The 253,730-nt window shown below is 43.4% G+C and overlaps 1 protein-coding gene across 1 annotated transcript; it reads left to right on the top strand.

Moving 5' to 3' along the window:
* Nucleotides 1-52,199: 52,199 nt before the first annotated feature.
* Nucleotides 52,200-176,037, top strand: LOC141105615 (C-type lectin domain family 2 member D2-like). The gene is made up of 6 exons (XM_073595567.1): nucleotides 52,200-52,694; nucleotides 90,775-90,885; nucleotides 120,086-120,208; nucleotides 148,826-148,989; nucleotides 174,644-174,750; nucleotides 175,429-176,037. Exons 1-6 carry the CDS (start codon nucleotides 52,670-52,672, stop codon nucleotides 175,622-175,624), a joined length of 726 nt encoding a protein of 241 aa, XP_073451668.1. The 5' UTR covers nucleotides 52,200-52,669; the 3' UTR covers nucleotides 175,625-176,037.
* The last annotated feature ends 77,693 nt before the right edge of the window (nucleotides 176,038-253,730 follow it).

The following is a 253,730-nucleotide window of genomic DNA, read 5'->3' as shown; positions in this document are numbered from 1 at the left end:
ATTTTTCACTCAAAATTGTGTATACATATCAATTGACAGTAGTGGCTAAATATGTTTGGCACCTGCTTGAAATAATTAGGGTGTCTGATTAGACTCTTTTATTAAAGAGATGTATTCACATTGAATTTGCTATTCATGAGAAGCAAACTGTGTGTCATTGATGAACCCCAAAAAATATACTCAAACTATTGTCCTTTTTTTATACACAGGATGAGTCCATCCAGGAGGAATGTGGGGAAAGTGGCAGGCAGGAGGAGACCGGGCCCATGGACAGCCTGGAGGAGGCCGGATTCACCATCATCCTGGAGGAGGCTGGGCCCAGTGTCAGGCAGGAGGTGGCTGCTCCCAGTGAGGTGGCTGCTCCCAGTGAGGTGGCTGCTCCCAGTGAGGTGGCTGGGCCAAGTGAGGTGGCTGGGCCCAGTAGGAGCCTGACCGAATCCCAAGTGCCTCCCCTCCACCTTCCCAAAAAAAGGGCCAGGAAGGGGATGGTCACACAGGACGCATCCCTGCGCCTCATGCAAGAGGCCACCCGTTTTTTAAGGAGCCCCCCCGAAGCGGAAGAATCCTATGGCTGCTACTTAGCCAGCAGGCTTCTTCAGATGGATTGGGAGCAGCGCCTCATTTGTGAGCGCCTATTTGGGGAAACAATCCATAAGGGGCTGCAGGGCACGCTAACACAAAACACCCAACTACATGAGGCAGCCCCCCCTCCTCCTCCTCCTCCTCCTCCTCCTGCCACAACTGAAACACCAGAGCCACAGCCTCAAAAGAAGGCTACAGGGAAGGCTGCAGGGCAGCGTGGAGGAAAGGCTGCAGGGAAGAGAAGAAAGTGATGACCTGGGTTCAGTCTGGTCTGACAGAAGACGCAGGCTGTTGTAGGACCACAGTCTGGGGACATCTATATCATCTGCTGGTGCTGTTGATCTCTGGGATTCTTGGACCAGATTGTGCTCCCTCTTATATGGACTCCGCAAGATCCCAATTTTCTTGTACACCGACTTTTTCCAGCGTTGACTTCCTCTTTATTTTATTTTGACCATGAATAAATGGATCTTTTTTGAGTTTAGCAAAAGACTTTATGTGTTTTCTTTTAAATCATTGATTTTACACACAATGTTAAATTAACAAGGGACAACAATCTCATTGAGTTTGGAAAAAACACACCAAAAATACATTACTAATGTTAATAATGTTCAAGTGGTAAGTCTTGAAAATAAAAAAATTTACATAACCAAAAACGGTGCTTTGGGTTAACTTTATCTAAAAACTAAAAAATAATCACTATAAAAAAAAAATAGAATAATGGGTTCTTTGTGGTAACTTTACAAACCTAAAAAAAAAAAAAAAAAGGGGAAAAAGTATTATTAGTATGGAAACATTGTTTTTAAAATGCATACTATATCATTCATGAGATCAAAGAGAAAAAGAATCCAGAAATCAGTTTGGGAGAACTCTGATTATGAACAGCAAAACACCTTCGTTCTTTAGAGCATTCGTAAAGAAGAAATAAAATGCGCTGCATTCAACGATCACAGATTTTGCAGCGTGATGAATGTGCTACCTACAATACGAACACTAGTTTTACTAGACCGAGTGCTTCCGTTTAGTTTTTGCTTATGAGCATCCGTCGTTTTTTTGTCCGTCGGACTAGCATACAGACGAGCGGACTTCGGGGTCCGTCGTAGTTACGACGTAAAGATTTGATGCATGTTTCAAATCTAAAGTCCGTCGGATTTGAGGCTAAAAAAGTACGTTGAAAGTCCGGAGAAGCCCACACACGATCGGATTACCAGCCAGCTTTAGTCCGTCAGCGTCCGTTGGACTTTTGTAGACGAAAAGTCCGACCGTGTGTACGCGGCATTACTCTACAGTTAGTTTTGTTTCTTCATTAGCTCATCTCCTGCAGGCAAAGTTTCGAGTATTGTCTCCTCTACAGTGTTCATTTTACATTGAAACAGAATACTCCAAGACATTTATATCACTTAAAGAGGAGGTCCAGCCTGGGGGAAAAAATTAAAAGTCAGCAGCTACAAATACTGCAGCTGCTGACTTCTACTATATGGACACTTACCTGTCCAGGAAGCCTGCAATGTCGGCACCCCAGCCAAACTTCAGATTGACTGTCGGGTGCTGCCGCCGCCATCTCCACTAAAGGAAACTGGCCGTGAAGCCTTTCGGCTTCATGGCCGGTTCCCTACTGTGCATTCGCAAAGAGCGGTGTGCTTTCTGATTGGCGCAGCGGAGGAAGAAGGAGAGGGGCTGAACTGTACTAACATTCTTCCACAGTGAACCTCAACCCCCCTGGCGGTATTCCCGAGTATGGCTCTGGGTGGATTTTTCATACCAAACGCGGTAACCCCCCGAGCCAGACTCGGGATCGCATCGCAGGATCCAGGAAGAGCTTTCTTACCTTGTCCCCTGGATCCTGCGATGTCTCCTCGCTGTGATCGGCGAGCCGCCCTGTCTCGCTCGATTCACAGTGCCGAGCTCCGTTCCCTGCAAGCGTTGCGACGCACGGGGATGGAGTTCGGCGGCAAATTCAAAAAGTGAAACACACAGTACAGATACAGTATACTGTAATCTTACAGATTACAGTACTGTATCAAATAATGACACATCCCCTTTGTCCCTAGTGGTCTGTCCAGTGCCCTGCATGCAGTTTTATATATATAAAAACTGTTCTTTCTGCCTGGAAACTGGAGATTGTCCATAGCAACCAAAACTGTCTCTTTACAACAAAAGTGCTTTTAGACCAGCTAGAAAACAGCGATAATAAATTAGAATCACTTGCAGAATTGAGCGATAGTGATTTGTGGGGAGATCCGTCATCAAACACTAAAAGTAACGAAAGCGACAATTCTGCAACTGAGAACATTTCAGTGTTTTTGATTTGATTACATTATTGAATAATTTTTATTATTATTATATTATTATTTGTTATAATTATTTATAGTTATTTATTATATTATAATTTTTTATTTCGTTTTTCAAACTTTATCATACTCGGGATGTCTACTAGACTCTTGTTTGGACAGATTTAAGTGAACTATTCCTAAGAATTACAGGCCTACAATATAAAACGCCAAATTTCTGTGCAAAATAATTGTACCGCTTTCAGCACCTAAAATCTGAAATAATCATACTGCCAGGGAGGTTAAATAGTGTGCAGCCCATCAACCATTCTGTAACATTAAAATAAGAAAAAAAAAACCCGCGCTGTAGAGCCAAAAGAATTGCAAGACTGTAGCTGCACCAGAAAAACACCAATATCTGTGTAAAAAACGCCAATATATAAAAAAAGTGCGCTTACAATCAGAAGTTTAAATGTTATTTGAAATGAATATAAATGAATACTTAATAAAATAAATTAAATATCCTGAGATGAATACACTCAAATATGCAGAAATAGAGAAACCAATAATTAAATCATAAATACATCTAGTACTCCATAAGTGATCAAATAGGTGAAACAACAAAAAACAAAAATAATCGGAAGTGAAACCATATTATATTTGTGAGTGAAGTCCGTTTTCATAAAGGACCATGATCTCCATTCCCAGTGGATGCCTGTTAAGGGGAAACATGTCGGGTGGAGCATGAGCATGTGACATCACCACGCTGAACAGCTGACTGTTAGACACTGCGGCTGGTTCAAACCTGCTTTTCTTACCTGCTTGAATTTATGGACTATGTATGATTTGTTTTTTTAAATAAATACCTTTGCTGGAACATACTGCACCATGAAGCCCTCTTGTATTCCTCCTTACATGAGAATACCCAGATCCTGGCTTTTATGAGAGTGTCCCAGGGAGTGAAGTTTTGTCCTTGCTGATTCCTGGATAAACAGGTGGATTCCTCTCTGCTTTCAATCACGGAGCTGCTGAAAAGACAACTGACTTATTGTCTGAATCACCAGATGCAAACAGAAGAAAGAAAGCCTAAAAAGGAAGCTAATACAGTCATCACATCTAAGAATTGTGGGTGTCCCCCCCTTCAGGCAGACGATTTGGACTACGCCAGTTTGGAAACGCTCGACTCATCAGCTGTGTTGGACGCCATCACCTCGCTGTCCCCGCAGAGGGCTATATCTGCACGTGTACAAGACCTCGCCAACAGGGAGGTCCACCACTTCGGGTAAGGGTCCACCTTTAATGTCCTTCGGATTCACTGCTTTTTAGAGACACATTTCCACATCCTCTTTTTCTTCCTCCACCTATATGTGTTGCGGTTTGATGAACTGCGGATCTGTACTCCTACTTTCATGGACCTGATACACTTTCATGGAACTTTTTTTCTTTATGGAAACGGACTTCACTCACAAATATAATATGGTTTCACTTCTGATTATTTTTGTTTTTTGTTGTTTCACCTATTTGATCACTTATGGAGTACTAGATGTATTTATGATTTAATTATTGCTTTCTCTATTTCTGCATATTTGAGTGTATTTATCTCAGGATATTTAATTTAATTTTATTAAGTATTCATTTGTATTCATTTCAAATAACATTTGACATTCTGTAACATTGGAAGAGGTAATGGACTCTCTGTGTTCAGCTGGAGAAGCCTTGTAAACCATGGCCTTCTCGGCCAGAAGGGGATCACTGCTGCCGCAGTGAATGTTGACCATTTGAGCCTGAGCAGGAACCTCGCTATCAGAGGTGTTGGAGGGAAGATGTAACCCAGCCAGAAGTTCCAAGGGTCTTGTAGACAATCTATCCCTTCTGCCGACGGGTAGTGGTCCCCTGAGAGATGTCGCTGGCATTTCACGTTCACTGGAGTTGCTGCTAGATCTATGTCCGGAATACCCCAGGTCTGAGTTATGAGGGAGAAGGCCTGACCACTCATTGTTGGATATAAAGTTTCTGCTTAGGTCGTCGGCTAGTTGATTCTGGGCTCCTGGAACATACACTGCCTTCAGGTTTGATTGTGCCCATTCGAGAATGGGACAAACTTCTTCCATCAGTGAACAACTTCTGGTTCCCCCTTGCCTGTTGATATAGGCTACTGCCACTTTGTTGTCCATGCGTAGTAACATCCCCTTGCCTCTCAACAAGCTCATCATGATCTTAGCTGAATGCTAAGAGGGCTTGAAAAGCGACTCTAATTTCTAGTATATTTGAGACGATATCCCGAGTTTGGAATGGCCAGAGACCCTGAACTGCCTGGTACTGGAAGTGGGCTCCCCATCCCTCCATGCTGGCATCTGATGTGACCATTTCTGTTAGAGGGGGGACTATGTAAAAAAAAAAAACGCTGCTCCCAGGTGATGTATACTGACCATAAGCTTCAAAGCATGCTGCTACCGTGGGTGCACGCCCTGCCACTGCAAGCAGACTACTGATGAGTAAAATTAGATGAATGGCAGCACTCCCATACGATGCAAAAAAGACTTTATTGTATCAAAAACATGTAAAAAAAATTACACGAGCAGGGGAACAAAGGCATGCTTTGTCAATACCATATGGAGATGCGAGTGTTATCTCAATATACAGTATCTCACAAAAGTGAGTACACCCCTCACATTTTTGTAAATATTTTTCTTCTATCTTTTCATGTGACAACACTGAAGAAATGACACTTTGTTACAATGTAAAGTAGTGAGTGTACAGCTTGTATAACAGTGTAAATTTGCTGTACCCTCAAAATAACTCAACACACAGCCATTATTGTCTAAACCACTGGTAACAAAAGTGAGTACACCCCTAAGTTAAAATTTCCAAATTGGGCCCAAAGTGTCAATATTTTGAGTGACCACCATTATTTTCCAGCACTGCCTTAGCCCTCTTGGGCATGGAGTTCACCAGAGCTTCATAGGTTGCCACTGGAGTCCTCTTCCACTCCTCCATGACGACATCACGGAGCTGGTGGATGTTAGAGACCTTGCGCTCCTCCACCTTCCATTTGAGGATACCCCACAACTGCTCAATAGGGTTTAGGTCTGGAGACAGGCTTGGCCAGTCCATCACCTTTACCCTCAGCTTCTTTAGCAAGGCAGTGGTCATCTTGGAGGTGTGTTTGGGGTCATTATTATGTTGGAATACTGCCCTGCGGCCCAGTCTCTGAAGGGAGGGGATCATGCTCTGCTTCAGTATATCACAGTTAGGGATGAGCTTCGAGTTCGAGTCGAACCCATGTTCGACTTGAACATCGAATGTTCGACCGTTCGTCGATTTTCGAACGTTATGGGCCATTGGCGCGTCACGGCCCATAATTCACTGCGGCATCGCAGTGCATTGCTGGCTGATGATTGGCCAAGCATGCACTATGACCCGCATGCTTGGCCAATCACAGCTCCGTCTGTACAGAGAGCCATAATTGACCAAAGCCAGGGTGGCTTTGGCCAATTATGGCTCAGGGGGTTTAGTACACACCCCACACTATATAAGGCCGCCTGCGTGGCAGTCTTGTGTAGTGTGTTGCGGTGGAGAGATAGACAGGGAGACTGTGTCATTTGACTTAAGTTAGAGTAGGCAGGCGAGTCAGTTAGCTGCACTTACAGTGTATTGTATAGATATATATATATATGCATCCTAGATGTTGTATATATATATATATATATATATATATATATATATATATATACACACTGTGTTCAGTTTAGCTAGATCCGTTCCTGTTATTCTCTTCCTACTGACAGGCAGACAGGTGTTTTTACAGTGTTTACAGCTACCAGAAGAAAATTGCTGGTGTTCTTCTGATCCTATTAGTCCTATTAGCTACAGTTAGTGTACTGTGTCCTCTGCACAGTGTGCACCTAAAGCTACCTGAAGAAAATTGGTGGTGTTCTTCTGATCCTATTAGTACCGCAGGCAGCTGCAGTATTTACAGTTAGTGTAGTGAGTCCTCTGCACAGTGTGCACCTAAAGCTACCTGAAGAAAATTGGTGGTGTTCTTCTGATCCTATTAGTACCGCAGGCAGCTGCAGTATTTACAGTTAGTGTAGTGCGTCCTCTACACAGTGTGCACCTAAAGCTACCTGAAGAAAATTGGTGATGTTCTTCTGATCCTATTAGTACCACAGGCAGCTGCAGTATTTACAGTTAGTGTACTGCGTCCTCTGCACAGTGTGCACCTAAAGCTACCTGAAGACAATTGCTGTTGTTCTGATCCTATTAATACCACTGGCAGGCAGCTGCAGTATTTACAGTTAGTGTACTGTGTCCTCTGCACAGTGTGCGCCCTAAAGCTACCTGAAGAAAATTGGTGGTGTTCTTCTGATCCTTTTAGTACCACAGGCAGGCAGCTGCAGTATTTACAGTTAGTGTACTGTGTCCTCTTCACAGTGTGCACCTAAAGCTACCCTGAAGATAATTGCTGTTGTTCTAATCCTATTAATACCACAGGCAGGCAGCTGCAGCATTTACAGTTAGTGTACTGTGCCCTCTGCACAGTGTGCACCTAAAGCTACCTGAAGAAAATTGGTGGTGTTCTTCTGATCCTATTAGTACCACAGGCAAGCAGCTGCAGTATTTACAGTTAGTGGACTGCGTCCTCTGCACAGTGTGCACCTAAAGCTACCTGAAGGCAATTGCTGTTGTTCTGATCCTATTAATACCACAGGCAGGCAGCTACAGTATTTACAGTTAGTGTACTGTGTCCTTTGCACAGTGTGCACCTAAAGCTACCTGAAGAAAATTGGTAGTGTTCTTCTGATCCTATTAGTACCACAGGCAGGCAGCTACAGTATTCACAGTTAGTGTACTGTGTCCTCTGCACAGTGTGCACCTAAAGCTACCTGAAGAGAATTGGTGGTGTTCTTCTGATCCTATTAGTACCACAGGCAGGCAGCTGCAGTATTTACAGTTAATGTACTGCGTCCTCTGCACAGTGTGCACCTAAAGCTACCTGAAGACAATTGCTGTTGTTCTGATCCTATTAATACCACAGGCAGACAGCTACAGTCTTTACAGTTAGTGTATTCCTCTGCACAGTGTGCACCTAAAGCTACCTGAAGAAAATTGGTGGTGTTCTTCTGATCCTATTAGTACCACAGGCAGGCAGCTGCAGTATTTACAGTTAGTGTAGTGAGTCCTCTGCACAGTGTGCACCTAAAGCTACCTGAAGAAAATTGGTGGTGTTCTTCTGATCCTATTAGTACCGCAGGCAGCTGCAGTATTTACAGTTAGTGTAGTGCGTCCTCTACACAGTGTGCACCTAAAGCTACCTGAAGAAAATTGGTGATGTTCTTCTGATCCTATTAGTACCACAGGCAGCTGCAGTATTTACAGTTAGTGTACTGCGTCCTCTGCACAGTGTGCACCTAAAGCTACCTGAAGACAATTGCTGTTGTTCTGATCCTATTAATACCACTGGCAGGCAGCTGCAGTATTTACAGTTAGTGTACTGTGTCCTCTGCACAGTGTGCGCCCTAAAGCTACCTGAAGAAAATTGGTGGTGTTCTTCTGATCCTTTTAGTACCACAGGCAGGCAGCTGCAGTATTTACAGTTAGTGTACTGTGTCCTCTTCACAGTGTGCACCTAAAGCTACCCTGAAGATAATTGCTGTTGTTCTAATCCTATTAATACCACAGGCAGGCAGCTACAGTATTTACAGTTAGTGTACTGTGTCCTCTGCACAGTGTGCACCTAAAGCTACCTGAAGAAAATTGGTGGTGTTCTTCTGATCCTATTAGTACCACAGGCAGGCAGCTACAGTATTCACAGTTAGTGCACTGTGTCCTCTGCACAGTGTGCACCTAAAGCTACCTGAAGAGAATTGGTGGTGTTCTTCTGATCCTATTAGTACCACAGGCAGGCAGCTGCAGTATTTACAGTTAATGTACTGCGTCCTCTGCACAGTGTGCACCTAAAGCTACCTGAAGACAATTGCTGTTGTTCTGATCCTATTAATACCACAGGCAGACAGCTACAGTCTTTACAGTTAGTGTACTCCTCTGCACAGTGTGCACCTAAAGCTACCTGAAGAAAATTGGTGGTGTTCTTCTGATCCTTTTAGTACCACAGGCAGGCAGCTGCAGTATTTAAAGTTAGTGTACTGCGTCCAAGAAAATTGGTGGTGTTCTTCTGATCCTATTAGTACCACAGGCAGGCGGCTGCAGTATTTACAGTTAGTGTACTGTGTCCTCTGCACAGTGTGCACCTAAAGCTACCTGAAGACAATTGCTGTTGTTCTGATCCTTTTAATACCACAGGCAGGCAGCTGCAGTATTTACAGTTAGTGTACTGTGTCCTCTGCACAGTGTGCACCTAAAGCTAACTGAAGAAAATTGCTGTTGTTCTGATCCTATTAATATCACAGGCAGGCAGCTGCAGTATTTAAAATTAGTGTACTGTGTCCTCTGCACAGTGTGCACCTAAAGCTACCTGAAGAAATTTGGTGGTGTTCTTCTGATCCTATTAGTACCACAGGCAGGCAGCTGCAGTATTTACAGTTAGTGTACTGTGTCCTCTGCACAGTGTGCACCTAAAGCTACCTGAAGACAATTGCTGGTGTTATCATACTAATAATACTACAGGCAGGCAGTTGATTCTGCTAGCTGCAGTATCAGTATATATATATATACATCCCAGCTTTGTGCAGCTACATCTCACTGCAGGCCATTAGTATGTCTGGAAGGCCAACAAGGAGAGGCAGACAGTCACAAGCCAATAAAAGAGGGCAAGCAGGCTCTGTGTCTAGAGGCAACAGTGATGGTCGTGGAGATGGTGCATCCTCATCAGCATGTGGCCGAGGGACACGCTTGTCCTTTTTTTCGGCAGCTGGCCGTGTTGAGCCACGACATGCGGAAGACTTGGTAGAGTGGATGACAAAGCCATCCTCATCCTCCTCATCCTCGCTCACCCAGGCTCAGGGTACTTTGTCTGGCAAAGCAGCTGCCAACGCGGCCTCTTCCCTTGGCTCAATGGCATCAGTCACTCCTTCCCTAGCCCCACCATGTCCTCCTGAGGAGTCCCCCGAACTGTTTGACCACAGTGTTGGGTACATGCTCCAGGAGGATGCCTAGTGTTTTGAAGGCTCCGATGATGGCACCCAGCTAGAGGAAGGCAGTAACATGAGCCCAGAGAGAGGGGGTGCCCAAGAAGGACAGCAATCTGGCAGTCATGTTCCCCCAGCTGCAGCATACTGCCAGCTTTGCTTTAGTGATGAGGAGGCAGGGGATGATGAGGTCACTGACTCCACGTGGGTGCCTGATAGGAAGAGGAGGAGGCACATCTCCAACGAGGCAGGATGCCCTCCAGGGGCCAGCTTAAGGACAACACAGCGACTTCATTACACCGCAGAGCTTGCATGTGCAGGGCACTGCTGTCTCTGCGCGTTATTCCAAAAGTTCTTTGGTGCGGGCCTTTTTTGAGACGAGTGCATCAGATCCCACCGCTGCTATTTGCAACATATGTCTCAAGCGTATCTCGCATGGCCTAAACATCACCTGCTTGGGCACCACATGCTTGACCAGACATATGTCAACCTGCCATGCAGTTTGTTGGCAAGCGTATCTAAAAGACCCACACCAAAGAACAAAGCGGACCTCTCCTTGCTCCTCATCAGCTGGGATCTCCAACCCCACTATACCTTCAGTCCTCTCTGAAACCTGCACTGAGAGGAATGAAGGTGTAGAATTAGGTGCGTCGCAGCCAAGTACTTGCGGGCAATCTGCTATCGGTACACCAATGTCAGATTGTACCAGGCAAATTTCCCTGCCCCAGCTGCTGCACTGCCGAAAGAAGTTCGCTCCCAGCCATCCACATGTCCAGCGGTTGAATGCTAGCTTGCCTAAATTGCTAGCACTTCAACTGCTGCCTTTTCAGTTGGTAGACTCTGCCCCCTTCCGTGAGCTTGTGGAATGTGCAGTTCCTTGGTGGCAGGTTCCCAAACGCCACTTTTTCTCACAGAAGGCAATTCCAGCTCTCTACCGGCATGTGGAAAGCAATGTCTTGGCCTCGCTGGACAGGGCGGTCAGCGGTAAGGTGCATATTACCGCCGACTCATGGTCCAGCAGGCATGGACAGGGATGTTACCTATCTTTCACCGCGCACTGGGTGACTCTTCTGGCAGCTGGAAAGGATGCAGGACAGGGTGCAGTAGTGTTGGAGGTTGTTCCGCCACCACGCCTCCAAAATTCTACTAGTGGTGATTCTGCCACACCTCTCTCCTCCACCCCTCCTCTTCTTCTTCCTCCATGGCCTCTTCCTGTGCTGATTTGTCCTCGGAACCAGCGGTGTTCCGTCGGAGTTCAAGGGGCTACGCAAGCACGCAGGCAAAAAGATGCCATGCGGTGCTTGAGCTGGTGTGCTTGGGGGACAGAGCCACACTGGGGCAGAGATTCTGTCAGCTCCAAAGGGGCAGGTTTAGAGGTGGTTGACGCCATGCCAGCTTAAGCCAGTTATGGTGGTTTGCAACAATGGCACCAACCTGCTCTCCGCCCTCCGACAGGGACAACTGACCCATGTGCCCTGTTTGGCTCACGTTCTTAACTTGGTGGTGCAGCGGTTCTTAGACAGGTACCTGAGCTTACAGGATGTCCTGATGCAGGCCAGGAAAGTCTGTGTGCATTTCCGCAGGTCATATAATGCCAGTGCTCGGCTGGCTGACCTCCAAAAGGAATTTAACCTGCCCAAGAACTGCCTAATCTGTGACATGCCCACCAGGTGGAACTCAATGTTGGCCATGCTGCAGCGGCTGCACACGCAGTAGAGGGCCATCAATGAGTACCTATGTGACTATGGCACCAGGACAGGGGCTTGGTTTTTTGCCCCACAACAGTGGGCTATGATCAGGGATGCATGAACTGTCCTGTCACCATTTGAGGAGGCCACGAGGATGGTGAGCAGTGACAGTGCATGCATCAGTGACACTGTCCCTCTTGTCCACCTGTTGGAGCACATGCTGTGTGGAATAATTGACAGGGCACTTGAGGCAGAACAGAGGGATGAAGAGGAGGACTTCCTTACCTCTCAATAATAAGGCACCAGAGGGGTAGCTAGAGCACAAAGTACTTGCAAGGCCCAAGGACAGATGGAGCACCCTTCCAATTTTCCAAGCAATACTCTCCAGTGATAACAGACCGATCTATGGAAGACAGCTCCCACCAGTCAGCTTCTTCCAAGCACCCGGGTCTCAGCCTTCCTCCGTCAGGTTTCCCTCCTGAGGCCTCCTTACTGAAGCCTGTGCCCAATCGCTCAGTTCTCAGTGCTCACTAGAGCAGAGAGCTGGTGACTGCCCCTCTTTCCTGGCCGAGACTTTGCTTTTACTGGGGCGGACCTTTGCACAAAGCAAGGTCCATAAAGACAAACTTACTCATCCATGTCTTTATGGACCTTGCTTTGTGCACTGGTGGGCAGTCATGTTGGAACAGGAAGGGGCCATCCCCAAACTGTTCCCACAAAGTGGGGGTGAAGGAACTTGACTGACCTGCACAGAGTCCTGACCTCAACCTGATAGAACACCTTCGGGAGGAATTAGAGGTGAGACTGCGAGCCAGGCCTTCTTGTCCAACATCAGTGCCTGACCTCACAAATGCGCTTTCTGAAAGAATGGTCAAACATTTCATTAGACACACTCCTAAACCTTGTGGACAACCTTCCCAGAATAGTTGAAGCTGTTATAGCTGCAAAAGGTGGGCCAACTCAATATTGAATCCTACGGACTAAGACTGGGATGCCATTAAAGGAGAAGTCCAGCCTGAGCTTGTTTTGCTGGTCTTCTCCTATGGGTCACAGAAGTGCAATTTGTTTTGCACTCCTGTGACCCATTTTCAGCAGAGAGCGGTCTGCAGTCCGCTCTCTGCTTACGTCACAGGAATCAGTCCAGGCACCGCGTCATCACTACAATAAAGTCTGGATCCGCCAGGTGCCTGGACTGATGGCTGTCTCAGCCTCTCAGTGAGCCGATAAGAGCCTGATATGGCTGCTCCCTGCCCCTCTATAGCTCAGTGCTCTAGTGAGTGTTAGAATATCAGAATTTATGAATGGATTGGGTCTCTGAGAATAATGGACTTGGATACATTTATATAATTTATTTATCTTCTATGTATAGAAAAAGTGAAGTTGTATATATAGACTTATATATTAATGTAAGTATACATTTTGTTTGAAGTTTCGTAAGCTATCCTATGGAGAGCTGACATATGGTAGTAATTAGTCTCACCCCCCCCCCCCCCCCTTACAAATGGAGGAGATAAGTTTACATCTTTTTTCAAAGACACAAAGTTTCAGTATGTTAGCTAAGAATATAAGTTATTTCTTTATATTACAACATTTCTTGATCAGGATTGTTTTTAAGAACATTGCGTTTAAACAAATATGCTTACTGATTTATAGTATTTGATTTAGATGTTAAAAAGAAACTTATATTGTATATGTTTAAATTTACACTTACACATAGCAGTTTTGCTCAGCATCCTGTGTTAGATTGAGTGACCCCCCACCTTTTTAAAAAGATGGGAGGGAAAACTGCTCATTGAAAGCCCACGTTCTCTGTGGAACTATAAGACAAAAATGAATCTTTAAGCCAGTCTTTATGGGAAAAGGTGGGGGCCTATTTTAGGAGTAGGAAGTTAGTAAAAAGTACAGACAGGCTGTTGCTGGAAGGCAGACATTCACTCCAGCAGACACGGAGACATTGAAGGAGGCTGACAAACCTTCTCACACACACACAGATACATTTACACAATATTCATTTTAATAATAATCTATTTTAATATTCAACATTTTGACATTGTTTTTGTAATATTTTGCTATTTTATTATTAAATCAATTTTTGAGTTTTTGAACGAGAACTGAATGGATTTTCTTGGAACTTTCCTCATCAATATGAATTATTGATATTATCATTATTATTACAGTAATAACTCGATTATTACATTGGCGAGCCTTTGCCACTTTAATTTTGTCCGAATATCAAACTTTTTAAAATTATTTCTCCTTCCGCTTGCCGAGAGGGAATACTAGCACAAACATTGACTATTCAGTCAAGCTTCATAAGAAATCGAAAAAGCTAATTTTTGGCATCATTGAATTGAACTTGTTTTTGACACAATGATATCAGTAGTTCCAGAAAGTAATGTTGTTTGTACAAAAGGAAAATAAAGGACAATAATTTATGTACTAATTGTCTAATTTTGACTGAACGAATAGATGATTTGCAAAGTGCAATTCAAATAAAAGATAAAAGATATTCAGTTGTTTGAGTTACAGAATAATGTAAAGTTTAAAACAGAGACAAGCAAGAGTAATGCAGACTCTATGCAGAAGTCTTTTGTATCAGATAAGCGGTCTATAGGAAAATATGACCAGGACCATTAGGGTTGTTTGTTTAAACCAAAATTAATGAAAAAAGATGCAGTTAGCACAAGTCTAGATAGACAAAAGGAAAATGGCGATCAGAGAGTTGCCACGTGTATGGCCACACCCAGAGATGGTGAGATACACATCACAGGCGGAACTAAAGTTTCAGAGCAAACAGGAAATGTTACTTGCTTACATAGTAAAAAATGTATTCATGTACAGAAAGAATGTTTAAAATATAAAGTAGATTCACAAAGAAAAACTTTGGAAGTAGAACATACAGCAATGAGCTTCTTCTCCAAACAATAGGTTGATTGATTTGCTTTATGCCTCAGAAGTCAAACAGATTAGTACACTGACTGTTAATGACAGTTCAATCAATATGAAAAACAATACTGACAATGAGAGGGATGGATTACTTCCATCACCATCAGGATTTAGGAAAAAAGTGTCTGAGTCCTCTCCAACATTAAATTATGTTGCTCCAATTGTATTAGATGAAAGTGGAAGGCCATGGTTACATGGTTTATTAAATGGTAAGAATACTAAATGGTTAATAGATTTAGGGGCTGAACTCAGTTTAACTAAACACAAATTACCTGTGAATATTGATTCTCCAAAATGTAATTTAATTGGTTTCAGTGGAAAAGAAAATACAGTTGCAACTAAAGTTTCTGATGTGACTTTTGAAATTCCAGGACTTTTGAAAACGAATATAGAAATCTGGTGTTGCCAAAATACAGAGAATATTTTAGGCATGGATGTGATTAGTAAATTAGATTGGATTATTGATTTAAGTAATTCTACTATATGGAAATATTTATCTAGGCCCAAATCTATGTTAATAGATTCTTCAATGTACAGTAATGTTGAAAGTATTTGTACAGCAGTCAATGACATGTCTTCAGATTATAATTGGCCACATACAGGAACCAATCTGGTATTGGAACAATCGGTTAGAACACACAAAAGTCTTTGGAGTCAGACCAAAATTGATACAGGTTTGTTTAAAGATATTGAAATAGAAATTGAGGGAAGAGATCCTAAACCCCAAATTTGAAATAAGTTGCCACAGGAATCAATAAGTCCAGTTTCTGACATTGTACAATCATTTTTACAACAAGGAATAATAACGAAGGCACAATCAGTGGTAAATAATTGTATTTGGCCTATCAAGAATGCTGATGATTCGTATTCTTTATCAGTTGATTTAAGATCACTGAATAAATGCCTTACAAATAACAAACCTATTGTTCCTAATTTAAATCTAATGTCACACATGGATGCCAAGGTCAAAGTATTTTCAGTACTGGAAATCGCCAATAGTCATTTTTCAGTACCATTAACGAAAAGCTGTCATTATAAACTTGCCTTCAGCTTTAATAAAGAAACTTATGCATTCACTAGAATAATTCCAGGACTGGAAATTAGTGACGGTTTAGTGCACGAGTACTTGGAGAAAGTTTTACCAAAATTTTCTAGACCAAAATGTATTTTACAGCATGTGGACACACTTTTGCTGTCTACACAAAATACAGCGGAACATGTCACTCTGTTGACTGAGTTATTTACTCTGTTACAAACAGCAGGGCTGAAATTTAACACAGAGTCATTACAGTTAATGAAAGATAAAGTTAAATTTCTTCATATGCAAATTAGTCATGGACAGAGACAGTTATCACAGGATAAAGTTGGAAACATTTCTGCTATTCCAATTCCAACATCTTACAAGGCATTATATCAATTTTTGAGTGAAGTAAATTGTTGCAAAGATTTTTTACAGGAATATGATGATAAAGTTAAACCATTATTTGATTTCTTGAAACAAAAAAAAAGTTGTGTTTGATCAATGGGGTCAAACCCAGACAGATGCCTTTGAAATGTTGAAAAGGGAGTTACAGAAAGCTCCTTCATTGAATACAATTGAAATTGGAATACCAACGCCTGTTTTATTGTCTACTGATGTATCTGAGAATTCCATCTCAGTGATTATATCTCAGGTAAAAGATGGTGAACCCGAAACAATAGGTTTTTTTCTCCAGAGGTTTAACAAATATGGAAAAGACTTTTGACACAAATATGAAGCAATTGTTAAATGTTTCTTTTGCAGTCAAAGTAACAGAAAAGATTGTGAGATTTAGTAGGATCATATTACAGACACCTTATCTGTCATTAAAAATTATTTTAACGAAAATTAATTCAGGAGAATTATATGACATATATTGCCCATTTTTTTAAAACTTTACAATTTAAACCTATACAGCTACATTTGGTAACAGAACATTCTCAGTTAAATGTATTCAGAAAGCCTGTAAATTGTATTTTTAGAACAAGTGCTCAGAGACGCTTTGAGCCAGTATTTGTTAATGCTATTAAGAATTGTTTAACAGGTCTTCATATGTGTTACCCAAAGAATGGTTATGTTATCCAGCAAAAATTCGACAGAAAATGTTGAATTGAAAAATGCTAGAAGTACAAGACAGCACACATTACTCCGAAATCTTAACCACTTCAGCCCCGGAAGGATTTACCCCCTTCCTGACCAGAGTACTTTTTACAATTTGGCACTGCGTCGCTTTAACTGCTAATTGCGCGGTCATGCAATGCTGTACCCAAACAAAATTTGCGTCCTTTTCTTCCCACAAATAGAGCTTTCTTTTGATGGTATTTGATCACCTCTGCGGTTTTTATTTTTTGCGCTATAAACGGAAAAAGACCAAAAATTTAGAAAAAAAATGATATTTTCTACTTTTTGTTATAAAAAAAAATCCAATAAACTCAATTTTAGTCATACATTTAGGCCAAAATGTATTCGGCCACATGTCTTTGGTAAAAAAAATGTAAATAAGCGTATATTTATTGGTTTGCGCAAAAGTTATAGCGTCTACAAACAAGGGTACATTTTCTGGAATTTACACAGCTTTTAGTTTATGACTGCCTATGTCATTTCTTGAGGTGCTAAAATGGCAGGGCAGTACAAAACCCCCCTCAAATGACCCCATTTTGGAAAGTAGACACCCCAAGGAAATTGCTGAGAGGCATGTTGAGCCCATTGAATATTATTTTTTTTTTGTCCCAAGTGATTGAATAATGACAAAAAAAGTTGTCACTAAATTATATATTGCTCACACAGGCCATGGGCATATGTGGAATTGCACCCCAAAATACATTTAGATACTTCTCCTGAGTATGGGGATACCACATGTGTGGGACTTTTTGGGAGCCTAGCCGCGTACGGGGCCCCGAAAACCAATCACCGCCTTCAGGATTTCTAAGGGCATAATTTTTTGATTTCACTCCTCACTGCCTATCACAGTTTCGGAGGCCATGGAATGCCCAGATGGCACAACCCCCCCCCCAAATGATCCCATTTTGGAAAGTAGACACCCCAAGCTATTTGCTGAGAGGCATGGTGAGTATTTTGCAGCTCTCATTTGTTTTTGAAAATAAAGAAAGACAAGAATTTTTTTTTTTTTTTTTCAATTTTCAAAACTTTGTGACAAAAAGTGAGGTCTGCAAAATACTCACTATACCGCTCAGCAAATAGCTTGGGGTGTCTACTTTCCAAAATGGGGTAATTTGGGGGGGGGGGGTTGAACTGTCCTGGCATTTTATGCACAATATTTAGAAGCTTATGTCACACATCACCCAGTCTTCTAACCACTTGAAGCCCTTTCTGACACTATTTGTTTACATGAAAAAATATTTTTTTTTTTGCAAGAAAATTACTTTGAACCCCCAAATATTATATATTTTTTAAAGCAAAGGCCCTACAGATTAAAATGGTGGGTGTTTCATTTTTTTTTCACACAGTATTTGCGCAGCGATTTTTTCAAACGCATTTTTGGGGGAAAAAAACACACTTTTTTAATTTTAATGCACTAAAACACACTATATTGCCCAAATTTTTGATGAAATAAAAAAGATGATCTTAGGCCGAGTACATGGATACCAAACATGACATGCTTTAAAATTGCGCACAAACGTGCAGTGGCGATAAACTACATACATTTTTAAAAGCCTTTAAAAGCCTTTACAGGTTACCACTTTAGATTTACAGAGGAGGTCTACTGCTAAAATTACTGCCCTCAATCTGACGTTCGCGGTGATACCTCACATGCATGGTGCAATTGCTTTTTACATTTGACGCCAGACCAACGCTTGCGTTTGCTTTTGCGTGAGAGCAGGGGGGGACAGGGGTGCTTTTTTTTTTTTTTTTTTTCTTTATTATTATTATTATTATTAAAATAATTATTATTTATTTTCGTTATTATTACAGTACTAACTTGAATTATTACATTCTTTGAGATGTGCTAGTTAAAATTTCTTGGTTACTGTCACTGTTGCGTCCACGTTCTCTTGTTCCCATACAACCGCATCCACCACCTCATTGTGGAAGGAAATGGTAGATTGTGCCCTAACTTTCTCCTGCAGAGCCATCTGATTGGTCCCTCAGTATGTGGTCTGAATTAGTGATGTTAGCACAACTGCATATATACCTTTTTTCTATGCGCCACCACGTAGTGAGTAAGCCTCTCATCCAGAATGACAGCGTCTGTAGAGAGGCAAAGAATTCGGCCTGCCCGTTTTGTGCCCAATCAGGAGGAATGTTCAGAAGAGGTGCACCTGTGTGCCCCTGTATTAACCATACCTCCCAACCTTTTGAGATGAGAATGAGAGACGTCTATTAGCAAAATCATGTTGGTGCAGGACACACCCCCTACCCTGCCCCCTTAAAGGATATTTATACAAAAAAAAGATTAGTTAAACTCACAAGTGCTTTTTTTTTTTTTTTTTTTTTTTTTTTTTGCCACCTCAGTGATTATAGTTGGAGACCTGATCCACTTAGTCAGTGTCATCTGTGTCTCTCCTTTTTTTCACATCATTTGTAGCTTACTAATCACGTGTGTATGTCTTATATTCAATTCAGCAAAAACAAAAGGAAGAGAATCCCCAACCCCTCCCCTCCCTCCCACATCACCCCTCTCCCCCCCCCCACCACCCCGCCTCCCCCCCCCCCCCCCCCCCGCACCTCTTGTGTACATTAGATGTTATCTCTATTTTTAATCAATTCTTGACCTCAAGCCTTCAGTAATACTCCATGATTTTTTAAACTCCTTCCAGTTTTGCCAGTTGTTCCTCCCTTCTGCTGATTCCACTTCTCTTACAGGTCCTCCTTCCTCCATGTACCGAATCCCTTCTACTACATCGACCCACTCCCATATTGATGGGCCCTCTAACTTCTTCCAGTTCTTTGCAATAACCTTTTTCGCCGCATTCAACAGGTGTGGTACTAGGGTGTTTTTATAGATTTTTACCTCCCCATTTATCCCGTGATGTAACACTATCCAGGGGTCTAGTTTGACCTCGATCTTAGTTATCTGCTTGATATATCCCAAAATTTTTAGCCAGTACCGTTTAATTACGGGGCAAACCCACCAGATGTGAGCCATATTTCCTACACCTTTACATCCCCTCCAACACTCCGCAGTTTTATCTTTTTGATATTTACTTGCCCTTTCCGGGGTAATGTACCAGCCTGTTAGAATTTTGTAATTCATTTCGGCAACACTAATATCAGTTGACGAGCTGTGGGTGAGCTCCAGAGTTTTCTTTAATCTATTACTATCTAACTGTACTCCTAGTTCATTTTCCCATTTAATAATAAATGGTGGTTTCTCCCTGCTGCTCTTTGCCAACCCCAGTTTATAGAGTTTTGATATTATACCTTTAGTATTATTTGATGTACATATCTTTTCCAAGTCTGATAGCTCCTCTCCTGATCTTATTGGATGTGGTAGGCGGCTGATAAAATGGCTTAACTGCAGGTATCTCCAGCGATCTAATACCCAAATATCTGTTTTGTGCTTTAATTCCTGGAACGTGACTATCTTCCCCTTTTTAATAATATCTCTCAACTGTAGTGTACCCTTTTTTATCCAACTCCCCCCAATGTCCTTTTTACCAGGTGCAAAATAATCATTCTCTGAAAGTGAAATTAACGGAGAATTATACGTGTTATTTACTTGTTTATAAACTATATCCCAAACTCTAAAAACCACCTTTGTCAGTGGATGTGTATTTACATCTAATACCCTATAATGTGGAGGGTTCCAAATCAAATGTCCTAAGTGCGCCTTACTCAAACTATTCTCAATATTTACCCATCTTTTCTGTGTGTTTTCTCTAAACCACTCTATCGCTCTTGTGACCAGTATTGCCCTATAGTAACCCTGAATATCAGGAATCGCCAAGCCCCCTTTTCTTTTTTCCTGTTTTAAGATATCAAAAGATACTCTAGCCCTTCTATTTTTCCAAACAGCTCTCATAATGATAGATTTCAATTTTTTAAAATAGTACTGAGGGATATTCAGTGGAAGCATCTGTAGTTTATAGGTGATCTTAGGTAGTAAAATCATTTTTATGGCGTTAATACGTCTAATCCATGAAAGTGGTTTAGTTGTAATCCTTTTACTCTCAGATCTTATTTCATCCAGAAGTGGGATAAAATTTACTTTATAGATCTTTCCTAATGAATTGGCCAATTTTATGCCCAAGTAATTTATTTCTTTTTTCCATATAAATTTAAATTCCTTTTTCAACATTTTTTCCTCCCTCTTTCCCAAGTTGATATTCAGGATTTCCGATTTTGCCAAGTTGATTTTAAAGTTTGATACTTCACCATATTGCCTCATAACTTCGAGGAAATTAGGCATCGAAATTCTGGGGTTGGTCATGAACAGCAGAACATCGTCGGCAAAGGCCGCGATCTTGTGCTCCTCATCCCCAACCCCTATACCCCAAATGTCCGGATCCGCCCTAATCGTCGACAACAGTGGCTCCAAGGAGAGAATGAAAAGCAGGGGGGACAAAGGGCACCCCTGCCTCGTTCCATTTTCCATTTCGAAAGCCTCTGTAAGGGAGCCGTTAATTTTTATCGAAGCAGTAGGGTGTTTGTACAGAGCACGTATCCTATTCATCATTTTTGGACCTATACCCATTGATTCCAGTGTTTGGAACATGAACCCCCAGTCTACTCTATCAAACGCTTTCTCCGCGTCTATAGATAAGAGTAGACCTGGGGGTCCCCTGTCCTTGATATGCTGCAGCAAGAGGAGTGCCCTTACGCCGTTGTCTCGTCCTTCTCTTTTTGGAATGAAACCCACTTGGTCCGGGTGTACCAGACCATTGAGGCTCTCTTTTAGTCGATTAGCTAAAACTCTGGCATATAGTTTAACATCGGTGTTGATCAACGATATTGGCCTATACCCAGAGCATAGCGTCGGGTTTTTCCCCTCTTTTGGGATAACCGTGATCTCTGCTCTAAGAGCTTCTCTACTCAAGTCATAGTCTCTACCCAACCCGTTCAAGTACTCACATAGTCTGGGAGTCAATATTTCTTTAAATTTAGTATAATACCTACAGGTAAATCCGTCGGGCCCCGGGCTTTTACCTGAAGCTGATTCTGACAAGGCTCTATCAATTTCTTCTATCGTTATGGGGTTTTCTAGGGTTTCTCTGTCTATCTCATTGATCTTCGGGAGGTTGGCTTTATTCAAAAATTCTACTGTTTTCCTATCCTTTGCACCTCTTGGCCTTGTATTTTTGGCTACTGAGTATAACTTACTGTAATATTCCTTAAAGGATTCCCCTATCTCTTTTGTTGTATGGAGCATTTCTCCTTTACTATTTTGGATTTTATCAATATAATTTCTAGTTTTTTTCTTTCTTACTATTTTGGCTAGCTGTCTACTGCTCTTATTCCGACTCTGGTAATTTTCTTTCGCCACCTTATAGAATGCTTTTTTTATTTCTAAATCTGTATGCTCCTTTAGCTCTTCCCTTTTTTTAACCAATTTTTGATAGACCTTCTTTCCTTGGCCCTGGCCCCCCTTATGTTCTTGCTCCAGATCATATATTTCTTCTGTTAGTTTTTTAGTTTTTTCCCTTATTTCCCTTTTCCTCCTTGCCCCTAACTTCATTATTACTCCTCTTATGTAGGCCTTATGGGCCTCCCACAAAGATGATCCTGAGATCCCTACTGTATCATTCGTTGCAAAATATTGTTTTAGTTCCTGTTCTATTTTCTCCACATTAGATACTTCTTGTAAAAGATCTTCATCTAGTCTCCAAGTTATTGGGGTTCTCTGATTTCTCGGTATCGACAATCTCATGCTAACTGGGGCGTGGTCTGATAAGGTAATAACTTCTATCTTAGCCTCCCGGACTCTTTCCAACAATGAGTGTTCCGTCAATATATAATCTATCCTAGAGTACGTCCCGTGCGCAGAGGAATAGAACGAAAAATCCCTCTTATTTGGGTTCATAATCCTCCATACATCCACCATTTGACACGAATGCAACTTCTGTTTTAGTTTCTTCAACTTCCCGTTCATTATCCCCTGCGCACGAGACGAACTATCCACTCCTGGAACCATACAGACATTGAAGTCACCCATCATAATCAGGTTTCCTTCTTTAAATTCTATTAGTTTCTCTAATATTGTAGCTAGGAAACCACTCGGCTCTTTGTTTGGGGCGTAAATGTTTGCAAGTGTAACCTTCCATCCCTCCAAGGAGCCTCTCAGGAACATATATCTTCCTCCCTGGTCTATTAACCTCTCTTCCACCCTAAAATTTATCCCTTTTGCTATCCCTATTGCTACTCCTCTCGCTCTTGATGTTGTTGAGTCTCCATAAAACCAAGTTGGATACATATTAGACTTTATCTTAATCTTTGAGTAATATGTTAAGTGGGTTTCTTGAAGGAACACAACCTCAGCCCCATATCTCTCTAATTCCCTCAAGATCTTATATCTCTTAGTGGGCTCGTTAAGACCCTTTACATTATAAGTCATAAACTTCAATTTTCCCATCTCCTCACCTTTTTTTTTTTTATTTTTTCCCTTTGATTTGGTTGGATTCGTATTACTGAGCTATTTTGATTTCTATCTTTATTATCTTGTTTCTTTTCTCCTTCCCTCTTACTTCCTTGTACACCGGGTTCCCCTTTCCCCTCCCTTCTCCCTAGCCCTCCCTCCCTACCCTTCAGCCACCCCCTGGCTCCCCATTCGCCCAGCGCCATGGATACCATGGAACCTAACGAATCACTTATTTGAGGTGGGAGCCCGAGTTGTGCCCTTTACCCCCCCCTGCCTGGTGTTGTAAAGCAGAGAGGGGCAATCCGGATACACACAGAACCACTCCTCCTCCCTCCCGCCGCCCTTCCACTCCACTAATCTAATTTAACCCCCAAACCCGTCCACCCCACCCCCACCCCCCCCCCCCCACATACAGCCGATCACCCCTCTACCCAGCCCGGCAACTCCGGTACTTCCATATCAAGCCTATCGCAAAAGTCCCTTAAATCCTCTGGGAACCTCAATCTTGCCGATCTTCCATTTCTAAAGCCTCTCAGACATGCCGGGAAACCCCAGCTATACTTAATATTTAGTTCTCTCATCTGTTCTAATAAGGGCTTCAACAGCCTTCTCCTAGCGAGGGTTTCGGGGGCAAGGTCCGCATAAATTTGGAACTCTGACCCTTCAAATTTTTCCGGGGGTTTGCCTCTCATTTTGGATAAGATTCAAGCTTTGTCCTCATAAAACCTAAAACGAATTATAATATCTCTCGGCCTCTGGTGGTCTGAGTTGAGTAATTTTCCAACTCGGTGTGTCCTTTCTACTTTTGGGAATTCCTTATCCTCCTCTCCAACCAGAGGCCCCAGTATTTGGGGAATCATCCTTCTCAGATCTTCTCCTTTGTTTTCTGGGATATTACGCAGTCTTATATTTTGTCTCCTATCACGGTTTTCCTGATCTTCGATCTTATATAAAATTATCTTCTGGTTTTGTCCAGAGATTTTAATTTGTTCTTTGAGGATCATTATCTCCTTTTCCAATTCCTCCGTTCTTTTTTCCGTTGTTTCTACCCTCTCCAATAAGTTTCCCAGGTCTGCTCTCACCAGACCTATTTCAACTTTTATTGAAAGCTCTAGGTTTTTAAGCATGTCTCTCATTTCCTCCTTTGAAAGCATTGGAGCGCTTGTACTTCTCCCTTCTATCCGGTTTATATCTCCTTCACTTTCAACACTTTCCGCTATTGAGTTTTCTTTTGATTGAATCGTTTTATCCCCCTTTTTGTCTGGAGTTCCCCCTCTTCTTCCTTGGACTCCCTGCTCCCCTCCTTTTGGACTCCCGCCTTGGGACATAAACTGTTTTATTGAGCTACCAGCTGTCCTATCCCTCGGCGTTTTAGGTGCCCCTCCTTTTTTTGTTGTCGTTTTATTCATTCCTCCTTTCTTCCTCTGACCCCCTATTGATTTCCCCCGGATTTTCTGAACTTCTTCCCCCCTCTTATAGGAATGGATCCTTCAGGGGTCTCGGCCCTGGGGGTTATTTCCTGAGTCCTACCCCAGATAGTACCCCACCTTTATACTATTAAAATATTCCGTCCGTGGGAAGGGGGGGTAAAACACCTCCCAGAAATGACCCAGGCCCTCTCAGGACCGGTGTCTCAGAGGTGCATCCCTCTTGTCAGTCCCAGTCTGAAATTTCCACCTAAGGACCCCTTTTTTGTTTTTTTTTTTTTTTTTTTTTTTTTTTTTTCACAGGTTTGAGACAAGTTTCATTGCTACGTCGGGGGAAGGTACCATCCCAAAACCGAAACCTCAGTCAGTTTACTTCTGTCCCCGATAAATCCAGCATATGTTGACAGATATTAGTAATGGCATTCGCAATAACACCCAGGCTAAGGGAGTCAATCAGCACACCTGCTCCGGACACATTATTAATCATTAACCACTCAGACTGTTATAGTAGGTAGTAAAGAGAATTTTTCCTATATAATCATGTCTGCAGGCTTCCAATACATCAATAGCTTTAGATTTTATCCTCCTTCAGATATCTTTGTCGTATAACAGATATTATGATAGATCCTGCTTACAATCCCAAAGCTAAGTGAAGTTTCAGATAGGGACAGCAGTTTCAGATACTATCTTTAGTCATTAGCTCAACCACCGTTATATCAAGCTGTTATAGTGAGATGACACTGAGACATAAAAGCTGGTACATATGACAGGTGTTGTATGCAGACATTATGTTCATTATATGCAGAGTTATTTCTACATTACCACCACCGGACTCTGCCGAACTCCAACGGGGTCACAAGTTGCCTGGAAAGTCATGAGGAGTGACCGAGGGGGGGGAAGCCGGAGGGGGGGGAGGAGGGGAGAACGCCGTTGTGTGGAGCGGCGTGTGGAGCGGCGTGTGGAGCCTCCGAGTTGTCGCCCTGTTGGAATCAGGGAGCCTCAGCAGCAGCGCTCGTCGCGGCGAACAAGGATCTTCCTCCCCTCTTTAGCCACGGGCATGTCCTGAGCGGCGGCTGGAAAGACGAGCTCCGGGGATCCTAGGAGAGTCTGCTTCTCCTTCTGACACCCTCACCTCCCTCCCTCCGTGATGCGCGTTACGTCATCACGCCCGCCTGGACAGGGACTGCTCCCACAACAAGTGCTTTTTTACCACTACTATTCCTTTATACTTTCTTTTGAAATTTCCAAATACAGAACTTTAGAAATTAGATAAAAGGTTTAGCACTGGGAAACACTTTCTGAAAGATAAAAAGTGCATTTTATATACAACTGTATAGATCAGACAAAAATGAGGGACAAGAAAGAGGGACAGAAGGACTTTGTTCCAAATCAGAGACAGTTCCTCAAAATCAGGGACAGTTGGGAGCTATGGTATTAACCCCAACACTGGAAGGTTACAGTGGCGAGCGTGGGGGTAGGAAAGACAAAATGTTCTCTTAAACCAAAAAGAATCAGCAGAAGGGACACATCATAATAAATGTAAGTTATGTCCCCTGTGCTTTATGTTTGCAATTAAGGCTAAACTTAGGCTTTAAAGCTTAAAAGAGAAAAGTAATGCAGCCTCCACATCTAAGGATTGATAAGCTGTAAAATACAAAAGAAAAAAATTCTTCTTGGCTTTGGATACCTTTTACAGGGTCTTTGGTGTTTTTTCAGTGTGCAATCAACTTTAAAATGTTCCTGAGGGTTACAGAAGCTCTAGTCAACAAATTTTTACTCTTGAAGCCACCCTTCATTAGTATCATTATTTTTTTTTTTACAGAAAGAAAAAAGTATAAAAAAAATAAAAAAGATCAAATAAAATTTTTTAGCAGCAAAACACAAATAATCAAACACACAAAAAAACACTAAAATTAAATAAACAATTCTACCCTAACTACATACTCATTCTCTAAATAAAGGAAAAAAAATAGATTTTTTTTTTTCATTTCATGCTAATTTTCCAGCTCAGAAAAGGAAGTTGAGAGTTTATGGCTCGGAAAAATACTTTCACCCAGGTTTCACCCATTTTAGCAAAATTCAATGTATGCGTCTTGGATGAAAGCTTCTTTGTTTCCCTTTGCTGTGTGTGAATTTTCAGTTTTGTTTCACCTGCCTCTGCCCTACAGGCGGAATTCATGATATTTAATCTCATTTCCTCTGTATGGCATTTGTTCAAATACTTCAATGCGAAAATACTCAGCACAAGATGGGGATCGGAGAACAGTAACAGAAGCCTAACAACACAGACGTAGACAGTAAGAGGCTTCTTTTTCCTCACACTCAGACCAGTAGTAGTTACAGCTCCTCTAATGCCCCGTACACACGGTCGGATTTTCCAACGGAAAATGTGTGATAGGACCTTGTTGTCGGAAATTCCGACCGTGTGTAGGGTCCATCACACATTTTGCATCGGATTTTCCGACACACAAAGTTTGAGAGCAGGATATAACATTTTCCGACAACAAAATCCGTTGTCGGAAATTCAGATTGTGTGTACACAAATCAGACGGACAAAGTGCTACGCATGCTCAGAATAAATAAGGAGATGAAAGCTATTGGCCATTGCCCCGTTTATAGTCCCGACGTACGTGTTTTACGTCACCGCGTTCAGAATGATCGGATTTTCCGACAACTTTGTGTGACCGTGTGTATGCAAGACAAGTTTGAGCCAACATCCGTCGGAAAAAAACCTAGGATTTTGTTGTCGGAATGTCCGAACAAAGTCCGATGATGTGTACGGGGCATAAGACACATCCTGTCGGGAACGGTGTCATCTCCAGTTTCTCCTGCTGGTGGCACTATTACATTCAGCACCAAAAGGGTGTAATTCCAGTGGCCACCAGCGGGTGTCTCCCTGTCTGGACTTCAGACTTGCCATCAGCACACATGTCATGGGTCTGCTGGACTATATAAACCCGCCCTGAATTAAGCCTCAGTGCTTCAGAATTCCTCTGCTAAGCCCTTGTCCCTGGCAGTACCTGCTCTTGTTCCAGCCTGTTCCTGTTTGTTCCTGAACCCCGTTTGTGTATCCTGTCCTTGAGCCCTGTTTCCTGTTCCCTGCTCCTTGGTCTGCTTCATTATTCCTGGTTTCTGTTCCCTTGTCGCCTTGGCCCATGCCTTATTTTTTATTTCATGTTTGTTTCCTTGCTCGTGTATTATATTAGTTAGATAGATAGTTAGGTGGGTTTGGGGGTTTGCTGTGTTTTCACCATTTACTTGTTTTTTGCTTGCTGTCTTGATTTCATGTGTGTCTTTATCATTAACAATAAAGATACCTTTTTTATTCACTTACTCGTTTGTCCCTGATTCCTTGGTGCAGCTCAGTGATCTGATCACCTGCATTGGATGTTGTGTATAACATCCCCTGACACATCACCATTACACAGCACCAAGCTGAAGCTGTTTCTACTGAAATATATGGCCACATGCACACAGTGGATGGTATATACTAAAACGTGAGAGTGCAAAATCTGGTTCAGCTCAGCATAGAAACCAATCAGCATTGAGGTTTTATTGCCAAAGCTTAAGTGAACAAGATGAAACTGGAAACTGATTGGCTACAATGCACAGCTGCACCAGATTCTGAGAGCGCCAGTTTTAGTGAGTCTCCCCCTATAGTCTCTATGGCACCTTTTATCCTACAGGTGTTTAGCAGCAGAAAAAAAACATGTTATAAATCCATTTATGTGTGTTCACAGGTCTGGTGTTAATGCATTCTATTAACCAGAATGTTAACTTATTCTGGTCATTGGAATATATTAATATGCAAAAGCACCTAACGTTATAGCTCATGTATGCCCGTTTTGGCGATCTTGAGCTTTTTTTAAGCTCCTCTCCTAAAGGCAACATCGGTGGGGTTTTTTTCTGACTCTAAACTCCTGTAAATGCCTATGTATGCATGGACACTTAGGGGAGTTTATAGGCAGAAAAAAAGTTAAAAACCCTGTAAATCAGGCATTTTTGACATACAGTGTGCATGAACCCAAATGAATCAAAAAAATTACATATGGACGAGTGCTGAAAACCGTATTGGATTATTAGTGCTGTTTTATTTATTTTTTTATTTAGTGTTCTTTGTATTCAGTTGTTTTTTATTTTATTTTTGCTTGAATGTTATTTGTGTTCTGTTGCTACCATTTTATTAAAAAAAAAAAAAATACTTTTCAAAGTTACAATGAGCTATGCATAGTCATTTTTTTTTGTCAATGTGTACATTTTTAGTTTAGTAGTCACAGTAGACAGTGAGGGTGATTTATTAAAACTGAAGAGTGCAACATCTGGTGCAGCTGTGCATAGTAACCAATCAGCTTCTAACTTCAGCTTAAAGTGGTTGTAAAGGCTCAATTTTTTTTTACCTTTGTGCATTCTATGCAATACCTTCTGAGTGCAGCAGCCCCCTCAGCCTTCCCCTTAAAATTGACCTGAGCCCCATCTCGATCCAGCAATGTGCACGGGAGACATGGCTCTCCTGGGTCTCTCCCTCCTCATTGGCTGGGAAAGCAGCAGTGGGTAGCCATTGGCTCCCTCTACTGTCAATAGATCCTGCTGCTGTATCTGAGTCAATGAGGAGCCAGAGAGCCGAGACAGTCTTGGCTCTTGTGTAGATCACTGGGCACTGATGGGCACTGATAGGTGGCACTGAGAGGTGGCATTAATAGGCGGCACTGATAGGCAGCACTGATGGGCATTGAGATGCGGCACTGATGGGCATTGATAGGCACTGGTAGGCAGCACGCATAGGTGACACTGATAGGCAGCACTGGTGGGCACTAGTAGGACTGTTCTGATATGTCAGCATGAGGAAAAGAATGTTGGTAACCGGCTTATGTTTACATTGTGATCAGCTGTCATTGGACACAGCTGATCATGTGGTAAAGGGCTGCTGTGATTGTCACTTTATTCCAATCTGTGATCAGCTGTGTCCTAAGGGAGCATCGATCACAGAGCACCATAGGGGGCGTGCAATCACGGTAGGACGTCCGTGGACACGCTTCCAGGAATGGGGGCAGGGACTGGTTAAAGAGCAGAGCTGGAAGGAAGGGGAGGAGCCATTGCTCTGACTCATCTGTTGTGTGTGTAAATGTCAGCATTAGCTATTGGGCTCTGTAAATGATAGGCTTTTTCAGCAAATCTGAAAAGGTTAGCCAGGAAAACATGTAGAAAGGAACTAGGAGCTCCAACTCCTAGTTTGAAATAATACTAAATTCTTATACAGTATTTCATATCCATACGGTATTTAGTTATGGCCTTTAAATAAAAAAAAGGGGGAAACTATAGGAAACGGCTACACTTCCTTTTTAATTATATTGAATTTGGCTATTATCTGCCTCTTTTTCAACACATTCCAATACAGTTAAAGCAGAACTATATGCACTTCTGTTTCAGTGATGTGACATTTGTAATTTTCCTTGCTGGTGCCGACATCTTCCATTGACTTCTTCCAGGTTTGAGACTTTTGAACATCTTTGATTGGCAGGTCTAGGATGATGTTACTCCTGCACATGCATGCACGTGTTCATTCATCCTTGCACCTTGCTAGACAGCAAGCAGGAAAGTAATAAGCTTTTCTTGCTGAAGAGACATATTGGGGTTGATATACTAATGGCAAATAGACTGTGCACTTTGCAAGTGCAGTTGCTATAGAGCTTAGTAAATGAGGTGAAGCTTCACTTTGCTAAGAATTCCCAATCACATGCAAGGAAATAATAAAAATAGCATTTTTGCTTGCACATGATTGGGTGATGGAAGTTGGTAGAGCTTACTAAGCTCTGAAGCAACTGCACTTCCAAACGTTACAGTATATTTGCGTAAATCAACCCCATTTGGTCTCTGGTTGCAGTTAAAAAAACAGCTATTGTGCGACTTTAACCATTTTTAGAACACATTTTGCTGCTCTCAGAGCTGTTTTTGTTCAACAGTTTGAGCAAACAACAGCCCTGTGTAGTATCATCCTAGGGTAGGACCCAAGTTAAATTTAGTTTTAAGGCTCCATGCACACAGGACGCTCAAAAAAGTCATTCTGGACGTCAGATTGCTGGCAGCCCAGCAGGTCAGGATAAGGGGGGGCCCCCACACCTGGACCATACCAGGCCACATGCCGTCAACATGGGGGGTGGGTGCTTTGGGGCAGGGGGGCCCTGGGGCCCCCACCCCAAAGCACCTTTTCCCAATGTTGATGAGGACAGGGGCCTCTTCCCGACAACCCTGGCTTTATCGGAATCTGGAAGCCCCCTTTAAAAAGGGGGCCCCCAAATCTCGGCTCCACACCCTATGTGATTAAGTATGGGGTACATTGTACCCCTACCCATTCACCTAAAAAAAGTGTAAAAAATAAACACACTACACAGGTTTTTAAATTATATTATTAAAGCAGCTCCGGCTCTTCTGGCGACGTGTTCTATCCTCTCCGGTTCTTCTCCCCTCTGCGCTGTCCTCTCTCCGTTATCTTCTGCTCTTTTGCTGGGTCTTCTCCCTTTGTTCTTCTTCCGATGTTGACTCAATGCGATCTCCCGGTTTAATGCTGGGTCCGCCGTATGCAATGACTTATATTGGCATGGGGCGGGGCCACCTGCTGAAATCATCCAGAGGCCCCACCTCCTAATTACGTCACCACCCAGGGCATGATGGGACGATGACGTCATAAGGAGGTGAGAAGAACCGGAGAGGAGAGAACACGTCGCCAGAAGAGGGAGAAGAGCTGGAGCTGCTTTAATAAAATAATTTACAAACCTATGCAGTGTGTTTATTTTTGACACTTTTTTTAGGTGAATAGGTACCCCATACTTATTCACATAGGGTGGGGGCTGGGATTTGGGGGCCCCCTTTTTAAAGGGGGCTCCCAGATTCCGAAAAGCCTCCCGCCCGCAGATCCCGACAACCACCAGCCAGGGTTATCGGGAAGAGGCCCTTGTCCTCCTCAACATGGGGACAAGGTGCTTTGGGGTGGGGGCACTCGCTCGTCCCCCCATCCTGACCTGCCGGGCTGCGTGCTCAGATAAGGGTTTGGTATGTATTTTAGGGGGGACCCCATGCCATTTTTTTGGGTGTGGGGGTTTCCCCTTAAAATCCATACCAGACCGAAGGGTCTGGTATCGTTGAGGGGGGGAACCCTACGCCAATTTTTTTTTTCATTTTGGCGGGGGGGTTCCCCTTCAACATCCTCAGCACACAAGTCGCACCGCAAGTCAGATCATCATGATCTGACTTCTGGTGCAACTTCTATTCAAATCAATGGGCTCCCTTAATTTTGAATAGAGGCAAAGAAACACTGGACGAGGCTTAACTCTCTGTTTACAGCGTTAACCCGCATTTAACAGCTTTTACCAGGATCTGGCGTTTTTTAGGACTGCTCTTGAACGCGATTTTATGGCGTTCAGAAAACAGCCCATAAACTCCACTGCTGATAAAAGTTCAAAAAGGTCCATGTGTGCATGGACACATAGGATAACATAGAGTGGAGTTTATGGGCTGTTAAAAAAAACGCCCAAACTCCAAAAAACGTCCGTTTATGAGCATGGAGCCTTACTCTTTGTTGTGCATGGAGCCTTACTCTTTTTGTAATCAAGGGAGCAGTGCTTGCTTGTTCTGGTCTGTTCAGGGTTTAACAGGCTTGGAGTTTGATTGCTTCCCCCTGCCTCTAGAAAAAGTTTCTGGAGCTTTTGGAAGGAAAATTCAAAAAGTCAGCCTGAATATTTATCATGCTCCAGCCAATCCTTGGAGAGGAGTGTCCATTAGGGGAGCTCTTTCTCTCTCAGGAGAGTTTCAAAACCCGGGGAGCTGCTGCCATAGGGCAGCCCATAGTTTGTGCAGCTGTTCTTGAGTCCTCAGCAATGTGAGGGCTGAGGGCCTGGACGAACCGGAAGGAGAAGGGAGAGGAGCCCCGCACCCCATCCCTGTCTTATTGGCTTGCAGGCATTTATAAGTGAGGTTCGCTGAGGGAGGTTGCACTGCATAGCTCTGAGGAAGAGGGGCCTCTCCCCTCGAAACGCGTTAGAGGATTGCAACGTCTGTGCGTTCCTCCACGACCCCTGGAAGGTTTCGCTCATCCCAAATCGCAGACTGTCCACTGGTGCGATTTTATGTTGTGCCTCCTCCACCAATCGCTTGTGAGTCACTTCTATTACTATTTTTATTTAATAAATGTCTTAAAAGTTAATGCACAAGGCTGGTGCGCCCTTGTCTTCTTTTTGTTTCGGTTTCTACTAGGATCCCCATCCTTGAGGGTAGAAAGGCCTGTGTTTATGTACTATACATGGTGATCCACCTGTGCGCAGGAGTTACTTTTTTCTCTTTTGCTACTGTCCTGGACGAACCTTGTTAGAAGCTGATTGCAAAACCTCACCATAGGGAACATGGTCTGAAGAAGGACTGTCTCACTCACTGGACTGTGTTCGGAGAGAGCTGGAAGGTGGCAGCTGTCCTGGAGCCTTGCGCGTGAAGATCCTGAACTCATCCCTGTGACTGTGCAGTGTTTTGGAGATTACACTGGAAACCAGCAGTTGTGCATTGGTGCAAGGTAACCAGATGCCAAAGAGACTCGTCTCATGGTCCCCAGCTGTGAGGTCCTAGACGTCTCAGAAACCTGCTTCATGGTCCCCAGCTGTGAGGTCCTAGATGTCTCAGAAACCTGCTTCATGGTCCCCAGCTGTGAGGTCCTAGACGTCTCAGAAACCTGCTTCATGGTCCCCAGCTGTGAGGTCCTAGATGTCTCAGAAACCTGCTTCATGGTCCCCAGCTGTGAGGTCCTAGACGTCTCAGAAACCTGCTTCATGGTCCCCAGCTGTGAGGTCCTAGATGTCTCAGAAACCTGCTTCATGGTCCCCAGCTGTGAGGTCTTAGATTGTTTAACAATCACAAATTCTTAAGGAAAATTCTGTCCTCTAATTGCTAAGTACTAATCATTTTAAAGTATCCCATGCCCTAACCCTTCTCCTGTTAAAGTTTCTTCAAGCGGAAGCATTTAGTAAATGCAACTGAGACATTATATAAATTCACTTATGAATCTAGGGGTTGTCCAAAAAAATTCTCTAACGTATGGGACATATGGATAGTTTCACCTGATACTACAGCCTCATGTGACACCAATATTTAAGATGCCTTGGGTCTTTTTCCTCTCTCAATTTATGGAAATAATATGGTACTGTTAGAAGTTTTCTTCTAACAGTACTGCGAGAAGGCCTTCTCGTCCAACATCAGTGCCTGACCTCACAAATGCGCTTCTGGAAGAATGGTCAAACATTCCCATAGACACACTCCTAAACCTTGTGGACGGCCTTCCCAGAAGAGTTGAAGCTGTTATAGCTGCAAAGGGTGGGCCAACCCAATATTGAACCCTACGGACTAAGACTGGGAAGCCATTAAATTTCATGTGTGTGTAAAAGCAGGTGTCCCAATACTTTTGGTAATATTGTGTATGTTTTGTTACCCAACCCTGGGTATGCCCAACAGGCTTTGTTTTGTATTCTATATTTGAATACTTCATAAAAAGAATTTGCATTAAAAAAAGTTTCTTGAAGCAATAAATCTGATAAAGACACCCTAGACTGTGTTATTGGAGACTGTGTAGACTGATGCTAACAGTGGTGTGCAGCCTCTGTACAGTAGTTTTACAGAAGAACCAATAAATACCAGCAGTGTATTAGAAGTGTAGCAGAATATTAGAGTTTGGTAGAACAAGCTTGCCTGTTTGTAATATGAAAGAATGTCTCCTAAAGTGACAGTAGGAGCAGCTAAGAAATTGAAGGGTTGCCTTAAGCCGTCGTACACACGATCGGATTATTGGCCAACAAAACCGAGGAATTTTGTCCGAAGGGCATTGGCCCAAACTTGTCTTGCATACACATGGCATACAATTGTTGGCCTTTGGGCTCCTTCTGCTAATTTCGTGTTATGCCGCGTACACACGGTCGGACTTTCCGGCATACTTGGTCCGGCGGACCAGAGTGTGCCGGACAATCCGCCCGTGTGTAGGCACCGGCGGACTTTTCCGGCGGACTTTTTCCCAAAAGCCCGCCGGACCTAGATTTGAAGAAAGTTCTAAATCTTTCCGCCGGACTCAGTTTCGGGCGGAAAGTCCGCTCGTGTGTGTGCTGGTCCGACGGAAAGCCCGCTCGTGTGTAGGCTGGTCCGACGGACCAGATACAACACGAGGGCAGGGTATTGCATCTCACGCTCGCTGCAATAGGAAAAACACATTTTCCTATTGCGGCGAGCGCGGGGCATACCAGGCCCTTAGGTCTGGTATGGATTATAAAGGGAAGCCCCTACGCCGAAAAAAACGGCGTGGGGTCCCCCCTAAAATCCATACCAGACCCCGATCCGAGCACGCAGCCTGGCCGGTCAGGAAAGGGGGTGGGGACGAGCGAGCGCCCCCCCCCCTCCTGAACCGTACCAGGCCGCATGCCCTCAACATGGGGGTGGGTGCTTTGGGGGAGGGGGGCGCCCTGCGCCCCCCCCCCCAAAGCACCTTGTCCCCATGTTGATGAGGACAAGGGCCTCTTCCCGACAACCCTGGCTGTTGGTTGTCGGGGTCTGCGGGCGGGGGCTTATCGGAATCTGGGAGCCCCCTTTAATAAGGGGGCCCCCAGATCCCGGCCCCCCACCCTATGTAAATGAGTATGGGGTACATGGTACCCCTACCCATTTACCTAGGAAAAAAGTGTAAGTAATAAAACACACTACACAGGTTTTTAAAATATTTTATTAAACAGCTCCGGGGGGGGGATCTTCCTCCGGCTTCGGGGGTCTTCTTCCGGCTTCGGGGGTCCCTCCGCTTCATCTTCTCCCGGCGTCCGGTTGGTTCTTCTCCGCTCTCTTCTCCCGGTGTTCCTGTTCTTCGGCCGGCTCCTCTGCTGTCTTCAATTAGCTCTCTTGCCAGCAGAGGTCCGGACTTCTGGGCTTCTGGGCTTCTTCTCTTCTCTTCTCCAGATGTTGACACGACGCTCTCTCCTGCTGGACTGCTCTCCGAGGGCTGCGTTGTGACTTATATAGGCGGAGACCCCGCCCCCTTTTGATGTCACAGTCCCTGGGCATGCTGGGACTGTGACGTTTTAGGGGGCGTGGTCACTGGGTGATGTTGACCACGCCCCCTAAAACGTCACAGTCCCAGCATGCCCAGGGACTGTGACATCAAAAGGGGGCGGGGTCTCCACCTATATAAGTCACAACGCAGCCCTCGGAGAGCAGTCCAGCAGGAGAGAGCGTCGTGTCAACATCTGGGGAAGAGAAGCCCAGAAGCCCAGAAGCCCAGAAGTCCGGACCTCTGCTGGCAAGAGAGCTAATTGAAGACAGCAGAGGAGCCGGCCGAAGAACAGGAACACCGGGAGAAGAGAGCGGAGAAGAACCAACCGGACGCCGGGAGAAGATGAAGCGGAGGGACCCCCGAAGCCGGAAGAAGACCCCCGAAGCCGGAGGAAGATCCCCCCCCTGGAGCTGTTTAATAAAATATTTTAAAAACCTGTGTAGTGTGTTTTATTACTTACACTTTTTTCCTAGGTAAATGGGTAGGGGTACCATGTACCCCATACTCATTTACATAGGGTGGGGGGCCGGGATCTGGGGGCCCCCTTATTAAAGGGGGCTCCCAGATTCCGATAAGCCCCCGCCCGCAGACCCCGACAACCAACGGCCAGGGTTGTCGGGAAGAGGCCCTTGTCCTCATCAACATGGGGACAAGGTGCTTTGGGGGGGGGGGGCGCAGGGCGCCCCCCTCCCCCAAAGCACCCACCCCCATGTTGAGGGCATGCGGCCTGGTACGGTTCAGGAGGGGGGGGGGCGCTCGCTCGTCCCCACCCCCTTTCCTGACCGGCCAGGCTGCGTGCTCGGATCGGGGTCTGGTATGGATTTTAGGGGGACCCCACGCCGTTTTTTCGGCGTAGCGGGGTTCCCCTTTATAATCCATACCAGACCTAAGGGCCTGGTATGCCCCGCGACGGGGCTAGTAAGGTGTCAATCTCGCCGATAAAAGCGGCAAGATTGACATCCTTTTCTAGTCCCGTCGCACCTGAGTCACGTTCAAAATGAACGGACTTGTCCGTGTGTGGGCAAGTCCGTTCATTCTGAAAGTCCGCCGGAACTCCGGCGAAAGTCCGTCGGAAAGACGGGTGGACTTAGCCCGCCGGAAAGTCCCGGCGTGTGTGGGCAAGTCCGTCCGTTTTAAAGTCCGGCGCACCTGGCGGACAAAGTCCGTCGGAAAGTGTGCCGGACCAAGTAGGATAGAAAGTCCGCTCGTGTGTACGCGGCATTAGAAGAAGTTTGGTGAGTGTTGATTAGCGCTTTTCATTTCACACTTTTCAGTTAGTTTCTGAACGGCTGTTTGTCAACCAGCCATGTTGCTGAATCAGAGGAGATGATGTGTTATTTATTATTGGCCTTGGAGTTGTTGCTTTGACATTACTTTTTTGGTTGAATAATAATGATTTGATTTGGTATATTTTCTATATTTTTGGATGCATAGAATGAACTTTTTGGTTAAGTTCTATTGGCAGATAGCATGTCTAATTTTATTTGTTTTCTTTTTTTAATGCACAATAAAAATAATTGTGTATTGGTTATGTGTTTTACTTCAAATGACAGTTTGGGAGTAGGCAGTTACATTTTAAAAAATACAATGTAAAATTAACAAGGGACACCAACATAGTTGTATCTTTGATCTTAACCACTTCAATACCAGGCACTTAGACATCTTCCTGCCCAGACCAATTTTCAGCTTTCAGTGCTATCGCAGTTTGAATGACAATTCAGTGGTCATGCTACACTGTACCCAAACAAAATTTGTATCATTTTGTTCCTACAAATAGAGCTTTCTTTTGGTGGTATTTCATCACCTCTGCGATTTTTATTTTTTGCTAAACAAATAAAAAAAGACCGAAAATTTTGAAAAAAAATATAAGTTTTGCTTTTGTTTCTGTTAAAAAAATTTGTAAATAAGTTTTCTCTTTCAGTAATGGGCACTGATAAGGCGGCACTGACAGGCACTGATACAGCGGCACCGATGAGGTGGCACCAATGAGCGAGCACTGACGGGCACTGACGATGGGCACTGATATGCGACACTGATGGGCACTGGTAGGCGGCACTGATGGGTGGCACTGATATGCAGCACTGATGGGCATTGATAGGCGGCACTGATGGGCACTCATGGGTGGCACTGGGTGGCACTGGTTGGCACTGATAGGAGACACTGATGGGCACTGATAGGCGGAACTGCTGGGTACTGATATGCAGCACTGATATACGGTACTGATAGGCATCCCTGGTGGCACTGGCAGTGGTAGGCATTGGAGTGGGCACTGATTGGCAGCTTCCTGGGCACAGATTGGCAGCTGCCTGGGCACATATTGGTATTTCCCTGGTGGTCTAGGGGGCATACCTGGTGGTCCAGTGTGGTGGCCATCCTTGTGGTCATGGGCGGCTTCCCTGGTGGTCCTGGATAGGAAGCGAGGGGGGGCACAGACCCCCCCTGTCAGGAGAGCAGCCGATCGGCTCTCCTCTACTTGCGTCTGTCAGACGCGAGTGAGGAAAAGCCGATCACCGGCTCTTCCTATTTACATCGTGATCAGCCGTGATTGGACACGGCTGATCACGTGGTAAAGAGTCTCCGTCAGAGACTCTTTACCTAAATCGGTGTTGCAGGGTGTCAGACTGACAACCCGCAGCAAAAATCGCCGCAATGCGCGTCCCCCGGGGGCGCGCAGCGGCTCGATATCCTCATCACGTCATAAGACATCCGATCAGGAATATCAAACCACTTTTCTGCCGTCGTTTTGTAATAGGGCGGGCGGCAAGTGGTTAAAAACTACGGGATAATGGTGTTGTGGTAATTTGCCCAAATAATAAAAAAAAGCATAATAATATTATTCTTGATATCACTAGAAAAAAAAAGCCTTTGAAAATGTGTTTGCCATAACTCCATCAGCCCAAGACCGACAAACATTATTGTTTGGCCCTCCACGTCCCAAAAAACCTTATATGACTAAGATCATCACTAAATTCTCTACCCATCACCACCAGTTACGCCATATACTATCAAGCCATTGGCAATATTCTGACCGACCACCATACACTCAGAAAATATATCAAACCAACCCCTGATTTGGTCTTTAGAAGGGCCACCTCTCTGAGGGACAGGCTCACTCATAGCCATTACAAAATCCCCACATCTGGCCCAAAAGAACCCAGAGGCACCTTTAAGTGTGGTAACTGTCCACACTGCCCCTGGATCCAAGAGGGACAACAATTTTTACTCCCAAACGGTGAGATGTTCTTTCCAAAACACTCAGCCCATTGCGGTACACGAGGTGTAATTTATCTTATGACCTGCGCCTGCAGCGCTTTCTATGTGGGAAAAACGATCAGGGAGCTGCGGCAGAGACTGGGTGACCATTTATATGCGTCTACCAATGGCAAACTCACTACCGTGGGCCGCCATATAGGCATTCACTATCGCTTTAACCTTGATTATATCAGATATACCGTTTTAGAAGTCGTCCCTGAGGACCCCAGAGGGGGCAACTGGGACCGTCAAATTTTAAAGCGTGAGTCGCTCTGGATTGAGCGACTCAACGCTTTGACTCCACCCGGTATCAATGAGGCACACTCCTATAAGTACTCCCTTGAATGATTTAACAATAGGTCCGCCGGTCTCTGCCTCAGCTCTCTATTTGACAATTGTATCTCACGTTGATGTAATAAAATCTTTTGTATAATATAACATGCCTGTTTTATACCAGATGTACACTATTATATGTTTATATGTCATCCATGTCCCAGCCTCATTTGCATAACCAGACTCCTTTTTATAACTGTCTGCAGGTAGACTCTTCATACATTGTTTTTTGTACATTGTATTTACATGTAATTAAATTGTTGATTTAATTGTAAGCACTCTATAAACTGCATGATCTGCTATTTTTATCATGTATTGTTTCCTTCTATCCCTTTTGCAGATGGCAGATTGGTGCACATCCCTGGTCACAGGTGAAGTTGTTTGCCAGTGTCGGTGATTGTGCATCTCTGTCTTTGATTTACCCTCACTAATATTGTCAAGCAAACTGAATACGTGGTTTTTGCACTCGCCTCCCCCTTCCGAGTGACATGAGGAGTTCATTCTCCCCTGTACGGCGGGCCTGCGATCCTCCGGCAGTGGGCGGGGCCCCAACGGAGCCCTGCTGCTGCTTCTTTAGATTGACGCCTTCGCGTCAACCATTGTGGAGCTGTGCACGTGCTCTGGATATTCTCCAGCGCATGCGCAGTAGTGGAGGATTGGACCCGGAAGAGGCGGCGGCTGATGTCCTCAGCGCCGTTCAATTTCCGGGTTGGGGGCACTTAAGGTTGCAGTCTTGTCTGACTGCTTTGAGAGGCACACACCCAGCACACTACTATCTCGTTTGAAGGCTCGTAAGTAACTGCCACACGTTTCGTCTGGGAGGATACTATGATACCATTATGTACTATCTCCCTTTCTTTTCCATTCTCTCTTGTCCCCCTTTCTTTGTCTCCTTTCTTTCCTTTAACCCTCCCCTGTTTATCTCCCTACTTTTTTGTTTGGAAGCCTCTCTTCCCCTGGATAAAATATGCTCAGCATACTGATACATATTCCATGCTATTTGTCTCTAGAGGTTCTCTGTGGCATACTTGCCCGGCTCCTATGGCCACTGTTCCTTACCATTCACCCTGGGTGTGGATAGCCAGCGAGTCTGCTATAAGTTTTTAACATTACAGCAACGGTGGGTACACATTATTTTTATGTAAAAAAAACACCGTTTTTTCAAGCTTTCTTATTTATCCATACTATTCTGGTCAGGTGGTGGGCTCCCCATTCTTTCCCCCCCCCTTTCCCCCCCCCTTTTCTTTTCCCCCCCCTTCCTTTCCTTTCCCTTCCCCCCCTTCCTTTCCCCTCTCTTTCCTTCCCTTTGCTTTTCTTTTCCACCCCCCCTTCCCCCTTTTTCCTCCCCCCCCTCTTTCCTTTTTTCCCCCCTCCTGTTCCCCCCCCTTTTCTGTTTTTCCCCCCTCGCCCATGTCTCCCGTCCCTCTTCCACTATCTCCCTCCTTTCCTTCCCTTCTCCCCTTGCTCTCCAGGCTCCCTCTCCCTTGTTCCCCTTCCTTTCTCCCCCTTCTCTCCCTTCCCCTGCCCTTGTCCTGTTTTTTCCCCTTTCCCCTCCTCCCTTCCTCTTTCCCTCCTTCTTCCCTCCCCTTTATTTCCTTCCTTTTTCCCTTCCCCATTTTCCCCTTCCCTTCTCCTTTCCCCTTTTCCCTGTCCCTCACCATTTTTTCCTGGCCTGATGCACATGGGTGGTTGCCTTTTTTAAAGAACCCCATCTCTACAACTGCTTATATCTTATTTTTATCATTTTTTTACAATAGCATCACCTTTAAGTGCCCCCCTGGTCCGCCCCCGGGGGAATGCCTCTTTGTGGGCGTCTCACAATGTCGCTCTAGCCCCTTGTGGGCGTAGGTTGGTGAGTGCAATATTAAACAAAGATTACCTTCTCCAATATTAATACTGTATATGTATTTATACACTTGTATGTTTTTTTCATTGTAGATATGTTTTGTAATGTTGATATTGTACTTTTCTCATTCTGTAGAATATGTACTAAGACGCCTCCTGAAGAAGCGGCTTGACCGCAAAACTGTAAAGGTTACGTCTGCAAGTACCATATTATGCGCCTTCATTTTTTTGTGTGGGCACTATCAATACAACCTGTTTGTTAACATTGCTGTAAACAATTATCTTGTGATTGTGTTATTATGTCACGGTCTATATTGTGTCCTCTACTGGACTTTTTAATATCCTATTTTTGAATAAATTTATGATTTTTTATTATACTTCTGTGTATGTTCCCTTGGTACCGCAATAGTCCTAAATAATTTTGAAAGAGGTAGGACCTAATTGGAGAGGCCCTCATTGTTTTCTCTTTCAACCCCACATCGTTCATAACTCCATCAGTATCACCAGCAAAGCAGCTTCCTTATCCACTTCAGCCCCGGAATAATTTACCCCCTTCCTGACCAGAGCACTTTTTGCGATTTGGCACTGCGTCGCTTTAACTGACAATTGCGCAGTTGTGCGACGTTGCACCCAAACAAAATTGACGGCCTTTTTTTTCCCACAAATAGAGCTTTCTTTTGGTGGTATTTGATCACCTCTGTGGTTTTTATTTTTTGCGCTATAAATAAAAATAGAGCGACAATTTTGAAAAAAACGCATTATTTTTTACTTTTTGCTATAATAAATATCCCCCAAAAATATATAAAAATACAATTTGTTTCCTCAGTTTAGGCCGATACGTATTCTTCTACATATTTTTCGTAAAAAAAATCGCAATAAGCGATTATTGATCGGTTTGCGCAAAAGTTATAGCGTTTACAAAATAGGGGATAGTTTTTTGGCATTTTTATTAATATTTTTTTTTTTTTTAATGGCGGCGATCAGCGATTTTTATCGTGACTGCGACATTATGGCAGACACATTGGACATTTTTGACACATTTTTGGGACCATTGTCATTTATACAGCAATCAGTGCTATAAAAATGCATTGATTCCTGTATAAATGACACTGGTAGTGAAGGGTTTAACCACTAGGGGGCGGGGAGGGGTTAAATAAGTACTAGGGAGTGATTTCTAACTGTCAGGGGGATGGGCTGTGAGTGTGACGTCACTGATCTCTGCTCCGATGACAGGGAGCAGAGATTGAGTGACACTGTCACTAGGCAGAACGGGGAGATGCTGTTTACATCAGCATCTCCCCGTTCTTCCTCCCCGTGAGGCGATCGCGGGTATCCCGTTGGCCGCCTGTTAAAGGGCAACGTACAGGTACGTGATTTTGCCTGTACGAGCCCTTCTGCCGCAGTATATGTGCGTGAGGCGGTTGGCAAGCGGTTATTATCCCATTAAAGAAGAAGAGAATTGTGCGCTGCATTTCGAGATTTCATAATTTGCCGCGTCACGAATGTTAATTCTCCATTACGAACGCTAGTTTACAAGACCGACCGCTTCTGGCTCGTCCTTGCTTCCGAGCATGCGTGTTTGTACTTTGGACTTTTGTCCGACGGACTTGTGTACACAAGCTCGGAAAATCCGACAACAGACATTTGTCCGCGGAAAATTTTAAAACCTGAGATCCAACATTTGTACACGGAAAATCCGACAACAATTGTCCGATGGAGCATACACACGGTCGGATTTTCCGCCAACAGCCTGTCATCGAACATTTCCCGTCGGAAAGTCCGATCGTGTGTACGCAGCTTTAGGGTTCTTGTATGAGACAATTTGAAGCACCGATCCAATGGAAATTCTAGAGAAATGCTTAAATAAAGCATTAGAATTTAACTAAACCTATACGATTTTAGTCAACTAAAATATGACTAAAACGAAAAAATTCAGATTAATAAAATACAACCAAAAGAAAATGGCATTTTAGTCAAAAGACTATGACTAAAACTAATTCGTAAAGGGACACAAGGCTAACATAGAGTTTTTTTTACACAGGCTGAAGGCAAAAATGCGAAATGACTGTATAAGCTGCATTTTTTATGCTCAAAAGTCTCTCTTCTGAACGCAACTTTGGTGGGGTTTTTTTTTAATGCCTCTAAACCCCCCTCCCCCCATTCTATGCATTAAGGTAAAAAAAAAAATTCCATTGTCTGTGCCCCCCCAACACTTACCTGACACCACTCTAGATCCAGCATTGTTCCCCTGGTTGCATTTACTGGCTTGGCTGAAAGCAGCTGGATCAAATAGACTGAAGGCAAATAGACTGAAGGCAAATAGACTGAAGGCAAATAGATTGTGCACTTTGCAAAAACTTAGTACATGAGGTAAAGCGTCACTTTGCAAGGAACACCCAATTACATGCAAGGAAAATTTAAAACAAAACAGCATTTTTGTCTGCACATGATTGGATGATAGAAGTCAGTAGAGCTTCCCCTCATTTACTAAGCTCTGGAGCAACTGCACTTCCACAGTCTATTTGCCTTTAGTAAAATGAACCCCGTTAGTTCGCCTCTGCAATAAAAAAAAAACTTCCTGGTTGCAGTTAAAAAAACAAACAGCTATTGAGCGACTTTAACCACAAAGCACAGTAATTTTTAAAACAAATGTTTCTGCTCACAGTGCTGTTTTTGTTCAAGTATTTGAGCAAACAGCCCCATGTAGTACCCTCCTAGGGTAGGATGCTAGGTAAATGTAGTTTGTAGCTGCTTCTGTAATCAAGGGAGCAGTGATTGCTTGTTCTGGTCTGTTCAGGGTTTCAAAGGATGGGAGTTTGATTGCTTCCCCCTGCCTCAGCTTGAATATTTTTCATGCTCCAACCAATCCCTGGAGAGAGGTGTCCAGGAGGGGGCGGGAAAGGTGATAGATAGTCTGAAACACTAAAGAGCTGGGTCTCTCCCAGGAGTGTTCCAGAGCATGAGGAGCTGCTGCTCTTAGGCAACCCATGGACTGTGCAACTGTTTTAGCGGTCTCTGCGGTGTTAGTGCCTGTGGGTCATGGTGATGCAGATGAGCAGGTAAATCCATAGTGAATTTAGGTAATGGGTCATTTATTTGTTTTTATGTATGTGTGTGAGTCTCCTAACAGTCTTGTGGCCTCCTTGATGTAATCACTTTTGTCTTGGAGTACGATGCTGCCACCTTTGTCAGGTGGTTTTATAATATTTTTGTTTGGTTTGAGGGAATTTAGAGCTAGTCTTTCGGGGTGTGTGAGGTTGTGTCTTTTATGGTGGCATTGGTCTTTTTGGCACATCAACAGTGCAGTAGATCTGAGTAGACCATGATCTAGGCATGGTCCTTTGGATTGCGTAGGATAGACGTTGGAGAGGTAAACACCCAAAGACCAATTTTTACGCACCCGTTACTTCTACCCAAAGTCAAAGTGACACCAGAATGTATTAAAAAAAATCTCTAATCTTGTTCCCAGTGCACTACATTGAGGCCTCATCATACACACTGGATCCCCAGCTGTTGCTGAGCAAAATAAAGGCAGCGTGCAGGGAAAATGTAATTTTTTTGGCTTTATAAATGCAATTATTGCTCCAGCAGATTCTAGACATGGTACAGATCTGCCACTTCACAGGTAGACTAAGGGGACCCCCCAGGCACAATATTGGAAGGATTTTTTCATTTTTAGGCTTTCACTTTAAAAATCAAAAAATCACTGCTCATTTAAAAATGACATTTGTCACAAACATTTGTTTTTATTGATACATGTTCCCCAGGGCAGGACCCGGACCCCTATAACCATTGTATGCCCAATTACTTGCATATAAGCCTTCAAGATGGGAACTTTTGTTTTTTGACGTTCGTGTCCCATTGACTTTAATGGGTTTGTTTTTCGGGTCCGAACTTTCGCGGTGTTCGAAAGTTCTGGTGCAAACTAAACAGGGGTCCGTTCGGCCCATCCCTAATTTTTAGCACTGATCTCTGTATTAATGTCACTGGTTCCCAAAAAGTGGCAGTTAGTGTCAGACTACCCGCCGGTGTGAATGGACTGGTGCTTGAAGTGGTGGACAGCCTCTGTACTTTTGTGGAAGAACCAGTTAATAGCACTTGGTAAAACCAGCTTTGATGGTAGTAGAAAAAGCATTTCTTGGAAAGTACCTTTGGCAAAACCTATTTCAGATAAGCAGCCACACAAGGAAGAGCTAAGAAACTGAAGGGGTGCCTTTAGGGTTGTTGTGAGAGACAACTTGAAGCTCTGTGCAATGGCGGACAGCTCCAGCAGGTAAAAACAAATATCTACAAACCTAACCAGGTGGGTCCCCGAAGAACCCACTAATTACACATATAAATATCCAGTATAAAAAGGAAAAAAAAAAGAATCTTTTCTTTTTTGCAGTGAATGAAATTAGGGTTTTCTGCTTCAGCTAAATACGTTCTCCGATGTTTCACACTTTTCCCAACTGGATCCAATCAGAGAAATGGATAAATCTTATATGAAAGCTTTGTGAATTCTGAGTATAAATTATAGAAAGACCTTTTTTCTTTCTTTCTTTTGTTTCACTTACTGCAGTTAATTTTGTTTCTTTATCAGTGTCTTCTCCTACAGTTGGGGTTTCCAGGTATTGCTATTACCTCTGTACAGCATTCCTTTTAATATGAGGTCATATTGTATACTCCGCACAAGATGGAGATCTGAGAACACAAACAGGTCTGACAACAAGGCAGCAGAGGTCTAAAGGTCTAATGATAAATAAACCTTTTAACATGTACAGCAATTATCTAATTTTAAAAAGTCCTCCTTATTAGGAAAGAAAATCATATACAGCATAAATATCCAATACTGCACAGTCCTCCTTGATAGGGAAATGATATGCAAAAAACAGGGTGATAAGTAGACAAGAGTGTCAGGATCTTGAGCTTTTAGTCCATATATAGACTCTCAGACACACCATAGTCCCTTTCAATCTCCTGTGCCCTTGACACCATATGTGACCACCACCGGAAGTAAGAAATGCCTGCTTACCAGATACACTGGACCTTTGAAAAGGCCAGTAGCGCTTGTGGCTGATTACCCTGCCAGGGCCTTTAGATAGTAGTCCAGCCATCGATCCGTGGTCCTGCAGGCGCTCTCTCTCTCTTCTAATGTTTAGGAATGTCCCACTCAGAAGAAATAAAAAGAGCTCCACATCGTATAAATCCAACGTTTTATTGTTTTAAAAAATCATCTCCCATACATAAAGGAACAATAGTAATAGCACCGGCCGGTAAAAAAATGAGCGCCCGCACTTCCGGGACTCGTAAGTCGCGATTACGTCAGCACGTCATCTGCCCTACTAGTTTCACCAGAGACTGACGTCGTCCTGGGGCATGGGCGACGTACTGCGTCATTGCCTTTATACATAAAAACAAACCAAGCCTCGTTCTGATATCTGAGAGCTCAGATGAACATCAAGCCTAGTTTTAACATTGATAGGCTTCATTTAATATCAAGCCTCCGTTTGAGATTAAGCTGGACACCAATAGTATTTCTACAGTCAATTAATTCCCCATCGTTAAAATACAAAAATTAAACATGAAGCAAAAGGTTTCACAGTTACCTTACTAGTAACCATATCGCTGCTAGAGCCAATCGTTAAAAGAAAGAAATTTGTACACCTAAAAACGGAAGTGGGCAGAATGTCCACCAAGGGACACTCTGCTGCTGCCCTCTATATGAATCACTGCATGTTGCACAAAATTGCACATCAGAATCATCGTGAAGAATATAGTGGTAGAAAAAAAATACTGTAATAATAATAATAATAATAATATATGAATATAAAAATTAAATTAAAAAGGAAGAAGAGTAAAGAGAAAGAATATTCACAAATAACTTAGTCCAACTCTAAATTTTAATTCGGTAAAATACCTTTTATTTAAAGTGGGGTAAATAACCTCCTGGGGTTCAGATAGTTCCTCAAAACAAATTCAGTGACAACATATATTACACTTCATCTCCAGATAGTATTAGTCTAAAGGTAACCCCTGATATCTGATGACTATGAGTTATAGTCATGTTGATGTCCCCATGTTGATGGGGACAAGGGCCTCTTCCCGAAAACCCTTGGTTTCGGCGTCTGTGGGCGTGGGGCTTATCGGAATCTGGAAGCCCCCTTTAAGAAGGGGGCCCCCAGATCCAAGCCCACCACCCCATGTGAATGAGTATGGGGGACATCATACCCCTACCCATTCACCAAAAAAAAGGGTCAAAAATAAAAACAGCACACAGGTTTATCAAAAAGTAATTTATTAAAGCAGCTCTAGCGTCTCTTCTTCCGATTTCTTCTCCCTCCGGTGATGTCTTCATCCTCTGGTTCTTGTCCTCTCTCCGCTGTCTTCTTCTGCTGTCTTCTCCCTCTGCAAGGTTGCCTCTCTCCGCTGTCTTCTCTCTCTGTTCTTCCTCCGATGCTCTCTCCCGATGTAATGCTAGGGCCGCCATGTGACTGTCACTTATAAAGCCATGGGGCGGGGCCACCCGGCATTGTCATCTGGTGGCCCCACCCCCTTGTGACGTCACTACCTGGGGCATGATGACGCTATGGCTATATACAGCACACGGTGGCCCTAGCATTACATCGGCAGAGAACACCAGAGGAAGAACAAAGGAGAAGACAGCGGGGAGAGAGTTGACCCAGCGGCAGGAGAAAACAGCGGAGAGAGGCGACCCGGCAGAGGGAGAAGACAGCAAAGAGAGGAGAAGAACCCAGAGGATGAAGACATCGCCGGAGGGAGAAGAAATCGGAAGAAGAGACGCCGGATCTGCTTTAATAAATTACTTTGTGAAAAACCTGTGTACTGTTTTTATTTTTGACACTTTTTTGGTAAATGGATAGGGGTATGATGTACCCCTTACTGATTCACATAGGATGGGGGGCCGGGATCTGGGGGGCCCCTTCTTAAAGGGGCTTCCAGATTCCGATAGGTCCCCCGCCTGCAGACCCAGACAACCAATGGCCAGGGTGGCAGGGAAGAGGCCCTTGTCCCCATCAACATGGGGACAAGGTGCTTTGAGGTGGGGGAGTGCAGGCCCCCCTGCCCCAAAGCACCCACTCCCCCATGTTGAGGATATGTGGCCTGGTATGGAGGGGGGGTGCTCGGTCGTCCCCACCCCCTTTCCTGAAATGCCAGACTGCGTGCTTGGATAAGGGTCTGGTATGGATTTTGGGGGGCACCCTACGCCATTTTTTTGGGGCGAAGGGGTTCCTCTTAACCACTAGACAACCAGCCACCGCAGTTATACTATGGCAGGTTGGCTCATCTGGGCAAATCACCGTAGGTATACGCTGGCCACTTTAGGACCATTAAGGGGTGCGCGTGCGCCCACGGTGTGACAATGGAGCGGATGCTCGTGCTTGGTGGCTGCGATGTTTGCCGTACACCCGCGATCGCTCCTGAGAGACACAGAACGGAGGTCTGTCAGTGTATATATGACAGCTCATCAATCCTTAGATGTGGAGGCTGCATTCCTTTTCTCTTTAACCACTTGCCGCCCGCCATATAGCAAAATGACATCAGCAAAGTGGTTGTGTTATCCTGATTGGACGTCATATGACGTGATCAGGATAATAAGCTGCTGCATGTGATTCAGACAGGAATCGCACCACATTTCTGTTCAAATCACATGCGATTTTTTACAGTGTAATCTGACCCCATTCATTTTGTATGGCTCAAATTGCACCACACCCGCATGGAAAAGGTGCATGCACCCTTTTTTGCCACACTGCAGGGCTCTAATGAGGAAAGTGGCAGGGTCAGGAATCCCTTTAGACGTTTTTTCCCTTTTTGTTGCAGGAGATGAGTGAAATCTGACTTGTATCTTAGTGCAGACTTCTGGAAAAATCAGTAAGCCAATCAGACGAGCAGAAAATGATGTTTCTGGGGGGTGTTCTGTATACCATCTGTGTACAGAACATCTCCAGGTCGTCATATTGCATTTTACAGAAAACTATACCCCTGCAGTATGAAAATGAAAGGTCATTTTTAATAACATTGAATTACAATATGAGTCGCAATTGTATACGCTACGTTGTTTTTTGTTTTTTTGTTTTATTTTTTATTTGCTATTTTTTTTCCCAAGTTGAGTTATCCTTTAACTAAAGGATAAAAAGAGATTCGACTTTTTTCAAGCAAATTTTTACAGCTCTGCAAAGGAAATTGGGAGCTTACGCTTTGGTGAATTACTATACCCAGGTTTCCCCCATTCTCCCAATTGAATTCAATAGGGAGTATTTACTAAAACTGTATGGTGCAAAATCTGGTGCAGCTGTGCATAGAAACCAATCAGCTTCCAGGTTTTATTGCCAAAGCTTTATTACTTGCCACTGAAAGATGGCTACAGCGTGGGCTTAAAGAGGAGCTCCAGTCAAAAAAAAAAAAAATTAAAAGTCAGCAGCTACAAATACTGCAGCTGCTGACTTTTAATTGGACACTTACCTGTCCCTGGGTCCAGCGATGCGGGGGATCAAAGCCCCGCTCATCTCCCCCTCCATTCGGCAGTGCCGGCATTGCAACTGTGGGCGCCAGGCTGTGGCTTCACAGCCTGGCACCCACTGCGCATGCGCGAGCGGCGCCGAGTGTCGTGATTGGCCGCTCAGTCACCTGGGACCTGTAATGGGTCCCAGATGATTGACAGGAGGGAGGGAGCAGAGCTGAGCCCTTCCTGTGCCGAGGGGGAAGTGATGTCACCAGCCCAGGCACTGGAAGAGGCAGACTACGAGGGACCCCCTAGCAACAGGCATTTAGAGGTGAGTAAAAAACAAAAATATATCCAAATTTTTTTTGTATTTTTTTTTAGAATTTTTCATGTAGTTTTTTTTTTTTTTTGGGTGGAACCCCACTTTAAATTGCCGGGAGGGAGTCCATAGACTTTCTCACGCTTCTGTGAGGCTCAGTTGATCATAGATCGGGTAAGGAGCCAATCACAGCAGGTGCTTTACAATGTGATCAGCTGTCAGCGTGAGGGAAAAAAAAGCTGCAGCTTCTGTTAGAGGGATTAGAAAGACAATGATCCCCTTAGCGCCCGCATGTGCTGCTAATCAGTGCCATCTATCGGTACCTATCAGTGCCCACCTGTGCTGCCAATTATAGCTTCATCATCAGTGCCCATCAGTACCCCCTATTAGTGCCACCTCTCTGCGCCGCCTATCAGTGCCCATCAGTGCCACCCATCAGTGCAGCCTCATCAGCACACATAAGTGAAGGAGAAAAATTACCAAAATGTTATAACAAGTATGAAAAATGTTTTGTTTTGTTTTTCTACATTTTCAGTCTTTTTTTGTTTGTTTAGGAAAAAATAAAAAACCCAGAGGTGATTAAATACCACCAAAAAAAAGCTCTATTTTTGTTTAAAAAAATGATGAAAATTTCATTTGGGCACAGTGTTAGGCTTAACCACTTAAAGTGGAGTTCCACCCACTTTTACAACTCTTCAGCTTCCCTCACTAAACTGTGCACTGTAAACGAATTGGATATTTTATAATTTTTTTTCTCAGCACTTACTGTATATCTGCTGTATTCATTTTTCACTTCCTCCTCCCTGGCCGCGGCCCATCGCATCATTTCCTAATTGTAATGCCTTCTGGGAAGGGGCGGCAACTTCCTCTGACACTGCCGTTGCTATGAAAACCTGACCTGAAACCTATTACACTGCTTGTGCTGCACTGAGCATGTGCGAGATCTGCAAGGATGAGATCCAGGAAGAAATACAGTCTGGCTTCAGATGCCCAGACTAAAGATGGCCACGGCCTGCTGTAAGTTTATAAAATAACAAACTACTGCTATAAACTAACAAAACAGACCTTAGTTTACATACTAACTTTACTAGAATACATTAGGCTTGTGTATTATAGGGGTATTTTTATTTAAAAAGTATAATTTCGGCGGGAACGCCACTTCAAGCCCCGGACCATTTTGCTGGCCAAAGACCAGAGCACTTTTTGCGATTCGGCACTGTGTCGCTTTAACTGACAATTGCCTGGTCGTGCAACTAGGCTCCCAAACAGAGTTGACATATTTTTTTTCCCACAAATAGAGCTTTCTTTTGGTGGTATTTGATCACCTCTGCGGTTTTTATTTTTTGCGCTATAAACAAAAAAAAATAGTGACAATTTTGAAAAAAAAGCATTATTTTTTGCTTTTTGCTATAATAAATATCCCCAAAAATATATAAAATAACATTTTTTTCCCTCAGTTTAGGTCGATACGTATTCTTCTACATATTTTTGGTAAAAAAAAAATCACAATAACTTTTATTGATTGGTTTGCGCAAAAGTTATAGCGTCTACATAATAGGGGATAGTTTTATGGCATTTTTATAAATTTTTTTTTTTTTACTAGTAATGGCGGCGATCAGCGATTTTTATCATGACTGCGACATAATGGCGGACACGTCGGACAATTTTGGCGCGATTTTGGGACCATTCACATTTATAAAGCGATCGGTGCGATTAAAATTGCATTGAATACTGTGTAAATGTGACTGGCAGTGAAGGGGTTAACACTAGGTGGCGCTGTAGGGGTTAAGTATTTCCTAGGGATGTGTTCTAACTGTAGGGGGGATGGGCTGTGTGTGACACATCACTGATCATAGCTCCCGATTACAGGGAGCAGAGATCAGTGACACTTGTCACTAGGCAGAACGGGGAGATGCTTGTTTACATTAGCATCTCCCCGTTCTTCCTCTCCGTGAGACGATCGCAGGTATCCCCGTGGACATCGAGTCCGTGACCCGACTCACGGAGCTCCCGGTCGGCGCGCGCACGTTGCCGGCGGCACGCACGTGATGGGACGGCGGCAAATTCAAAGGGACGTACAGGTATGCCCATTTGCCCAGCCATGCCATTCTGCCAATGTACATCGGCGTGCGCCAGTCGGGAACCGGGTAATGTACACGGGACGTTTTTACAACCTCTCCTGAACAATTTAACTTGACAGATAGTAACTCACGTTTAAAACGTCCGTTTTTACTGCGTTTACATGCCACGTTTAGCCGCGTTTGCGTTTAGAAGCGTTTGAAAAAAAAATTATTTTTTTTTATAACATAGGCAAAAATGAAAAACACCTGTAAACGAAACGCGGCTAAAGTTACCGCGTTTAGCCACGTTTAGAAGCGTTTGGCACTTGAAATTCCTCTAAACTCATCTGAAATTCGTCTGAACTCATTTTTTTGCTTTCCAAAAAAAGGCCTCTAAACTCAACTGCCTAAAAACGACATTAAATGAACCTGTGTACAGGTACACATAAGATAACATTGAATGAGTTCAGGGGCAGCTGAACGTCTGTTTACCAGCAGCCGTGTACATGAGGCCTTACATGACTGCGTATTTGTCATTCAAAGTGTGAGACCGCTGAAAGCTGGAAATTGGCCTTGGCAGGAAGGGGGTATCAGTGGCCAGTAGGCAAGTGGTACATTGAACAAGCTGAAGTATACAAAAAAAAAAAAAACATTTTGTTTCCCTTCCCACACCTTGCTTTTTTTGCAGTGTCATTTCCTTCACCTCCTTCTTTTCTTCTGTGGGGCGGAGTTTCCTCTTCTCTGTACAGAGTTTGCACAGTTGTAGTCAGATACTTCGAGGCTACACACCTAGCACAGGATGGAGATCATGGCAGCAGAGGAAGGTAAGTGTCGCTCCTTTTTTGTCCTCAGAGCAGGAACTATCACAGCTCTTCTAAGACACGCTGGGGGGAGATTTACTAAAACTAGATTGTTTAAAATCTGGTGCAGCTCTGCATAGAAACCAATCGGCGCATGGCTTAGTGAGCGGCCGGAATGGAAGCACACTAATGGAGCTCTGTGAATGACACAGCCTAAAACCTGACATCCTGCTTGCTCAGACCTGGAAATGGGCAAACTGCTTCACCAGACCCCACACCCCAAATCCCGTCGTGGACTGGCTTCATCCTGAGCCAGGAGCATCTCCGATCTGCTCAAAGCTCAGCCAGCAGCATGAGGCACGTGGCGGGGCACAAGATGGCGCTGGCCCAGCATGAAGAGGAGGACTTCAGCGAGGACTCCCAGTCTGCTGAAGAGGACACAGGTAGGGGCCAAACACGCTCTAACAAACCCCTCACCTATGCAGACATGTCTGGGTTCGCTGCAGATATCAAATCAACATTACTGATTTGAAATCGAACCTCCTAGTCCTCACTGAAAAGCTGGCGACAGTGGAAGCCACAGGCAGACACAGAGACAGAGCATTACACAGGCTGGAGAAGGTAGCAGATTCTCATGTCTCACACTTCATCGAAATGAACAGACATTTAGAGGATCTAGACAATAGGGGACGCAGAAATAATATAAGTGTAAGGGGGATCCCTGAGACTGTAGAAATCGGCTTTCAGGTTTTATTGTCAACGCTTAATTAAAAAATCGGCGTGCACAGACCTCGGCAGGACCTCCCGCACTTGACTTCCCCCCAGAACTTTGTAGCTCCTCCTGGGAGTCAGAGGGGCTTTTCTTCCTATGCAGGGCTGTTCCCTGAACTGTCCCCTCCAGAGGGCTCCCTTTGCCTCCATTTGTACTCTATATCACACTATAACACTGACGTTTTTTTTCATACTGTTTTACCTTTTGGTAGATGACGGAGGACTTGTTTGTATATTGAATGTGACAAAAGCACCTCATACCGATTGTGGTCTATGTGAACTCTACATTTTATCGTATCTGTTTCAAGCCTTTAAATAAAAAAAAAAAGCTTAATTGAACAAGCTGAAGTTAGAAGCTGATTGGTTACCACCATAAACAACTGCACCAGATTTTGCACTCTCCAGTTTTAGTAGTTCAACCCCAATTCACCTATCTGAAGCTGTTTTTACTGAATTACAGTATATCTCAAATGAAACCAATTACTCTAACATACAGACTGGGACTGCGAGCTTTTAGGCTTCATGTACACATAGCCTATTATGACCAGCGGCCACGGGAAAACGCAAAACGAGGCAAAATCATGCCACGATTTTACTGCAGGCCAGTGGTCAAAAAGTTCCTAACCTGAAAGCAATTCTTCCGCAATCAGGAGAGGGAGGTTGAACCTCCCCTAACTTCAGCAGTTCCTAAAGGATCCTAAAAGCCTACGTGTCCATTGACTTTATAGGTTTTTATGGAGTTTAGGAGCTTTGGCAAAAAAAATGCCAACTCAAGTTTAGGAGCTGCTAATGTACATGAAGCCTTTAAAGGGTTATCTGTGTTCTTTTAAGCCCTGTACACACGATTTCCAATGAGAAATGTTGGATGTCAGGCTGTTGGCGGAAAATCCGACCGTGTGTACGCTCCATCGGGCAATTGTTGTCGGATTTTCCGCCAACAAATGTTGGCTAGCATGTCTTCAAATTTTCTGCCAACAAATGTGTGTTGTCGGATTTTCCGATCGTGTGTACACAAGTCCATCCAAAGCACACACACGCATGCTCGGCAGCAGAAGCGGTCGGTCTTGTAAACTAGCATTCGTAATAGAGAATTAACATTCGTGACGCAGCAAATTATGAAATCTCCAAATGCAGCGCACAATTCTCTTCTTCTTTAATGGGATAATAATGAAGCTGCTTTGCTGGTGATACTGATGGAGTTATTGCAAACTAATTTTTAAAGGCTTTTTTTTTCTGGTGATATCAATAATAATATTATTATGTTTTTATTTGGACAAGTTACCACAACACCATTATCCCGTAGTTTTTAAGATCAAAGATACAACTATGTTGGTGTCCCTTGTCAATTTTACATTGTATTTTTTTTTAAATATAACTGCCGACTCCCAAACTGTCATTTGACGTAAAACACATAGCCAAGTATTATTCTCCACAATTTTTTTATTGTGCATTAAAAAAAAAAATTAGACATGTTATCTGCCAACAGAACTTAACCAAAAAGTGCATTCTATACATCAAAAAATATAGAAAATATAACAAATCGAATCATTATTATTCAACCAAAAAAATAATGTCAAAGCAATAATTCTGAGGCCAATAATAAATAACCCGTTATCTCCTCCGATTCCCCAACATGTCTGGTTGATGAACGGGCGTTCAGAAATGAACTGAAAAGCGCGAAAAGAAAAGCGCGAATCAACACTCACCAAAATTAGCAGAAGGAGCCCAAAGGGTGGCGCTAGAGAGCTGAAAAACCACGTAGTACATCACTACATTTGTAATTGTTGGCCGACATTTGTGTGACCGTGTGTATGCAAGACAAGTTTGGGCCAACGCCCTTCGGACAAAATTCCACGGTTTTGTTGTCAGGAAGTCTGATCGTGTGTACGAGGCATTCGTTTTTTTGGGCATTTTTTGTTTCTTTTTTATTTGTGGGTTTTTCTTTAATTCTCTTTGTATTTGATCATTACTTGTGTTCTGTTGCTATCATTTAATAAAAATAAAAAAAAATGAAGATTTCAGAGTTACAGTAGAGTAAAGGAGTAAAAATAAGTAACATGCAGCATTATATACAAAGCAAGGTACAATGAGATTTGCATAGTCTGTAATATCTTAGTAAATGTGTTACAGTTTACATTGGGATGAATTTACTATAGACATAAAGGGTTGATTTACTAAAGGCAAATAGACTGTGCACTTTGTAAAGTACAGCTGCCCACTGAAAGATCAGGTACTCCATGAGGTAAAGGTTTACTTTGCAAAGACTATCCAATCATGTGCTAGGGAAAAACAAAACAAAAAAAAAACAGCTAAGCTCTGGAGCAACTGCACTCTGCAGAGTGCACAGTCTATTTGTCTTTAGTAAATTCACCCCATAGACAGTACACTTTTCAAGTGCAGTTGCTCCAAAGCTTAGCACGTGAGTGGAAGCTCTGCTGACTTCCATCATCCAATCATGGGCAGCCTTCCCACGTTGGCTATAACCTGAGAACTGAGCAATCACGTGAAACCTGAGCTCCGAGCTGGGGAGAGGGCGGGCTCAGCTGTGCACTGAGAGGTGGAGTCAGCTGTCAATCAGGAAGCTGGGTGGATCCTGACAATATCTTTAGAATCCTTCTAGATCTTGGGAGTGGCTCTGCCACGTCAGCGGCTCTGCCACGTCAGCTAATAGCGAGCTTTAGCCCACTGTCGGATGGTTTTGCATCACAGAAGTGCAAAAGTAAGTGCACTCCTGTGATCCACATAAGAAGTATGATCAAAAAAAAAAGCTTTGGCCATTCTTCTCTTTTAACAAAGGATGCTTCCCAGACCTGCTAACCTTACATTAGGAGCCAACCAGGCCTTGTGGAGAGCCCTTGTGCTGCAGGCAGAGAGTTGGCTCCACACTGAACAGCAAATGTGGTGTCACCCCTCTGGCCGAGGTGTATATATTGAAGTATATGGACAGAATTAATAAAAAAAGAAACATTGTCAGATAATAGCGATCAGGAATAATATATTTCAGTTGTGGATTTATCTGTTTGGCTGGAGATGTGAAAATGTGAAAAACTAAACTAACCAGATAGTGAAATGTATGATAAACCAAAACCAAACAAGTTCCCAGCTCAATTCACCAACCAGTCTGCTACCCAGTGGTGGCCGGTGCTCAAAATTTTTTTCTGGGGGGCACAAAACATTTTTGAAAAAAATCATCAAATCCTGCCACTGTGCCATCAATTGCATTCACTGTGCCTTCAAATGCTGCCACTGTGCCCATCGAATGCAGCCACTGTGCCAAACGCTGCCACTGTGCCATCAAATGCTGCCACTGTGCCCATCAAACGCAGCCACTGTGCCAAATGCTGCCACTGTGCCTTCAAATGCTGCTACTGTGCCCATCGAACACAGCCACTGTGCCATCAAAGGCTGCCAGTGTGCCCATCATATGCTGCCAGGGTGCCCACTAAATGCTACCAGTGTGCCCTTAAATGCCCTAGTGTGACCCCCGCCCGCTCGCGGTCTGCCCGGAACTTACCCTGTCTTGGTGGGGCAGCAGGTGACTGCGACGAGCGGGGTCCTCCATGCGTCTCCTGCCGTCCTCATCTCCCGTCCTCTCCTCCTGATAGGCGTCCAATAGCGGCACCTGTCGTTTCAGCCAATCAGTTGACAGGTAACAGACCCGAGCACCTGATTGGCGGAGAGGCAGTTTAGTGTTAAAAAAAGCTAATATTAATTCGCTTTTCAAACACAGCTGAGTGACCTGTGAGCGTAAAGCATGGCACTCGCAGGTCACCTTTTTTGACGCCTATTAGAGCCTATGGCTCTAATCAGGTGCTTCAAAACACCCCGCCACTGTAATTCAGGTGCCGTGCCATGCAATGCATAAATCTATCTATTGGTGATAGAGGGGTGGCAGGAGAGAGGGGGCGGCGCCCGTGCACCCTTAATGCACAGGCCGCCACTGCTGCTACCAACCGTATTATCCTGTCTAACAGTATGCGTTAAAAACAGGGGTTTAGTCTACACACATTTGCAAATACATGCATAAGCTGGCAGAGCCTCTCCAAGGCATCCCAATATTATCTGCAGTTTTAACTCTTGTAACTTTATACTAATATTACATAGTAGAAGCACATGAATTATAATGGATATGCAGAGAGCAGGTGAGCCAGGAGGAAATACACCCCTCCTTCAAGACACAGGGGTGCACTGGACACCCAGCACAATGGCAGCAAAGGTGTTCATGCGTCCTCTCGCCAATATTACATCCCTGTGTCTTTAACTACTTTAAGACCAGCCGCCGCAGTTCTACTGCGGCGGGTTGGCTCTCCTGGGCAAATCGCTGTCATTGTCCTTTGTCCTCTTTAAGAGCTCTAGCGGGCGTCGCTGGCGGCCGAGATGTCTGCCAGCCACCCGCGATCACTATTGAGAGAGACAGAACGGAGATCTGTGAATGTAAACGGACAGATCTCCATTCTGTCACGGGAGGAGAGACAGATCTGTTGTTCCTAGTGATTAGGAACAGCAATCTCTCTCCTCCTCTGGTCACTACACTCCCCCCCACAGTTAGAAACACCTCCCTAGGGAACATTTAACCTCTTGATCGCCCCCTAGTGTTAACCCCTTCCTTGCCAGGGACATTTATAGAGTAATCAGTGGCTATTTTTAGCTCTGTATAAATGTCAGTGGTCCCAAAAAGTGTCTGATCTGTCTGCCACAGTGTCGCAGTCCCGCAAAAAATCGCTGATCACCGCCATTACTAGTAGAAAAAAAAAAAAATGCCAAGGAAAAGTAAATAAACAGTAAACAAGTAAAGACATGACCTAATCCCAATAATTCCTTTACTGGCTCCATCAGCCACCTACTACCTCAACTTTGTAAGGGATACCCACCAGCTATGACAGGAAAGCATTAAAGCAGAACTAAAGGCTTAATATTTATCTGTTGAATGGTCCAGTACCGGCATCTTCTTCTAAGTGCCGGTCCTCTGGTCTCTTTATTGGCTGGTGGGGGATGATGTCACTTCTGCACATGCGCAGGAGCTAGTCATCCCCGCACTAAGAGACCAGCCCAGTTCTGTAAGCTGAGCTGCACTTGCACAGATCAGTTTACAGTAACAAAGAAGACAGGGAGTATGCAGGTAGGGGCATTTAATGGCAGAAGAGGCGGTGCATGTTTCTTCTCCAATAAAAGCGTGCCTGCTGTTTCTTAAAGTGATATTAAAGGCAGGATTTGTTTTAAAAAGAATAATAAACATGTCTTACTTACCTGCTCTGTGTAATGCTTTTGTACAGAGCACCCTTGATCCTCTTCTTGGGTGCTCCGCCAGCACTCCTGGCTCCATGTCCTAGAGCAGTGCTTGCTTAGGGGGCAGCTGTCAGACTTGCATGCACCTGACTGACAAACCCGATATAGCAGGGAAAGGCCTCCCGTACGTATCTGGTTCCCGGCCCCTGGTAGTGTAAACAGAAGGCACAGGAGCGCAGAGTGGTAAGAGAGCCTGGCGGGTGACTTGCGGAGGTAAAGCCCAGGATCCTGATGCAAATGGTCTGGAAGTCCTTAGAAGGCAGGGGCCTAGGCAGCCAGTGCAGTGCAGGAGCAGAGAGGGCAAGTCCGGTCACAGGCAGAGTTGGCAACAAACGGTCAGCAAGGTACAGAGGAACAGGCAGCCTCAAAGTCCGGGTCACAGGCAGGGTTGGCAACAGGCAGGCAACGTGGTACAAAGGAGCAGGCAGATTCATGGTCAAGGGAAGCTGGGGTCAGGTGCAGGCAGATGACAGAGAGGAGTCCAAAGACAGGCCGGGGTCACAAGGAGATCAGACAAGCAAACAGGAAGCAAACAGGAAGCAAACAGGAAATAGGAACTCGGGAACTGGGAGCTGCAGATCGGACAGCACCGAGCAGAAGGTTCCAGCAAGCTAAATAGGGCGATTGGCGCCAGAGTGCCCAATAGCAGATCCCTTCCGAGACCTTCTCTGACAGTGCCTCCTCCTAAAGGGCAGCCTCCGGAAGCCCATCTGGGCCAGTCTATCAGCGTGGGTACTCCAGAAATCTCTTAAAAGTTCCTTAGTGTGCAGATTGCTTTCTGGTTCCCCGGAATTATCTTCTGGTCCATACCCCCTCCATTTGATCAAGTATTGGACTTGATTGTGTCTCTTCCTGCAGTCCAGGATTGCTTCCACCTCAAATTCTGTCTCCTTGTCCACGATTACAGGTTCAGGTGGGCCGGTATTACGACCCAAAAAGGAATTGGAAATAACGGGTTTCAGCAAGGATACGTGGAAGACTGGGTGAACCTTTAATGTATTGGGTAAGTCCAGCTCATAGGTCACGTCATTAATCTTCCTCTTGATTGGAAAGGGATCCATGAATTTGGGACCCAACTTCTTTGAGGGACAGGTCATCTTTAAGTTAAGGGTAGACAGCCAAACCTGGTTACCAGGCACCAGAATGAGTTCTCCACGCTTCTTCTTATCAAACATTCTTTTATTATATTCTTGGGTTTTAGCCATGGTTTAACGTAGTAGTTATTGTTGGTGAAGAAGAAGTCCATTGTTTCAGAAGCTGCGGGAATAGAGCACTCAGGTAAGGATTCAAGCAGGAATGACGGGTGAAAGCCATAATTGGCGAAGAATGGTGTCTGTTTGATTGCTGAGTGCACAGAGTTGTTATATGCAAACTCAGCAATAGGCAGAAGAGAGTCCCAATCGTCCTGTGAGAAGGTGGAAAAGCATCGGAGGTATTGCTCCAGAGTTTGATTAGTTCTCTCTGTCTGCCCATTTGTCTGGGGATGGTAGGCAGATGAGAACGCCAATTCAATTTCAAGTGAGCCACAGAGAGCCTTCCAGAACCTGGAAGTGAACTGCACACCTCTGTCGGAGACTATACTTGATGGTAGTCCATGTAGTCTCACGATTTCTTTGACGAAAATTTTTGCAGTTTCTACGGCAGAAGGCGTGCCTTTCATGGGTAGAAAATGAGCCATCTTAGACAACCTATCCACAATGACGAAGATGGTGGAAAAACCTTCTGCCAGAGGGAGTTCTACGATAAAGTCCATCGCAATCATCTTCCAGGGTCTTTCTGGGACGGATAAGGGTTTTAGTAGACCCCAGGTCTTTGTCCGACTATTCTTGTTCCGACCACAGGTGGTGCAGGACTCCACATAGCTTTTGCAATCTTTTACCAGTTGAAACCACCAAAATGTACGTTGCACCAGCTCTGTCGTCTTCAGTACGCCAAAATGCCCAGCCAATTTATGGTCAAGGCAGAGTTTCAGTACTGCCACTCTTATGCCCCGTACACACGGTCGGACTTTGTTCGGACATTCCGACAACAAAATCCTAGGATTTTTTCCGACGGATGTTGGCTCAAACATGTTTTGCCTACACACGGTCGCACAAAGTTGTCGGAATTTCCGATCGACAACAACGCGGTGACGTACACCACGTACGACGAGACTAGAAAAGGCCGGTTCAGAACCAAGCGCGGCACCCTTTGGGCTCCTTTTGCTAATCTCGTGTTAGTAAAAGTTTGGTGAGAGACGATTCGCGCTTTTTCAGACTCGTGGCTTTCAGATCATTTTCTGCCGTTCAGTTTGTGCTTGTGGGTTTGTATCTGCTCTTCAGTGCGTGCAGTCAGTTCGTATCGGAGTTTTCTGTGTGATCTTGCCCGCTCGTTGCTGTTTTTCAGGTCGCTCTTCACAGGCCTTGCTGTTCTTCAATGCGTTCTGTTACTTCGTTCTGAGCAGCCGACCGTTTTCTAGCCATGTTTCGTATGCGTACTCCTCGTACAGTTCGTGCTGTGCGGGGGCTTGGTGTTGGGGTCCTGACCTTGACACAAGTCCAGTCCATGAACAGGGTGGGGAGGAGTTCATGGACCAAGAATTGGTTGCTTCAGCGTCACCAGTTCTCTCATATGCCTTTGCTCCGTGAGATCCGTGAGAATAATCCTGATGATTTCAGGAACTTTCTCCGGATGACGGACCCCGTGTTTCACCATTTGTTGGCTTTGCTGACCCCTTATATTAGCAGGCAGGATACTTGCATGAGGCAAGCCATCACTCCGGAGCAGAGGTTGGTCGCTACCTTGCGGTATTTGGCCACAGGGAGAAGTCTGCAGGACCTCAAGTTCTCGACAGGCATCTCCCCCCAGGCTCTTCTTTGTGGACATTTACTGCTTGTGTTTGTTTGAGCTGACCCTGACAGAAATGTGTGGAGTGCAGAAAATGTTGTGATTGTGTAACCTTATACAAAGCACTGTTGGCTGTTATTTACTAAATGCAAAGACACTTTTCACTACAAGTGCACTTGCAACTGCACTGAAACTGCACTTGAAGTGGATTTGCCCTTAGGAAATGACCCCCATTTTCTCATAAAACAACAATTACATCACCCCAAAAGTGTTGTAGCATGAGACAATAATCCACACATTCTTGATTAACAATCTTTTTATTACCTGCACAATCACATGTGCATTTACCAAAGGTTTTTCTGACAAACCAACATGTTTGTTGTATAACAATTTTTGTGGTGTCATTATCCAAAATCAAAATGTGCATTTTATAGAAAACAGGCATGTGTAAAACCCACAAGAAAGACACAAATCTTGATCTTACAAAGTTCACATTTGGTAGAACTGGAAGGCAATATCAGACATGAGTATTTAGGAACTGTGTTTGATATAGCGTTCAGATGGGGGGAAATCACCCCTGGAAAAGCCAAATTTGGAAGATGCACACAAATTTCACAATGTCAACATGTGCTACCTGCCATCAGGGGGGATCAAGGGACGTGTTTTGGGGGAGAAAGCCCTTCCTCACCGCTACTTTATTATTGAGGAAGGGGTTGCACCCCCAAATCGCGTCCATTGATCTCCCGTGATGGCAGATAGCACATGTTGACACATTGTGTGCATCCTCCAAATTTGGCTTTGGGAAAAATCACAAAAACATTTCGCACATTGTAGCAGACAAAAGAAGAAAGTGATTTGGAGGGGTTTTAAACTCACCCCAAAACATCAATGATGCTTTTATATTTTGGAATAACATCATTGATGTTTTGCTTGATGTTTTCCAATTGTAAATTACACCCCATGATCTCCCCGATCAGGATCTGGGCACTTTCGGATGTGAAAGGATCTTCATCCACAACCTCACGATCACCTAAAAAGAGAGGAAACCCAAAATAAATTAGGTTTCAAAAAAATGCCGCAATCCATCTCTTATCTGAGCCTGTGGTTGCAGACACTCACCTGTTGTGGTGACTAGTTCCACCACGTCTTCATCCTCCTGCTCATCTTGTGTTGGGGGTATTTCCCCTTCTTCCAGAGGGGGGGGGGGGCTCTGGTCTCCTCGGATGAGGGGTGTCCTCCGAGTCTTTTCTCCCCTATGTAAAACAAAAATGGTATAATTAGCACACAGATATTTGATGGCAGAACTATAAAGATGAAACATTGCATGGAAGTGGGGTAAAATTGTCTATTTTAGCCGAGTTCCAAGATGTAGCTTTTTTAGTGTCCTTTGTCAAGCTGCAATACTTTACCTGTTTGGTAAAAGCTTCACAGATGTAGCCCCCCCTATAGTATACACTGGGGCACCTGTGTGGCCCCCCTAATAAAAATGGTGTTCTTGTGTCCCACACTAGTGCTCCAGTGTCCAGATGTGAAAACAGCTGCTGAGTGTCCTCTCCTTACACACAATCTAGTTTGCATTTCATTCTAGTAACAAAGCCATCTACCCAACCCAATTCTTTGAAGACAAGTATAGGGCGTCAAAATGGTGGCCAAATGCATATGGCCTAAACAATGGTATTTTATCGTCCGAAATAAAAATGTTTGATCCGAACGAATAATGTGCCCATGAACATGAAAGTTGCCATTTTAAACTGTACAACAGTTCCTAAAAGCACATGGAGCAGCACGAACGTAATAAACATAAAGAATAGGAACACAGCACAACTACTTACTTTTTTGCAGCACTCTCCGGATCTTTCTGTACTGCTCGTGTTCTCGTAATTTCAGGTCCGACCACCGCTTCCTGAGCTGATCTTTCGATCGTCGTACCCCGAATTTCCGGTGCAGACTTCTGACCACTTTCGCCATGATCTTGGCCTTGCGGACATTGGGGTTGGGGTAAGGCCCATACTTTCCATCATAGTCGGCCTTCTTCAGGATGTCCACCATCTCCAACATCTCCCCAAAGGACATATTTGAGTCCTTAAATCTCCTTCTGGATCGGGACGTTTCAGGCTCCAGCCTTTCCTCCTCCTCCTCTTCGTTGCTACAATTAGCACGATCCTGCTGTCTATCCACCATGTGCTCTTCCCCCACTGCGCCGAACGAAAAGGGGCGGGGAATAGACTAGAAAGAACGTCAGGGGCGGGTGGAGTTATACGCATGCGCAGTGTGTATAAATCGTAACGCGCGCGTCTTACGTACGATCTGTGAGCGGAGGAAGGAGCATCGGAGACGCCGATCGTGCTAACGAAGGTAGGATCTAAACTTGGGCCTATACTGCTTCGAAATGGAAGCCTATATTGTAACAAGATAAGGGGAGTTTGGCCTGACATTAGGCTTTGTCTTGTTTTGTGTCTTACAGAGAAAATAGATGGGTTCAACGACCACAATTTCCTGCCCCTGTTCATAGACAAGTACAGGGAGCTGCCCTGTCTGTGGCAAGTGAGACACCCCCACTATAATCACAAAAAGAAGAGGCAGGCAGCGCTGGAGAAACTGCTGGAGTTGGTGAAGCCGGTGGTCCCCACAGCAACCATCCCTTATTTGAAAGCTAAAATTGGTGGCCTGAGGAGCACTTATCTTAGGGAGCGCAAGAAGGTCACAGATTCCCAGAGATCCGGAGCTGCAGCAGATGACGTTTATGTCCCCAGGCTGTGGTACTATGAGAGACTGCGATTTCTGTCAGACCACACTGAAGTCAGGGAATCCCTCTCTACTCTTCCTTCCACGCTTCCTTCCACCCCAGCTGAGGCTTCCGATGTCCAACCTGGGCCTTCCAGCCAGGAAGAAGTGGAGGAGCCCAGCTGGAGTCAGGTATAGCATTCTTCTACAGATTTCTGGTCAATAAATAAATGATGTTTATTAGATGTTATTATTGATCACTAATTGCTGATTAAAAAAAGTGCTTTACATATCAATAGACAGTAGTGGGCACCCAAAATTGGGAAAAGAATGAAAACTGCTGGGCTCAGAAGGATAGTCTGTTATATTTGTTAACATTCAATTTGCAGCAGTCAGGAGGTGAAAATTGTGTGTGATTGATGACTAAAAAACTAAAACTATGTCCCTTTTTCATACACAGGAAGACCTCAGCCAGGAGGAGGCTGTGAAATGTGGCAGTCAGGAGGAGGCGGGGATTAGTGTCAGCCAGGAGGAGGCGGGGATTAGTGTCAGCCAGGAGGAGGCGGGGCTAAGTGGCAGCCAAGAGAAGCCTGGGACAAGTCGCAGCCTGACTGAGTCTCAGGTTCCTCCCCTCCGCCTGCCATATAAATGAGCCAGGAAGGCCACTCTGAGTCCCGTGCAGGATTCAGCGTACAGGCTGATCCAGGAGGCTTCGGCGTCCCTCAGAGCCTTCCCCAGTCCTGAAGAGGCCTTTGCCTGCATGGCTGCCACAAAATTGCAGGGCATGCAGGAGGGTCAACGCAAGATCTCTGAGGACCTGATTTATAAAGTCCTTCGTAAGGGGGAGAGTGGGGAACTAACACACAAGACGGATGTCATTGAGAGGGACGATCCTCCTCCTCCTCCTGCTGCCACAACTCCACCACCACAGCCAAAGGCTGTAAGGAAGCGTGGAAGGAAGACCAAAGAGTGATTGCCCTGGGTTCAGTCTGGTCTGACAGAAGATGCAGTCTCTCGTATGACCACAGCCTGGGGACACAGATGTCATCTGCTGCTTTCCGGATCTCTGGGACTTCTGGACCAGACTGCCCTCCCTTATGATATGGACTCCTCAGGCCACCAATTTTGCTTTTAAATAATTGATGGCTGCCCTGGGGGTCCAAGGCTTTGCCCACTTCTGCAGTTTCTCCAGCGTTGCCTCCCTCTTTGTTTAGTTGTGACCCCTTAATAAATTTTTTGGGTAAATTCTACTCTCCTGTGTGTGTTTTCATCCAAAAAGGACAGTTTGTTGGTGACGATTCAGGTACATTTCTAAAGTACAATTTAAAATAACAAGGGACAACAACACCAAACAATCTCCTACAGATTAAATAGAACAACATATTAGTGGTGTTGTGGGAACTTGTCACCAAAAACACACAAACATTTTCGGGAATACAAATCAAAATCACCAAAAAAAAAAAAAAGAGAAACACAAAAAAAGAATCTACATTAAAGTCCAAAAAAAATAAAAAATTTTGTTGTCAGATGTGAGAAATCAAAATATATTGAGGGAATCCCGATAAATAGTAACGTAAGAAGTTTGTGAGAAGTGTGTGTGAATATGAGCAGCAAAACTACTTAATTCTTGTCACATTATAAAGAAGAAGAGAGTGCGCTGTATTAAACCATTTTGAACATTGCAGCGTGACGAAAGTGCTGTATCCATTCCGAACGCTAAGTTTACCAGAACGAGCTGTCCCGTTTCGGAATTTCTTCTGAGCATGCGTGGCACTTTGTGCGTCGGAACAGGCCACACACGGTCGGAATTGACGCGATCGGATTTTGTTGTCGGAAAATTTTATCTCCTGCTGTCCAACTTTGTGTGTCGGAAAATCCGATGGAAAATGTCCGATGGCGCCCACACACGGTCGGAATTTCCGACAACACGCTCCGATCGGACATTGTCCTTCGTAAAATCCGACCGTGTGTACGGGGCAATAGACTCTCTGGGACCATGATCTTGTCTTTGTTCCGGAACAAACCATTTTGCAAACTTATGTCGACTCCCGTAGGTGGGGACAGATTCCTGGAGGCTTGTTTAATTTGGGATATGATATCCCCCTGTAGCAGCAGGAAGGATGGTGTCTGAAGGTAAAGGTTCCTCGGAATCCTGGAACATGCGAGACAATGCGTCCGATTTAATAGTCTTGGAACCAGGCAGCTGCAGATCGGACAGCACCGAGCAGAAGGTTCCAGCAAGCTAAATAGGGCGATTGGCACCAGAGTGCCCAATAGCAGATCCCTTTCGAGACCTTCTCTGACAGCAGCTAAACTGCTTGCTCAGGGGGCAGTCATGCGTGCTCACTCCCGAGCCCCTCTCTGAGCTTCCATAGGACACACTGATTGGGGCTCAGCTCCGCACCCCACTCCCTCCTCACTGCCTGTGATTGACAGCCGTGGGACCCAATGGCTCCCGCTGCTGTGTCTCAGCCATCGAGGAGACAGAGACCCGAGACAGCGGTTGCTCTCGTGCACAACGTTGGATCGGGATCTGGCTCGGGTAAGTATTGGGGGGGCTGGAAGGGAAGCCTTTACAACCACTTTAAGCAGCCCATACATTATGCAACTTTAGTTCCTTCTACCATGTATGCAAAACGTATACGCATTTCCTTTAATGATAATGAATTAGGCTATTACCTGCTTTTCAACATATTCTGATACAGTTAAAGCAGAACTACATTCACCTCTGCTCCAGTGATGTGACGTCTGTGAATTCCCTTGCTAGCTTCAAGTCAACATCTTCCATCAGATTCTTCCAGGGTTGGCACTATTGATCATCTTCATTGGCTGAACCGGTCTGATACTACTTCTGTGCATGCGCACAAGACTTCATTCAGCCCTGAACCTTGCAGATGCCAGAATTGTACTTGAAATAATTTAACAAACAGCCCTGGTGGAACAAGTTTGTCTGGTTTGTAGTTTGAAACCAGTTGTATGGAAAGTACATGTACCAAGGCCTATTACAGATATGCAGCCATGGTAGGAGGAAATAAGAAATAGAAGGGGTGCCTTAGGGTTGTTGTAAGATACAGCCTGAAGCACTTTGCAATGGTGTGGATAGGATTCTGAGACAATAACATAAAGATAAAGGTCAGTATTTATACTTACAGTAATTCAAGTAATTCTAAAGTCTTATGTTTTTTTTACCATAATGCATTCTCTTCATTAAGGCAAAAAATCTTCTGTGCACAAGATCAACCCCCCCACATTACTTACCTGAGCCCGATGTTGATCCAGCTCTGTGCAGGAGAGCAGAGAGCTCTTTCCGCTCTCTTCCTCATCACTGGGCAGATTGATAGTAGTGGAAGCCTTTGGCTCCTGTCAATCAAATCCTATGATGAGGGAGCAGGGGGGCAGGGCCGAGCCGCACTGTCTGTGTCCATGGATACAGACAGTGTGGATCGGGATCAAGCCAGCATGAGTGCCCCCATAGGAAGCAGCTTCTTAGGGGGCACTCATCGAAGAGGAGGAGCTGCTAGCACCAGCAGGGGACCCCAGAAGAGGACGATTGGGGCTGCTCTGTGCAAAATCGTTACACGGAGCAGGTATGTATGACATTATTTAAAAAAAAATTAAGGTTTAGAAGTTCTTTAAAATGACTCTGTCTCTAAAAAACAAACAAACAGAAAAAACAGCCTGTAAAAGGAGAGTAATAATACTTGACAGTCCTCCAGTGTTTTGGATACCTGCTGCCCCCCATTATGCCCTGTGATTTCATCTGCCGGCCCCCACATCATTACTGTGACTGTGCAGAGCTGTAGGGACGTATCTGCCGGTGGGTGGAACCATAATGCACAGCGGGGGCCCCAGGGGCTGACACATCAGGAAGACTCGGATGATGACTCTTTAGCTGGTATAGTCTGCACCAATGATCTTTTTCGCTATCTGTAAGGGAGGGGGAGTTCTTACTGATCATTACATTCATGTAACATGAGTTGTAGATAGAGTAATTATTAACAGTTGTTCCCTGAGACCAGAAAATGATTTCTGTGTTATAAAAGGTTGAGAAAGGCTGCTATAGATACACTATATGGGCAAATTATTGTGAACACCCGACCACCACATCTTTATCAGCTTGTTGGAAATTCCATTCCACCATTACTTTGGAGTTGGCCCAACTTTGTGGCTACAGCAGACTTCACTCTTCTGTAAAATAATTCCATAAGAATTTGGAGTGTGCCTTTGGGAATTTGCACCCATTCCAATTCATTTCAAAGGTGTTCAGTAGGGATGAGGTCAGGGCTCTGTGCAGGACACTGGAGTTCCACCACCCAAACTGGTCACATCATGTCTTTATGGAGCTGGCTTTGTACACAGGGGCACAGTCATGCTAGAAAATGATCTGCTCCAAACTGTTAATAGGTAGGAAGAACATAATTGTGTATGATATGTGCATCAAAATTAACCATAACCTTCACAAACACACCTGAATCCAATCATTTAGAGAAGTTTCCACAAATATTTGGCTATACAGTTTAGTTGTATACTTTATTTGCTGCTTCTATACTGTACATTAATATATTGATGTCCTAGGAGTAGATGTAAGAAAAGTTATGTTTTGAAATACTTGGAGCGCATGCGCGGAGTCTGACAGGAAAGTAATGCCCTGTTAGAGCTCCGCTCCGTGAAGGGAGAAAGCTGCCGTTCTCTGTCAGCCAGCCGGCATTTAAGATACATGGCTTCTCACACAAGCTCCTGAATACCTGGAGGAAGTTTGGGATTGATAATGGTGTTGGGAGTGACCCGCACAAAGGTAAAAACTTTCCCTAACGGCGGCACATGGTCCCGAGCAGCAGGTAAAATGAAGCCAGTCTCCTCAGACACTAATACCTCAGAGCGCTCTCACAAGCTGACACATTCACAGCCTGTGTTCACAGAGGAATCTGATACTGAGACTTTTCAGTCACAGAAATCTCCACAGGAACCCTCAGCCTCTCCAGGTCTTATAAAACAATTTGAGAAAATGCTGCAGAAAGCATTAAAACAAACATCTGAACACATAACTAACAGCTTAACCAGAGAGATAAGAGAACTGGGAAAGCGCACTGAAGAATTGGAACACAGAGCAGATAAATTTGAAAACTCTGCTCAGGAATTTATGTCAGAAATAGAATGCCTCAAAGAAGAAAACCTAACTCTGCAAAATAAGTTAGAAGATTATGAGAATCGTGCCAGAAGATCTAATTTACGCATCAGGGGCATACCCGAAACAATTACTGACCTGAATTCTACAATAACAGCACTATTTCAAGAGCTAATACCAGGTATACCCCTTGAACGCTTGGAAATGGACAGAGTCCACAGAACCCTTATGCCAAAAAAAAACAGATGGCCCCCCACGCGATATTATCGATAAGTTTCATTTTTATCGAACGAAAGAGCAGCTTCTGACTGCAGCCAGAGAGAAAGAAGCCTTAACATTTCAAGGTCATAATTATCAGCTCTTTTCGGACCTCTCCCAATTAACCATATCAAAAAGACGTGCAATGAAGCCACTGCTTATGGAATTGCAGCGACATAAAATCACCTACCAATGGGGTTTCCCATTCTCTGTTCGCTTTAGTTACCAGGGTTCAAGATATACCTGAAGTTCACCAAAAGAACTTCAAAAGGCACTTCAAGACCTACACCTGATTGATGATCTACCCTCCACTTCTGCCTCATGTAGAAGAACAGCTTCATCCTCCTCTCCACGCAATTCATCTCAGTCCCAAGAAACAACTGGAATGCAGCAATCCCACAAGAGAGGACGCTTCGCCTCTCCACCTCAGGAACAAGAAGATTCCATGGACTGATTAGTTAATCCTATAATCCTCCTCTTCATAATCACAACCTAGAAGCGATTTTTGAAAGATCTCTGCTTTGTTTGACTTTTTCTCCTCTTTTTTTTTAAATGTATTTATTTATTTATTTATTTATTTTTTATATAAACAATTTATGCTACCGTATTATTTTTCATAACCGAACACCAATTTATTGGACTGTTTTCTATCACATATGCATAGAAACATAGTTTATTTTACTTTATTTTACTTTATTATATCTGGTTTTATTTTGTTATAATATATAAGTTCTCATTTGCAGGTTTGGAGTTTGGGATCAGGTTAAATACCTGGACCCAGATTTCAGATATATATGTATGTGTATGTTATGTATGTGTATATATGTATATATGTGTATATGTATGTGTGTATGTATGTGTATGCGTATGTGTATTATGTGTATGCGCATGTATGTATGTATATGTGTATGTATATATGTGTGTATATATATATATATATATATGTATGTATACATATATATATATATTTTTTTTTTTATATATATATATTTTATATATATATATATATTTTTTTTATTTATTTACAAGTTGAATTCATCATATTTAGGCACAAAGGCCCAGCCCAGTCGATGTAATATCCCTAATTACATACTATATGTTTTCTCAATTGATTTATAATAGTTAGTTTGACTAATACAGAACTGGGTTTGTTTTAGCTCCAATTGCTCATATGTCCCTTCTTAACTTCCAGTCTTCCTGGTTTATACCTTAACCCCTCTCGTGGCTTATTCCCATTTATATAATTGTTAGATTAGACTTTCCATTAGTACGTACTATATGTATATTCCCCCTTTGCTTTAGGAAAATACAATACATTTGGAGCTATTTTATTATACCCGGCAGGTTATAATTATTCATCTTCATGATGTTTTTTTATAGGCAGTTCTCCCACACGCGGATGTTCCGTGTGCTCCACCTTACCTCCCTCGACTCCCCACTCTTATTATGTGGGTAGTCGACGTAGGCCCTCTATCCTGGGCCAGATTAAGAGCAACATGGGCCTGGTGCTAAGGATTTTGGTGGGCCTTTTTATGAAAATAAATGAAATGAAAACGCAAACAATTTTTTGTTGAATTAAATTAAAGAGAGAGAGGGGTGTGAGAGAGTGGTTGAGAGAGAGAGAGGGGGGGGGGGGGTGATAGCAAGATAGGGGGCTGAAAAAGAGGGGATGAGAGGGAGGGGAAAAGAGAGAAAGGCGTTGAATGAGAGAGATGGGGACGAGAGAGAGGAGGTGAGAAAAAGGGGAATAGAGAGAGGGTGAAAGAGAGAGAGGGTGGTAGGAAAGAGGGGGTTGAAGGGGGCAAGAGAGAGAACAGGGTGAAAGAGAGGGGATGAGAGAGAGAGAGGGGGTGAAAGAGAGGGGATGAGAAAGAGGGGGTGAAAGAGAGGGGATGAGAAAGAGGGGGTGAAAGAGAGAGAGAGAGAGGGGGGTGGGAGTGAGGGGGTGAGTCTGTGGGGGGCACAGCGTAGTACATTACACGGGGGGGGGGGGGAATAGCACAGTACAATACATGGTTGGCACTACACATTACATGGTGGATACAGCACATTTAATGGTGGGCGAAGCACAGCACATTGCATGGCGGGCACAGCACATTACACTGTTGGCACTGCCCAATACAGCACATTACAAGGTAGGCACAGTACATTATATGGTTGGTACTGCACAACACAGCACATTGCATGGTGGGCACAACACAGCACATGCACACGGTGGGCACAGGACCTTATATGGTGGGCACAGCACATGACATGGCGGGCACAGCTGAGCACATTATATGGTGGGCACTGCATATTATATGGTGGGTACTTCACATGGCATGGTGGGCACTGCACAGCACATGACAAGGTGGGCACTGCATGACAGCACATAATCTGGTGAGCACTGCATGACACAGCACAGCACATTACATTGTGAGCACAGCACATTAATTGGTGGACACCGCACATGACATGGTGAGCCCTGCATAGCGCATTCCATTGTGGGTACTGCACGGCACATGCCATGGTGGACAATTTACAGCATATTACATGCTAGGTACAGCACATTACATGGTAAACACTGCATGGCGCAGTACATGACATGGTGGGCACAACACAGCACGACAGGGTGGGCACTGCACAGTAATTTACATGGTGGGCACTGCATGGCACAGCACATTACATGGTGGGTACAGTGCATTACATAGTGGGCACTGCATGGCACAGCACATGACGTGGTGGGCACAGCACATTACATGGTGGGCACTGAATGGCACAACACATTACATGGTGGGCACTGCATGGCATAGCACATTTCATGGTGGGCAATGCAACTGCACATTACATGTTAGGAACTGCACATGACATGGTGGGCACTGCTGAACAGCCCAGCACATTGCACAGTGGGCACAACACACTACATGCTGGGCACAACACATGGCAGGGTGGGCACAGCACATGACATGGTGGGAACTGCACATGACATGGTGGGCACTGCATGGCACATCACATTACATGGTGGGCACTGTACATTACTTGGTGGGATCACTGCATGGGACAGCACATTACATGGTGGGCACTGCACATTACATGGTGGGCACTGCAATGTACAGCACATGACATGGTGGGCACTGCACATTACATAGTGAGCACTGCAATGCACAGCAAATTACATACTGGGCACAGCACATTACATGGGGGGCACTGCAATGCACAGCATATGACATAGTTGGCACAGCACATTACATGGGGTGCACTGCAATGCACAGCACAAGACATAGTGGGCACATCACATTACATGGGGCCACTGCAATGCACATGACATAGTGGGCACAGCACATTACATGGGGGCATTGCAATGCACATGACATAGTGGGCACAGCACATTACATGGGGCCACTGCAATGCACATGACATAGTGGGCACAGCACATTACATGGGGGCATTGCAATGCACATGACATGACATGGTGGGCACAGCACATTACATGGGGGCACTGCAATGCACATGACATGACATGGTGGGCACAGCACATTACATGGGGGGCACTGCAATGCACATGACATGGTGGGCACAGCACATTACATGGGGGGCACTGCAATGCACATGACATGACATGGTGGGCACAGCACATTACATGGGGGCACTGCAATGCACATGACATGACATGGTGGGCACAGCACATTACATGGGGGGCACTGCAATGCACATGACATGACATGGTGGGTACAGCACATTACATGGGGGGCACTGCAATGCACATGACATGGTGGGCACTGGGCACAAGAGAGCACATTACATGGGGGAAGCAGCAGTCTTTCCCCTAGCACAATAAAACACCTCCCTAACAAATGTACTAACCTTATCTCAACAGCATGGGAGATGTCCTTCCTCCCGGGCTCCTGCTGGTTAGAACATCAGCGCCCCTCCCCCAGACAGCTCCCAGACATTGAGGATCTGTGTGAGTGGAACAGATCCTGTGATAGGAGTCAGGCATCGGCAGAGACAGGACGCAGCTGCACTAACACTTGTCTCCTCCATGTGTGCACGGAGGGCTCCTCTTCCTTCAGGAAGGCACACAGATATTCATAAGCCACTGCCATGGGCCTATATTGAGGGAGGGGCCTGGAGCTGCAGCTCCACCAGCCCCTATGTTAATCCAGCCCTGCCTCTATCCCCTGATGGGAAGTTGTATCCCCAATCACGGGTAATTTTTGACGCTATTTACAATCATAATTTAAAAATATATTGTATTATTTCTCACAGTTCTTACTTTTCTTTCACTCTAGTCTATCCTGGATTTCCTTCCTCCTTGCTTTCCTTCAGGTCCACACAGGTCGTTCCATACAGCCAAAGAACATCAAGAGTCTGTGAGTATCATTTCCTAGCTTAGCTGCCATGGCACCTTTAAACATATTAACCCTGAATGTTCAGGGTCTCAATATACCGCAGAAAAGAACGTAAGTTTTCCGTTCGTTTCATGCAAACAAAGCACACATAGTGTGCCTACAAGAAACACACTTTAGGACAACTTCTACGCCTAAATTTGTAAGCTCCTTTTATCCGCAAGTATTCTCAGCTTCAGCCACTACTAAACAATGTGGAACACTCATAGCCTTCCACCGCACCACTCCATTTACACTCCATTCTGAAATAAAAGACCCTGAAGGGAGGTATTTAATTCTTCTGGGACATATAATGGATACAGAAATAACTGTTGTGTCATATTACGCACCCAATAAACAGCCTATACCTTTTCTCACCCATCTTTTACAAGTAGTATCTACACACAAGATGGGAACACTTGTCGTATGCGGAGATTCTAATCAGGTCCTCCTCCCGTTTCTGGACAAATCACCATACACTTCTCTTCGAAGTCCAACTAAGATATCTCTCTCCCAACTTCTTTCTAAACATAAATTGGTAGATTCTTGGAGAGAATGTAATCCGACTAAATGGAAATACACTTATTATTCATACCCACATCAAACATTCACTCGCATTGACCATATATTTCTAACAATAGGTATGATCCCAGAGTTACTTACATCACATATAATCCCCATCTCATGGTCTGATCATAACGCAGTCCTTACTACCATCACTTCCACTATACCCAAAAATCATGACCCTACTTGGTACCTCCCAGATATATTACTCAAACACCCGTCGCATAGTTTAATAATTGAACAAGCACTAAAAGAATATTTAACACACAACAAAAGTCCTGACATTTCCCTAATAACATTGTGGGAAGCACATAAACCTGTGCTGCGTGGCACCTTACAAAGGCAATTCGCATTATTCAAATGGGAACGCAGGAATCTTGCAAGAAAATTAGAAACTGAATTCAACTCTTCCTTTATAGCTTTCCAAGATAATCCAACGCCGCTTACCAAAAGTCATCTAGAAAAAGCACGTCTGGAATATGACTTATTCCTCACAGAATCCGCGGATAAATACCTAAAGCGCTCTCGACATGCCTTCTACATGAAATCCAATAAGTTTGGTACTTTTCTGGCACGCGCACTTAAGTCATTAAACAAATCTTTTAAGCCAATTAGACTTAAATTGTTTAATGATACAGTACATACACTAGTAATCCCACTAAAATTGTTCATAAATTTCGCTCCCACCTAACCTCCCTATACTTGGAAACAAATAAATTTAATACCATTGAAGCCGATGCCTTCTTCTCAGATATCTCCATACCCAAGATGTCTAACACTCAAAAGACTATACTCGAAGCACCCATCACTGTGAATGATGTATCCAAAGCAATCAAAGAATTAAAACTAAACAAAAGACCAGGTCCTGATGTCTATTCTGCATTATACTACCGTACTTTTTCAGACATCCTCTCCCCTATTTTGGCCGATGCTTTTAATTTCTTACTAGATGGTAAATCCTTCAGACAGGAATCATTGACCGCAACTATTTGTATGATCCCTAAGCCTCATTCTGACGATACATCCTGTAATAACTACCGCCCCATTTCCTTATTAAACTTGGATATCAAACTATTAGCAAAGATTTTAGAGGCCCGCCTCAATGGAATCATAGGTAATCTTATACATTGTGATCAAGTAGGCTTCATGCCTACACGCCAAGCAGGCGATAATATACGTAGAGCGGTTCTTTTGGCACACATTGCTAAAACATGCCGCATTCCTTCATGCTTTATATCTCTGGATCTTAAAAAAGCCTTTGATTCCATCTCCTGGCCCTATTTACATTACTCACTTCAGAAATGGGGTTTTGGCCCTAACTTTATAACTTGGATCACTGCATTGTATAATAAACCAAAAGCATACATTAAGTATGCAGGTTACAAATCTGACCCCTTTAATATAGAAAAAGGCACAAGGCAAGGATGTCCACTCTCCCCCCTTTTATTTGCCCTCTTAATAGAACCGCTTGCCCTTTCGATTAGATCAGATCCCAAAATAACCGGAATAGAACTAGGAGGATATCAACATAAACTTTGTCTGTTTGCAGACGATATCCTCCTATTTCTATCATCCCCACAGGTCTCAGGACCTAATCTCCTTCCCATCCTCAATAGGTTTGCTGCTTTTTCAGGCTTATCAATTAACCCTAAAAAATGCTTAGCATTAAATATATCCCTATCTAACCTGGAATTAAATTCAGCAAAGTTAGGACTTCCGTTTACCTGGGCGGAAAAATCAATACCATATCTAGTGATTCATCTTACGGCTTCTTTATCAGATCTTTTCTCAGCAAATTATCCACTGATTCTCAAAAATGTAACAAACCTGCTGAAATCTTGGTCCCTACTTCCATTATCATGGTTTGGTAGAATTAACGCAATAAATATGACAATCCTGCCTAAGTTACTATATCTGTTTAGGGTTTTACCAATTCCAATTCCCGCTTATTATCTACGACTAATACAGAAAAAAGCTATTTCATACATATGGGGGGCATCCAAACCACGCATACCTTTGCACACACTTTATCTTCCCAAAGTTAATGGAGGCTTAGGCGTACCAAACTTTGTAACATACTACAAGGCAGCTCATATTGCTAGCCTAACTAAATATCACGCAAGACAGGAAATCCCATTATGGGTTTCAATTGAAGCTACTGAATATGATCCTTTATCGATCTCGAACCTGCTTTGGCTTCATCCTAAAGATCGTAAAGGTTTACAAAACCCCATCACCAAACATTTCATTTCTCTATGGGACAGTCTTAAATCCAAACACAAGTTACAATCTCCACATAAACCCCTTCTCTCATTTCTAAAAAATCCCGCTTTTTATCCTGCTTGGACTGCTCCCAAATCCTTTCGAGAATGGTCATCCAGGGAAATCTTGAATATACATAAATTTGTCACTAATACATCCTTCATCCCTTTTCCAACCCTTTGCGAAACTTACGGCATACCTCAATCAGAACTATTCCGATACCTGCAAATTAAAAACTTTTTCACTCCTTTTATAAGCTCTGACACTCCTCTGACACAATTTACTGCGTTTGAATCTATTTGCAGGATAGATCCCCACACAAAAGGCTTGATTTCCTTACTTTATTCACATTTGATATTTCAACCTGAACTGGATAAACCCTCTTATGTCCAGAGATGGGAGGAGGACCTGGGTCGAATGCTCGACACTACAGAATGGGATCAAATGTGGTCATCTACCAAATCAGCCTCCCCAAATATTATTAAGGTAGAGGCTAATTATAAAGTATTGACAAGATGGTACCTTGTACTGGCTAGGGTTGCAAAATATGTACCAACCTGTTCCGCGCAGTGTTATCGTGGTTGCTCAGAGTCAGGCACACAGCTACACATTTGGTGGACATGCCCAATAGCACAAACCTTTTGGAAAGAGATCTTTAAAATGGCCTCCAAAATGTTTGGTTTGCAAGTACAGCCTGATCCTGCTACCGCTTTACTTAATCTGAAACCAGGATCGCTAACTTTGATTCAATTTAAACTATTTGTAGAACTTCTAACGGTAGCTAAGCAAACTTTGGCAAAGACATGGCGGTCCCCGACATTAGTAGTGGCTGAGACGAAGAATAGGATGACTAACGCCATGATTCATGCCAAAAGGGTGGCCATTGACAACGCTCTGCTTCCCAAATTTGAAAAACAATGGCACCCATGGATAACACATCATTTACCATCTAACTTTGATGAGAATGTTCTACTGCCATGGTAGCTGAGTTGCAATGATTTAAGCTGATATATAAAAAAAGCACAGACTTCATGATGGATCTCAATCCAACCCTGTGGACCCCCTCTTTTCTATGTTCTACTCCTTCTCTCCTTTCTCTTCTTCCCTATCCACTTTCCGATCCTGAAGCTCTTTTCCTAGTAGATTGTAGTCTCCTTCAGACATTTCTGACATAGCTTAAGTTGTGGGCACAAGTACCATTTAAGAATTTACTTACTCTTTAACAGCTCCTGCTTAGGTATTCTACACCTTATCCAGGTTATACCCAATTACCCATATTTATATGTTATGTAATAATCTATTATTAACTAATAATTTTAGCATCTTATCTTTACCACAATATGTTTACTCATGTATTTGTTATCTACTTCTTTATATACTCAATAAAAATCTTTTGACAAGGAAAAGTTATGTTTTGTCTCTCTCTGTACATGAAGTTCAACACCCCTCACAAAGAGAGACCCTGAAAAGGCTGCAGATATTCCTAAACAAGGTATGAAAAAACATACGTATGTATGACTGTGTACTGTACTGATCTGTATTGCTGTTCCTTTGCTGGATGTTTTACAGCTTGGGTTGGCTTTGTTTGAACCTGAGCAGATATTTCAGCGCTCAAAAAGTTCCTAACCTGAATGTGATTCTTCCACGATCAGGAGAGGGAGGTTGTGGGCAGTGGCGTAGCGTGGGTTGTCAGCACCCGGGGCAAGGCAAGTAATTTGCGCCCCCCAACCTGGGGACTTTTAGCTATCCCTGACTCCCTTCAAATACAATAGTACTGACCACTACACTGTCCACTACACTGAGAACTACACTGTCCACTACACTACATTGTCCACTACACTGACCACTATACTATACTGTCCACTATACTACACTGACCACTTTACTGACCACTATACTATACTGTCCACTATATTACACTGACCACTACACTACACTGTCCACTACACTACATTGTCCACTACACTGACCACTATACTATACTGTCCACTATACTACACTGACCACTATACTGACCACTATACTATACTGTCCACTAAACTAAACTGACCACTTTACTGACCACTATACTATACTGTCCACTATATTACACTGACCACTACACTACACTGTCCACTACACTACATTGTCCACTACACTGACCACTATACTATACTGTCCACTATATTACACTGACCATTATACTATACTGTCCACTATATTACACTGACCACTACACTACACTGTCCACTATACTACACTGACCACTATACTAAACTATGCTGACCACTATACTACACTACACTGACCACTATACTACACTACACTATACTGACCACCATACTACACTGTCCACTATACTACACTGACCTCCATACTAAACTACGCTATACTGACCACTATACTATACTACACTAACCACTATACTACACTGTCCACTATACTATACTACACTAACCACTATACTGACCACCATACTACACTACACTGACCACTATACTACACTGACCACTATACTACATTACACTGACCACTATACTACACTGACCTCCATACTAAACTACACTATACTGACCACTATACTATACTACACTAACCACTATACTACACTGACCACTATACTGACCATCATACTACACTACACTGACCACCATACTACATTACACTGTCCACTATACTACACTGACCTCCATACTAAACTACACTATACTGACCACTATACTATACTAACCACTATACTACACTGTCCACTATACTATACTACACTAACCACTATACTGACCACTATACTACACTACACTGACCACTATACTGACCACTATACTACACTACACTGACCACTATACTACACTGTCCACTATACTGACCACTATACTGTCCACTATACTGTCCACTACAGTGACCACTATACTACACTATACACTACACCACATTATACACTGACCACCATACTACACTGACCACCATACTACACTACACTGACTACTATACTACACTGTCCACTATACTACATTACACTGTCCACTATACTACACTGACCTCCATACTAAACTACACTATACTGACCACTATACTATACTACACTAACCACTATACTACACTACACTGACCACTATACTACACGACACTATACTGACCACCATACTACACTACACTGTCCACCATACTACACTACACTGACCACCATACTACACTGACCACTACACTGTCCACTATACTATACTGACCACCATACTACACTACACTGTCCACTATACTATACTGACCACCATACTACACTACACTGACCACCACACTATACTACACTGACCACCACACTACACTACACTGACCACCATACTGACCACTACACTACACTACACTGACCTCCATACTAAACTACACTATACTGACCACTATGCTAACCACTATACTATCCAATATACTACATGACACTATACTACACTGACCACTACACTGCCCCCCATACTGACCACTACACTGACCTCTATACTAAACTACACTATAATGACCACTATACTGACCACTATACTACACTACACTGACCTCCATACTAAACTACACTATACTGACCACTATGCTAACCACTATACTATACTACACTAACCACTATACTGACCACTATACTACACTGTCTACTATACTACACTACACTGACCACTACACTATACTGTCCACTACACTGCCCCCCATACTGACCACTATACTACACTGACCTCCATACTAAACTACACTATAATGACCACTATACTAACCACTATACTATACTACACTGACCACTATACTACACTGTCCACTATACTACATTACACTGTCCACTATACTGTCCTGCCTATAGTCTCTCTCGCCCCCCCCCAGCCAGTAACATGACTCTCACTCACCTTCTTGTCCTGGCTGCATCGATCCGGATGAGCAGGAGAAGACAGCGGCGGCTCACATTCTTCTCTCCCCTGCGCTCTGCTTGCTGCCATGTTCAGTGCCCAGCGCCCTGTGATTGGGCGTATGGGGGGGTCATGTGCGGAGGCGGGACTTCAGGAGTGATCAAGGACAGGCCAGCCCAACGCCTCACATGACCCCCATATGCCCAATCACAGGGCGCCGGGCACTTAACATGGCGGCCGGAGCCCGGGGACACAGGAATTTGAAATTAGGAGGAGGCAGCCAGTGACACATACTGGCGCCCCCCTAAATGTCGCGCCCGGGGCCGCGGCACCCCCTGCACCCCCCACGCTACGCCACTGGTTGTGGGAGGTTGAACCTCTCCTAACCGCAGCAGCTCCTAAATGATCCTACAAGCCTACAGTATGTGTACATGGACACATAGGCTTTTATAGAGTCAAGTTTAGGAGCTGCTAATGTACATGAAGCCTTAAAAGGGTTATCAGTGTTTTTAGTTTTTTATTTTGTTTGTTTTTGTATTCGTGGGTTTTTCTTTCATTTTCCTTCCATGCCATTCCGCATATCTATAAAAAAATTCCCTCCATTAATTTTAAAGGGGGACAAAACCACGTAACGTGCCTGCGACAAGGTTGGGGAGCTTGTTGCTGTACTTTGACCAGCTGTGAGGGGATTCCCGCGGAGGACCCCTTTATATAGCCTTGCCCCGCTTTCCAGAATGTTCCCACTGGTCATGTGACCTTCTGGAACATTCCAGTGAGGTCATGTGACATTCCCTCCTATTCTCCAATGTCACCTGACCCTATTTTCCTGCCTGACATACTGTACATTTTTCTTAAAGTGACATGACTTTTTTTTTTTTCTTATTTAAAATAAATAGGATAGCTGTCCGGGGGGCGGCCACATGTCCATGCTGTTCGGGCCACATTCTTTAGCCCTCTCAGGCCATTACTTGTGTTCTGTTGCTATCATTTATTTTAAAAAAGAGACATTTCAGAGTTACAGAAGAGTAAAAATAAGTAACATGTAGCATTATATACAAAGCAAGGTACAATGAGATTTGCATAGTCTGTAATATCTTAGTAAACTTGTTACAGTTGTCATTGGGATGAATTTACTAAAGACATAGTGAGGTTGATTTACTAAAGGCAAACAGATTGTGGACCTTGCAAAGTGCAGTTACCCCAGAGCTTAGTAAATGAGGTAAAGCTTCACTTTGCAAAGAATACCCAATCACATGCAAGCAAAAAAAAACTGCTTCTGCCCCTTTTTCTAAGCTCTGGAGCAACTGCTCATGCAAAGTGCAACTGCATTCTGCAAAATGCACAGTCTATTTTTCTTTAGTAAATGAACCCCATAGACTGTACACTTTGCAAGTGAAGTTGCTTCAGAACTTAACACATAAGAGGAAGCTCTGCTGACTTTCATCATCCAATCATGTGCAGCCTTCCCACATTGGGAAGTTCGCTGAGAACTGAGCAAACACATGTAAGCTGAGCTGCGAGCTGGGGAGGAGGCGGGCTAAGCTGTCCGCTGAGAGGTGGAGTCAGCTGTCAATCAGGAAGCTGGGTGGATCCTGACAATATGTTTAGAATCCTTCTAGATCTTGAAGCGGCTCTGCCACGTCAGCGGCTCTGCCACGTCAGCTGACAGCGAGCTTTAGCCCACTGTTGGCTAATTTTGGGTCATGTGTGCAAAAGTAAGTGCACTCCTGTGATCCACATAAGAAGTATGATAAAAAAAAAGCTTTGGCCATTCTTCTCTTTTAACAAAGGATGCTTCCCAGACCTGCTAACCTTACATTAGGAGCCAACCAGGCCTTGTGGAGAGCCCTTGTGCTGCAGGCAGAGAGTTGGCTCCACACTGAACAGCAAAAGTGGTGAGTGGTGTCACTCCTCTGGCCAAGATGTATACAGTAGCTCACAAAAGTAAGTACACCCCTCACATTATTGTAAATATTTTCTTCTATCTTTTCATGTGACAACACTGAAGAAATGACACTTTGCTACAATGTAAAGTAGTGAGTGTACAGCTTGTATAACAGTATAAATTTGCTGTCCCCTCAAAATAACTCAACACACAGCCATTAATGTCTAAACCGCTGGCAACAAAAGTGAGTACACCTCTAAGTGAAAATGTCCAAATTGGGCCCAATTAGCAATTTTCCCTCCCCGGTGTCATGTGACTCGTTAGTGTTACAAGGTCTCAGGTGTGAATGGGGAGCAGGTGTATTAAATGTGGTGTTATCGCTCTCACTCTCCCATACTGGTCACTGGAAGTTCAACATGGCACCTCATGGCAAAGAACTCTCTGAGGATCTGAAAAAAAAGAATTGTTGCTCCACATCAAGATGGCCTAGGTTATAAGAAGATTGCCAAGACTCTGAAACTGAGCTGCAGCACAATGGCCAAGACCATACAGCGGTTTACCAGGACAGGTTCCACTCAGAACAGGCCTCGCCATGGTCGACCAAAGAAGTTGAGTTCACGTGCTCAGCGTCATATCCAGAGGTTGTCTTTGGGAAATAGACGTATGAGTGCTGCCAGCATTGCTGCAGAGGTTGAAGGGGTGGGGGGGTCAGCCTGTCAGTGCTCAGACCATACGCCGTACACTGTATCAAATTGGTCTGCATGGCTGTTGTCCCAGAAGGAAGCCTCTTCTAAAGATGATGCACAAGAAAGCCCACAAACAGTTTGCTGTAGACAAGCAGACTAAGGACATGGATTACTGGAACCATGTCCTGTGGTCTGATGAGACCAAGCAGGGCCGGTACAAGGGGGGGCGGAAGGGGCAGATGCCCTGGGCGGGACCATTTACTGGAGGAAGGGGGGCGCAGTAGAAGTACTGGTGTACCGGCCGCACTACATAGATAACAGCAGCATGTGCCGAGTGCGCTCCTGCACCCGGCACAAGCCTGAGACCAGCCCCGCCCTTCCCCTCACTTCTGTTTCAGGCGGAGTAATCTCACAAGTGAGGGAGCACCTGTCAGCAGTGGATTTCTTCCCCCCCCTCCCTCTCCTCGCTGACTTCAAAGTTAATGCGAGTGGCACTCGCACAGCCAGGCCACCCATCTGCTGCCAATTGAAGCGCAGACCAGGTCTCCTGCTTGTCAAAATGACTGCAGCAGACCTGGCTCCTGAAGTGAGCAGCGCTCCCGCCCCCCCAGCCCGCCCCTGTTTGTATGCTCACAAAGCTATGCTGGCAAAACCCACAGCACAGCAAGGAGATGCAGAATGATGTCATACCAGTGCTTGGTCAGCATAGGGAGAGATCTGTGCAGTCACATGCCAATTCTTAGCCAATCAGGGTACTTCAGCCCCTCCCCTTTCCACTGCCGCCAGATTTGGACAACTTTAAGCAGTAGTTCCAGAGGAGGAGGATGTGGCTAAAATGACCCCTCTGCTCCTCCGAGTCACAGTGAGTTGTTTTCCTTTGCTTCAGGAATAGAAAGCAGCAGCATGGATAATTGGTGATAGGGAGAGGGGCGGCAGCATGGATAGTCAGTGATAGGGAGAGGGGCAGCAGCATGGATAGTCAGTGATAGGGAGAAGGGCAGCAGCATGGATATTCAGTGATAGGGAGAGGGGCAGCAGCATGGATAGTCAGTGATAGGGAGAAGGGCAGCAGCATGGATAGTCAGTGATAGGGAGAGGGGCAGCAGCATGGATAGTCAGTGATAGGGAGAGGGGCAGCAGCATGGATAGTCAGTGATAGGGAGAAGGGCAGCAGCATGGATAGTCAGTGATAGGGAGAGGGGCAGCAGCATGGATAGTCAGTGATAGGGAGAGGGGCAGCAGCATGGATAGTCAGTGATAGGGAGAAGGGCAGCAGCATGGATAGTCAGTGATAGGGAGAGGGGCAGCAGCATGGATAGTCAGTGATAGGGAGAGGGGCGGCAGCATGGATAGTCAGTGATAGGGAGAGGGGCAGCAGCATGGATAGTCAGTGATAGGGAGAGGGGCAGCAGCATGGATAGTTATAGGGAGAGGGGAAGTAGCATGGTAGGTTGGTTGCTTAGTGCAGGCAGCAGAGAGGGGAACAGGGTCCGAAGAAGACATGCTCTTACAGTCGGTTCATGTTCATCCTGACACCAGGCTGTGAAAGATCTCCATCAGAGGGACAGAACACAGACTTGCATTCCTTTAAACCAGCAGAAATTCTGTTTCTTACATTAGATCTCTACCTGGGAGAAAAGAATGCAGGGTCTGTGTGTTCTGTCTCTCTGCTTCACCTTAAAGCCTTAGGGCTCATTCACACTCATTTTGCTTTCTGGGGCGTGAATTAGTTGCCCCAGTGAGAACCATGCATAAGTCGCTGGTCACCATCAATACCAGTATAAAACATTTTTTCCAGTATTTCCATAGTTTGTAGGCACAGTAGCTTTCACAGCAGGTGGGGGGGAGGGGGTGCAGTATTCCATCATCGCCCTGGGCACCAGATGACTTTGTCCCGGCACTGAGACCAAGATAAACTTATTTGGTTCAGATGGTGCAAAGAACATGAAAATAAGCTCCGCGCCAATGTTAAATTATTATGTTATTATTTAACATTGGTTCAGATGGTGTCAAGCGTGTGTGCCGGCAACCAGGTGAGGAGTACAAAGACAAGTGTGTCTTGCCTACAGTCAAGCATGGTGGTGGGAGTGTCATGGTCTGGGGCTGCATGAGTGCTGCCGGCACTGGGGAGCTACAGATCATTGAGGGAACCATGAATGCCAACATGTACTGTGACATACTGAAGCAGAGCATGATCCCCTCCCTTCAGAGACTGGGCCACAGGGCAGTATTCCAACATGATAACGACCCCAAAACACACCTCCAAGATGACCACTGCCTTGCTAAAGAAGATGAGGGTAAAGATGATGGACTGGCCAAGTATGTCTCCAGACCTAAACCCTATTGAACATCTGTGGGGCATCCTCAAACGGAAGGTGGAGGAGTGCAAGGTCTCTAACATCCACCAGCTCTGTGATGTCATCATGGAGGAGTGGAAGAGGACTCCAGTGACAACCTGTGAAGCTCTGGTGAACTCCATGCCCAAGAGGGTTAAGGCAGTGCTGGAAAATAATGGTGGCCACACAAAATATTGACACTTTGGGCCCAATTTGGACATTTTCACTTAGGGGTGTACTCACTTTTTGTTGCCAGCGGTTTAGACATTAATGGCTGTGTGTTGAGTTATTTTGAGGGGACAGCAAATTTACACTGTTATACAAGCTGTACACTCACTACTTTACATTGTAGCAAAGTGTCATTTCTTCAGTGTTGTCACATAAAAAGATAGAAAAAAATATTTACAAAAATTTTACTTTTGTGAGATACTGTATATAGCAGCTATATAATATTTAAAAAAGCTCCACCTTTTAGCACTTAAAAGCAATCTTGAGCTCCAGTCCAGTGGCTTTGTCTAGGCTGGGATGAAGTCATCAGTCTACTACAGGTAGGAGGAAGCAGTTCCTCAGTCTCCTCTCCTCCAGTGATCAGATTACCACACTGTAACTTTGTAGAAAGTCACAAGGTGAGAGGATGCAGCAGGCAATAATTTGTGTCAGACATTGGGGACATGGTTGTGTCAACTGTGAGCGGGCATGTCAGTCCAGGAAGTAGGTGGTGATCCTGGATGATGCCTGAATAAAGATGGCTTTGTCCTTCTTGGGAAAGAAAAGCAGATGAAGGCATTGTCAGGGGGTGCGCTGTGATCTCTTAGAGAGTTGATAAATACCTGAGAATTTTACACTGACACATTACTTATCATAATGCACTTAACACAAAAATATATCTTGTGGTGGGCCCACCAACAGAGAATCGGTAATGGTTTTGGATCAGTTTCAGTGTAACTATCATTCTCATAAGTAGGCACACCTCCTAACTTATTGAGATGGAAATGAGGGACACTTATTAGCAAAGACCTTAGAGAATACAATGGCAGTTGTTGCAACTTTTTATCTCGCACGGTATTTGCACAGCAATTTTTCGAACGCATTTCTTTTGGGGAAAAAAAACAGTTTTGTGCTTTAAAAAAAAGCAAAACAGTAAAGTTAACCCAATGTTTTTGCATATTGTGAAAGATGAAGTTACACCGACTAAATAGATACCCAACATGTACACGCTCATGGAATGGCGCCAAACTTCGGTACATTTATGGATTGAACACCGTTTTCATATGTGGGCGGGACTTACATATGCGTTCACTTCTGTGTGCGAGCACGCGGGGACAGGGGCGTTTTAAAACTTTTTTTTTTTTTTTTAATTGTTAATTATACTTTATTTTTTTTAGTTTGACACTTTTTAAAAAAAAAAACGATTTTTTTGATCACTTTTATTCGTATTACAAGGAATGTAAACATCCCTTGTAATAGGAATATGGCATGACAGGTCCTCTTTACAGTGAGATATGGAGTCAATAAGACCCCACATCTCACCTCTAGGATAAGAAGCCTGAAATTAAAAAAAAAAAACGATCCTGGCTTCCCAGCCGAGGCGGCGCTTATTGTTTGAATGCAGAGGCCGGGCGTGATGTCATAACATCGTGCCCGGCCTCAGACGATCATAGAGACTCCGGCGACCATCTGGTCTGCCGGAAATCTCTATGGTAAACATCCGGGGCTGGCGGATCCATTCTCCGACTCACCAATCGCAGTGTTGAGACGGTAAAAGCACCGGAGAGTGGCTGGGGGGGGGGGAGTCCCCTCTCGCCTCCCGTAAGAACAATCAGGCAGCGGAACAGCCCCTATGATCATTCTTATGGTGTAGGGCAGGGATATGCAATTAGCGGACCTCCAGCTGTTTCAGAACTACAAGTCCCATGAGGCATAGCAAGACTCTGATAGCAACAAGCATGACACCCAAAGGCAGAGGCATGATGGGACTTGTAGTTTTGCAAAAGCTGTAGGTCCGCTAATTGCATATCCCTGGTGTAGGGAATCGCAGGCCGATATCTGAATGATGCCTGTAGCTGCACCCATCATTCAGATATACCCCCACAAAGTCAAGGATGTCACATGACGGCCGGCAGGCAGGAACTGGGTAGCCTCCCTGGCGGTTTTCCCGAGTGTGGCTCGGGGTTAAAATTCAGGACCATTAGCGGTAACCCCGAGCCACACTCGGGATTACATCGCAGGATCCTGGTGTGGCTTTACTTACCTTGTCCCCGGGATCCTGCGATGTCCCCCGCAGTGTCCGAGGGCTCCATCCTCCTTCGAATCCTCTCCTTGCCAGGCTCCATTCCCTGCGAGCGTCGCGACGCACAGGGGCGGAGCCTGGCGGCAAATTAAAAAAAAAGTAAAAATCATAACACATACAGTACTGTAATCTTACAGATTACAGTACTGTATGAAATTATTTCACATCCCTTTTGTCCCCAGTGCTTTGGCCCATCCCCTGCATGCAGTTTAATGTTATATATACTGTTCTTTCTGCCTGGAAACTGGAGATTGTCCATAGCAACCAAAAAGTGTCCCTTTACGTCAAAAGTGGCTTTAGACCAGCTATAAAAGGGCGATAGTAAATTAGAACACTTGCAGAATTGAGCGATAGTGAATTGTGGGGAAATTTATTTTATTATTATTATTATTTTTTTTTTTTTTAATTATTTTTTTTTATTTATTATATTATAATTTATGTTTTTGTGTTTCAAACTTTATCATACCCGGGATATCTACTAGACTCTTGTTTGGACAGATATAAGTGTGTTATTGTTAAGAATTACAGGCCTACAATGTATACAATAGGGAACTCAGTCAAGTGATTGCCAGACCATTGTTCCTAATTTTTACAGATAGTCTACTGACTGGAATGGTACCAGCTGATTGGAGAAAAGCCAATGTAGCACCAATATTTAAAAAGGGCCCAAAATACATCCCTGGGAATTACAGACCAGTTAGCCTAACATCGATAGTATGTAAACTCTTGGAGGGGATGATAAGGGACTATATACAAGATTTTAGTAATACGAACGATATCATTAGCAGTAATCAGCAGGATTCATGAAGAATCGTTCTTGCCAAACCAATCTATTAACCTTCTATGAGGAGGTGAGTTGCCATCTAGATAAAGGAAGGCCCGTAGACGTGGTGTATCTGGATTTTGCAAAAGCATTTGACACAGTTCCCCATAAACGTTTACTGTACAAAATAAGGTCCGTTGGCATGGACCATAGGGTGAGTACATGGATTGAAAACTGGCTACAAGGGCGAGTTCAGAGGGTGGTGATAAATGGGGAGTACTCAGAATGGTCAGGGGTGGGTAGTGGGGTTCCCCAGGGTTCTGTGCTGGGACCAATCCTATTTAATTTGTTCATAAACGATCTGGAGGATGGGACAAACAGTTCAATCTCTGTATTTGCAGACGATACTAAGCTAAGCAGGGCAATAACTTCTCCGCAGGACGTGGAAACCTTGCAAAAAGACCTGAACAAATTAATGGGGTGGGCGACTACATGGCAAATGAGGTTCAATGTAGAAAAATGTAAAATAATGCATTTGGGTGGCAAAAATCTGAATGCAATCTATACACTGGGGGGAGAACCTCTGGGGGAATCTAGGATGGAAAAGGACCTGGGGGTCCTAGTAGATGATAGGCTCAGCAATGGCAGGCAATGCCAAGCTGCTGCTAACAAAGCAAACAGAATATTGGCATTAAAAGGGGGATCAACTGCAGAGATAAAACGATAATTCTCCCGCTCTACAAGACTCTGGTCCAGCCGCACGTAGAGTATGCGGTCCAGTTCTGGGCACCAGTCCTCAGGAAGGATGTACTGGAAATGGAGCGAGTACAAAGAAGGGCAACAAAGCTAATAAAGGGTCTGGAGGATATTAGTTATGAGGAAAGGTTGCGAGCACTGAACTTATTCTCTCTGGAGAACGCTTGAGAGAGGATATGATTTCAATTTACAAATACCTGACTGGTGACCCCACAATAGGGATAAAACTTTTTCGCACAAGAGAGTTTACCAAGACTCGTGACCACTCATTAAAATTAGAAGAAAAGAGGTTTAACCTTAAACTACGTAGAGGGTTCTTTACTGTAAGAGCGGCAAGGATGTGGAATTCCCTTCCACAGGCGGTGGTCTCAGCGGGGAGCATTGATAGCTTCAAGAAACTATTAGATAAGCACCTGAATGACCACAACATACAGGGATATACAATGCAATACTGATACATAATCACACACATAGGTTGGACTTGATGGACTTGTGTCTTTTTTCAACCTCACCTACTATGTAACTATGTATATAAAACGCCAAATTTCCATGCAAAATAATTGTACCGCTTTCAGCACCTAAAATCAGAAAGAACCATACCGCCAGGGAGGTTAAAGGAGAATTGTACAAAAAAAAACACGAGATTGGTAAACCCACAAGTGCTTTTTTATCATTACTATTCTTTTATATTGGCTTTTAGAATTTACAAATGCAGCAATTTAGAAATAGAATGAAAGGTAAAATAATAAAAGATAATAAGATAAAGATAAAAAGTTCATTTTATATACAACTATATAGATCAGACCAAAATGAGGGACAAATGAGGAAGAAAGAGGGACAGAGGGACATTGCTCCAAATCAGGGACAGTCCTTTGAAATCAGGGACAGTTGGGAGCTATGAGTAGGTCAGCAATGAAGCCTCTGTACTTCACTCTGAAATTTGGCTGCAATGGTGAGGACAAGCCCGGGAGATATAACAGCATTGTGTGATTAGATTATTGTGACTATGCCAACCTCGGCTCTGGGAAAGAATATTCAGATTCATATGTATGTGTAACATTTTCCTTACCACTGAGCCCCGCAAGGCTAAACACCACCAGAAATATGTAACAGACACCAATTATGCAGATTTCTATTCATTAATACATCATTAAGTTTATTTTGTTCTCCATGTGACATACAAGCAGTGGACAGTGACTTCCATTCACTCTGAGATCTTCTACTGTACAAGAACTGTATGATGTGTTCATCTGTGACTCCATTATGTTCTGTCTGATTTCTACACCAATAATGATAAATATCGGATTTATGTTCCTCTAATGTCTGATCTCTGTATTGTTTTTAGGAATTTGGCAGAAACTCAGATCATCCACAGTTCCTTTGCTCTATGCTATAATTGGAGCAGCAATATTAGTAACTGTGATCATCATCCTTGCTGCTCTTCTGGCTGTAAGAGGTAAGTCTTATTTTCGATCGACAGAATTTTTATCTATAAAAAAAACAAGACAAAAGAGCAACCGATGTTTCAATAAGCAAAATAACAAAAAACAAAACAAAAGAAAAGCGTCTCTGAGTGCAGGTATTTATTAGTAACAATATGCAAGTTATCCACACTTACAGGGAAGTAAGGAAGGAACAGCTATGGAGGGGAACAACTCCTGGATCAGTCCCGGCTTCCATGGCGTGGATAGACAGCAGAGTTACTCTGAAGGGATGGCCGCGGTGCCCCGCAAGGAGAAACAGGCAGCTGGGCTAGATGGACGTTCCGTAGTCCAACAAGGTGCTCGTGGGCGTGTGACGTCACCGGAGTAGAAAGGCATAAAGAGGGGAGTTTGGGACTTTAAATGAAAGGACCACAACGCGTTTTAGAGCATGCGCGAAGCTCCCACTGGGCATGTGCGCTCCTTTTTCAAGTGTAAGGTGAACGGGGAAGAAAGGAAACTTAAATAGCTCCGCATAATGGGACAACACACGCTACAGCTGACAAAAGGAAACAACAATTCAGAGCTGAAAATAAAAATAAAAAAGCCCGCCGACATAAGGAGCATAACTGATTATAAGGGTTTTAAAAAATTCCTGAATAAATATAAATAAATATTTAAAAAGGAAAAAAATAATAATAAGGAAAAAAATAATAATAATTAAAATAATAAATAAATAAATAAAAAGAGATGATATTTTAAAGATAATAATAATGACTATAAATAAAGAACACAAATAAATAATAGCAGTGCCTGAAGAACTAGACTAATATATCATGTTACGTAAAGGCACAATCATATTGACATAAAAATGTATCATGTAGTGACGGCATCTGCCTTAAAGATGGATGGTAAGTAGAGTAATAGAATAATAAGGGTAAAAAATATTTTAAATATAATTAAAGGTACATTACACCAAGGGGGAAATATAACTAATAATAGAGCTACTGGTGACAATAGATAAGAAAGTAAGCACATATACATATAGACCTATGTACATGTGCATACAAGATAGATTCATGTCTGTAGGGGTACATGCCAGAGAATGTGTGTGAATACATACAAGAAAAATGGGAAGGGAAAAGGGAGGGGAAGGGGAGGGAGGGGAGGGGAAAGATGAGGGTAAAGGAGAACTAAGGGGCAAAGAGGCGAGGAGAAGGGAGGGGGAGGAAAAAGAGGGGGGGGATGGGGGAAAAATGTATCGTGAGATGTTACATGATGGTGTTAACTTCTATTTCTTCATTCAACCCATTGGGCGCAAGAGTGTCAAGGGTGTATATCCAAAAGGTTTCGTGTTCACATAGCTTGGAAAAGCGTTCGGCTTCAGACAAGTTGCGAGGTATCGCTTCTACAACCCACACCTGTAGGCCAGCAGTGGATTGGTTGTGGTGCTCTAAAAAGTGGCGAGGAACGCTATGTTCGTCGCAACCTTTTTCTACAAACCTGCAATGTTTACCAAAACGTTGTCGTAGTGGGTGGATAGTACGACCAACATGTAATAATTTGCATGGACGTGTCAGACAATAAACTACATATTTAGTAGAGCAGTTATAGAATCCCTCTAACTGATATGTCTTATCGTTGTGTTGGAAACTACCGGTATGTTGTCCATGTCTCACAAAGGTTTTGCATAACGGTTTATTACACCTGTACATACCTGTGAGATAAGGCACAAGGGGTTATCAGATTTGGTACTTTTTAGTTTACTGGGTGCTATCTTATTTTTCAGTGTTGGGGCCCTTCTATACGTGACCTTGGGTCTATCGCTAAGACTAGTATTGAGAAGGGGATCTTGGAAACGCGCCCATGAATGACTTGTTGGACTACAGAACGTCCATCTAGCCCAGCTGCCTGTTTCTCCTTGCGGGGCACCGCGGCCATCCCTTCGGAGTAACTCTGCTGTCTATCCACGCCATGGACGCCGAGACTGATCCAGGAGTTGTTCCCCCTTCGTAGCTGCATTTATAAATGTTTCAAAGTGCAATTCTAATCCTCAAAGCCGCGCACACACAATGAGAATATCAGATGAATGATCTTCCATTATTTTGTGTGCTAGTCTCATATCAAAAATGAAGAGGATACTAAAGTTACAAAAATTCTCATATGACAGAATACAACTTCAGAAGTGATGTAATGTGTTGTGTTGTATTGTAATGTATTCTGTCTTTTCTGAGCATGTGTGGTCTTGCTCTCCTGATATTTTTCGGATGGATACTATACAAATCAAGCAAAAATCATACTTTCTGGAATTGTGCAAAGTTTTATTTTGTGTTTGTCCCTTTGGAAAATTTCACATGAACTGTCATGATCGGCTCTGGAAAGTTGTGTACTAATGATAAGATTATCGAACGACTGCTTAGAAAGATATTTATCATATGATTTTCTGATCGTGTGTACCAGGCTTTATAAGATTGCTACTGTTAATAGTACAATGTGGAAAAGATAAGGAAAGGCTACGTCCGAATAAAATTGTCTCAATTGTGTATGGAGGCCGGCAGATTGTGCCACCTTTTTTCATTTTTCCTGGCTTGGAGGTCTTAAGCTGGTCATACACTAGTAGGTTTATGATCAAACATTTGTACAGACATTCATAGGAAAAGTTCCCAGTACATTCGATGAATTGATAAATGTCATTTATAAGTATTTTTAATTGTTTACTTCAATTTTGGCATTAATTGACCTTTCCGAACTAAAATTACAAGAAAAATGTTTGAAAATCATACTAATGTTCTCAAAACAAAACATTTTGAACAAAATTCTTCTAATGTATGTCCATCTTTATCTTGGTGCCCCCGTTGTGGATCTGAACCACTTCAGCCCCGGAAGATTTTACCCCCTTCCTGACCTGAGCACTTTTTACAATTTGCGTCGCTTTAACTGACAACGGTCATTCGATGCTGTACCCAAATGAAATTTGCGCCCTTTTTTACCACAAATAGAGCTTTCTTTTGGTGGTATTTGATTACCTCCACAGTTTTTATTTTTTGCGCTATAAACAAAAAAAGAGCGACAATTTAAAAAAAAAAAAAAAAACAATATTTTTTACTTTTTGCTATAATAAATATCCCCCAATTTAAAAAAAAAATTAAAAAAATGTCTTCATCATTTTAGGCCGATATGTATTCTTTTACATATTTTTGGTAAAAAAAATCGCAATAAGCGTATATTGATTGGTATGCGCAAAAGTTATAGCATCTACAAACTATGGGAAAGATTTATGGCATTTATTATTTATTTTATTTTTTTTACTAGTAATGGCGGTGATCAGCGATTTTTAGCGGTATTGCGACATTGCAACGGACTGATTAGACACTTTTGACAAATTTTTGGGACCATTGACATTTATACAGCGATCAGTGCTATAAATATGCACTGATTATTGTGTAAATGTCACTGGCAGGGAAGGGGTTAACACTAGGGGGCGATCAAGGGATTAAATGTGTTCCCTTTCTGTGTTTTCTAACTGTACAGGGATAGGACTGAGTAGGAGAGGAGACATTTTGCTGTTCCTGCTTAGCTATCTGATAGCTGGCGCTCGTGCACACGATCGCACATGGCCGGGGGCAATGGCGACCGCTGGCCACGTGCATTGGACCCCCCGCCATGCAGCGGGTGCGCGCGAACCCTCTGGCGACTCTTAAAGGAACCCCGTACCCATATGGGGTTTCACGCAGGGGAGCCATTCTGCCCTCGTAAAAAGACATGAGCCAGTCGGGTACCTGTTAACCCCCCTGGCGGTATTCCCGAGTCTGGCTTGGGTGGATTTTTAATACCAAGTCTGGCTCGGTATCCCCGAGCCAGACTCGGGATCGCATCGCAGGATCCAGGAAGAGTTTACTTACCTTGTCCCCTGGATCCTGCAATGTCTCTCCGCTGTGATCGGCGAGCCGCCGTGTCTCGCTCGATTCACAGTGCCGAGCTCCGTTCCCTGCGAGCGTTGCGACGCACGGGGACGGAGTTCGGCGGCAAATTCAAAAGTGAAACACACAGTACAGATACAGTATAGTGTAATCTTACAGATTACTGTACTGTATCAAATAATTACACATCCCCTTTGTCCCTAGTTGTTTCTCCAGTGTCCTGCATGCAGTTTTATATTATAAAAACTGTTCTTTCTGCCTGGAAACTGGAGATTGTCCATAGCAACCAAAACTGTCTCTTTACATCAAAAGTGGCTTTAGACCAGCTAGAAAACAGCGATAATAAATTAGAATCACTCGCAGAATTGAGCGATAGTGATTTGTTACCAAACACTAAAAGTAATGACAGCGACAATTCTGCAACTGAGCAAATTTCAGTGTTTTTGATTTGATTACATTATTGAATAATTTTTATTATTATTATATTAGTATTTGGTATAATTATTTATAGTTATTTATAAAATTATAATTTTTTATTTAGTTTTTCAACTGTTATCATACCCGGGATGTCTACTAGACTCTGGTTTGGACAGATTTAAGTGAACTATTCCTAAGAATTACAGGCCTACAATATAAAACGCCAAATTTCTGTGCAAAATAATGGTACTGCTTTCAGCACCTAAAATCTGAAATAATCATACCGCCAGGGAGGTTAAAGCACATCTAAACCCCTCTTCCAAAAATTAGTAATATATTGCAGATTACCGGCCCTTAGATGTAGTGGCTGCATCTGTTTTTTTCAGACTTTTTTTTCCCTTTATCTGGTGATTCTGCAAATAAAACTCTCCCTGTCCCTTCATGGCTGCACTCATTTCTCCATGGTATCTATGGAGGGAGCCATGGTTGTCACACAGGTTGGACTACAAAAATGTCTGCCTTTGTTCATCTCCTGTACATGGAGGGTTGATGGGGCTTATAGTTTTGTTTACACACTATACATAGTTGCCAATGCTGTAAAAAAATTTTTAGGGACACTTTTTTTGTCTTTGGGCGGAGTCTTATTATAATTAGGGGCAGGGCATTCATCTGTAGGTGTGACGTAGTGGGTAAAAAATGCATCGCGGGAAGTGGCGAAAAATTAGCGTGGTTTATGCTAAATATTGGGAGTGGCTTAAAGGGGCATGACTCAAAGGGGTGTGGTTAGAGTCTGAGATGAACGAGAAATGGAGGGGAGAAACAAAGGGAGAAAGAGAGCAAAAGAAAGAAAGAAAGAGGGATGGAGGGACAACAGGCCCAGATCCTACACCACAATAGAAATGTGTATTTCAGACATTTTAACAATCAGCAGATAAAGATACTCCAAACACTTGTTGTTGGCGTTTCAATCATCCTGGCACCATGTTTGTTTTGGTGACAGGATGATTGAAGCGCATTATTTCTATTATTACATTGTAATATAAAATGAAATAGTTCAACTCACCATAATGTAGAATCAGTAGAAGCCCCGAGTGTGTCACTTGTCACGTCACCTGCCACCAGATGCCATCAGGTGTCCTCAGCGGAGTCCCTCCATACACCAGGCAATCCCAGCGGAGTCCCTCTTACACCAGGTATCCCCAGTAGAGTCCCTCTTTACATCAGGCATTTCCAGCGGAGTCCCCCTTACATCAGATGTCCCAGCGGAGTCCCTCCTTACACCAGGCAGTCCCAGCAGAGTTCCTCTTTACATCAGGCAATCCCAGTAGAGTCCCTCTTTACATCAGATGTCCCCAGTAGAGTCCCTCCTTGCATCAGTCATTCCCAGCGGAGTCCCTTCTTACACCAAGCAATCCCAGTAGAGTCCCTCCATACATCAGGTGTCCCCCAGTGGAGCCCCCTCTCATCAAGTGTCCCCCAGTGAAGCCCCCCTCTCATCAGGTGTCCCCCAGTGGAGCCCCCCTCTCATGTGTCCCCCAGTGAAGCCCCTCTCTCATCAGGTGTCCCCCAGTGGAGCCCCCTCTCATTTGGTGTCCCCCAGCAGCGGAGACTCTCTCCGCCGCCATTACAGAAAAACAGATCGCACAGCCAGCCACCCATCCCCACCCCTTCCCACATCAGGTCACAGACAGACCGGCAGCGGGGCGGGAGGTGGGCGGTGCCGCAGCTCAATTTTTATTGGCAGCCACCTGGCCTCTTGCTCTAGTCTTCGGGAAAATGTCAGCCGGTGGAGGCATTGTCTCCGCCAGCCGCGGACCTCTAGCGGCAGCAGCAGCGAAAATTCGGGAATACAAGCATTTCCCGGGACATTTCCGTGAAATCGCGAAATCTGGGAAAAGGGTCTAAATCCTGGGAATGTCCTAGGAAACTCGGGACAGTTGGTAAGTATGAATATAGTACTTTATAGAATAGAGATAAGGTTCATTGTGCTATTTTAACAGCTCTCAGAGGAAATGACAAGGACTCTGCATGTCTGGAAAGATTACCAGGTATTTTCACTATTCATATCACTGGAACTCACAACAGATACACAATGGGGTTGATTTACTAAAGGCAAATCTACTTTGCACTACAAGTGCACTTGGAAGTGCAGTCACTGTAGATCTGAGGAGAAGGTCTGAAATGAGGGGAAGTTCTGCTGATTTCTATAATCCAATCATGTGCAAGCTAAAATGCTGTTTTTTTTATTTTTCTTGCATGTCCCCCTCAGATCTACAGCGACTGCACTTCCAAGTGCACTTGCGGAGTGCACAGTGGATTTGCGGTTAGTAAATAACCCCCAATGACCCTGATTTACTAAAGGAGTAGAGCATGCTCAGTTTTAAAATTGATTTAAATTTTTCTTAGTGAATAAGGTGAAACAAAATTAATATTTACTTTGAAAAGAATACCCAATCGCATACACAGAAAATGTAAAGAAAATAGATTTTTGCTTGCACGTAATATGATGACTCCCCAATGCGTGATGTTGTGACGTGTCTGCATCCATTGTCAATGGAAATATTGTTTTTTGGTGGACTGACCACTTAACATGTCACCTTACAAAATTATACAATCAATGGGAATTATTGGGAATTATTGAGGAGCTCCCTTAGAGAGAACCAGTCACCAATGGGCAATGTATTTGTAATTGTTGTTGATTACTTGTGTAGCGCACTACTCCCTTAGGAGCTGCAAAGTTGTTCATTACCTTTTTTGTCAGTGTACCCCATTCGTCCTTTGCAACATTAAGACGCCAAACAGTCTCTGTAGTTTATAAAGAACTCCAACTTTATTCTTGAACTTGGAATAACAAAGCAGAATTTGTAGAGGATATGAGATGCCCATAAAAGATTCCTGGTTCCGGTCTTTGATCTTTTCTACTCCCCATATATGAACTTGACCAGTAGGGATGAGCTTCGAGTTCGAGTCGAACTCATGTTCGACTCGAACATTGGCTGTTCGCAAGTTCGTCGAACAGCGAACAATTTGGGGTGTTCGCGGCAAATTCGAATGCCACGGAACACCCTTTAAAAGTCTATGGGAGAAATCAAAAGTGCTAATTTTAAAGGCTTATATGCAAGTTATTGTCATAAAAAGTGTTTGGGGACCTGGGTCCTGCCCTAGTGGACATGGATCAATGCAAAAAAAAGTTTTAAATACGGCAGTTTTTTCAGAAGCAGTGATTTTAATAATGCTTAAAGTCAAACAATAAAAGTGTAATATCCCTTTAAATTTCGTAGCTGGGGGGTGTCTATAGTATGCCTGTAAAGGGGCGCATGTTTCCCATGTTTAGAACAGTCTGACAGCAAAATGACATTTCGAAGGAAAAAACCCATTTAAAACTACCCGCGGCTATTGCATTGCCGACAATACACATAGAAGTTCATTGATAAAAACGGCAGGGGAATTCCCCACAGGGAAACCCCGAACCAAAATTTAAAAAAAAAATGACGTGTGAGTCCCCCTAAATTCCATACCAGGCCCTTCAGGTCTGGTATGGATATTAAGGGGAACCCCGGCCAAAATTTTAAAAAAAAATGACGTGGGGTTCCCCCTAAATTCCATACCAGACCCTTCAGGTCTGGTATGGATTTTAAGGGGAATCCCGAGCCAAAAAAAACAAACGGCGTGGGGTCCCCCCAAAAATCCATACCAGACCCTTATCCGAGCACGCAACCTGGCAGGCCGCAGGAAAAGAGGGGGGGGGGGCGAGAGTTCGGCCCCCCCCTTGTGAACTGCACCAGGCCACATGCCTTCAACATTGAGAGGGTGCTTTGGGGTAGCCCCCCAAAACACCTTGTCCCCATGTTGATGAGGACAAGGGCCTCATCCCCACAACCCTGGCCAGTGGTTGTGGGGGTCTGCGGGTGGGGGGCTTATCGGAATCTGGAAGCCCCCTTTAACAAGGGGACCCCCAGATCCCGCCCCCCCCCGTGTGAAATGGTAAGGGGGTACTTACCCCTACCATTTCACTAAAAAACTGTCAAAAATGTTAAAAATGACAAGAGACAGTTTTTGACAATTCCTTTATTTAAATGCTTCTTCTTTCTTCTATCTTCCTTCATCTTCTGGTTCTTCCTCCGGCGTTCTCGTCCAGCATCTCCTCCGTGGCGTCTTCTATCTTCTTCTCCTCGGGCTGCTCCGCACCCATGGCATGGGGGGAGGCTCCCGCTCTTCTCTTCATCTTCTTCTTCATCTTCTTCTCTTCTTCCTTCTTCTCTTTTTCTCTTCTTCTCTTCTTCATTTTCTTCTCCGGGCCGCTCCGCATCCATGCTGGCATGGAGGGAGGCTCCCGCTGTGTGACGGCGTCTCCTCGTCTGACGGTTCTTCAATAACGGTGGCCCCGCCCCCCTCTGACGCATGGGACATGACGGGACTTCCCTGTGTCATTCCCCGTGACGTCACAGGGAAGCCCCGTCAAGTCACCGTGCTTCAAAGGGGGGCGGGGTCACCGAGTGGCCCCGCCCCCCATTATTTAAGAACCGTCAGACGAGGAGACGCCGTCACACAGCGGGAGCCTCCCTCCATGCCAGCATGGGTGCGGAGCGGCCCGGAGAAGAAAATGAAGAAGAGAAGAAAAGAAGAAGAGAAGAGCGGGAGCCTCCCCCATGCCATGGGTGCGGAGCGGCCCGAGGAGAAGAAGATAGAAGATGCCGCGGAGGAGATGCTGGACGAGAATGCTGGAGGAAGAACCAGAAGAGCCAGAAGAACCAGAAGAAGAAGATGAAGGAAGATAGAAGAAAGAAGAAGCATTTAAATAAAGGAATTGTCAAAAACGGTCTCTTGTCATTTTTAACATTTTTGACAGTTTTTTAGTGAAATGGTAGGGGTAAGTACCCCCTTACTATTTCACACAGGGGGGGGCAGGATCTGGGGATCCCCTTGTTAAAGGGGGCTTCCAGATTCCTATAAGCCCCCCGCCCGCAGACCCCCACAACCACCGGCCAGGGTTGTGGGGATGAGGCCCTTGTCCTCATCAACATGGGGACAAGGTGTTTTGGGGGGCTACCCCAGAGCACCCTCCCAATGTTGAGGGCATGTGGCCTGGTATGGTTCAGGAGGGGGGGGGCGCACTCTCATCCCCCCCTCTTTTCCTGCGGCCTGCCAGGTTGCGTGCTCGGATAAGGGCCTGGTATGGAATTTAGGGGGACTCCCACGTCATTTTTTTTAAAAAATTTGGTTCGGGGTTCCCCTGTGGGGAATTCCCATGCCGTTTTTATCAATAAACTTCTATGTGTATTGTCGCCAATGCAATAGCCGCGAGTAGTTTTAAATGGGTTTTTTCCTTCGAAATGTCATTTTGCTGTCAGACTGTTCTAAACACTGGAAACATGCGCCCCTTTACAGGCATACTATAGACATCCCCCAGCTACGAAATTTAAATGGATATTACACTTTTATTGTTTGACTTTAAGCATTATTAAAATCACTGCTCCTGAAAAAACGGCCGTTTTAAAAAAAAAAATTTGCATTGATCCATGTCCCCTGGGGCAGGACCCAGGTCCCCAAACACTTTTTATGACAATAACTTGCCTATAAGCCTTTAAGATTAGCACTTTTGATTATTCATGTTCGTGTCCCATAGACTTTAACGGTGTTCGCGTGTTCGAACTTTTTTCCTGTTCGCATGTTCTGGTGCGAACCGAACAGGGGGGTGTTTGGCTCATCCCTATTGACCAGCATCACTCTGAATAATGCTGTGGATGCATGATTCCAAAGTCCTAGGCCATCACCGCCTACATCCTGACTCCTGGGATCAATTCCTTGTCGGTTCTGGGTAGGTGTCCCTCACTAGATCCTTGGAATTCCTTTGCTCACTGCCATCAACAGCCTATGGTACTCACAGAAAGTTGATCCCAGTTTACTGCGACCGCTTTTCATCTACTTCCTCCTCATGGTGAACCAGGGAACCCCCCGATGGGGCACCCGGTTTCTTTCCTGGTTACATGGTGACTTCTGCTCCCGCTATCTGGCGCTGGGGTCTCTGAACCACCCAGGCCTTCAAGCCTCCTCCTCCTGCACCCTACATGGTTCTCCTTTTCCTCATTCTTGTGTTTCTCCCCCAAGAAGCATGTGACCCCAGTTTATATATGACAAATTAATGATTGGATCAGAGCCCTCCATATATGCTGCCTGTACACTCAGGACCCAAATCCCTCCCCCTCTCCAGAATATTAACACTGGAAGGGAAAAGGGATCTCCTTGAGCCAGAGTGTAGGTGGCCACACACCCCCCCCTCTATTCTAACACTCACATCCAAAATAAGTGTAGCGGGGACACATTTTTGATGAAACTTAATGTTATATATAATGATATATAATGTAATACTGACACCTAATCACACACACACACATAGGTTGGACTTGATGGACTTGTGTCTTTTTTCAACCTCACCTATTATGTAACTATGTTATATCTTATCCTCTGGCGCCATCTAGCGGCCAAAGTGCAAAAAGACTGAATCTTTATTTTCTTTTCGCTTTTCAAGTTGACCTGGAAGTTTTTTGTTTGTTTATATCTGGACATTAACTTGACCTGCCCACAATGCTTAGTGACTCCCACAATCCCCAGGGAACAGAACTGCATGTACATTGCAAAGACTCCAATCATGTGCTAGGGAAAAAAAAACAAAAAAACAGCTAAGCTCTGGAGCAACTGCACTCTGCAGAGTGCACAGTCTATTTGTCTTTAGTAAATTCACCCCATATACAGTACGCTTTTCAAGTGCAGCTGCTCCAAAGCTTAGCACGTATGCAGGAGCTCTGCTGACTTCCATCATCCAATCATGGGCAGCCTTCCCATGTAGGCTATAGCCTGAGAACTGAGCAATCACGTGAAAGCTGAGCTCCAAGCAGGGGAGGAGGTGGGCTCAGCTGTGCACTGAGAGGTGAAGTCAGCTGTCAATCAGGAAGCTGGGTGGATCCTGACAATATCTTTAGACTCCTTCTAGATCTTGGAGCGGCTCTGCCACATCAGCTGACAGCGAGCTTTAGCCCACTGTCTGGTGGTTTCGCATCACAGAAGTGCAAAAGTAAGTGCACTCCTGTGATCCACACAAGAAGTATGATAAAAAAAAAAGCTTTGGCCATTCTTCTCTTTTAACAAAGGATGCTTCCCAGACCTGCTAACCTTACATTAGGAGCCAACCAGGCCTTGTGGAGAGCCCTTGTGCTGCAGGCAGAGAGTTGGCTCCACACTGAACAGCAAATGTGGTGTCACCCCTCTTGCAGAGGTATATATATTGAAGTATCTGGACAGTATTAATAAAAAAAAAGAAACATTGTCAGATAATAGCGATCAGGAATAATATATTTCAGTTGTGGATTTATCTGTTTGGCTGGAGATGTGAAAATGTGAAAAACTAAACTAACCAGATAGTGAAATGTATGATAAACCAAAACCAAACAAGTTCCCAGCTCAATTCACCAACCAGTCTGCTACCCAGTGGTGGCTGGTGCTCAAAATTTTTGGGGGGGGAGCACAAAGCATTTTTGAAAAAAATCATCAAATCCTGCCACTGTGCCTTCAAATGCTGCCACTGTGCCCATCGAATGCAGCCACTGTGCCAAACGCTGCCACTGTGCCATCAAATGCTGCCACTGTGCCCATCGAACGCAGCCACTGTGCCAAACACTGCCACTGTGCCATCAAATGCTGCCACTGTGCCCATCGAACGCAGCCACTGTGCCAAACACTGCCACTGTGCCATCAAACGCTGCCACTGTGCCATCAAAGGCTGCCAGTGTGCCCATTAAATGCTGCCAATGTGCCCTTGAATGCACCCAGTGTGACCCCCTCCCGCTCGCCGTCTGCCCAGAACTTACCCTGTCTTGGTGGGGCAGCAGGTGACGGCGAAGAGTGGGGTCCTCCATGCGTCTCCCGCCGTCCTCATCTCCCGTCCTCTCCTCCTGATAGGCGTCCAATAGCGGCGCCTGACGTTTCAGCCAATCAGGTGACAGGTAACAGACCCGAGCACCTGATTGGCGGAGAGGCGGTTTAGTGTCAGGAAAGCGAATATTCATTCGCTTTTCTAACACAGCTGAGTGACCTGTGAGTGTCCAGCATGGTGCTCGCAGGTCACCTTTGGCTCTAATCAGGTGCTTCAAAAACACCCCCCCCCCCCGCCGCTGTAATTCAGGTGCTATGCCATGCAATGCATAAATCTATCTATTGGTGATAGAGGGGTGGCAGGAGAGAGGGGGCGGCACCCGTGCGCCCTTAATGCACAGGCCACCTCTGCTGCAACAAACCGTATTATCCTGTCTAACAGTATGCGTTAAAAACAGGGGTTTAGTCTACACACATTTGCAAATACATGCATAAGCTGGCAGAGCCTCTCCAAGGCATCCCAATATTATCTGCAGTTTTAACTCTTGTAACTTTATACTAATATTACATAGTAGAAGCACATGAATTATAATGGATATGCAGAGAGCAGGTGAGCCAGGAGGAAATACACCCCTCCTTCAAGACACAGGGGTGCACTGGACACCCAGCACAATGGCAGCAAAGGTGTTCATGCGTCCTCTCGCCAATATTACATCCCTGTGTCTTTAACCACTTTAAGACCAGCCGCCGCAGTTCTACTGCGGCAGGTTGGCTCTCCTGGGCAAATCGCCGTCATTGTCCTCTTTAAGAGCTCTAGCGGGCGTCGCTGGCGGCCGAGATGTCTGCCGGCCACCCACGATCACTCCTGAGAGAGACAGAACAGAGATCTGTCAATGTAAACAGACAGATCTCCATTCTGTCAGGAGAGGAGAGACAGATCTGCTGTTCCTAGTGATTAGGAACAGCAATATCTCTCCTCCTCTGGTCACTACACTCCCCCCCACAGTTAGAAACACCTCCCTAGGGAACATTTAACCTCTTGATCGCCCCCTAGTGTTAACCCCTTCCTTGCCAGGGACATTTATACAGTAATCAGTGGCTATTTTTAGCTCTGTATAAATGTCAGTGGTCCCAAAAAGTGTCTGATCTGTCTGCCACAGTGTCGCAGTCCCGCAAAAAATCTCTGATCACCGCCATTACTAGTAAAAAAAAAAAAAAATTCCAAGGAAATGTAAATAAACAGCAAACAAGTAAAGACATGACCTAATCCCAATAATTCCTTTACTGGCTCCATCAGCCACCTACTACCTCAACTTGGTAAGGGATACCCACCAGCTACGACAGGAAAGCATTAAAGCAGAACTAAAGGCTTCATTCAATCATTTTATTAATACATAAAATTCTCACTTGTAAATAATAAATATAAACAACTCAGTCTTCAGGACTCGAGCCATTCCGCATATCTATAAAAAAAGTCCCCCCATTAATTTTAAAGGGGGACAAAACCACGTAACGTGCCTGCGACAAGGGTGGGGAGTTTGTTGCTGTACTCTGACCAGCTGTGAGGGGATTCTCGCAGAGGACCCCTTTATATAGCCTTGCCCCGCTTTCCAGAATGTTCCCACTGGTCATGTGACCTTCTGGAACATTCCAGTGAGGTCATGTGACATTCCCTCCTATTCTCCAATGTCACCTGACCCTATTTTCCTGCCTGACATACTGTACATTTTTCTTAAAGTGACATGACTTTTTTTTTTTCTTATTTAAAATAAATAGGATAGCTGTCCGGGGGGCGGCCACATGTCCATGCTGTTCGGGCCACATTCTTTAGCCCTCTCAGGCCATTACTTGTGTTCTGTTGCTATCATTTATTTTAAAAAAGAGACATTTCAGAGTTACAGAAGAGTAAAAATAAGTTACATGTAGCATTATATACAAAGCAAGGTACAATGAGATTTGCATAGTCTGTAATATCTTAGTAAACTTGTTACAGTTGTCATTGGGATGAATTTACTAAAGACATAGTGAGGTTGATTTACTAAAGGCAAACAGATTGTGGACCTTGCAAAGTGCAGTTACCCCAGAGCTTAGTAAATGAGGTAAAGCTTCACTTTGCAAAGAATACCCAATCACATGCAAGCAAAAAAAAAAAAAAAAAAAAAAACTGCTTCTGCCTCTTTTTCTAAGCTCTGGAGCAACTGCTCATGCAAAGTGCAACTGCATTCTGCAAAATGCACAGTCTATTTTTCTTTAGTAAATCAACCCCATAGACTGTACACTTTGCAAGTGCAGTTGCTTCAGAACTTAACACATTTAAAGACAGATATCAGATTCCCAATAATGAACTCAGTAAATTCCTTCAAATTAGACATTTTTATAACAAATACTACCTAACGAAAGAGACAGCTCCACCAACATTCTATGAGAACATTTGTCTGAAGTCACCCAGAAGATCAGGACTGATTTCAGAAATATATTCTAACCTAGTAAACAACAATAGACAAGATAAATTACCCTATATGCAGAAATGGGAACAGGAATATAATATCACTCTTTCAATAGAGAACTGGGAAGACAGTATAAATAACATGCATAAATGCAAAAGATTTCTTACAATCAGAGAGACGGCAGTTAAACTACTCACAAGATGGTATTATACTCCAGTTAAAATCCACGCCATTTTCCCCACAACATCCCCATCTTGTTTTAGAGGTTGCTTATCCACAGGATCATTCTCTCACATCTTTTGGGATTGTGAGAAAGTTTCAAATATATGGAAGCAACTAGAAAAATTTGCATCTAAAATCTCAGATAACATAATTCGACTCACTCCCCAAAACTGCCTATTATTCTTCTCAATCCCTGGGCTACCTATTCATCAAATGAGACTTATCCATACAATATGTGTAGCAATACACTGGTTGATTGAATATCATTGGAAATCACCATCGATACCTCTAACAAATTTGAAAACTAGAATTAATAATATAAATCTCATGGAAAAACTATTTCACACAGTACACAGTACGTATCATTTATACGATAAAAAATGGAACCCATGGTTTAACCACTCCAATCATTTCTTCAATTCAGAATAATGATACCTTTTAGAGACGACAATAAAGATGATATTTTACGATACTAAAGCTATATTACTAATTAACATTTAATAAAAATTTCTTTCAAATATTGAATACATTATGAAAATATTACATATTTGTAATTTTCTTTAATATACCTTCATGGCATATGTAAACAACTTTTTTGTACCAATGTTTTTACATTCAATAAAAGTTTGTAAACAAAAAAAGAACTTAACACATGAGAGGAAGCTCTGCTGACTTTCATCATCCAATCATGTGCAGCCTTCCCACATTGGCTCTCAGCTGAGAACTGAGCAAACACATGTAAGCTGAGCTCCGAGCTGGGGAGGAGGTGGAGTCAGCTGTCAATAAGGAAGCTGGGTGGATCCTGACAATATGTTTAGAATCCTTCTAGATCTTGAAGCGGCTCTGCCACGTCAGCTGACAGCGAGCTTTAGCCCACTGTTGACTAATTTTGGGTCATGTGTGCAAAAGTAGTGTGTGCAGAAGTATGACAAAAAAAGCTTTGGCCTTTCTTCTCTTTTAACAAAGGATGCTTCCCAGACCTGCTAACCTTACATTAGGAGCCAACCAGGCCTTGTGGAGAGCCCTTGTGCTGAATGTAGAGAGTTGGCTCCACACTGAACAGCAAAAGTGGTGAGTGGTGTCACTCCTCTGGCCAAGATGTATACAGTATCTCACAAAAGTAAGTACACCCCTCACATTATTGTAAATATTTTCTTCTATCTTTTCATGTGACAACACTGAAGAAATGACACTTTGCTACAATGTAAAGTAGTGAGTGTATAGCTTGTGTAAGAGTGTAAATTTGTTGTCCCCTCAAAATATCCAACACACAGCCATTAATGTCTAAACCACTGGCAACAAAAGTGAGTACACCCCTAAGTGAAAATGTCCAAATTGGGCCCAATTAGCCATTTTCCCTCCCCGGTGTCATGTGACTCGTTAGTGTTACAAGGTCTCAGGTGTGAATGGGGAGCAGGTGTGTTAAATTTGGTGTTATCTCTCTCACTCTCTCATACTGGTCACTGGAAGTTCAACATGGCACCTCATGGCAAAGAACTCTCTGAGGATCTGAAAAAAAAGAATTGTTGCTCTACTTAAAGATGGCCTAGGCTATAAGAAGATTGCCAAGACCCTGAAAATGATCTGCAGCACGGTGGCCAAGACCATACAGCGGTTTACCAGGGCAGGTTCCACTCAGAACAGGCCTCGCCATGGTCGCCCAAAGAAGTTGAGTGCACGAGCTCAGCGTCATATCCAGAGGTTGTCTTTTGGTAATAGACGTATGAGTGCTGCCAGCATTGCTGCAGAGGTTGAAGGGGTGGGGGGTCAGCCTGTCAGTGCTCAGACCATATGCCGCACACTGCATCAAATTGGTCTGCATGGCTGTTGTCCCAGAAGGAAGTCTCTTCTAAAGATGATGCATAAGAAAGCCCGCAAACAGTTTGCTGAAGACAAACAGACTAAGGACATGGATTACTGGAACCATGTCCTGTGGTCTGATGAGACCAAGCAGGGCCGGTACAAGGGGGGGGCGGAAGGGGTAGATGCCCTGGGCGGGACCATTTACTGGAGGAAGGGGGCGCAGTAGAAGTGCTTGTGTACCGTCTGCACTACATAAATAACAGCAGCATGTGCCGAGTGCGCTCCTGCACCCGGCACAAGCCTGAGACCAGCCCCGCCCTTCCCCTCACTTCTCTTTCAGGCGGAGTAATCTCACAAGTGAGAGAACACCTGTCAGCTCTTGCAGTGGATTTCTTCCCACCCTCCCTCTCCTCGCTGACTCAAATGTTAATGCGAGTGGCACTCGCACAGCCAGGCCACCCATCTGCTGCCAATTGAAGCGCAGACCAGGTCTCCTGCTTGTCAAAATGACTGAAGTGAGCAGCGCTCCCGCCCCCCAGCCCGCCCCTGCTTGTATCCTCAGAGAGCTATGTTGGCAAAACTCAAAGCACAGCAAGGAGATACAGGATGATGTCATACCAGTGCTTGGTCAGCATAGGGAGGGATCTGTGCAGTCACATGCCAATTCTTAGCCAATCATGGTACTTCAGCCCCTCCCCTTTCCACTGCTGCCAGATTTGGACAACTTTAAGCAGTAGTTCCAGAGGAGGAGGATGTGGCTAAAATGACCCCTCTGCTCCTCCGAGTCACAGTGAGTTGTTTTCCTTTGCTTCAGGAATAGAAAGCAGCAGCATGGATAGTCAGTGATAGGGAGAGGGGCAGCAGCATGGATAGTCAGTGATAGGGAGAGGTGCAGCAGCATGGATAGTCAGTGATAGGGAGAGGGGCAGCAGCATGGATAGTCAGTGATAGGGAGAGGGGCAGCAGCATGGATAGTCAGTGATAGGGAGAGGGGCAGCAGCATGGATAGTCAGTGATAGGGAGAAGGGCAGCAGCATAGATAGTCAGTGATAGGGAGAGGGGCGGCAGCATGGATAGTCAGTGATAGGGAGAGGGACGGCAGCATGAATAGTCAGTGATAGGGAGAGGGGCAGCAGCATGGATAGTCAGTGATAGGGAGAGGGGCAGCAGCATGTATAGTCAGTGATAGGGAGAGGGGCGGCAGCATGAATAGTCAGTGATAGGGAGAGGCGCAGCAGCATGGATAGTCAGTGAAAGGGAGAAGGGCAGTAGCATGGATAGTCAGTGATAGGGAGAGGGGCAGCAGCATGGATAATCAGTGATAGGGAGAGGGGCGGCAGCATGGATAGTCAGTGATAGGGAGAAGGGCAGCAGCATGGATAGTGAGTGATAGGGAGAGGGGCAGCAGCATGGATAGTCAGTGATAGGGAGAAGGGCAGCAGCATGGATAGTCAATGATAGGGAGAGGGGCAGCAGCATGGATAGTCAGTGATAGGGAGAGGGGCAGCAGCATGGATAGTCAGTGATAGGGAGAGGGGCGGCAGCATGAATAGTCAGTGATAGGGAGAGGGGCAGCAGCATGGATAGTCAGTGAAAGGGAGAAGGGAAGCAGCATGGATAGTCAGTGATAGGGAAAGGGGCAGCAGCATGGATAGTCAGTGATAGGGAGAGGGGCGACAGCATGGATAGTCAGTGATAGGGAGAAGGGCAGCAGCATGGATAGTGAGTGATAGGGAGAGGGGCAGCAGCATGGATAGTCAGTGATAGGGAGAAGGGCAGCAGCATGGATAGTCAGTGATACGGAAAGGGGCAGCAGCATGGATAGTCAGTGATAGGGAGAGGGGCAGCAGCATGAATAGTCAGTGATAGGGAGAGGGGCGGCAGCATGAATAGTCAGTGATAGGGAGAGGGGCAGCAGCATGGATAGTCAGTGAAAGGGAGAAGGGCAGCAGCATGGATAGTCAGTAATAGGGAGAGGGGCAGCAGCATGGATAGTCAGTGATAGGGAGAGGGGCGGCAGCATGGATAGTCAGTGATAGGGAGAAAGGCAGCAGCATGGATAGTGAGTGATAGGGAGAGGGGCAGCAGCATGGATAGTCAGTGATAGGGAGAAGGGCAGCAGCATGGATAGTCAGTGATAGGGAGAGGGGCAGCAGCATGGATAGTCAGTGATAGGGAGAGGGGCAGCAGCATGGATAGTCAGTCATAGGGAGAGGGGCGGCAGCATGAATAGTCAGTGATAGGGAGAGGGGCAGCAGCATGGATAGTCAGTGATAGGGAGAGGGGCAGCAGCATGGATAGTCAGTGATAGGGAGAGGGGCAGCAGCATGGATAGTCGGTGATAGGGAGAGGGGCAGCAGCATGAATAGTCAGTGATAGGGAGAGGGGCAGCAGCATGGATAGTCAGTGAAAGGGAGAAGGGCAGCAGCATGGATAGTCAGTGATAGGGAGAGGGGCAGCAGCATGGATAGTCAGTGATAGGGAGAAGGGCAGCAGCATGGATAGTCAGTGATAGGGAGAGGGGCAGCAGCATGGATAGTCAGTGATAGGGAGAGGGGCGGCAGCATGGATAGTCAGTGATAGGGAGAAGGGCAGCAGCATGGATAGTCAGTGATAGGGAGAGGGGCAGCAGCATGGATAGTCAGTGATAGGGAGAGGGGCAGCAGCATGGATAGTCAGTGATAAGGAGAGGGGCGGCAGCATGGATAGTCAGTGATAAGTAGAGGGGCGGCAGCATGGATAGTCAGTGATAGGGAGAGGGGCGGCAGCATGGATAGTCAGTGATAGGGAGAGGGGCAGCAGCATGGATAGTCAGTGATAGGGAGAGGGGCGGCAGCATGGATAGTCAGTGATAGGGAGAGGGGCAGCAGCATGGATAGTCAGTGATAGGGAGAAGGGCAGCAGCATGGATAGTCAGTGATAGGGAGAGGGGCAGCAGCATGGATAGTCACTGATAGGGAGAGGGGCAGCAGCATGGATAGTCAGTGATAGGGAGAGGGGCGGCAGCATGGATAGTCAGTGATAGGGAGAAGGGCAGCAGCATGGATAGTGAGTGATAGGGAGAGGGGCAGCAGCATGGATAGTCAGTGATAGGGAGAAGGGCAGCAGCATGGATAGTCAGTGATAGGGAGAGGGGCAGTAGCATGGATAGTCAGTGATAGGGAGAGGGGCAGCAGCATGGATAGTCAGTGATAGGGAGAGGGGCGGCAGCATGGATAGTCAGTGATAAGGAGAGGGGCGGCAGCATGGATAGTCAGTGATAAGGAGAGGGGCGGCAGCATGGATAGTCAGTGATAGGGAGAGGGGCGGCAGCATGGATAGTCAGTGATAGGGAGAGGGGCGGCATCATGAATAGTCAGTGATAGGGAGAGGGGCGGCAGCATGAATAGTCAGTGATAGGGAGAGGGGCGGCAGCATGAATTGTCAATGATAGGGAGAGGGGCAGCAGCATGGATAGTCAGTGATAGGGAGAAGGGCAGCAGCATGGATAGTCAGTGATAGGTAGAGGGGCAGCAGCATGGATAGTCAGTGATAGGGAGAGGGGCAGCAGCATGGATAGTCAGTGATAGGGAGAGGGGCGGCAGCATGGATAGTCAGTGATAGGGAGAAGGGCAGCAGCATGGATAGTGAGTGATAGGGAGAGGGGCAGCAGCATGGATAGTCAGTGATAGGGAGAAGGGCAGCAGCATGGATAGTCAGTGATAGAGAGAGGGGCAGCAGCATGGATAGTCAGTGATAGGGAGAGGGGCAGCAGCATGGATAGTCAGTGATAGGGAGAGGGGCGGCAGCATGAATAGTCAGTGATAGGGAGAGGGGCAGCAGCATGGATAGTCAGTGAAAGGGAGAAGGGCAGCAGCATGGATAGTCAGTGATAGGGAGAGGGGCAGCAGCATGGATAGTCAGTGATAGGGAGAGGGGCGGCAGCATGGATAGTCAGTGATAGGGAGAAGGGCAGCAGCATGGATAGTGAGTGATAGGGAGAGGGGCAGCAGCATGGATAGTCAGTGATAGGGAGAAGGGCAGCAGCATGGATAGTCAGTGATAGGGAGAGGGGCAGTAGCATGGATAGTCCGTGATAGGGAGAGGGGCAGCAGCATGGATAGTCAGTGATAGTGAGAAGGACAGCAGCATGGATAGTCAGTGATAGGGAGAGGGGTAGCAGCATGGATAGTCACTGATAGGGAGAGGGGCGGCAGCATGAATAGTTAGTGATAGGGAGAGGGCCAGCAGCATGAATAGTCAGTGATAGGGAGAGGGGCAGCAGCATGGATAGTCAGTGATAGGGAGAGGGGCAGCAGCATGGATAGTCAGTGATAGGGAGAAGGGCAACAGCATGGATAGTCAGTGATAGGGAGAGGGGCAGCAGCATGGATAGTCAGTGATAGGGAGAGGGGCAGCAGCATGAATAGTCAGTGATAGGGAGAGGGGCAGCAGCATGGATAGTCAGTGATAGGGAGAGGGGCAGCAGCATGGATAGTCAGTGATAGGGAGAGGGGCAGCAGCATGGATAGTCGGTGATAGGGAGAGGGGCAGCAGCATGAATAGTCAGTGATAGGGAGAGGGGCAGCAGCATGGATAGTCAGTGAAAGGGAGAAGGGCAGCAGCATGGATAGTCAGTGATAGGGAGAGGGGCAGCAGCATGGATAGTCAGTGATAGGGAGAAGGGCAGCAGCATGGATAGTCAGTGATAGGGAGAGGGGCAGCAGCATGGATAGTCAGTGATAGGGAGAGGGGCGGCAGCATGGATAGTCAGTGATAGGGAGAAGGGCAGCAGCATGGATAGTCAGTGATAGGGAGAGGGGCAGCAGCATGGATAGTCAGTGATAGGGAGAGGGGCAGCAGCATGGATAGTCAGTGATAGGGAGAGGGGCGGCAGCATGGATAGTTAGTGATAGGGAGAGGGGAGGCAGCATGGATAGTCAGTGATAGGGAGAGGGGCGGCAGCATGGATAGTCAGTGATAGGGAGAGGGGCGGCAGCATGGATAGTCAGTGATAAGGAGAGGGGCGGCAGCATGGATAGTCAGTGATAAGGAGAGGGGCGGCAGCATGGATAGTCAGTGATAGGGAGAGGGGCGGCAGCATGGATAGTCAGTGATAGGGAGAGGGGCGGCATCATGAATAGTCAGTGATAGGGAGAGGGGCGGCAGCATGAATAGTCAGTGATAGGGAGAGGGGCGGCAGCATGAATTGTCAATGATAGGGAGAGGGGCGGCAGCATGGATAGTCAGTGATAGGGAGAAGGGCAGCAGCATGGATAGTCAGTGATAGGTAGAGGGGCGGCAGCATGGATAGTCAGTGATAGGGAGAGGGGTGGCAGCATGGATAGTCAGTGATAGGGAGAGGGGCGGCAGCATGGATAGTCAGTGATAGGGAGAGGGGCGGCAGCATGAATAGTCAGTGATAGGGAGAGGGGCGGCAGCATGAATAGTCAGTGATAGGGAGAGGGGCGGCAGCATGAATTGTCAATGATAGGGAGTGGGGCAGCAGCATGGATAGTCAGTGATAGGGAGAAGGGCAGCAGCATGGATAGTCAGTGATAGGTAGAGGGGCGGCAGCATGGATAGTCAGTGACAGGGAGAGGGGTGGCAGCATGGATAGTCAGTGATAGGGAGAGGGGCGGCAGCATGGATAGTCAGTGATAGGGAGAGGGGCGGCAGCATGAATAGTCAGTGATAGGGAGAGGGGCGGCAGCATGGATAGTCAGTGATAGGGAGAGGCGCGGCAGCATGGATAGTCAGTGATAGGGAAAGGGGCGGCAGCATGGATAGTCAGTGATAGGGATAGGGTCGGCAGCATGGTAGGTTGGTTGTTTAGTGCAGGCAGCAGAGAGAGGGGAACAGGATCTGAAGAAGACATGCTCTTACAGTCTGTTCGTGTTCATCCTGACACCAGGCTGTGAAAGATCTCCATCAGAGGGACAGAACATAGACTTGCATTCCTTTAAACCAGCAGAAATTCTGTTTCTTACATTAGATCTCTACCTGGGAGAAAAGAATGCAGGGTCTGTGTGTTTTGTCTCTCTGCTTCACCTTCAGCCTTAGGGCTCATTCACAGTCGTTTTGCTTTCTGGGGCGTGTTGCCCCAGTGAGAACCATGCATAAGTCGCTGATCCCCATCAATACCAGTTTAAAACATTTTTTTCCAGTATTTCCATCGTTTGTAGGCACAGTAGCTTTCACAGCAGGGAGGGGGGGGGGGGACGCAGTTTTCCATCATCGTCCTGGGCACCAGATGACTTTGTACCGGCACTGAGACCAATACAAAGAACATGAAAATAAGCTCCGCGCTAATGTTAAATTATTATGTTATTATTTAACATTAAAATAAATGTGAAAGCTGCACTTAGGACCACCGTTTAGGTATGCTGCCCCCCTAAAGGAGCTTCCCTAAGGATTCTCCGCTGATTATTTAAATTAAATTGAAAAGGGGTATGGCGCTCCCTATGGGGTTGAATGGGTTAATGTATGGGGGGGGTTAAAGTTGTGTTATATCCCCAGGTGATTTCCCCCACTGTGATCTTAGTAGAGGTACCTAATACCAGCAGGTAAAATTAGTTACCAAAAATATATGTTTATAATTATATATATATATACACCAGCAAAATTAAATGAATAAATAGACAAGGAGCAGTCTTCAGTGGTAGTTCGGACAAACCCTATAAGTAAGGGATGTGATAGGTCTGCACCATATACCACCACAAAGTGAAGTGGCTATAACATATAAATGTAAAACATATATGTGCTCTACTAGTGCAAATAATATCCAAAGCATATAATAAACTCTGCCTAAACAGTGCAAATAAATGTATATATATATATGTATTGCAAAGAAATACACATCATAATCAAAGTCCAGTGATCAAATAAGTATTGCACCTCGAACTAGTTGGTGCAGAAAAAAATCAATTAAAAAAATTTTTTAAGATTATAGTCCTTAGAATGAATAAACTGTTCAGACCCAGTGTTCCAAGCAATTTTCTTAGCAAAAGAAAACCGTGACTTGAGTGCTCTCAGATAGTTCCTGTGACTTTTGTGCTCCCCCTTATGGGTCCCCACTCACCGAATCCAACAACCCCAACCAGCGTAGTGTATCTCAATCACGATCTCCTCTCCACACCAATCATGTAGGGCATTTGGGATGATTTATGTGCTGTTGGTTTTCCCAATGGCTTCCCGGATCCACCAGCCCCAGACGGGGCAGACTGCATGGGGTATTACGATCACAATCTCCTCTCCACCACAGTCCTACTGAGCATCCGGGTAATTTCCTTACTGTTGTATTACGGTGTTCACAATGGCTCCCTTCACGCATAGAAGGAACCTTCAGCCTTTTCAGCTACTTTAACTCTTCAATAAGACGCAGAAGTTGAATACAACGCAAATTTTCCTTCAGCTAATTGCAGCACAGAGGGTGTGTTTCCAGTCTTTTGAAGTGTAAGAAGACAAAAGACTGGAAACACACCCTCTGTGCTGCAATTAGCTGAAGGAAAATTTGCGTTGGATTTAACTTCTGCGTCTTATTGAAGAGTTAAAGTGGCTGAAAAGGCTGAAGGTTCCTTCTATGCGTGAAGGGAGCCATTGTGAACACCGTAATACAACAGTAAGGAAATTACCCGGATGCTCAGTAGGACTGTGGTGGAGAGGAGATTGTGATCGTAATACCCCATGCAGTCTGCCCCGTCTGGGGCTGGTGGATCCGGGAAGCCATTGGGAAAACCAACAGCACGTAAATCATCCCGAATGCCCTACACGATTGGTGTGGAGAGGAGATCGTGATACACTACGCTGGTTGCCCCTTTTGGGGTTGTTGGATTCGGTGAGTGGGGACCCATAAGGGGGAGCACAAAAGTCACAGGAACTATCTGAGAGCACTCAAGTCACGGTTTTCTTTTGCTAAGAAAATTGCTTGGAACACTGGGTCTGAACAGTTTTTTCATCCTAAGGACTATAATCACAAAAAAAATTTTTAACTGATTTTTTTCTGCACCAACTAGTTTGAGGTGCAATACTTATTTGATCACTGGACTTTGATTATGATGTGTATTTCTTTGCAATACATATATATATATATATATATATATATACATTTATTTGCACTGTTTAGGCAGAGTTTATTATATGCTTTGGATATTATTTGCACTAGTAGAGCACATATATGTTTTACATTTATATGTTATAGCCACTTCACTTTGTGGTGGTATATGGTGCAGACCTATAACATCCCTTACTTATAGGGTTTGTCCGAACTACCACTGAAGACAGCTCCTTGTCTATTTATTCATTTAATTTGCTGGTGTATATATATATAATTATAAACATATATGTTTGGTAACTAATTTTTCCTGCTGGTATTAGGTACCTCTACTAGGATCATAGTGGGGGAAATCACCTGGGGATATAACACAACTTTAACCCCCCCCATACATTAACCCATTCAACCCCATAGGGAGCACCATACCCCTTTTCAATTTAATTTAAATATTATTTAACATTGGTTCAGATGGCGTGTGTGGCGGCAACCAGGCGAGGAGTACAAAGACAAGTGTGTCTTGCCTACAGTCAAGCATGGTGGTGGGAGTGTCATGGTCTGGGGCTACATGAGTACTGCCGGCACTGGGGAGATACAGATCATTGAGGGAACCATGAATGCCAACATGTACTGTGACATACTGAAGCACAGCATGATCCCCTCCCTTCAGAGACTGGGCCGCAGGGCAGTATTCCAACATGATAAAGACCCCAAACACACCTCCAAGACGATCACTGCTTTGCTAAAGAAGCTGAGGGTAAAGGTGATGGACTGGCCAAGCATGTCTCCAGACCTAAACCCTATTGATCATCTGTGGGGCATCCTCAAACGGAAGGTGGGGGAGCGCAAGGTCTCTAACATTCACCAGCTCTGTGATGTCATCATGGAGGAGGGGAAGAGGACTCCAGTGGCAACCTGTGAAGTTCTGGTGAACTCCATGCCCAAGAGGGTTAAGGCAGTGCTGGAAAATAATGGCGTCCACACAAAATATTGACACTTTGGGCCCAATTTGGACATTTTCCCTTAGCGCTGTACTCACTTTTGTTGCCAGCGGTTTAGACATTAATGGCTGTGTTGAGTTATTTTGAGGGGACAGCAAATTTACACTGTTATACAAGCTGTACACTCACTACTTTACATTGTAGGAAAGTGTCATTTCTTCAGTGTTGTCACATTAAAAGATAGAATAAAATATTTACAAAAATGTGAGGGGTGTACTTACTTTTGTGAGATACTGTACAGTATATAGCAACTATATCATATTTAAAAAAAGCTCCACCTTTTAGCACTTAAAAGCAATCTTGAGCTCCAGTCCAGTGGCTTTGTCTAGGCTGGGATGAAGTCATCAGTCTACTACAGGTAGGAGGAAGCAGTTCCTCAGTCTCCTCTCCTCCAGTGATCAGATTACCACACTGTAACTTTGTAGAAAGTCACAAGGTGAGAGAATGCAGCAGGCAATAATTTGTGTCAGACATTGGGGACATGGTTGTGTCAACTGTCAGCGGGCATGTCAGTCCAGGAAGTAGGAGGTGATCCTGGATGATGCCTGAATAAAGATGGCTTTGTCCTTCTTGGGAAAGAAAAGCAGATGAAGGCATTGTCAGGGGGTGCGCTGTGATCTCTTAGAGAGTTGATAAATACCTGAGAATTTTACACTGACACATTACTTATCATAATGCACTTAACACAAAAATATATCTTGTGGTGGGCCCACCAACAGAGAATCGGTAATGGTTTTGGATCAGTTTCAGTGTAACTATCATTCTCATAAGTAGGCACACCTCCTAACTTATTGAGATGGAAATGAGGGACACTTATTAGCAAAGACCTTAGAGAATACAATGGCAGTTGTTGTAACTTTTTATCTCGCACGGAATTGGCACAGCAATTTTTCGAACGCGTTTTTTTTTGAAAAAAAAAACAGTTTTGTGCTTAAAAAAAAAAGAAAAACAGTAAAGTTAGCCCATTGTTTTTGCATATTGTGAAAGATGAAGTTATGCCGAGTAAATAGATACCCAACATGCACACGCTCATGGAATGGCGCCAAACTTCGGTACATAAAAATCCCCATAGGCGACGCTTTACATTTTTTTTTTTTACTGGTTACATCTTTTAAGTTACAGAGGAGGTCTAGGGCCAGAATTTTTGCTCTCGCTCTATTGTTTGCGGCGATACCTCACATTTATGGATTGAACACTGCGAGCACACAGGGACAGGGGCGCTTTAACCACTTCAGCCCCGGAAGATTTTACCCCCTTCCTGACCAGAGCACTTTTTGCGATTCGGCACTGCGACGCTTTAACTGACAATTGTGCGGTCGTGCCACGTGGCTCCCAAACAAAATTGATGTCCTTTTTTTCCCACAAACAGAGCTCTCTTTTGGTGGTATTTTATCGCCTCTGCGATTTTTATTTTTTGCGCTATAAACAAAAATAGAGCGACAATTTTGAAAAAAACGCATTATTTTTTACTTTTTGCTATAATAAATATCCCCCAAAAATATATAAAAAAAAAATTTTTTTTTCAGTTTAGGCCGATACGTATTCTTTTACATATTTTTGGTAAAAAAAAATCGCAATAAGCGTATATTGATTGGCTTCCGCAAAAGTTATAGCGTTTACAAAATAGGGGATAGTTTTATGGCATTTTTATTAATATTTTTTTTTTTTAAATGGCGGCGATCAGCGATTTTTATCGGGACTGCGACATTATGGCGGACACATCAGACATTTTTGACAAATTTCTGGGACCATTGTCATTTATACAGCGATCAGTGCTATACAAATGCACTGATTCCTGTGTAAATGACACTGGCAGTGAAGGGGTTAACCACTAGGTGGGGGAGGGGTTAAATCAGTACTAGGGAGTCATTTCTAACTGCCAGGGGGGAGGGGCTGTGTGTGTGAAGTCACTGATCTCTGCTCCGATGACAGCAGAGATCGAGTGACACTGTCACTAGGCAGAACGGGGAGATGCTGTTTACATCAGCATCCCCCCGTTCTTCCTCCCCGTGAGGCGATTGCGGGTATCCCCGTGGCGATCGAGTCCGCGGGACCCGTGACCCGACTCACGGAGCTTGCCACGGCGCACGTGTGCACACTGGCCGCCTCTTACAGGGCAACTTACAGGTACGTGATTTCGCTTGTACGAGCCCTTCTGCTGCAGTATATCTGTGTGAGGCGGTCGGCAAACGGTTAAAAAGTTTTTTTTTAATTGTTAATTATACTTTATTTTTTTTAGTTTGACACTTTTTAAAAAAAAAAAAAAAAAAAATTTTTTGATCACTTATTTTTTTGATCACTTGTAAACATCCTTGTAATAGGAATATGGCATGATCGGTCCTCTTTACAGTGAGATATGGAGTCAATAAGACCCCACATCTCCCCTCTAGGCTGGGAAGCCTGAAATAAAAAAAAAAAAACGATTCTGGCTTTCCAGACGATTGTTTGAATGCAGAGGCCGAGCGTGACGTCATAACATCGTGCCCGGCCTCTGACGATCATAGAGACTCTGACGACCATCTGGTAAACATCCGGGGCCTGCGGATCCATTCTCCGACTTACCGATCGCAGCGTTGAGTCGGTAGAAGCACCGGAGAGCGGCTGGAGGGGGGGCGTCTCGCCTCCCGTAAGAACGATCAAGTGGCAGACCAGCCGCTATAATCATTCTTATGGTGTAGGGAATCACCGGCTAAAAAAAGATGATATCTGAATGATGTCTGTAGCTGCACCCATCATTCAGATATCCCCGCTCAAAGTCAAGGATATCATATGACAGCCGGCGATCGGGAAGTGGTTAGGAGACTTGTACAAAAAAAAAACAAGATTGGTTAAACCCACAAGTGCTTTTTTTACCACTTCTATTCCTTTATATTGGCTTTTGGAATTTACAAATGCAGCAATTTAGAAATTGGATGAAAGGTTTAGCACTGGGAAACACTTTTTGATAGATAAAAAGTGCATTTTATATACATCTATATAAATCAGACCAAAATGAGGGACACATGAGGAGGAATGAGGGACAGAGGGACATTACTCCAAATCAGGGACAGTCCTTTGAAATCAGGGACAGTTGGGAGCTATGAGTAGGTCAGCAATGAAGCCTCTGTACTTCACTCTGAAATTTGGCTGCAATGATAAGGACAAGTCTGGGAGATATAACAGCATTGTGTGATTAGATTATTGTGACTATGCCAACCTCGGCTCTGGGAAAGAATATTCAGATTCATACGTATGTGTAACATTTTCCTTACCACTGAGCCCCGCAAGGCTAAACACCACCAGAAATATGTAACAGACACCAATTATGCAGATTTCTATTCATTAATATATCATTAAGTTTATTTTGTTCTCCATGTGACATACAAGCAGTGGACAGTGACTTCCATTCACTCTGAGATCTTCTACTGTACAAGAACTGTATGATGTGTTCATCTGTGACTCCATTATGTTCTCTCTGATTTCTACACCAATAATGATAAATATCGGATTTATGTCCCTCTAATGTCTGATCTCTGTATTGTTTTTAGGAATTTGGCAGAAACTCAGGTCACCCAGAAATCCTTCGCTCTATGTTATAATTGCAGCAATATTAGTAACTGTGATCATCATCATCCTCATCATCTTCATCCCTTCTGCTCTCCGTGGAGCAGGTAAGTCTTAATTTCTATCAACTCTACAGAATGTTAAGAATGTCAATAAAAAAAACAAGGCAGAACCTGACAAAAGATCAACCAATGTTTCAAAGAGCAATTCCAATCCTCAAAGCCGCGCACACACGATGAGAATATCAGATGAATGATCTTCCATTATTTTGTGTGCTAGTCTCATATTGAAAATGAAGAGGATACTAAAGTTACAAAAATTCTCATATGACAGAATACAACTTCAGAAGTGATGTAATGTGTTGTGTTGTATTGTAATGTATTCTGTCTTTTCTGAGCATGTGTGGTCTTGCTCTTCTGATTTTTTTCGGATGGATACTATACGGATCAAACAAAAATCATACTTTCTGGAGTGGTGCGAATTTTTTTTTTGTGTTTGTCCCTTTGGAAAATTTCACATTTCACACTGTCATGATCGGCTCTGGAAAGTTGTGTACTAATGATAAGATTATCGAACGACTGCTTAGAAAAGTATTTGTCATATGATTTTCTGATTGTGATTACCAGGCTTTATAAAGTTGCTACTGTTAAAGCGGTAGTAAACCCGCAGATTTTTTTTTTTTTTAAACCTGTAAGGCAAAAGGTCGCATACTAGCTACCCTAGAACGAGGCGTCGGCAGGTGATCTCGGTCCACGCCGAGGGGGCTGACATTTTCCCTCGGCGTGTCTTCCGGGTATCACGGCTCCGGCGCTGTGAGTGGCCGGAGCCGCGATTTCGTCACTCCCGCACGCGGGAGACTTCTTTCCGGCAAGGTCCGGCGTCTGCCGGACCTTTCTGCCGGGTAATTCAGAGCGCATGCGCCACTAAAATCAGCGGCTGAATGCAAGGGGAATATCTCCTAAACCATACAGGTTTAGGAGATATTCTTTTTACATACAGGTAAGCCTTATTAAAGGTTTACCTGTAGGTCAAAGTAAAAAAAAAAGACTTTACTACCACTTTAATAGTACAATGTGTAAAAGATAAGGAAAGGCTACGTCCAAATAAAATTGTCTCATTTGTACATGGAAGCCGGCAGATTATCCCACCTTTTTTTCATTTTTCGTGGCTTGGAGGTCTTAAAGCGGGGGTCCACCTACACCGCCAAAAAAAAAAAATATTAAAAGCCAACAGCTACAAATACTGCAGCTGCTGACTTTTAATACATGGCCACTTACCTGTCCCAGGGTCCAGCGATGTCGGCAGGTGACGCCGAGAACCCGCTCGGTTCTCGGCAGCTGCCGCCGCCATCCTAGGTGAGGGAATCAGGAAGTGAAGGCTTCACTTCCCGGTTCCCTACTGCGCATGCGTGAGTCGTGCTGCGCATCGTAAGTGGTCCCCGCTCTCTCCTGGGAGCTGTGTGTTCCCAGGAGACAGTGTGAAGGGACGGGAAGAGGCATAGACTCACATGGGAGTCTATGCCGGAAGTGGGTGCAAATACCTGTCTTAGACAGGTATCTGCAGCCCCCTCCCCCCCGAAAGGTGCCAAATGTGACACCGGAGGGGGGGAGGGTTCCGAAAAGCGGAAGTTCCATTTTTGTGTGGAACTCCGCTTTAAGCTGGTCATACACTAGTAGGTTTATGATCAAACATTTGTATAGACATTCATAGGGAAAGTTCCCAGTACATTCCAGGACTTGATAAATGTCACTTATGAGTATTTTGATTTGTGTTTAGTTCAATTTTGGCATGAATTGACTTTTCTGAACTAAAATTACAAGAAAAATGTTTGAAAATCATACTAATGTTCTCAAAACAAAACATTTTGAACAAAATTCTTCTAATGTAAGTCCATCTTTACCTTGCTGCCCCCGTTGTGGATCTTAACCACTTCAGCCCCGGAAGATTTTACCCCCTTCCTGACCTGAGCACTTTTTACAATTTGGCACTGCGTCACTTTAATTGATATTCGCGCGGTCGTTCGACGCTGTACCCAAATGAAATTTGCACCCTTTTTTTCCACAAATAGAGCTTTCTTTTAGTGGTATTTGATTACCTCCAGGGTTTTTATTTTTTGCGCTATAAACAAAAAAAGAGCGACAATTTAAAAAAATAATAATATTTTTTACTTTTTGCTATAATAAATATCCCCCAATTTAAAAAAAAAATAAAAAAAATGTCTTCATCATTTTAGGCCGATATGTATTCTTCTACATATTTTTGGTAAAAAAAATCGCAATAAGCGTATATTGATTGGTTTGCGCAAAAGTTATAACGTCTACAAACTATGGGAAAGATTTATGGCATTTATTATTATTTTTTATTTTTTTCTAGTAATGACGGTGATCAGCGATTTTTAGCAGTATTGCGACATTGCAATGGACAGATCAGACACTTTTGACAAATTTTTGGGACCATTGACATTTATACAGCGATCAGTGCTATAAATATGCACTGATTACTGTGTAAATGTCACTGGCAGGGAAGGGGTTAACACTAGGGGGCAATCAAGGGGTTAAATGTGTTCCCTCTCTGTGTTTTCTAACTGTACGGGGATAGGAAAGAGTAGGAGAGGAGACATTTTGGTGTTGCTGCTTAGTAGGAACAAACGACATGTCTCCTCTCCTCTGACAGCTGGCGCTCGTGCACGCGTTCGTGCATGGCCGCCGGCAATCGCGACCGCTGGCCATGCGCATTGGACCCCCCACCATGCAGCGGGTGTGCGCGAACCCTCTGGTGGCTCTTAAAGGAACCCCGTACCCATATGGGGTTTCACGCAGGGGGGCCATTCTGCCCCGTAAAAAGATGTGAGCCAGTCAGGTACCGGTTAAAGCACATCTAAACCCCTGTTCCAAAAATTAGTAATATATTGCAGCTTACCGGCCCTTAAATGTAGTGGCTGCATCTGTTTCTTTTTTCAGACTTTTTTTTTCCCTTTATCTGGTGATTCTGCAAATAAAAGTCTCCCTGTCCCTTCATGGCTGCACTCATTTCTCTATGGTATCTATGGAGGGAGCCATGGTTGTCACACAGGTTGGACTACAAAAATGTCTGCCTTTGTTCATCTCCTGTACATGGTGGGTTGATGGGGCTTGTAGTTTTGTTTACACAATATACATAGTTGCCAACATTGTAAAAAAAATTTTAGGGACACTTTTTTTGTCTCTGGACGGAGTCTTATTATAAGTAGGGGGATGGGGCATTCGTCTGTAGGTGTGACGTAGTGGGGAAAAAATGCATTGCGAAAAATGAGTGTGGTTTACGCTAAATATTGGGCGTAGCTTAAAGGGGCATTACTCAAAGGGGGTGTGGTTAGAGTCTGAGATGAACGAGGGATGGAGGGGAGAAACAAAGGGAGAAAGAGAGCGAAAGAAAGAAAGAAAGAAAGAAAGAAAGAAAGAAAGAAAGAAAGAAAGAAAGAAAGAAAGAAAGAAAGAAGAGAGAGAGAAAGAAAGAAAGAAAGAAAGAAAGAAAGAAAGAAAGAAAGAAAGAAAGAAAGAAAGAAAGAAAGAAAGAAAGAGGGATGGAGGGACAACAGGCCCAGATCCTACACCACAATAGAAATGTGTATTTCAGAAAGTTTAACAATTAGCAGATAAGGATACTCCAAACACTTGTTGTTGGTGTTTCAATCATCCCGGCACCATGTTTGTTATGGTGACAGGATGATTGAAGTGCATTATTTCTATTATTACATTGTAATATAAAATGAAATAATTCAACTCACCATAATGTAGAATCAGTGGAAGCCCCCAGTGTGTCACTTGTCACGTCGCCTGCCACCAGATGCCATCAGGTGTCCCCAGCGGAATCCCTCCATACACCAGCCAATCCCAGCGGAGTACAGGAAATGTAAATGATTCCGCGCAAAGGGAGGTAAGTACTAGCAAAGAGAAAATTAGCAGAACGGCTGCCTCTACTGATTACTACCACTAGGTAGAGAACGTGAATGAAGAGAAAAAAAAGTAGATATGGCGCTGTTCTATTGTGCATCTGTCCTTGATAAACCAGATAGCTGCAAGTGTATGCTAAGTGAATTTAAATAAATTAGTGAATGTGCACTAGTGCATGAATGTGCATAGGAGTGCTATTAGCGTATATACTACATAGCTTCAAACGTGTCCTTCCAACCAAGGGAAGGAAAAATAAAATCTCAAAATTGAATTACAAATAAAATATATCGAAAACAAGTGGTTAAATAACCTCTGTGCAAATATACCAAGTGTTAAACAAAATCACCGGACTAATTAGTCCCAATACATCCTTCAAAAACTATGCATTAGAAGATATATAGTCCCATTCAATGCGCTTTTTTTTTTTTTTTTTTTTACCACTTCAGCGTTAACTTTTGAGAGACTCATTTCAACTTAACCTTCAAAAACTGTCCCTTTTCGAGTTCACATCACCGTGGTTACTTTGTATTTTGAATTAAAACCAGGAAGAATTCCTTTCCTTTATTTATACACATGACTTTAAGTAAAACTAAGCATTTTTCCCTCCCATCCCCATTCCCATCAAAAACTCTTCCTAACTTTTCCAGATGTTATTTCCTCTTAAGATCCGTTGCTGGTCAGCAACTTCTCCCAATAGCTGTCCGAGGTCTTATATCTTTCCCACCCCTTCCAGACAGAGACGCATCTATCTAGTTGTCCTTCGTCTTTACAGCAGAGTATTTCCATTTTGTGGTAGTGTTCCACCTGCTTAAACCATTCTCCCAAGTCTGGGCTTTTGCTCTTTAGCCAGTTTTTTGGTATCAGTCCCTTCTACGCGTTTAATAGTTTTGATGTTACTTTTCTCATGTACTTCTTTTGGGAATTTTAGCATCGTGGAACAAACAGATCAATCTATTATTTTCTAACTTCTCTCCCGTGATCTCCTTAACACATGCAATTACTTCCTGCCAGAATACTCTTATTTTTGGGCAATCCCACCAAATGTGTATCATTGTGGCTTTATTTCCACAATTTCTCCAACATAATGGTGATTTTTCTTGGTCGATTCTATGAAGTCTTTTCGGGGTCATATACCACCTGACCAGGAATTTGTAGTTCATCTCGATGGTGTTTACGTCCCAGGCTTGGTTATATCCCCCTGCAATCATTTTCTCGATTTGTTGTTCTTCAAAATTTGTTTCCAATTCTTTTTCCCATTTTTCTATGAAGGAGGGCCTCTTCTGACCTTCAATATCCGAAAGGAATTCATAGACCTTCGAAATTCCTCCCTTCGTTGTCGTTGGTGACATACAGAGCTTTTCTAATTTATTTTCTTTGTCTCTGAACGGATATGGTGATGAAATAACTGAGTGCTTTAATTGTAAATATTCCCATTCACGCAATTTCCCCCCAAATTTAATCTCCAATTCTTGTGCCGATTCCATCTTCCCTTTCCTTGTGACATCTTTAATTTGTGGGTTCTTTATTCTTAATCTTCGAAATATGTCCTCAACCGGTGTGAAATATTTTGTTCCCGTAAGGGCAATTAGTGGAGAATTGTATACCCATTTTTGTTTCCGATAAAGTGCATCCCAAACTCTGAATACGTTTGTCGTCAATTCATGTGCGTTGGAGTCGATTGTTCTATATTTTTTTGAGATCCATATATTTTTGTGAAGCGTGGTTTTGCTTAAAGTGTTCTCTATCTCAATCCATTTTTTTTCTTTGTTTTCTTTCGTCCATTCAATCATACGTGCAAGAATAACTGCTTTGTAATACCTAAATATGTCAGGTGCTGCTAAACCCCCGTGATGTCTTTTCCTAGGCATTAGTGCGAATTTTAATCTTGGTTTCTTACTTTGCCAAATACATTTTGTCAGTATTTTCTGTAAGGTCTTGAAGAAGCTCCAAGGGATCCCTATTGGTACCATTTGAAATTTATACAAAATTTTTGGTAAAATTACCATTTTAAGCGTGTTAACTCTTCCAATCCACGATATTGATTGTATACTTATACTTTTGACTTCTGCTCTAATTTCATTCAGTAATGGGATGAAGTTTGCAAAGTATATTTTCCCGAGTGTTGGTGTTAATTTAATCCCAAGGTAGGATAGCTCTTCTTTTACCCATGTAAATGGGAATTCTCTTTGCAGCACCAATATATCTTTTTTTTTTCACTCCAAGATTTAATATTTCCGTCTTTATGGGGTTTATTTTGAAATTTGAAAGTTCGCCGTATCTATCCACTTCCGATAAGATGTTTAACAGAGTTTCTCTGGGCTTAGTCACATAGACTAGGATATCGTCGGCGTAGGCCGCAATTTTATGTTCTTTTTCCCCTATCCTCGCCCCCTCTATCCCAGGGTTGTTTCGAAGAGTCACTAGGAAAGGTTCCAGTGACAGCACGTACAGAAGAGGCGAGAGCGGGCATCCCTGCTGCGTACCGTTGAACATTTCAAATTCGGGCGACATCTTACCATTTACCTTTACTTTTGCCGTAGGCCTATTGTAGGGGTTGTTTATTCATTTCATAATTTTAGGCCCGAATCCAAGCTGTTGTAACGTAGTCATCATGAATCCCCAGTCTACCCTGTCAAATGCTTTTTCTGCATCTATTGACAGGAGTAGATCTGGGGAGCCATTGGCATTCTTTTTTTTCAGTATCAAGATTGTTTTTATGCTATTGTCCCTACCTTCTCTGCCCGGGACAAACCCCGTCTGATCCGGGTTTATCCAGAGTGGCGTCAACCTTTTTATTCTCGTGGCTAATATTTTGGCGTATAGCTTCGTGTCTGTGTTCAATAAAGCGATCGGCCGGTAGCTTGAGCAGTTGACCTTGTCTTTTCCTTCTTTAGGTATTATGGTAATATGTGCCAGAAGTGACTCTTTTCTGATATCTTCCTCTTTCCCTATTTTGTTTAGATATTCACACAACCTTGGAATCAATTGGTCTTGGAATTTTTTATAATATCTAATCGTGAATCCGTCTGGCCCGGGGCTTTTACCGGCAGAGGTTTCCTTTAGCGCAGTCTTAATCTCTTCTTATGTTATCTCCCTTTCTAAATCCGTTAAAAGGTCGGGATTAATTTTTGGTAAGTTAGCTTTTTCTAGATAAGTTTGGATCTTCTTCTTCTTTCTTTCTGCTTGTTGGCTTGTTTCTTGTTTTTTTATTGCATACAGAGAGCTATAATATTGTGCAAAGGCTTGTGCTATTTCCATGGTTTTATTTTTTATTTCTCCATTTTCATTTTTTATCTTCTCTATATAATTTAGGGTCTTTTTTTTCCTTAGGATGTACGCAAGGTGTTTTCCTGCTTTATTTCCTGTCCTAAATCTTTCACTTACTACCCTATTGATTTCCTTTCTATCTTCTTTTTCCATCAGATCTTTTAGTTGTTCTCTTTTAAGGATTAGGGACCGATGTATTTCCTTTTTGACTTCTTTTTTATGTCTTTGTTCCAGTTTATGGATTTCTTTTTGGAGATTCAGCATATTTTTTTTACTTTTCTTTCTTATTTCCTGCTCCTATAGATATGAATTTTCCCCTAATAACAGACTTGTGTGCCTCCCACAGGGTTGCTCTTGCTATTTCGGGAGTATCATTTTCCCAAAAATATTTCTCGATCTCGTCTTTTATAGTTTTTACTGTGTCTCTATCTTCCAGTAGTTCTTCATTGATACGCCATGTTCCTCTTCCTGAAGACTCTCCACAAAAGATTATCTGAGTAGAGACTGGGGAATGGTCTGAAAGTACCGATGATTCTATTTCTGATTCAAATACTTCCTCCAGTGATCTATGTTCCATCAAAATATAGTCCAATCTCGTATGGATTCTATGCACCGTTGAAAAGTATGTATAGTCCTTTATACCTGGATGTTGTATTCGCCATACGTCAACTAATTGCAGTTCATGTAGTTTTTTTGACCATCTTTAGTTGTTTTCTTTCTCTGTCCAGAACAGTAGAGGTGGAGTCTAAATTGTGATCCATAATGAAGTTAAAGTCACCTGCTACTATTAGTTTACCCTGTTTGAAATCACTCAACTCTGTCAATTTTTCTGTTAAGAAATTTTTTGGGTTTTTATTAGGGCAGTAGATGTTAGCTAACGTGTACTTTATATCCTGTATTGTCCCTATAAGGAAAAGAAACTGTCCTTCTGGGTCTGCTTTTATCTTTTCGATTGTAAAGCCACTGTTTTTTCCAAACCCAATTGCGACGCCTTTTGAACCTCTGCATGGTGAATCCCCATAGTGCCAGGTTGGGATTTTTTTTGAGTATATTTAAACTCTTAAATCCTGTGTTATATGCATCTCCTGCAGGAAAATTATGTCAGCCCTGAGTTGTTCAATTTCCCGCAAGATTAAGCGCCTTTTCTGCGGTAAGTTTATCCCTCGGACATTAAATGTCAAAATTTTGACTTTATTTATTTCTTCCGTTTACAGTTCTCATTATCAGTCCCTCCCCCCCAGAGGAGGGCCTCCCTTCCCGCACCCCGAAAAGGGGCACGGGGGGGAGGGCCGCCCCGGAGGACCAGCACCCGGGCATACCCAACTGTCCAATCGGCGGGATCGGGCAGCTACGTCCTCTTGGTGAGACAGTTTTGAATCCCCCCTATCTTTTTTTCCTCCATTTTCCCAGTTTCTTTCCCCCTATCTACTCCTCCCATTCCCCCCCCACTACCCCCCAAGACCCCGAGCCCTTGCGTATTTACCCGCAAGGTCATGAGTAGGTACCTATAATTAAAGGGATTTCTTTATCTCTACTCCTATCCCTGAGGTGGAAATCTGTTTGGACCTTTGACCCACCCTCTCCTTACAGGCTAGGATGATGTCTATGAAGGAGGCCCTTTTCTCCGGGTCCCCACCCCCCCCCCCCCGCCGTCTCTTTCCCTTGTTCTGTTGTTTTTAACCTTTCCCCTTATCTCCCCCACTTCTCACCCCCATCCCTCTTAAACTATTTCCTGTAAACTAATTGCCACTGCGTTTCTTCTCCCATTTGCTTGTCTGGTTTTTTAGTTGTTTCAACCAAGTCTTTTGGTAAGGGGATTTCCAGAGTCTTACAGAAGTCTGGGATTTCTTCTAGGAATCTCAATTTTATAGTTCTTCCGTTTCTTTTAACCATTAAACATGCTGGGAAACCCCAGTTATATTGAAGACCATTTTCTTGCAGTGTTTTTAATAATGGTTTCAGTGTCCTCCTTCTTCTCAAGGTGTCCTGGGATAGATCTTGAAAAACCTGAATTTCCTTTCCTTCTAAAGTTGGTGGTTTCTCCTTTAAACTCTTCCATACTTGTTTTTTTCCTTCCAGGCTACAAAAGCAGACTACTATGTCTCTTGGGGTCTCATTTGAGAGACCTCTTGGCTTTCTTGTTCTATAGGCCCTGTCAATCTTTGATTCATTTTTTGCTTCATTTGTGCTTGATATATTTAGAACTTGCCCAATTACTTCTATTATATTCTCTGTTTGGGGCGCTTCAGGAATTCCGCGGATCCTTAGATTTTTCCTCTTCTCCTTATTTTCCTGATCTTCTAATCTATATGCCTGTTCCAATTGTTCTTGTTTTAAGGTTTTAATTTCTCCTTTTAACTCTTTTATTCTTCTTGTGTGTGTGTCAACTCTTTTTTCCAATTCCTCGACTCTAACAAGCATATGTCCCATGTCTTTATGGAGTTTTGTCATTTCCGATTTTAATGAATTTTCCAGCGCTGCGAACATCCTTTCCATATCTGTCATTGTTGGTAACTGGGCCGCTTTCCTGCCCCTCTGTTGGCCTTTGGGGGTTTTCCGCATCCATTTCCTGTTCAAGGCTATTTTCTGAATTTACTCAATTTTCTGTTGTTGTTTTTATTTCACACTTTTTATCTTTTTTTTCTTTCTTTTCCTCCAATTTTCCTTTAGTATTTTGATGCTTTTCCCCTGCCATAGCTACTCCCTCCTCCTCTCCTCCCTGGGTTACATACCTGTGCATTGGGCCAGAAGTGGGGCTTGTACTGGGGCGAGGGGATTTTGCCACTCTTGCCCCTCATCGAGATGCAAAAAAAAAAAAAAAGGGGGGGGGGGGAGAGGGGGGGAACGGTGTACTACCAAAAATTGAAGTTTCAGACTTTTCAGACTTTTTGCCCCCTACTTATTGTTACCTTTTCTTTTATTCCTTTTTTTTCCTCCTTCTCTATCCCTTCCCTTTCCTTCCCTTTTACCTGGGTATAGAAACAGTCTCCTTTACTTGTCTCCAAACAGTATTCGGACACTAGGGGGCAGCAGTCAACAATGTCACTACTTCCATCCTTGTTAGCTGGTATAAATATAGTTATATACTATTTACAGCTTTTTTCTGCATTATTCGTCCAAAGGTGAGTAATGTTGCTTTCCTGTTTTATTAATAAACATCTGCAGCTACAGTCAGTAAGGGGAGATCCTCCGAGTACACTCACACCACTTCTAAGTCTCACATTAAGTCAAGATTTTTGCATTAAGGAGAATCGCATTTTATATCAAGCAGAAAAATATAGATCACTTATCTTAAGGGGGGTACTTCAATCCTCTTCTCTTTCCACCTTTTCTAGCGTAGTATATTCCTCTGCTTTCTTCCTTAGAGGTCTTCCAGCTGATTCTTTGGGTCCTATGTCAGTGACATCGCTCTGTGTCAGGGACGTCCCGCTCAGCTATGCAGCCAGATGGCTAAAAACGGGTGTCAGAGAGGGGAGGGGGGATAGACTTCAGGGCGTTCCCGCTGCTTCGGCCTGACCCCCACTCTCTCACACCTCCTCCCAGCTGACTTTGAGCATACCGACAGCTTTTCTGAAGGCTCCGGCGGAGGGAGAGGGGAAGCTCAGCCACACCAATCACTCACACCGCCGCCCGGACCCGACGCATAGGCTCCGGCTTTCTGCGGTCACTCGCTCCTCTCCCCTCTATGAAAAAAGTTCCCCGCTCGCCCTTCCAGAGAGGTCCAGCTTCTGGGGGGAGGATCGATGTCCGACCACCAAGGGGCCGGGAGACCAGGCAGACTAATTTGGGAGGCTGGGCTGGCTGGAACCCAGCCGCTGTTTCATCTGCATCGGCGGAGGCTCACGGGGTTGGAGATGCGAGATCTTACGGCGCTCCTTCAGTTGGCGCCATTAACAGGCTCCTCCCTCCTTGTAGTCCCATTCAATGCTTAAACAGAATAAAGTGCCTCTGTGCTGGTAAAAAACTTTTTTTGAAATATATGCATTTGAAAATAGAAAATATATACAGTCCCAACAATAAATGTCAAAGAATAAAGTGCTTCTGTGCTGGTGAAGATAATAATTGTGTTGATAATTTCCACTTTGCAAAGGTGATCCATGCATATGTGAGACTTATCCATTCTCTAATTGTGGCTGCACTCACCGGAATTACCCCCCCTTGGGGTATGGAGCATTCACAGTATCTGCCACTGTGTAGCACTTTGGAAGCTGGGTGTTCCCCGGTGTAATAGCAGTTGTCACTCTTGTCAATAAACCAGTGTGAAGATTAACATCAGTTACTATGCAATTCCTCAGTGCAGATATAATCAACATTCACTGGCGACAATGTCAAGAGAGGTGTCTAGCAGCGTTCACCTTAGATCAAGCCACAACAACGGTTGTCTCACATATGCATGGATCACCTTTGCAAAGTGGAAATTATCAACACAATTATTGTCTTCACCAGCACAGAAGCACTTTATTCTTTGACATTTATTGTTGGGACTGTATATATTTTCTATTTTCAAATGCATATATTTCAAAAAAAGTTTTTTACCAGCACAGAGGCACTTTATTCTGTTTAAGCATTGAATGGGACTTTATATCTTCTAATGCATAGTTTTTGGAGGATGTATTGGGACTAATTAGTCCGGTGATTTTGTTTAACACTTGGTATATTTGCACAGAGGTTATTTAACCACTTGTTTTCAATATAATTTATTTGTATTTTAATTTTGAGATTTTATTTTTACTTCCCTTGGTTGGAAGGACACATTTGAAGCTATTTAGTATATACGCTAATAGCACTCTTATGCACATTCATGCACTAGTGCACATTCACTAATTTATTTATTTAATTTATTTAAATTCACTTAGCATACACTTGCAGCTATCTGGTTTATCAAGGACAGGTGCACAATAGAACAGCGCCATATCTACTTTATTTTCTCTTCAATCCCAGCGGAGTCCCTCTTACACCATGTATCACCAGTAGAGTCCCTCTTTACATCAGGCATTCCCAGCGGAGTCCCCCCTTACATCAGATGTCCCAGCGGAGTCCCTCCTTACACCGGGTAGTCCCAGTAGAGTTCCTCTTTACATCAGGCAATCCCAGTAGAGTCCCTCCATACATCAGGTGTCCCCCAGTGAAGCCCCCCTCTTATCACGTGTCCCCCAGTGGAACCCCCTCTCATCAAGTGTCCCCCAGTGAAGCCCCCCCTCATCAGGTGTCCCCCAGTGAAGCCCCCTCTCATTAGGTGTCCCCCAGCAGCGGAGACTTTCTCCACCGGCATTACAGAAAAACAGATCGCACAGGCATCCGCCCACCCCCACCCCTTCCTACATCAGGTCACAGACAGACCGGCAGCGGGGTGGGAGGTGGGTGGTGCCGCAGCTCAATTTCTATTGGCAGCCACCTGACCTCTTGTTCTAGTCTTCAGGAAAATGGCAGCCGGTGGAGACATTGTCTCCACCAGCCACGGACCTCGGAACATTCGGGACAGTTGGTAAGTATGAATATAGTACTTTATAGAATAGAGATAAGGTTCATTGTGCTATTTTAACAGCTCTCAGAGGAAATGACAAGGACTCTGCATGTCTGGAAAGATCACCAGGTATTTTCACTATTCATAGCACTGGAACTCACAACAGATACACAATGGGGTTGATTTACTAAAGGCAAATCCACTTTGCACTACAAGTGCACTTGGAAGTGCAGTCACTGTAGATCGGAGGGGAAGGTCTGAAATGAGGGGAAGTTCTGCTGATTTCTATCATCCAATCATGTGCAAGCTAAAATGCTGTTTTTTTTATTTTTCTTGCATGTCCCCCTCAGATCTACAGCGACTGCACTTCCAAGTGTACTTGCGGAGAGCACAGTGGATTTGCGGTTAGTAAATAACCCCCAATGACCCTGATTTACTAAAGGAGTAGAACATGCTCAGTTTTAAAATTGATTTAAATTTTTCTTAGTGAACAAGGTGGAACAAAATTAAGATTTACTTTGAAAAGAATACCCAATCGCATACACAGAAAATGTAAAGAAAAATAGATTTTTGCTTACACGTGATATGATGACTCCCCAATGGGTGATGTGACCTGTCTGCATCCATTGTCAATGGAAATATTGTTTTTTGGTGGACTGACCACTTAACATGTCACCTTACAAAATGATAAAAACAATGGGAATTATTGAGGAGCTCCCTTAGAGAGAACCAGTCACCAATGGCCAATGTATTTGTAATAAAATGAATTTTCACTCTTGAATTGTTAGAATTGTCTTTTATATTTCATTACTTGTGTAGCTCACCACTCCCTTGGGAGCTGCAAAGTTGTTCATTACCTTTTTTGTCAGTCTACCCCGTTCGTCCTTTGCAACATCAAGACACCAAACAGTCTCTGTAGTTTATAAAGAACTCCAACTTTATTCTTGAACTTGGAATAAAAAAGCAGAATTTGTAGAGGATATGAGATGCCCATAAAAGATTCCTGGTTCCGGTCTTTGATCTTTTGTACTCCCCATATATGAACTTGACCAGCATCACTCTGAATAATGCTGTGGATGCATGATTTCAAAGTCCCAGGCCATCACCGCCTACATCCTGACTCCTGGGATCAATTCCTTGTCGGTTCTGGGTAGGTGTCCCTCACTAGATCCTTGGAATTCTAGCAAGTCTTTGGACTAGCACTACTGGGTTGCACTCCCTTTGCTCACTCCCATCAACAGCCCATGGTAATCACAGAAAGTTGATCCCAGTTTACTGCGACCGCTTTTCATCTACTTCCTCCTCATGGTGAACCAGGGAACACCCGGATGGGGCACCCGGTTTCTTTCCTGGTTACATGGTGACTTCTGCTCCCGCTATCCGGCGCTGGGGTCTCTGAACCACCCAGGCCTTCAAGCCTCCTCCTCCTGCACCTTACATGGTAATCCTGTTCCTCACTCCTGTGTTTCTCCCCCAAGAAGCATGTGACCCCGGTTTATATATGACAAATTAATGATTGGACCAGAGCCCTCCATATGTGCTGCCTGTACACTCAGGACCCAAATCCCTCCCCCCTCTCCAGAATATTACCACTGGAAGGGAAAGGGATCTCCTTGAGCCAGAGTGTAGGTGGCCACACCCCCCCCCCCCCTCTATTCTAATACTCACATCCAAAATAAACAAAACAGGCCTAAGGGAAAAATGCAAGCCTGGGCCAAATTTTACCTACTGCTAGAAGGAAAACTACATTAACCACCCACCTGAATAGGGTGGGCGCTACACTTGTATTTTCTCCCTGTCACGATAGGAGTGTCAGGCTGTAAGGCCCCTATAGAGGTTGTCCTTCTCCAGCCTGAGCTCACTGATAGATGGCATACATATTTTTGGTACAATAAACCCCAATAAGCGTATATTGATTGGTTTGCACAAAAGTTATCGCATCTACAAACTATGGGATAGACTTATGGACTTTTTTTTTTTATTATTGTTTTTACTGGTAATGGTGGCGATCAGCAATTTTTAGCGGGACTGCGACATTGCGGCAGACAAATCTGACACTAAGTGACATTTTTTGGGGACCAGTGACACCAATACAGCGATCAGTGCTTTAAAAAATGCATTGTTACTGTATAAATGTCACTGGCAGGGAAGGGGTAAACATCAGGGGTGATCAAGGGGTTAAATGTGTTCTTTGGGAGTGATTTCTAACTGTGTGGGGGATGAACTGACAGGAAGAACACAGAGATCTGCTTACAAGGAACAGAAGATCACTGTGTACTTCCCTGTCAGAACGGGGGTCAGCCTTGTTTACATAGGCGGATCACCGCTCTGCCTCTCTGGGGAACAATTGCGGACCCGCTGATTGGCTCCCCCTCTGTCAGTGCCCACAGTATCTGTTGCATGAAATGACGTACAGGTAAGTTATTTCACACAATAGAGCTGCCCTGCCACAGTAAATATTCAGTGGGTGATCTTTAATTGGTTAAATAGGTGCCAGTAGCGTGTGCCAAGTCAGTTATGTCCATGTGACCTTTTATTAAATTTAAATATTTAAAACCATCTGTTGCTATGGACTTTAGCTATGTTTGATATCTGTCACTCTCCCATAGGTGGGTGGAGCAAATTAATTGCTCCCCCACTTTCCATTCTTCATTGTGTCAGAATCCACAGATCAGCACTGCAGTCTATTGCCTGTCATCGAACGAAAAAATGCCATAAGACCCCTTTCACACTGCAGGCATTTTTCAGGCACTTTCGTGCCTGAAAAAAGCCTCATCTGCAGCCCCAGTGTGAAAGCCGGGTGCTTTCACACTGGGGTGGTGCGCTGACAGGATGTCAAAAAAAGTCCTGCAAGCAGCTTCTTTAACCACTTGACGACCGCCTCACGCCGATTTACGTCGGCAAGGTGGCACGGACAGGCAAAATCACGTACATATACGTTATTTGCCTTCCGCGGGTGGGGGGTCCGATCGGACCCCCCCCCCCGGTGCCCGAGGCGGTCGTCTTTTGTCCAGCGGCGATCGGAGATGAGGGGGAGGCCATCCGTTCGTGGCCCCCCCCTCGCGATCGCCGCCGGCCAATCAGATCACTTCCTTTGCTGCTGTATGCTAAACAGCAGCAAAGGAAATTATGTCATCTCTCCTCGGCTCGGTATTCCGTTGCAGCGCCGAGGAGAGAAGACAGGTATGTGAGTGCACCAACACTACACAACACAGTAGAACATGCCAGGCACACAAAACACCCCGATCCCCCCCCCGATCGCCCCCCGATCACCCCCCCCCCCCTCCCTGTCACAAACTGACACCAGCAGTTTTTTGTTTTGTTTTTTTTTTTTTTCTGATTACTGTATTGGTGTCAGTTTGTGACAGTTACAGTGTTGGGACAGTGAATATTACCCCCCTTTAGGTCTAGGATACCCCCCTAACCCCCCCTAATAAAGTTTTAACCCCTTGATCACCCCCTGTCACCAGTGTCGCTAAGCGATCATTTTTCTGATCGCTGTATTAGTGTCGCTGGTGACGCTAGTTAGTGAGGTAAATATTTAGGTTCGCCGTCAGCGTTTTATAGCGACAGGGACCCCCATATACTATCTAATAAATGTTTTAACCCCTTGATGGCCCCCTAGTTAACCCTTTCACCACTGATCACCGTATAACTGTTACGGGTGACGCTGGTTAGTTTGTTTATTTTTTTTAGTGTCAGGGCACCCGCCGTTTATTACCGAATAAAGGTTTAGCCCCCTGATCGCCCGGCGGTGATATGCGTCGCCCCAGGCAGCGTCAGATTAGCGCCAGTACCGCTAACACCCACGCACGCAGCATACGCCTCCCTTAGTGGTATAGTATCTGATCGGATCAATATCTGATCCGATCAGATCTATACTAGCGTCCCCAGCAGTTTAGGGTTCCCAAAAACGCAGTGTTAGCGGGATCAGCCCAGATACCTGCTAGCACCTGCGTTTTGCCCCTCCGCCCGGCCCAGCCCAGCCCACCCAAGTGCAGTATCGATCGATCACTGACACTTACAAAACACTAAATGCATAACTGCAGCGTTCGCAGAGTCAGGCCTGATCCCTGCGATCGCTAACAGTTTTTTTGGTAGTATTTTGGTGAACTGGCAAGCACCAGGCCCAAGCAGCGTCAGATTAGCGCCAGTACCGCTAACACCCACGCACGCACCGTACACCTCCCTTAGTGGTATAGTATCTGAACGGATCAATATCTGATCCGATCAGATCTATACTAGCGTCCCCAGCAGTTTAGGGTTCCCAAAAACACAGTGTTAGCGGGATCAGCCCAGATACCTGCTAGCACCTGCATTTTGCCCCTCCGCCCGGCCCAGCCCAGCCCACCCAAGTGCAGTATCGATCGATCACTGTCACTTACAAAACACTAAACACATAACTGCAGTGTTCGCAGAGTCAGGCCTGATCCCTGCGATCGCTAACAGTTTTTTTGGTAGCTTTTTATTGAACTGGCAAGGGCCAGCGGCCTAGTACACCCCGGTCGTAGTCAAACCAGCACTGCAGTAACACTTGGTGACGTGGCGAGTCCCATAAGTGCAGTTCAAGCTGGTGAGGTGGCAAGCACAAGTAGTGTCCCGCTGCCACCAAAAAGACAAACACAGGCCCGTCGTGCCCATAGTGCCCTTCCTGCTGCATTCGCCAATCCTAATTGGGAACCCACCACTTCTGCAGCGCCCGTACTTCCCCCATTCACATCCCCAACCAAATGCAGTCGGCTGCATGAGAGGCATTTTCTTTATATCCTCCCGAGTACCCCTACCCAACGAACCCCCAAAAAAGATGTCGTGTCTGCAGCAAGTGCGGATATAGGCGTGACACCCGCTATTATTGTCCCTCCTGTCCTTACAATCCTGGTCTTTGCATTGGTGAATGTTTTGAACACTACCATTCATTAGTTGAGTATTAGCGTAGGGTACAGCATTGCACAGACTAGGCACACTTTCACAGGGTCCCCCAAGATGCCATCGCATTTTGAGAGACCCGAACCTGGAACCGGTTACCGTTATAAAAGTTAGTTACAAAAAAAGTGTAAAAAAAAAAAATATATATATAAAATAAAAAAAAATAGTTGTCGTTTTATTGTTCTCTCTCTCTATATTCTCTCTCTCTTGTTCTGCTCTTTTTTACTGTATTCTATTCTGCAATGTTTTATTGTTATTATGTTTTATCATGTTTGCTTTTCAGGTATGCAATTTTTTATACTTTACCGTTTACTGTGCTTTATTGTTAACCATTTTTTTGTCTTCATGTACGCCATTCACGATTTTGAATGGTTGTACCAGAATGATGCCTGCAGGTTTAGGTATCATCTTGGTATCATTCTTTTCAGCCAGCGGTCGGCTTTCATGTAAAAGCAATCCTAGCGGCTAATTAGCCTCTAGACTGCTTTTACAAGCCGTGGGAGGGAATGCCCCCCCCCACCGTCTTCCATGTTTTTCTCTGGCTCTCCTGTCTCAACAGGGAACCTGAGAATGCAGCCGGTGATTCAGCCAGCTGACCATAGAGCTGATCAGAGACCAGAGTGGCTCCAAATATCTCTATGGCCTAAGAAACCGGAAGCTACGAGCATTTTATGACTTAGATTTCGCCAGATGTAAATAGCACCATTGGGAAATTGGGGAAGCATTTTATCACACCGATCTTGGTGTCATCAGATGCTTTGAGGGCAGAGGAGAGATCTAGGGTCTAATAGACCCCAATTTTTTCAAAAAAGAGTACCTGTCACTACCTATTGCTATCATAGGGGATATTTACATTCCCCGAGATAACAATAAAAATGATTAAAAAAAAAAAAAATGAAAGGAACAGTTTAAAAATAAGATAAAAAGCAAAAAAATAATAAAGAAAAAAAAAAAAAAAAAAAAGCACCCCTGTTGCCCCCTGCTCTCGCGCTAAGGCGAACGCAAGCGGCGGTCTGTCGTCAAACGTAAACAGCAATTGCACCATGCATGTGAGGTATCGCCGCGAAGGTCAGATCGAGGGCAGTAATTTTTGCAGTAGACCTCCTCTGTAAATCTAAAGTGGTAACCTGTAAAGGCTTTTAAAGGCTTTTAAAAATGTATTTATTTTGTTGCCACTGCACGTTTGTGCGCAATTTTAAAGCATGTCATGTTTGGTATCCATGTACTCGGCCTAAGATCATCTTTTTTATTTCATCAAACATTTGGGCAATATAGTGTGTTTTAGTGCATTAAAATTTAAAAATGTGTGTTTTTTCCCCAAAAAATGCGTTTGAAAAATCGCTGCGCAAATACTGTGTGAAAAAAAAAAATGAAACACCCACCATTTTAATCTGTAGGGCATTTGCTTTAAAAAAATATATAATATTTGGGGGTTCAAAGTAATTTTTTTGCAAAAAAAAATAACTTTTTCATGTAAACAAAAAGTGTCAGAAAGGGCTTTGTCTTCAAGTGGTTAGAAGAGTGGGTGATGTGTGACATAAGCTTCTAAATGTTGTGCATAAAATGCCAGGACAGTTCAAAACCCCCCCAAATGACCCCATTTTGGAAAGTACACACCCCAAGCTATTTGCTGAGAGGCATGTCGAGTCCATGGAATATTTTATATTGCGACACAAGTTGCGGGAAAGAGACAAATTTTTTTTTTTTTTTTTTTTTGCACAAAGTTGTCACTAAATGATATATTGCTCAAACATGCCATGGGAATATGTGAAATTACACCCCAAAATACATTCTGTTGCTTCTCCTGAGTACAGGGATACCACATGTGTGAGACTTTTTGGGAGCCTAGCCGCGTACGGGACCCCGAAAACCAAGCACTGCCTTCAGGCTTTCTAAGGGCGTGAATTTTTGATTTCACTCTTCACTGCCTATCACAGTTTCGGAGGCCATGGAAAGCCCAGGTGGCACAAAACCCCCCCAAATGACCCCATTTTGGAAAGTAGACACCCCAAGCTATTTGCTGAGAGGTATAGTGAGTATTTTGCAGACCTCACTTTTTGTCACAAAGTTTTGAAAATTGAAAAAAGAAAAAAAAAAAAGTTTTTTCTTGTCTTTCTTCATTTTCAAAAACAAATGAGAGCTGCAAAATACTCACCATGCCTCTCAGCAAATAGCTTGGGGTGTCTACTTTCCAAAATGGGGTCATTTGGGGGGGTTTTGTGCCACCTGGGCATTCCATGGCCTCCGAAACTGTGATAGGCAGTGAAGAGTGAAATCAAAAATTTTCACCCTTAGAAATCCTGAAGGCGGTGCTTGGTTTTCGGGGCCCCGTACGCGGCTAGGCTCCCAAAAAGTCCCACACATGTGGTATCCCCGTACTCAGGAGAAGTAGCTAAATGTATTTTGGGGTGCAATTCCACATATGCCCATGGCCTGTGTGAGCAATATATCATTTAGTGACAACTTTGTGCAAAAAAAAAAAAAAAAAAAGTGTCACTTTCCCGCAACTTGTGTCAAAATATAAAATATTCCATGGACTCAATATGCCTCTCAGCAAATAGCTTGGGGTGTCTACTTTCCAAAATGGGGTCATTTGGGGGGGTTTTGTGCCACCTGGGCATTCCATGTGGTATCCCCATACTCAGGAGAAGCAGCTGAATGTATTTTGGGGTGTAATTCCACATATGCCCATGGCCTGTGTGAGCAATATATCATTTAGTGACAACTTTTTGTAAATATTTTTTTTTTGTCATTATTCAATCACTTGGGACAAAAAAAATAAATATTCAATGGGTTCAACATGCCTCTCAGCAATTTCCTTGGGGTGTCTACTTTCCAAAATGGGGTCATTTGGGGGGGTTTTGTACTATCCTGCCATTTTAGCACCTCAAGAAATGACATAGGCAGTCATAAACTAAAAGCTGTGTAAATTACAGAAAATGTACCCTAGTTTGTAGACGCTATAACTTTTGCGCAAACCAATAAATATATGCTTATTGACATTTTTTTTACCAAAGACATGTGGCCGAATACATTTTGGCCTAAATGTATGACTAAAATTTAGTTTATTGGATTTTTTTTATAACAAAAAGTAGAAAATATCATTTTTTTTCAAAATTTTCGGTCTTTTTTTTTTTTTTTTTTTTTTTTTTTTTTTTTTTTTTTTTGAAAATAAAGTTTATTTGAAAAAACAAGAAAATACATCGAGACAGAGAAAGAAATAAGAGTAAAATGCTCATCGTGTACATAGAGTAATAATAGTACAGCACTTACAAAGAATGACTACAGCAGATCTTCCTGTACCCTTGTCTTGAGGGTAAAAAATGAAAAGACTATATTAAAATTAGAGAAAAAGTTACCAATCGCTTTGGACTTAGGAATTACCGCCGCCAGAGCCCCATATGGGAACTAACTGCTCTGGCTAGCTGGGAATCCCCACGCCCACTTCGATGCCTAATGTGAGGGAGTATGTAGGTAAAAAAAAGAAAAAAGAAAAAAAGGGGAGTTATATCTGAGGTACAGATGAATGTTACAATAAGAACATATATAAACAATCTGTAAGTAGTCAAAGAGTCGAGCTATTGGGTTGAATTCTCTCAAGGTAGGGTAAGCCATAGTCCCTTAAACAGGACCATGATCAAGAGTGTTTAATAAACAGGGGAAAACCCTTTCCCAGGATCTACCCTGAGAACAACTTTCAGGCTAATGTCAAACAAGGTGTAGAATACCGAGAGCCTGAAAAAATAATATAATAATAAAAAGAAGCTGAAAGATGAGAGAAGGAGAGAAGGAAAGGGAGAGAAACGAAAAAGGAGAGGGGAAGAGGTGGTTGAAGAGAATAGCGAAACATGAAGAGTAAAGGATAGGAAGTGCACAGGAGACCACTAGGAGAAAGAAATTAGGGGCCGTCCAAAAAGGGGCGACAATTGAGACCTATCGTTTACACATACAGGGGAGGTCCGATGAGAGTAGCCCAAGGTTCCCAGATAGCCTTGAATTTGTCTAGGGTATCTAGAATAGTGCTAGATATCTTTTCTTGCAGCATAATCCAAGAAATTTTTTGTTTGGCCGCTCGAGCAGACACTTTCGGTGATTTCCAAGATCGGGTTATAGTCATTTTAGCACCCAAGAGAATAAACTGAATCAACTTCTGAGTATGCTTGGATGTTTTGGGAATGGGGCCATTGAGCAAAGCTATAACTGGATCCTGTTTTAGTGCACACCCGCATGTTCTGCGGATGAGGGAGAATATCTTATTCCAAAACATTCTGATTTTAGGGCATTCCCATAGTATGTGCAAAAGAGTGCCTCTGTGGTTGCAACCTCTAAAACAAAGAGGTGATGTTTGCGGATAGATTTTGGCCAGTCGTGAAGGAACCATATACCAGCGTGTAATGGTTTTCAGGCCCGCTTCATTTAGGGATGTGTTCACAATACCTCTGAAGGAGCGGGCAAAGTTAGAATGCCACGTGTCCAATTCCCAACTGAAGTCAAGGTCCCGCTCCCAGCTCATCATATATGCTGCTTTCTCTGTGGGTTCCGCTAGAGATGAGTAAATAAGAGAGATACCCCCTCTTGTGTCTAAGGCTGAAGAGCACCATTGTTCATAGGGCGTAACTGAAAGATGGTTCTCACCACTCTTCCATATCCGGTTCAAAAAATGTGATAATTGGAGAAACCTGAATTTCTCATTTGAGGGCATTTCAAGTTTAGTGGTACAATATGATAAAGTGAGGGGACCATTAGCGTTAAAGAATTGTCCGATCCTGTATAGGCCTTTATCTAGCCACCATTTGAAGGATCGGATATCTAAGCCAGGGGGAAAGTTAGGGTTCCTGAAGATATGTGCAAGTGGGTGCCAAGTTGAAATGAGGGGTGTTAGTTTATGGAGGGTGTCACATAACTTCATGGAGTGGGACAATGTGGGAGCTAGTATAGGGGGACGTTTTTTGGGGATGTTCCAAAGTAGATAATCTAAGGTGAAATTAGGGACCGCCTCTCGTTCCATGTTCACCCAATCTGGTTTGAATCCTTTCATGTAAATTGTGGAAAATTGGCTTAACTGCGCTGCCTGATAATACCACCATATGTTAGGTACCCCTAGGCCTCCCTTCTTTCTGGGTCTAAATAGAGCCTCTTTAGAGAACCTGTGGCCTTTTTTGTCCCAAATAAAGCGAATGATAGCAGATTGTAAGCGTTGAACGTGTGATTTGGGGACCGGAATGGGTAGGGAGCGAAAGAGATATAAAATCCTAGGTAGAAGCGTCATTTTGACCGCGTTCACTTTGCCTAGCCAGGAGAGTTTATAAAGTGACCACTGGGTCAGATCATCCGTGAGTTTTTTAAACATAGGGAGAAAATTATGTTTAAACATTAAATCTATACTGGACGTGAGGTTGATGCCGAGATAAGGGATGGAGGTTGAGTTCCATGAAAATGGAAATTTATTTCTTAAATTTTGAACAATGTCCTGTGGGACGGATACATTGAGGGCGACTGATTTGGAGACATTGACTTTAAGTCCGGAAGCTAGTTCAAAGTTGTGTAAAAGTTGAATTAAGTTAGGGGTGGAAATTAAGGGGGATGTTAGGAACAAGAGGACATCATCCGCAAATAAAGCGCATTTGTGGATAGATTGTCCGCAACGGACTCCATGAATGTCCGGATGAAGTCTTATCGCGATGGCTAAGGACTCGATAGCCATCGCGAAGAGAAGAGGGGATAGGGGACATCCCTGCCTCGTTCCCTTCTGTATGGGGAATTTATCTGAGAGGTATCCCTGTATTCTAACCTGTGCTGTAGGTTGGTGATATAGAGCTTCCAAAACGTTCATGAAGTTTGGACCAAAGCCCCATTTACGTAAAATCGTAAAGAGGTAGGGCCAAGCCACCGTGTCAAACGCTTTTTGAAGATCAATGGAGAGGAGGAGGCCCTCCTGGGGGGGGCCCCCATCCCACCCAGATTTCATTAAGGAAATTGCATTTATTGCTCTCCGTATCTGGTCCGGGCCCTGTCTCCCTGGTATAAACCCCACTTGGTCCTTATGTATGTATGAACCTATAAAAGAAGCTAGTCTGTTTGATAATATTTTCGTCATGATTTTAAGGTCGTTATTAATTAATGAAATAGGTCTGTAATTGCTCACTTCACTGGGGTCTTTACCCGGTTTAGGAATGACCGAGATGAGGGCCAAATTGGCGTCAGGATCCAAGGGGGAGGATTTGCTTAAGGAGTTAAAGAGGCGAACCAGATACGGAGAGAGAGTATCTATAAAAGTTTTGTAGTAGAAATTTGAAAACCCGTCCGGGCCTGGGGCAGAATCTTTTCTGAGGTCTTTAATGACCGCTCGGATCTCTGATTCTTGAAATGGTGATTCTAAAATGGAGCGATGAGATTCAGAAATTTTGGGCAGTGTAATTTTCTCGAGAAATGCGTCTATTTTCTGTTGATAGATTGGGCAATCATCGGAATAAAGGTTGGCATAAAATGATTGAAAAGTCGTTAGTATCTTATTTGGGTTTTGGGTGAGTGAGCCTGACTGAGATTTTATTTTGGGTAGGGCAAAGGATCTATGTTTGGGGGTTAATTTGGCCGCTAACTGGGGGCCAAATTTGTTCGCGCGCAAATAGAAGCTACCGCTAAGCCAATGAAGGTGCTTATCCGCATTGGAGGTCAAGGCTGAATTAAGGGACAGTCTTACTGCGTCAAGTTTAGAGAGAGTGATAGGATTGGGATTTTGTTTATGGGACTTACTGAGAGCCTTGAACTCTTTCTCTAGATTTAGGATATCTGCTTGCCGTTCACGCTTTAATTTGGCAGAGAATTGTATCAGTTTCCCTCTAATTACCGCTTTGTGGGCATTCCAGAGAGTACTAGGGGAGATTTCTTCAGTGTCATTAATCAAAAAATATTCTTTTATATCCTTCTCCAATAAGGTGCAATGGACCGGGTTAGACAAAATCTTTTCATTTAGGCGCCAAAGACGAGAGCCGGAGGGAGATAACGAGTTGGATAATTTTAGGGTTACTAGGGAGTGATCAGACCATGGAACGTCTAGGATAGAGGCATGATTAGCAGAGTGTATATCAGAGTTTGACATGAAAACATGGTCAATTCTAGCATAGGTCTTATGAGGAGCTGAGTAGTGTGTATAGTCCTTCGTCGTTGGATTGAGTTCCCTCCATGTGTCAATTAGACCTAAGGAGTGGAGCATTCTAGCAATCTGGAGGCTCTGTTTGGGGGGTTTTTTAAAGTGAGGGATCCCTAAATTCGATTTGTCGAGGATCTGATCAAACGTGATGTTGGAATCCCCACCCATAATCACCCTTCCTTCAAAGTGGGGGGAGAGTGTAGCAAGTAAGGAGGAGAAGAATTTAGCTTGGCCTTTGTTGGGCGCATAATAGGATATAATGGTGTAGAGGTTACCTTCAATGGTACCTTTGACTAAAATATATCTCCCCTCATTATCTTTGATGGTCTTAGTATGTGAAAATGGGGTCTGTTTAGAGAATAGGACGGCTACCCCCCGTTTTTTCTCGCCAGCGTTTGCAAGGAAGAAAGTGGGGTATTTGTTGTGTAGAAAAGTGGGGGAGTAATTTGGAGGAAAATGGGTTTCCTGAAGAAGAACTATATTTAATCCTCTGGAGTTGTAACTTTGAAAGGCTTTACGCCTTTTGACTGGGGAGTTGAGCCCTTGGGTGTTGTGAGAGGCAATCTTGAGAGCCTTCTGAAGAGGAGGGGAGTCAGCCATAGCCACAGGAGGGGTAGAACTGGTGCATTTGGTGTGAACCTACCTGGTTCCTAGTTGAAGCGATTTTGAGTCTGGGAGGGGGACCTCGAAGCTGCAGCGGAGGACTCCGGATAATGATGGTCTCCTGTGCACAATCCTGAAATAAATGGAGGGAGAAAGAGAAAGGAGAGGAAAAGAGGGTGGTGATAAGAAAAAAAGGAAAAAAGGAGAAAATAATTAATATGAGCAAACTATAAAAATCAAAAAAGACCAGGCTTAATGCCTAGTAAACCAAGGAACTGGACTAATAAGTTCAGTTCGAATCCAAGACCCGAAAAGAAAAGCGGGGGGGTCTCAGAAAAACAAAAACAACCTCAGCCGAGGTTGTGTGTCTGATGTAACCAGGAGGAAAACCCCCCTGGTCCCAACAGAAGGAGTGGCAATACTAGCCCAGCCGAGCCGCCGGGTCCCCAATACTAGGGGTAAAATGGAACCTCAAAGATATGGAGAATGAATTCTCTTACAAGTGTATTAAGATAACAGAGAACATATATAGAACCTTGAACATACCCTCTAAGAGGAACATGCATACCTCACTACATTGCAGAAAAATACCTGGACAAGGCATACAGTAGGTTTCAGCCTACAAGTAATCGGGGAGGGGGGGGAAAGGTAGGGAAAGGGAAATGGAGGGGGAGGAGGGGGAGGGGTGATAGTCTGGGATATGAATTTATGCCCTAGAGTCGCTAGAACCCAATGTGACCACTAGGACAATCCATCAGAAAGACTGGTGAGGAGTTCCAAAAAAAAAAAAAAAAAAAAAAAAAAAAAAAAAAAAAAAAAGAAAAGTCAAAGGATGCGGGGTATACTTCTTCCATCTTCTCAGTGAAAAGCCAAGTGAGGAGAGTGTGGAGAAGTATTGTTGATCTCGTGAATAAGTAAGGAGATTCAAATGGGGTGTACACAATGTATCCAGTTGCCCCTCAATCAAGGGGAGGGTCCTGGAGGGGAAAAATTATCAGCACATCCCTTAAAGGGACAGACGGGGATGGGATCATCTGAGTGGGATGGATTCACGGTGGCGCTTCGTTTGCTGTTTGTTCCAGATAGGAGTGATGGGGCTGCACGGCGGAGGCCTCTTAGATGAGCTTGGCTTGGATGGAGGTTCCTGGGGGGAAGCTTCTTGAGTGATGAATCCTAGTCTCAGGAATATATGTTCACCCTCTTGGAAAGAAGAAAATCCATATGATCTTTCTTTGTGTTGAAACAGAAGGCGAAATGGGAAGGACCAACGGTACTTAATTGATCTTTGCGAGAGGATTTCGAGAAGGGGTTTTAGGGCTCTCCTCTTTAAAATTGTGGTCTTGGAAATATCTGCAAAAACTTGGATCTTACTTCCTTGAAAGGATAAATTATCCAGGTTGCGGGACCTTTTCATAATTTCCTCTTTGGTCTCATAATAGTGAGGTTTAACGACTATGTCCCTTGGGAGACCATCCTGTCTGGGTGGTTGCAGCGCTCTGTGGGCCCTGTCAATCTCTAATTTTTGGTCAGAGATGTCTGGGATAAGTTCTTTCATGAAAAGCTTCACAGTGTCGTGTACATTAGTTACCGCCTCAGGGATGCCTCTAATGCGGAAGTTACATCTCCGATTGCGATTTTCCAAATCGTCGATCTTCCCTAATGCAATATCAAGTTGGTCCTGCAGCAATTGAATGCAGTCAGTGTTCTGATTGGTGCGTGCTACTGTGTGGTCAACTGCTTGTTCAATCACATCAATGCGAGCCCCCAAGCTCTGTAAATCAGCCTTTATAGATGTAGTAATTTGCGTGGCATTCTGAGCCAGGCCTGCAGCTAGCATCTCTGAAAAGCAGTTCAGTAGTTGAGCCATGTCAGTCTGGTGGGGAGAGTTGAGGGGGGCAGCCTGTTGTGTGGCTGAGGGTGGGTTGATGGCATGCTTTGTGGGGAAATGCAGCATATCAGACAGGGCTCTGTTGAAGAGGGAATCTGTACTGTTGGGATATATGTTCTTAGGAGGCTTAGTACTCACAGAGGGCTCCGGTGTAGTGATGGCAGGCTGATCATCTGCAGGGATGTCTGCGATGGAGTCTCCCTCTTCTGTGTTTCTGTGGGGAGAGGCCGCGGTCGCCATCTTGGGAGAAGTGGAGGCGAGCAGGCCGTAGGTGAGTTGCCGATTAACCGCTGGTTTCTGAGCGCGGTTCTGCATCAGTAACTGTGCCCCCTACCCTCCTCTGCTGTGGGGTGTCAAGTAAGAGAGGTTCCGCTAACGAGAATTGCTTCTGGGGATCACGGAAGGCTCGGCCGGGACGGAGCTCCCGTTCAGTGCTTCTTCCCGGAAGTCCCGCGCATGCGCACTCTGCAAAATTTTCGGTCTTTTTCCGTTTATAGCGCAAAAAATAAAAACGGCAGAGGTGATCAAATACCATCAAAAGAAAGCTCTATTTGTGGGAAGAAAAGGATGCAAATTTCGTTTGGGTACAGCATTGCATGACCGTGCAATTAGCAGTTAAAGCGACGCAGTGCCAAATTGGAAAAAGACCTCTGGTCCTTAGGCAGCATAATGGTCCGCGGCTCAAGTGGTTAAGGCGATCTAGCAGCAGTGTATACACCGCTGCTAAAGCGCCCCTGCCCACTGAAATCAATGGGGAGCCGCCGAAGCGCCTGCCAAGCGCCTTGGCAGCAGCGCTTTGCGGGCGCTTTTAAACTTTTATTCGGCCACTAGTGGGGGTTAAAAGCTCCCCGCTAGCGCCTGAAAAGTGCAGCAAAAATGACAGTAGAGCGCCGCTAAAAATAGCTGCACTTTACCACCGACGCCCCTGCACTGGCAGTGTGAAAGGGCTCTTGGGGTGGTTGAACAGAAGTCAGTGGATAGATCAGCTTCTGTTCAATCACAGTGGGCATGCAAGGATCAAAGTTCATCTAGTGCAGAACCGGCTGAATTTCAATCAATGTATGGCCAGCTTATGAGGACCTGACAGCTTGACATTGGGCTGACATTTTTGATTTGGCATGGAGAAAATAACTCCCTCCGGTGACCACTCAACAATTAAGCATTTCCCCAAATTTCTGTCCAAATAACAATATCACCGAGACAAACTGACAAGGTGAATCTCCCCACCGGGGACATAGACAGCAATAAGAACGTAGCATATTTTCCATCTCCTTGCAATTCTACTTCTAACCAAAAAAATGTTTTGGGATATCTATCTAATCTATCTATCTATCTATCTATCTATCTATCTATCTATCTATCTATCTATCTATCTATCTATCTATCTATCATTTTGTTATACAATGATGACATATTGTGTGATAATATTGTTTGTATTTTTGTAATATCTTATTTTTATAAATTGGCTAAAATAAAACTCTCATCTATTTGTAGAAAAGACACCTGAAACAAAAGAGGCTCAGTGTATGGATGATTGGATCTTATACAGGGGAAAATGTTACTATTTCTCAGTCCAGAGGGATACATGGACAGACAGCCAGAACTTCTGCAAATCACACAATTCATCCCTGGCAATTATTGATAATGAAAAAGAATTGGTGAGTATTAAAAAACCCAAATCCACCCACGATTTGACACTCACCATGATCAAAATATAATTCTGTTATCCATTATATCAGAATAGAACATTACACTCCTGGGGATAGTTTACACTTGCTTCAAAACATATCTTTTGACAGGCTTCCTTAAATCTCTCCGAATGCCAATCAAAGCTCCTGTCACTGTGGCTCGGTTCACACTGGATGCCGATGCGGCTCTCAGCAGGTCGTGTGCGTCCTGGTTCACCATTTCAGGTCCGATTTTGGGCTAAATTCAGGCCTGAAACGGATCAAAAGACGCACAGCGTTCTTGTGCAAATTCGCAAACTATCAATGCTCCCTGCTGAGACCACCGCCTGTGGAAGGGAATTCCACATCCTTGCCGCTCTTATGGGGCGTACACACGGTCGGACTTTTCAGCTACAAAAGTCCGACAGCCTGTCCGACAGACTTCCGGCGGACTTTTGGCGGACTTGCGGCAGACTTTCTAACGAACGGACTTGCCTACACACGACCACACAAAAGTTTGACAGCCTAGTACGCGGTGACGTACACCAAGTCCGGCGAGACTATAAAACGGAAGTTCAATAGCCCGTACGACACCCTTTGGGCTCCTTCTGCTAATCTCGTGTTTATCTCGTGTTAGTAGAAGTTTGGTGAGAGACGATTCGCGCTTGTGAGACTCGTATTTTTCAGTTCCTTTTAACTGTTGTTCAGTCTGTGCTTGTGAGGTTTGTATCTGCTTTTCAGTGCGTTTGGTCAGTTGGCATTGAGAAATCTTTGTTTTATTGTCCGCTTGTTCCTGATTTTCAGGTCGCTCTTCACAGGCCTTGCTGTTCTTCAGTGCGTTCTGTTAAGTGCGTTCTGACCAGCCGACCGTTTTGAAGCCATGTTACCTATACGTACTCGTCGTCGAGCTCGTGCATTGTATGTGTTTGGTGCTGTAGTTTATTCTTCAGACCAAGACCAGTCCATGAACAGGGCGAAGAGGAGTTCATGGACCAAGAATTGGTTGCTCCAGCGTGACCAGTTCTGTCACATGCCTTTGCTCCGTGAGATCCGTGAGAATAATCCTGAGGATTTCAGAAACTATCTCCGGATGACGGACCCCGTTTTTGACCGTTTGGTGGCTTTGCTGACCCCCTATATCAGCAGGCAGGATACCTGCATGAGGCAAGCCATCACTCCGGAGCAGAGGCTAGTTGCCACGTTGCGGTACTTGGCGACAGGGAGAAGCCTGCAGGACCTCAAGTTCACGACAGGCATCTCCCCCCAGGCTCTGGGGATCATTATCCCAGAGACCTGTTCTGCCATCATCCAGGTCCTGCAGAAGGACTATATTATGGTAAGATTTTTTTCTTTTATTAGCATCACATGTTCTTTTATTTAATCTTTGATAATGTAATGTATTTCTTAGCTCAAACACTACTTACCATCATTGCAATATAGTGTGAATGTCCCCTTTTTCTCCTCACACATGCTGGGTTTTTTTCCTGTTCTTTTTTGTCATGCATGTATATTTTCCTTCAATAACCTCCCCAGCATACAATGCTGGGCACATATCCACCTAGTCTACTCAGTTTGAATGTATTTAGTCAGCTGCATTGTATTTTGTTTCCCCTAAACTCAATCCAAATAGTGTGCTTATAATTAGCAATTAGCTTGATTTCCCAACCCCCCCCACCTAAACTCAATCCAAATAGTGTGCTTATAATTAGCAATTAGCTTGATTTCCCACCCCCCCCCCCCCCCCCACCTAAACTCAATCCAAATAGTGTGCTTATAATTAGCAATTAGCTTGATTTCCCAACCCCCCCCCACCTAAACTCAATCCAAATAGTGTGCTTATAATTAGCAATTAGCTTGATTTCCCAACCCCCCCCCACCTAAACTCAATCCAAATAGTGTGCTTATAATTAGCAATTAGCTTGATTCCCCCCCCCCCCACCTAAACTCAATCCAAATAGTGTGCTTATAGTTAGCAATTAGCTTGATTTCCCAACCCCCCCCACCTAAACTCAATCCAAATAGTGTGCTTATAATTAGCAATTAGCTTGATTTCCCAAACCCCCCCACCCCCACCTAAACTCTATCCAAATAGTGTGCATATAATTAGCTTGATTTCAAACCCCCCCCCCTAATAATTTGCTAGAATGTTCTGTGGTGTTGATTTTTAAAAAGCAAATATATGTTGCACTTTGCAAAATGCATGTGCACTCTACAAGTACATTTGCTCCAGTGCTTTAGTAAATGAGCAGAAGCTCTGCTGATTTCCATTATCAAATCATATGCAAGCCACAAAGTGTTTTCATTAATTGCCCTTGCATGTGATTGTGTACTCCTTGCAACATGAAAGCCTTTTTACCTTACCTCATTTACTTTAAGCTGGGGAGCAACTGCACTTGCAGAGTGCGACAACTGCAGTCTTGTAGCCTTTTTAGTCCATAAATCCCTGCGTGTCCTAAAAGTAATATTTTTTTGGAATTTCACCACCCCCTAAAATGTAATCAATGTTCCATCAGAGGGGGTGAGCAATCTGATAAGTGTGCCTTTCCATATTATTTCTTCCAGAAGATTTAAATTATTTAATGTTATACTGATGCTGGGGAATAATGTTTTTAATTGTATAATTTTCTTGCAATGTTATCTTCAAAATTACTGATTTTTGTTTTCTTGTTTGATTCCCCAGTTTCCTTCAACGCCACAGGAATGGCAGACTGTGGCATCCCATTTTGCCACCCGTTGGGACTTTCCCAATTGTGGAGGGGCTATAGATGGGAAACATGTCCACATTGTGCCACCACCCCATTCGGGGTCATACTATTTTAATTATAAGGGGTTCCACAGTATTGTTTTAATGGCGGTGGTGTCGGCACACTATGAATTTCTATATGTGGACGTGGGGAAGAATGGCCGGATGTCGGATGGAGGAGTATTTACCCAGACGGAGTTCTGCCAGCGTCTCCAGAGTGGTGGCCTGGGATTGCCACCTGATGCGGATAACGTGGAAGGACTCCCCTTTGTCTTCATTGCCGATGAAGCCTTCGCTCTGAGCAAGCACCTCATGAGGCCATTCCCCCAAAGAACCCTCACCCCGGAGAGGAGGGTTTTTAATTTCCGGCTGGCCAGAGCTAGAAGAGTGGTTGAGAATGCGTTTGGGATTCTGGCCAGCCGGTTCCGCCTGTTTCAAACCTCCATTAATTTGGCGGAATACAAACTTAATTTTCTCATTTTATCGTGCTGCATCCTGCACAACTTTTTACACAAACATTCTCCAAATTATATGGTGCCAGTTGGGCCTGAGGCCGGACTTATCGGTGACAATCTTACGGGCCTGGATACTGTCCATACTGGCTTGGCCCCCCAAAGTGCCCATCAAGTTAGACAGCAATATGTTAATTATTTTATGGGTAGGGGGGCCATTGCAATGGGCCAGGATATCTAAAGATTTAAAATAAAAAAAATCTTGAATTATATTTATTGCTTGCCTTTCTTTTGGGCTTTCTCCTAGGTTATGGTCGAGCAGTTGTAGTGCCAACTGTATTTTCCTTGTAAATTTCTAAATAAGCTCCATTGTCACTGTAAACAACTTTTTTCAATTTATAAACAAACTGATACTGAGCATTGAAATAACAAACCACACATTTATTTAATTCCTAAGCAGATGTTTTTAATCTTTGGTATCCATTCAGTTATGCATTTAGTATAAAATGTTCCTAGCCAAAAATATAATGATATATTAATAAATTTAGAATAATATAATTATAGTTAAATATTTTTAGATAATCATAAATAAAATTTGTTGGGCATTTTGATTTTAGCAAACAGGCCTTTTTTTTTGGTTTTTTAAAATCCTTTTTTTTTTTTTTTTTGGTTTTTTAAAATCCTTTTTTTTTGTAAAAAACTTTTTTTTTTTTTAAATCCTTTTTTTTTACTTTTGTTTTTTTGTAAAAACATTTTTTGTATTTTTTTGTATTTTTTTGGTATTTTCTCAAAACAGGCCTCCTTTTTTAAATGTTGTTAAACAGGCATATAATTTAACAGAAAATAATAAAGAGAAGGCCCAGAATGGGGTGAGCAAACCAGGAAATGAAGGACATGATCGATGTTTTGGGGTTTCAAAAAGGGCATTTAGATTCGACCCAAAACATCAATCATGTCCTTCATTTCCTGCTGCATACGATCCAGCCGATTACGCATTTGATCGATCTCCCCATTCCAGGCCATTATTTTAGCAATTAGCCGTTGGGCACTGTCTGTGGTGAAATAGTCATTTGGACCTAAAGTGGAATGAAAAAAAAGATGTGTTTAGAAATATGCACACATACATAGTTTACCTTACCATAAAGCTGGTGTCTCAGACACTGACCTGGTGGGGTGCCCATGTCGCATAATTGGTGAACATCCTCGGGGGTGGCGCTGTTGCTTGACTCAAGCACAACCAGATCACCTAAAATAGAGTAGAAAAATTACATAAAAGAAAAGGCAGCCATGCATAGATTACCGTAAGCTGGTGTGTCAGACACTCACCTGGTGGGGTGCCCATGTCGCCCACCTCTCCTTCCTCCACATCCTCAGTGGGGCTTGGGCTGATTTCCCAAGTATGTTCTTTTGCTTGGGGGGGACTGGGTTCTTCTTGTTGGCTGAGTGATTTTTCCCCTATGTGAAGCAAAAAATTAATATACTTAGCACACAGATATTTTAGTACATAGTAATCTTCAAACATTTGTAGTGAAGTGGTGTACAAATGGTCTGTTTGTGTAGAGTTCCTAGTTGACATAAATATTTAAATTTCTAAAGACATATCGGATAGATAGATATCTAGATATCAATATCTAAATATAGTTAAAAATCTTTTGATCTCTCTCTCTCTCTCTATATCTGTAACTAAATATAAATCTAAATATCAAACAAAATCTAAAAATAAAAATATATATAAATTTATATATTAAAAAACAATTAAATAAATTTCTATATCTATCTATCTATATCTACCTATATATCTATATACATACATATATATATATATATATCTATATCTATATCTATATCTATATATATATCTATATATATATATATATCTATCTATATATAGATAGATATAGATATATATCTATATATAGATATATATCTATAGATATAGATATATATATCTATATCTATAGATATATATATATAGATAGATATAGATAGATAGATAGATAGATAGATAGATAGATAGATAGATAGATAGATAGATAGATAGATAGATAGATAGATAGATCGATCTATATCTATATATATAGATCTATATCTATATCTATATATAGATATAGATATAGATATAGCTATAGATATGTAACGAGGTTTATTAAAAGATCGTTTCAAACGATGAAAAAAATCGTATAGTAATGAAAAGCACATGGAGCAGTATACAAGGTAATAAACACAAGATAAAAATACGACAAGTACTTACTTTTTTTCAGCACTTTACGGATCTGTCTGTACTGATCCGGCTCCCTGAGTTTGAGGTCGGACCATCTTTTTCTAATTTGATCCTTGGAGCGCTGTACCCCAAAATAAGCCTGTAAAGTCTTCACCACCTTCGCCATTATTTTGGCTTTGCGCAAATTTGGCCGGGCGTACGGCCCATACTTCCCATCATAGTCCTTTTTTTTAAGAATGGCCACCATTTCCACCATCTCTTTAAAGGACATATTGGAGGCCTTAAATCTAGGCATCACAGATCTTGACGTTCCGGCCTCCGGGCTTTTTTCGCTACCTGAGGTAGTACACACCTGATGTGTCTCCGCCATTATTCACCCCACTACGCACCGTAAATAAAAATGGGCGGAGAACATGAGTTAAAATCGAACGTCAGGGTCGGGCGACGCAGGCGGAGTTTCACACATGCGTAGTGTATAAAGAGGGGCCTTGTGCACGTGTCGTACGTACGTTCTGTGTGTAGAATTAAGGGGCGGAGAACATGAGTTAAAATTGAACGTCAGGGGCGGGCGACGCAGGCGGAGTTTCACACATGCGTAGTGTATAAAGAGGGGCCTTGTGCACATGTCGTACGTACGTTCTGTGCGTAGAGTCAAGGGCGGGTTATATGCGTAAACAAAAAGAACGTCAGGGGCGGGCCAAGTAGGCGTAGTATTACGCATGTGCAGTGTATAAAGAGGGGCCTTGTGCACATGTCATACGTACGTTCTGTGCGTAGGTGATAGTGGACCGGGACGCTACTAAACGAAGGTAATTTTAAATTTATATTTTTGGTCAAGACTTTGTAGCAAGCAGCCTATATGGCTTGACAGATTGATGAGGCCTATGTAGGGAGAAGATGATGAGGGTTTAGCAGAAACCTAATAAGTGTTTTTTGTCTTGTGACTTTATCTTTTACAGACATTATGAATCCCCTATTTAAGGATCCAGAGTTCCTTACTGCTTTTATTTCTAAATATAGAGAGATGAGGAATTTGTGGGAGGTGAAACACCCTCAGTATTATGCAAAGCATGTGAGGAAGTCAACGCTGGAGAGACTTCTGTCCTTTGTCCAGGCGACCATCCCGGAAGCAACAATGGAGACATTGCTCAAGAAAATTGGGGTCTTGAGGAATATGTATAAGAGGGAGCATAAGAAGATCCAGGAATCAATGAGATCAGGAGCATCAGCAGATGATGTTTATGTACCCAGGCTGTGGTACTACAATCAACTCCGTTTTCTTGATGACCAGAATGAAGCCAGGGCATCACTTTCAACCCTTCCCTCCACCCTTCCCTCCACCCTTCCCTCCACCCCAGCAGAGGCTGATGAGGAGCAAGCTGGGTCTTCCATCCTGGATGAACCAGATATGACCATCTGGAGTCAGGTAAATTATTTTAACAAATATTTACTGTACTAATATTAATGATGTTAACTGGATGTTATAATTGTCTAAAATAATTTTGCCCTCAAAATTGTGTATACATATCAATTGACAGTAGTGGCTAAATATGTTTGGCACCTGCTTGAAAAAATTAGGGTGTCTGATTAGACTCTTTTATTAAAGAGACGTATTCACATTGAATTTGCTAGTCATGAGAAGCAAATTGTGTGTCATTGATGAACCCCAAAAAATATACTAAAACTATGTCCTTTTTTTATACACAGGATGAGTCCATCCAGGAGGAATGTGTGGAAAGTGGCAGGCAGGAGGAGACCGGGCCCATGGACAGCCTGGAGGAGGCCAGATTCTCCATCATCCTGGAGGAGGCTGGGCCTAGTGTCAGGCAGGAGGTGGCTGGTCCCAGTGAGGTGGCTGGGCAAAGTGAGGTGGCTGGTCCCAGTGAGGTGGCTGGGCCCAGTAGGAGCCTGACCGAATCCCAAGTGCCTCCCCTCCGCCTTCCCAAAAAAAGGGCCAGGAAGGGGACGGTCACAGAGGAGGCATCCCTGCGCCTCATGCAAGAGGCCACCCGTTTTTTGAGGAGCCCCCCGAAGCGGAAGAGTCCTATGGCTGCTACTTAGCCAGCAGGCTTCTTCAAATGGTTTGGGAGCAGCGCCTCATTTGCGAGCGAATATTTGGGGAAACAATCCAGAAGGGGCTGCAGGGCACGCTAACACGAAACACCCAACTACATGAGGCAGCCCCCCCTCCTCCTCCTCCTCCTCCTGCCACAACTGAAACACCAGAGCCACAGCCTCCAAAGAAGGCTACAGGGAAGGCTGCAGGGCAGCGTGGAGGAAAGGCTGCAGGGAAGAGAAGAAAGTGATGACCTGGGTTCAGTCTGGTCTGACAGAAGACACAGGCTGTTGTAGTACCACAGTCTGGGGACATCTATATCATCTGCTGGTGCTGTTGATCTCTGGGATTCTTGGACCAGATTGTGCTCCCTCTTATATGGACTCCTCAAGATCCCAATTGTCCACTGACTTTTTCCAGCGTTGACTTCCTCTTTATTTTATTTTGACCATGAATAAATGGATCTTTTTTGAGTTTATGAAAAGACTTTATGTGTTTTCTTTTAAATCATTGATTTTAGACACAATGTTAAATTAACAAGGGACAACAATCTCATTGAGTTTGCAAAAACACACCAAAAATACATTAATAATGTTAATAATGTTCGAGTGGTAAGTCTTTAAAAAAAAAAAGATACATAACCAAAAACGGTTCTTTGGGTTAACTTTATATAAAAAAAATTAAAAATCACTATAAAAACAAAAATAATAAAGGGTTCTTTGTGGTAACTTTACAAACATAAAAAAATAAATAAAAAAAACAAAAAAAAAATGGGTTCTTTGTGGTAACTTTACAAACACAAAAAAAAAATAATATATATATATAGATAAACAGAAAAAAGTTCCACAACAATCATAAAATAAATATCTGGATAAAAATTACAAGAAAAGATGACTCCACCAAAAAAAAAAAAAAAAGTGTAAAAAGTATTATTAGTATGGAAACATTGTTTTTAAAAAGCATACCATATTATTCATGAGATCAAAGAGAAAAAGAATACAGAAATCAGTTTGGGAGAACTCTGTTTGAATATGAACAGCAAAACATCTTCGTTCTTTATAGCATTCGTAAAGAAGACATTAAATGCGCTGCATTCAACGATCACAGATTTTGCAGCGTGAGGAATGTGCTACCTACAATACGAACACTACTAGACCGAGTGCTTCTGTTTAGTTTTTGCATATGAGCATGCGTCGTTTTTTTGTCCGTCGGACTAGCACACAGACGAGCGGACTTCGGGGTCCGTCGTAGTTACGACGTAAAGATTTGAAGCATGTTTCAAATCTAAAGTCCGTCGGATTTGAGGCTGAAAAAGTCCGTTGAAAGTCCGGAGAAGCCCACACACGATCGGATTACAAGCCAGCTTTAGTCCGTCGGCGTCCGTTGGATTTTCGTAGCTGAAAAGTCTGACCGTGTGTACGCCCCATAACAGTAAAGAACCCTCTACGTAGTTTAAGGTTAAACCTCTTTTCTTCTAATTTTAATAAGTGGCCACAAGTCTTGTTAAACTCTCTTCTGCAAAAAAGTTTTATCCCTATTGTGGGGTCACCAGTACGGTATTTGTAAATTGAAATCATATCCCCTCTCAAGCGTCTCTTCTCCAGAGAGAATAAGTTCAATGCTCGCAACCTTTCCTCATAACTAATATCCTCCAGACCCTTTAATAGCTTTGTTGCCCTTCTTTGTGCTCCATTTCCATTACATCCTTCCTGAGGACTGGTGCCCAGAATATGTGAACCGGCTCCATAGAAAGCCATTCCCATTCTCCTACTATTGCGAATAGGATGCTGAGATCCCCGCATCCAATTTGCAATAGTGTGAACCCGGCCTAAATAAAAAGGTTAGCTTCCAGTCCTGTTTACACATTGCATTTGCTTTACTTCAAAAATTATCCCCCATGCAGGTTTAGTGGTGCTTAAAAGCCTCTTCAAAGACTCCATAGAAGTCTATGGCAAAGGTCGCTTTAAGCACTTGCAGCTTTCAAGAGGTTTTATTCAGGTTTAGCTTTGCTTTGTTGTAGAGAAATTGCAGGTATGAGATATCCACACATACACACAGGGCACCTGCCAAGCTTCATTAAGCTTCAAAAAAGCATCACGGAAGCATCAAAAACACATCATAAAAGCATGTTGAAGCATTATGCGCTTTAATGTGTGTTGAAGTCGAAGAAAGTGTAAACAAACCGCAAGGCTCGGTTCACATGCGGCTCACAGCAGGGGTCTGGTGTGTCCTGGTTCACCATTTCGGGTCCGATTTCAGTCCTAATTTTTGGCTTAATTTGGACCTGAAACAGACCAAAAGACGAACATCGTTCTTGTGCAATTCGCACCGGAGCCACTGTGGAGATATGTGAACCGGCTCCATAGAGAGCCAGTCAAAATATCCTGCTATTGCGAATTGGATGCGGGGAAACCACATCCAATTCGCAAATGGTGTGAACCCGGCCTTATGCCCCGTACACACGATAGGATTTTCCGACGGAAAATGTGTGATAGGACCTTGTTGTCGGAAATTCCGGCCGTGTGTGGGCTCCATCACACATTTTCCATCGGAATTTCCGACAGACAAAGTTTGAGAGCTTGCTATAAAATTTTCCGTTAACGAAATCCGTTGTCGGAAATTCCGATCGTGTGTACACAAATCCGACGCACAAAGTGCCACGCATGCTCAGAATAAATTAAGAGATGAAAGCTATTGGCTACTGCCCCGTTTATAGTCCCAACGTATGTGCTTTACGTCACCGCATTCAAAAAGATTGAATTTTCCGACAACTTTGTGTGACCGTGTGTATGCAAGACAAGTTTGAGCCAACATCCGTTGGAAAAAATCCATGGATTTTGTGGTTGGAATGTCCGATCAATGTTAGCAAGGTAAAAATGCAGCAAAAACACATCAGTATTAACCACTTGCCGACCGCCGCACGACTATATACGTCGGCAGAATGGCACGGGCAGGCAAAAGGACTTACAGGTACGTCCTTGCCTGCCCGCGGGTGGGGGGTCCGATCGGACCCCCCCCCCCGGTGCCTGCGGCGGTCGGCAAATCTCCCCCGGCGATCGGTGGTGAGGGGGAGGCCATCCATTCGTGGCCCCCCCCTCGCGATCGCTCCCAGCCAATGGGATCATTTCCCTGCCTCTGTATTGTACACAGAGGCAGAGGAAATTATGTCATCTCTCCTCGGCTTGGTATTTTCCGTTCCGGGCCGAGGAGAGAAGACTGAAATGTAAGTGCACCAACACACTACACACAGTAGAACATGCCAGGCACACAAAACACCCCGATCCCCCCCCCCGATCGCCCCCCGATCCCCCCCCAATCACCCCCCCCTGTCACAAACTGACACCAAGCAGGTTTTTTTTTTTTTTTTTCTGATTACTGTATTGGTGTCAGTTTGTGACAGTTACAGTGTCAGGGCAGTGAGTGTTAGGCCCCCTTTAGGTCTAGGTTACCCCCCTAACCCCCCCTAATAAAGTTTTAACCCCTTGATCACCCCCTGTCACCAGTGTCGCTAAGCGATCATTTTTCTGATCGCTGTATTAGTGTCGCTGGTGATGCTAGTTAGGGACGTAAATATTTAGGTTCGCCGTCAGCGTTTTATAGCGACAGGGACCCCCATATACTACCGAATAAATGTTTTAACCCCTTGATTGCCCCCTAGTTAACCCTTTCACCACTGATCACCGTATAACTGTTACGGGTGACGCTGGTTAGTTTGTTTATTTTTTATAGTGTCAGGGCACCCGCCGTTTATTACCAAATAAAGGTTTAGCCCCCTGATCGCCCGGCGGTGATATGCATTGCCCCAGGCAGCGTCAGATTAGCGCCAGTACCGCTAACACCCACGCACGCAGCATACGCCTCCCTTAGTGGTATAGTATCTGTACAGATCAATATCTGATCCGATCAGATCTATACTAGCGTCCCCAGCAGTTTAGGGTTCCCAAAAACGCAGTGTTAGCGGGATCAGCCCAGATACCTGCTAGCACCTGCATTTTGCCCCTCCGCCCAGCTCGGCCCAGCCCACCCAAGTGCAGTATCGATCGATCACTGTCACTTACAAAACACTAAACGCATAACTGCAGCGTTCGCAGAGTCAGGCCTGATCCCTGCGATCGCTAACAGTTTTTTGGTAGCGTTTTGGTGAAATGGCAAGCACCAGCCCCAGGCAGCGTCAGGTTAGTGCCAGTAGCGCTAACACCCACGCACCGTACACCTCCCTTAGTGGTATAGTATCTGAACGCATCAATATCTGATCCGATCAGATCTATACTAGCGTCCCCAGCAGTTTAGGGTTCCCAAAAACGCAGTGTTAGCGGGATCAACCCAGATACCTGCTAGCACCTGCGTTTTGCCCCTCCGCCCGGCCCAGCCCAGCCCACCCAAGTGCAGTATCGATCGATCACTGTCACAAAACACTAAACGCATAACTGCAGCGTTTGCAGAGTCAGGCCTGATCCCTGCGATCGCTAACAGTTTTTTTTGTAGCGTTTTGGTGAACTGGCAAGCACCAGCCCCAGGCAGCGTCAGGTTAGTGCCAGTAGCGCTAACACCCACGCACGCACCGTACACCTGCCTTAGTGGTATAGTATCTGAACTGATCAATATCTGATCTGATCCGATCAGATCTATACTGGCGTCCCTAGCAGTTTAGGGTTCCCAAAAACGCAGTGTTAGTGGGATCAGCCCAGATACCTGCTAGCACCTGCGTTTTGCCCCTCCGCCCGGCCCAGCCCAGCCCACCCAAGTGCAGTATCGATCGATCACTGTCACTTACAAAACACTAAATGCATAACTGCAGCGTTCGCAGAGTCAGGCCTGATCCCTGCGATCATTAACAGTTTTTTTGGTAGCGTTTTGGTGAACTGGCAAGCGCCAGCGGCCTAGTACACCCCGGTCGTAGTCAAACCAGCACTGCAGTAACACTTGAAAAGGCAAAATAGCGCAGGTTACTTGGTTTGTGATATATTAAATGTTGCTGAAGATATGTCCTTTAGAGCAATGCACTCTCCGTGAGATGAAAGCAGTCTATGTGCTGAGCAGCCTTTAGATGGGAGGTGAAGCCGCTCCAAATATACAAAAAGAAAAACAACAAGAAAGGCGCCTCTTAGTAAACTGTACATTTAATAGCGTATTGGTATTAAAATCACTCACATTTCAAACTTAAATAGTCCGGCGTAGAGAACTCAGTATAGGCATACGGGATAGCGTCCTCCTCTGTCCCACAGTCTTTTTCTCTCTTGCTGACGGCTGGTCTGTGTGGCATAGACTTCCGGTAACAGTGATTGTCCAGAACGAGGCTTGGCCACCGCCGAGCAGTTGATTGAGAGGCAGGGACACTGGAACGCACATCCGAAGTATGTGCTGTACTGCCGTAAGGCGACGCGTTTCGGAGCATGCGCACTCGGGCGCGCTCCTTTCTCAAGCTAGGGATAATACAAAGAACTGCAGCCTATTTAAGTGCTCTAATGGCACCGCCACCTCAAATGGTGGTCTTGTGTGCTTCACAGACAAGGGCTATAAAATGCTAATCTTAGGAAAAATATTCAGAACTGGATTGGGACAAGTTGGATACAGCAGTCTCGCCAGAAGTATGGAATAGGAAGCTTCCTATTCCATACTTCTGGCGAGACTGCTGTATCCAACTTGTCCCAATCCAGTTCTGAATATTTTTTCTAAGATTAGCATTTTATAGCCCTTGTCTGTGAAGCACACAAGACCACCATTTGAGGTGGCGGTGCCATTAGAGCACTTAAATAGGCTGCAGTTCTTTGTATTATCCCTAGCTTGAGAAAGGAGCGCGCCCGAGTGCGCATGCTCCGAAACGCGTCGCCTTACGGCAGTACAGCACATACTTCGGATGTGCGTTCCAGTGTCCCTGCCTCTCAATCAACTGCTCGGCGGTGGCCAAGCCTCGTTCTGGACAATCACTGTTACCGGAAGTCTATGCCACACAGACCAGCCGTCAGCAAGAGAGAAAAAGACTGTGGGACAGAGGAGGACGCTATCCCGTATGCCTATACTGAGTTCTCTACGCCGGACTATTTAAGTTTGAAATGTGAGTGATTTTAATACCAAAACGCTATTAAATGTACAGTTTACTAAGAGGCGCCTTTCTTGTTGTTTTTCTTTCTGCAGTAACACTTGGTGACGTGGCGAGTCCCATAAGTGCAGTTCAAGCTGGTGAGGTGGCAAGCACAAGTAGTGTCCCGCTGCCACCAAAAAGACAAACACAGGCCCGTCGTGCCCATAATGCCCTTCCTGCTGCATTCGCCAATCCTAATTGGGAACCCACCACTTCTGCAGCGCCCGTACTTCCCCCATTCACATCCCCAACCAAATGCAGTCGGCTGCATGAGAGGCATTTTTATGTCCTCCCGAGTACCCCTACCCAACGAACCCCCCCAAAAAAGATGTTGTGTCTGCAGCAAACGCGGATATAGGCGTGACACCCGCTATTATTGTCCCTCCTGTCCTGACAATCCTGGTCTTTGCATTGGTGAATGTTTTGAACGCTACCATTCACTAGTTGAGTATTAGCGTAGGGTACAGCATTGCACAGACTAGGACACACTTTCACAGGGTCTCCCAAGATGCCATCGCATTTTAAGAGACCCGAACCTGGAACCGGTTACAGTTATAAAAGTTACAGTTACAAAAAAAGTGTAAAAAAAAAAAAAACACAAACAAAAATATAAAATAAAAAATAATAGTTGTCGTTTTATTGTTCTCTCTCTATTCTCTCTCTCTCTATTCTCTCTATTGTTCTGCTCTTTTTTACTGTATTCTATTCTGCAATGTTTTAATGTTATTATGTTTTATCATGTTTGCTTTTCAGGTCTGCAATTTTTTATACTTTACCGTTTACTGTGCTTTATTGTTAAAGAATGGAGGGGACACTAGGGAGAAGAAAGTTGCTGCTCACCCCTTAAAGACTGGAACAGAAGAAGGAAGGTTTCCCCACATTGGGGTTTTTAGGCAGCGCAATAATGGATATAGACTCAGTTGTATGAAAAAAGTATCACAATTTTAATTAAGTAATAATAGACCATCAAAGTTAAAAAACAGTGAGCTTCAGTGGGAATTATTTAAAAAAAGAGCTGAACATACACAAGCAGACATTTGTTCATAATCATAACTTTGAAACATGAACATTAAACCTGACGCGTTTCAACCCCTACAATTGGGGTCTTCTTCAGAGGATCAGTCTGCTGGGGAGAACATGAAAATGAAGTTGATATACATATACATGTTCCATTAATATAAATATAGTATGAACTACATTGACTATACGATATTTTAGTGCAGCATAGTTACCAAATATAGGTATGTTCAACAAAGAACACAGATTCCCACATGAAGATCCCTTTAAAAAGTAAGTTGCTTTGTCCTCTTCTCCAGTGGGGGGCTCCAACCACCCCTATCACCGCTGCGGCCCAGACCAGGATTGTGAGGTATAGCGTGGCTTACGAGAGATCACACTTTTAAGACGCCGCCCGTCAAAAAGGATGACCGGCCGGAAAACACCAGAACACCTGTGATGAAGGTTTTCAGGGAATAATCAGTAAGGACCCATATGGGAATAGTCACAGTTGATCAGTGGGCTGAAAGAGCCGCTATAAGATCAGAGGTATTATGAATATGATATATAAGGCCCAAAACCAAAAAATGTTCTGAGCCGTAGCCCTCTGGTGCATGTTCAAATTGAAGAAGAGACGAACATGCACGAGGCAAGACTGCAGGGGATTAAGAAATATTGTGCAAGTGCTGGAAAAAAGATGGTAATGCCAAGGTGAAAAGGAGTGATATAAAAAAGACTAAGGAGGTGAGAAGAGACATAGAGTCTGTGAGTGATGAAATGAACAACAAAAACAATAAGTGCAAGTGAAAGGGAGAGAGGGGGAGGGGGGGGAGGGAAGGAAGGAGGGGGGGGAGGAAGGGGGAAAAAGGGGTGGAGGGGAAAGGGGGAAAAGAGACAAAGAAGGGAAGAAAAAAAGGAGGAAGGAGAGAGAGAGGGAAAGGAAATAAAGGAAGGAACCGTTAGGGGATGAAGGTGTAATTATTACCTCAAGGGGTGCTATATAGCTCATGTGGATGCATCGGATTGTCCCATGTGTCTAGACTGTTGTTTTATTGGCCAACCCGGGATTGGTCATAAACTGTGTGAGACTCAGGTAATGGCAACCAAGCCTGAGTCAACCAGTCTAAGAATAAACAAAATATATAATTATAAATATAAAGTATATGACCACATGTGTTGTCAGTGGTCAAAAAATATTTAGCAAGCCTAGTAATCAGTAAATCCCAACTATTTTGGGGTAACGCGATGCTATAACAACACATGGCTTGGAGGGTGTACTTACTGTGTGGTAGCTGAGTGTAGCAGCAAATGTGATAGCAAGCAGCAGAATGTGTTTGCAGTTAGCCAGATGGAGGAGGATTGAGGGAAAATATATCAGGTGTACCTTTATATACCAATAGTTGGGGGATGTATCCGCCCTGTATCCCTCCCCACAGGTGTATGTAATCCGCCGATAAACCAACGACGGGCGGTAAGGCGGCCAAACGTGGCAGCCCAGTGTGATCTCCCCGGCGTTCCGGAAGAGCGGAGCTCCGAAATCTCGTCATCCTCGCCGAAATCTCGCGATGTCTGTGACGTCACGTCGCTCGCGCGGGGCCCCGCGCATGCGCAGTGACGAAAGGCATCCGAGGATGTTCCGGAATGCCGCCGGCAAGGAAGGAAAGTCCCCAATGTGGCGCTCGGTGGCCAACCGAGCGCCCAAGGGGAAACATGGGGGGGGAGGGACCGCCAAAATGAAGGCAGGCCTGTCCCCTCCCCCTTACCTTGCCGGGAAGGCACGTCATAGGTCACTCCCGCCTCCGGGATAACAGCAGAGAGGGTGCCAGAGCTCCCCCAGTGGAGGGAGAAAGCAAATCTATAGAAAGGGGAAAAAAAAAAGGAGAGATTGAATAAATGTGAACCATGAGCATGTCAGTTCCCCATGGCTCAAAACTATCATTATTAATACATCTCTTAGAATTATTTACCCACGTGGAGAGCCTCAATAAAAAATGGGAGAAGATCAGTCATATGCATAGATATCTTCACACCATCAATTTAATAATGAAAAAGAACAGCAATATCAAAGATGATAACATATTGTAAAATAAAATAAAATAAAAGATACAAATGGATCAGCACAGGGGAAACGGGGAGAGGGTGACATGGAGGAGGGGGGGGGGGAGGGGGGGGGGGAATAGGGGTGGTTGGAGCCCCCCACTGGAGAAGAGGACAAAGCAACTTACTTTTTAAAGGGATCTTCATGTGGGAATCTGTGTTCTTTGTTGAACATACCTATATTTGGTAACTATGCTGCACTAAAATATCGTATAGTCAATGTAGTTCATACTATATTTATATTAATGGAACATGTATATGTATATCAACTTCATTTTCATGTTCTCCCCAGCAGACTGATCCTCTGAAGAAGACCCCAATTGTAGGGGTTGAAACGCGTCAGGTTTAATGTTCATGTTTCAAAGTTATGATTATGAACAAATGTCTGCTTGTGTATGTTCAGCTCTTTTTTTAAATAATTCCCACTGAAGCTCACTGTTTTTTAACTTTGATGGTCTATTATTACTTAATTAAAATTGTGATACTTTTTTCATACAACTGAGTCTATATCCATTATTGCGCTGCCTAAAAACCCCAATGTGGGGAAACCTTCCTTCTTCTGTTCCTGTGCTTTATTGTTAACCATATTTTTGTCTTCAGGTACAGCATTCACGACTTTGAGTGGTTATACCAGAATGATGCCTGCAGGTTTAGGTATCATCTTGGTATCATTCTTTTCAGCCAGCGGTCGGATTTCATGTAAAAGCAATCCTAGCGGCTAATTAGCCTCTAGACTGCTTTTACAAGCAGTGGGAGAGAATGCCCCCCCCCACCGTCTTCCTTGTTTTTCTCTGGCTCTCCTGTCTCAACAGGGAACCTGAGAATGCAGCCGGTGATTCAGCCAGCTGACCATAGAGCTGATCAGAGACCAGAGTGGCTCCAAACATCTCTATGGCCTAAGAAACCGGAAGCTACGAGCATTTTATGACTTAGATTTCGCCGGATGTAAATATCGCCATTGGGAAATTGGGGAAGCATTTTATCACACCGATCTTGGTGTGGTCAGATGCTTTGAGGGCAGAGGAGAAATCTAGGGTCTAATAGACCCCAATTTTTTCAAAAAAGAGTACCTGTCACTACCTATTGCTATCATAGGGGATATTTACATTCCCTGAGATAACAATAAAAATGATTAAAAAAAAAAAAAATGAAAGGAACAGTTTTAAAATAAGATAAAAAAGCAAAAAAATAATAAAGAAAAAAAAAAAAGCACCCCTGTCCCCCCTGCTCTTGCGCTAAGGCGAACGCAAGCGTCGGTCTGGCGTCAAATGTAAACAGCAATTGCACCATGCATGTGAGGTATCACCGCGACGGTCAGATCGAGGGCAGTAATTTTAGCAGTAGACCTCCTCTGTAAATCTAAAGTGGTAACCTGTAAAGGCTTTTAAAGGCTTTTAAAAATGTATTTATTTTGTTGTCACTGCACGTTTGTGCGCAATTGTAAAGCATGTCATGTTTGGTATCCATGTACTCGGCCTAAGATCATCTTTTTTATTTCATCAAACATTTGGGCAATTTAGTGTGTTTTAGTGCATTAAAATGTAAAAAAGTGTGTTTTTTCCCCAAAAAATGCGTTTGAAAAATCGCTGCGCAAATACTGTGTGAAAAAAAAAAATTAAACACCCACCATTTTAATCTGTAGGGCATTTGCTTTAAAAAATATATAATGTGTGGGGGTTCAAAGTAATTTTCTTGCAAAAAAAAATAATTTTTTCATGTAATCAAAAAGTGTCAGAAAGGGCTTTGTCTTCAAGTGGTTAGAAGAGTGGGTGATGTGTGACATAAGCTTCTAAATGTTGTGCAAAAAATGCCAGGACAGTTCAAAACCACCCCAAATGACCCCATTTTGGAAAGTAGACACCCCAAGCTATTTGCTGAGAGGCATGTCGAGTCCATGGAATATTTTATATTGCGACACAAGTTGCGGGAAAGAGACAAATTATTTTTTTTTTTTTTTGCACAAAGTTGTCACTAAATTATATATTGCTCAAACATGCCATGGGAATATGTGAAATTACACCCCAAAATACATTCTGTTGCTTCTCCTGAGTACGGGGATACCACATGTGTGAGACTTTTTGGGAGCCTAGCCGCGTATGGGACCCCGAAAACCAAGCACCGCCTTCAGGCTTTCTAAGGGCGTAAATTTTTGATTTCACTCTTCACTGCCTATCACAGTCTCGGAGGCCATGGAATGCCCAGGTGGCACAAACCCCCCCCCAAATGACCCCATTTTGGAAAGTAGACACCCCAAGCTATTTGCTGAGAGGTATAGTGAGTATTTTGCAGACCTCACTTTTTGTCACAAAGTTTTGAAAATTAAAAAAAGAAAAAAAAAATTTTTTTTTTTGTCTTTCTTCATTTTCAAAAACAAATGAGAGCTGCAAAATACTCACCATGCCTCTCAGCAAATAGCTTGGGGTGTCTACTTTCCAAAATGGGGTCATTTGGGGGGGGTTTGTGCCACCTGGGCATTCCATGACCTCCGAAACTGTGATAGGCAGTGAAGAGTGAAATCAAAAATGTACACCCTTAGAAATCCTGAAGGCGGTGATTGGTTTTCGGGGTCCCGTACGCGGTTAGGCTCCTAAAAAGTCCCACACATGTGGTATCCCCGTACTCAAGAGAAGCAGCAGAATGTATTTTGGGGTGCAATTCCACATATGCCCATGACCTGTGTGAGCAATATATCATTTAGTGACAACTTTGTGCAAAAAAAATAAATAAATAAATAAATTGTCACTTTCCCGCAACTTGTGTCAAAATATAAAATATTCCATGGACTCAACATGCCTCTCAGCAAATAGCTTGGGGTGTCTACTTTCCAAAATGGGGTCATTTGGGGGGGGGGGTTGTGCCATCTGGGCATTTTATGGCCTTCAAAACTGTGATAGGTAGTGAGGAGTAAAATCAAAAATGTACGCCCTTAGAAATCCTGAAGGCAGTGATTGGTTTTCGGGGCCCCGTATGCGGCTAGGCTCCCAAAAAGTCCCACACATGTGGTATCCCCATACTCAGGAGAAGCAGCTAAATGTATTTTGGGGTGCAATTCCACATATGCCCATGGCCTGTGTGAGCAATATATCATTTAGTAACAACTTTTTGTAATTTTTTTTTTTTTTTTTGTCATTATTCAATCACTTGGGACAAAAAAAATGAATATTCAATGGGCTCAACATGCCTTCTCAGCAATTTCCTTGGGGTGTCTACTTTCCAAAATGGGGTCATTTGTGGGGGTTTTGTACTGCCCTGTCATTTTAGCACCTCAAGAAATGACATAGGCAGTCATAAATTAAAGACTGTGTAAATTCCAGAAAATGTACCCTAGTTTGTAGGCGCTATAACTTTTGCGCAAACCAATAAATATACACTTATTGACATTTTTTTTACCAAAGACATGTGGCCAAATACATTTTGGCCTAAATGTATGACTAAAATTGAGTTTATTGGATTTTTTTTAGAACAAAAAGTAGAAAATATCATTTTTTTTCAAAATTTTCGGTCTTTTTCCGTGTATAGCGCAAAAAATAAAAACAGCAGAGGTGATCAAATACCATCAAAAGAAAGCTCTATTTGTGGGAAGAAAAGGACGCAAATTTCGTTTGGTTACAGCATTGCATGACCGCGCAATTAGCAGTTAAAGCGACGCAGTGCCAAATTGTAAAAAGTGCTCTGGTCAGGAAGGGGGTAAATCCTTCCGGGGCTGAAGTGGTTAAAGAGCCCTTAATATAACTGACCACTGGGCATGATCATTCAATTCTCTTACACTCCATAAAAAGAACTCAAATCTGGCCAACCGCTGAAGATGATCCCATAATTGTATCAAAAATACTTATGCCCCGTACACACGAGCAGACATTCCGACAACAAAATCCAAAAGATTTTTTCCGACGGATGTTGGCTCAAACTTGTCTCGCATACACATAGTCACACAAAGTTGGTCGGAAATTGCGAACGTCAAGAACGCGGTGACGTACAACGAGCCGAGAAAAATGAAGTTCAATAGCCAGTGCAGCTCTTCTGCTTGATTCCGAGCATGCGTGGAACTTTGTACATCGGAATTGTGTACACACAATCTGAATTTACGATAACAGATTTTGTTGTCAGAAAATTTTAGAACCAGATCTCAAATCTTGTGCAACGGAAATTCCGATGGAAACTGTCCAATGGAGCCTACACACGATCGGAATTTCCGACAACAAGCTCCGATCGCACATTTTACGTTGGAAAATTGGACCGTGTGTACAGGTCATTAGGATGCACCAGCAGCAAACAGCATGCTTGTATCAAAGAGATTCCAGCCCCACACACGATTATCCTGCTCCATTAATGCGCTGAAGTTGCCTGGTAGTACCACCTCTCACCACTGGAGACAGTCAACCCGCCTATTCAAAAGCTACACTGCTCGCCCTCCTGACACTGTCCACGGACTGCGCATCCCCGCTGTTTGCCACTCACCTTTAGCAGCTTTGGAGTCGGTGAGTGCAGCAGTGGTGTTGGGCACATGTGATGGATCCTTTCAAAGGGTGGAAGTTTTTAACACAAGTTGACACTATTGTTGCCATTGGACTTTATTCACATTTAGTTATGTATTTATTTTTGCTTACATTTGCACCATTCATATATTGGATTGTTTTGTGATCTAATACTTCTAATTGGACGTTATTATGTGTACTTTTGTTTTGTTGTGATATACCTGTAATATTTTAACTGGAGGGAATTGTTGGCATTTCAGGCGTTGAGCTTTTGCATAGTGTTACACTTTTGTGTTTTGTATACTGACCTGCTGCAGGATGCCTTAAACACTTTAGTGCTGACTTTCCATCACATCCATTGTATGTTACATTACACTTATGCTCTGCTCTGTGTATGCTTTTCTACACTGTACATACTTCGTTCCTGAATCCCGATTTCTGTGCTGTACATTACATAGTCCAGAGGCTGTGCAGGACATACTGGCATTGCTACACTTTGTATGCTGTGCTGTGCCTCATATATTACAAGCCTCTGTTTTTTTTGGGTTTTTTTAGGGGGTAGGTGCCAGACAACCATCCCCCCCCCCGTAGATCAGTCATCCAGCCCTGCACTTATCCCATCTAGGTTGCGGGCGGGGACGCTCCTACAGGCGGCGGGCTTCGGCTTCCACTTCCATCACGTCTCCTAGGCCTCTGCATCACAGTGACTTCCACCATGCATCTCTTTCCCTCTCCTCCTATGCGTCCGATAGGTCCGTCCTTTCAGCCAATTGGGTGATGGGTCTCACGATCCGCTTATTGATTGACCAGGAGAAGAATCAGTGTGACAATAGCAAATATTCATTCGCTATTATCACACAGCTGGGTGGGCTCATGGCGCAGTGCTCTGCACCTCAAGGCCCACCCTTTTTTGAAGCCAATTAGAGCCTTTGGCTCTAATCATGTTCTAAAAAAAAACCCTCATTGGAATAAATGCGTCCGGCACCCTGGTAGATTAGGGGGCCGGACACATGTATGGGCGGCACCCCTGCGCCCCTTATGGACGGACTGCCACTGCACTGCACTCTGTACACTGTACTGTGCACTACATATTGAAATTAGTTTTAAAAACGCGCTAATGTCTGTAGTGACTTCAATACAAAAGTGACAGCAGTGACGTCTAATTAGAAGTATTCTATCACAAAAAACAAAAGTACACATAATAGCGTCCAATTAGAAGTATTAGATCACAAAACAATCCAATATATGAATGGTGCAAATGTAAGCAAAAAAATAAATAAATAAATGTGAATAAAGTCCAATGGCAACAATAGTGTCAACTTGTGTTAAAAACTTCTGTGCATGAAAGCCCGTGCCAGGCAGCAGCAAGGATTAGCAGCCTAGCAGTAGCAGGTACACCATACTACTTCTTGATCATCAGCATGTGCGATTGTGCATGTGTGCCAACTGCAAAGCAGAAGCAAGCAGCCAATCAAATATAGTGCTTAATGGATCAAATAAATATGCATAGCCATTGCTATAGATATCATAAATAAAGTGTAATAAAGTGATTTGTGCAACAGCAGGTATTACTTAAAGTAGTACCTGCTGTTGCACTAATCACTTTATTACACTTTATTTATGATATCTATGGCTTTTCATATTTATTTAATCCATATTGAGCACTATATTTGATTGGCTGCTTGCTTGTGCTTGGGCCTGGCACACACGCACAATCGCACATGATGCTGACTTAAGTCAGCATCATGTGCGATTGTGCGTGTGTGCCAAGCAGAAGCAGCCAATCAAATATAGTGCTCAATATTGATTAAATAAATATGCACAGCCATAGATATCATAAATAAAGTGTCTCATTAAACAGTCCATATTCAGTGAAAGTTCATGTACTGCAATGTGGACTGTTTAATGAGCAGGGGCGGACTGACCCATCAGGCACTGCCCGAGGGCCTAGGGCCATTAGGGGGGCCCCATAAGAGGCTCTGCAAGACTGCAACACATACAGTCTAGCATGGGCAGCGGCTGTAGTAAGACCTCTCACAGTACGCTGCTCTCCACTGGCCCCTCCTTCCCTCTCATCCCACCAGGTGCTTGTACTGTACATTACATCACCTGGGACAGATGAAAAGTTAGAAGGAGCCGGTGAGGAGCAGCGCACTGCGAGAGGTCTTATTACAGACATCAGGTGAGGCTGTGTACTTTTTATTTTTTACAGGAGTCTAGAGACAGCAGGGCCGCCCCCATCGATGGAGGGAGGGGCAGCCAGTACAGATGTAGGGGGCCTGGGCCTGTAGGGGGCTTAATTGAAAGATTAAGGAGCTTCACTTGTAGTTTTGTTAGCTTTTTTTTTAGTTAAGGTTATCTAAAAGGTGGGTTTCAAATGTTTTGACAGGGGCGCAGTTTCAGTGCTTGCCATAGTCGCCATTTTACCTAGATACGCTCTGCATGGAACGTCAAGTGTCTCCATCCCTGTTTGTAATTTGCATGAGGATAGAGTTTGGGACATTATATGAAGCATGTGGCCGAATTAGGCAACATGAACAAGGAGTGTCTGGCGGGTATATGATGAAAAATAGCTTAATAGCATTATGTCATATCATGTACATAATATCATAGCATAGACCAAATGCTTACAAATATATTGTTTATTACATATGAATCACATAGTAACAAGGTAAAATAGTAACATAGTAAAATGTGAGTACATGACATTAACAACAATAATAAAAAAACACCAGACTCTGAGATCCATGTTCACATAATTGTAACAAGACCATAACACATTGGTAAAGGCCAGTAAAACAATGTTTAAAAATATTTAATGACAGTCTTGCATTGTATAATCATACTGTAGGCATCCATATAGCTCAACGCATTTCATAGATAACCTTCATGGTTCCTTCATCTGAAGAAGGGCGCAGTCCCTCCATACACACAGATAATACTGTCGTTATTGTTCACATATTACTGAGCTCACACCGATTATTTACATCTAGGAGAAGTTGGGGGTTCAAGATGGATTGTATTTCCATTTAGACATGTTTCGGGTTATTTAGTTCCGAATCAAAATTCGGACAAAGTTTTCGTTATTCAAAGATTTGGATGAATCTGAATTTCCGAATTACAAGAGTAATGAATTTAAGCAAAATAAAATTTCGTTCACAATAAAAAATTATCCGAATTCAAATTGAATTTGAAAACAAATTTTAAAATTGAAACATATTGCTGACTATTGCTAATTTTCTTCAAAGACTGGGTATATTGGAATATACTTTAGCCTTCTTCTGACATTCGCATTTTGAAAAACAATAGAATAGAATGAAACAAAATATAAATAAAATAGAAAGCAAAGGAATAGAAAATAATAAAATATAGATTAGAATAGAATAGAAAAAATGTAGTCGTGTTCCGTAATTCGAATTTCGAAAATTTGAATTTAGAAATTCTGACACAAGAAAAACCATCTTTCGAAATTCGAAAAAAATAGCTTAGACAAACAGAATAGAATAGAAAACAAAGCAATAGAATAGAATAGAAAAGAATAAAAAATAATAGATTACAATAGAATAGAATAGATTAAAATAGAGTAGAAAGAATATAGCCGTCTTCTAAAATTCGAATGTCAAAATTTGAACACAATAATATAGAATATAGCCGTCTTTCAAAATTCAAATTTGAATTTTCAAATTTGAATTTTGAATAGAATAAAATAGAATATAGCCATCCGCTGAAATTTAAAAAGAATAGAGTATAAAGGAAAAGAATAGAAAATAATAGAAGAGAAAAAAATTGAATAGATTAAAACACTAGATTAGAACAGAACATAGCCATCTTTCTAAATTCAAAAAGAATAGTATACAATAAAATAGAAATATAATAGAATTAAAAAAAAGGAATGGAATAGAAAATAAAACAAAATAGAATATAGCCGTCTTCCGAAATTCAAATTTTGAATAGAATAAAACCAGCTATTCTCCTTTACAATGAATTGAGATTGATTTGATATTTTCACTTTGATTTGAATACTTTAAATCCATTGGAAAAATTCCAATCAAGTCAAAAATGAATAAACAATTTAAACTAAACAAATTTTCATTATGAACGCAACAAAACTAAGTTAGTAACGTAACAAATCGACCCAAAACCAAACACATTTTTTAATTCTGCACATGTCTATTTCCATTCACTCTGAAGTAATGAAGTTTGTTGTTGTTTCACTAAATTATTGCATTTTCTAAACCTTTGCACTAATATCGTGTGACATAAAAAATTGGAACTACCACTATTTTATTCTCCAGGGTGCCTGCTTTCAGAAAATATATAATGGGGAATTTTATTTACACAAAATCGCAACAATGGCTCTGGCAGCGAAAGCGTTAAAGTTTTATGGATTGGTATAATGTATAAATAGCCCCTATGTATAAAGCACCACTGGAATTGATTCCAGTTCAGTGCTATGTTCTAAGTAGTTTTGTTATGGTAAAATAATGTCTGGTATTTCAATAGATTGTCTTTCTGTTTTGCAGAACTTTTTAAATCTCATAAAATATAATAATTACTGGATTGGACTGAGCAGGACACAAGATGACTCAGGCTGGGTCTGGACCGATGGAACATTCTACTCAGAAACAATGTAAGTTCAACTCCTAAAATGTAAAGGTCAGCTTTACCTAAAACTGATATTTCAGGTTTGGTTCTACATTATTCCATTGATTTATCCCTTCTTCTATTTCATGGAGGAAACTTTTTTTGCAGTAGTTTGGAGTGCCAAGTCTTTGCTTAACTTCCCCAGTGCATTACTAAGTGATCAGGGAATCGAGTACAAAGTCATTATTATTACACCTACTGGTCCCAGTCTGGTACTGCTAAGGAGAGAGTGACTTTGTATGCCTTCTAATCACAGGGCTACTATTAGGATTGTTCTGATATCATACAATAAAGACTGCAGATGGATTATCCCAAATCTGTTGTTGTAATGAACATATATTAGATCTGCATTATCAGAGATGGATCTATATACTTCGTTAGAGGTCTGCACTCTGTAAAAAGACTTCCTTTAGCAAAGCAGATAAGAATGAACAGCTAAACATGTGTAAACTAGACTACAGCTCCACCTGCTGGTTTCATATGAACATATAAAATATTCATATGCTATGTTTTATACTCAACTGACTTTTTTGTAATCACCTGTATTTTTTAGTCCTGGCTATAAAAAGTATAGAAAAATATATGGAAAACCACTATATATGTGATCATTATGTAATAACAGCAAACTTTTTTTGTAATGTTCTGTTTTGTTCTTTTTTTCCAGATTTTATATTTATAGAAAACCAACAATCCCTGGTGATACAGAGCATGTTTACCTGAATGGTGAGGGTTTTAGAAGTGAAAGTGGAAGATATCCAAAGAAATGGATTTGCAGGAGTTTTTTGGGGGCATCCTCCCCAGCACACAGAGATAACAATAATAATATTATTATTATTAATAGTAATAATAATAATAAATAATATTATTAATAATAATAACAAAAATAATGATGATGATAATAATATTAATAATATCAAGAAGAATAACAATAATGATGATGATACTACCAAAAATTAAAATAAACTTTATTTTACATAGCTCCTTTAAAAGTGACTTCTCAAAGCGCTTTACAAGGAAAACACAAGAAATACACAGGATAACGTAAAGGAAAAAGGGAAAATTAAATGAAAGCTTGTCTAAAGAAAAAAAGTTTTTAGGTTTGATTGGAATGAGTTTAGAGAACACGACCCTCTGATGTTCTTTGGTAGTGAGTTGCAGAGTTTTAGGGTGTAGCAGGAGAAGGTCCCGTCTCCCATCCAGTGCAGGTGAGTAGAGGGGACCTGCAGAAGACCAGAATTTGAGGAGCGGAGGTTACCGGGGGGGGGGGGGGGGGGTGGTAGTAAGTTGGAAAAATTTCAGAAAGATAATGGGGTGCCATGAAGAGCCTTATGGGTGTGCAAGAGGACCTTAAAGTCTATGGGAAACCAGATGGGTAGCCAGTGCAAGGACTCCAGGATAGGGGTAATAGAATCACATGTACCGGACCTGGTGAGGGTTCTGGCGGCAGAATTTTGAACATATTGAAGTGGATTTAGGTACACCAGCAAGTAGAGCACTGAAGTAGTCAAGTCGGGAGAACACAAATGTATGGATCAGCTTTTTAGCTACAGTGTATACAGCCCAGCAAGGTTTCTCAAGTGGAAAAAATATGTTCTGACAACATTTTGTACAGGTGGATCAGAGGTTAAATTAGCATCAAATATCACCCCTATATTTTTCAATTTAGACTGAAGCTCAAGTACAGTGCCATCTATAGATAAGCTATTAGGATTGACCTTACGTAATTGATGGGGGTTGCCAATAAGCATGACTTCAGTCTTATCACAGTTTAATTCAAGGAAATTATGGGCCATCCAAGTTTTTATATTACAAATACAATTAGCTAGGAGAGAAGCAGCTAAAGTAGAATCCGGTTTAGTGTGGATGTATATCTAAGTCTTTTAAGCATAGAAGTGATAATTGAGCCTGTGTGATCTAAGCAGTTGGCAAAGTGGAAACATGTAGATGCTAAAAAGTAAGGGACCCAAGTCCCTGAAGACCTCAAAAGCTCCAGGCCCTGATGGGTTCACCCCAATATACTACAAGAAATTTGCAGGAACCCTCGCCCCCAAACTTTCAAAACTTTTAAATTATATCCTCCAGGGCCACAAGCTCCCTGAAGAGATGCTTCATGACAATATGATACTAATATCGAAACCGAATAAGGATCAGTCAGTTCCCCAGAATTACAGGTTGATATTGGTTCTCAATAACGACCTAAAAAATTTAGGTAGACTGTTAGCAGATCGCCTCGTCTCGATTATCTCCTCCTTAGTAGCCCCAGAACAAACTGGCTTTATCCCTTCCAGGCAGATCACTGACAACATCCGCCTAGCTTCTAACATCATACAGGATGCAGATCTCTTCTCCCGCATAGTATTAGTTTTGGTTTTGCTGCTAACTCTGCTTATCAATACTGTCTGGGTTCTTTGTTTAACCGACAGAGCTGAACTTACATTGTCTTTGAACTTTCATTAGCACACTCCATCCATTCATCCATCCATATAACCTATATACCACATCTATGACCGATGATTAAGGGAACCCTCACCAACAGGAGTCTGATTTGCAAAATTCTATCCAATTAACCCTTGTGTCATTGGCAGTTGTGTATGGTGACTGTGTTATGCATGTGTGATGTATAGCCACGGCTTCACTTGTTTTTAAATTTTTAGACAACGTTGTCTTTAATTTAATGGGTCTCTGATAGCCACTTATCTTTGCCCCCCTTTTTTCCTTAATTGATTAATTAGTGTTAAATCATTTTGGGAGTCAGTGGCCCCATGGATCGAAAAATTGTCAGTCGGGCCCCTAGAGTTTAAGGTGCTACAGTATTTATTTCATGGGACGCCCGAGTCTACTAAAACTTATCGGAAAAGTATAACCCCGCACTTATTAAATGCAGCGAAAAAAATTATACAGAAGTATTGGAAACAAGCCCAAGGTCCCACAATAACCGAATGGAGAAATGAAGTCAATTTAATAATGGAAGCAGAGAGATGGGTTCATGTTGTGAAGGACCAACAAAAAAAATTTGAAAAGACATGGGCAGGATGGGGTAACTGTGTGATGGAGATGGAAAAAGAGAGGAACATTGCGGTATAGTAGAGAGAGGATTGGGTACAGCCATTAGGAACAAGCATAATAGAGATTGTCCCTGAAAATGAAACATTGAATTCTTTAGGTTGATCCTTCATAAGAGGGGGGGGGATTTTGGTGGGTGGGGCTAGGGAGGTTTTCTTGTTTTTTGTTTTTTTTTCTCTTTCCACTCCCTTCACAGAGGTTGGACACCTCATATATTGCACATATATTGATAGTTTGGCCAATAAGGCCTCTTGCACTAATTAAGAATTAAATAATTAATTTATGAATACACTAACACAATAAATTCAAGAAAGGGGAAGGGGAATCTTTTTATTTTTTTTTTCACAGGGTTGTGAGTTGGGCTAATTAGGCCATTATAAATTTCATATACTACACGAGTGTTAAGTGATTATTACACTTTTTTGGTTAGATTGGGACAATAAGGTCTCTTGCACTACTTAATAATCAACTGCTAAATACACGAACACTATGCACTAATAGGAACGGGAATGAGGGGTTTTGGTAAAGGGGCAATGGATAGACCACAAAATGGTAATGAATAATGAATTAGAAAGGGGAGGAGGCTGAGAGGAACCAAAGGAAGGGGTAGGGAAAGGGGTTTCTTTTTTCTCTTCTCTCTTCTGCTTGGGGGATAGGTGGTGTAATTGTGTAAGCATGGTATGTAATTGTGTAGCTTAGGTTTGTGGCTTAGGTGAATGTAAGGTAATGGAATAATGTATGAATTGTTGTAATTATAAACTGGAAATAAAAATTTGGATTATAAAAAAAAAATGATTAATTAGTGTGGTGTTTATATTTTTGCAATGATAAAATTTAGTTGTATTTTCAATAGTGTTTGGGTTTTTTCTGCCCTCTTAAAGAGAACTCTATTCTCTTTGTTTTTCTTGTTTGCTCTCAGGGCAACCTGAACTGCATCCCACGCTAGTCGTGTGGATGAATGTTTATATACATTTTTGCTAACCAATTTTAGGTAATACTGGAAGTTAATCCAGTCAACCAAACAATATTGTTGATAGTATTAGTTTTGGATGTAAGAAAAAGACAATTCCATAGCTCAACTCACCAACCAGTCTGCTGACCAACCAAATTAGCCTGTCTAACCGTCTGTTAAAAGCTTTTAACAGACAGTTAGACAGGCTAATTTGCTTGACGTACTCATGTTCCTGCCAGACCCGGTGGTATCTCTCCCTAAACTGGTAACTATTTTACAAGAGTTCCATAGCATCTCCGGCCTGGGGATTAATTTATCCGAGTGCTCTGCCCTTCCAATAAATATTCCCCAGAATATAATAACTTGCATCAAAGACTCATTCGGCTTCACTGTTTCCTATAGTACTCTGCAATATCTAGGGGTTCGCCTGACGCCTTCCCTGAGAGAGATGTATAATGCTAACTACCCACAAGCTATCTCAAAAGTTAAACAATGGCTGAGATTGTGGTCCACTTTCCCCATCTCCCTGATGGGTAGAGTTATGGCGATAAAGATGTCCATCTTGCTGCCTAAGGTTTTCTGTTACTTTAGATCCCTGCCAGTCTATGTTTCCCATCAGACCATTGAACAGATCCAAAGGGAAGTTAATCAATTCATTTAGAGAGGTAAGAGACCTAGATACGGTAAATTATTAATGTATAGACCTCTCTCACAAGGGGGTCTAGGCGTCCCAAATATATGGCTATACTACTTGACAGCTAGACTGGAACAAACAGCACAGTGGCACACTTCTGTGGTTTCAATCCCTTGGCTCCAATTTGAAAATGTATCGATTTGCCCATTGTACCTACCAAGTCTGCTATGGCATACAGTTAGGACCAGGGAGTTGAGCCCTTTGAACAGTATTGTCACTCAAACAATACATTTATGGTTGTTTTACCACCAGAAATTCAAGCTTTCATTCCCAAGACCACCCTTATTCTCCTTTTTAGGTGATAAAAGATTCCCTCCTCGCATATACCTCACCTAATAAATTTTTTATGGTGGGAGCAGAACATTCTCATTACCCTTGACTCCCTAACACAAGGATCAGATTTCTGTTCCTTCTCCCACCTTCAGCAAAAATATGACATCCCGAGGATAGAATTTTTTAAATATCTCCAGGTCAGAAACTTTTTTGACTCATTATACCCCCTCAACGTTAGACCTAGATTTATGATATTTGAATCCATATGCTCCAATTCCGCTAGGGACTAAGGGATTATATCACAAATATACAGTTATTTAAATGGGCTGCACTTGCCAGAAAAGTCTTCAGTGATGGTCAGATGGGAAACAGACAAAGGTCAGGAATTTAGCCCAGAAAATAGGTCAGATATGATCTTAAACATGCACAAATGCACTAGGTCCATGTCTCTTAACCAATTCAATACAGAGCATTTTCACCCCCTTCCTACCCAGACCAATTTTCAGCTTTCAGTGCTGTCACACTTTGAATTGCGCGGTCATGCAACACTGTACCCATATGAAATTTTGTTTTTGTTTTTTTTCCCCACAAATAGAGCTTCCTTTTGGTTGTATTTGATCACCTCTGCGGTTTTAATTTTTTGTGCTATAAACAAAAAAAGGCTGACGATTTTGAAAGAAAAACACAATATTTTTTACTTTTTGCTATAATAAATATCCCATTGCATATCTTTGACCGCAAATGGACAAACTGGGAACCTTATGGTGGTTGAGTGGATCGTGGTTAATTTCCCTACAAAATATCCCTAATAACACAGGCTACTAGCCCTACATAGTGAATAGCATATCTATTTCTTTTATTTTTGTTATGGTTATGATTTGATTTAGTACAAAGCTTAAGTGACTATTCATTACTCACTGTTATCCTAATGTTACAAAATCTAAGACACAGAGTTGTATCCACACTGGATACAGTTACCGTCTCTGACTCAGTGGTTTAAGCTACAGTACATCTTGATTTCAGAGAAAGGGTACTTTCTATACCCTAATATAGAAGTATAGCACATGTTAAAACCTTTACTGTATATACTCACAGTAATGTGTACTTTGATTGGGTTCACTTTTTCATTGTTTTATACATTATATCCTCTATATATGGATTCCTTTTGTTATGCTTTTGACATAATATATCAATAAAAGCATTTGTATTAAAAAAAAAAAAAAAAAGTAAGAGACCCAAGATTGAGCCCTGAGGAACTCTGTACTTGACTGAACCAACTTCAGACTGGAATCTACCAAAAGAAACAAAGTGACAGCGATCAGTGAGATATGACTTAATCTGGTCCAGAGCCAATTCTGAGATTCCAAATAAGGTTTCAAGTTGATAGAGTAAAAGATTGTGGTCTACAGTATCAAAGGCAGAATTAAGATCCAGTAGAGTAAGAATAGTTAGTGAGCTGGAATCAGAAGCTAACAGAATGTCATCAGTGACTTCAACCAAGGTGGTTTCTGTGCTGCGCAGTTGCTGAAAACCAGATTGGAGAGGTTCAAGTAGGTTGTTTAAAGTCAGGTGATTATGTAACAGAGATTTCACAGCCTGCTGAAGCATCTTGGCAAGGAGGGGTAGGGTAAATATGGGGTGAAAGTTGTTCAAATTGTCCAGCGCCATGTTGGTTTTTTGGTACCGGGGTGATGGTGGCAGTATTGAGAATTGTCGATACAAAATCGGTGCTAAGGGAATCGTTTATGTTATGGAGAATAATGGGGCATAGAGAACCAAAACAGGATTTAAATAAATGGCTGGGAATAGGTTCAAGTATGCAGGTGGAAGATTTCCTTGTCAAAAGAAGTTTATTGAGTATACAATATTATAAAGATACATATAAAGATACATAAAGTAAGTTTACAAGGATCTATAAAGTAAGCTCATTGTTTTACAGTAGGGTTTATATAGGTACAGTAAATATCATGAAATTTCAAATATTAAACCTTGGGTTCACGTAAACCTAAATTAAAGATATATATCATTTCCTTAGTTACTTTTATATGGACTATACATATTGTTTACAGGTAGAGTGTATATAGGTCAAATAAATTCTGATAATGAGCTTTAATCGTAAGGTGGAGAAAAGGAAAGAGAAAGAAGAAAAAGGGTAGAAAGACAGAGGTATGGTCCACAAGGTTGTCCCGCTCGTCAGTTTATTATTCTTTTTAGTTCTCTTTGAAGCCTTAGAATGGGTGTCTCTGTAAGTCATTTAATCTGTTACCATGGCAACAGGACAGAGTCATTGAAATTTGACAGGAACTGTTGTTTTATCCAAGGATGCCAAAGTTTTTCAAATTTTGGAATTTGATTTTGATCGATGGCTACCATCTTAGCATGGGACATTCATTCATTATTCATTCTGTGAATTGTTTCTGCTAGTACCATTGTAGGAGATTTCCATGCCTTGGCCACTGTTTGCTTTGCTGCCGTTATTAGTTGGATCATAAGTTTGAATTGAGAGAGTGTTAACCATTCCGGTTTTAGATTAAGTAAAGTTATATATGGATCTGGTTGTATTATTTTTTTAAATATTTTAGATGCAATCACAAAGATTTCCTTCCAGAAGGTTTGGATTACTGGGCACGTCCACCATATGTGTAAATATGTGCCTATTTCTGGGCATCCTCGAAAACAAAGAGCTGAGGTATTAGGTGAATATTTTGCCACTCTAGCGGGTACAAGGTACCAGCGAGTTAGGACTTTATAATTTGTCTCCAGTGCTAAGATGTTGGGTGAAGATGACTTAGATGTGAGCCATATGTTAGACCAGTCCGTGTCTTCTAAAGTTCGTCCCAGGTCCTCCTCCCACCTCTGAACATAAGAGGGTCTATTAAGATTTGCTACTCCATATAATTGATTATAAAGTGATGAAATTGTACCTTTAGCAAATGGATCTTTTGTACAGATTGATTCAAAAATGGATAATTGGGATAATGGTGTATCCCCCTTTAGGAATGGTGTATAGAAATTTTTGATTTGGAGATATCTAAATATCTCAGAGTTTGGTAGATCATATTTTTCTCTAAGCGATGGGAATGAAAGGAATGATTTAGATGCTATGAAGTCATTTAGTGTCTGAATGCCTGATGTTGTCCAAGCTTTAAAAGAATTTGGGTAGATCCATGCCGGATAAAAGGCCGGATTTCTGATAAAAGAAAGGAGAGGATTGTGTGGAGATTGTAACTGATATTTGGTTTTTAGTTTATCCCAGAGAGATAAGAAGTGTTTAGTTATGGGATTATGAATTTTAAAGCGGTCTTTAGGATCAAGCCATAACAAGTTTGATATTAATAGAGGGTCATTTTCTGAAGCCTCTATAAATACCCATAATGGGATTTCCTGTTTTGCATGGTATTTGGACAGACTGGCCAAATGTGCTGCTCTGTAGTAGTTAGTAAAATTAGGGTATCCCAGGCCTCCTTTATTTTTGGGAAGATGTAGTGTGTGTATAGGTATACGTGGTTTAGAAGAGCCCCATATAAACGAAGTTGCTCTTTTTTGTACTATTCTCAAAAAATAGGAAGGAATTGGAATAGGGAGGACTCTGACTAGATAAAGCAATTTGGGTAGAATAGTCATTTTGATTGCATTAATCTTCCCTATCCCGGATAAAGGAAGTTGCGACCATTGTTTTATTAGATTTGTGATCTGTCTTAATACAGGAGGATAATTGGTTGAGAATAAGTCAGAATGAGATGCTGTTAAATTAATTCCAAGATATGGGATTGATTTTTCTGCCCATGTGAATGGGAGTGCAGCCCTAGCCGGGATCAATTCCATGTTTGTGAGCGAAATATTAAGCACTAGGCATTTCTTAGGATTAATCATAAGGCCGGATAGGGCTGCAAATCCATCAAGAGCTGGTATTAAGTTAGGACCAGAGACCTGTGGTAATGATAGAAAAAGTAATATATCGTCTGCAAATATACATAATTTGTGTGTAATACCTCCTACTTCAATGCCAGTTATAGTTTGGTTTGTTCTGATGTATTGGGCCATGGGTTCGAGTATAAGGGCAAATAATAAGGGAGATAATGGGCAACCCTGTCGGGTACCTCTTTCGATATTAAAGGCATCAGATTTGTATCCAGCATATTTTATATAGGCTTTGGGTTTATTATATAATGCTTTGATCCATGTTAAAAAGTGGGGTCCAAAACCCCATTTTTGTAATGAATATTACATATATTGCCAGGATACTGTGTCAAATGCCCTCTTAATATCGAGAGATAGAAAACATAAAGGGATTTTCCGTTTTTTAGCAATATGTGCCAATAACACTGCCCTGCGTATATTATCGCCTGCCTGTCTATTTGGCATGAAGCCTACTTGATCTCTATGTATTAATTTTCCTATAATGCTATTGAGGCGTTTTGCTATTATTTTTGCTAATAATTTAATATCAAGGTTTAACAGAGAGATAGGCCGATAATTCACACAGGAAGTATCATCAGAAAGGGGTTTTGGGATCATACAAACAATTGCCATTAGTGTTTCTTGCCGAAAAGAATGTCCTTCTAGAAGTTTGTTAAAAGTTTCAGTGAGAATGGGAGAGAGTATTTCTGAGAATGTTTTATAGTATAAAGCCGAGTAGCCGTCTGGGCCTGGTCTTTTGTTAAGTTTTAGGTCTTTTATGGCGTTAGCAACTTCATCTATAGTTATAGGCTCATCCAAACTGCTTTTTTGATTCTGAGACAACTCAGGTAAGGTTATTTTTGAGAAGAAGGATTCAGCCTCTGTAGGATTAAATTCATTGTTTGTCTTGTATAAAGTTGCGAGATGTGAGTGAAATTTATGGACTATTTTAACTGGATTACAAGTATAAACATTTTTTGATAATTTCAAACGTATTGGTTTGAAAGATTTGTTAGTTGAATTTAATGCCCGAGCCAAATATGTACCTGGTTTGTTTGTATTCATGTAGAAATTGTGTTTGGAGCGTTTGAGGGATTTATCAACTGACTCAGTGAGAAATAGATCGTATTCCAATCTAGATTTTTCCAGATGAGATTTTGTACTCTGAGATGGATTATCTTGGAATGATATGTAGGCTGCATTAAAATTGAGTTCTAGTTTTTTTGCTAGATTTTTGCGTTCCCGTTTAAATAGTGCCATTTGTCTTTGTATTGTACCACGCAAGACAGGCTTATGAGCTTCCCACAGTGTTATTGGGGAAATGTCTGTTGTATTATTAATTGATATGTATTCCTTTAAAGCTTGTTCAATGGCCATCTGATGTAGTGGGTGTTTGAGCATTATGTCCGGTAAGTACCACGTTGGGTCATGCGCTTTTGGTATGGCTGAGGCTATAGTAGTGTATACTGCATTATGGTCAGACCACGGAATTGGAATTATATCTGATGCAATAATTTCTGGTATCATTCCTATTGTTAGAAAAATATGATCTATTCTGGTTAAGGTTTGATGGGGGTGTGAGAAATAAGTGAATTTCTTTTTCATTGGGTTACTTTCTCACCACGAATCTACCCTATTGTATTTGGAAAGAAGTTGAGAAAAAGGTAATCTAGAGGTTATTTTGGATGGTGTAAAAGGTGATTTATCTAGAAATGGGAGGAGGACCTGGTTCGAATCCCCACACATTATCACTGTTCCTATTTTGTGTGTATTAATCACTTGTAATATATGTGAGAGGAATGGTGTAGGTTGTTTGTTAGGAGCGTAGTAGGAAATCACTGTGATTGCTGTATCCATTATATAACCCATGAGTATCAGGTATCTACCTTCTGGGTCTTTAATTTCTGATGATAAGGTGAATGGTGTGGATCGGTGAAATGCAATTAGAGTACCCCTTTGTTTGGTACAGGCAGAAGCCGTGTAAATTTGTTGATAAAAAGGAGAAATATATTTTGGAGTAGAATCTTTGGTGAAGTGTGTTTCTTGGAGGCATACTATGTGAGCCTTCTTGTTATGGAAAGTACGGAAGGCTTTGGTCCTTTTTTGAGGGACATTTATTCCCTGAACATTCAGGGAAAGTATATTCAGTGGTGCCATGGCAACAGTTCAAATAGTTTTGACTTACTTTTTGTTATGCAGAGCTGACTGCGCAGATCAACCTGTGTGGACTGAAGAGATGAAAAGATAGAAAAGAAATCAGTGAATTCTGGAGTAAAGAGTAAACAAAAAACATATGAGATTAGATGATACATTGTATAAATTATTTTTTGCAAGTAATCACAATTTACCCGTGAAAGAGAATAAATATCTCTCTCAGGGGAATAAGTGCCTTCGTCACACTCCCACATAATATGGTTGGGAGAATGAGGAGGGCTAATGGGGGTACACGGATCTTCCGCTTACAGGAGAGAAGTGCTATGTCAAAAGACATCAAAATGATGATTCATTAATTGGAGTGCAGAATATAGTTTTTGTTGAAATTATTTATTCCAGGATGGTTGTATATGGTTAGTCTTGCCCTAGGCTAAATAATTCAGTTAGAAAGGTAATGTTAATAACTTTGGTATTGATGAAGATAGTTTGAATTATTTTGGGATTTTAACCCTTTTAGAGTAAACAATTACATATTTTATTCATATGTAACTGTTTAGATATGTTAACTCATAAAATTGAGGTTGTATTGCTTCAGATTAGAATAAACAAAAACATAGTTCTAGGAACTGGTTAGGTAATAATATATTTGTTTTAAGAAAAGAAAGAAAAAGCTTCCATTACTTCTGGATTATTGAACATATTTGTCCTAAAAAGTAATAAATCTATTGTTATTACCTGAAAATATATAACTGAACAAGAATTTCCTTATTTCACTTATATATTCTAAGGCTATATGAATCAGAAGTAATAAGAAATATAACTGGAATGTAACATGATCCCACACAGTGTGTGACTATCAGAATGCAGTTACATTCAGTTATAAATACAGGTTTTTTATAGAGAACCATCTCTTAGTATAATAAATGAAGAGATATCAGGAATTAGGATGTCAGTCCATTGAATCTTCTTGGTCCATGGATGATGTGGCATAACGGCCTCTTTTGTGAGAATGATGATTCCCATTTTGTTCTGAAATTTTCTGGGTGCTGCCTGAAGGTGAAGATGACGCCATTCTTCTGTGTGTGGGAGAGTTGCTGCTTGTGGGTTCTGTCAGATTTAATTTTAAAAGGGTTTGTTGTAGTTCATCTGCTGATCTGCTTCTGTAAATTGTACCTTGGTAGTTAAATCTGACTGAAAAGGGGAAGCCCCATTGATACATAATGTTGTGGCGTTGCAGTTCCATTAGTTGGGGTTTCATGGATCGTCTTTTAGTAATAGTAAGTTGGGATAGGTCAGCAAAAATTTGATAATTGTGTCCTTGAAAATTAAGTTCCTTTTTTTCTCTTGCAGCAATTAGTATTTGTTCTTTCGTTCTGTAATAATGAAATTTTGTGATTATATCACGTGGGGGTCCATCTTTCTTTTTGGCTGTGAGGGCTCTGTGTACTCTGTCCAGTTCTAAACGTTCAATAGGGATATCTGGCTTTAGTTCTTGTAATAGAGCAGTAATAGTAGATTGCAGGTCTGTCACAGTTTCAGGTATTCCCCTTATGCGCAAGTTTGAACGTCTGGCTCTATTTTCGTAATCTTCGAGCTTAGTTTGAAGTATTAAATTCTCTTCTTTTAATTGTTCCAATTCTGTTATATTTTCTTGGGTTGTAATTTCAATTTCATCCATTTTTATTTCTAAGGCTGCGGTGCGGTTTCCCAGCTCTCTTATTTCTTTGGTTAGGCTTTTTGTTATTTGGTCTGAGGTTTGTTTTAAAGCCTTATGAAGCATCTTTTCAAATTGTAATAATATTACTGGGGATGCTGAGGAGGCTTGTGGAGAAGTTTGTGAGAGGATTTGTTCTGTATCTGACTCAAATGGAGAGTCTTGCTGTGACATTTTCTGTCTGTGAGAGCGCCCTGATGCTGTATATTGTGAGGTGACTGGAGCTGCTTTATTTGCAGTGAGTGCCTGTGAGCTCTTTGTGAGGTGATTTTTATTTCTGCCACGACTTCCTCCCAGTACCATATTTCCTGCCCAAACTTTCACAGTTTGTTCCCTGGGGCAAAAAGGTTCAAATGGATACCTTTTGAGCCTTCAGGCTCCGCTTTGTCCTTCTCTTCTCTCCTCAGCGGTGCGGAGCTCTAAAAATGCATGTCTGCTCCGCTAGGCTCCGCCCATGCACCTTGCAGGTGGAAGATTTCATATTAGAGACCAATTTAGAGATGCAGAATCAAGTAGAGAGAAGTGGGAGAGAGATGATCCAGTAAAATTAGGTGGGTCAGGAAGTGATGTAGATAAAACCTGTGGTGTGGTAAGAATTTGATGCCTTATTTTTAAGGAGAAGAAAATCTGGAAATGTGTTACAGAGCTATGTTGAAGCAGGTAGTGTGGAGGGACTGTGAGGTAATAATAATCTGTCAATGGAGCAGAAGAGTTGTCTAGGGTTGCTAAGATTTTTTTCAATAGCATGGGAGAAAAAGTTTGATCTAGCAGTCTCAATTTCACCCTTCTAGACACACAAATAGTCTTTCCATGATTGATAATATACAGTCAGGCCAGACCGGTGCCATTTGCGTTCAATTTTCCGCAAGACTGCTTTTATTGAACGTAGATGAATTTTACTACGGTGTCGGTTGGGTGAATGAGATGTTTTGAGGTTTTTATTGGAGCAAAGGTGTCAAGGGAAGATGAAAGCGCCTGATTAAGGGCATCTATTTTGTCAACAAGGGTGTCAGAAGAGGAGATAGATGTAGGCAAAGGAGGAATTAACAGAATTTGCAATTTTTGGCTCATCAATAGAAGCCCAGTTGTGATAATTTACAGATCCAGACATGGAGTTGTTAGAAATTTCTAATTCCAGATGGAAAAGAATAGGTAGATGGTCAGACAGTCCTAAGTCAAGGGGAGAGCAGTCAGAGACAAAAGATCCATTAGCAAATATAAAGTCAAGGGTGTGTCCCTGATATGCATAGTGGTGCAGACAAATTGAGTTAGGTCAAAACATGCCAGTAGAGCCGAGAAATCTTTAGCTAAACTGGAAGACACGGAGTCAGTGTATGTTAAATACCCGAAGTAAAAACATAAAAAGAACTAAATATACAAGTGCACAAACAAGTGTAGCGCTTAGAGTATTACATGCTTATAATGTTACATATACATAACAAAGATTAAGAAAGAAAGGAAAGGAGTCTTTATCAATTCTTAGTGCACAAAATACAGTCTCTGGTAATCTTCAGATGTCACTTTGAATGCGAGAAATTATTCATAGTCCAATGGTTACATGCAACATCCTAATCACCACGTGGATAACTCATGCGGAAAAGTGAGTGTGACGAACCCTCCACACGGAAAGAATGAAGGCTTACCAGAGGGGTTGGACTCATAAGAACATAAGCTCAATGAGTCAACCAAGCTTGTATCACAGACTGGTAATAAAAGGGGACCTCTCAACTGGATGACAGCGGAACTCCAAACTTGTCCGGAACTGTGAGGGAACCTTCTTTACAGTGGATGGCCTCCCGTCCAATGGACCGTCTCAAAGGAATAGCCCATATGAAATAAAAAGGGGCCACATAGCATAATACCGTTTGTAAAACAAACTTATTAAAAAGGTAAACCACTTACATTTCTGTAGTAAAAAAGCGCTTAGTGTAAAATTATGGCAGGCAGTGGAGTCTCCCTGAAGATCCATTAGCAAATATAAAGTCAAGGGTGTGTCCTTGATATGCATGAGGGTGCAGACAAATTGAGTTAGGTCAAAACATGCCAGTAGAGCCGAGAAATCTTTAGCTAAACTGGAAGACACTGAGTCAGTGTATGTTAAATACCCCAAGTAAAAACATAAAAAGAACTAAATATACAAACCAAAACATATTTTAACATTATTATTACCATTGCACCTCAGCAAACCCCTAACCTCCACCTAAACACCCCCTCAGGGTGTTTAAGTGGACAAGACACAAAGGACAGACAGAAAATTGTCACATATGTAATGTCATGTAGTAGTTGGTCACATTCAACTGGACTTGTTCTGTAAAGTTTAAGATATTTTGAAGCTTATCTAAATAACTTTTTTGAAACTTACACAGAATTTACATCCCTGTTGAAAAAAAACTTTTTTTCTTTGTTTCTGTTATAAAAAAGTTTGCAAATAAAAAGAAATACAAAAAAATGTGCATATTATATGTATTGTGTGAAAGTTATAGTCTACCTACTATAGTTTACAAAGTATATTTGAACATTGGTCATTCCTGATGTTATGAAGTTCTAAAATACCAGAACTGTGCAAATACCCTCCAAATCTACAATTTTAGTCAGTCAGTTTAGTAGACAGTCCAAGGTATTTAGTAAGAGGCATGGTGAATTTTTTGAAGTTGTAATTTTTGTCACAATTCTTTGAAAAAGAATAAAGTAAATAAAATGTGTGTTTTCCCACAAAATTGTTATAAAAAAAAGTTATTTCTCACACACCTCATAGCCATACCTATAATTCCACCCCGAAGAACATTCGCTACTTCTCTTGAGTATGAGGATATCATAAGTGTGAGACTTTTTCACAGCCTAGACCAGTGTTTTTCAACTTTTTTCAAGTCAAGGCACCCTTGAAAAGTATTTAATCTAAGGCTTGGGCAACTGCTTAAAAGTGCCGCATCCCTAAAATATTTGAACAGAAGAAAGTATTTGATGTACATGGGAATTTTGAGGCACCACAATACTATTTAGAATATATTTGTTTATTTTATTGCTTTACTCACATAAAAGTGCTATTAATTGCTCATTTGTTAAAGACTGTACAAAACAAAAATAGTACAATAAAAAAAATACACCCTTATTATATAACTTCAGACAAGGGGTCGATGCATCTTTGTCATCAAATGTTATATTTCAGAAGCACACAGCTCAATGCGTTTCTTGGAAGTAGTCCACATCTTCAGGAGTCAGACATATGTTTACTTTTTAAATAATGCTTTCTAAACAAAATCAAAAACAGATAATAAACTATACCAAACATGTCATACAATATTCATGAATGGGAATAGAAACAAGGTTGCAGGATAGGCAAGAGGAGGGGCCAGAATGAGGACCCAAATGGGGAACCAAACCAGCAAGGACATACAGTGCCTTGAAAAAGTATTCACACCCCTTGAAATTTCCCACCTTTTGTCATGTTACAACCATAAACGTAAATGTATTTTATTGGGATTTTATGTGATAGACCAACACAAAGTGGCACATACTTGTGAAGTGAAAGGAAAATGATAAATGGTTTTTGATTTTTTTTTTACAAATAAATATGTGAAAAGTGTGGGGTACATTTGTATTCAGCTCCCTTTACTCTGATACCCCTAACTAAAATCTAGTGGAACCAATTGCCTTCAGAAGTCACCTAATTAGTAAATAGAGTCCACCTGTGTGTAATTTAATCTAAGTATAAATACAGTTCTGTGAATCCCTCAGAGGTTTGTTAGAGAACCTTAGTAAACAAACTGCATCATGAAGGCCAAGGAACACACCAGACAGGTCAGGGATAAAGTTTTGGAGAAGTATAAAGCAGGGTTAGGTTATAAAAAAATATCCCAAGCTTTGAACATCTCACAGAACACTGTTCAATCCATCATCCGAAAATGGAAAGAGTATGGCACAACTGCAAACCTACCAAGAAATGGCCGTCCACCTAAACTGACAGGCCGAGCAAGGAGAGCATTAATCAGAGAGGCAGCCAAGAGGCCCATGGTCAGAGGCATAGCTTGAAGCTTGTGGGCCCTGATGCAAATGTTGGCCTGGGCCCCCCCATTACCACCAACCACTTCTACCATGCATGCAGATACATCCACCGCACGCCAAGATACTCAAAGTGGCTTAAGGGTTTTGAGTTCAAGGAGTTCCTCTTTACATCAGAGGACAGGGACCCCTGGCAGGTCACTTGGCAGAGCTCCTTTCCCATCCCAGCACTGTATACAACTCCTCTCCTCCCCCCCCCCCCCCCACACTACACAGGGCTGAAATCACATTCCTTTACACACAGTCTGTCAGTCTTCACAGGGTGTATCTGGCTTTTATGTTGCCCTTCTGACCTGTGGAATTCTCCGGTCAGAACTGCAGTATAGTTGCAGTAGGCAGATAAACCCTGTGCAGATCATGGCTAACTGGCTGTGTTGTAAAGGGATGTGATTTCAGCCCTGCAGAGGAGAAACTGTATAGAGTGCTGTAATGGGAAAGGAGCTCAGCAGCCGGGCATAGTATCCAGGGCAGAGGGGGTGGTCAGGGGGTTTTGGGGGGGTGCAACTTAGGCTGGGAGGCAAAGCGATGTGACACAAAATCTGGAGCCTGCAGCCCTTCAGAGGCCCCCTGAGGAGGTGTTAAGGGATTTTTTTTAGCAATTTCTGAAGGTTTCTCTGTCAGTGTTGGCAGGTGTTGGGGGAAGGTCATCTCCCGGAGGTGTGTGTCTTTTCCCCAATTGCCAGGGAAGTGGGGTAAGTGGACATCCCCGGGTGGGGGGGTACAGAGAATCCCAGCTGGTGACTAGGAGACACTGAGCGGTGTCATACCTCACCAGTGACATCGGTCCCATTGTGGCTAAAGGAGGGCACTCTCCTCCTCTTGCCTCGCTAAGCATGGTTACCTTTCCATTTTGCCAGCACACAGCACAAACACTTCCCCATCCTGGGCTGTTCTAACCTTGTGCTCCTCTCCATTCAGGAAATGCCTCACAGCTTCTCCCCAGCCAATGAGATCGGAGGGGTGTGGACTGTGGAAGACAAAGTAGAAGCCCAGTACTGGAGCATGGCTGTGGGGCCCTAGGGCAGATCGGAGCTGGACTTTGTGGAGGATATGATAATATGACAGGGAGGCTGCTGGAGCCCCCTGGAGCTAGGGGCGGGGTTGCGATTGTGACCCCTTATGCTACGCCCAAGAGGCCCATGGTAACTCTGGAAGAGCTGCAGAGATCCACAGCTCAGGTGGGAGAATCTGTCCACAGGACAACTATTAGTCGTGCTCTCCACAAATCTGGCCTTTATGGAAGAGTGGCAGGAAGGAAGTCATTGTTGAAAGAAAGCTATAAGAAACCCCATTTTGCAGTTTGTGAGAAGCCATGTGGGGGACACAGCAAACATGTGGAAGAAGGTGCTCTGGTCAGATGAGACCAAAATTGAACTTTTTGGTCTAAAAGCAAAACGCTATGTGTGGTGAAAAACTAACACTGCACATCACCCTGAACACACCATCCCCACCGTGAAACATGTTGTGGGGATGCTTTTCTTCAGCAGGGACAGGGAAGCTGGTTAGAGTTGATGGGAAGATGGATGGAGCCAAATACAGGGCAATCTTAGAAGAAAACCTGCTAGAGTCTGTAAAACGAAGTGGTCGCACACCAGAACCAAGATGTGCTTGATGAAACCTTTATTGTGAAAAGCCAGACAAGGTACAGGAATTACAGTTGACGCGTTTCACACGAATGTAACAGCATTGAAGTGTTCTCTAGGCAGACTATTTAAGGTGATTGCTGAGTCAGGCCACACCCAAAATCACCTGTTCTGAGAGAACAATTCATGCACACATGAACAGATCTCGACTTGTAGATAAAAACATTTCATGAATTAAAATCAACAACAGAAAAAAACACCATAATGTAACAAAAATAAAAACAAAAGAAGAAAGAAAAAGCAAACAAACATATATACAAGGTGAATAAAAATATTGTGAGAAACAACTGGCAATATGCATTAGAGTAACTGAGTGCTGGTCATGTACATGTGTTATATATCAATGGGCATGTGGAAAGTATATGGAAATATCCACCTGGGTACATAAATTCACAAACACCAGGGACCCACGTGGCATACAGTATATCCTAAAGGGTGCCCTGAATACGATCAAACACTGCTATATGGTAAATATATATAAAACAAGTAATACCATAGATCATAGCAGGATGTCGTATTCCAACAGATGTAAAAACAGAGACAGCGTGTTACCAAGGGCAAAAATCAGTGGGGCACGCAGAAAGAGCTTAAGAAGGAATGGGAACAAAACTAGTAGTAATGTCCCATTCAAAGTTCATCCCAAATGGTATATGAGTTTTGAACTGAAAAATCAAAAAACCTCCCTTTTGCAGAGGAGTTTAAATATATCACCCCCTCTCTTAGGTACTTTTTTTATAACACCTGTACTCCCACAGTTGAACTGTTGCCATCATGATATCGATTGAAATGGCGGGCAACAATAGTGGACAGATTTTTCTCAATACTCTACAGGTGCTCCTGAAATCTGTCCCTAAGTCGCCTCATGGTACATCCTATAAATTGTACATTGCAAGATCCGCATGTAATAATCTACACCACATACCGAGTGTTACAATTATAAAAGGACTTTAGCTTATGCTCATACTCATTAGAGAACGAGCGTACCATTTCGCCTTTGATAATATGTTTGCAACAAGAACAACCAGCTGGTCCACAGAATAGTTGCCTTTGAAATGTAACCAGGTAGTGGACCTAATGATGGCAAGATCAAAAAAAGTGGTAGACAATGAATTGCCTAGTGTTGGAGCTCGTCTAGGGACAGAATTAATACCATCCTTTAACCACTTCAGCCCCGGAAGGATTTACCCCCTTCCTGACCAGAGCGTTTTTTGCGATTCGGCACTGCGTCGCTTTAACTGACAATTGCGCGGTCGTGCGACGTGGCTCCCAAACAAAATTGACGTCCTTTTTTTCCCACAAATAGAGCTTTCTTTTGGTGGTATTTGATCGCCTCTGCGATTTTTATTTTTTGCGCTATAAACAAAATAAGAGCGACAATTTTGAAAAAAACGCATTATTTTTTACATTTTGCTATAATAAATATCCCCCAAAAATATATAAAAAAAACATTTTTTTTCTTCAGTTTAGGCCGATCGTATTCTTCTACATATTTTTGGTAAAAAAAATCGCAATAAGCGTTTATTAATTGGTTTGCGCAAACGTTATAGTGTTTACTAAATAGGGGATAGTTTTATGGCATTTTTATTAATACATTTTTTTTTACTAGTAATGGCGGCGATCAGCGATTTTTATTGTGACTGCGACGTTATGGCGGACATGTCGGACATTTTTGACACATTTTTGGGACCACTGTCATTTATACAGCGATCAGTGCGATTAAAAATGCACTGATTACTGTGTAAATGACACTGGCAGTGAAGGGGTTAACCACTAGGGGGCGGGGAGGGGTTAAGTGTGTCCTAGGGGGATGGGCTGTGTGGGTGACGTCACTGATCTCTGCTCCGATGACAGGGAGCAGAGATCGAGTGACACTTGTCACTAGGCAGAGCGGGGAGATGCTGTTTACAACGGCATCTCCCCGTTCATCCGCTCCGTGAGGCGATCGCGGGTATCCCCGCGGCGATCGAGTCCGCGGGACCCGCGACCCGACTCACGGAGCTCCTGGCCGGCGGCGCGCACGCACGGGCATGGCGGGAAATTCAAATGGACGTACAGGTACGCCCATTTGCCCAGCCGTGCCGCTCTGCCGACGTACATCGGCGTGCGCCGGTCGGCAAGCGGTTAAGGAGATCTGCACATATCCGACCCTCAAACAGGATGGGTAAATACCTATTTACAATATTTCTGATGTCATTAAACTCCTCACTAAAGGGCGAGCTGGGAGTGGGTCTCTTTTTATTAAATTGTTGTTTCTTTTTGACACAATCATGTGCTGGGACCAATCCTATTTAATTTGTTCATAAACGATCTGGAGGATGGGATAAACAGTTCAATCTCTGTATTTGCAGACAATACTAAGCTAAGCAGGGCAATAACTTCTCTGCAGGATGTGGAAACCTTGCAAAAAGATCTGAACAAATTAATGGGGTGAGCAACTATATGGAAAATTAGGTTCAATGTAGAAAAATGTAAAATAATGCATTTGGGTGTCAAAAATCTGAATGCAATCTATACACTGGGGGGAGAACCTCTGGGGGGATCTAGGATGGAAAAGGACCTGGGGGTCCTAGTAGATGATAGGCTCAGCAATGACATGCAATGCCAAGCTGCTGCTAACAAAGCAAACAGAATATTGGCATGTATTAAAAAGGGGATCAACTCCAGAGATAAAACGATATTTCTCCCGCTCTACAAGACTCTGGTCCGGCCTCACCTAGAGTATGCAGTCCAGTTCTGGGCACCAGTCCTCAGGAAGGATGTACTGGAAATGGAGCGAGTACAAAGAAGGGCAACAAAGCTAATAAAGGGTCTGGAGGATCTTGGTTATGAGGAAAGGTTGCGAGCACTGAACTTATTCTCTCTGGAGAAGAGACGCTTGAGAGGGGATATGATTTCAATATACAAATACCGTACCTGTGACCCCACAATAGAAATAAAACTTTTTCGCAGAAGAGAGTTTAACAAGACTCGTGGCCACTCATTAAAATTAGACGAAAAGAGGTTTAACCTTAAACTACGTAGAGGGTTCTTTACTGTAAGAGCGGCAAGGATGTGGAATTCCCTTCCACAGGCGGTGGTCTCAGCGGGGAGCATTGATAGCTTCAAGAAACTATTAGATAAGCACCTGAATGACCGCAACATACAGGGATATACAATGTAATACTGACACATAATCACACACATAGGTTGGACTTGATGGACTTGTGTCTTTTTTTAACCTCACCTACTATGTAACAATCCCAGCAGCCAAATCTTTTCAAGAGATCTTGTCTATTCTTGGAGTTGGCAATAAGCAAGGCTCTGTCCAACAAACAGTGCCCTGCAAAAGTATTCACCCCCCTTGGCATTTTTCGTGTTTTGTTGCCTCACAACCTGGAATTAACATGGATTGTTTGAGGATTTGCATCATTTAATTTACAGAACATGCCCACAACTTTGAAGATTTTTTTTCTTTTATTGTGAAGCAAACAACAAATAGGACAAAATAACAGAAAAAGTCAATGTGCATAACTATTCACCCCCCTAAAGTCAATACTTTGTAGAGCCACCTTTTGCAGCTATCACAGCTCCAAGTCGCTTTGGATAAGTCTCTATGATCTTGCCACATCTTACCACTGGGATTTTTGCCCATTCCTCCTTGCAAAACTGCTCCAGCTCCTTCAAGTTGGATGGTTTGTGCTTCTGAACAGCAATCTTTAAGTCTGACCACAGATTTTCTATTGGATTAAGGTCTGGGCTTTGACTAGGCCATTCCAACACATTTACATGTTTCCCCTTAAACCACTCAAGTGTTGCTTTAGCAGTGTGTTTAGGGTCATTGTCCTGCTGGAAGGTGAACCTCCGTCCTAGCCTCAAATCACACACAGTAGTACAGGTTTTGCTCAAGAATATCCCTGTATTTAGCATCATCCATCTTTCCCTCAACTCTGACCAGTTTCCCAGTCCAGACTGCTGAAAAACATCCCCACAGCATGATGCTGCCACCACCACCATGTTTCACAGTGGGGATGGTGTTCTTTGGGTGATGTGATGTGTTGGGTTTGCGCCAGACATAGCGTTTTCTTCGATGGCCAAAAAGTTCAATTTTAGTCTCATCAGACCAGAGCACCTTCCTCCATACAATTTGGGGGTCTCCCACATGCCTTTTTGCAAACTCGAAATGTGCCATTTTATTTTTTGCTGAAAGTAATGGCTTTCTTCTTGCCACTCTGCCATAAAGACCAACTCTATGGAGCGTACGGCTTATTGTCGTCCTATGTACAGATACTCCAGTCTCTGCTGTGGAACTCTGCAGCTCCTCCAGGGTTACCTTAGGTCTCTGTGCTGCCTCTCTGATTAATGCCCTCCTTGCCCAGTCTGTGAGTTTTGGTGTGCGGCCGTCTCTTGGCAGGTTTGCTGTTGTGCCATGTTCTTTCCATTCGGTTATGATAGATTTGATGGGGCTCCTAGGGATCATCAAAGATTTTGATATTTTTTTTATAACCTAACCCTGACTTGTACTTCTCAACAACATTGTCCCCTACTTGTTTGGAGAGTTCCTTGGTCTTCATGGCAGTGTTTGGTTTGTGGTGCCTCTTGCTGAGGTGTTGCAGCCTCTGGGGCCTTTCAAAAAGGTGTGTCTATGTAATAACAGATCATGTGACACTTAGATTGCACACAGATGGACATCATTTCACTGATTATGTGACTTCTGAAGGTAATTGGTTGCACCAGAGCTTTTTATGGGCTTCATAACAAAGGGGGTGAATACATACGTACATGCCAATTATCATTTTTTTATTTCTGAAAAATAGTTTTATTTATATATTTTTCTAATTTTACTTCACCAACTTAGACTATTGTGTTCTGATCCATCACATATAATTCAGATTAAAAAACATTGAACTAAAGGCTGTAATGTAATTAAATAGGTAAAAGGCCAAGGGGAGTGAATACTTTTGCAAGGTAATGTATATCTGGGGTATCCCCTCTGTAAAAAAAGAGAATATAGAGCTCGCACCTCTCTATCATAGGAGTGTTGGTCACTACATATTATATTAACTCTCAAAAAATGACCAATGGGGGATACCCCTAATAGTATGTCGGGAATGGCCGGATTGTGCCAACAACAGAGTGTTGCCAGACAGAGGCTTCCTGAATAAACTGGTATGAATATCCATTCCTGAACCACACAGATAAACATCAAGAACATTTCATTTCTGTCCCACTGTCCCGTGAACTGTAGATTGTTGTCATTCTGGTTTAAATAAATCAGGAAGTCATCCAGGGTGCCAAAATCAACAATGTCAAGATCCACAATGAAGATCAGATCAGATGTGTTGGATCTGCTTCCCTGGGAGTGTGCAATACTATTCCTGGGCTTTTGAACATTGCCTGATTACTTTCTTTGCCTGAAGATTCTGTACTACTCTGCCAGTCTGTGCATGACCCTGCCTGTCTTCTGGATTCTGACTTTGTACCTTGCTGATAAGACTTGTTGCTGACCCGTCCTGCCTGACTATGCTACGCCTCAACCCCCACCCTAAGCTCCATTCTTGACTTAATCTCTCAACAGGCACCTGACAAATAGTTTATCCATTCTATCAATCTCAAGATCAGAGAGAGGTAAGGAAAACAGCACCATATATACAAACATTTGGAATACTTTACAACTGTAATGGTCTCCCCAACTTCCAAAGGGCCTGATGGTGACCCCCAGAACCAGGGAAAACTGACATTCCTCCTCAAGGTGCTGGTTACTATGCATAGTGGGTGTGGTGCAAGGTAGAAAGATTGGGCACCAGTCACTTTTTGTAAAAATGAACAAAGAGAGTTTATTTGTCTTAACAGGAACGGTGGGAGAGAGGGTTAGGGCACAGGACACACTTAAATTACTACTGAATGTAGTAATCTGTATCCTGAAGCAACTGCTGTCTCCTATAGCAACAATTTCTCTCACAGTATCCCACTGTAGATCTTAAAGTTTAACTCACAGTATCCCACTGTAGATCCTCAAGCTCAGCTCGCCATCTCTCTCACTAGAATTCTTGGACTCTCAGCTATCTACTGGATCCCTCGAGCTTCACCCACAGCTAACCACTGTACTTATCTTCAAGCTTTGCTTACAGCTACCCGTCATACTCCTTCAAGCTTTACTCACAGCTACCTGCTGCATTCCTAGATGAGTCTCCACTAAAGCTTTCCCACTTACTTCACCATCCTCGGCAAGTGAAGCGTCTGCTTTGGTACTCTTTCAGAACTTCATCCCTTCCAAACTTGCCTCTGGAAACAGGAGTGGTCGTCCCTTTGTGGCAACTGTTTTTCCTTTACCTCCGGCAAAGATCAGGCTCCCCTCGGGCCGAGCCTCTAACACATATTATCCTTTTGTGCTCCCCCTTTGCGGAACCCTGAATTACTGGATAGGCCTCACGTAGACCTAGCAGCCAGTAGGACTCCTGGATAGGCCTTAGGCTTCAGGCCTAGCAGCCAGGAGCTGTCTGACACACATCCACTCAGGCCACAGCCCCGGGTGTGAAGAACCCCCGATCACCTGACTCCTTCCGAATAAATAGACTATCCCAGCATGCTCAGCGACCAAAGAAAACTCCTGCTGATTGGCTGAGACAACATATCTATTCATAACCTGAATTCACTATAAACTAACATCCTAATGCCAAAGGCCAAAGGATGCCACTTATTGACAGAAGAGAGAGACTACCAATTAAACTCAGATTTAGGACAGAAACCAGAAGATCAAAACTACCAATTAGCCAGGCTAGTTACCACCTAGCACACCTAGAACAACTAGATTTATTAGCAAACCTGTTTAGAACCAGAGTGCTACACAATGTAATACAGCCACAATCAGAGACCAGCGCAATGAACAACCCAAAAGAAAAAACAAAGCAGAACAATAGTAAAATAAATCAAATAAAATACACCAAGAAAAAGGGAGGAATGAGGGGGAGAGAAGAGAAGGCATAACCATGTACCCCAGTGTGAACCCCGATAAAAAGGCCACAAAGAATATAACTCAGGATCCAATCAGGCCACACTACTAACCAAAAATGGTCACATTTTTCAAACTTACCTTCACAAAAAAGATTTAAAACTGATAACATCATTCAAGCCTGGAGGCACCATGGATTTCGAATAGTGTATCAATCTGGTCTCAGCAGGGGTGGATCCAGAGTCTAGTCTCGGGAGGGGCACTGCCAGAAAATAGGCTTTTTTGGGGGAAATTTATCTGGGAAATGGCTGGTGTTGACGCTTCAATCATCATGGCACCATGGTTGTTATGGTGTCAGGATGATTGAAGCGCTTTATTTCTATTATTACATTGTAATATAAAATGAAATAGTTCAACTCACCATAATGCAGAATCATTGGGAGCCCTGAGCGTGTCACTTGCCACATCACCTGCCACACGTTGCAGATTGTCCCTTGACACGTCGCCTGTCACCAGATGCAGATTGTCACTTAACTGCTACAATTGTCACTTGCTGTGTCACTTTCCTGCTAAGGTGGTCTCTTGCTGTGTCCCAGAGTCAGGCAGCAGATTACCAGTCAGACAGCAGAGAGATGATGTAATCTCTCTGCTTCCCATGGCTGCTTGCCCAGTGAGGGTGGAACTGCACTGCAGGGATGCAGGGCGGGTGCCGGGCCGTGAGAGATGATATCTCTCTGCCTGATTGGCCAGCCGTCCGCTCACCCACCGAGCCGCCCAGCTGCTCGCCCGCTCTCTCACCTGCCCACCAAGCCTCCCACCAGCTCACCAACCGAGCTGCCTGGAAGCACCGCCAGCCCGCAGACCTGCCCGCTCTCTGCTGAGGACGACAAGCATGCGGATGAGCTTCCCTGAGACGGTGCCTGAATACATCACACATGGACTTCTGATGAACTTGACCAATACCCTTATTTCAAACTCAGTTTCAAAATAGTTTTTATTGATTTTTACGAAAGAAAAAATACATACATAACATCCTCAGAAACAACACGTCAGCACATACCAAGATCTTCATCATATAAAAATACCATAGAAATAAATTACTCCTAGAATTTATACCCCATATAATCATATAAATATATACTACTCCTCCCCTCCCCCAAAAAAAAGAGAAAAGAAAAAAAAAAAAAGAAGGGGGGGTATAAAAACACTATTTATTTTGTAAGAAGGGACATTCCAGAGGAACACTCCCTGATCTCACCTATCAAAATTACCTCTCTCCCTATCACCATCTAACAAATCAATCCAAATATCACACACTCCTCTCTGAATCAATTAATTATACACCTATTAAAAGTGTATCGTTAAGAATGTGTCCCAAAACCACTATATAGAGTTTCCTTTGTTCCACCCAATCCCATGTTGCCTTCCTCCATCTCTCCCCCCTCCTCCTCCCCTCTCCCTCCCACTTAATGATGAAGATATTTTCTAACAACATCGTTTATTGTGTATGAAGGTGGACCTGGGAGGCCTCATATATGAGACGCTCCCCAGTTTCCCCTAACAAGTGCCCAACCCCCAAAAGGACCCTTATTTCAAACTCTGGTAGGTAAAGTCAGTGGAACAATATAACAATCAGATAGCATGTAGCATTTACATAAGTATTGAAAGCCAAGAAGACAGTTTTTATTACCATCTGTGTCCTATTGGAGAAATTTTCCTTCATTTCCTGTCCTGTAGATATGAGAGGAAGTGAGATGAAATCTCTCCAAAGAGACAGAAATCCTCTCTTAGTTGTCACCTGAACTAGTGTCCCCATACGAAGATTTCCCCTCTATTCCTGTTCTTTTGACAAATTAAAATCTTGGATTCTCCCATACCTTCTCTCCTTTAACAATGGTCAACAGGACAATCAGAGTGGAAGAATATCCCCAGTGGGGGGGAACAAACACTAAAAACTTGATAGTGGTACTCTTTTCAAAAATAAAAACAGTTTTGGCTTTAGATGAACCACTTGCCAACCAGCCCATAGTGTCCCCATACAAAGATTCCCCCTCTATTCCTGTTCTTTTGACAAATTAAAATCTCCCCATTCACACCTGAGACCTTGTAACACTAACGAGTCACATGACACCAGGGAGGGAAAATGGCTAATTGGGCCCAATTTGGACATTTTCACTTAGGGGTGTACTCACTTTTGTTGCCAGCGGTTTAGACATTAATGGCTGTTTGTTGAGTAATTTTGAGGGGACAGCAAATTTACACTGTTATACAAGCTGTACACTCACTACTTTACATTGTAGGAAAGTGTCATTTCTTCAGTGTCGTCACATGAAAAGATAGAAGAAAATATTTACAAAAATGTGAGGGGTGTACTCACTTTTGTGAGATACTGTCTATATATTTTATTTTTATTTTTTTTAAATAATATCACTCTCTTCTCTTCCTTCACCGCCTCTTAGGTTTAAGAATATCTGGTGATTTCCTGATTGTAGATCTGCTCTTGCTTACTGAAAACCACTTCCTGATTTCCCTCCTGTTATTGTTGGATATGACAATATGACAAGGTGATATTTGCAATGACCTGCATTTGGCCTAAAATAACTTTAGTAAAACACTTTATGCACAGTTTAGCTAATGTAAAATGTACTGTAGCTGTAACACAGTCTAGAAAAAGGACATAATTATGTAATTTCAGTAAAAAATAATTCTAACCCATTTAGAACAGCAGTAAACATATATACGGCCGGGTGGGTGGGCCTTAAACACCCAGTCACCACATATATAGTATGCATTGCTGTCTTGGTTTGGAGCATGCTTGAGAGACCACCTACTGGCCTTGAGCTTCACAGCATATTAAAACCTGTGACCTCCATGCCCAAGAGGGTTAAGGCAGTGCTGGAAAATGATGGTGGCCACACAAAGTGTTGACACTTTGGGCCCAATTTGGACATTTTCACTTAGGGGTGTACTCACTTTTGTTGCCAGCGGTTTAGACATTAATGGCTGTGTGTTGAGTTATTTTGAGGGGACAGCAAATTTACACTGTTATACAAGCTGTACACTCACTACTTTACATTGTAGCAAAGTGTCTTTTCTGCAGTGTTGTCATATGAAAAGATAGAGTAAAATATTTACAAAAATGTGAGGGGTGTACTTTTGTGAGATGCTATAGATTTTTTAGCAGAGACCCTAGAGAATAAAATGGCAATTGTTGCACTATTTTATGTCATACAGTATTTGCACAGCGGTCTTTCAAACACAATTTGTTTGGAAAAAATACACTTTAATGAATTAAAAAAAGACAAAAAACACAATATTTACCCCAATTTTTTCAATAATGTGAAAGATGATGTTACGCCAAGTAAATAGATACCTACTGTAACATGTCACACTTTAAAATTGCACATGCTTGTGGAATGGTGACAAACTACGGTACTTAAAAATCTCCATATCGACCGTTTACAGTTACAGAGAAAGTCTAGCACTATAATTTTTACTCTCTCTAACCTTTGCGGTGATCTCACGTGTGGTTTGAACACTGTTTACATATCCTTGTGTGACTCACATATGAGTTTGCTTCTGCACCCAAACAGGGAGGGACGGGGCACTTTAAAAAAAAAAATTCTTATTTATTTTAACTTTTTATTTTATATTTTTACACTGCCCCATTATTTTTATTTTTTTAGCACTTTTATTCCTGTTAAACATCCCTTGTAATTGAAGTAAGGATGACAGGTCATTTTTTTTTATAGATCTGGGGTAAAAAAGACCCCAAAACTCTCATTTACCTTTTAAAAGCCAATTGTTTTTTTTTACTTTTTAAAAAACAAAACAAAAACAAATTTACTATGGCTTGGGGACCAGAAGTGACGGCAGGCATCGCTCCGCTCCTCCAATGGCATAGAGATGGGTGGTGGCCATCTTGGCCTCACTTTTCTCCATGCCCAGCTAACAGGTGCATCGGATCGCTCCTGGGCTTTCCCAAATATAAATTTTTATTAACGCCCAACATGGGCTAAGACAATACAATATACACATATACGAAAAACAACCAAAAAAGGAAAAGGGAAAAAACATAATCTACATCAACACATGGAGGGGGGAGATAAGACAGGGTTTCATATATATTTTCTAACTTGTGGTTATAAACCAAGTGGCAATTAACAAGTAAAACAGGTGCAATGCAACAATACCTCTACAGAATGTTCCTTCATAGACCAGGGGGGCAAATATAAATATATATAAAATGATATATATATAAACGGGTCTGTCAGGGCTGCCACTGATGGGACCAGAAGTAAGGTCCAAAAAAAAGCTGAGAAGAAACAAGGAAAAGGGGCACCTCTGAATATGTATCAATAAAGCATTTATTATAAAAAACAATATCCACTCACATGGAAGACTGCACATCTTCGTTCAAGCATGTCTCTGAATGAGAGGAGAGGAGAGGGACTGCAAGCCTCAGCATGTCCATAAACGGCTGGCGACACGTAAAATCCAATGAGGATGGTTTGAGGTGGTGGGGCACAGCGGTTTCTCCTTGACCTCATAAAAGTGACACACAGAGCAATGATGAGGTGACTGATACGATCATCCGGCCAGGTGTGGGTTCCAGGAGAAGGGGAAAAAAAACGCTGAGTCCTGTCACAGGTTGTGCCGTGATGTGTGTTCGTCCCGTCTGGTATTCAAGATGTGGAGATGACACGGCCATGAGAGGGGAACCAGAACGAGGCTTGGCAAGCACAGCAAAGCGTGGCACGGAGCCGTGACGTCACAAATGTGCGACGCGTTTCCGAGTATACACGCTATGGATGGTAAACATAGCAGCACTCCTTTATCAAGCATAGGGTGTGTGGATCTAGGCACAATCTTTATAGTCTCAGCAGGGGGAGGGGCCAGATAAATACATACATAGTTTAAAATATTATATATGAAGCACAAAAAGCTGGAGGACAAACAGCATATTAAGGGACAATCAAATGAACATGGCAGAAAAATACTCAATAAAATAATGCATAGAAAAAAATGGAAATAAAAAAATAAATAAATAAATGAAAATAAATAACATTATATAATAGATAAATAGGTCACCAAATGAATAGGTGAGTATGGGGAGTAGGATATAAATATAAACGATACGGGATACATATATTAAGTAAGAAGGGAAGGAAACAGCCCATATGTATATGAAAAATGGGGTTCATGGATAAGAAAACCCGTATATTACCCGTTAAAATTTAAAAAGGAGATCAGATTAAAACAAGGTAATGAATAAATGTACTATATACTATATTATATAGTATACATGAAAAATGAAGAAAATTTAAAAAAAGTAAAAAATGATAGTCACTATATAATATGAGAGATAGGGAAAGAAAATGGGAGGGGAGAGGAAAAAGGGTGAGGGGGAGGGGGGAAAGGGAGGGTTTTTGGGGGGTGGGGAAAGGGAACAAAAGGGAAGAGAAAAGGGGGGGGGGGCGAAAAAGGGAGGAGGAGGGTTATTAGGGCAGGCTGATACTTACTGAAAGAGACTGAACCAACCACCCCCATATATTAAAGAGAAAGACACAATGCGTGAAAAAAGATACCTGTAGTGAAAAATGACAAAAATGGGTGAATAAAAGCTCAATATAGACATCCAAGATAATAATGACAACTATAGCACAGTAAATGGTTATAAAACCGTGGCAATCTCAATAGCCTCGTTTAAACCACCAGGTGAGAGGACATCAAGGGTATAGATCCAGAATGTCTCCCTCACACACAGTTTTTTTAAAACGTTCTGCTGCAGTAAGTGATTTGGAAATTTGCTCAATCACCCAGACTTTTAGGCCAATAGTGGATTTTTTATGGTGCTCAGCAAAATGTCGTGGAACGCTGTGCATATCCTTGCCTCCCTCAATGAGCCTACGGTGTTGGCCGAAAACATTGCCTGAGGGGGCAGATCGTTCGACCAACATAGATTAAACCACAGGGGCATGTGAGGCCATATACCACAAAGTTGGAAGAGCAATTGTAAAATTGATCTAACATGTAGGTTTTTCCTTTGGAAAAAAATGATTTTTGACCATGTTCAATGAAAGAGCAGGTTTTGCAACGGGTTTTTTTACACTGGTACATACCAACTAGAGGTATGAGAACAGTGGGATTGATACATGTATGGGTAGTTTTAATTTTAGGGGCAATTTTATTTTTAAGGTTAGGGGCTTTTCGGTATGTGACTCTGGGTACTGGAGGAAGAGTAGTTTTGAGAGGGGATCTTGTAACAAGATGCCCCAATGTTTATTCAGAATATTCTCAATTTTTTTATATTGGAAGTGGAAAGTGGTAATGAATTTAGTAGAGTGATCTATTTTATCCTTTTCTTTTTTGGTGGGTTTTCCTTTTGCATACAAAGCACATGCTTCATCTACCAACTCCTTGGGGTATTCATTGTCAGCAAACTTTTGTTTAAGTGAAATACTGGATGTAGCATAGTCACTATCCAACGTGCAGTTGTTTCTCAAGCGACAAAATTGTCCTTTGGGTATATTTTTAGTCCATTTTGGGTAGTGACAGCTGGTAAACTGTAAGAAAGAGTTACCCGCCGTGGGTTTGGTGTAATTCTTTGCTATTATATTCTCGCCTGCGTGGCCTAAATCCACATCAAGGAAGGTAAGGTTGGTTGGATCAGAGACATGGGTGAATGTTAGTCCGTAAGGGTTGTGGTTGCAATGATCCACAAAGGAGGCAATGAGGTTGGGAGGACCATCCCAGATGACTATTAGATCATCGATATAACGCCCAAAGAAAACGAGATTAGATGAGTAGGGGTTGTTGTGCCAAATTAAGTTTTTTTCCCAGTAACCCATGGCCAAATTAGCATAGGACGGAGCAAAATTGGCTCCCATAGCAGTTCCTTGGATCTGTAGGAAAAGTTCGTCATCAAAAGTAAAATAGTTATGGGTTAAACAGAAGTTAGTAGCCTCCAAAATAAAGGCAACTTGAATCGGATTAATAAGAGGTTCCTGGGCAAGAAAAAATTCTAAAGCCATTAGACCAAAATGGTGGGGGATGGAGGTATAAAGTGAGGTGACGTCAAGGGAGAGCCACTTATATGTGGGTTCCCATCTGTAGGGCGCTAAAAGTTCTAAAAGGTGTGTACCATCTCTAATGTAGGATGACAACTGTTGGACTATGGGTTGTAAAAATAGATCGATGTACTGACTGAACCCAGTGGTGACACTGTCCATGGCAGCCACAATGGGTCTGCCGGGAGGGGATGTTAGACTTTTGTGTACTTTCGGCAGATGATAGAAGTAGGGAACCTGATAGAAGTTTTTCCGAAAGAAAGAAGCTTCCATTTTATTGATCACCCCATTATCAAAAGCTGACTGAATAAGACAATGGGCCTCAGTGGAAAATTTGCTGGTGGGATCTTTAGGAAGCTTGTGGTGGGTAGTTTGATCCGCGAAGAGTCTGTGAGCCTCTTTAATATAGTCAGCTTTGTCTTGTACGACTATACCACCCCCTTTATCAGCGGTTTTGATAATAACGTCAGTGGTTTGGGTGAGAGATTCTAGGGCTTGAGTTTCAATAGTGGAAAGGTTGTGTACATGGGGAGGTATAGAGGAAGATGACTGACAGAGCTTAAGAAAGTCTGCATACACAACCCTATAGAAGCTTTCCAGGTAGGGGCCGTTTGACTGGGCAGGATAAAAAACTGACTTGGGTTTGAATAATGAATGTATGATAGGTGGCGAAGTGGCCAAATTTTGAGTAAAGAGGCTGAGTGTATCCTCTTCCTCAGTAAGGGATTCTAGAGCATCTATTAGATCACCATCATATTCGAAATGATTGAAGAACAAGATAGGGGGGGATGTAACTACATCATCAGCAGTAAGTTTATTCTGTTTGGCGTAAAAGAACCTTTTTAAGGTGAGATTACGGATGTATCTGTTCAGATCCTTGAATAGAAGGAAGGGGTTAGGCTTATTTATTGGGACAAAATTGAGTCCCCTATTAAGTAAGCTTATATCAGCAGTGGAGAGTTCGAGGGAAGATAGGTTAAATATCTTCAAAGTTTGCAGAGTTTTGGTGTGTTTGTCTCTAGATTTATTTCCTCATCCTCCTCTGCAACCTCTCCGGTAACTTTTCTTTATCTCCGGTTGGCTCGAGGAGGACTGTGCACTAAAAAGGAGGGATCAGAGGGCAAAGAGGAACAGGGAACAGGAAGTGTGGATGTAGATGGGATGGGGGGGGGGGGGTGATCCCAAAATAGGTGGATTTGAATAGTCTCTCGTGCTGGATATTGGGAAGTAGATGACAGAAGGAAGGTCAGCAATATTTCCAGGCTGAATCTCCATAAATTCATCTGTAGTATTATTAGGGGGGTTATGGTTAGGTAGGTCAGCAACCCCATTATGTTAGGTGGAAGATGTAACTTCAGATGAGGAACCATGAATCTGGTGGGGAATGGACATATTGGTGATGGTAACGGGATTAATACCTCTCCTAATGTAGGAGGGCCTATTGTAGAATTTATTAAGATCAGCTAATAAATTGTTGGTTTTATTAGAGGAAGGTTTTTGTCCTATATATCTGTTAGCACTAGATGGGGGCCACTGAAAAATGGTGTTAGTAATGGAGATCCCCATAAGGGGAGGGGGTATGAGAAATGGGAAGGTAGTGAAGGACGGGGCTGTAGACGAGGGGTATGAGAAGGCGCAGGGGGAGGAAGGGAAGAGGAGGAAAGAGAATGAGGAGGAAAAAAACATCTATGGTCAGTGGTGGATGTCGATTTTTGCTTCCAGTTGAATACCCGATCCAGATTAAAATCATCCAGATCTCTCTTGAATTTGCCCAAATTGGTTTTGACCAAAAAATCTTCATCTGACTTAGTGTTTTTATGCAGGACACCAAGCCAGGAAAGTGGTACGGTAACCTTGTGGTCAGTGATCCCTTTAGCTATGGTATTGGCTTCTGATTTGAGTTTTTCAAAAAGATGCAGTCTATGCTCAATCAGGATTTCCATCCACTTTGAGGTACAGAACTCGGAAATATTCTCCCACTCCTTTTTGCTGGCAGCATTAAGTAATGGGCAGTCTTTGATAATTCTTAGGCCTCGGGGTGAGACCTTGGTGGAGATATATTTCTCTAGAAAGAATTTGGCCCACCATTGCTGATTGGCACGTTTACAGATTCTCTCTAGATGTTTAAACTTGCCACATAGGGTATATCTAGTGGTGCCAGTTAATTTGATATCATTGGAAAACATGGTGGGAGGTAATATGGCGTAAATGTCCTCCAGCACATTGTACCTATGGATCTCCACATCATTTAAAAGATCCATAAGGAAATAAAACAATGGTATAAAAACTAGGTGTAAAGTAGAAAGTAATATAACAACAGTAGGCAAATAAATGGGAAGGGAGGGGAGGGGGGAAGGGAGGGGAAGGGAACAGATAAAGTGCACTTATGTGGTTAGTCTGCAACAGTGTATATGGAAGTAAACACTATATACAAAGCAACAGGTGCGGATGCAATAAATGGTAGATGTACATATGTTAAACAAGGAACCAATTGTATATGAAACAATATATTCTGACAAATTCGGACACGGTGATATAGTAAACAAATGTATGCATGCAGCACTGAAGCTTCAGTACATAGAACAATTAACAAGTAAAACAGGTGCAATGCAACAATACCTCTACAGAATGTTCCTTGATAGTCCAGGGGGGCAAAGATAAATATATATAAAATTATATATATATATATATAAACGGGTCTGTCAGGGCTGCCACCGATGGGACCAGAAGCAAGGTCCAAAAAAAGGCTGAGAAGAAACAAAGAAAAGGGGCACCTCTGAATATGTATCAATAAACTGATACGATCATCCGGCCAGGTGTGGGTTCCAGGAGAAGGGGAAAAAAACGCTGGGTCCTGTCACAGGCTGTGCCGTGATGTGTGTTCGTCCCGTATGGTATCCAAGATGTGGAGATGACACGGCCGTGAGAGGGGAACCAGAACAAGGCTTGGCAAGCACAGCAAAGCATGGCGCAGAGTCGTGAAGTCACAAATGTGCGACGTGTTTCCAAGTATACACGCTATGGATGGTAAACATAGCAGCACTCCTTTATCAAGCATAGGGTGTGTGGATCTAGGCACAATCTTTACAGTCTCATCAGGGGGAGGGGCCAGATAAATACATACATAGTTTAAAACATTATATATGAAGCACAAAAAGCTGGAGGACAAACAGCATATTATGGGACAATCAAATGAACATGGCAGAAAAAGACTCAATAAAACAATGCATAGAAAAAAATGCAAATAAAAAATAAATAAATAACATTATATAATAGATAAATAGGTCACCAAATGAATAGGTGAGTATGAGGAGTAGGATATAAATATAAACGGTACGGGATACATATATTAAGTAAGAAGGGAAGGAAACAGCCCATATGTATATGAAAAATGGGGTTCATGGATAAGAAAACCCTTATATTACCCGTTAAAATTTAAAAAGGAGATCAGATTAAAACAAGGTAATGAATAAATGTACTATATACTATATTATATAGTATACATGAAAAATGTAGAAAATGTAAAAAATAGTAAAAAATGATAGTCACTATATAATATGAGAGATAGGGAAAGAAAAGGGGGGGAGGGAGAGGAAAAAGGGGGAGGGGGGAAGGGAGGGTTTTTGGGGGGTGGGGAAAGGGAACAAAAGGGAAGAGAAAAGGGGGGGAGAAAAAGGGAGGAGGGGGTTATAAGGGCAGGCTGATACTTACTGAAAGAGACCGAACCAACCACCCCCATATGTAACGACACCCCAAGTATGAAAGGGGTTAAAGTCATTTAGGACATTCCCTACCCAAACACAAAGGCAGCTACCGAACACTTCAATCAGCCAAACAAGGAACCCATACAAATAATCCACCCCAAAAATGAGACACGGCTCTGTCTTCAGGTTTCAAGCAGGAATGAATCTTTAGGCCTCTTTCACATGGACGATCCGTATGTCCGTTTTTCATCCTTCCGTTTTCGGATGAAAAACGGACATACATTCATCCCTATGGAGCGTTGGATGTCAGCGGTGACATGTCCGCTGACATCCGACCCCGCTCCGATCCGAAAAGTGTAACGGAGGAAAAACCTACTTTTCCATCCGTTTTCGGATCGGATCGGGTGACGACGGACACTACGGTCCGTCGTCATCCGATCCCCCCATAGGGGAGAGCGGCGCTCTGATAGGTCCGTCGCTGCACAGTGTGCAGCGATGCACCTGTCATCTTCCTGCTCAGCGGGGATCGGCGGAGCGATCCCCGCTGAGCCAGCGGATGTTCACGGGGCGGATCATCACTGATCCGCCCCATGAGAAAGAGGCCTTATTCAAACACATGTTATACAGATCCCACTTCAAAACATTCCCCCCCCCCACCCTTGGAAAACACGGTGGGTTAAACTGTCCAATAACAATGGACAAACAGGTTAGTTGTGCTTAACTTCTCATCAGTAAACAGTCTTAACAGGGGGGGGGCTGCTGGAGGAATCCCCCCTCCCTCTTTCCTCACAGCAAGACACATCCTGTGATCCAAGGCAGACAAACACAATAGAACATTGGAATACAGCCCTACCCCAAACTAGCACAGCAAACAGTACACAACACAATGAAACAGCACACATTATATTATATACAGCATTGAGTCTCTGACCAGCACAGATCATAGTAAGGTTCTCATTCACCCTGTGCCCCCTCCTTGTGGAACACTCCGGCAGACCCGGCTTGATAATTCTCGGGTCAACTTGGGGATGTCCGGAACTAGGACGTGACGTCGGTTTGCCGGGACAACCCATCAGCATTTCCATTTTGCTTACCGGGTCGGTAGCTGATGGTGAAATTGTAAGGTTGCAGGGCTAAGCTCCACCGCAGCAACCTGCCATTGTCTCCTGAGACCCGGTTAAGCCAGACCAATGGGTTGTGATCAGTGACTAATGAAAATTCCTGTCCGTACAAATAAGGATTCAACTTTTAGGGGCCCAAACCAGGGCCAAGCACTCTTTCTCCACTGCTGTATAGCTCACTTCCCGGGGTAATAGTTTTCTGCTCCGGAATGCGACAGGGTGTTCTCTTCCATCCTCCCCGATTTGGCTCAGCACAGCCCCCAGTCCAAACATGGAAGCATCTGTGTGGACAAGGAAACGTTTGTTAGGTACTGGGGCAGCCAAGACAGGGTCATTTACAAGTGCTTGCTTGAGGGCTAGAAACGCGGCTTCACAAGCTGGAGACCACAGGACCTGCCTAGGTAAATTCTTTTTCGTCAGGTCAGTCAGGGGCTTGGCGATAGCACTGTAATCAGGGACAAAACGCCGGTAGTACCCGGCAGTCCCCAAGAAGGCCAATTCCTGGGTCTTAGTACGGGGTGTGGGCCAGTTAGCTACTGCCTCTACCTTGGCTGGCTCTGGTCACCACACCCTACTCGGTGTCCCAGGTACTGCACCTCCGCCATACCTAGATGGCACTTGTCTGGTTTCAAGGTCAGGCCTGTGGCCCGAATCTTGTCCAGAACTAGGGATGAGCTTTGTGTTCGAGTCGAACCCATGTTCAAACTCGAACACCGCCTGTTCGCCGTTCGCCGAATTGCGAACGATATGGGCCGTTCGCGCCAAATTCGTGTGTCGTGTCACGGCCCATAATTCACTGCAGCAGCGCAGTGCATTGCTGGCTGATGATTGGCCAAGCATGCACAATGAACCGCATGCTTGGCCAATCACAGCACCGTCTGAACAGAGAGCCGTAATTGGCCAAAGCCAAGGAGGCTTTGGCCAATTATGGCTCAGGGGATTTAGTACACGCCCCACACTATATAAGGCCGCCTGCACGGCGGCCCTGTTTAGTGTGTGTTCCGGCGTTGAGAGAGATAGACAGAGAGACAGTGTCATTTGATTTAAGTTAGATAGATTAGGCAGAACAATCAGTGAGTTAGCTGCACTTACAGTGTATTGTGTATATATATGTATCCCAGGTGTTGTATATATATATATACACTGTATTCAGTTTAGCTAGATCCGTTCCTGTTATCTTCTTACTGACAGGCAGGCTTGTCTTGTTACAGTATTTACAGCTACCTGAAGAAAATTGCTGGTGTTCTTTTGATCCTATTAGTACCACAGTCAGGCAGCTAGACTATTTACAGTTAGTGCAGTGCGTCCTGCTCACAGTGTTCAGCTAGCTACATGGAAATTGATCCTCTTACGGGACTTTTAGAGGGAACACCTACTCACAGGTCATAAAGAGTGTGGGAGATAACAAAATTTATATGATAAAGTGTTTATTAGTAGTATAGATCTTTAAATGGATCTGTGGTACATGGGGTAAATGTGCAGCATACGTGATACATACAAGAGAAAAGCAATACAAAATGCAAAGGATAATTCACAATCATAGAACTCCAAAACACATGGAACACATATGCGGGGAGTACCCACAGTGTTCAGCTAAAACTACAAGTTAGTGGGGTGCGTCCTGCTCACAGTGTTCAGCTAAAACTACAAGTTAGTGCGGTGCGTCCTGCTCACAGTGTTCAGCTAAAACTACAAGTTAGTGCGGTGCGTCCTGCTCACAGTGTTCAGCTAAAACTACAAGTTAGTGCTGTGCGTCCTGCTCACAGTGTTCAGCTAAAACTACAAGTTAGTGCTGTGCATCCTGCTCACAGTGTTCAGCTAAAACTACAAGTTAGTGTTGTGCGTCCACCTCACAGTGTTCAGCTAGACCTACAAGTTAGTGGGGTGCGTCCTGCTCACAGTGTTCAGCTAAAACTACAAGTTAGTGGGGTGCGTCCTGCTCACAGTGTTCAGCTAAAACTACAAGTTAGTGCTGTGCGTCCTGCTCACAGTGTTCAGCTACAACTACAAGTTAGTGCGGTGCATCCTGCTCACAGTGTTCAGCTAAAACTACAAGTTAGTGTTGTGCGTCCTGCTCACAGTGTTCAGCTAAAACTACAAGTTAGTGTGGTGCGTCCACCTCACAGTGTTCAGCTAAACCTACAAGTTAGTGGGGTGCGTCCTGCTTACAGTGTTCAGCTAAAACTACAAGTTAGTGGGGTGCATCCACCTCACAGTGTTCAGCTAAAACTACAAGTTAGTGCTGTGCGTCCTGCTCACAGTGTTCAGCTAAAACTACAAGTTAGTGGGGTGCGTCCTGCTCACAGTGTTCAGCTAAAACTACAAGTTAGTGCAGTGCGTCCTGCTCACAGTGTTCATCTAAAACTACAAGTTAGTGTGGTGCGTCCACCTCACAGTGTTCAGCTAAACCTACAAGTTAGTGGGGTGCGTCCACCTCACAGTGTTCAGCTAAACCTACAAGTTAGTGGGGTGCGTCCACCTCAGTGTTCAGCTAAACCTACAAGTTAGTGGGGTGCGTCCTGCTCACAGTGTTCAGCTAAAACTACAAGTTAGTGGGGTGCGTCCTGCTCACAGTGTTCAGCTAAAACTACAAGTTAGTGCTGTGCATCCTGCTCACAGTGTTCAGCTAAAACTACAAGTTAGTGTGGTGCGTCCACCTCAGTGTTCAGCTAAACCTACAAGTTAGTGGGGTGCGTCCTGCTCACAGTGTTCAGCTAAAACTACAAGTTAATGCTGTGCGTCCTGCTCACAGTGTTCAGCTAAAACTACAAGTTAGTGTGGTGCGTCCACCTCACAGTGTTCAGCTAAACCTACAAGTTAGTGGGGTGCGTCCTGCTTACAGTGTTCAGCTAAAACTACAAGTTAGTGGGGTGCGTCCTGCTCACAGTGTTCAGCTAAAACTACAAGTTAGTGCTGTGCGTCCTGCTCACAGCGTTCAGCTAAAACTACAAGTTAGTGGGGTGCATCCTGCTCACAGTGTTCAGCTAAAACTACAAGATAGTGCAGTGCGTCCTGCTCACAGTGTTCAGCTAAAACAACAAGTTAGTGTGGTGCGTCCACCTCACAGTGTTCAGCTAAACCTACAAGTTAGTGGGGTGCGTCCACCTCAGCGTTCAGCTAAACCTACAAGTTAGTGGGGTGCGTCCTGCTCACAGTGTTCAGCTAAAACTACAAGTTAGTGCAGTGCGTCCTGCTCACAGTGTTCAGCTAAAACTACAAGTTAGTGGGGTGCGTCCACCTCACAGTGTGCAGCTAAACCTACAAGTTAGTGGGGTGCGTCCACCTCAGTGTTCAGCTAAACCTACAAGTTAGTGGGGTGCGTCCTGCTCACAGTGTTCAGCTAAAACTACAAATTAGTGCAGTGCGTCCTGCTCACAGTGTTCAGCTAAAACAACAAGTTAGTGCTGTGCGTCCTGCTCACAGTGTTCAGCTAAAACAACAAGTTAGTGGGGTGCATCCTGCTCAGTGTTCAGCTAAAACTACAAGTTAGTGTGGTGCGTCCACCTCACAGTGTTCAGCTAAACCTACAAGTTAGTGGGGTGCGTCCTGCTCACAGTGTTCAGCTAAAACTACAAGTTAGTGGGGTGCGTCCTGCTCACAGTGTTCAGCTAAAACTACAAGTTAGTGGGGTGCGTCCTGCTCACAGTGTTCAGCTAAACCTACAAATAATTTTTTTGCAAGCTCTGCACAGTGTTCAGCTAAAGCTACCTGTAGAAGGTTGGTGGTGTTTTCCTGATCCTATCACTACCGCAGGCAGCTAAAAAAGCTACAAGTTAGTTTTTTGCGAGCTCTGCACAGTGTTCAGCTAAAGCTACCTGTAGAAGGTTGGTGGTGTTCTCATACTACAGGCAGGCAGTTGATTTTGCTAGCTGCAGTATCAGTACATATATATATATATATATATATATATATATATATATATATCCCAGCTTAGTGCAGCTACAGGCCATTAGTATGTCTGGAAGGCCAAGAAGGAGAGGTGGTTGACCAAGCCGTCCTCATCCTCCTCATCCTCTCTCACCCATGCCCAGGGTACTTTGTCTTTCAAAGCAGTGGCCTCTTCCCTCGGCTCAATGTCATCAGTGATTCCTTCCCTAGCCCCACCATGTCCTCCTGAGGAGTCCCTCGAACTGTTTGACCACAGTGTTGAGTACATGCTCCAGGAGGATGCCCAGTGTTTGGAAGGCTCTGATGATGATACTGAGCTCGATGAAGGCAGTAACATGAGCATGAACAGAGGGGGTGCCCAAGAAGGACAGCAATCTGGCAGTCATGCTCCCCCTGCTGCAGCATACTGCCAGGTTTGCTTCAGTGATGAGGAGGGAGGGGATGATGAGGTCACTGACTCAACGTGGGTGCCTGATAGGAGAGAGGAGGAGGAGGAGGGGGCACGTCACCAACGAGGCAGGATGCCCTCCAGGGGCCAGCCTAAGGGCAGCACATTGACTGCATCACACCCCAAAGCTCCACATGTGCAGGGCGCTGCAGTCTCTGCGCGTTATTCAAAAAGTTCTTTGGTGTGGGCCATTTTTGAGACGAGTGCATCAGATCGCACCGCTGCTATTTGCAACATATGTCTCAAGCGTATCTCGTGTGGCCAAAACATCTCCCGCTTGGGTACCACATGCTTGACCAGACATATGTTGACCTGCCATGCAGTTCGTTGGCAAGCGTATCTAAAAGACCCACACCAAAGAACAAAGAGGACCTCTCCTTGCTCCTCATCAGCTGAGATCTCCAACCCCACTATACCTTCAGTCCTCTCTGAGACCTGCACTGAGAGGAATGAAGGTGTAGAATTAGGTGTGTCACAGCCAAGTACTTGTGGGCAATCTGCTTTTGGTACACCGATGTCAGATTGTACCAGGCAAATTTCCCTGCCCCAGCTGCTGCACCGCCGAAAGAAGTTTGCTCCCAGCCATCCACATGCCCAGCGGTTGAATGCTAGCTTGGCAAAATTGCTAGCACTTTAACTGCTGCCTTTTCAGTTGGTAGACTCTGCCCCCTTACGTGAGTTTGTGGAATGTGCGGTTCCTCAGTGGCAGGTACCCAAACGCCACTTTTTCTCACGGAAGGCAATTCCGGCTCTCTACCGGCATGTGGAAGGCAATGTCCATGCCTCGCTGGACAGGGCGGTCAGCGGTAAGGTGCATATTACCGCTGACTCATGGTCCAGCAGGCATGGACAGGGACGTTACCTAAGTTTCACGGCGCATTGGGTGACTCTGCTGGCAGCTGGGAACGATGCAGGACAAGGTGCAGTAGTGTTGGAGGTTGTTCCGCCACCAGGCATCCAAAATGCTAATGATTGTGACACACCTCTCTCCTCCACCCCCTCCTCTTCTTCTTCCTCCATGGCCTCTTCCTGTGCTTTGTCCTCGGAACCAGCGGTGCTCCGTAGCTGTTCAAGGGGCTACGCAAGTACGCAGGCCAAAAGATGCCATGCGGTGCTTGAGCTTGTGTGCTTGGGGGACAGGAGCCACACTGGGGCAGAGGTTCTGTCAGCTCTGCAGGGGCAGGTTCAGAGGTGGTTGACTCCACGCCAACTTAAGGCAGGAATGGTGGTTTGCGACAATGGCACCAACCTCCTCTCTGCCCTCCGACAGGGACAAATGACCCATGTGCCCTGTTTGGCTCACGTCCTTAACTTGGTGGTGCAGCGGTTCCTGGGCAGGTACCCAGGCTTACAGGATATCCTGAGGCAGGCCAGGAAAGTCTGTGTGCATTTCCGCCGGTCATATAATGCCAGTGCTCGGCTGGCGAACCTCCAAAAGGAGTTTAACCTGCCCAAGAACCGCCTAATCTGTGACATGCCCACCAGGTGGACCTCAACGCTGGCCATGCTGCAGCGGCTGCACACGCAGCAGAGGGCCATCAATGAGTACCTGTGCGACGATGGCACCAGGACAGGGTCAGGGGAGCTTGGTTTTTTTTCCCCACGCCAGTGGGCCATGATCAGGGATGCATGCACTGTCCTGTCACCATTTGAGGAGGCCACGAGGATGGTGAGCAGTGACAGTGCATGCATCAGTGACACTGTCCCCCTTGTCCACCTGTTGGAGCACACGCTGCGTGGAATAATGGACAGGGCACTTGAGGCAGAACAGAGGCAGGAAGAGGAGGACTTCCTTAGCTCTCAAGGCCCCCTTTATCCAGACAGTGTTCCTGCGTGCCCGCCGATCACACAGGAAGAGGATGAGGAGGAGGAGGAGGAGGAGGAGGAAGATTGTGTCAGTATGGAGGTGGAGCCTGGCACTCAGCATCAGCAGCAGTCTTTAAGGGATCAGTCCCAAGAAACACATGGACTTGTACGTGGCTGGGAGGAGGTGGCTGCGGACCATGTCGTCCTTAGTGACCCAGAGGACTCCGGACCGAATGCCTCAGCAAACCTACGCTGCATGGCCTCCCTGATTCTGCAAAGCCTGCGTAAGGATCCTCGTATTCGTGGTATCAAGGAGAAGGTCCAATACTGGCTGGCAACCCTCCTTGATCCACGTTACAAGGGTAAGGTTGCAGACCTTATCTTGCCATCGCAGAGGGAGCAGAGGATGAAAAATCTTCGGGAGGCCTTGCAGAAAGGTCTGTGCAACGCGTTCCCAGAGACTGGGAGGTTACAAACTCCTGTTTCTGGACAACGTGTTGCTGAGGCTTCGGTCAGTCAAAGAAGGAGCGATGGAGAAGGTGGCTGTCTGACCGATGCGTTCAGACAATTTTTTGGTCCGCAGCCCCAAGGTATGATCGGTTCCAGCAACCATCGCCAGCGTCTGTTTTACATGGTGCAGGAATACCTAGGGGCAAGATCTGACTTGGACACCTTTCCCACCGAAAATCCTTACTGGGTCTTGAGGATGGATCACTGGTCAGAGCTTGCACAGTATGCAATTGAGCTACTGGCCTGTCCTGCATCCAGCGTTCTTTCGGAACGCACATTCAGTGCTGCTGGAGGCTTTGTAACCGATCACAGGGTGCGTCTGTCCACTGACTCGGTCGATCAACTGACCTTCATAAAAATGAATCAGTCTTGGATCACCACCAGCTACCAAGCACCTGATGCTGATGTAACCGAATAAATTTTTTTTGAAATCTCAGATCCCTTCAAAGACTGCCTATGCTGATGCTGAGTGACTATCCCTGAGTAATTATCCTCTTCCTCCTCAATCATCACGCTGATAGCTTGTAAGAACATTTTTGGTTCTGGGCGCCACCACCAGTGCCTAAGGCCCAATTTTTCAGCCCCTGTTTAACAGGGGCGTGTAATTACAATTTTTGATGCAATACTTTGCAGCAGGGCTCATTTCTGCGTTTCAACTAGAGTATCTGTGAGGGGTTGCAGTGTTGTGGCACCAGTGCCTAAGGCCTAATTTTTCAGCCCCTGTTCAACAGGGGCATGAAATTACAATTCTTGATCTAATATTTCACAGCAGGGCCCATTTCTGCACCCACCAAGAGCGAGTGAGGACTTACAGTGTTGTGGCACCAGCACCACCACCACCACCAAAGGCCCAATTTGTCTGCTCTTGTTCAACAGGGGCATGTATTTACAATTCTTGATCTAATATTTCACAGCAGGGCCCATTTCTGCACCCACCAAGAGCGAGTGAGGACTTACAGTGTTGTGGCACCAGCACCACCACCACCACCACCACCAAAGGCCCAATTTTTTTTTTTCTGCCCTTGTTCAACATGGGCATGTAATTACAATTCTTGATCTAATATTTCACAGCAGGGCCCATTTCTGCGCCCACCAAGAGCGAGTGAGGACTTACAGTGTTGTGGCACCAGCACCAGCACCAAAGGCCCAATTTTTCTGCCCCTGTTCAACAGGGGCATGTAATTACAATTCTTGATCTAATATTTCACAGCAGGGCCCTGTGAGGGCTTACAGTGTTGTGGCCACAACAACACCTAAGGCTCAAATTGCTGAGTATATAGGGCAGGCCCCTACTTTCAAACATCTAACTTACAAACGACTCCTACTTGCAAACAGAAGGAGACAACAGGAAGTGAGATGAAATCTACCCCTGGGAAGGGAAATTCTCTCTTGTAAGAGTTAATATGGGAAAAACATTTCTCCTTTCCACTGATGCTTTCCAATCCTTGTTCCACAAAAAACCCCAAATTTTCAAAAAACATTTGTCATTGGGAGAAAAAATGAGGTGAAATCTTCTGAAGAGGAGGACAGACAGCAAAACAAATGTCACAGGGGTGATGGCTGGAGCTAAACACGTTAAAAATGTACCCGTTCAAAATTACAAACAGATTCTACTTAACAACAAACCTACAGTCCCTGTCTTGTTTGCACCGCCTGTATACTGCTGTTCAGAATATATAGGGCCTGGTGGCCCCACACCTTTCCTTATTTTAATTTGGGTGCGGGGTTCCCCTTAATATCCATACAAGACCCAAAGGGCCTGGTAATGGACTAGGGGTACCCATGCCATTTGTCTCACTGATTTTCATCCATATTGCCAGGACCCGACATTACATTAAACCTGCAAGCAGTTTTAAATTAGATTTTTTCCTTTAAAAATGACATTTTGTGCAGGGACTGTTCTAAACACGGGAAACACGCGTCACTTTACAGGCATACTATAGACACACCCCAGGTACGATATTTAAAGGAATATTTCACTTTTTTTTTTTACTTTAAGCATCATTAAAATCACTGCTCCCGAAAATACGGCCGTTTTAAAAAGTTTTTTTTGCATTGATACATGTCCCCTGGGGCAGGACCCGGGTCCTCAAACCCTTTTTAGGACAATACCATGCAAATTAGCCTTTAAAATGAGCACTTTTGATTTCGAACGTTCCAGTCCCATAGACGTCAATGGGGTTCTAAAGTTCGTGCGAATTTTCGGTCCGTTCGCAGTGTACCTTGGTATCCTAACTATTGCACAATGATTGGTTTTTTTCTCTTATCTGCCTGTTTATGATTCCCACATTGGTTGTGAATAGAAGCAAAAAACACATTGGTACTATCAATGAGCACCTTAATTAAGCAAGTGTTTTTAAACAGCTTTGCTAGTGATCAAAAGCTCTATACCAATCAGGATTCTACACCTGTATAATTGAACCTTCTGAATACATCCCTATATATTTATTTTTATGTGGATTTTTTATGTGAATTTTTTACACATTTGGTGTCACTAATTTTTAATAATTTTACACTATTTTGATTGCTGGATTTTATAGGAATTTTTACTCACCGCTGGATTTATTTGACTATTTATATTTATTCTTATATATTCATTTTCATGCACATTGTGAAGCGCTTCAAATATCATTATTTATTCTTTTTAAGTGACTCTGAAAACACTCTCTTTTGATAGCAGCCTCACTTGGTTTTATGTGTAATTATCAGCTATTTAGCATCACAGCGCTTTGTGTTTTATATATATTTTTAAACTGTCCAATAACAATGGACACACAGGTCAGGTGTGCTTAACTTCTCATCAGTAAACAGTCTTAACAGGGGGGCTGCTGGAGGAATCCCCCCTCCCTCTTTCCTCACAGCAAGACACATCCTGTGATCCAAGGCAGACAAACACAATACATATATAGTGACAAGCGCGCATCCTGACACAGTGTGTATTATACAGTGTGTGTAATCCTTAGTGTTTTGAACCCTATAGGTGTGATATTGAATAATAAATATCCAAACTAATTTATGTGAAAAAAACTTATTGAAGAGTTTGTTATAGTTCCGCTAAATATTGAATTACCATGCTCCAAACAATATTGTGAAAACAATATAGTAAAAAATGTTGGTATAGTGACACCAGCCACAATGTTGCTAAAAAAACTTTTGGTCAGCAACAATGTAGCATCCACTCATTACTCAAAATATTTTTTTTATTATATTATTATTTTTATTTTGAGTAATGAGTGGATGCTACATTGTTGCTGACCAAAAGTTTTTTTAGCAACATTGTGGCTGGTGTCACTATACCAACATTTTTTACTATATTGTTTTCACAATATTGTTTGGAGCATGGTAATTCAATATTTAGCGGAACTATAACAAACTCTTCAATAAGTTTTTTTCACATAAATTATTTTGGATATTTATTATTCAATATCACACCTATAGGGTTCAAAACACTAAGGATTACACACACTGTATAATACACACTGTGTCAGGATGCGCGCTTGTCACTATATATGTATTGTATTAGGGTCTTTTGTATTTTTTTGACTAACACTAGCAGCTGCACCTAATATTTTATTTTATTTAATTTGTCTGGTTAGCGCAAAAGTTCTTTTTTCTTTAGACAAACACAATAGAACATTGAAATACAGCCCCACCCCAAACTAGCACAGCAAACAGTACACAACACAATGAAACAGCACACATAATATATACACATATATACAGCATTGAGTCTCTGACCAGCACAGATCATAGTGGAGTTCTCATTCACCCTGTGCCCCTATTAGTGACTCCCATCACACCATATATTAAAGAGAAAGACACAATGTGTGAAAAAAGATACCTGTAGTGAAATGACAAAAAATGGGTAAATAAAAGCTCAATATAGACATCCAAGATAATAATGACAACTATAGCACAGTAAATGGTTATAAAACCGTGGCAATCTCAATAGCCTCATTTAAACCACCAGGTGAGAGGACATCAAGGGTATAGATCCAGAATGTCTCCCTCGCACACAGTTTTTTAAAAACGTTCTGCTGCAGTAAGTTATTTTGAAATTTGCTCGATCACCCAGACTTTTAGGCCAATAGTGGATTTTTTATGGTGCTCAGCGAAATGTCGTGGAACGCTGTGCATATCCTTGCCTCCCTCGATGAGCCTACGGTGTTGGCCAAAACGTTGCCTGAGGGGGCAGATCGTTCGACCAACATAAATTAAACCACAGGGGCATGTGAGGCCATATACCACAAAGTCGGAAGAGCAATTGTAAAATTGATCTAACATGTAGGTTTTTTCTTTGGAAAGAAATGATTTTTGACCATGTTCAATGAAAGAGCAGGTTTTGCAACAGGTTTTTTTACACTGGTACATACCAACTAGAGGTATGAGAACGGTGGGATTGAGACATGTATGGGTAGTTTTAATTTTGCTAGGGGCAATTTTATTTTTAAGGTTAGGGGCTTTTCGGTATGTGACTCTGGGTACTGGAGGAAGGGTAGTTTTGAGGGGGGATCTTGTAACAAGATGCCCCAATGTTTATTCAGAATATACTACATTTTTTTATATTGGAAGTGGAAAGTGGTAATGAATCTAGTAGAGTGATCTATTTTATCTTTTTCTTTTTTGGTGGGTTTTCCTTTTGCATACAAAGCAATGCTTCATCTACCAACTCCTTGGGGTATTCTTTGTCAGCAAACTTTTGTTTAAGTGAAATACTGGATGTAGCATAGTCACTATCCAACGTGCAGTTGTTTCTCAAGTGACAAAATTGTCCTTTGGGTATATTTTTAGTCCATTTTGGGTAGTGGCAACTGGTTAAATGTAAGAAAGAGTTACCCGCCGTGGGTTTGGTGTAATTCTTTGCTATTATATTCTCACCTGCGTGGTCTAATTCCAAATCGAGGAAGGCCAGGTTGGTTGGATCAGAAACGTGGGTGAATGTTAGTCCGTAAGGGTTGTGGTTGCAATGATCCACAAAAGAGGCAATGAGGTTGGGAGGACCATCCCAGATGATTATTAGATCATCGATATAACGCCCAAAGAAAACGAGATTAGATGAGTAGGGGTTGTTGTGCCAAATGAAGTTTTTTTCCCAGTAACCCATGGCCAAATTAGCATAGGACGGAGCGAAATTGGCTCCCATAGCAGTCCCTTGGATCTATAGGAAAAATTTGTCATCAAAAGTAAAATAGTTATGGGTTAAACAGAAGTTAGTAGCCTCCAAAATAAAAGCAACTTGTCTGGGATTAATAAGAGGTTCCTGAGCAAGAAAACATTCTAAAGCCATTAGGCCAAAATGGTAGGGGATGGAGGTATAAAGTGAGGTGACGTCAAGGGAGAGCCACGTATATGTGGGTTCCCATCTGTAGGGCGCTAAAAGTTCTAAAAGGTATGTACCATCTCTAATGTAGGATGGGAACTGTTGGACTATGGGTTGTAAAAATAGACCGATGTACTGACTGAACCCAGTGGTGACACTGTCCATGGCAGCCACAGTGGGTCTGCCGGGAAGGGATGTTAGACTTTTGTGTACTTTCGGCAGATGATAGAAGTAGGGAACCTGATAGAAGTTTTTCCGAAAGAAAGAAGCTTCCATTTTATTGATCAGTCCATTATCAAAAGCTGACTGAATAAGACAATGGGCCTCAAATGGAGAATACTCCTCAAAACTACCCTTCCTCCAGTACCCAGAGTCACATACCGAAAAGCCCCTAAGCTTAAAAATAAAATTGCCCCTAGCAAAATTAAAACTACCCATACATGTATCAATCCCACTGTTTTCATACCTCTGGTTGGTATGTACCAGTGTAAAAACACCTGTTGCAAAACCTGCTCTTTCATTGAACATGGTCAAAAATCATTTCTTTCCAAAGGAAAAACCTACATATTAGATCAATTTTACAATTGCTCTTCCAACTTTGTGGTATATGGCCTCACATGCCCCTGCGGTTTAATTTATGTTGGTCGAACAATCTGCCCCCTTAGGCAACGTTTCGGCCAACACCGTAGTCAGATGAAGATTTTTTGGTCAAAACCAAATTGGGCAAATTCAAGAGAGAGCTGGATGATTTTAATCTTGATCGGGTATTCAACTGGAAGCAAAAATCGACATCCACCCCTGACCATAGACATTTTTTTCCTCCTCATTCTCTTTCCTCCTCTTCCCTTCCTCCCCCTGCGCCTTCCCATATCCCTCGTCCACAGCCCCTTCCTTCACTACCTTCCCATCTATCATACCCCCCTCCCCTTATGGGGATCTCCATTACTAACACCATTTTTCAGCGGCCCCCATCCAGTGCTAACAGATATATAGGACAAAAACCTTCCTCTAATAAAACCAACAATTTATTAGCTGATCTTAATAAATTCTACAATAGACCTTCCTACATTTGGAGAGGTATTAATCCCGTTACCACCACCAATATGTCAATTCCCCACCAGATTCATAGTTCCTCATCTGAAGTTACATCTTCCACCCAACATAATGAGGTTGCTGACCTGCCTAACCATAATGCCCCTAATAATACTACAGATGAATTTATGAAGATTCAGCCTGGAAATATTGCTGACCTTCCTTCTGTCATTTACTCCCCAAGATCCAGCACGAGAGACTATTCAAATCCTCCTATTTTGGGATCACCCCCCTCCCATCCCATCTACATGCAAACTTCCTTTTCTCTGTTACTCTTTGCCCTCTGATCCCTCTTTTTTAGTGCACAGTCCTCCTCGAGCCAACCGGAGAAAAAGAACACTTACCGGAGAGGTTGCAGAGGAGGATGAGGAAATAAATCTAGAGACAAACACACCAAAACTTTGGAGATATTTAACCTATCTTCCCTCGAACTCTCCACTGCTGATATAAGCTTACTTAATAGGGGACTCGATTTTGCCCCAATAAATAAGCCTAACCCCTTTCTTATATTCAAGGATCTGAACAGATATATCCATAATCTCACCTTAAAAAGGTTCTTTCACGCCAAACAGAATAAACTTACTGCTGATGACGTAGTTCCATCCCCCCTATCTTGTTCTCCAATCATTTCAAATACGATGGTGATCTAATAGATGCTCTAGAATCCCTTACTGAGGAAGAGGATACACTCAGCCTCTTTACTCAGCATTTGGCCACTTCGGCCACCTATCAGACATTCATCATTCAAACCCAAGTCAGTTTTTTATCCTGCCCAGTCAAAAGGCCCCTACCTGGAAAGCTTCTATAGGGTTGTGTATGCAGACTTTCTTAAGTCAGCCATCTTCCTCTATACCTCCCCATGTACACAACCTTTCCGCTATTGAAACTCGAGCCCTAGAATCTCTCACCCAAACCACTGACGTTATCATCAAAACCGCTGATAAAGGGGGTGGTATAGTCGTACGAGACAAAGCTGACTATATCAAAGAGGCTCACAGACTCTTCCTGGATCAAACTACCTACCACAAGCTTCCTAAAGATCCCACCAGCGAATTTTCCACTGAGGCCCATTGTCTTATTCAGTCAGCTTTTGATAATGGACTGATCAATAAATTGGAAGCTTCTTTCTTTCGGAAAAACTTCTATCAGGTTCCCTACTTCTATCATCTGCCGAAAGTACAAAAAAGTCTAACATCCCCTCCCGGCAGACCCATTGTGGCTGCCATGGACAGTGTCACCACTGGGTTCAGTCAGTACATCGATCTATTTTTACAACCCATAGTCCAACAGTTGCCATCCTACATTAGAGATGGTACACACCTTTTAGAACTTTTAGCGCCCTACAGATGGGAACCCACATATACGTGGCTCTCCCTTGACGTCACCTCACTTTATACCTCCATCCTCCACCATTTTGGCCTAATGGCTTTAGAATTTTTTCTTGCCCAGGAACCTCTTATTAACCCCAGACAAGTTGCCTTTATTTTGGAGGCTACTAACTTCTGTTTAACCCATAACTATTTTACTTTTGATGACAAAATTTTCCTACAGATCCAAGGGACTGCTTTGGGAGCCAATTTCGCTCTGTCCTATGCTAATTTGACCATGGGTTACTGGGAAAAAAACTTAATTTGGCACAACAACCCCTACTCATCTAATCTAGTTTTCTTTGGGCGTTATATTGATGATCTAATAGTCATCTGGGATGGTCCTCCAAACCTCACTGCCTCCTTTGTGGATCATTGCAACCACAACCCTTACGGACTAACATTCACCCACGTCTCTGATCCAACCAACCTGGCCTTCCTCGATTTGGAATTAGGCCACGCAGGCGAGAATATAATAGCAAAGAATTACACCAAACCCACGGCGGGTAACTCTTTCTTACATTTTACCAGCTGCCACTACCCAAAATGGACTAAAAATATACCCAAAGGACAATTTTGTCGCTTGAGAAACAACTGCACATTGGATAGTGACTATGCTACATCCAGTATTTCACTTAAACAAAAGTTTGCTGACAAAGAATACCCCAAGGAGTTGGTAGATGAAACATGTGCTTTGTATGCAAAAGGAAAACCCACCAAAAAAGAAAAAGATAAAATAGATCACTCTACTAGATTCATTACCACTTTCCACTTCCAATATAAAAAAATGGGGAATATTCTGAATAATTATTGGGGCATCTTGTTACAAGATCCCCTCCTCAAAACTACTCTTCCTCCAGTACCCAGAGTCACATACCGAAAAGCCCCTAACCTTAAAAATAAAATTGCCCCTAGCAAAATTAAAACTACCCATACATGTATCAATCCCACCGTTCTCATACTTCTAGTTGGTATGTACCAGTGTAAATAAACCCGTTGCAAAACCTGCTCTTTCATTGAACATGGTCAAAAATAATTTCTTTCCAAAGGAAAAACCTACATGTTAGATCAATTTTACAATTGCTCTTCCGACTTTGTGGTATATGGCCTCACATGCCCCTGTGGTTTAATTTATGTTGGTCAAACGATCTGCCCCCTCAGGCAACGTTTCGGCCAAAACGTAGGCTCATCGAGGGAGGCAAGGATATGCACAGCGTTCCACGACATTTCGCTGAGCACCATAAAAAATCCACTATTGGCCTAAAAGTCTGGGTGACTGAGCAAATTTCCAAATCACTTACTGCAGCAGAACGTTTTAAAAAACTGTGTGCGAGGGAGACATTGATGTCCTCTCGCCTGGTGGTTTAAACGAGGCTATTGAGATTGCCACGGTTTTATAACCATTTACTGTGCTATAGTTGTCATTATTATCTTGGATGTCTATATTGAGCTTTTATTCACCCATTTTTTGTCATTTTTCACTACAGGTATCTTTTTTCACACATTGTGTCTTTCTCTTTAATATATGGGGGTGGTTGGTTCGGTCTCTTTCAGTAAGTATCAGCCTGCCCTAATAACCCCCCCTCCCTTTTACGCCCCCCCCTTTTCTCTTCCCTTTTGTTCCCTTTCCCCACCCCCCAAAAACACTCCCCTTTCCCCCTCCCTCTTTTTCCTCCCCCCTTTTCTTTCTCTATCTCTCATATTATATAGTGACTATCATTTTTTACTTTTTTTACATTTTCTACATTTTTCATGTATACTATATAATTTAGTATATAGTACATTTATTCATTACCTTGTTTTAATCTGATCCCCATTTTAAATTTTAACGGGTAATATACGGGTTTTCTTATCCATGAACCCCATTTTTCATATACATATGGGCTGTTTCCTTCCCTTCTTACTTAATATATGTATCCCGTACCATTTATATTTATATCCTACTCCCCATACTCACCTATTCATTTGGTGACCTATTTATCTATTATATAATATTATTTATTTATTTTCATTTATTTATTTTTTATTTCCATTTTTTTCTATGCATTGTTTTATTGAGTATTTTTCTGCCATGTTCATTTGATTGTCCCTTAATATGCCATTTGTGCTCCAGCTTTTTGTGCTTCATATATAATGTTTTAAACTATGTATGTATTTTTCTGGCCCCTCCCCCTGCTGAGACTATAAAGATTGTGCCTAGATCCACACACCCTATGCTTGATAAAGGAGTGCTGCTATGTTTACCATCCATAATGTGTATACTCGGAAACGCGTCGCACATTTGTGAAGTCACGGCTCCGCGCCACGCTTTGCTGTGCTTGCCAAGCCTCGTTCTGGTTCCCCTCTCACGGCTGTGTCATCTCCACATCTTGGATACCAGACGGGACGAACACACATCACGGCACAGCCTGCGACAGGACCCGGCGTTTTTTTTCCCCCTTCTCCTGGAACCCACACCTGGCCGGATGATCGTAGACCCTTTTCACAAGTGGGTCCTCCAACAGGAGGTGATGGAGGAAGGAAGGTCTCAGTCGTTTTCTGCCTCCTCTCCCGCCTCTCCCCCCCACCCCCCAACTGCCTCCTACCCCATCCGGGCAGAACTCCATCACCACAGGCGGGGGGGTAGTGAAAAAAAAGGGGGGACTTACAAAGAAGGAAAAGGGGGGGAAATCTAGGGAGGAAGTGGGGAATGGCATAAGGATGGGGTACAAGGATGGGGGGGTATTGGAGGGCCCTGGTTGATTCAGGATGGTCTAGGAGTTTGCTCCTGGGCTTTACCGATCCGTTGGGTAAGCCCAGGAATGACCAGGAAGTGGCATGGGGCGCACCCCTCCCGCCACTTCTAAAAGTGATCCCATGGCAAATCTGCCCACAGGACCACTTTTATCTGACAGAGAATCAGCCAAATTACAAAAAACCACTGGGGGTTATGGCAACTAGCTGCTGCCATATCACCGGTGTTTGACATCAAAGTAACAACGGATTTCTACTATGGGCTGGTTGGCAAGTGGTTCATCTAAAGCCAAAACTGTTTTTTACTTTTGGAAAGAGTACCACTATCAAGTTTTTAGTGTTTGTTCCCCCCCACTGGCGATATTCTTCCACTCTGATTGTCCTGTTGACCATTGTTAAAGGAGAGAAGGTATGGGAGAATCCAAGATTTTAATTTGTCAAAAGAACAGGAATAGAGGGGAAATCTTCGTATGGGGACACTAGTTCAGGTGACAACTAAGAGAGGATTTCTGTCTCTTTGGAGAGATTTCATCTCACTTCCTCTCATATCTACAGGACAGGAAATGAAGGAAAATTTCTCCAATAGGACACAGATGGTAATAAAAACTGCCTTGGCTGTAAATACTTATGTAAATGCTACATGCTATCTGATTGTTATATTGTTCCACTAACTTTACCTACCAGAGTTTGAAATAAGGGTCCTTTTGGGGGTTGGGCACTTGTTAGGGGAAACTGTGGAGCGTCTCATATATGAGGCCTCCCAGGTCCACCTTCATACAAAATAAACGGTGTTGTTAGAAAATATCCTCATCATTAAGTCGGGAGGGAGAGGGGAGGACGAGGGGGGAGAGATGGAGGAAGGCAACATGGGATTGGGTGGAACAAAGTAGACACTGTATATAGTGGTTTTGGGACACATTCTTAAAGATACAGTTTTAATAGGTATATACCATATTTATCAGCGTATAACACGCACCCCAAGTTTATTGAATTTTAAGGAAAAAAACTTTTAGGAGGGAAGTTTAAGGAAAAAACTTACTTTTAAATGCCCATCAATGCAGCCTTATCAGTGTCCATCTGCAGCCTTGTCCATCATTGCAGAATGATCAGTGTCCAGTCTGATTACAGCCTTGCTCAGTGTCATTGCAGCCTTGCCCAAAATTGTAGCACGTTTGGTTTTTAAATTTTAGCTCTGCCGAGAGACACAGAGGCGGATGTCCTGTGTACTCGGCCCCTCTCGGCTCCCCTCGGCTCCTCCCGCCCTTTGGCCCGGCTCCTATGATGGACATAACACAGGTCCAATGGCGGAACTGGGTGAGACTGCCTCATTTAAAAGATCCATAAGGAAATAAGACAATGGTATAAAAACTAGGTGTAAAGTAGAAAATAATATAACAACAGTAGGCAAATAAATGGGAAGGGGGGGGGGGGGAGGGAGGGGAAGGGAACAGATAAAGTGCACTTATGTGGTTAGTCTGTAACAGTGTATATGGAAGTAAACTCTATATACAAATCAACAAGTGCGGATGCAATAAATGGTAGACGTACATATGTTGAACAAGGAACCAATTGTATATGAAACAATATGTTCTGTCCTCACGTGTTGTTTCTGAGTATGTTATGTATGTATTTTTTTTCTTTCGTAAAATCAATAAAAACTATTTTGAAACTGAGTTTGAAATAAGGGTACTGGTCAAGCTCATCAGAAGTCTATGTCTCCGTATTTTTTCCAGGTAGTAACAACAAGTAAAGCAGCATGACAGCCAAACAGGTGGAATGTTTAAAAGGTGAAGTCAGCCATGACAATGGCAGCCTGAAATTTTATTTTCTTGATGGATTTCTTTAACCATTTTACAACAGCGTGCACCAGCGCTTTTAATATGCGGTGAAGCTCAAGGCTAGTAGGTGGTCTCTCAAGCATGTCATGGCTTTTTTTTCTGCGGAGCTGCCGTGATTCTATTCCAGCATCTCCGTCAATGGAAACCCAGACAATGGAAAGGAGCAGCCAGTATCCTGCAGGGGGGGAGAAGAAGTGTTCCGCGGATACCGAGGTCACCCCAGCCCTGGACGACTTTACCGAGAACTCAGCTTCTGCTGAGGAAGAAGCCGCTGAAGAAGAGGGATTCTAGCGGCCAACTCAGTCCAGCCCTGCCCCCTCCTCCTTCAGAGCCTGTCCGGCAACCTGTCAGATCACTCTGCAGTGTTAAGGTGTTAGTGGAGAATTGTGGGACATTGGTGCTGGATCAGAGATGGAAGCTCCATGATCAGCCGATGAGCATGTTGTTTATGTACAGACGGCCGACCAGGAACAGAACTTGCAAGAGACCAACTGCAAAGTCAGCCACAGTAAGAGAAACAACAACCTGAGGAGCCAGAGGGGCAATTCTGAGCATTCTTTGTGATCACACTGTGTGTTGTGTGTGATGATCGAGTGAAGGCCGGTGCCAGCTGTGTCTTCCTGTCACAATTTCTGTCCTCCTTATGTTAGTCTGCCCCCTCCTCTTGTTATCCTGCCCCCCTCCTGTCACACTGCCCAGCTACCCCCCCTCCTGTCACACTGCCCAGGTACCCCCCCTTCTGTAATACTGCCCAGGTACCCCCCTCCTGTAATACTGCCCAGGTACCCCACTTCCTGTCACACTGCCCAAGTACCCCCCCACTCCTTTCACACTGCCCAGGTACCCCCCTCCTGTAATACTGCCCAGGTACCCCCCTTCTGTAATACTGCCCAGGTACCCCCCACTCCTGTAACACTGCCCAGGTACCCCGCCTCCTATCACAATTCTAGGTCCCCCTCTCCAATTACAATGCCAAGGTGCCATCTGTGTCATATCAAAGAGTCACCCTAGTTCCTGTGCCCCACCTTTGGTGTAAGCTGTGTGTTCAGCTCATACTGCACACTGGGACAGAGATCACCTTGCTAATCCTTCTGGCACCCAAAGAGAGAAGAGCAAATGTTTTACACAGGACAGTGCACAGTGTACATATAGCAAGTCTGTACTGTAAAAATATATGTAGCGCTATTCTTTTAAAATTTAAATTAGTTGTAGCTGCAGTTTTGGCTCAACTTATTATTGCCTAAATTTAATGGGTTTCTGTGTCAAATTGGCTGGACTGTGCAGATTTCCATCTAACCATGGGTGGTGCTGTCATCATTGGTGGATTGGGAAATACAGTCTGGTCAGACACATTGACTACTCACTGCTCAGAGGCTTTCCGGTGGGAGCGGTTCACACACCGGACATTTCTGGGTAGGAGTATTTAAGGCACAGACGCCATCTTTCGGGGTCTTTCGTCTTTGACTATCGGTTGGTCCGTGCTTCCACTCCCCAGGCCCAGGGGTTGGGTTGGCGCTTCCCACCTCATGGCCCTCCTGGCCCTCCTGACCTGGGAGACTACGCATCCTTAAAGTTCTGCCTTGAGCTTGGCAGATCTAAGGCCTAGCTACTAAAGGAAGGATCAGAGTCTTAGTGGCCTATGGGTCTCTTTGCTGTCAGGCCTGCGGGAAGAAGCAAGTAACTGTAAGTGTAAGTGACAAGGGGAGGACTCTTCGGGAGAGGACCAAGCATTAGGCTGGTATCTTGAGAAGAGCCTGGGAACTCAGTCGGAGACGCATCTTGGATTAGTACCACAGTCAGTTCTTTCAAGACTTTAGATCATTCAATTTCAATTTGTTCATCTAGAATCGTAAGGTCTGTGGCAGAGACCGTCTTCGAGCATTGCATCGGCTGCTAGGTCAGTTAGAGGGGCCTATCCAGTGATTGCTGAATCCAGCTTTAGAAGTTTTATTCGCTGGATGTAGAAATTATCTCCGACCGCAACGTCCAAGGTATCTGAATCCCTTTTTCACCCTCTGTCTTTCTATTGCGTGTGATGTTACTGAATAAAACTTGGAAAGAGAAAAAAAAAGGACTAAGTGTTGGAGCCAGTGTTTCAACTGAACGAGTGATGAGTACCCCTAGGATGGACACTGGAAGCAAGGTAACTGTAAGCCCGAAAAAAAATAATTAGCAACACCTTTGGGGTTGAAGAGGTTAAAGTAATAATCTAAAACAGGGAGCACAGGTCTGAGTAAAGCCTCCAAGTTATTAATAACCCACCCCGAAAGTATCGGATAATGTATTGCTACATATATATATATCTATATATATATATCTATATATATAGATATATATATATATATGTGAACAGAAATGCAAAATCTTTACAATTTTTGTGAGACAACTTTGTGATCAGGGATGTGCACCTGCTGTTTATTCGTAGTCCAGCAAAAGGCATGACATTTTGTTTGAGCTGCCCTTCACCATTGATATGCATTAATATGTAGGGGCTCATTTACATGTGCATTTGAGAGGTGGTGAAGAGGCGTTGTATCGCCTCCACACTGTGTGCTTTAACCCCTTGAACACCACACTGCACGCAGTTTTGGAGAGCTTGCAGAGCGCCGGCATTCATTTGAATTTGTCACTGTCAGTGGGTACTACACCTACTAAAAGCAATAGAGGGTGTAATTGAATCTGCGGCATGCAAATGTGGAAAAAACTTAAATAAAAAATGTGTAAACATATATATATATATATATACGCACACACACGCAAGTGTGTTTAAGCTTTGGTTTAGGGTGCACACCCTAATGCAACAGGCTTTGCACGCCTATGCCTGGAGCCCATCCCACTGGCTCCCTACTGTCAGTAGTTGAATACAAGCTGTTGGTGACAGCTCAGTCACAGTTCTGTTTTCACCAATTGAGCACGCTCCAAACCAAGACAGCAATGCATACTATATTTGTGGTGACTGGGTGTTTAACCACTTCAGTCCCGGAAGATTTGACTGCTTCAGTCCCGGAAGAGCTTTCTTTTGGTGCTATCTGATCACCTCTGCGGTTTTTGTTTTTTGCGATTTAACCCTTTCATGACTAAGCCTATTTTTGAAATTTGGTGTTTACAAGTTAAAATCCGTATTTTTTGCTAGAAAATGACTTACAACCCCCAAACATTATATATATTTTTTTAGCAGAGAATCTAGAGAATAAAATGGCGATTGTTGCAATATTTTTTATCACACGGTATTTGTGCAGCAGTGTTTTAAACGCAAATTTTTGGAAAAGTGACACTTTCATGTATTTTAAAAAATCCAAACAGTAAAGTTACCCCAATTTTTTTGTATAATGTGAAAGATGATGTTACGCCGAGTAAATAGATACCAAACATGTCACCCTTTATAATTGCACGCACTCGTGGAATGGCGACGAACTACGGTACCTTTGAATTTCCATAGGCGACGATTTAAAAATTTTTTACGGTTACCAGGTTTGAGCTACAGAGGAGGTCTAGGGCTAGAATTATTGCTCTCGCTCTGACGATCGCGGCGATACCTCACATGTGTGGTTTGAACACCGTTTACATATGCGGGCGCGACTTCCGTATGCGTTTTCTTCGCTGCGCGAGCTCGCGGGGACAGGGGCACTTTAAAAAAAAATGTTTTTTTTTTTTATTTAATTTATTTATTTTTGTACTTTATAAATTGTGTTGTTGTGTAAACATCCCTTGTGACAGTAATATGTGGTGACAGGTACTCTTTATGGAGGGATCGGGGGTCTAAAAGACCCCCGATCCCTCCTTTACACTTCAAAGTATTCAGATCGCCGAAAACGGCGATTCTGAATACTGTGTACTTTTTTTAATTCGGCGCCATTGGCAGCCGAGTAAACGGGAAGTGACGTCATGACGTCGCTTCCGCATTTACAAGAAGAAGGCTGGAACGAAGCCGCTCGCAGCTTCGTTCCAGTCCGCCCCCAGCCGCCGAAGGCAGCAGAACGGACACCGTTCGCACGGGAGGCCCGGTAACAGCGGCGGGAGGCGGCGGGAGGCGGGGGATGTCCCCTCCCGCTCCTCCGGTATAACAACCGAGCGGCTTTTAGCCGCATCGGTTGTTATATTCGGGTAGCCAATCGCCCGCTGAAAACAACGGTACCGGGATGATGCCTGCAGCTGAGGGCATCATCCCGGTATAACCCCGGAAAGCCGAGTACGCATATATGCGTTCGGTCGGCGGGAAGGGGATAAACAAAAAAAGAGCGACAATTTTGAAAAAAAAACCACAGTATTTTGTACTTTTTGCTGTGATAAATATCCCCCCCTTTTTTTTTTTAAAAAAAAAAGCTAATTTTTTTCTCAGTTTAGGCCTATATGTATTCTTCAACATATTTTTGGTAAAATCGCAATAAGTGTATATTGATTGGTTTGCGCAAAAGTTATAGCGTCTACAAAATAGGGGATAGATTTATAACATTTTTATTATAATTTTTTTTTTACTAGTAATGGCGGCGATCTGTGATTTTTATCGGAATTGGGACATTATGGCGGACACATCGGACACTTTTGACACATTTTTGGGACCATTGACAATTATACAGCAATCAGTGCTAAAAATATGCACTGATTACTGTAAAAATGACACTGGCAGGGAAGGGGTTAACACTAGGGGGCGATCAAGGGGTTAACTGTGTTCCCTGTGTGTGTTCTAACTGAAGGGGGAGGGGACTGACCTAGAGTGGATGACAGATTGTGATTCCTAGCTATTAGGAACTCACGATCTGTCCAAATCAGGAAGTGGTTTTCAGTAAGCAAGAGCAGATCTGCAATCAGGAAATCACCAGATATTCTTGAAACTAAGGCGGTAAAGGAAGAGAAGAGAGGGATACTATTTAAAATATAGATAGATAGATATCTATATAGATAGACATCTATCTATCTATCTATCTATCTACATTGTAGCTAAGTGTAATTTCTTCAGTGTTGTCATGAAAAGATCTAATAAAATATTTACAAAAACGTGTATTCTATCTTTTCATGTGACAACACTGAAGAAATGACACTTTGCTACAATGTAAAGTAGTGAGTGTACAGCTTGTATAACAATGTAAATTTGCTGTCCCCTCAAAATAACTCAACACACAGCCATTAATGTCTAAACCGCTGGCAACAAAAGTGAGTACACCCCTAAGTGAAAATGTCCAAATTGGGCCCAAAGTGTCAATATTTTGTGTGGCCACCATTATTTTCCAGCACTGCCTTAACCCTTTTGGGCATGGAGTTCACCAGAGCTTCACAGGTTGCCACTGGAGTCCTCTTCCCCTCCTTCATGATGACATCACAGAGCTGGTGGATGTTAGAGACCTTGTGCTCCTTCACCTTCCGTTTGAGGATGTCCCACAGATGCTCAATAGGGTTTAGGTCTGGAGACATGCTTGGCCAGTCCATCACCTTTACCCTCAGCTTCTTTAGTGAGGCAGTGGTCATCTTGGAGGTGTGTTTGGGGTCGTTATCATGTTGGAATACTGCCCTGCAGTCCAGTCTCTGAAGGGAGGGGATCATGCTCTGCTTCAGTATGTCACAGGACATGTTGGCATTCATGGTTCCCTCAATGAACTGTAGCTCCCCAGTGCCGGAAGCACTAATGCAGCCCCAGACCATGACACTCCCACCACCATGCTTGACTGTAGGCAAGACACATAGTGAGGCCTGTTCTGAGTGGAACCTGTCCTGTTAAACCGCTGTATTGTCTTGGCCACCGTGCTGCAGCTCAGTTTCAGGGTCTTGGAAATCTTCTTATAGCCTAGGCCATCTTTATGTAGAGCTACAATTCTTTTTTTCAGATCCTCAGAGAGTTCTTTGCCATGAGGTGCCAGGTTGAACTTCCAGTGACCAGTATGAGAGAGTGAGAGCGATAACACCAAATTTAACACACCTGCTCCCTATTCACACCTGAGACCTTGTAATGCCCCGTACACACGGTCGGATTTTCCGATGGACATTGTCTGATCGGAGCGTGTTGTCGGAAATTCCGACCGTGTGTGGGCTCCATCGGACATTTTCCATCGGATTTTCTGACATACAAAGTTGGACAGCAGGAGATAAAATTTTCCGACAACAAAATCCGATCGCGTCAATTCCGACCGTGTGTGGCCTGTTCCGACGCACAAAGTGCCACGCATGCTCAGAAGAAATTCCGACACGGGACAGCTCGTTCTGGTAAACTTAGCGTTCGTAATGGATACAGCACTTTCGTCACGCTGCAATGTTCAAAATGCTTTAATACAGCGCACTCTCTTCTTCTTTATAATGTGACAAGAATTAAGTAGTTTTGCTGCTCATATTCACACAGACTTCTCACAAACTTCTTTCGTTACTATTTATCAGGATTCCCTCAATATATTTTGATTTCTCACATCTGACAACATATTTTTTTTATTTTTTTTACTTTAATGTAGAATCTTTTTTTGTGTTTCTCTTTTTTAATTTTTTTTTTTGGTGATTTTGATTTGTACTCCCGAAAATGTTTGTGTGTTTTTTGTGACAAGTTCCCACAACACCACTAATATGTTGTTCTATTTAATCTGTAGGAGATTGTTTGTTGTTGTTGTCTCTTGTTAATTTCACATTTTATGTTAGAAATGTACCTGAATCCTCACCAACAAACTGTCCTTTTTGGATGAAAACACACACAGGAGAGTAGAATTTACCTAAAAATATTTTATTAAGGGCTCACAACTATAAACAAAGAGGGAGGCAACGCTGGAGAAACTGCAGAAGTGGGCGAAACCTTGGACCCCCAGGGCAGACATCAATTATTTAAAAGCAAAATTGGTGGCCTGAGGAGTCCATATCTAAGGGAGGGCAGTCTGGTCCAGAAGTCCCAGAGATCCGGAAAGCAGCAGATGACATCTGTGTCCCCAGGCTGTGGTCATACGAGAGACTGCATCTTCTGTCAGACCAGACTGAACCCAGGGTCATCACTCTCAGGTCTTCCTTCCACGCTTCCTTCTAGGCTTTGGCTGTGGTGGTGGAGTTGTGGCAGCAGGAGGAGGAGGAGGAGGAGGATCGTCCCTCTCCATGACATCCGTCTTGTGTGTCAGTTCCCCACTCTCCCCCTTACGTAGGATTTTATAAATCAGGTCCTCAGAGATCTTGCGTTGGCCCTCCTGCATGCCCTGCTATTTTGTGCCAGCCATGCAGGCAAAGGCCTCTTCAGGACTGGGGAAGGCTCTGAGGGACGCCGAAGCCTCCTGGATCAGCCTGTATGCTGAATCCTGCACGGGACTCGGAGTGGCCTTCCTGGCCCTTTTGTATGGCAGGTGGAGGGGAGGAACCTGAGACTCAGTCAGGCTGCGACTTGTCCCAGGCTTCTCTTGGCTGCCACTTAGCCCCGCCTCCTCCTGGCTGCCACTAATCCCCGCCTCCTCCTGGCTGACACTAATCCCCGCCTCCTCCTGACTGCCACATTCCAGAGCCTCCTCCTGGCTGAGGTCTTCCTGTGTATGAAAAAGGGACATAGTTTTAGTTTTTTTTACATCAATCACACACAATTTTCACCTCCTGACTGCTGCAAATTGAATGTTAACAAATATAACAGACTATCCTTCTGAGCCCAGCATTTTTCATTCTTGTCCCAATTTTGGGTGCCCACTACTGTCTATTGATATGTAAAACGCTTTTTTTAATCAGCAATTAATGATCAATAATAACATCTATAGTAAACATCATTGCTTTATTGCCCAGAAATCTGTAGAAGAATGCTATACCTGACTCCAGCTGGGCTCCTCCACTTCTTCCTGGCTGGAAGGCCCAGGTTGGACATCGGAAGCCTCAGCTGGGGTGGAAGGAAGAGTGGAAGGAAGAGTAGAGAGGGATTCCCTGACTTCAGTGTGGTCTGACAGAAATCGCAGTCTCTCATAGTACCACAGCCTGGGGACATAAATGTCATCTGCTGCAGCTCCGGATCTCTGGGAATCCGTGACCTTCTTGCGCTCCCTAAGATATGTGCTCCTCAGGCCACCAATTTTAGCTTTTAAATAAGGGATGGTTGCTGTGGGGACCACCGGCTTCACCAACTCCAGCAGTTTCTCCAGCGCTGCCTGCCTCTTTTGTTTGTGATTATAGTGGGGGTGTCTGACCTGCCACAGACAGGGCAGCTCCCTGTACTTGTCTATGAACAGGGGCAGGAAATTGTGGTCGTTGAACCCATCCATTTTCTCTGCAAGACACAACACAAGACAAACCCTAATGTCAGGCCAAACTCCCCTAATCTTGTTACAATATAGGCTTCAATTTCGAAGCAGTATAGGCCCAAGTTTAGATCCTACCTTCGTTAGCACGATCGGCGTCTCCGATGCTCCTTCCTCCGCTCACAGATCGTACGTAAGACGTGCGCGTTACGATTTATACACACTGCGCATGCGTATAACTCCGCCCGCCCCTGACGTTCTTTCTAGTCTATTCCCCGCCCCTTTTCGTTCGGCGCAGTGGAGGAAGAGCACATGGCGGATAGACAGCAGGATCGTGCTAAGTACAGCAACGAGGAGGAGGAGGAGGAAAGGCCGGAGCCTGAAACGTTCCAATCCAGAAGGAGATTAAAGGACTCAAATATGTCCCTTGGGGAGATGTTGGAGATGGTGGACATCCTGAAGAAGGCCGACTATGATGGAAAGTATGGGCCTTACCCCAACCCCAATGTCCGAAAGGCCAAGATCATGGTGAAAGTGGTCAGGAGTCTGCACCGGAAATTCGGGGTACGACGATCGAAAGATCAGCTCAGGAAGCGGTGGTCGGACCTGAAATTACGAGAACATGAGCAGTACAGAAAGATCCGGAGAGTGCTGCAAAAAAGTAAGTAGTTGTGCTGTGTTCCTATTGTTCTTGTGTTCATTACGTTCGTGCTGCTCCATGTGCTTTTAGAAACTGTTGTACAGTTTAAAATGGCAACTTTCATGTTCATGGGCACATTATTCGTTCGGATCACACATTTTTATTTCGGACTATAAAATACCATTGTTTAGGCCATATGCATTTGGCCACCATTTTGAGGCCCTATACTTGTCTTCAAAGAATTGGGTTGTGTAGATGGATTTGTTACTAGAATGAAATGCAAACTAGATTCTGTGTAAGGAGAGGACGCTGAGCAGCTGTTTTCACATCTGGACACTGGAGCACCAGTGTGGGACCCCAGAACACCATTTTTATTAGGGGGGCCACACAGGTGCTCCAGTGTATACTATAGGGGGGGATACATCTGTGAAGCTTGTACTAAACAGGTAAAGTATCGCAGATTGACAAAGGACACTAAAAATGCTACATCTTGGAACTCTGCTAAAATAGACAATTGTACCCCACTTCCAAGCAATGTTTCATCTTTATAGTTCTGCCATCAAATATCTGTGTGCTAATTATACCATTTTTGTTTTACATAGGGGAGAAAAGACTCGGAGGACACCCCTCATCCGAGGAGACCAGAGCTCCCCCCCCTCTGGAAGAAGGGGAAATCCACCCAACACAAGATGAGCAGGAGGAAGAAGACGTGGTGGAACTAGTCACCACAACAGGTGAGTGTCTGCGACCACAGGCTCCGATAAGAGATGGATGGCGGCATATTTTTTAGACCTAATTTATTTTGGGTTTCCTCTCTTTTTAGGTGATCGTGAGGTTGTGGATGAAGATCCTTTCACATCAGAAAGTACCCAGATCGTGATCGGGGAGATCATGGGGTGTAATTTACAATTGGAAATCATCAAGCAAAACATCAATGATGTTATTCCAAAATATAAAAACATCATTGATGTTTTGGGGCGAGTTTAAAGCCCCTCCAAATCACTTTCTTCTTTTGTCTGCTACAATGTGCTAAATGTTTTTGTGATTTTTCCCAAAGCCAAATTTGGAGGATGCACACAGTGTGTCAACATGTGCTATCTGCCATCACGGGAGATCAATGGATGCGTTTTGGGGGTGCAACCCCTTCCTCAATAATAAAGTAGCGGTGAGGAAGGGGTTTCTCCCCCAAAACACGTCCCTTGATCCCCCGTGATGGCAGCTAGCACATGTTGACATTGTGAAATTTGTGTGCATCTTCCAAATTTGGCTTTTCCAGGGGTGATTTCCCCCCATCTGAACGCAATATCAAACACAGTTCCTAAATACTCATGTCTGATATTGCCTTCCAGTTCTACCAAATGTGAACTTTGTAAGATCAAGATTTGTGTCTTTCTTGTGGGTTTTACACAGGCCTGTTTTCTATAAAATGCACATTTTGATTTTGGATAATGCCACCACAAAAATTGTTATACAACAAACATGTCAGTTTGTCAAAAAAACCTTTGGTAAATGCACATGTGATTGTGCAGGTATTAAAAAGATTGCTCATCAAGAATGTGTGGATTATTGTCTCATGCTACAACACTTTTGGGGTGATGTAATTGTTGTTTTATGAGAAAATGGGGGTAATTTCCTAAGGGCAAATCCTCGTTGCACTACAAGTGCAGTTTCAGTGCAGTTACAAGTGCACTTGTAGTGAAAAGTGTCTTTGCATTTAGTAAATAACAGCCAACAGTGCTTTGTATAAGGTTACACAATCACGACATTTTCTGGACTCCACACATTTCTGTCAGGGTCAGCTCAAACAAACACAAGCAGTAAATGTCCACAAAGAAGAGCCTGGGGGGAGATGCCTGTCGAGAACTTGAGGTCCTGCAGACTTCTCCCTGTGGCCAAATACCGCAAGGTAGCGACCAACCTCTGCTCCAGAGTGATGTCTTGCCTCATGCAGGTATCCTGCCTGCTAATATAAGGGGTCAGCGAAGCCAACAAACGGTGAAACACGGGGTCCGTCATTCTGAGAAAGTTCCTGAAATCATCAGGATTATTCTCACGGATCTCACGGAGCAAAGGCATATGAGAGAACTGGTCATGCTGAAGCAACCAATTCTTGGTCCATGAACTCCTCCCCACCCTGTTCATGGACTGGACTTGTGTCAAGGTCAGGACCCCAACACCAAGCCCCCGCACAGCACGAACTCTACGGGGAGTACGCATACGAAACATGGCTAGAAAATGGTCGGCTGCTCAGAACGAAGTAACAGAACGCACTGAAGAACAGCAAGGCCTGTGAAGAGCGACCTGAAAAACAGCAACGAGCGGGCAAGATCGCACAGAAAACTCCGATACGAACTGACTGCACGCACTGAAGAGCAGATACAAACCCACAAGCACAAACTGAACGGCAGAAAACGATCTGAAAGCCACGAGTCTGAAAAAGTGCGAATCGTCTCTCACCAAACTTTTACTAACATGAGATTAGCAAAAGGAGCCCAAAGGGTGCCGCGCTTGGTTCTGAACTGGTCTTTTCTAGTCTCGTCGTACGTGGTGTACGTCACCGCGTTGTTGGCGATCGGAAATTCCGACAACTTTGTGCGACCGTGTGTAGGCAAAACAAGTTTGAGCCAACATCCGTCGGAAAAAATCCTAGGATTTTGTTGTCGGAATGTCCGAACAAAGTCCGACCGTGTATACGGGGCATAACACTAACGAGTCACATGACACCAGGGAGGGAAAATGGCTAATTGAGCCCAATTTGGACATATTTCACTTAGGGGTGTACTCACTTTTGTTGCCAGCGGTTTAGACATTAATGACTGTGTGTTGAGTTATTTTGAGGGGACAGCAAATTTACACTGTTATACAAGCTGTACACTCACTACTTTACATTGTAGCAAAGTGTCATTTCTTCAGTGTTGTCACATGAAAAGATATAATAAAATATTTTAAAAAATGTGAGGGGTGTGAGATACTGTATATAGATAGTATATATCCACTTGAAAACCAGGCCTTTTCTGACACTTTTTGTTTACAGTTACAGGTACTGTAACAGTTACCTGTTTACAGTTACAGAGGAGGTCTAGTGCTAGAATTATTACTCTTCCTCTATCGTTCGTGGCGATGCCGCACAGGTGTGCTGCGAACACCGTTTACATATGCGATTGCGACTTATGTATGCGTTCGCTTTGCATGCGAGTATGGAGGTATCGGGGCACCTTAATTTTTTTTTCTTTTTTCTTGTAAATTTTTTTACACTGTCCCTTTCATTTTTTTGATCACTTTTATTTCTATTATGTAAATATTCCTTGTATTAGAAAAAAGGGATGGCAGGTCCTCTTTATGGAGAGATCTAGGGTCTATAAGACCTTGTGACAGGTTGATTCTGTAACCTTTACCAGTGTAAGGATAGTGGAGTCAGATCCCAATCTTTCTGAATTTGAGTTTGAACAGCTAAGCCATTAAAGCCAGCAACCATGAACCAGGATGGTGGACTGGTCCTTAAACAGCTAATCTGGTCAGTCTAGAAGTGCCCAAGGAGTGTCCCCTAGGAGATGGGCTTTAATAATGTAGCACTACTCCCGTATGAGCCGCAGGAATTACTGTCCAGGTCTTCCCAACTTCTGCCCGGCAGCCAGGCACACAACAGGCTCATTCACTCTCTCTCCAAAGACCAGTCTAGGGGATGTTTTTGTTGTTTTTATTTTTGGAGAACTTGGATAGGGATGAGGGAAGTGATGAGATACTCCAAGAATGAGAACTATGTACAACTGTGGTCTTGGTTTTCCTTTCATGACAAGCTATGATGAAGTCCGGGCTTGTAACAAACAGTAGACTTCAGCTTAAATAGTAGTAGAGCAATTTGAACAAAGCCCCTCTAAGTCGGAAAGTATCTGGGCAGAGCCCAGATCCACAGCAGACTATAATAAGGCAATCGAGGGGTAGCTAGAGCACAAGGTTCTCGCAAGGCCCAAGGACAGATGGAGCATCCTTTCAATCTTCCGAGCAATACTCTCCAGTGATAACAGACAGATCTATGGCAGACAGCTCCCACCAGTCAGCTTCTTCCAAGCACCCTGGTATCAGCATTCCTCTGTCAGGTTGCCCACCTGAGGCCTCCTCCCTGAAGCCTGTGCCCAATCGCTCAGTTCTCAGTGCTCCCTAGAGCAGAGAGCTGGTGACTGCACCTCTTTCCTGGCCGAGACTTTGCTTTTACTGGGGCAGAGATAACTCCGCACACCAGGGCTTTTTTTCTTAGAGAATAGGTGTAGAAACTCAACAACGCTTCTACCGGACCATTCCGCATCAAAATCACAAGCACCCCTCCCACAGGAAGACAGCATGCCGCATCAAATGGCAGGTGTGGTCAAACTGCACTAACTGTGAGGGAGAGTCTTAATGGAGCATTGTTAAATACCCTGAGTGCATTATGCACAGGGTTCAGTGTTGAGAAGTGCGCTATATACAGGGAAGGGAACTCTCAAAAGGTCATCATACCAAGACATTTTGGATAATTTTATGCTCCCAACTAGGGATGAGCCGAACACCCCCCGGTTCAGTTCACACCAGAACCTGCGAACGGACCGAAAATTTGCACGAACGTTAGAACCCCATTGACGTCTATGGGACTCGAGCATTCAAAATCAAAAGTGCTCATTTTAAAGGCTAATTTTCATGGTATTGTCCTAAAAAGGGTTTGGGGACCCAGGTCCTGCCCCAGGGGACATGTATCAATGCAAAAAAAACTTTTAAAAACGTCCGTTTTTCCGGGAGCAGTGATTTTAATGATGCTTAAAGTAAAAAAAAAAAAAAGTGAAATATTCCTTTAAATATTGTACCTGGGGGTGTCTATAGTATGCCTGTAAAGTAGCGCGTGTTTCCCGTGCTTAGAACAGTCCCTGCACAAAATGACATTTTTAAAGGAAAAAAAGTCATTTAAAACTGCTTGCGGCTTTAATGTAATGTCGGGTCCTGGCAATATGGATGAAAATCAGTGAGACAAACGGCATGGGTACCCCCAAGTCTATTACCAGGCCCTTTGGGTGTTGTATGGATATTAAGGGGAACCCCGCATCCAAATTAAAAAAGGAAAGGTGTGGGGCCCCCAGGCCCTATATACTCTGAACAGCAGTATACTATACAGGCGGTGTAAACAAGACAGGGACTGTAGGTTTGTTTTTAAGTAGAATCTGTTTGTAATTTTGAACTGGTACATTTTAGAAGTGTAGCTCCAGCCAAAAAATCTGTTTTTAAGCTTTTTGGAAAACATAGGGATAGGTTATCACCCCTGTAACATTTGTTTTGCTGTCTGTGCTCCTCTTCAGAAGATTTCACCTCACTTTCTGTCCCAATGACAAATGTTTTTAGAAAATTTGGGGTTTTTAGTAAAACAAGGATTGGTGATAAAGCATCAGTGGAAAGGAGAAACTTTTTCCCATATTAACTCTTACAGGAGTCAATTTCCCTTCCTAGGGGTAGATTTCATTTCACTTCCTGTTGTCTCCTTCCGTTTGCAAGTAGGAGTCGTTTGTAAGTTGGATGTTTGAAGGGGCCTGCCCTATATACTCAGCAGAATTTTGGGCCTTAGGTGTTGTTGTGGCCACAACACTGTAAGCCCTCACAGGGCCCTGCTGTGAAAATATTAGATCAAGAATTGTAATTACATGCCCCTGTTGAACAGGGTCAGAAAAACTGGGCCTTTGGTTATGGTGGTGGTGGTGCTGGTGCCACAACACTGTAAATCCTCACAGTTACACTCGGTGGGTGCAGAAACAGGCCCTGCTGTGAAATATTAGATCAAGAATTGTAATTACATGCCCCTGTTGAACAGGGCCAGAAAAATTGGGCCTTTGGTGGTGGTGCTGGTGGAAGAACACTGTAAGTCCTCACAGTTACTCTTGGTGGGCGCAGAAACAGGCCCTGCTGTGAAATATTAGATCAAGAATTCTAATTACATGCCCCTGTTGAACAGGGCCAGAAAAATTGGGCCTTTGGTGGTGGTGGTGCTGGTGGCACAACACTGTAAGTCCTCACAGTTACTCTTGGTGGGAGCAGAAACGGGCCCTGCTGTGAAATATTAGATCAAGAATTCTAATTACATGTCCCTGTTGAACAGGGGCTGAAAAATTGGGCTTTAGGCACTGGTGCTGTTGCCACAACACTGCAACCCCTCACAGATACTCTTGTTGGAACGCAGGAACGAGCCCTGCTGCAAAGTATTGCATCAAAAATTGTAATTACACGCCCCTGTTAAACAGGGGCTGAAAAATTGGGCCTTAGGCACTGGTGCTTTTGCCACAACACTGCAACCCCTCACAGATACTCTAGTTGGAACACAGGAACGAGCCCTGCTGCAAGGTATTGCATCAAAAATTGTAATTACACGCCCCTGTTAAACAAGGTCTGAAAAATTGGGCCTTAGGCACTGGTGCTGTTGCCACAACACTGCAACCCCTCACAGATACTCTAGTTGGAACGCAGGAACGAGCCCTGCTGCAAGGTATTGCATCAAAAATTGTAATTACACGCCCCTGTTAAACAGGGGCTGAAAAATTGGGCATTAGGCACTGGTGCTGGTGCCACAACACTGCAACCCCTCACAGATACTCTAGTTGGAGCGCAGGAACTAGCCCTGCTGCAAAGAATTGCATCAAAAATTGTAATTACATGCCCCTGTTAAACAGGGACTTAAAAATTGGGCCTTAGGCACTGGTGGGGGCGCCCAGAACCAAAATTGTCCTTACAAGCTATCAGCATGATCATTGAGGAGGAAGAGGATAATTACTCAGCATAACAGGATAGTCACTCAGCATCACCATAGGCAGTCTTTGAAGGGATCTGACATTTCCAAAAAAAATTATTCGGTTACATCAGCATCAGGTGCTTGGTATCTGGTGGTGATCCAAGACTGATTCATTTTTATGAAGGTCAGTCGATCGACCGAGTCGGTGGACAAACGCACCCTGTGATTGGTTACAAAGCCTCCAGCAGCACTGAATGTGCGTTCCAAAAGAACGCTGGATGCAGGACAGGCCAGTAGCTCAATTGCATACTGTGCAAGCTCTGGCCAGTGATCCATCCTCAAGACCCAGTAACCCAGAGGATTTTTGGTGGGAAAGGTGTCCAAGTCAGATCTTGCCCCTAGGTATTCCTGCACCATGTAAAACAGACGCTGGCTATGGTTGCTGGAACCGATCATCCCTTGGGACTGCGGACTAAAAAATTGTCTGAACGCATCGGTCAGAGGGCCACCTTCTCCACCGCTCCTTGTTTGACTGACCGAAGCCTCAGCAACATGTTGTCCAGAAACAGGAGTTTGTAACCTCCCAGTCTCTGGGAACACGTTGCACAGACCTTTCTGCAAGACCTCCAGAAGATATTTCATCCTCTGCTCCCTCTGCGACGGCAAGATAAGGTCCGCAACCTTACCCTTGTAACAGGGTTGCCAGCCAGTATTGGTCCTTCTCCTTAATACCACGAATACGAGGATCCTTCCGCAGGCTTTGCAGGATCAGGATCATTGCTGAGGCATTTGGTCCGGAGTCCTCTGGGTCACTAAGGATGGCATGATCTGCAGCCACCTCCTCCCAGCCACGTACAAGTCCATGTGTTTCTTGGGACTGTAAATGATCCCTTAAAGACTGCTGCTGATGCTGAGTGCCAGGCTCCACCTCCATACTGACACAATCCTCCTCCTCCTCCTCCTCGTCCTCTTCCTGTGTGATCGGCGGGCACGCAGGAACACTGTCTGGATAAAGGGGGGCTTTGAGAGCTAAGGAAGTCCTCCTCTTCCTGCCTCTGTTCTGCCTCAAGTGCCCTCTCCATTATTCCACGCAGCGTGTGCTCCAACAGGTGGAAAAGGGGGACAGTGTCACTGATGCATGCACTGTCACTGCTCACCATCCTCGTGGCCTCCTCAAATGGTGACAGGACAGTGCATGCATCCCTGATCATGACCCACTGGCGTGGGGAAAAAAAAACAAGCTCCCCTGACCCTGTCCTGGTGCCATAGTCACACAGGTACTCATTGATGGCCCTCTGCTGCGTGTGCAGCCGCTGCAGCATGGCCAATGTTGAGTTCCACCTGGTGGGCATGTCACAGGTTAGGCGGTTCTTGGGCAGGTTAAATTCCTTTTGGAAGTCTGCCAGCTGAGCACTGGCATTATATGACTGGCGGAAATGCACACAGACTTTCCTGGCCTGCCTCAGGACATCCTGTAAGCCCGGGTACCTGCCCAAGAACCGCTGCACCACCAAGTTAAGGATGTGAGCCAAACAGGGCACATGGGTCAGTTGTCCCTGTCGGAGGGCGGAGAGGAGGTTGGTGTCTGGTCAAGCATGTGGTGCCCAAGCGGGAGATGTTTTGGCCACGCGAGATACGCTTGAGACATATGTTGCAAATAGCAACGGTGCGATCTGATGCACTCGTCTCAAAAAAGGCCCACACCAAAGAACTTTTGGAATAAAGAGCAGAGACAGCAGCGCCCTGCACATGCGGAGCTTTGCGGTGTGATGCAGTCTGTGTGCTGCCCTTAGGCTGGCCCCTGGAGGGCATCCTGCCTCGTTGGTAATGTGCCTCCTCCTCTCTCCTATCAGGCGCCCACGTTGAGTCAGTGACCTCATTATCCCCTCCCTCCTCATCACTGGAGCAAACCTGGCAGTATGCTGCAGCAGGGGGAGCATGACTGCCAGATTGCTGTCCTTCTTGGGCACCCCCTCTGTCCGTGCTCACGTTACTGCCTTCATCTAGCTCAGTATCATCATCAGAGCCTTCTAAACGCTGGGCATCCTCCTGCAGCATGTACCCAACACTGTGGTCAAACAGTTTGAGGGACTACTCAGGAGGACATGGTGGGGCTAGGGAAGGAGTCACTGATGCCATTGAGCCAAGGGAAGAGGCCGCGTTGGCAGCTGCTTTGCCAGACAAAGTACCCTGAGCATGGGTGAGGGAGGATGAGGAGGATGAGGATGAGGATGGCTTGGTCATCCACTCGACCAAGTCTTCCGCATGTTGCAGCTCAACACAGCCAGTTGCCGAAAAAAAGGCCAAGCGTGTCCCACGGCCACGTGCTGATGAGGATGCACTGTCTCCACGACCAGCACCGTTGCCTCTAGACACAGAGTCTGCTTGCCCTCTTTTATTGGCTTGTGACTGTCTGCCTCTCCTTGTTGGCCTTCCAGACATACTAATGGCCTGTAGCTGCACTAAGCTGGGATATATATATATATATATATATATATATATATACTGATACTGCAGCTAGCAAAATCAACTGCCTGCCTACAGTATGAGAACACCACCAACCTTCTACAGGTAGCTTTAGCTGAACACTGTGCAGAGGTCGCACTACACTAACGTGTAAATACTTTAGCTGCCTGCGGTAGTGATAGGATCAGGAAAACACCACCAACCTTTTACAGGTAGCTTTAGCTGAACACTGTGCAAAGGTCGCACTACACTAACGTGTAAATACTTTAGCTGCCTGCGGTAGTGATAGGATCAGGAAAACACCACCAACCTTTTACAGGTAGCTTTAGCTGAACACTGTGCAAAGGTTGCACTACACTAATGTGTAAATACTTTAGCTTCCTGCGGTAGTGAAAGGATCAGGAAAACAGGTCCTTTGGATCTAGGCATGGTCCTTTGGATTGCGTAGGATAGACGTTGGAAAGGTAAACACCCAAAGACCAATTTTTACGCACCCGTTACTTCTATCCAAAGTCAAAGTGACACCAGAATGTATTCAAAAAAATCTCTAATCTTGTTCCCAGTGCACAACATTGTGGCCTCATCATATACACTGGCTCCCCAGCTGTTGCTGAGCAAAATAAAGGCATTTTGCAGGGAAAATGTCATTTTTTTGGCTTAATAAATGCAATTATTGCTGCAGCAGATTCTAGACATGGTACAGATCTGCCACTTTACAGGTAGACTAAGGGGACCCCCCAGGCACTATATTTGAAAGAATTTTTCATTTTTAGGCTTTCACTTTAAAAATCTAAAAATCACTGCTCATTTAAAAATTACGTTTGTCACAAACATTTGTTTTTATTGATACATGTCCCCCAGGGCAGGACCCGGACCCCTATAACCATTGTATGCCCAATTACTTGCATATAAGCCTTCAAAATGGGCACTTTTGTTTTTTGACGTTCGGATCCCATTGACTTTAATGGGGTTCGTTTTTCAGGTCCGAACACTTGCGGTGTTCGAAAGTTCTGGTGCAAACCAAACAGGGGTCCGTTCAGCCCATCTCTAATTTTTAGCACTGATCGCTGTATTACTGTCACTGGTTCCCAAAAAGTGGCAGTTAGTGTCAGACTATCTGCCGGTGTGAATGGACTGGTGCTTGCAGTGGTGGGCTGCCTCTGTACTTTTGGGGAAGAACCAGTTAATACCAGCACCCCCCTACAGGGGTAGCACTGCACCTGGTAAAACCAACTTTGATGGTAGTAGAAAAAGCATTTCTTGGAAAGTACCTCTGGCAAAACCTATTTCAGATAAGCAGCCACACAAGGAAGAGCTAAGAAACTGAAGGGGTGCCTTTAGGTTTCTTGTGAGAGACAACTTGAAGCTCTGTGCAATGGCGGACAGCTCCAGCAGGTAAAAACAAATATCCACGAACCTACCCAGGTGGGTTCCCGAAGAACCCACTACATTACACATATAAATATCCTCTATAAAAAGGAAAAAAAAAAATCGCCGGAGGGAGAAGAAATTGGAAGAAGAGACGCCGGATCTGCTTTAATAAATTACTTTGTCAAAAACCTGTGTACTGTTTTTATTTTTGACACTTTTTTGGTGAATGGATAGGGATACGATGTACCCCATACTCATCCACATAGGATGAGGGCCCGGGATCTGGGGGCCCCCTTCTTAAAGGGGCTTCCAGATTCCGATAAGCCCCCCGCCCGCAGACCCAGACAACCAATGGCCAGGGTGGCAGGGAAGAGGCTCTTGTCCCCATCAACATGGGGACAAGGGGACAAGGTGCATGCATCCTTTTTTGCCGCACTGCAGGGCTCTAATGAGGAAAGTGGCAGGGTCAGGAATCCCTTCAAACGTTATTTCCCTTTTTGTTGCAGGAGATGAGTGAAATCTGACTTGTATCTTAGTGCAGACTTCTGGGAAAATCAGTGAGCCAATCAGACAAGCAGAAAATTATGTTTCTGGGGGGTGTTCTGTATACCATCTGTGTACAGAACATCTCCAGGTCGTCATATTGCATTTTAAGGAAAATTATACCCCTGCAGTATGAAAATGAAAGGTCATTTTTAATAACATTGAATTACAATATGAGTCGCAATTGTATACGCTACGTTGTTTTTTGTTTTTTTGTTTTATTTTTTATTTGCTATTTTTTTTCCCAAGTTGAGTTATCCTTTAACTAAAGGATAAAAAGAGATTCGACTTTTTTCAAGCAAATTGTTACAGCTCTGCAAAGGAAATTGGGAGCTTACGCTTTGGTGAATTACTATACCCAGGTTTCCCCCATTCTCCCAATTGAATTCAATAGGGAGTATTTACTAAAACTGTATGGTGCAAAATCTGGTGCAGCTGTGCATAGAAACCAATCAGCTTCCAGGTTTTATTGCCAAAGCTTTATTACTTGCCACTGAAAGATGGCTACAGCGTGGGCTTAAAGAGGAGCTCCAGTCAAAAAAAAAAAAAATTAAAAGTCAGCAGCTACAAATACTGCAGCTGCTGACTTTTAATTGGACACTTACCTGTCCCTGGGTCCAGCGATGCGGGGGATCAAAGCCCCGCTCATCTCCCCCTCCATTCGGCAGTGCCGGCATTGCAACTGTGGGCGCCAGGCTGTGGCTTCACAGCCTGGCACCCACTGCGCATGCGCGAGCGGCGCCGAGTGTCGTGATTGGCCGCTCAGTCACCTGGGACCTGTAATGGGTCCCAGATGATTGACAGGAGGGAGGGAGCAGAGCTGAGCCCTTCCTGTGCCGAGGGGGAAGTGATGTCACCAGCCCAGGCACTGGAAGAGGCAGACTACGAGGGACCCCCTAGCAACAGGCATTTAGAGGTGAGTAAAAAAACAAAAATATATCCAAATTTTTTTTGTATTTTTTTTTAGAATTTTTCATGTAGTTTTTTTTTTTGGGTGGAACCCCACTTTAAATTGCCGGGAGGGAGTCCATAGACGTTCTCACGCTTCTGTGAGGCTCAGTTGATCATAGATTGGGTAAGGGGCCAATCACAGCAGGCGCTTTACAATGTGATCAGCTGTCAGCGTGAGGGAAAAAAAAGCTGCAGCTTCTGTTAGAGGGATTAGAAAGACAATGATCCCCTTAGCGTCCGCATGTGCTGCTAATCAGTCCCATCGATCGGTACCTATCAGTGCCCACCTGTGCTGCCAATTATAGCTTCATCATCAGTGCCCATCAGTACCCCCTATTAGTGCCACCTCTCTGCACCGCCTATCAGTGCCCATCAGTGCCACCCATCAGTGCAGCCTCATCAGCACACATAAGTGAAGGAGAAAAATTACCTGTTTGCAAAATGTTATAACAAGTATGAAAAATGTTTTGTTTTGTTTTTCTACATTTTCAGTCTTTTTTTGTTTGTTTAGGAAAAAATAAAAAACCCAGAGGTGATTAAATACCACCAAAAAAAAAGCTCTATTTTTGTTTAAAAAAATGATGAAAATTTCATTTGGGCACAGTGTTAGGCTTAACCACTTAAAGTGGAGTTCCACCCACTTTTACAACTCTTCAGCTTCCCTCACTAAACTGTGCACTGTAAACGAATTGGATATTTTATCATTTTTTTTCTCAGCACTTACTGTATATCTGCTGTATTCATTTTTCACTTCCTCCTCCCTGGCCGTGGCCCATCGCATCATTTCCTGTTTGTAATGCCTTCTGGGAAGGGGCGGCAACTTCCTCTGACACTGCCATTGCTATGAAAACCTGACCTGAAACCTATTACACTGCTTGTGCTGCACTGAGCATGTGCGAGATCTGCAAGGATGAGATCCAGGAAGAAATACAGTCTGGCTTCAGATGCCCAGACTAAAGATGGCCACGGCCTGCTGTAAGTTTATAAAATAACAAACTACTGCTATAAACTAACAAAACAGACCTTAGTTTACATACTAACTTTACTAGAATACATTAGGCTTGTGTATTATAGGGGTATTTTTATTTAAAAAGTATAATTTCGGCGGGAACGCCACTTCAAGCCCCGGACCATTTTGCTGGCCAAAGACCAGAGCACTTTTTGCGATTCGGCACTGTGTCGCTTTAACTGACAATTGCCTGGTCGTGCAACTAGGCTCCCAAACAGAGTTGACATATTTTTTTTCCCACAAATAGAGCTTTCTTTTGGTGGTATTTGATCACCTCTGCGGTTTTTATTTTTTGCGCTATAAACAAAAAAAAATAGTGACAATTTTGAAAAAAAAGCATTATTTTTTGCTTTTTGCTATAATAAATATCCCCAAAAATATATAAAATAACATTTTTTTCCCTCAGTTTAGGTCGATACGTATTCTTCTACATATTTTTGGTAAAAAAAAAATCACAATAAGCGTTTATTGATTGGTTTGCGCAAAAGTTATAGCGTCTACATAATAGGGGATAGTTTTATGGCATTTTTATAAATTTTTTTTTTTTTACTAGTAATGGCGGCGATCAGCGATTTTTATCATGACTGCGACATAATGGCGGACACGTCGGACAATTTTGGCGCGATTTTGGGACCATTCACATTTATAAAGCGATCGGTGCGATTAAAATTGCATTGAATACTGTGTAAATGTGACTGGCAGTGAAGGGGTTAACACTAGGTGGCGCTGTAGGGGTTAAGTATTTCCTAGGGATGTGTTCTAACTGTAGGGGGGATGGGCTGTGTGTGACACATCACTGATC

Source organism: Aquarana catesbeiana, linkage group LG08 (genome assembly GCF_042186555.1).
Source record: "Aquarana catesbeiana isolate 2022-GZ linkage group LG08, ASM4218655v1, whole genome shotgun sequence".
In the NCBI taxonomy this organism is placed as follows: domain Eukaryota; kingdom Metazoa; phylum Chordata; class Amphibia; order Anura; family Ranidae; genus Aquarana; species Aquarana catesbeiana.
Note: the sequence above shows the minus strand (reverse complement) of the source record. Positions and strands in the feature narration are given on the sequence as shown.

Excerpts from the sequence above, each read along its gene's own strand:
- LOC141105615 (XM_073595567.1), top strand. The coding sequence starts at position 52,670 with ATGGAGATCATGGCAGCAGAGGAAG. Across the intron at positions 90,886-120,085 it reads TGCTCTTCTGGCTGTAAGAG|GAATTTGGCAGAAACTCAGG; the intron begins GTAAGTCTTATT and ends TATTGTTTTTAG. Across the intron at positions 174,751-175,428 it reads ACATTCTACTCAGAAACAAT|ATTTTATATTTATAGAAAAC; the intron begins GTAAGTTCAACT and ends CTTTTTTTCCAG.